General features: G+C 51.5%; 2 protein-coding genes across 6 annotated transcripts; one reads left to right on the forward strand and one right to left on the reverse strand.

The window, feature by feature from the left end:
* Positions 1 to 4,435: 4,435 nt before the first annotated feature.
* LOC140133894 (SCO-spondin-like) lies at positions 4,436 to 240,305 on the forward strand. 5 transcript variants are annotated; one of them, XM_072154577.1, is made up of 115 exons: positions 4,436 to 4,599; positions 8,088 to 8,258; positions 12,660 to 12,742; positions 13,404 to 13,574; positions 16,699 to 16,940; positions 17,025 to 17,127; positions 17,208 to 17,366; positions 18,033 to 18,118; positions 20,361 to 20,489; positions 27,740 to 27,902; positions 29,516 to 29,756; positions 29,844 to 29,982; positions 30,062 to 30,188; positions 30,256 to 30,428; positions 30,514 to 30,735; positions 60,242 to 60,407; positions 80,719 to 80,965; positions 83,547 to 83,727; positions 83,964 to 84,058; positions 84,161 to 84,417; positions 88,692 to 88,826; positions 89,095 to 89,297; positions 89,372 to 89,499; positions 89,579 to 89,688; positions 95,487 to 95,636; positions 95,715 to 95,808; positions 96,814 to 97,208; positions 98,206 to 98,436; positions 98,584 to 98,766; positions 104,732 to 104,986; positions 107,512 to 107,634; positions 107,969 to 108,066; positions 108,159 to 108,381; positions 108,754 to 108,906; positions 108,992 to 109,132; positions 109,228 to 109,410; positions 110,036 to 110,186; positions 110,304 to 110,463; positions 110,541 to 110,595; positions 111,521 to 111,619; positions 111,752 to 111,970; positions 112,429 to 112,556; positions 132,196 to 132,337; positions 132,424 to 132,582; positions 138,361 to 138,550; positions 138,637 to 138,745; positions 139,488 to 139,545; positions 140,582 to 140,702; positions 140,844 to 141,048; positions 141,192 to 141,333; positions 141,598 to 141,786; positions 142,133 to 142,162; positions 142,323 to 143,291; positions 143,529 to 143,687; positions 143,767 to 143,931; positions 144,268 to 144,432; positions 144,650 to 144,829; positions 144,921 to 145,043; positions 145,161 to 145,278; positions 145,374 to 145,499; positions 145,596 to 145,687; positions 145,938 to 146,111; positions 146,192 to 146,362; positions 160,562 to 160,814; positions 160,891 to 160,937; positions 168,619 to 168,789; positions 169,146 to 169,277; positions 169,710 to 169,852; positions 170,381 to 170,475; positions 170,701 to 170,750; positions 171,192 to 171,365; positions 171,454 to 171,624; positions 178,173 to 178,276; positions 179,153 to 179,322; positions 179,402 to 179,448; positions 179,553 to 179,753; positions 179,830 to 180,000; positions 182,721 to 182,918; positions 183,004 to 183,094; positions 186,410 to 186,630; positions 186,775 to 186,924; positions 187,275 to 187,441; positions 187,669 to 187,832; positions 188,783 to 189,003; positions 189,082 to 189,123; positions 190,214 to 190,384; positions 190,556 to 190,771; positions 191,725 to 191,892; positions 191,968 to 192,099; positions 192,172 to 192,412; positions 194,492 to 194,644; positions 194,727 to 194,773; positions 197,506 to 197,676; positions 197,869 to 198,033; positions 199,694 to 199,852; positions 199,929 to 200,059; positions 224,847 to 224,968; positions 225,042 to 225,088; positions 225,336 to 225,548; positions 225,625 to 225,786; positions 225,929 to 226,045; positions 226,124 to 226,262; positions 226,341 to 226,537; positions 226,902 to 227,072; positions 228,571 to 228,698; positions 228,781 to 228,932; positions 229,601 to 229,647; positions 229,721 to 229,885; positions 230,342 to 230,553; positions 230,632 to 230,727; positions 237,952 to 238,012; positions 238,086 to 238,213; positions 239,391 to 239,541; positions 240,001 to 240,033; positions 240,120 to 240,305. In XM_072154577.1, the coding sequence occupies exons 1-114, from the start codon at positions 4,508 to 4,510 to the stop codon at positions 240,021 to 240,023; spliced, it is 17,919 nt and encodes a 5,972-aa protein (XP_072010678.1). In that variant the 5' UTR covers positions 4,436 to 4,507; the 3' UTR covers positions 240,024 to 240,033; positions 240,120 to 240,305. The 5 variants fall into 5 exon arrangements, with proteins under 5 accessions (XP_072010678.1, XP_072010677.1, XP_072010680.1 ...); XM_072154576.1 differs by having other exon boundaries at positions 240,001 to 240,305; XM_072154579.1 differs by having other exon boundaries at positions 190,217 to 190,384; positions 240,001 to 240,305.
* A 14,209-nt stretch (positions 240,306 to 254,514) lies between these two features.
* On the reverse strand, positions 254,515 to 276,255 carry LOC140133896 (uncharacterized). The gene is made up of 4 exons (XM_072154581.1): positions 276,163 to 276,255; positions 271,247 to 271,373; positions 271,043 to 271,120; positions 254,515 to 259,374 (listed from the first exon to the last, which is right to left on the reverse strand). Exons 1-4 carry the CDS (start codon positions 276,169 to 276,171, stop codon positions 256,052 to 256,054), a joined length of 3,537 nt encoding a protein of 1,178 aa, XP_072010682.1. The 5' UTR covers positions 276,172 to 276,255; the 3' UTR covers positions 254,515 to 256,051.
* Between the last annotated feature and the right edge of the window lie 12,103 nt (positions 276,256 to 288,358).

The raw sequence follows: 288,358 nt of genomic DNA on the forward strand, positions 1-288,358 counted from the left end.
CTGAGCTGTGTATCTAATCCTGTCCTGTGTGATACTGACTGCTGAGCTGTGTATCTAATCCCATCCTGTGTGATACTGACTGCTGAGCTGTGTATCTAACCCTCTCCTGTGTGATACTGCCTGCTGAGCTGTGTATCTAATCCTCTCCTGTGTGATACTGTCTGCGGAGCTGTGTATCTAATCCTATCCTGTGTGATACTGTCTGCTGAGCTGTGTATCTAATCCTCTCCTGTGTGATACTGCCTGCTGAGCTGTGTATCTAATCCTCTCCTGTGTGATACTGTCTGCGGAGCTGTGTATCTAATCCTATCCTGTGTGATACTGTCTGCTGTGCTGTGTATCTAATCCTCTCCTGTGTGATACAGTCTGCTGAGCTGTGTATCTAATCCTCTTCTGTGTGATACTGTCTGCTGAGCTGTGTATCTAATCCTATCCTGTGTGATACTGTCTGCTGAGCTGTGTATCTAATCCTCTCCTGTGTGATACTGCCTGCTGAGCTGTGTATCTAATCCTCTCCTGTGTGATACTGTCTGCTGAGCTGTGTATCTAATCCTATCCTGTGTGATACTGTCTGCTGAGCTGTGTATCTAATCCTCTCCTGTGTGATACTGTCTGCTGAGCTGTGTATCCAATCCTATCCTGTGTGATACAGTCTGCTGAGCTGTGTATCTAATCCTGTCCTGTGTGATACTGCCTGCTGTGCTGTGTATCTAATCCTATCCTGTGTGATACTGACTGCTGAGCTGTGTATCTAATCCCATCCTGTGTGATACTGACTGCTGAGCTGTGTATCTAATCCCATCCTGTGTGATACTGACTGCTGAGCTGTGTATCTAACCCTCTCCTGTGTGATACTGCCTGCTGAGCTGTGTATCTAATCCTCTCCTGTGTGATACTGTCTGCGGAGCTGTGTATCTAATCCTATCCTGTGTGATACTGTCTGCGGAGCTGTGTATCTAATCCTCTCCTGTGTGATACTGTCTGCTGAGCTGTGTATCTAATCCTATCCTGTGTGATACTGTCTGCTGAGCTGTGTATCTAATCCTCTCCTGTGTGATACTGTCTGCTGAGCTGTGTATCTAATCCTATCCTGTGTGATACTGTCTGCTGAGCTGTGTATCTAATCCTCTCCTGTGTGATACTGCCTGCTGAGCTGTGTATCTAATCCTATCCTGTGTGATACTGTCTGCTGAGCTGTGTATCCAATCCTATCCTGTGTGATACAGTTTGCTGAGCTGTGTATCTAATCCTCTCCTGTGTGATACTGTCTGCTGAGCTGTGTATCTAATCCTCTCCTGTGTGATACTGTCTGCTGAGCTGTGTATCTAATCCTATCCTGTGTGATACTGTCTGCTGAGCTGTGTATCTAATCCTCTCCTGTGTGATACTGCCTGCTGAGCTGTGTATCTAATCCTATCCTGTGTGATACTGTCTGCTGAGCTGTGTATCCAATCCTATCCTGTGTGATACAGTTTGCTGAGCTGTGTATCTAATCCTCTCCTGTGTGATACTGTCTGCTGTTCTGTGTATCTAATCCTTTCCTGTGTGATACTGACTGCTGAGCTGTGTATCTAATCCTATCCTGTGTGATACTGTCTGCTGAGCTGTGTATCTAATCCTATCCTGTGTGATACTGTCTGCTGAGCTGTGTATCTAATCCTATCCTGTGTGATACAGTCTGCTGAGCTGTGTATCTAATCCTATCCTGTGTGATACTGCCTGCTGTGCTGTGTATCTAATCCCATCCTGTGTGATACTGACTGCTGAGCTGTGTATCTAATCCTCTCCTGTGTGATACTGTCTGCTGAGCTGTGTATCCAATCCTATCCTGTGTGATACAGTCTGCTGAGCTGTGTATCTAATCCTGCCATGTGTGATACTGCCTGCTGTGCTGTGTATCTAATCCTGCCATGTGTGATACTGACTGATGTGCTGTGTATCTAATCCTCTCCTGTGTGATACTGACTGCTGTGCTGTGTATCTAATCCTCTCCTGTGTGATACTGTCTGCTGAGCTGTGTATCCAATCCTATCCTGTGTGATACAGTCTGCTGAGCTGTGTATCTAATCCTGCCATGTGTGATACTGACTGCTGAGCTGTTTATCCAATCCTATCCTGTGTGATACAGTCTGCTGTGCTGTGTATCTAATCCTCTCCTGTGTGATACTGTCTGCTGAGCCTTGTATCTAATCCTGTCCTGTGTGATACTGTCTGATGAGCTCTGTATCTAATCCTATCCTGTGTGATACTGCCTGCTGAGCTGTGTATCTAATCCTCTCCTGTGTGATACTGTCTGCTGAGCTGTGTATCTAATCCTATCCTGTGTGATACTGACTGCTGAGCTGTGTATCTAATCCTATCCTGTGTGATACTGTCTGCTGAGCTGTGTATCTAATCCTATCCTGTGTGATACAGTCTGCTGAGCTGTGTATCTAATACTATCCTGTGTGATACTGCTGAGCTGTGTATCTAATCCTCTCCTGTGTGATACTGACTGCTGTGCTGTGTATCTAATCCTCTCCTGTGTGATACTGCCTGCTGAGCTGTGTATCTAATCCTCTCCTGTGTGATACTGCCTGCTGAGCTGTGTATCTAATCCTCTCCTGTGTGATACTGACTGCTGAGCTGTGTATCTAATCCTCTCCTGTGTGATACTGACTGCTGAGCTGTGTATCTAATCCCATCCTGTGTGATACTGTCTGCTGAGCTGTGTATCTAATCCTCTCCTGTGTGATACTGACTGCTGAGCTGTGTATCTAATCCTCTCCTGTGTGATACTGACTGCTGAGCTGTGTATCTAATCCTCTCCTGTGTGATACTGACTGCTGAGCTGTGTATCTAATCCCCTCTTGTGTGATACTGACTGCTGAGCTGTGTATCTAATCCCATCCTGTGTGATACTGTCTGCTGAGCTGTGTATCTAATCCTCTCCTGTGTGATACTGTCTGCTGAGCTGTGTATCTAATCCTCTCCTGTGTGATACTGTCTGCTGAGCTGTGTATCTAATCCTATCCTGTGTGATACTGTCTGCTGAGCTGTGTATCTAATCCCATCCTATGTGATACAGTTTGCTGTGCCGTGTATCTAATCCCATCCTGTGTGATACTGCTGAGCTGTGTATCTAATCCTCTCCTGTGTGATACTGCTGAGCTGTGTATCTACTCCCATCCTGTGTGATACTGACTGCTGAGCTGTGTATCTAATCCTCTCCTGTGTGATACTGACTGCTGAGCTGTGTATCTAATCCTCTCCTGTGTGATACTGACTGCTGAGCTGTGTATCTAATCCTCTCCTGTGTGATACTGTCTGCGGAGCTGTGTATCTAATCCTCTCCTGTGTGATACTGTCTGCTGAGCTGTGTATCTAATCCTATCCTGTGTGATACAGTCTGCTGAGCTGTGTATCTAATCCTCTCCTGTGTGATACTGCCTGCTGAGCTGTGTATCTAATCCTCTCCTGTGTGATACTGCCTGCTGAGCTGTGTATCTAATCCTCTCCTGTGTGATACTGCCTGCTGAGCTGTGTATCTAATCCCATCCTGTGTGATACTGTCTGCTGAGCTGTGTATCTACTCCTCTCCTGTGTGATACTGTCTGCTGTGCTGTGTATCTAATCCTCTCCTGTGTGATACTGACTGCTGAGCTGTGTATCTAATCCCATCCTGTGTGATACTGACTGCTGAGCTGTGTATCTAATCCTCTCCTGTGTGATACTGTCTGCTGTGCTGTGTATCTAATCCTATCCTGTGTGATACTGTCTGCTGAGCTGTGTATCTAATCCTGTGTGATACTGCCTGCTGTGCTGTGTATCTAATCCTGTGTGATACTGACTGCTGAGCTGTGTATCTAATCCTGCCATGTGTGATACTGACTGCTGAGCTGTGTATCTAATCCCATCCTGTGTGATACTGTCTGCTGAGCTGTGTATCTAATCCTATCCTGTGTGATACTGACTGCAGAGCTGTGTATCTAATCCTCTCCTGTGTGATACTGTCTGCTGAGCTGTGTATCTAATCCTATCCTGTGTGATACTGTCTGCTGAGCTGTGTATCTAATCCTATCCTGTGTGATACTGACTGCTGAGCTGTGTATCTAATCTTATCCTGTGTGATACTGACTGCTGAGCTGTGTATCTAATCTTATCCTGTGTGATACTGTCTGCTGAGCTGTGTATCTAATCCTCTCCTGTGTGATACTGCCTGCTGAGCTGTGTATCTAATCCTATCCTGTGTGATACTGACTGCCGAGCTGTGTATCTAATCCTCTCCTGTGTGATACTGCTGGGCTGTGTATCTAATCCTCTCCTGTGTGATACTGTCTGCGGAGCTGTGTATCTAATCCTATCCTGTGTGATACTGTCTGCTGTGCTGTGTATCTAATCCTCTCCTGTGTGATACAGCCTGCTGAGCTGTGTATCTAATCTCCTTTATAGAGATAGACCCAGAGACCATTCCGCTCTACAGACTCCTCTATGAGCGTGTGGGAGGTATCTAAGCCGGCTGTATCTGATGTTTGGGCTTCAGAAGATTCTTGGATACAGGAGGATGAGGTTCTCAGCGCTGCTTCTGCTTCTCTGGGTGAAGGTCACTTACTGCAGCGGGTGAGTGACATCCCAACCAGTAGGGCGAGACGGGTGTCAGGGGTGTCAGTGAGGGGAGACGGGTGTCAGTGAGGGGAGACGGGCGTCAGTGAGGGGAGACGGGCGTCAGTGAGAGGAGACGGGTGTCAGTGAGGGGAGACGGGTGTCAGTGAGAGGAGACGGGTGTCAGTGAGGGGAGACGGGCGTCAGTGAGGGGAGACGGGCGTCAGTGAGAGGAGACGGGTGTCAGTGAGGGGAGACGGGCGTCAGTGAGAGGAGACGGGTGTCAGTGAGGGGAGACGGGCGTCAGTGAGAGGAGACGGGTGTCAGTGAGGGGAGACGGGCGTCAGTGAGGGGAGACGGGCGTCAGTGAGAGGAGACGGGTGTCAGTGAGGGGAGACGGGCGTCAGTGAGAGGAGACGGGTGTCAGTGAGGGGAGACGGGTGTCAGTGAGGAGAGACGGGTGTCAGGGGTGTCAGTGAGGGGAGACGGGTGTCAGGGGTGTCAGTGAGTAGAGACGGGTGTCAGGGGTGTCAGTGAGGAGAGACGGGTGTCAGTGAGGAGAGACGGGTGTCAGGGGTGTCAGTGAGGGGAGACGGGTGTCAGTGAGGAGAGACGGGTGTCAGGGGTGTCAGTGAGGGGAGACGGGTGTCAGGGGTGTCAGTGAGGGGAGACGGGTGTCAGGGGTGTCAGTGAGGGGAGACGGGTGTCAGGGGTGTCAGTGAGGGGAGACGGGCGTCAGTGAGGGGAGACGGGCGTCAGTGAGAGGAGACGGGCGTCAGTGAGGGGAGACGGGCGTCAGTGAGGGGAGACGGGCGTCAGGGGTGTCAGTGAGGGGAGACGGGCGTCAGGGGTGTCAGTGAGGGGAGACGGGTGTCAGGGGTGTCAGTGAGGAGAGACGGGCGTCAGGGGTGTCAGTGAGGGGAGACGGGTGTCAGTGAGGAGAGACGGGTGTCAGGGGTGTCAGTGAGGGGAGACGGGCGTCAGGGGTGTCAGTGAGGGGAGACGGGCGTCAGGGGTGTCAGTGAGGGGAGACGGGCGTCAGTGAGGGGAGACGGGCGTCAGTGAGGGGAGACGGGCGTCAGGGGTGTCAGTGAGGGGAGACGGGCGTCAGGGGTGTCAGTGAGGGGAGACGGGCGTCAGGGGTGTCAGTGAGGGGAGACGGGCGTCAGGGGTGTCAGTGAGGGGAGACGGGTGTCAGTGAGGGGAGACGGGTGTCAGGGGTGTCAGTGAGGAGAGACGGGTGTCAGGGGTGTCAGTGAGGGGAGACGGGTGTCAGTGAGGGGAGACGGGTGTCAGGGGTGTCAGTGAGGAGAGACGGGTGTCAGGGGTGTCAGTGAGGGGAGACGGGTGTCAGGGGCGTCAGTGAGGGGAGACGGGCGTCAGTGAGGGGAGACGGGCGTCAGTGAGGGGAGACGGGCGTCAGTGAGAGGAGACGGGCGTCCGTGAGGGGAGACGGGTGTCAGTGAGGGGAGACGGGTGTCAGTGAGGAGAGACGGGTGTCAGGGGTGTCAGTGAGGGGAGACGGGTGTCAGGGGTGTCAGTGAGTAGAGACGGGTGTCAGGGGTGTCAGTGAGGGGAGACGGGTGTCAGGGGTGTCAGTGAGGGGAGACGGGTGTCAGTGAGGAGAGACGGGTGTCAGGGGTGTCAGTGAGGGGAGACGGGTGTCAGGGGTGTCAGTGAGGGGAGACGGGTGTCAGGGGTGTCAGTGAGGGGAGACGGGCGTCAGTGAGGGGAGACGGGCGTCAGTGAGGGGAGACGGGCGTCAGTGAGGGGAGACGGGCGTCAGGGGTGTCAGTGAGGGGAGACGGGCGTCAGGGGTGTCAGTGAGGGGAGACGGGCGTCAGGGGTGTCAGTGAGGGGAGACGGGTGTCAGGGGTGTCAGTGAGGAGAGACGGGCGTCAGGGGTGTCAGTGAGGGGAGACGGGTGTCAGTGAGGAGAGACGGGTGTCAGGGGTGTCAGTGAGGGGAGACGGGCGTCAGGGGTGTCAGTGAGGGGAGACGGGCGTCAGGGGTGTCAGTGAGGGGAGACGGGTGTCAGTGAGGGGAGACGGGCGTCAGGGGTGTCAGTGAGGGGAGACGGGCGTCAGTGAGGGGAGACGGGCGTCAGTGAGGGGAGACGGGCGTCAGGGGTGTCAGTGAGGGGAGACGGGCGTCAGGGGTGTCAGTGAGGGGAGACGGGCGTCAGGGGTGTCAGTGAGGGGAGACGGGCGTCAGGGGTGTCAGTGAGGGGAGACGGGTGTCAGTGAGGGGAGACGGGTGTCAGGGGTGTCAGTGAGGAGAGACGGGTGTCAGGGGTGTCAGTGAGGGGAGACGGGTGTCAGTGAGGGGAGACGGGTGTCAGGGGTGTCAGTGAGGAGAGACGGGTGTCAGGGGTGTCAGTGAGGAGAGACGGGTGTCAGGGGTGTCAGTGAGGGGAGACGGGCGTCAGTGAGGAGAGACGGGTGTCAGTGAGGGGAGACGGGTGTCAGGGGTGTCAGTGAGGGGAGACGGGTGTCAGGGGTGTCAGTGAGGAGAGACGGGTGTCAGGGGTGTCAGTGAGGAGAGACGGGTGTCAGGGGTGTCAGTGAGGAGAGACGGGTGTCAGGGGTGTCAGTGAGGGGAGACGGGTGTCAGGGGTGTCAGTGAGGAGAGACGGGTGTCAGGGGCGTCAGTGAGGGGAGACGGGCGTCAGTGAGGGGAGACGGGCGTCAGTGAGGGGAGACGGGCGTCAGTGAGGGGAGACGGGGGTCAGTGAGAGGAGACGGGCGTCCGTGAGGGGAGACGGGTGTCAGTGAGGGGAGACGGGCGTCAGTGAGGGGAGACGGGTGTCAGGGGTGTCAGTGAGGGGAGACGGGTGTCAGTGAGGAGAGACGGGTGTCAGGGGTGTCAGTGAGGGGAGACGGGTGTCAGTGAGGGGAGACGGGTGTCAGGGGTGTCAGTGAGGAGAGACGGGTGTCAGGGGTGTCAGTGAGGAGAGACGGGTGTCAGGGGTGTCAGTGAGGGGAGACGGGCGTCAGTGAGGAGAGACGGGTGTCAGTGAGGGGAGACGGGTGTCAGGGGTGTCAGTGAGGGGAGACGGGTGTCAGGGGTGTCAGTGAGGAGAGACGGGTGTCAGGGGTGTCAGTGAGGAGAGACGGGTGTCAGGGGTGTCAGTGAGGGGAGACGGGTGTCAGGGGTGTCAGTGAGGAGAGACGGGTGTCAGGGGCGTCAGTGAGGGGAGACGGGCGTCAGTGAGGGGAGACGGGCGTCAGTGAGGGGAGACGGGCGTCAGTGAGGGGAGACGGGCGTCAGGGGCGTCAGTGAGGGGAGACGGGCGTCAGGGGCGTCAGTGACGGGAGACGGGCGTCAGGGGCGTCAGTGAGGGGAGACGGGCGTCAGTGAGGGGAGACGGGCGTCAGTGAGGGGAGACGGGCGTCAGTGAGGGGAGACGGGCGTCAGTGAGGGGAGACGGGGGTCAGTGAGAGGAGACGGGCGTCCGTCAGGGGCAGTTACATGTCAGTAATTATTTGCCCTCCTCCCCCCGGCAGACACTGGTGTGAGAGAACGGTGCAGGTGACGGGGGAGGAGATTGTCGCCCCCCGCAGGGAGCAGCAGGTGGCGTGCTCCAGCCTGTACCAGTACAGTATGGAGGGGTGGAGGCTGGATCAGGAGCGCATGAGGCGGCAGTACGGAGGAGGCGGCATGTGCTTCATATACAGGTCAGTGTCATGTGACCCCTACATGTGTCATGTTCTAGGACGCCTCCTGCTGGGAACACAAAGGAACGACGGAAATGGGAGGTCCCCGGGGGGAGGGGGGACCTCCAGAGCCCAGATCACGCCACAGATACAGCACCAGAGCCCAGATCACGCCATAGATACAGCACCAGAGCCCACATCACGCCATAGATACAGCACCAGAGCCCACATCACGCCATAGATACAGCCGCAGAGCCCACATCACGCCATAGATACAGCACCAGAGCCCACATCACGCCATAGATGCAGCACCAGAGCCCACATCACGCCATAGATACAGCACCAGAGCCCACATCACGCCACAGATGCAGCACCAGAGCCCACATCACGCCACAGATGCAGCACCAGAGCCCACATCACGCCACAGATGCAGCACCAGAGCCCAGACCAGGCCACAGATGCAGCACCAGAGCCCAGACCAGGCCATAGATGCAGCACCAGAGCCCAGACCAGGCCATAGATGCAGCACCAGAGCCCAGACCAGGCCATAGATGCAGCACCAGAGCCCAGACCAGGCCATAGAAGCAGCACCAGAGCCCAGACCAGGCCATAGATGCAGCACCAGAGCCCAGACCAGGCCATAGATGCAGCACCAGAGCCCAGACCAGGCCATAGATGCAGCACCAGAGCCCAGACCAGGCCATAGATGCAGCACCAGAGCCCAGACCAGGCCATAGATGCAGCACCAGAGCCCAGACCAGGCCATAGATGCAGCACCAGAGCCCAGACCAGGCCATAGATGCAGCACCAGAGCCCAGACCAGGCCATAGATGCAGCACCAGAGCCCAGACCAGGCCATAGATGCAGCACCAGAGCCCAGACCAGGCCATAGATGCAGCACCAGAGCCCAGACCAGGCCATAGATGCAGCACCAGAGCCCAGACCAGGCCATAGATGCAGCACCAGAGCCCAGACCAGGCCATAGATGCAGCACCAGAGCCCAGACCAGGCCATAGATGCAGCACCAGAGCCCAGACCAGGCCATAGATGCAGCACCAGAGCCCAGACCAGGCCATAGATGCAGCACCAGAGCCCAGACCAGGCCATAGATGCAGCACCAGAGCCCAGACCAGGCCATAGATGCAGCACCAGAGCCCAGACCAGGCCATAGATGCAGCACCAGAGCCCAGACCAGGCCATAGATGCAGCACCAGAGCCCAGACCAGGCCATAGATGCAGCACCAGAGCCCAGACCAGGCCATAGATGCAGCACCAGAGCCCAGACCAGGCCATAGATGCAGCACCAGAGCCCAGACCAGGCCATAGATGCAGCACCAGAGGCCAGACCAGGCCATAGATGCAGCACCAGAGCCCAGACCAGGCCATAGATGCAGCACCAGAGCCCAGAATAGGCCATAGATGCAGCACCAGAGCCCAGACCAGGCCATAGATGCAGCACCAGAGCCCAGACCAGGCCATAGATGCAGCACCAGAGCCCAGACCAGGCCATAGATGCAGCACCAGAGCCCAGACCAGGCCATAGATGCAGCACCAGAGCCCAGACCAGGCCATAGATGCAGCACCAGAGCCCAGACCAGGCCATAGATGCAGCACCAGAGCCCAGACCAGGCCATAGATGCAGCACCAGAGCCCAGACCAGGCCATAGATGCAGCACCAGAGCCCAGACCAGGCCATAGATGCAGCACCAGAGCCCAGACCAGGCCATAGATGCAGCACCAGAGCCCAGACCAGGCCATAGATGCAGCACCAGAGCCCAGACCAGGCCATAGATGCAGCACCAGAGCCCAGACCAGGCCATAGATGCAGCACCAGAGCCCAGACCAGGCCATAGATGCAGCACCAGAGCCCAGACCAGGCCATAGATGCAGCACCAGAGCCCAGACCAGGCCATAGATGCAGCACCAGAGCCCAGACCAGGCCATAGATGCAGCACCAGAGCCCAGACCAGGCCATAGATGCAGCACCAGAGCCCAGACCAGGCCATAGATGCAGCACCAGAGCCCAGACCAGGCCATAGATGCAGCACCAGAGCCCAGACCAGGCCATAGATGCAGCACCAGAGCCCAGACCAGGCCATAGATGCAGCACCAGAGCCCAGACCAGGCCATAGATGCAGCACCAGAGCCCAGACCAGGCCATAGATGCAGCACCAGAGCCCAGACCAGGCCATAGATGCAGCACCAGAGCCCAGACCAGGCCATAGATGCAGCACCAGAGCCCAGACCAGGCCATAGATGCAGCACCAGAGCCCAGACCAGGCCATAGATGCAGCACCAGAGCCCAGACCAGGCCATAGATGCAGCACCAGAGCCCAGACCAGGCCATAGATGCAGCACCAGAGCCCAGAATAGGCCATAGATGCAGCACCAGAGCCCAGACCAGGCCATAGATGCAGCACCAGAGCCCAGACCAGGCCATAGATGCAGCACCAGAGCCCAGACCAGGCCATAGATGCAGCACCAGAGCCCAGACCAGGCCATAGATGCAGCACCAGAGCCCAGACCAGGCCATAGATGCAGCACCAGAGCCCAGACCAGGCCATAGATGCAGCACCAGAGCCCAGACCAGGCCATAGATGCAGCACCAGAGCCCAGACCAGGCCATAGATGCAGCACCAGAGCCCAGACCAGGCCATAGATGCAGCACCAGAGCCCAGACCAGGCCATAGATGCAGCACCAGAGCCCAGACCAGGCCATAGATGCAGCACCAGAGCCCAGACCAGGCCATAGATGCAGCACCAGAGCCCAGACCAGGCCATAGATGCAGCACCAGAGCCCAGACCAGGCCATAGATGCAGCACCAGAGCCCAGACCAGGCCATAGATGCAGCACCAGAGCCCAGACCAGGCCATAGATGCAGCACCAGAGCCCAGACCAGGCCATAGATGCAGCACCAGAGCCCAGACCAGGCCATAGATGCAGCACCAGAGCCCAGACCAGGCCATAGATGCAGCACCAGAGCCCAGACCAGGCCATAGATGCAGCACCAGAGCCCAGACCAGGCCATAGATGCAGCACCAGAGCCCAGACCAGGCCATAGATGCAGCACCAGAGCCCAGAATAGGCCATAGATGCAGCACCAGAGCCCAGACCAGGCCATAGATGCAGCACCAGAGCCCAGACCAGGCCATAGATGCAGCACCAGAGCCCAGACCAGGCCATAGATGCAGCACCAGAGCCCAGACCAGGCCATAGATGCAGCACCAGAGCCCAGACCAGGCCATAGATGCAGCACCAGAGCCCAGACCAGGCCATAGATGCAGCACCAGAGCCCAGACCAGGCCATAGATGCAGCACCAGAGCCCAGACCAGGCCATAGATGCAGCACCAGAGCCCAGACCAGGCCATAGATGCAGCACCAGAGCCCAGACCAGGCCATAGATGCAGCACCAGAGCCCAGACCAGGCCATAGATGCAGCACCAGAGCCCAGACCAGGCCATAGATGCAGCACCAGAGCCCAGACCAGGCCATAGATGCAGCACCAGAGCCCAGACCAGGCCATAGATGCAGCACCAGAGCCCAGACCAGGCCATAGATGCAGCACCAGAGCCCAGACCAGGCCATAGATGCAGCACCAGAGCCCAGACCAGGCCATAGATGCAGCACCAGAGCCCAGCTGAGTGTACAAAATATTGAGTGCAGAATTGTCAGCTCATACGTAATGCCGGCACTTACTGCAAATACAATAATGTTTGTTTGGATGAGACTCCAGTCACAGTAATGTCCCCAGTAGTCACAGTGCGTGCTCCCAGTAGTCACAGTGCGTGCTCCCAGTAGTCACAGTGCGTGCTCCCAGTAGTCACAGTGCGTGCTCCCAGTAGTCACAGTGCCTGCCCCCAGTAGTCACAGAGCCTGCCCCCAGTAGTCACAGAGCCTGCCCCCAGTAGTCACAGAGCCTGCCCCCAGTAGTCACAGAGCCTGCCCCCAGTAGTCACAGAGCCTGCCCCCAGTAGTCACAGAGCCTGCCCCCAGTAGTCACAGAGCCTGCCCCCAGTAGTCACAGAGCCTGCCCCCAGTAGTCACAGAGCCTGCCCCCAGTAGTCACAGAGCCTGCCCCCAGTAGCCATTGCTATAAAAATCATTCTTACCTCTTTCCTGTCATTGCATTTCTTCACCTCGTTCCCGGAGCTGTGGTGCGGGTAACACGTGATGACATCACACGTCCGCCTGCGCTGGGTCATCTCAGGGCGAGACAGTCAGATCTCACCCCTGGAATTAGGGAAGGGGAAGATTAGACAATAAAGTAATTAATGGACAGAGTGGATACAATCACAGTGGGATTAGGGGTTTGGGGGAGGGATGGGAGGATCCGAGGAATCAGGGGTATACAATAATTGGAGGAATTAGGAGGATGGTGGTTATAATGTAATGTGACGGTGATGTATCCCCCCTCTAACAGGCCCGAGACCACCAGACCCACTGTGTATAACCGCACTGTGCGGGCGTGCTGCCAAGGCTGGACCGGCGACGACTGCACACAGGGTGAGTGCTCAGTACTAGTTGCTGGTTCATGGGTGCTCAGTACTAGTTGCTGGGTGCTCAGTACTAGTTGCTGGTTGCTGGGTGCTCAGTACTAGTTGCTGGGTGCTCAGTACTAGTTGCTGGGTGCTCAGTACTGGTTGCTGGGTGCTCAGTACTGGTTGCTGGGTGCTCAGTACTGGTTGCTGGGTGCTCAGTACTGGTTGCTGGGTGCTCAGTACTGGTTGCTGGGTGCTCAGTACTGGTTGCTGGGTGCTCAGTACTAGTTGCTGGGTGCTCAGTACTGGTTGCTGGGTGCTCAGTACTAGTTGCTGGTTGCTGGGTGCTCAGTACTGGTTGCTGGGTGCTCAGTACTAGTTGCTGGTTGCTGGGTGCTCAGTACTAGTTGCTGGGTGCTCAGTACTAGTTGCTGGTTGCTGGGTGCTCAGTACTAGTTGCTGGGTGCTCAGTACTAGTTGCTGGGTGCTCAGTACTAGTTGCTGGGTGCTCAGTACTGGTTGCTGGGTGCTCAGTACTGGTTGCTGGGTGCTCAGTACTGGTTGCTGGGTGCTCAGTACTGGTTGCTGGGTGCTCAGTACTGGTTGCTGGGTGCTCAGTACTAGTTGCTGGGTGCAGGTTGTTGACCCTTTCTTCTCCTGTTTACACCCTTTGTTTCTTCTATGAGGAGGGGGATTCTTGGGGCGCTGCTTCTCCAGTTGGAACTGTCAGGACTTTGGTGTCCCCCACAATGTCACCCAGATGAGTATGGAGGAATGCTGCCTGCACCCCTGGGGCCACAGCTGGAAGAACATCACCTCCGAACTCTGCTTCAGCTGCTCCTATGTGTCACCTACTGGTAAGACCCCAGAGATCCGAAGTCACATAAATCCTGTGTCCCCTTCCCGGTGTCACTGTAGAGGATGGGGCACATTTACTTACCTGTCCCTGCGCGTTCCCTGAGGTGCATTGTCCAACGAGAAAGTACAACTGCCGCGATTAACTAAGATCGTGCACCTGATATCCTGCATGTGTGGCTTCTCCGCTCAGGTCCCTGGAGTTCACATTCTTCTTCCTGGTGCATGTGTCGCCTGTGTCCGTGTATAATGCGCTGTGCGGGGAGTCACTAAGATCCTGCACATGATATCCTGCATGTGTCACTTCCCCGCTCAGGTCCCCGGAGTTCACCTTCTTCTTCCTGGTGCATGTAAGTGCATTGTCCGTGTATAATGCGCTGTGCGGGGAGTCACTAAGATCCTGCACCTGATATCCTGCATGTGTCACTTCCCCGCTCAGGTCCCCGGAGTTCACCTTCTTCTTCCTGGTGCATGTAAGTGCATTGTCCGTGTATAATGCGCTGTGCAGGGAGTCACTAAGATCCTGCACCCGATATCCTGCATGTGTCACTTCCCCGCTCAGGTCCCCGGAGTTCACCTTCTTCTTCCTGGTGCATGTAAGTGCATTGTCCGTGTATAATGCGCTGTGCGGGGAGTCACTAAGATCCTGCGCCCGATATCCTGCATGTGTTGCTTCCCCTCTCAGGTCCCCAGAGTTTACCTTCTTTTGTGGCGCCTGAAAGGCGGCGCCGATGAGCCAAAATCTGATTGCGTGCGCCAAAATCCCTTGCTAAATGCGGCGCAAATCGGAAATCATCTGAACATGCGACGATAGTGCGGTCCTCGGAACCTTAGTAAATGAGCCCCGGTGACTCTGTAAATTACATGTCCCCTCCCTGGTGTCACAGTAAATGATGTGGCCCCTCCAACGTGTCACTGTAGATCTGCCCCTCCCTGGTGTCACTGTAGATGATCTGCCCCTCCCTGGTGTCACTGTAGAAGATCTGCCCCTCCCTGGTGTCACTGTAGAAGATCTGCCCCTCCCTGGTGTCACTGTAGATGAGCTGCCCCTCCCTGGTGTCACTGTAGATGAGCTGCCCCTCCCTGGTGTCACTGTAGATGATCTGCCCCACTCCGGTGTCACTGTAGATGATCTTCCCCACTCCGGTGTCACTGTAGATGATCTGCCCCTCCCTGGTGTCACTGTAGAAGATCTGCCCCTCCCGGGTGTCACTGTAGATGATCTGCCCCTCCCCGGTGTCACTGTAGATGATCTGCCCCTCCCCGGTGTCACTGTAGATGATCGGCCCCACCCCGGTGTCACTGCAGATGATCAGCCCCACCCCAGTGTAACTGTAGATGATCTGCCCCTCCCTGATGTCACTGTAGATGATGTGTCCCTCCCTGGTGTCACTGCAGATGATCAGCCCCACCCCAGTGTAACTGTAGATGATCTGCCCCTCCCTGATGTCACTGTAGATGATCTGCCCCTCCCTGATGTCACTGTAGATGATGTGTCCCTCCCTGGTGTCACTGTAGATGATGTGTCCCTCCCTGGTGTCACTGTAGATGATCTGCCCCACCCCGGTGTCACTGTAGATGATCTGCCCCACCCCGGTGTCACTGTAGATGATCTGCCCCACCCCGGTGTCACTGTAGATGATCTGCCCCTCCCTGGTGTCACTGCAGTTGATCTGCCCCTCCCTTGTGTCACTGTAGATGATGTGTCCCTCCCTGGTGTCACTGTAGATGATGTGTCCCTCCCTGGTGTCACTGTAGATGATGTGTCCCTCCCTGGTGTCACTGTAGATGATGTGTCCCTCCCTGGTGTCACTGTAGATGATCTGCCCCACCCCGGTGTCACTGTAGATCTGCCCCAACCCGGTGTCACTGTAGATGATGTGTCCCTCCCTGGTGTCATTGCAGTTGATCTGCCCCACCCTGGTGTCACTGTAGATGATCTGCCCCACCCTGGTGTCACTATAGATGATCTGCCCCACCTCTGTGTCACTGTAGATCATCTGCCCCACCTCTGTGTCACTGTAGATCATCTGCCCCTCCCTGATGTCACTGTAGATGATCTGCCCCTCCCGGGTGTCACTGTAGATGATCTGCCCCTCCCGGGTGTCACTGTAGATGATCTGCCCCTCCCGGGTGTCACTGTAGATGATCTGCCCCTCCCGGGTGTCACTGTAGATGATCTGCCCCTCCCGGGTGTCACTGTAGATGATCTGCCCCTCCCGGGTGTCACTGTAGATGATCTGCCCCTCCCGGGTGTCACTGTAGATGATCTGCCCCTCCCGGGTGTCACTGTAGATGATCTGCCCCTCCCGGGTGTCACTGTAGATGATCTGCCCCTCCCGGGTGTCACTGTAGATGATGTGCCCCTCCCTGGTGTCACTGTAGATGATGTGTCCCTCCCTGGTGTCACTGTAGATGATGTGTCCCTCCCTGGTGTCACTGTAGATGATGTGTCCCTCCCTGGTGTCACTGTAGATGATGTGTCCCTCCCTGGTGTCACTGTAGATGATGTGTCCCTCCCTGGTGTCACTGTAGATGATGTGTCCCTCCCTGGTGTCACTGTAGATGATGTGTCCCTCCCTGGTGTCACTGTAGATGATGTGTCCCTCCCTGGTGTCACTGTAGTTGATCTGCTCCTCCCAGGTGTCACTGTAGATGATCTGCTCCTCCCTGGTGTCACTGTAGATGATGTGTCCCTCCCTGGAGTCACTGTAGATGATCTGCCCCTCCCAGGAGTCACTGTAGATGATCTTCCCTTTCCTGCTGTCACTGTAGATGATCTGCCTCTCCCTGGTGTCACTGTAGATGATCTGCCCCTCCCAGGAGTCACTGTAGATGATCTTCCCTTTCCTGCTGTCACTGTAGATGATCTGCCTCTCCCTGGTGTCACTGTAGATGATCTGCCCCTCCCTGGTGTCACTGTAGATGATCTGCCTCTCCCTGGTGTCACTGTAGATGATCTGCCCCTCCCTGGTGTCACTGTAGATGATCTGCCCCTCCCAGGAGTCACTGTAGATGATCTTCCCTTTCCTGCTGTCACTGTAGATGATCTGCCTCTCCCTGGTGTCACTGTAGATGATCTGCCCCTCCCTGGTGTCACTGTAGTTGTTTTCTTGTGTCCTGCAGATGTCCCGTCCCCCTTCCTGATGAGGCCGTACCTCAGTGCGGCTCTGATCGGGGGTCCTTCGCCCACTCGCAGACTCTTCTCCACTTGTGTCTCGTGGAGCGGCTTCCACTTCCGCACCTTTGATGGGAAACACTACAACTTCCATGGAACTTGTACCTATGTCCTGGCGTCCTCCACTGATGCCAATTGGGCAGTGTTTGTCTCCGGTGGACCCTGCAACCGTACCAGAGCATGCCCCAAGGTATGACTGCTGACATCCTCTGTGCTGCTGTGGTCACTACATATCCCCATGTGCTTTCTCAGCAGCTGCTTCTTGTGCCTCCAGATTCTGAAGATGATCTTTGGGTTGGACCAGGTTGTGGTGTCTGGGCGCACGGTGATGGTGAATGATGTCGTTGTTCCTGATGGAGACCCCCATCTCCAGAATGGTGAGCCTCTCTGGGGGTGACTGCTGTGTAATGGGGATGTCTCTATGTCCCGCTGTCTCATGCCTCACACTGTCTCGCAGGTATCAGCATCCTATGGCTCGGAGATTTTGTCTTTGTAGAAAGCGGTCTGGGGGTCCGGGTAAAGTTTGATGGGGACAATAATATTTATGTGACTGTAAACTCAGAGCTACAAGGCAGGACCGGCGGTCTGTGTGGGATCTATAACGAAAACATGGAAGGTAAGTGACCACAGAAGTGTGAATCTGTGCTGGCAGTGCTGGGGTCAGGGGGTGGGGCTGTGCCGGAGTCAGGGGGGTGGGGCTGTGCCGGAGTCAGGGGGGTGGGTGGATCTGTGCCGGAGTCAGGGGGGTGGGTGGGGCTGTGCCGGAGTCAGGGGGGTGGGTGGGGCTGTGCCGGAGTCAGGGGGGTGGGTGGATCTGTGCCGGAGTCAGGGGGGTGGGTGGATCTGTGCCGGAGTCAGGGGGGTGGGTGGATCTGTGCCGGAGTCAGGGGGGTGGATCTGTGCCGGAGTCAGGGGGGTGGGTGGATCTGTGCCGGAGTCAGGGGGGTGGGTGGATCTGTGCCGGAGTCAGGGGGGTGGGTGGATCTGTGCCGGAGTCAGGGGGGTGGGTGGATCTGTGCCGGAGTCAGGGGGGTGGGTGGATCTGTGCCGGAGTCAGGGGGGTGGGTGGATCTGTGCCGGAGTCAGGGGGGTGGGTGGATCTGTGCCGGAGTCAGGGGGGTGGGTGGATCTGTGCCGGAGTCAGGGGGGTGGGTGGATCTGTGCCGGAGGCTTGGGGTGGAGCTGGGATAAGGTCATGTGGATGGAACTATGCTGGAGGGCAGGCCCTGCTGGGGTAACATTGCTGATCAGGAGCAAAAGAACCTCCCTCCTTCTCTTCCAGATGACTTCACGCAGCTCGGGGGCTCCATGGCTCTGAATGCCGCTGGTTTTGGGAATTCCTGGAAAGTTCAAGACTTTAGCACAAGGGTAAGTGGGAAAACCAACACTACAGGGGGTGACATGTACAATTACAGGAGGTGCTGTATGATGATGGGTGATATAGTAGGATGATGGGTGTTACCTACAATTTCTTGCACTAGAAAAAAAGGTACAAAAAGTCCCTCCGCTTTTCTCCTAAACCACGCCCACTGCCCAGCCCATTGCCCCCTGGCCTCCATCCTCCCTCATATAGTAGGCTCCTGTCCTCCAACCTCCTCATACTGTGGCCTCCTGTCCTCCATCCTCCTCATATAGTAACCTCCTGTCCTCCATCCTCCTCATACTGTGGCCTCCTGTCCTCCATCCTCCTCATATAGTAACCTCCTGTCCTCCATCCTCCCTCATATAGTGGCCTCCTGTCCTCCATCCCCCTCATACTGTGACCTCCTGTCCTCCATCCTCCTCATACTGTGGCCTCCTGTCCTCCATCCTCCTCATATAGTAACCTCCTGTCCTCCATCCTCCCTCATATAGTAGGCTCCTGTCGTCCATCCTCCTCATACTGTGGCCTCCTGTCCTCCATCCTCCTCATACTGTGACATCCCGTCCTCCATCCTCCTCATACTGTGGCCTCCTGGCCTCCATCCTCCCTCATATTGTGGTCTCCTGTCCTCCATCCTCCTCATACTGTGCCCTCCTGACCTCCATCCTCCTCATACTGTGGCCATCTGTCCTCCATCCTCCTCATATTTTGGCCTCCTGTCCTCCATCCTCCTCATACTGTGGCCTCCTGTCCTCCTTCCTCCTCATACTGTGACCTCCTTTCCTCCATCCTCCCTCATATTGTGGCCTCCTGTCCTCCATCCTCCTCATATTTTGGCCTCCTGTCCTCCATCCTCCTCATACTGTGGCCTCCTGTCCTCCTTCCTCCTCATACTGTGTCCTCCTGTCCTCCCTCCTCCTCATATTTTGGCCTCCTATCCTCCCTCCTCCTCATATTCTGGTGACGGGAGGTGCATCGCGGTGACGGGAGGTGCATCGCGGTGACGGGAGGTGCAGCCTGGTGACGGGAGGTGCAGCCTGGTGACGGGAGGGGCAGCCTGGTGACGGGAGGTGCATCGCGGTGACGGGAGGTGCAGCCTGGTGACGGGAGGTGCAGCCTGGTGACGGGAGGGGCAGCCTGGTGACGGGAGGGGCAGCCTGGTGACGGGAGGTGCATCGCGGTGACGGGAGGTGCAGCCTGGTGACGGGAGGTGCAGCCTGATGACGGGAGGTGCAGCCTGATGACGGGAGGTGCATCGCGGTGACGGGAGGTGCAGCCTGGTGACGGGAGGTGCAGCCTGGTGACGGGAGGGGCAGCCTGGTGACGGGAGGTGCAGCCTGGTGACGGGAGGGGCAGCCTGGTGACGGGAGGGGCAGCGCGGTGACGGGAGGTGCAGCGCGGTGACGGGAGGTGCAACCTGGTGACGGGAGGTGCAGCCTGGTGACGGGAGGTGCAGCCTGGTGACGGGAGGGGCAGCCTGGTGACGGGAGGGGCAGCCTGGTGACGGGAGGGGCAGCGCGGTGACGGGAGGTGCAGCGTGGTGACGGGAGGTGCAGCGCGGTGACGGGAGGTGCAGCGCGGTGACGGGAGGGGCAGCCTGGTGACGGGAGGGGCAGCGCAGTGACGGGAGGTGCAGCGCGGTGACGGGAGGTGCAGCCTGGTGACGGGAGGTGCAGCCTGGTGACGGGAGGGGCAGCCTGGTGACGGGAGGTGCAGCGTGGTGACGGGAGGTGCAGCCTGGTGACGGGAGGTGCAGCGCAGTGACGGGAGGTGCAGCGCGGTGACGGGAGGTGCAGCCTGTTGACGGGAGGTGCAGCCTGGTGACGGGAGGGGCAGCCTGTTGACGGGAGGTGCAGCCTGGTGACGGGAGGGGCAGCCTGGTGACGGGAGGGGCAGCCTGGTGACGGGAGGTGCAGCCTGGTGACGGGAGGTGCAGCCTGGTGACCGGAGGGGCAGCCTGGTGACGGGAGGGGCAGCCTGGTGACGGGAGGTGCAGCCTGGTGACGGGAGGTGCAGCCTGGTGACGGGAGGTGCAGCCTGGTGACGGGAGGTGCAGCGTGGTGACGGGAGGTGCAGCCTGGTGACGGGAGGGGCAGCCTGGTGACGGGAGGTGCAGCCTGGTGACGGGAGGGGCAGCCTGGTGACGGGAGGTGCAGCCTGGTGACGGGAGGTGCAGCCTGGTGACGGGAGGTGCAGCATGATGATAGGCACTGCTGGTCTGACCTCTCACCCCTTTTATTGGTGCAGCGCTCATGCCCTGATGTACCAGAGTTGGGTCACAGCTGTCGTCTTCCAGGGCGAGATTCCATCAGGGAAGAGGCAGAATCTGTTTGTAAGAAGCTCCTTAGCGCCCCCTTCAGTCACTGCCATCACAAGGTAAGGCAGGGCAGAGTAAGGTGGTGTATCAGGTGGGGTGGGCAGTAGTTGGGTGTATGATGTGGTGAGGATCAGGTGCTGGGCGCAGACATGGGATGCATGAGGTGGTGAGGGGGAGTAGTGGGGTGTATGATGTAGTGGGGTGTATGATGTGGTGGGGTGTATGATGTGGTGGGGTGTATGATGTAGAGGGGTGTATGATGTGATGGGGGGCAGTTGTTTGGTGTATACGATGGTGGGGGTGGGCAGTAGTGGGGTGTATGATGTGGTGGGCAGTAGTGGGGTGTATGATGTGGTGGGGAAGTAGAGGGGTGTATGATGTGGTGGGCAGTAGTGGGGTGTATGATGTGGTGGGCAGTAGTGGGGTGTATGATGTGGTGGGCAGTAGTGGGGTGTATGATGTGGTGGGCAGTAGTGGGGTGTATGATGTGGTGGGGGAGTAGTGGGGTGTATGATGTGGTGGGCAGTAGTGGGGTGTATGATGTGGTGGGGAGTAGTGGGGTGTATGATGTGGTGGGCAGTAGTGGGGTGTATGATGTGGTGGGCAGTAGTGGGGTGTATGATGTGGTGGGGCAGTAGTGGGGTGTATGATGTGGTGGGCAGTAGTGGGGTGTATGATGTGGTGGGCAGTAGTGGGGTGTATGATGTGGTGGGCAGTAGTGGGGTGTATGATGTGGTGGGCAGTAGTGGGGTGTATGATGTGGTGGGCAGTAGTGGGGTGTATGATGTGGTGGGCAGTAGTGGGGTGTATGATGTGGTGGGCAGTAGTGGGGTGTATGATGTGGTGGGCAGTAGTGGGGTGTATGATGTGGTGGGGGCAGTAGTGGGGTGAATGAGGTGGTGGGCAGTAGTGGGGTGAATGAGGTGGTGGGCAGTAGTGGGGTGAATGAGGTGGTGGGCAGTAGTGGGGTGTATGATGTGGTGGACAGTAGTGGGGTGTATGATGTGGTGGGCAGTAGTGGGGTGAATGAGGTGGTGGGCAGTAGTGGGGTGAATGAGGTGGTGGGCAGTAGTGGGGTGTATGATGTGGTGGGCAGTAGTGGGGTGTATGATGTGGTGGGCAGTAGTGGGGTGTATGATGTGGTGGGCAGTAGTGGGGTGTATGATGTGGTGGGCAGTAGTGGGGTGTATGATGTGGTGGGCAGTAGTGGGGTGTATGATGTGGTGGGCAGTAGTGGGGTGTATGATGTGGTGGGGGCAGTAGTGGGGTGTATGATGTGGTGGGCAGTAGTGGGGTGAATGAGGTGGTGGGCAGTAGTGGGGTGTATGATGTGGTGGACAGTAGTGGGGTGTATGATGTGGTGGGCAGTAGTGGGGTGTATGATGTGGTGGGCAGTAGTGGGGTGTATGATGTGGTGGGCAGTAGTGGGGTGTATGATGTGGTGGGCAGTAGTGGGGTGTATGATGTGGTGGGCAGTAGTGGGGTGTATGATGTGGTGGACAGTAGTGGGGTGTATGATGTGGTGGGGCAGTAGTGGGGTGTATGATGTGGTGGGCAGTAGTGGGGTGTATGATGTGGTGGGCAGTAGTGGGGTGTATGATGTGGTGGGCAGTAGTGGGGTGTATGATGTGGTGGGCAGTAGTGGGGTGTATGATGTGGTGGGAGCAGTAGTGGGGTGTATGATGTGGTGGGCAGTAGTGGGGTGAATGAGGTGGTGGGCAGTAGTGGGGTGTATGATGTGGTGGACAGTAGTGGGGTGTATGATGTGGGGGGCAGTAGTGGGGTGTATGATGTGGTGGGCAGTAGTGGGGTGTATGATGTGGTGGGCAGTAGTGGGGTGTATGATGTGGTGGGCAGTAGTGGGGTGTATGATGTGGTGGGCAGTAGTGGGGTGTATGATGTGGTGGACAGTAGTGGGGTGTATGATGTGGTGGGCAGTAGTGGGGTGTATGATGTGGTGGGCAGTAGTGGGGTGTATGAGGTGGTGGGCAGTAGTGGGGTGTATGATGTGGTGGGGAAGTAGAGGGGTGTATGATGTGGTGGGCAGTAGTGGGGTGTATGATGTGGTGGGCAGTAGTGGGGTGTATGATGTGGTGGACAGTAGTGGGGTGTATGATGTGGTGGGCAGTAGTGGGGTGTATGATGTGGTGGGGAAGTAGAGGGGTGTATGATGTGGTGGGCAGTAGTGGGGTGTATGATGTGGTGGGCAGTAGTGGGGTGTATGATGTGGTGGGCAGTAGTGGGGTGTATGATGTGGGGGGCAGTAGTGGGGTGTATGAGGTGGTGGGCAGTAGTGGGGTGAATGATGTGGTGGACAGTAGTGGGGTGTATGATGTGGTGGGGGCAGTAGTGGGGTGAATGATGTGGTGGGCAGTAGTGGGGTGTATGATGTGGTGGACAGTAGTGGGGTGTATGATGTGGTGGGCAGTAGTGGGGTGTATGATGTGGTGGGCAGTAGTGGGGTGAATGATGTGGTGGACAGTAGTGGGATGTATGATGTGGTGGGCAGTAGTGGGGTGTATGATGTGGTGGGCAGTAGTGGGGTGTATGATGTGGTGGGCAGTAGTGGGGTGTATGATGTGGTGGGGACAGTAGTGGGGTGTATGATGTGGTGGGCAGTAGTGGGGTGAATGAGGTGGTGGGCAGTAGTGGGGTGTATGATGTGGTGGACAGTAGTGGGGTGTATGATGTGGTGGGCAGTAGTGGGGTGTATGATGTGGTGGGCAGTAGTGGGGTGTATGATGTGGTGGGCAGTAGTGGGGTGTATGATGTGGTGGGCAGTAGTGGGGTGAATGATGTGGTGGACAGTAGTGGGGTGTATGATGTGGTGGACAGTAGTGGGGTGTATGATGTGGTGGGCAGTAGTGGGGTGTATGATGTGGTGGGGTGTATGAGGTGGAGGGTGCAGGAGTGAGGTGGAGCAGTAGTAGGGTGAATGAGGTGGGGGACAGTAGTGGGGTGTATGATGTGGTGGGCAGTAGTGGGGTGTATGATGTGGGGGGCAGTAGTGGGGTGTATGATGTGGTGGGCAGTAGTGGGGTGAATGATGTGGTGGGCAGTAGTGGGGTGAATGATGTGGTGGGCAGTAGTGGGGTGTATGATGTGGTGGGCAGTAGTGGGGTGAATGAGGTGGTGGGCAGTAGTGGGGTGAATGAGGTGGTGGGCAGTAGTGGGGTGTATGATGTGGTGGGCAGTAGTGGGGTGTATGATGTGGTGGGCAGTAGTGGGGTGTATGATGTGGGGGGCAGTAGTGGGGTGTATGATGTGGTGGGCAGTAGTGGGGTGTATGATGTGGTGGACAGTAGTGGGGTGAATGATGTGGTGGGCAGTAGTGGGGTGTATGATGTGGTGGGCAGTAGTGGGGTGTATGATGTGGTGGACAGTAGTGGGGTGTATGATGTGGGGGGCAGTAGTGGGGTGTATGATGTGGTGGGCAGTAGTGGGGTGTATGATGTGGTGGGCAGTAGTGGGGTGTATGATGTGGTGGACAGTAGTGGGGTGTATGATGTGGTGGACAGTAGTGGGGTGTATGATGTGGGGGGAAGTAGTGGGGTGTATGATGTGGTGGGCAGTAGTAGGGTGAATGAGGTGGGGGGCAGTAGTGGGGTGTATGATGTGGTGGGCAGTAGTGGGGTGTATGATGTGGTGGGCAGTAGTGGGGTGAATGAGGTGGTGGGCAGTAGTGGGGTGTATGATGTGGTGGACAGTAGTGGGGTGTATGATGTGGTGGACAGTAGTGGGGTGTATGATGTGGTGGGCAGTAGTGGGGTGTATGATGTGGTGGACAGTAGTGGGGTGAATGATGTGGTGGACAGTAGTGGGGTGTATGATGTGGTGGGCAGTAGTGGGGTGTATGATGTGGTGGGCAGTAGTGGGGTGTATGATGTGGTGGGGAAGTAGAGGGGTGTATGATGTGGTGGACAGTAGTGGGGTGTATGATGTGGTGGGCAGTAGTGGGGTGTATGATGTGGTGGGCAGTAGTGGGGTGTATGAGGTGGTGGGCAGTAGTGGGGTGTATGATGTGGTGGACAGTAGTGGGGTGTATGATGTGGTGGGCAGTAGTGGGGTGTATGATGTGGTGGGGTGTATGAGGTGGAGGGTGCAGGAGTGAGGTGGAGCAGTAGTAGGGTGAATGAGGTGGGGGACAGTAGTGGGGTGAATGATGTGGTGGGCAGTAGTGGGGTGAATGATGTGGTGGGCAGTAGTGGGGTGTATGATGTGGTGGACAGTAGTGGGGTGAATGAGGTGGGGGGCAGTAGTGGGGTGAATGATGTGGTGGACAGTAGTGGGGTGTATGATGTGGTGGACAGTAGTGGGGTGTATGATGTGGGGGGCAGTAGTGGGGTGTATGATGTGGTGGGCAGTAGTGGGGTGTATGATGTGGTGGGCAGTAGTGGGGTGTATGATGTGGTGGACAGTAGTGGGGTGTATGATGTGGTGGACAGTAGTGGGGTGTATGATGTGGGGGGAAGTAGTGGGGTGTATGATGTGGTGGGGGCAGTAGTGGGGTGTATGATGTGGTGGGCAGTAGTGGGGTGTATGATGTGGTGGGCAGTAGTAGGGTGAATGAGGTGGGGGGCAGTAGTGGGGTGTATGATGTGGTGGGCAGTAGTGGGGTGTATGATGTGGTGGGCAGTAGTGGGGTGAATGAGGTGGTGGGCAGTAGTGGGGTGTATGATGTGGTGGACAGTAGTGGGGTGTATGATGTGGTGGACAGTAGTGGGGTGTATGATGTGGTGGGCAGTAGTGGGGTGTATGATGTGGTGGGCAGTAGTGGGGTGTATGATGTGGTGGGCAGTAGTGGGGTGTATGATGTGGTGGGCAGTAGTGGGGTGTATGATGTGGTGGGCAGTAGTGGGGTGTATGATGTGGTGGGCAGTAGTGGGGTGTATGATGTGGTGGGGAAGTAGAGGGGTGTATGATGTGGTGGGCAGTAGTGGGGTGAATGATGTGGTGGACAGTAGTGGGGTGTATGATGTGGTGGGCAGTAGTGGGGTGTATGATGTGGTGGGGAAGTAGAGGGGTGTATGAGGTGGTGGGCAGTAGTGGGGTGTATGATGTGGTGGACAGTAGTGGGGTGTATGATGTGGTGGGCAGTAGTGGGGTGTATGATGTGGTGGGCAGTAGTGGGGTGTATGAGGTGGTGGGCAGTAGTGGGGTGTATGATGTGGTGGGGAAGTAGAGGGGTGTATGATGTGGTGGGCAGTAGTGGGGTGTATGATGTGGTGGGCAGTAGTGGGGTGTATGATGTGGTGGACAGTAGTGGGGTGTATGATGTGGTGGGCAGTAGTGGGGTGAATGAGGTGGTGGGCAGTAGTGGGGTGAATGATGTGGTGGACAGTAGTGGGGTGTATGATGTGGTGGACAGTAGTGGGGTGTATGATGTGGTGGGGAAGTAGGGGGCTGGATGAGGTGGAGGGTGCAGGAGTGAGGTGGAGCAGTAGTAGGGTGAATGAGGTGGGGGACAGTAGTGGGGTGTATGATGTGGTGGACAGTAGTGGGGTGAATGAGGTGGGGGGCAGTAGTGGGGTGAATGATGTGGTGGACAGTAGTGGGGTGTATGATGTGGTGGACAGTAGTAGGGTGTATGATGTGGTGGGCAGTAGTGGGGTGTATGATGTGGTGGGCAGTAGTGGGGTGTATGATGTGGTGGGCAGTAGTGGGGTGTATGATGTGGTGGACAGTAGTAGGGTGTATGATGTGGTGGGCAGTAGTGGGGTGTATGATGTGGTGGGCAGTAGTGGGGTGTATGATGTGGTGGACAGTAGTGGGGTGTATGATGTGGTGGACAGTAGTGGGGTGTATGATGTGGGGGGCAGTAGTGGGGTGTATGATGTGGTGGGCAGTAGTAGGGTGAATGAGGTGGGGGGCAGTAGTGGGGTGTATGATGTGGGGGGCAGTAGTGGGGTGTATGATGTGGTGGACAGTAGTGGGGTGTATGATGTGGTGGACAGTAGTGGGGTGTATGATGTGGTGGACAGTAGTAGGGTGTATGATGTGGTGGGCAGTAGTGGGGTGTATGATGTGGTGGGCAGTAGTGGGGTGTATGATGTGGTGGACAGTAGTGGGGTGTATGATGTGGTGGACAGTAGTGGGGTGTATGATGTGGGGGGCAGTAGTGGGGTGTATGATGTGGTGGGCAGTAGTAGGGTGAATGAGGTGGGGGGCAGTAGTGGGGTGTATGATGTGGGGGGCAGTAGTGGGGTGTATGATGTGGTGGACAGTAGTGGGGTGTATGATGTGGTGGACAGTAGTGGGGTGTATGATGTGGTGGGCAGTAGTGGGGTGAATGAGGTGGTGGACAGTAGTAGGGTGTATGATGTGGTGGGCAGTAGTGGGGTGTATGATGTGGTGGGCAGTAGTGGGGTGTATGATGTGGTGGACAGTAGTGGGGTGTATGATGTGGTGGACAGTAGTGGGGTGTATGATGTGGGGGGCAGTAGTGGGGTGTATGATGTGGTGGGCAGTAGTAGGGTGAATGAGGTGGGGGGCAGTAGTGGGGTGTATGATGTGGGGGGCAGTAGTGGGGTGTATGATGTGGTGGGCAGTAGTGGGGTGTATGATGTGGTGGGGCAGTAGTGGGGTGTATGATGTGGTGGGCAGTAGTGGGGTGTATGATGTGGTGGACAGTAGTGGGGTGTATGATGTGGTGGGGCAGTAGTGGGGTGTATGATGTGGTGGGCAGTAGTGGGGTGTATGATGTGGTGGACAGTAGTGGGGTGTATGATGTGGTGGGCAGTAGTGGGGTGTATGATGTGGTGGACAGTAGTGGGGTGTATGATGTGGTGGGCAGTAGTAGGGTGTATGATGTGGTGGGCAGTAGTGGGGTGTATGATGTGGTGGACAGTAGTGGGGTGTATGATGTGGTGGGCAGTAGTGGGGTGTATGATGTGGTGGGCAGTAGTGGGGTGTATGATGTGGTGGGCAGTAGTTGGGTGTATGATGTGGTGGGCAGTAGTGGGGTGTATGATGTGGTGGGCAGTAGTGGGGTGTATGATGTGGTGGGCAGTAGTGGGGTGAATGAGGTGGGGGCAGTAGTGGGGTGTATGATGTGGTGGGCAGTAGTGGGGTGTATGATGTGGTGGGCAGTAGTGGGGTGTATGATGTGGTGGGCAGTAGTGGGGTGAATGAGGTGGGGGGAGTAGTGGGATGTATGATGTGATGGGGGGCAGTTGTTTGGTGTATACGATGGTGGGGGTGGGCAGTCGTGGGGTGTTTGAGGTGTTGGGGGCAGGGATGTGCATAGGAGGTGGTCTGTTTTGCACCCCAATGTCTCCTGGATCCTCACTGCACCTTCTCCTCCTTCCAGGTGGACCCCAGTGGCTTCTATGACACATGTATGTACACCTACTGCCAGGACAATGGCCCTGGGCAGGACAGGACTGCCTCTGTGTGCCAGACATTTGCCAGCTATGCCCGGGAATGCTCCCAGAAGAAGATCACCATCACCTGGCGGAAGACCAGCTTCTGTGGTGAGTAGTGCTGGTGGGCACCGTGGAGGTGGCTATGTGTTATGGATGTATTGATATTGATGGTCAACGTCGTGGAGATGAGCAGTTAGGTGTGGTGCTTGGTATCGTGTTGCTCCGCATGGGTGGCGGGCATCATGGTGGGCACGTGTGGTGGGCATCATGAGGTGCCTATGTGCTGGGCATCATGATGGGCATGGGTGGCAGGCATCATGAGGCGCCTGTGTGCTGGGCATCATGGTGGGCATGGGTGGTGGGCATCATGAGGCGCCTGTGTGGTGGGCATCATGAGGCGCCTATGTGCTGGGCATCATGGTGGGCATGGGTGGCAGGCATCATGAGGCGCCTGTGTGCTGGGCATCATGAAGCGCATGGGTGGTGGGCATCATGAGGTGCCTGTGTGGTGGGCATCATGAGGTGCCTGTGTGGTGGGCATCATGGTGGGCATGGGTGGCGGGCATCATGGTGGGCATGGGTGGCGGGCATCATGGTGGGCATGGGTGGCGGGCATCATGAGGCGCCTGTGTGGTGGGCATCATGAGGCGCCTATGTGCTGGGCATCATGGTGGCCATGGGTGGTGGGCATCATGAGGCGCCTGTGTGGTGGGCATCATGAGGCGCCTATGTGCTGGGCATCATGAGGTGGCCATGGGTGGTGGGCATCATGAGGTGGCCATGGGTGGTGGGCATCATGAGGCGCCTGTGTGGTGGGCATCATGAGGCGCCTGTGTGGTGGGCATCATGAGGCGCCTGTGTGGTGGGCATCATGAGGCGCCTGTGTGGTGGGCATCATGAGGCGCCTGTGTGGTGGGCATCATGAGGCGCCTATGTGCTGGGCATCATGGTGGCCATGGGTGGTGGGCATCATGAGGCGCCTGTGTGGTGGGCATCATGAGGCGCCTGTGTGGTGGGCATCATGAGGCGCCTGTGTGGTGGGCATCATGAGGCGCCTGTGTGGTGGGCATCATGAGGCGCCTGTGTGGTGGGCATCATGAGGCACCTGTGTGGTGGGCATCATGAGGCGCCTGTGTGGTGGGCATCAAGAGGCGCCTGTGTGGTGGGCATCAAGAGGCGCCTGTGTGGTGGGCATCAAGAGGCGCCTGTGTGGTGGGCATCAAGAGGCGCCTGTGTGGTGGGCATCAAGAGGCGCCTGTGTGGTGGGCATCAAGAGGCGCCTGTGTGGTGGGCATCATGAGGCGCCTGTGTGGTGGGCATCAAGAGGCGCCTGTGTGGTGGGCATCAAGAGGCGCCTGTGTGGTGGGCATCAAGAGGCGCCTGTGTGGTGGGCATCAAGAGGCGCCTGTGTGGTGGGCATCAAGAGGCGCCTGTGTGGTGGGCATCAAGAGGCGCCTGTGTGGTGGGCATCATGAGGCGCCTGTGTGGTGGGCATCAAGAGGCGCCTGTGTGGTGGGCATCAAGAGGCGCCTGTGTGGTGGGCATCAAGAGGCGCCTGTGTGGTGGGCATCAAGAGGCGCCTGTGTGGTGGGCATCAAGAGGCGCCTGTGTGGTGGGCATCAAGATGCGCCTGTGTGGTGGGCATCAAGAGGCGCCTGTGTGGTGGGCATCATGGTGGGCATGTACATCTCTTGTCTCTGAAGTCTTGGGTGCTTCTCCAGGGAAGGACTGCCTGATGGGCAAGCAGTACTCTGACTGTGTGTCCGCCTGCCCGGCCAGCTGCGCCTCGGTGGGGAGCTATGATGACGGACAGTGCCGGGAGGAATGTGTCAGTGGCTGTGAGTGCCCGGCAGGCCTATACCTGGAGGATGGGCGCTGTTTGCCGGAGGAGGAATGTCCTTGTTACCACCGAAGACAGAGATACTCGCCGGGTCAGGTCATTAAGCAGAGGTGTAACCAATGGTGAGCTCCACCCCCGAAGTCCACAACTTGTGTCCCCCATATCTGTCATTGGCCCTTTCCATAGTCGTGTTGGCTTCCTCTTCTCAGCACGTGCCTCGGAGGGCGATGGCGATGTTCTCAGGACCAGTGTGCGGCAGAGTGCTCGGTGGTGGGACACTCGCACTACGTCACCTTTGATGGCAGAAGGTTCTCTTTCCAGGGAGAGTGTGAATATGTCCTTGTACAGGTGATGGGTCATGTGTTACGTGTGAGAGGACACGCATGTTCTATGGACACCCCATGTTCATGCTCCTCCTCTTTTGCAGGATTATATGGATGGAAAGCTCCTAATCTCCGGGGAGAACGAGGACTGTGGAGGTCCCGGGGCAGTCAGCTGTCTCCGAGCCGTCTCTGTTACCGTCCACAAGACCTCAGTCAAACTGCAGACATCAGGTAAGTGGTTCCCCTGGAGCCACATGTGATCTGTGTCCAACGAGTAACCCCCATGCTCTACCTCCAGGTGACCCCACAGTGGGCGGACAGACGGTGACCCTGCCCTTCCTGACCCCTGACCTGTCCATCAGACGCGTCTCCTCCACACACCTCCTCTTGCAGACATTCGGAGCGCACCTCATCTGGAACGTGGAGTTTCCATCCCTGTACATCACCCTGCAGCCCACATTTGCTGATAAGGTGCAGTAGACTCAGTGGCGCCCCTACAGGTTATAGGGAGGACTACACTGTCGCTGCAGACTGACCCCATGACTCTCGCCTCCAGGTTCGCGGTCTGTGCGGGACCTACAACTGGAACCAGAACGATGACTTCACCACGCCCGAGGGCGACAGCGAGGCCGGCCTCTACGACTTCACCAACAAGTTCAAGGTCTCCAGTGCCTGCCCAGACGCGGGGCCCCGAAGCCTGGACCCCTGCGGCATGTACACCCAGCGCAGAGAGTACGCGGAGGAGGCGTGCGCCCTGATATCAGGAGACGTGTTCCAGGTACAAATCACCAGAAAGTCGGGAACAAGCAGCCAAATATATTGTCCATCACCAGCAACTATACAATAGCTATACATATAGCGGTGTTATTATATATATAGTCCTGGCAGCTATGGTACCATATAGCAGTGTTATTATATATATAGTCCTGGCAGCTATGGTACCATATAGCGGTGTTATTATATATATAGTCCTGGCAGCTATGGTACCATATAGCGGTGTTATTATATATATAGTACTGGCAGCTATGGTACCATATAGCGGTGTTATTATATATATACAGTCCTGGCAGCTATAGTACCATATAGCGGTGTTATTACATATATAGTCCTGGCAGCTATGGTACCATATAGCAGTGTTATTATATACATAGTACTGGCAGCTATAGTACCATATAGCGGTGTTATTATATATATAGTCCTGGCAGCTATGGTACCATATAGCGGTGTTATTATATATATAGTCCTGGCAGCTATAGTACCATATAGCGGTGTTATTATATATATAGTCCTGGCAGCTATAGTACCATATAGCAGTGTTATTATATATATAGTCCTGGCAGCTATGGTACCATATAGCGGTGTTATTATATATATAGTCCTGGCAGCTATGGTACCATATAGCGGTGTTATTATATATATAGTCCTGGCAGCTATGGTACCATATAGCGGTGTTATTATATATATAGTCCTGGCAGCTATGGTACCATATAGCGGTGTTATTATATATATAATACTGGCAGCTATAGTACCATATAGCAGTGTTATTATATATATAGTACTGGCAGCTATGGTACCATATAGCGGTGTTATTATATACATAGTACTGGCAGCTATGGTACCATATAGCGGTGTTATTATTTATATAGTCCTGGCAGCTATGGTACCATATAGCGGTGTTATTATATATAGTACTGGCAGCTATGGTACCATATAGCGGTGTTATTATATACATAGTACTGGCAGCTATGGTACCATATAGCGGTGTTATTATTTATATAGTCCTGGCAGCTATGGTACCATATAGCGGTGTTATTATATATAGTACTGGCAGCTATGGTACCATATAGCAGTGTTATTATATATATAGTCCTGGCAGCTATGGTACCATATAGCGGTGTTATTATATATATAATACTGGCAGCTATAGTACCATATAGCAGTGTTATTATATATATAGTACTGGCAGCTATGGTACCATATAGCGGTGTTATTATATATATAGTCCTGGCAGCTATGGTACCATATAGCGGTGTTATTATATATATAATACTGGCAGCTATAGTACCATATAGCAGTGTTATTATATATATAGTCCTGGCAGCTATGGTACCATATAGCGGTGTTATTATATATATAGTCCTGGCAGCTATGGTACCATATAGCGGTGTTATTATATATATAGTCCTGGCAGCTATGGTACCATATAGCGGTGTTATTATATATATAATACTGGCAGCTATAGTACCATATAGCAGTGTTATTATATATATAGTCCTGGCAGCTATGGTACCATATAGCGGTGTTATTATATATATAGTCCTGGCAGCTATGGTACCATATAGCGGTGTTATTATATACATAGTACTGGCAGCTATGGTACCATATAGCAGTGTTATTATATATATAGTACTGGCAGCTATGGTACCATATAGCGGTGTTATTATATATATACAGTCCTGGCAGCTATAGTACCATATAACAGTGTTATTATATATATAGTACTGGCAGCTATGGTACCATATAGCGGTGTTATTATATATAGTCCTGGCAGCTATGGTACCATATAGCGGTGTTATTATATATATAGTCCTGGCAGCTATAGTACCATATAGCGGTGTTATTATATATATAGTCCTGGCAGCTATAGTACCATATAGCAGTGTTATTATATATATAGTCCTGGCAGCTATGGTACCATATAGCGGTGTTATTATATATATAATACTGGCAGCTATGGTACCATATAGCGATGTTATTATATATATAGTCCTGGCAGCTATAGTACCATATAGCAGTGTTATTATATATATAGTACTGGCAGCTATAGTACCATATAGCGGTGTTATTATATATAGTACCGGCAGCTATGGTACCATATAGCGGTGTTATTATATACATAGTACTGGCAGCTATAGTACCATATAGCAGTGTTATTATATACATAGTACTGGCAGCTATGGTACCATATAGCGGTGTTATTATATATATAGTCCTGGCAGCTATGGTACCATATAGCGATGTTATTATATATATAGTCCTGGCAGCTATGGTACCATATAGCGGTGTTATTATATACATAGTACTGGCAGCTATAGTACCATATAGCGGTGTTATTATATATATAGTACTGGCAGCTATGGTACCATATAGCGGTGTTATTATATATATAGTCCTGGCAGCTATGGCACCATATAGCGGTGTTATTATATATATAGTACTGGCAGCTATGGTACCATATAGCGGTGTTATTATATATATAGTACTGGCAGCTATGGTACCATATAGCGGTGTTATTATATATATAGTCCTGGCAGCTATGGTACCATATAGCGGTGTTATTATATATATAGTACTGGCAGCTATGGTACCATATAGCGGTGTTATTACATATATAGTCCTGGCAGCTATGGTACCATATAGCGGTGTTATTATATACATAGTACTGGCAGCTATAGTACCATATAGCGGTGTTATTATATATATAGTACTGGCAGCTATGGTACCATATAGCGGTGTTATTATATATATAGTACTGGCAGCTATGGTACCATATAGCGGTGTTATTATATATATATAGTCCTGGCAGCTATGGTACCATATAGCGGTGTTATTATATATATAGTCCTGGCAGCTATAGTACCATATAGCAGTGTTATTATATATATAGTACTGGCAGCTATAGTACCATATAGCGGTGTTATTATATATATAGTACTGGCAGCTATGGTACCATATAGCGGTGTTATTATATATATATATATAGTCCTGGCAGCTATGGTACCATATAGCGGTGTTATTATATATATAGTCCTGGCAGCTATAGTACTATATAGCGGTGTTATTATATATATAGTACTGGCAGCTATAGTACCATATAGCGGTGTTATTATATATATAGTCCTGGCAGCTATAGTACCATATAGCGGTGTTATTATATATATAGTCCTGGCAGCTATAGTACCATATAGCGGTGTTATTACATATATAGTCCTGGCAGCTATGGTACCATATAGCGGTGTTATTATATATATAGTACTGGCAGCTATGGTACCATATAGCGGTGTTATTACATATATAGTCCTGGCAGCTATGGTACCATATAGCGGTGTTATTATATACATAGTACTGGCAGCTATGGTACCATATAGCGGTGTTATTATATATATAGTCCTGGCAGCTATGGTACCATATAGCGGTGTTATTATATATATAGTACTGGCAGCTATGGTACCATATAGCGGTGTTATTATATATATAGTACTGGCAGCTATGGTACCATATAGCGGTGTTATTACATATATAGTCCTGGCAGCTATGGTACCATATAGCGGTGTTATTATATACATAGTACTGGCAGCTATAGTACCATATAGCGGTGTTATTATATATATAGTACTGGCAGCTATGGTACCATATAGCGGTGTTATTATATATATAGTACTGGCAGCTATGGTACCATATAGCGGTGTTATTATATATATATAGTCCTGGCAGCTATGGTACCATATAGCGGTGTTATTATATATATAGTCCTGGCAGCTATAGTACCATATAGCAGTGTTATTATATATATAGTACTGGCAGCTATAGTACCATATAGCGGTGTTATTATATATATAGTACTGGCAGCTATGGTACCATATAGCGGTGTTATTATATATATATATAGTCCTGGCAGCTATGGTACCATATAGCGGTGTTATTATATATATAGTCCTGGCAGCTATAGTACTATATAGCGGTGTTATTATATATATAGTACTGGCAGCTATAGTACCATATAGCGGTGTTATTATATATATAGTCCTGGCAGCTATAGTACCATATAGCGGTGTTATTATATATATAGTCCTGGCAGCTATAGTACCATATAGCGGTGTTATTACATATATAGTACTGGCAGCTATAGTACCATATAGCGGTGTTATTACATATATAGTCCTGGCAGCTATGGTACCATATAGCGGTGTTATTATATATATAGTACTGACAGCTATGGTACCATATAGCAGTGTTATTATATATAGTCCTGGCAGCTATGGTACCATATAGCGGTGTTATTATATATATATAGTCCTGGCAGCTATGGTACCATATAGCGGTGTTATTATATATATAGTACTGGCAGCTATGGTACCATATAGCGGTGTTATTATATATATAGTCCTGGCAGCTATGGTACCATATAGCGGTGTTATATATATAGTACTGGCAACTATGGTACCATATAGCGGTGTTATTATATATATAGTACTGGCAGCTATGGTACCATATAGCGGTGTTATTATATATAGTCCTGGCAGCTATGGTACCATATAGCGGTGTTATTATATATATATAGTCCTGGCAGCTATGGTACCATATAGCAGTGTTATTATATATAGTCCTGGCAGCTATGGTACCATATAGCGGTGTTATTATATATATATAGTCCTGGCAGCTATGGTACCATATAGCAGTGTTATTATATATAGTCCTGGCAGCTATGGTACCATATAGCGGTGTTATTATATATATATAGTCCTGGCAGCTATGGTACCATATAGTGGTTGTGAGACACTGAAGGGGTTAACTGTGGATGGGCGGTATGTTTCCCCTAGGTTTTGCTATTATGCAAGGCCTTAGTGCTGAGGTTGGGTGTCCAGCACCTTGGACACAGGTGATGGGAGCAGCCCAATCAGTCTTTTTTTTTAAACCGCTCAGCAGAGCTGGAAGTGTTGTCTCTCTCTGGAAGGAGGCTGGAGAGCGCACAGCCCTGACCTCTGTGCCTGGAGCAGCCAAGTGATTTTGTTAGTGGTGAGTTAGTGAACACCTGTATAGTTAGCACCCTGACGGGTAGGATTTTGTTTGTTTAATACCTGAATGTAAAGGCTGTTTTATTTTGCTGCTACAATAAACGCAGGCGAGACCTGTTTTGGACTGTACTTTGGTGTCACTGTCTTGAACTGCATCACAGCACCCCGCTACCACGGTCTCTACTGGGCCATATCTCCCACATGGTGTTATTATATATATAGTCCTGGCAGCTATGGTACCATATAGCGGTGTTATTATATATATAGTACTGGCAGCTATGGTACCATATAGCGGTGTTATTATATATATAGTCCTGGCAGCTATAGTACCATATAGCGGTGTTATTATATATATAGTCCTGGCAGCTATGGTACCATATAGCGGTGTTATTATATATATAGTACTGGCAGCTATGGTACCATATAGCGGTGTTATTATATATATAGTCCTGGCAGCTATGGTACCATATAGCGGTGTTATTATATATAGTACTGGCAGCTATAGTACCATATAGCGATGTTATTATATACATAGTACTGGCAGCTATAGTACCATATAGCGATGTTATTATATATATAGTCCTGGCAGCTATGGTACCATATAGCGGTGTTATTATATATATAGTACTGGCAGCTATGGTACCATATAGCAGTGTTATTATATATAGTACTGGCAGCTATAGTACCATATAGCGATGTTATTATATACATAGTACTGGCAGCTATAGTACCATATAGCGGTGTTATTATATACATAGTACTGGCAGCTATGGTACCATATAGCGGTGTTAATATATATAGTCCTGGCAGCTATGGTACCATATAGTGGTGTTATTATATATAGTCCTGGCAGCTATGGTACCATATAGCGGTGTAATTATATACATAGTACTGGCAGCTATGGTACCATATAGCGGTGTTAATATATATAGTCCTGGCAGCTATGGTACCATATAGCGGTGTTAATATATATAGTCCTGGCAGCTATGGTACCATATAACGGTGTTATTATATATATAGTACTGGCAGCTATGGTACCATATAGCGGTGTTATTATATATATAGTCCTGGCAGCTATGGTACCATATAGCGGTGTTATATATATAGTACTGGCAACTATGGTACCATATAGCGGTGTTATTATATATATAGTACTGGCAGCTATGGTACCATATAGCGGTGTTATTATATATAGTCCTGGCAGCTATGGTACCATATAGCGGTGTTATTATATATACAGTCCTGGCAGCTATGGTACCATATAGCGGTGTTATATATATAGTACTGGCAACTATGGTACCATATAGCGGTGTTATTATATATATAGTACTGGCAGCTATGGTACCATATAGTGTTGTTATTATATATAGTCCTGGCAGCTATGGTACCATATAGCGGTGTTATTATATACATAGTACTGGCAGCTATGGTACCATATAGCGGTGTTAATATATATAGTCCTGGCAGCTATGGTACCATATAGTGGTGTTATTATATATAGTCCTGGCAGCTATGGTACCATATAGCGGTGTAATTATATACATAGTACTGGCAGCTATGGTACCATATAGCGGTGTTAATATATATAGTCCTGGCAGCTATGGTACCATATAGCGGTGTTAATATATATAGTCCTGGCAGCTATGGTACCATATAGCGGTGTTATTATATATATAGTCCTGGCAACTATGGTACCATATAGCGGTGTTATTATATATATAGTACTGGCAGCTATGGTACCATATAGCGGTGTTATTATATATAGTCCTGGCAGCTATGGTACCATATAGCGGTGTTATTATATATACAGTCCTGGCAGCTATAGTACTATATAGTGGTGTTATTATATATATACAGTCCTGGCAGCTATGGTACCATATAGCGGTGTTATTATATATATAGTCCTGGCAGCTATGGTACCATATAGCGGTGTTATTATATATATAGTCCTGGCAGCTATGGTACCATATAGCGGTGTTATTATATATATAGTCCTGGCAGCTATGGTACCATATAGCGGTGTTATTATATATACAGTCCTGGCAGCTATAGTACTATATAGTGGTGTTATTAAATATATAGTACTGGCAGCTATGGTACCATATAGCAGTGTTATTATATATATATAGTCCTGGCAGCTATAGTACCATATAGCAGTGTTATTATATACATAGTACTGGCAGCTATGGTACCTGTCAGGCTTAGAGGTTGTGGATCCTCTGAACCACTGCGGACGATGGCACAAGCCACTACCTGGGACCGGAGTCTAAGTGGCACCCGGTTTTCACCAGAGCCCGCCGCAAAGCGGGTTGGACTTGCTGCGGCGTGGTACCACCAGGTCGTTCCACAGGCGTGACTTGTCCGCAGTGGCAGCCAAGGTCGAGGTACAGAATCGGCAGGCAATCTCGTAGTCGGGGTCAGGCAGGAGGTCAGGACGGGCAGCACAGGTTCGTAGTCAGAGTCGTAGCAACAGGTCAGGACAGGCGGCAAAGGAGCGTAGTCAAAAACGGAACTGGGGTCACAACAGGAAATCTCAAGAACAGCACAAGGCATCAAAATACAGCTTTCTCTAGGGCGCAAGGCACAAAGATCCGGCAAGGGTAACAGGAAGAGGCAGGGTTAAATAATTAAAGGGAAAAGGCCAGCGCAAATTAGTGGCGCGCTGGCCCTTTAAATTTACAGAACTTGCCGCGCGCGCGCCCTAGCTGTCGGGGACGCGCGCGCACAGCCGAAGGGGACGAGGAAGCTGCGGACGGAGCCGACGCCGGAGGGGCAGGAGCCGGGACCCGTGAGTAGCGCTTGCGGTGCGCTGGCGGGGGACCGACGGCACGGGTGAGCCCGCGATCCGTGACGGGGATCGCGGGACCACCCGTGACAGTACCCCCCCCCTTCGGCCTCCCCCTCTTTCTGGGCTGGAGGAATCTCTGCAGGAGATCCTGGTCCAGGATATTGTCCTCGGGCTCCCAGGATCTCTCCTCAGGCCCGAACCCCTTCCAGTCAACCAAGAAGAACCGCTTACCTCTTACAGTCTTAGCATCAAGGATCTCCTTTACCTCATAGATGTCAGAGGAGTCGGCCACTGGAGCAGGAGGAGACAGCTGTCGGGAGAAGCGGTTCAAGATGACAGGCTTGAGCAGGGATACATGGAAGGAGTTCGGGATGCGCATGGTAGGAGGAAGGCGCAGCTTATATGAGACTGGATTGATGCGATGCATCACCTCGAAGGGACCCAGGAAACGAGGACCGAGCTTGTAGCCAGGAATTTTAAGCCGGACGTATTTGGAGGACAGCCAAACCTTGTCACCAGGAGAGAAGACGGGGGAAGGTCTGCGTCTCTTATCGGCTTGAATCTTAGTTTGCGTCGAGGCCTGTAATAAGGAAAGGCGGGTCTGCTCCCAGATGGTTTTTAAGTCCTGTACCAACTCCTCAACTGCAGGAACATCAGAAGCCACGGGTAGAGGTAGAGGCGGGCGAGGATGGAGTCCATAGTTGACAAAAAATGGAGCAGAACCCGCTGATGCAGAGTCCAAGGAGTTATAGGAAAACTCCGCCCAAGGCAACAATTGGGACCAATCGTCCTGACGGGCAGAAACAAAGTGGCGTAGATAGCAGCCCAAAGTCTGGTTAACTCTCTCCACCTGCCCGTTCGACTGGGGATGATAGGCAGAAGAGAAGTCCAACTTCACCTGTAGTTGGTTACAGAGAGAACGCCAAAATTTCGAGACAAACTGTACTCCACGGTCAGAGACTATGTGTCGTGGAAGTCCATGGAGTCGGAAGATGTGGTGAAAGAACTGTTCGGCAAGACATGGAGCAGCTGGCAAACCTGGTAGAGGAATAAAATGGGCCATCTTAGAGAACCGGTCAGTCACCACCCAGATGACAGTATTGCCTGAAGAAGATGGTAGATCCGTGATGAAATCCATAGCAATATGAGTCCATGGACAGCTGGGTATTGGCAACGGCAGAAGAAGACCAGCAGGCTTAAGACGTGAAGGCTTATTCCGGGCACAGGAAGTACAGGCACCCACAAAATCCCGGACATCTCTGGCCAGGTCTGGCCACCAGTAGAATCGGGTAATGAGGGCGATAGAACGCTGCACCCCAGGATGCCCAGCCACACGGGAGCAATGTCCCCAAGACAGAATTCTCCTCCGTAGCGCAGGTCGTACGTATGTCTTGCCAGGAGGTAATAGACGAAGATCCACTGGCGCGGCCAGTACAAGTCGGTCAGGAGAGATAACATGACGAGGAACCGGTTCTTCCCCAACAACATCCGAAGCACGGGAAAGGGCGTCTGCCTTGATGTTCTTCTCGGCCGGACGAAAATGAATGAGAAAATCGAACCGGGCGAAGAAGAGTGACCAACGAGCTTGGCGTGGGTTGAGTCGCTGAGCCGTCTGGAGATAGAGGAGGTTTTTGTGGTCTGTATAGATGCTGACCGGAAACCGAGCTCCCTCCAGGAGATAACGCCACTCTTCTAGGGCAAGCTTGATCGCCAATAATTCTCGATCTCCTATCCCGTAATTCCTCTCCGCGGAGGAAAAAGACTTGGAGAAGAATCCACAGGTGACTGTGCGGCCTTTGGGACCCTTCTGCGTGAGCACTGCTCCGGCCCCTACAGAGGAGGCATCCACTTCCAGATGAAAAGGCTTTTCAACGTCGGGACGCACCAGGACTGGAGCCGAGGCAAACAAAGATTTTAAGTTCTTAAAGGCCTCCTCAGCTGCCGAAGGCCAGAGTCGGGGATTGGCACCCTTCTTGGTAAGTGCCACAATTGGAGATACCAGAGAGGAAAAACGTGGAATGAACTGGCGGTAATAATTCGCAAAGCCCAAAAATCGCTGTATAGCGCGCAGTCCCACTGGGCGAGGCCACTGAAGAACCGCCGACAGCTTGGCAGGATCCATACGAAGGCCTTTGTCCGAGATAACATAGCCGAGAAATGGAATACTCTGCTGATGGAACAGACACTTTTCCAGCTTGGCATAGAGACGATTGGTCCTTAATCGACTGAGTACTTGCCGTACTTGGACTTGGTGGGTCTCAAGGTCCGGAGAAAACACGAGGATATCGTCCAGATAGACCACCACACAGACATAAAGCAAGTCTCTAAAGATGTCATTCACGAACTCCTGAAAGACGGCTGGTGCATTACAGAGTCCGAACGGCATCACCAGATATTCGAAGTGTCCATCTCGGGTATTAAAAGCGGTCTTCCATTCATCCCCTTGGCGGATACGAATGAGGTTGTAAGCCCCACGAAGATCCAACTTGGAGAAGATCTTGGCTCCACGAAGGCGGTCAAACAACTCAGTGACCAATGGCAACGGATAACGGTTCTTAACCGTGATTTTGTTAAGACCGCGATAGTCTATGCATGGTCGGAGTGACCCGTCCTTTTTGGTCACAAAGAAAAAACCTGCACCAGCCGGGGAGGAAGACTTGCGTATAAATCCCCTCTGCAGATTTTCTCGGATATAGTCCGACATGGCTGAGGTTTCTGGTACAGAAAGCGGATACACACGACCCCGTGGGGGAGAAGTGCCCGGCAAGAGATCCACAGGACAATCGTAGGGACGGTGAGGTGGCAACGTCTCAGCTTGCTTCTTTGAGAAGACATCACGAAAGTCCTTATAACATGCCGGAAGACCCTCCAGGGCCTTAAGGGACACAGAAGAGACCAGAACTGGCACTGGACGAGGCAAATCCACACAACGAGATTGGCAGTCGGATCCCCACCGAAGGATCTCCCCCGTCTTCCAGTCAAGAACGGGTGCGTGGAACTGCAACCATGGTAGACCCAACAGGATGGAGGATGTGGAACGTGGAAGCACATAAAAGGACAGGTTCTCCTTGTGCAGCACACCGACTTGCATAGACAGTGGCTTGGTGCGGTAGTGGACCGGGTCAGAAAGGATTTGTCCACTGACGGAGGAGATGACCAACGGCCTTTCAAGACGGACCACAGGAAGGTGATGCCGGGAGACCAAGGCGGCATCCACGAAGTTCCCCGCGGAGCCTGAGTCCAAGAAGGCAGAGACCTGGATCTGGGTGCCGGTGCCCACGCTGAGAAGCACCGGTAACATCAAACGTGGAGAAGCTTTGCTCACACCTAGGGACGCTTCTCCCAAGAACCCTAGGTGCTGGCGTTTCCCGAAGGTTGGGGACGGATTGGGCAAGACCCCAGGAAGTGTCCAGGACTGGCACAGTAGAAGCAGAGGTTTCCCTGACGCCTTCTGATACGCTCCTGGGGAGAGAGTCTGAGCCTGTCCACCTCCATAGGCTCCTCCACGGGTGGTACATCAGGGGGCTGGAGCGGTCTTTGAAAAGCTGGAGCCAGGCGAGGAAATCGTCGTGGGCGAACTTGCGGTAGCTCTAGGCGTAATTCCTCAGCACGTTCTCTAAATCGCACATCAATCCGGGTGGCTAAGGTGATAAGACCACCCAGGGTAGACGGCAGATCTCGAGCGGCCAGAGCGTCTTTAATATGAGGGGCAAGTCCCTTCTTAAAGGTTGCGGACAGGGCCGCATCGTTCCAGGAAAGTTCCGTGGCCAAGGTACGGAACTGGACCGCATATTCTCCCACGGATGAGCCCCCCTGGCGGAGATTCAACAGCGCAGTCTCGGCAGAAGAGGCCCGTGCAGGTTCCTCAAAAACGGACCGGAACTCCGCCAGAAATGCAGTGAGATTGTCTGTGACCGGGTCGTCTCTGTCCCAGAGAGGAGTAGCCCAGGCCAGGGCCTTACCAGAGAGAAGGCTGACGATGAAGGCCACCTTGGATCGTTCCGTGGAGAATTGAGACGGCATCAACTCAAAATGCAGGGAGCACTGGGTTATGAAGCCCCTGCAAGACTTGGGATCACCATCATACTTCCCGGGCATAGACAGCCGTAGCCTCGGTTCAGCGGCGGGAAGAGAAGCCGGGATAGCGGGAGCCACTGGAGCGGCCTCAGGAACCTGTTGTTGCTGCTGGGTGGCCAGCAGCTGCTGCAGCATGGCGGTAACCTGTTCCAGCTGTTGGCGTTGAGCGACAATCTCTCGGGATTGTTGACCCACGATGGCAGCCAGAGTCGGCCGAGTAGGAAGCGGCACCTCAGCGGGATCCATGGCCGGATCTTACTGTCAGGCTTAGAGGTTGTGGATCCTCTGAACCACTGCGGACGATGGCACAAGCCACTACCTGGGACCGGAGTCTAAGTGGCACCCGGTTTTCACCAGAGCCCGCCGCAAAGCGGGTTGGACTTGCTGCGGCGTGGTACCACCAGGTCGTTCCACAGGCGTGACTTGTCCGCAGTGGCAGCCAAGGTCGAGGTACAGAATCGGCAGGCAATCTCGTAGTCGGGGTCAGGCAGGAGGTCAGGACGGGCAGCACAGGTTCGTAGTCAGAGTCGTAGCAACAGGTCAGGACAGGCGGCAAAGGAGCGTAGTCAAAAACGGAACTGGGGTCACAACAGGAAATCTCAAGAACAGCACAAGGCATCAAAATACAGCTTTCTCTAGGGCGCAAGGCACAAAGATCCGGCAAGGGTAACAGGAAGAGGCAGGGTTAAATAATTAAAGGGAAAAGGCCAGCGCAAATTAGTGGCGCGCTGGCCCTTTAAATTTACAGAACTTGCCGCGCGCGCGCCCTAGCTGTCGGGGACGCGCGCGCACAGCCGAAGGGGACGAGGAAGCTGCGGACGGAGCCGACGCCGGAGGGGCAGGAGCCGGGACCCGTGAGTAGCGCTTGCGGTGCGCTGGCGGGGGACCGACGGCACGGGTGAGCCCGCGATCCGTGACGGGGATCGCGGGACCACCCGTGACAGTACCATATAGCGGTGTTATTATATATATAGTCCTGGCAGCTATGGTACCATATAGCGGTGTTATTATATATAGTACTGGCAGCTTTGGTACCATATAACGGTGTTATTATATATATAGTACTGGCAGCTATGGTACCATAAAGCGGTGTTATTATATATATAATACTGGCAGCTATGGTACCATATAGCGGTGTTATTATATATATATACAGTCCTGGCAGCTATGGTACCATATAGCGGTGTTATTATATATATAGTACTGGCAGCTATGGTACCATATAGCGGTGTTATTATATATGTAGTCCTGGCAACTATGGTACCATATAGCGGTGTTATTATATATATAGTACTGGCAGCTATGGTACCATATAGCGGTGTTATTATATATAGTCCTGGCAGCTATGGTACCATATAGCGGTGTTATTATATATACAGTCCTGGCAGCTATAGTACTATATAGTGGTGTTATTATATATATACAGTCCTGGCAGCTATGGTACCATATAGCGGTGTTATTATATATAGTCCTGGCAGCTATGGTACCATATAGCAGTGTTATTATATACATAGTACTGGCAGCTATAGTACCATATAGCGGTGTTATTATATATATAGTACTGGCAGCTATGGTACCATATAGCGGTGTTATTACATATATAGTACTGGCAGCTATGGTACCATATAGTGGTGTTATTACATATATAGTCCTGGCAGCTATGGTACCATATAGCGGTGTTATTATATATATAGTACTGGCAGCTATGGTACCATATAGCGGTGTTAATATATATAGTCCTGGCAGCTATGGTACCATATAGCGGTGTTAATATATATAGTCCTGGCAGCTATGGTACCATATAGCGGTGTTATTATATATATAGTCCTGGCAACTATGGTACCATATAGCGGTGTTATTATATATATAGTACTGGCAGCTATGGTACCATATAGCGGTGTTATTATATATAGTCCTGGCAGCTATGGTACCATATAGCGGTGTTATTATATATACAGTCCTGGCAGCTATAGTACTATATAGTGGTGTTATTATATATATACAGTCCTGGCAGCTATGGTACCATATAGCGGTGTTATTATATATATAGTCCTGGCAGCTATGGTACCATATAGCGGTGTTATTATATATATAGTCCTGGCAGCTATGGTACCATATAGCGGTGTTATTATATATATAGTCCTGGCAGCTATGGTACCATATAGCGGTGTTATTATATATACAGTCCTGGCAGCTATAGTACTATATAGTGGTGTTATTAAATATATAGTACTGGCAGCTATGGTACCATATAGCAGTGTTATTATATATATAGTCCTGGCAGCTATAGTACCATATAGCAGTGTTATTATATACATAGTACTGGCAGCTATGGTACCATATAGCGGTGTTATTATATATATAGTCCTGGCAGCTATGGTACCATATAGCGGTGTTATTATATATAGTACTGGCAGCTTTGGTACCATATAACGGTGTTATTATATATATAGTACTGGCAGCTATGGTACCATAAAGCGGTGTTATTATATATATAATACTGGCAGCTATGGTACCATATAGCGGTGTTATTATATATATACAGTCCTGGCAGCTATGGTACCATATAGCGGTGTTATTATATATATAGTACTGGCAGCTATGGTACCATATAGCGGTGTTATTATATATGTAGTCCTGGCAACTATGGTACCATATAGCGGTGTTATTATATATATAGTACTGGCAGCTATGGTACCATATAGCGGTGTTATTATATATAGTCCTGGCAGCTATGGTACCATATAGCGGTGTTATTATATATACAGTCCTGGCAGCTATAGTACTATATAGTGGTGTTATTATATATATACAGTCCTGGCAGCTATGGTACCATATAGCGGTGTTATTATATATAGTCCTGGCAGCTATGGTACCATATAGCAGTGTTATTATATACATAGTACTGGCAGCTATAGTACCATATAGCGGTGTTATTATATATATAGTACTGGCAGCTATGGTACCATATAGCGGTGTTATTACATATATAGTACTGGCAGCTATGGTACCATATAGTGGTGTTATTACATATATAGTCCTGGCAGCTATGGTACCATATAGCGGTGTTATTATATATATAGTACTGGCAGCTATAGTACCATATAGCGGTGTTATTATATATATAGTACTGGCAGCTATAGTACCATATAGCGGTGTTATTATATATATATAGCCCTGGCAGCTATGGTACCATATAGCGGTGTTATTATATATATAGTCCTGGCAGCTATGGTACCATATAGCAGTGTTATTATTTATATAGTCCTGGCAGCTATGGTACCATATAGCGGTGTTATTATATATAGTACTGGCAGCTATAGTACCATATAGCGGTGTTATTATATATATAGTCCTGGCAGCTATGGTACCATATAGCGGTGTTATTATATATATAGTCCTGGCAGCTATGGTACCATATAGCGGTGTTATTATATATATAGTACTGGCAGCTATGGTACCATATAGCAGTGTTATTATATATATAGTCCTGGCAGCTATAGTACCATATAGCAGTGTTATTATATACATAGTACTGGCAGCTATGGTACCATATAGCGGTGTTATTATATATATAGTCCTGGCAGCTATGGTACCATATAGCAGTGTTATTATATATATAGTCCTGGCAGCTATGGTACCATATAGCGGTGTTATTATATATATAGTCCTGGCAGCTATGGTACCATATAGCGGTGTTATTATATATATAGTCCTGGCAGCTATGGTACCATATAGCGGTGTTATTATATATATAGTACTGGCAGCTATGGTACCATATAGCGGTGTTATTATATACATAGTACTGGCAGCTATGGTACCATATAGTGGTGTTATTATATATACAGTCCTGGCAGCTATGGTACCATATAGCGGTGTTATTATATATATATACAGTCCTGGCAGCTATGGTACCATATAGCGGTGTTATTATATACATAGTACTGGCAGCTATAGTACCATATAGCGGTGTTATTATTTATATAGTCCTGGCAGCTATGGTACCATATAGCAGTGTTATTATATATATAGTACTGGCAGCTATGGTACCATATAGCGGTGTTATTATATATACAGTCCTGGCAGCTATAGTACTATATAGTGGTGTTATTATATATATACAGTCCTGGCAGCTATGGTACCATATAGCGGTGTTATTATATATATAGTCCTGGCAGCTATGGTACCATATAGCGGTGTTATTATATATATAGTCCTGGCAGCTATGGTACCATATAGCGGTGTTATTATATATATAGTCCTGGCAGCTATGGTACCATATAGCGGTGTTATTATATATATAGTCCTGGCAGCTATGGTACCATATAGCGGTGTTATTATATATATAGTACTGGCAGCTATGGTACCATATAGCGGTGTTATTATATATATACAGTCCTGGCAGCTATGGTACCATATAGCGGTGTTATTATATATATAGTCCTGGCAGCTATGGTACCATATAGCGGTGTTATTATATATATAGTCCTGGCAGCTATGGTACCATATAGCGGTGTTATTATATATATAGTACTGGCAGCTATGGTACCATATAACGGTGTTATTATATATATAGTACTGGCAGCTATGGTACCATATAGCGGTGTTATTATATATATAGTCCTGGCAACTATGGTACCATATAGCGGTGTTATTATATATACAGTCCTGGCAGCTATAGTACTATATAGTGGTGTTATTATATATATACAGTCCTGGCAGCTATGGTACCATATAGCGGTGTTATTATATACATAGTACTGGCAGCTATGGTACCATATAGCGGTGTTATTATATATATAGTCCTGGCAGCTATGGTACCATATAGCGGTGTTATTATATATAGTCCTGGCAACTATAGTACCATATAGCGGTGTTATTATATATATATACAGTCCTGGCAGCTATGGTACCATATAGCGGTGTTATTATATATATAGTCCTGGCAGCTATGGTACCATATAGCTGTGTTATTATATATATAGTCCTGGCAGCTATAGTACCATATAGCGGTGTTATTATATATATAGTACTGGCAGCTATGGTACCATATAGCGGTGTTATTATATATAGTCCTGGCAGCTATGGTACCATATAGTGGTGTTATTATATATAGTCCTGGCAGCTATGGTACCATATAGCGGTGTTATTATATATATAGTCCTGGCAACTATGGTACCATATAGCGGTGTTATTATATATATAGTCCTGGCAACTATGGTACCATATAGCGGTGTTATTATATATAGTCCTGGCAGCTATGGTACCATATAGCGATGTTATTATATATATATAGTACTGGCAGCTATGGTACCATATAGCGGTGTTATTATATATATAGTCCTGGCAGCTATGGTACCATATAGCGGTGTTATTATATATATAGTCCTGGCAGCTATAGTACCATATAGCGGTGTTATTATATATATAGTACTGGCAGCTATGGTACCATATAGCGGTGTTATTATATACATAGTACTGGCAGCTATAGTACCATATAGCGGTGTTATTATATATATAGTACTGGCAGCTATGGTACCATATAGCGGTGTTATTACATATATAGTACTGGCAGCTATGGTACCATATAGCGGTGTTATTACATATATAGTCCTGGCAGCTATGGTACCATATAGCGGTGTTATTATATATATAGTCCTGGCAGCTATGGTACCATATAGCAGTGTTATTATTTATATAGTCCTGGCAGCTATGGTACCATATAGCGGTGTTATTATATATAGTACTGGCAGCTATAGTACCATATAGCGGTGTTATTATATATATAGTCCTGGCAGCTATAGTACCATATAGCGGTGTTATTATATATATAGTCCTGGCAGCTATGGTACCATATAGCGGTGTTATTATATATAGTCCTGGCAGCTATGGTACCATATAGTGGTGTTATTATATATAGTCCTGGCAGCTATGGTACCATATAGTGGTGTTATTATATATAGTCCTGGCAGCTATGGTACCATATAGCGGTGTTATTATATATATAGTCCTGGCAGCTATGGTACCATATAGCGGTGTTATTATATATAAAGTACTGGCAGCTATGGTACCATATAGCGGTGTTATTATATATATAGTCCTGGCAGCTATGGTACCATATAGCAGTGTTATTATTTATATAGTCCTGGCAGCTATGGTACCATATAGCGGTGTTATTATATATAGTACTGGCAGCTATAGTACCATATAGCGGTGTTATTATATATATAGTCCTGGCAGCTATGGTACCATATAGCAGTGTTATTATATATATAGTCCTGGCAGCTATAGTACCATATAGCAGTGTTATTATATACATAGTACTGGCAGCTATGGTACCATATAGCGGTGTTATTATATATATAGTCCTGGCAGCTATGGTACCATATAGCGGTGTTATTATATATATAGTCCTGGCAGCTATGGTACCATATAGCGGTGTTATTATATATATAGTCCTGGCAGCTATGGTACCATATAGCGGTGTTATTATATATATAGTCCTGGCAGCTATGGTACCATATAGCGGTGTTATTATATATATAGTCCTGGCAGCTATAGTACCATATAGCGGTGTTATTATATATATACAGTCCTGGCAGCTATGGTACCATATAGCGGTGTTATTATATATATATAGTACTGGCAGCTATGGTACCATATAGCGGTGTTATTATATATAGTCCTGGCAGCTATGGTACCATATAGCAGTGTTATTATATACATAGTACTGGCAGCTATGGTACCATATAGCAGTGTTATTATATATATAGTACTGGCAGCTATGGTACCATATAGCGGTGTTATTATATATATATACAGTCCTGGCAGCTATGGTACCATATAGCAGTGTTATTATATATATAGTCCTGGCAGCTATAGTACCATATAGCGGTGTTATTATATATAGTCCTGGCAGCTATGGTACCATATAGCAGTGTTATTATATATATAGTCCTGGCAGCTATGGTACCATATAGCAGTGTTATTATATATATAGTCCTGGCAGCTATGGTACCATATAGCAGTGTTATTATATATATATAGTACTGGCAGCTATGGTACCATATAGCGGTGTTATTATATATATACAGTCCTGGCAGCTATGGTACCATATAGCGGTGTTATTATATATATAGTACTGGCAGCTATGGTACCATATAGCGGTGTTATTATATATATAGTCCTGGCAGCTATGGTACCATATAGCAGTGTTATAATATACATAGTACTGGCAGCTATGGTACCATATAGCGGTGTTATTATATATAGTCCTGGCAGCTATGGTACCATATAGTGGTGTTATTATATATAGTCCTGGCAGCTATGGTACCATATAGTGGTGTTATTATATATAGTCCTGGCAGCTATGGTACCATATAGCGGTGTTATTATATATATAGTCCTGGCAGCTATGGTACCATATAGCGGTGTTATTATATATAAAGTACTGGCAGCTATGGTACCATATAGCGGTGTTATTATATATATAGTCCTGGCAGCTATGGTACCATATAGCGGTGTTATTATATATATAGTCCTGGCAACTATGGTACCATATAGCGGTGTTATTCTATATATAGTCCTGGCAGCTATGGTACCATATAGCGGTGTTATTATATATAGTCCTGGCAGCTATGGTACCATATAGCGGTGTTATTACATATATAGTCCTGGCAGCTATGGTACCATATAGCGGTGTTATTATATATATAGTCCTGGCAGCTATGGTACCATATAGCAGTGTTATTATTTATATAGTCCTGGCAGCTATGGTACCATATAGCGGTGTTATTATATATAGTACTGGCAGCTATAGTACCATATAGCGGTGTTATTATATATATAGTCCTGGCAGCTATGGTACCATATAGCAGTGTTATAATATACATAGTACTGGCAGCTATGGTACCATATAGTGGTGTTATTATATATAGTCCTGGCAGCTATGGTACCATATAGCGGTGTTATTATATATATAGTCCTGGCAGCTATGGTACCATATAGCGGTGTTATTATATATATATAGTACTGGCAGCTATGGTACCATATAGCGGTGTTATTATATATATAGTCCTGGCAGCTATGGTACCATATAGCGGTGTTATTATATATATAGTCCTGGCAACTATGGTACCATATAGCGGTGTTATTCTATATATAGTCCTGGCAGCTATGGTACCATATAGCGGTGTTATTATATATATATAGCCCTGGCAGCTATGGTACCATATAGCGGTGTTATTATATATATAGTCCTGGCAGCTATGGTACCATATAGCAGTGTTATTATTTATATAGTCCTGGCAGCTATGGTACCATATAGCGGTGTTATTATATATAGTACTGGCAGCTATAGTACCATATAGCGGTGTTATTATATATATAGTCCTGGCAGCTATGGTACCATATAGCGGTGTTATTATATATATAGTCCTGGCAGCTATGGTACCATATAGCGGTGTTATTATATATATAGTACTGGCAGCTATGGTACCATATAGCAGTGTTATTATATATATAGTCCTGGCAGCTATAGTACCATATTGCAGTGTTATTATATACATAGTACTGGCAGCTATGGTACCATATAGCGGTGTTATTATATATATAGTCCTGGCAGCTATGGTACCATATAGCAGTGTTATTATATATATAGTCCTGGCAGCTATGGTACCATATAGCGGTGTTATTATATATATAGTCCTGGCAGCTATGGTACCATATAGCGGTGTTATTATATATATAGTCCTGGCAGCTATGGTACCATATAGCGGTGTTATTATATATATAGTACTGGCAGCTATGGTACCATATAGCGGTGTTATTATATACATAGTACTGGCAGCTATGGTACCATATAGTGGTGTTATTATATATATACAGTCCTGGCAGCTATGGTACCATATAGCGGTGTTATTATATATATATACAGTCCTGGCAGCTATGGTACCATATAGCGGTGTTATTATATATATAGTACTGGCAGCTATGGTACCATATAGCGGTGTTATTATATATAGTCCTGGCAGCTATGGTACCATATAGCAGTGTTATTATATATATAGTACTGGCAGCTATGGTACCATATAGCGGTGTTATTATATATACAGTCCTGGCAGCTATAGTACTATATAGTGGTGTTATTATATATATACAGTCCTGGCAGCTATGGTACCATATAGCGGTGTTATTATATATATAGTCCTGGCAGCTATGGTACCATATAGCGGTGTTATTATATATATAGTCCTGGCAGCTATGGTACCATATAGCGGTGTTATTATATATATAGTCCTGGCAGCTATGGTACCATATAGCGGTGTTATTATATATATAGTCCTGGCAGCTATGGTACCATATAGCGGTGTTATTATATATATAGTACTGGCAGCTATGGTACCATATAGCGGTGTTATTATATATATACAGTCCTGGCAGCTATGGTACCATATAGCGGTGTTATTATATATATATAGTCCTGGCAGCTATGGTACCATATAGCGGTGTTATTATATATATAGTCCTGGCAGCTATGGTACCATATAGCGGTGTTATTATATATATAGTACTGGCAGCTATGGTACCATATAACGGTGTTATTATATATATAGTACTGGCAGCTATGGTACCATATAGCGGTGTTATTATATATATAGTCCTGGCAACTATGGTACCATATAGCGGTGTTATTATATATATAGTCCTGGCAGCTATGGTACCATATAGCGGTGTTATTATATATACAGTCCTGGCAGCTATAGTACTATATAGTGGTGTTATTATATATATACAGTCCTGGCAGCTATGGTACCATATAGCGGTGTTATTATATATATAGTCCTGGCAGCTATGGTACCATATAGCGGTGTTATTATATATATAGTCCTGGCAGCTATGGTACCATATAGCGGTGTTATTATATATATAGTCCTGGCAGCTATGGTACCATATAGCGGTGTTATTATATACATAGTACTGGCAGCTATGGTACCATATAGTGGTGTTATTATATATAGTCCTGGCAGCTATGGTACCATATAGCGGTGTTATTATATATATAGTCCTGGCAAATATGGTACCATATAGCGGTGTTATTATATATAGTCCTGGCAGCTATGGTACCATATAGCGATGTTATTATATATATAGTACTGGCAGCTATGGTACTATACAGCGGTGTTATTATATATATAGTCCTGGCAGCTATGGTACCATATAGCGGTGTTATTATATATATAGTCCTGGCAGCTATGGTACCATATAGCGGTGTTATTATATATAGTCCTGGCAACTATAGTACCATATAGCGGTGTTATTATATATATATACAGTCCTGGCAGCTATGGTACCATATAGCGGTGTTATTATATATATAGTCCTGGCAGCTATGGTACCATATAGCTGTGTTATTATATATATAGTCCTGGCAGCTATAGTACCATATAGCGGTGTTATTATATATATAGTACTGGCAGCTATGGTACCATATAGCGGTGTTATTATATATAGTCCTGGCAGCTATGGTACCATATAGTGGTGTTATTATATATAGTCCTGGCAGCTATGGTACCATATAGCGGTGTTATTATATATATAGTCCTGGCAACTATGGTACCATATAGCGGTGTTATTATATATATAGTCCTGGCAACTATGGTACCATATAGCGGTGTTATTATATATAGTCCTGGCAGCTATGGTACCATATAGCGATGTTATTATATATATAGTACTGGCAGCTATGGTACCATATAGCGGTGTTATTATATATATAGTCCTGGCAGCTATGGTACCATATAGCGGTGTTATTATATATATAGTCCTGGCAGCTATAGTACCATATAGCGGTGTTATTATATATATAGTACTGGCAGCTATGGTACCATATAGCGGTGTTATTATATACATAGTACTGGCAGCTATAGTACCATATAGCGGTGTTATTATATATATAGTACTGGCAGCTATGGTACCATATAGCGGTGTTATTACATATATAGTACTGGCAGCTATGGTACCATATAGCGGTGTTATTACATATATAGTCCTGGCAGCTATGGTACCATATAGCGGTGTTATTATATATATAGTCCTGGCAGCTATGGTACCATATAGCAGTGTTATTATTTATATAGTCCTGGCAGCTATGGTACCATATAGCGGTGTTATTATATATAGTACTGGCAGCTATAGTACCATATAGCGGTGTTATTATATATATAGTCCTGGCAGCTATAGTACCATATAGCGGTGTTATTATATATATAGTCCTGGCAGCTATGGTACCATATAGCGGTGTTATTATATATATAGTCCTGGCAGCTATGGTACCATATAGCGGTGTTATTAAATATATAGTACTGGCAGCTATGGTACCATATAGCAGTGTTATTATATATATAGTCCTGGCAGCTATAGTACCATATAGCAGTGTTATTATATACATAGTACTGGCAGCTATGGTACCATATAGCGGTGTTATTATATATATAGTCCTGGCAGCTATGGTACCATATAGCGGTGTTATTATATATATAGTCCTGGCAGCTATGGTACCATATAGCGGTGTTATTATATATATAGTCCTGGCAGCTATGGTACCATATAGCGGTGTTATTATATATATAGTCCTGGCAGCTATGGTACCATATAGCGGTGTTATTATATATATAGTCCTGGCAGCTATGGTACCATATAGCGGTGTTATTATATATATAGTCCTGGCAGCTATAGTACCATATAGCGGTGTTATTATATATATACAGTCCTGGCAGCTATGGTACCATATAGCGGTGTTATTATATATATAGTACTGGCAGCTATGGTACCATATAGCGGTGTTATTATATATAGTCCTGGCAGCTATGGTACCATATAGCAGTGTTATTATATACATAGTACTGGCAGCTATGGTACCATATAGCAGTGTTATTATATATATAGTACTGGCAGCTATGGTACCATATAGCGGTGTTATTATATATATATACAGTCCTGGCAGCTATGGTACCATATAGCAGTGTTATTATATATATAGTCCTGGCAGCTATAGTACCATATAGCGGTGTTATTATATATATAGTCCTGGCAGCTATGGTACCATATAGCAGTGTTATTATATATATAGTCCTGGCAGCTATGGTACCATATAGCAGTGTTATTATATATATATATAGTACTGGCAGCTATGGTACCATATAGCGGTGTTATTATATATATACAGTCCTGGCAGCTATGGTACCATATAGCGGTGTTATTATATATATAGTACTGGCAGCTATGGTACCATATAGCGGTGTTATTATATATATAGTCCTGGCAGCTATGGTACCATATAGCAGTGTTATAATATACATAGTACTGGCAGCTATGGTACCATATAGCGGTGTTATTATATATAGTCCTGGCAGCTATGGTACCATATAGTGGTGTTATTATATATAGTCCTGGCAGCTATGGTACCATATAGTGGTGTTATTATATATAGTCCTGGCAGCTATGGTACCATATAGCGGTGTTATTATATATATAGTCCTGGCAGCTATGGTACCATATAGCGGTGTTATTATATATAAAGTACTGGCAGCTATGGTACCATATAGCGGTGTTATTATATATATAGTCCTGGCAGCTATGGTACCATATAGCAGTGTTATTATTTATATAGTCCTGGCAGCTATGGTACCATATAGCGGTGTTATTATATATATAGTCCTGGCAGCTATAGTACCATATAGCGATGTTATTATATATATATAGTACTGGCAGCTATGGTACCATATAGCGGTGTTATTATATATATAGTCCTGGCAGCTATAGTACCATATAGCGGTGTTATTATATATATAGTCCTGGCAGCTATGGTACCATATAGCGATGTTATTATATATATAGTACTGGCAGCTATAGTACCATATAGCGGTGTTATTATATATATAGTCCTGGCAGCTATAGTACCATATAGCGATGTTATTATATATATATAGTACTGGCAGCTATGGTACCATATAGCAGTGTTATTATATATATAGTACTGGCAGCTATGGTACCATATAGCGGTGTTATTATATATATAGTCCTGGCAGCTATGGTACCATATAGCGGTGTTATTATATATATAGTCCTGGCAGCTATAGTACCATATAGCGGTGTTATTATATATATACAGTCCTGGCAGCTATGGTACCATATAGCGGTGTTATTATATATATAGTACTGGCAGCTATGGTACCATATAGCGGTGTTATTATATATATAGTACTGGCAGCTATGGTACCATATAGCAGTGTTATTATATATATAGTACTGGCAGCTATGGTACCATATAGCGGTGTTCTTATATATATAGTCCTGGCAGCTATGGTACCATATAGCAGTGTTATTATATACATAGTCCTGGCAGCTATGGTACCATATAGCGGTGTTATTATATATATAGTACTGGCAGCTATGGTACCATATAGCGGTGTTATTATATATATAGTCCTGGCAACTATGGTACCATATAGCGGTGTTATTATATATATAGTCCTGGCAGCTATGGTACCATATAGCGGTGTTATTATATATAGTCCTGGCAGCTATGGTACCATATAGCGATGTTATTATATATATAGTACTGGCAGCTATGGTACCATATAGCGGTGTTATTATATATATAGTACTGGCAGCTATGGTACCATATAGCGGTGTTATTATATATATAGTCCTGGCAACTATGGTACCATATAGCGGTGTTATTATATATATAGTCCTGGCAGCTATGGTACCATATAGCGGTGTTATTATATATAGTCCTGGCAGCTATGGTACCATATAGCGATGTTATTATATATATAGTACTGGCAGCTATGGTACCATATAGCGGTGTTATTATATATATAGTCCTGGCAGCTATGGTACCATATAGCGGTGTTATTATATATATAGTCCTGGCAGCTATAGTACCATATAGCGGTGTTATTATATATATAGTACTGGCAGCTATGGTACCATATAGCGGTGTTATTATATACATAGTACTGGCAGCTATAGTACCATATAGCGGTGTTATTATATATATAGTACTGGCAGCTATGGTACCATATAGCGGTGTTATTACATATATAGTCCTGGCAGCTATGGTACCATATAGCGGTGTTATTATATATATAGTCCTGGCAGCTATGGTACCATATAGCAGTGTTATTATATATGTAGTCCTGGCAGCTATAGTACCATATAGCGGTGTTATTATATACATAGTACTGGCAGCTATAGTACCATATAGCGGTGTTATTATTTATATAGTCCTGGCAGCTATAGTACCATATAGCGGTGTTATTATATACATAGTACTGGCAGCTATAGTACCATATAGCGGTGTTATTATTTATATAGTCCTGGCAGCTATGGTACCATATAGCGGTGTTATTATATATAGTACTGGCAGCTATAGTACCATATAGCGGTGTTATTATATATATAGTCCTGGCAGCTATGGTACCATATAGCGGTGTTATTATATATATAGTACTGGCAGCTATGGTACCATATAGCGGTGTTATTATATATATAGTACTGGCAGCTATGGTACCATATAGCAGTGTTATTATATATATAGTCCTGGCAGCTATAGTACCATATAACAGTGTTATTATATACATAGTACTGGCAGCTATGGTACCATATAGCGGTGTTATTATATATATAGTCCTGGCAGCTATGGTACCATATAGCAGTGTTATTATATATATAGTCCTGGCAGCTATGGTACCATATAGCGATGTTATTATATATATAGTACTGGCAGCTATGGTACCATATAGCAGTGTTATTATATATATAGTCCTGGCAGCTATGGTACCATATAGCGGTGTTATTATATATATAGTCCTGGCAGCTATGGTACCATATAGCGGTGTTATTATATATATAGTCCTGGCAGCTATGGTACCATATAGCGGTGTTATTATATATATAGTACTGGCAGCTATGGTACCATATAGCGGTGTTATTATATACATAGTACTGGCAGCTATGGTACCATATAGCGATGTTATTATATATATAGTCCTGGCAGCTATAGTACCATATAGCGGTGTTATTATATATATATACAGTCCTGGCAGCTATGGTACCATATAGCGGTGTTATTATATATATAGTACTGGCAGCTATGGTACCATATAGCGGTGTTATTATATATAGTCCTGGCAGCTATGGTACCATATAGCAGTGTTATTATATATATAGTACTGGCAGCTATGGTACCATATAGCAGTGTTATTATATATATAGTACTGGCAGCTATGGTACCATATAGCAGTGTTATTATATATAGTACTGGCAGCTATGGTACCATATAGCGGTGTTATTATATATATACAGTCCTGGCAGCTATGGTACCATATAGCGGTGTTATTATATATATAGTACTGGCAGCTATGGTACCATATAGCGGTGTTATTATATATATAGTCCTGGCAGCTATGGTACCATATAGCAGTGTTATAATATACATAGTACTGGCAGCTATGGTACCATATAGTGGTGTTATTATATATAGTCCTTGCAGCTATGGTACCATATAGTGGTGTTATTATATATAGTCCTGGCAGCTATGGTACCATATAGCGGTGTTATTATATATATAGTCCTGGCAGCTATGGTACCATATAGCGGTGTTATTATATATATAGTACTGGCAGCTATGGTACCATATAGCGGTGTTATTATATATATAGTCCTGGCAGCTATGGTACCATATAGCGGTGTTATTATATATATAGTCCTGGCAACTATGGTACCATATAGCGGTGTTATTCTATATATAGTCCTGGCAGCTATGGTACCATATAGCGGTGTTATTATATATAGTCCTGGCAGCTATGGTACCATATAGCGATGTTATTATATATATAGTACTGGCAGCTATGGTACCATATAGCTGTGTTATTATATATATAGTCCTGGCAGCTATGGTACCATATAGCGGTGTTATTACATATATAGTACTGGCAGCTATGGTACCATATAGCGGTGTTATTATATATATATAGTCCTGGCAGCTATGGCACCATATAGCGGTGTTATTATATATATAGTCCTGGCAGCTATGGTACCATATAGCGGTGTTATTATATATATAGTACTGGCAGCTATAGTACCATATAGCAGTGTTATTAAATATATAGTCCTGGCAGCTATGGTACCATATAGCGGTGTTATTATATATATAGTCCTGGCAGCTATGGTACCATATAGCGGTGTTATTATATATATAGTCCTGGCAGCTATAGTACCATATAGCGGTGTTATTACATATATAGTCCTGGCAGCTATGGTACCATATAGCGGTGTTATTATATACATAGTACTGGCAGCTATGGTACCATATAGCGGTGTTATTATATATATAGTCCTGGCAGCTATGGTACCATATAGCGGTGTTATTATATATACAGTCCTGGCAGCTATGGTACCATATAGCAGTGTTATTATTTATATAGTCCTGGCAGCTATAGTACCATATAGCGGTGTTATTATATATATAGTCCTGGCAGCTATGGTACCATATAGCGGTGTTATTATATATATAGTCCTGGCAGCTATGGCACCATATAGCGGTGTTATTATATATATAGTACTGGCAGCTATGGTACCATATAGCGGTGTTATTATATATATAGTCCTGGCAGCTATGGTACCATATAGCGGTGTTATTATATATATAGTACTGGCAGCTATAGTACCATATAGCGGTGTTATTATATATATATAGTTCTGGCAGCTATGGTACCATATAGCGGTGTTATTATATATATAGTCCTGGCAGCTATGGTACCATATAGCGGTGTTATTATATATATAGTCCTGGCAGCTATGGTACCATATAGCGGTGTTATTATATATATAGTACTGGCAGCTATAGTACCATATAGCGGTGTTATTATATATATATAGTACTGGCAGCTATGGTACCATATAGCGGTGTTATTATATATATAGTCCTGACAGCTATGGTACCATATAGCGGTGTTATTAAATATATAGTCCTGGCAGCTATAGTACCATATAGCGGTGTTATTATATATATAGTCCTGGCAGCTATAGTACTATATAGTGGTGTTATTATATATATATATAGTACTGGCAGCTATGGTACCATATAGCGATGTTATTATATATATAGTCCTGGCAGCCATGGTACCATATAGCAGTGTTATTATATATATAGTCCTGGCAGCTATAGTACTATATAGTGGTGTTATTATATATATATAGTACTGGCAGCTATGGTACCATATAGCGATGTTATTATATATATAGTACTAGCAGCCATGGTACCATATAGCGGTGTTATTATATATATATAGTCCTGGCAGCTATAGTACCATATAGCGGTGTTATTATATATATAGTCCTGGCAGCTATAGTACCATATAGCGGTGTTATTATATATATAGTCCTGGCAGCTATAGTACTATATAGTGGTGTTATTATATATATAGTCCTGGCAGCTATAGTACTATATAGTGGTGTTATGTACATATAATGATGGTAAATATTTATTAATATTATGTCGCTGTAATGACTTTATTTACAAATAACTTTTGTCTATTCCCTATCGTTACCCTCAGTCTTGCCATGATTCGGTGGATTGGCGCCCCTACCACCAGCTCTGCCTGTCTGACGTGTGCACCTGCCCTCCTGGTCAGAACTGTCTATGCAGCTCAGTTGCCGCCTATGCCAGGCAGTGTGCCCAGGAGGCCGCCATCGTGTCCTGGAGGAGCGAGACAGTCTGCTGTAAGTCTGGTGTATCACTCCTGCTATCCGTGCCCCCTCCTCTGTTATCCGTGCCCCCTCCTCTGTTATCCGTTCCCCGTCCTCTGTTATCAGTATCTGCCATGTGCTATCAGTGCTCCCTCCTCTGTTATCAGTGTCTGCCATGTGTTATCAGTGCTCCCTCCTCTGTTATCCGTGCCCCCTCCTCTGTTATCCGTGCCCCCTCCTCTGTTATCCGTGCCCCCTCCTCTGTTATCCATGCCCCCTCCTCTGTTATCCATATCTGCCATGTGTTATCAGTGCTCCCTCTTCTATTATCAATATCTGCCATGTGTTATCCTTGCCCCCTCCTCTGTTATCCGTGCCCCCTCCTCTGTTATCCGTGCCCCCTCCTCTGTTATCCGTGCCCTCTCCTCTGTTATCAGTGCACCCTCCTCTGTTATCAGTATCTGCCATTTGTTATCAGTATCTGCCATGTTTTATCAGTGCTCCCTCCTCTATTATCAGTATTTGTAATGTGTTATTAGTGCTCCCTCCTCTGTTATCAGTGTCTGCCATGTGCTATCAGTGCTCCCTCCTCTGTTATCAGTGTCTGCCGTGTGTTATCAGTGCCCCCTCCTCTGTTATCAGTGTCTGCCATGTGCTATCAGTGCTCTCTCCTCTGTTATCAGTGTCTGCCATGTGTTATCAGTGCTCCCTCCTCTGTTATCAGTGTCTGCCATGTGTTATCAGTGCTCCCTCCTCTGTTATCAGTGTCTGCCATGTGTTATCAGTGCACCCTCCTCTGTTATCAGTGTCTGCCATGTGTTATCAGTGCTCCCTCCTCTGTTATCAGTGTCTGCCATGTGTTATCAGTGTCTGCCATGTGTTATCAGTGCTCCCTCCTCTGTTATCAGTGCTCCCTCCTCTGTTATCAGTGCTCCCTCCTCTGTTATCAGTGCTCCCTCCTCTGTTAGCAGCGTCTGCCGTGTGTTATCAGTGCTCCCTCCTCTGTTATCAGTGCTCCCTCCTCTGTTATCAGTGTCTTCCATGTGTTATCAGTGCACCCTCCTCTGTTATCAGTGTCTGCCATGTGTTATCAGTGTCTGCCATGTGGTATCAGTGCTCCCTCCTCTGTTATCAGTGCTCCCTCCTCTGTTATCACTGCTCCCTCCTCTGTTATCAGTGTCTGCCATGTGTTATCAGTGCCTTCCATGTGTTATCAGTGCACCCTCTTCTGTTATTAGTGTCTGCCATGTGTTATCAGTGTCTGCCATGTGTTATCAGTGCTCCCTCCTCTGTTATCAGTGTCTGCCATGTGTTATCAGTGTCTGCCATGTGTTATCAGTGCTCCCTCCTCTGTTATCAGTTTCCTCCTCTGTTATCAGTGCTCCCTCCTCTGTTATCAGTGTCTGCCATGTGCTATCAGTGCTCCCTCCTCTATTATCAATGTCTGCCATGTGTTATCAGTGTCTGCCATGTGTTATCAGTGCTCCCTCCTCTGTTATCAGTGTCTGCCATGTGTTATCAGTGTCTGCCATGTGTTATCAGTGCTCCCTCCTCTGTTATCAGTTTCCTCCTCTGTTATCAGTGCTCCCTCCTCTTTTATCAGTGTCTGCCATGTGTTATCAGTGCTCCCTCCTCTGTAATCAGTGTCTGCCATGTGTTATCAGTGTCTGCCATGTGTTATCAGTGCTCCCATCTCTGTTATTAGTTTCCTCCTCTGTTATCAGTGCTCCCTCCTCTGTTATCAGTGTCTGCCATGTGCTATCAGTGCTCCCTCCTCTATTATCAATGTCTGCCATGTGTTATCAGTGTCTGCCATGTGTTATCAGTGCTCCCTCCTCTGTTATCAATGTCTGCCATGTGTTATCAGTGTCTGCCATGTGTTATCAGTGCTCCCTCCTCTGTTATCAGTGTCTGCCATGTGTTATCAGTGCTCCCTCCTCTGTTATCAGTTTCCTCCTCTGTTATCAGTGCTCCCTCCTCTTTTATCAGTGCTCCCTCCTCTTTTATCAGTGTCTGCCATGTGTTATCAGTGTCTGCCATGTGTTATCAGTGCTCCCTCCTCTGTTATCAGTGTCTGCCATGTGTTATCAGTGCTCCCTCCTCTGTTATCAGTTTCCTCCTCTGTTATCATTGCTCCCTCCTCTGTAATCAGTGCTCCCTCCTCTTTTATCAGTGTCTACCATGTGTTATCAGTGCTCCCTCCACTGTTATCAGTGTCTGCCATGTGTTATCAGTGTCTGCCATGTGTTATCAGTGCTCCCTCCTCTGTTATCAGTTTCCTCCTCTGTTATCAGTGCTCCCTCCTCTGTAATCAGTGCTCCCTCCTCTTTTATCAGTGTCTGCCATGTGCTATCAGTGCTCCCTCCTCTATTATCAATGTCTGCCATGTGTTATCAGTGTCTGCCATGTGTTATCAGTGCTCCCTCCTCTGTTATCAGTGTCTGCCATGTGTTATCAGTTTCTCCCATGTGTTATTTGTGCTCCCTCCACTGTTATCAGTTTCCTCCTCTGTTATCAGTGCTCCCTCCTCTGTTATCACTGCTCCCTCCTCTGTTATCAGTGTCTGCCATGTGTTATCAGTGTCTGCCATGTGTTATCAGTGCTCCCTCCTCTGTTATCAGTTTCCTCCTCTGTTATCAGTGCTCCCTCCTCTGTTATCAGTGCTTCCTCCTCTGTTATCAGTGCTCCCTCCTCTGTTATCAGTGTCTGCCATGTGTTATCAGTGTCTGCCATGTGTTATCAGTGTCTGCCATGTGGTATCAGTGCTCCCTCCTCTGTTATCAGTTTCCTCCTCTGTTATCAGTGCTCCCTCCTCTGTTATCACTGCTCCCTCCTCTGTTATCACTGCTCCCTCCTCTGTTATCAGTGTCTGCCATGTGTTATCAGTGTCTGCCATGTGTTATCAGTGTCTGCCATGTGTTATCAGTGCTCCCTCCTCTGTTATCAGTTTCCTCCTCTGTTATCAGTGCTCCCTCCTCTGTTATCAGTGTCTGCCATGTGTTATCAGTGCCCTCTCCTCTATTATCAGTATTTGTAATGTGTTATCAGTGCTCCCTCCTCTATTATCAGTGTCTGCCATGTGTTATTAGTGTCTGCCATGTGGTTTCAGTGCTCCCTCCTCTGTTATCAGTTTCCTCCTCTGTTATCAGTTTCCTCCTCTGTTATCAGTGCTCCCTCCTCTGTTATCAGTGCTCCATCCTCTGTTATCACTGCTCCCTCCTCTGTTATCAGTGTCTGCCATGTGTTATCAGTGTCTGCCATGTGTTATCAGTGCTCCCTCCTCTGTTATCAGTTTCCTCCTCTGTTATCAGTGCTCCCTCCTCTGTTATCAGTGCTCCCTCCTCTGTTATCAGTGCTCCCTCCTCTGTTATCAGTGCTCCCTCCTCTGTTATCACTGCTCCCTCCTCTGTTATCAGTGTCTGCCATGTGTTATCAGTGTCTGCCATGTGTTATCAGTGCCCTCTCCTCTATTATCAGTATTTGTAATGTGTTATCACTGCTCCCTCCTCTGTTATCAGTGTCTGCCATGTGTTATCAGTGTCTGCCATGTGTTATCAGTGCCCTCTCCTCTATTATCAGTATTTGTAATGTGTTATCAGTGCTCCCTCCTCTGTTATCAGTGTCTGCCATGTGCTATCAGTGTCTGCCATGTGTTATCAGTGCTCCCTTCTCTGTTATCAGTGCTCCCTTCTCTGTTATCAGTGTTCCCTCTTCTGTTATCAGTGCTCCCTCTTCTTTTATCAGTGCTCCCTCTTCTGATATCAGTACTTCCTCCTCTGTTATTAGTTTCCTCCTCTGTTATCAGTGCTCCCTCCTCTGTTATCAGTGTCTGCCATGTGCTATCAGTGCTCCCTCCTCTATTATCAATGTCTGCCATGTGTTATCAGTGTCTGCCATGTGTTATCAGTGCTCCCTCCTCTGTTATCAGTGTCTGCCATGTGTTATCAGTGTCTGCCATGTGTTATCAGTGCTCCCTCCTCTGTTATCAGTTTCCTCCTCTGTTATCAGTGCTCCCTCCTTTGTAATCAGTGCTCCCTCCTCTTTTATCAGTGTCTGCCATGTGTTATCAGTGCTCCCTCCTCTGTTATCAGTGTCTGCCATGTGTTATCAGTGTCTGCCATGTGTTATCAGTGCTCCCTCCTCTGTTATCAGTTTCCTCCTCTGTTATCAGTGCTCCCTCCTCTGTTATCAGTGCTCCCTCCTCTTTTATCAGTGTCTGCCATGTGCTATCAGTGCTCCCTCCTCTATTATCAATGTCTGCCATGTGTTATCAGTGTCTGCCATGTGTTATCAGTGCTCCCTCCTCTGTTATCAGTGTCTGCCATGTGTTTTCAGTTTCTGCCATGTGTTATTTGTGCTCCCTCCTCTGTTATCAGTTTCCTCCTCTGTTATCAGTGCTCCCTCCTCTGTTATCACTGCTCCCTCCTCTGTTATCAGTGTCTGCCATGTGTTATCAGTGTCTGCCATGTGTTATCAGTTTCCTCCTCTGTTATCAGTGCTCCCTCCTCTGTTATCAGTGCTCCCTCCTCTGTTATCAGTGCTCCCTCCTCTGTTATCAGTGTCTGCTATGTGTTATCAGTGCTCCCTCCTCTGTTATCAGTGTCTGCTATGTGTTATCAGTGCTCCCTCCTCTGTTATCAGTGTCTTCCATGTGTTATCAGTGCTCCCTCCTCTGTTATCAGTGCTCCCTCCTCTGTTATCACTGCTCCCTCCTCTGTTATCAGTGTCTGCCATGTGTTATCACTGTCTGCCATGTGTTATCAGTGCTCCCTCCTCTGTTATCAGTTTCCTCCTCTGTTATCAGTGCTCCCTCCTCTGTTATCAGTGTCTGCCATGTGTTATCAGTGCCCTCTCCTCTATTATCAGTATTTGTAATGTGTTATCAGTGCTCCCTCCTCTGTTATCAGTGTCTGCCATGTGTTATCAGTGTCTGCCATGTGGTATCAGTGCTCCCTTCTCTGTTATCAGTTTCCTCCTCTGTTATCAGTGCTCCCTCCTCTGTTATCAGTGCTCCCTCCTCTGTTATCAGTGCTCCCTCCTCTGTTATCAGTGCTCCCTCCTCTGTTATCAGTGTCTGCCATGTGTTATCAGTGTCTGCCATGTGTTATCAGTGCTCCCTCCTCTGTTATCAGTTTCCTCCTCTGTTATCAGTGCTCCCTCCTCTGTTATCAGTGTCTGCCATGTGTTATCAGTGCCCTCTCCTCTATTATCAGTATTTGTAATGTGTTATCAGTGCTCCCTCCTCTGTTATCAGTGTCTGCCATGTGCTATCAGTGACTGCCATGTGTTATCAGTGCTACCTTCTCTGTTATCAGTGCTCCCTTCTCTGTTATCAGTGCTCCCTTCTCTGTTATCAGTGCTCCCTTCTCTGTTATCAGTGCTCCCTTCTCTGTTATCAGTGCTCCCTTCTCTGTTATCAGTGCTCCCTTCTCTGTTATCAGTGTTCCCTCTTCTGTTATCAGTGCTCCCTCTTCTGATATCAGTGCTCCCTCCTCTGTTATCAGTTTCCTCCTCTGTTATCAGTTTCCTCCTCTGTTATCAGTGCTCCCTCCTCTGTTATCAGTGTCTGCCATGTGCTATTAGTGTCTGCCATGTGCTATCAGTGCCCCCTCCTCTGTTATCAGTGCTCCCTCCTCTGTTATCAGTACCCCCTCCTCTGTTATCAGTGCCCCCTCCTCTGTTATCAGTGCCCCCTCCTCTGTTATCAGTGCCCCCTCCTCTGTTATCAGTGCCCCCTCCTCTGTTATCAGTGCTCCCTCCTCTGTTATCAGTGCTCCCTCCTCTGTTATCAGTGCTCCCTCCTCTGTTATCAGTGTCTGCCATGTGTTATCAGTGCTCCCTCCTCTGTTATCAATGTCTGCCATGTGTTATCAGTGTCTGCCATGTGTTATCAGTGCTCCCTCCTCTGTTATCAGTGTCTGCCATGTGTTATCAGTGCTCCCTCCTCTGTTATCAGTTTCCTCCTCTGTTATCAGTGCTCCCTCCTCTTTTATCAGTGCTCCCTCCTCTTTTATCAGTGTCTACCATGTGTTATCAGTGCTCCCTCCTCTGTTATCAGTGTCTGCCATGTGTTATCAGTGTCTGCCATGTGTTATCAGTGCTCCCTCCTCTGTTATCAGTGTCTGCCATGTGTTATCAGTGCTCCCTCCTCTGTTATCAGTTTCCTCCTCTGTTATCATTGCTCCCTCCTCTGTAATCAGTGCTCCCTCCTCTTTTATCAGTGTCTACCATGTGTTATCAGTGCTCCCTCCACTGTTATCAGTGTCTGCCATGTGTTATCAGTGTCTGCCATGTGTTATCAGTGCTCCCTCCTCTGTTATCAGTTTCCTCCTCTGTTATCAGTGCTCCCTCCTCTGTAATCAGTGCTCCCTCCTCTTTTATCAGTGTCTGCCATGTGCTATCAGTGCTCCCTCCTCTATTATCAATGTCTGCCATGTGTTATCAGTGTCTGCCATGTGTTATCAGTGCTCCCTCCTCTGTTATCAGTGTCTGCCATGTGTTATCAGTTTCTCCCATGTGTTATTTGTGCTCCCTCCACTGTTATCAGTTTCCTCCTCTGTTATCAGTGCTCCCTCCTCTGTTATCAGTGCTCCCTCCTCTGTTATCACTGCTCCCTCCTCTGTTATCAGTGTCTGCCATGTGTTATCAGTGTCTGCCATGTGTTATCAGAGCTCCCTCCTCTGTTATCAGTTTCCTCCTCTGTTATCAGTGCTCCCTCCTCTGTTATCAGTGCTTCCTCCTCTGTTATCAGTGCTCCCTCCTCTGTTATCAGTGTCTGCCATGTGTTATCAGTGTCTGCCATGTGGTATCAGTGCTCCCTCCTCTGTTATCAGTTTCCTCCTCTGTTATCAGTGCTCCCTCCTCTGTTATCACTGCTCCCTCCTCTGTTATCACTGCTCCCTCCTCTGTTATCAGTGTCTGCCATGTGTTATCAGTGTCTGCCATGTGTTATCAGTGTCTGCCATGTGTTATCAGTGCTCCCTCCTCTGTTATCAGTTTCCTCCTCTGTTATCAGTGCTCCCTCCTCTGTTATCAGTGTCTGCCATGTGTTATCAGTGCCCTCTCCTCTATTATCAGTATTTGTAATGTGTTATCAGTGCTCCCTCCTCTATTATCAGTGTCTGCCATGTGTTATTAGTGTCTGCCATGTGGTTTCAGTGCTCCCTCCTCTGTTATCAGTTTCCTCCTCTGTTATCAGTTTCCTCCTCTGTTATCAGTGCTCCCTCCTCTGTTATCAGTGCTCCATCCTCTGTTATCACTGCTCCCTCCTCTGTTATCAGTGTCTGCCATGTGTTATCAGTGTCTGCCATGTGTTATCAGTGCTCCCTCCTCTGTTATCAGTTTCCTCCTCTGTTATCAGTGCTCCCTCCTCTGTTATCAGTGCTCCCTCCTCTGTTATCAGTGCTCCCTCCTCTGTTATCACTGCTCCCTCCTCTGTTATCAGTGTCTGCCATGTGTTATCAGTGTCTGCCATGTGTTATCAGTGCCCTCTCCTCTATTATCAGTATTTGTAATGTGTTATCACTGCTCCCTCCTCTGTTATCAGTGTCTGCCATGTGTTATCAGTGTCTGCCATGTGTTATCAGTGCCCTCTCCTCTATTATCAGTATTTGTAATGTGTTATCAGTGCTCCCTCCTCTGTTATCAGTGTCTGCCATGTGCTATCAGTGTCTGCCATGTGCTATCAGTGTCTGCCATGTGTTATCAGTGCTCCCTTCTCTGTTATCAGTGCTCCCTTCTCTGTTATCAGTGTTCCCTCTTCTGTTATCAGTGCTCCCTCTTCTTTTATCAGTGCTCCCTCTTCTGATATCAGTACTCCCTCCTCTGTTATTAGTTTCCTCCTCTGTTATCAGTGCTCCCTCCTCTGTTATCAGTGTCTGCCATGTGCTATCAGTGCTCCCTCCTCTATTATCAATGTCTGCCATGTGTTATCAGTGTCTGCCATGTGTTATCAGTGCTCCCTCCTCTGTTATCAGTGTCTGCCATGTGTTATCAGTGTCTGCCATGTGTTATCAGTGCTCCCTCCTCTGTTATCAGTTTCCTCCTCTGTTATCAGTGCTCCCTCCTTTGTAATCAGTGCTCCCTCCTCTTTTATCAGTGTCTGCCATGTGTTATCAGTGCTCCCTCCTCTGTTATCAGTGTCTGCCATGTGTTATCAGTGTCTGCCATGTGTTATCAGTGCTCCCTCCTCTGTTATCAGTTTCCTCCTCTGTTATCAGTGCTCCCTCCTCTGTAATCAGTGCTCCCTCCTCTTTTATCAGTGTCTGCCATGTGCTATCAGTGCTCCCTCCTCTATTATCAATGTCTGCCATGTGTTATCAGTGTCTGCCATGTGTTATCAGTGCTCCCTCCTCTGTTATCAGTGTCTGCCATGTGTTTTCAGTTTCTGCCATGTGTTATTTGTGCTCCCTCCTCTGTTATCAGTTTCCTCCTCTGTTATCAGTGCTCCCTCCTCTGTTATCACTGCTCCCTCCTCTGTTATCAGTGTCTGCCATGTGTTATCAGTGTCTGCCATGTGTTATCAGTTTCCTCCTCTGTTATCAGTGCTCCCTCCTCTGTTATCAGTGCTCCCTCCTCTGTTATCAGTGCTCCCTCCTCTGTTATCAGTGTCTGCTATGTGTTATCAGTGCTCCCTCCTCTGTTATCAGTGTCTGCTATGTGTTATCAGTGCTCCTTCCTCTGTTATCAGTGTCTTCCATGTGTTATCAGTGCTCCCTCCTCTGTTATCAGTGCTCCCTCCTCTGTTATCAGTGCTCCCTCCTCTGTTATCAGTGCTCCCTCCTCTGTTATCAGTGCTCCCTCCTCTGTTATCAGTGCTCCCTCCTCTGTTATCACTGCTCCCTCCTCTGTTATCAGTGTCTGCCATGTGTTATCACTGTCTGCCATGTGTTATCAGTGCTCCCTCCTCTGTTATCAGTTTCCTCCTCTGTTATCAGTGCTCCCTCCTCTGTTATCAGTGTCTGCCATGTGTTATCAGTGCCCTCTCCTCTATTATCAGTATTTGTAATGTGTTATCAGTGCTCCCTCCTCTGTTATCAGTGTCTGCCATGTGTTATCAGTGTCTGCCATGTGGTATCAGTGCTCCCTTCTCTGTTATCAGTTTCCTCCTCTGTTATCAGTGCTCCCTCCTCTGTTATCAGTGCTCCCTCCTCTGTTATCAGTGCTCCCTCCTCTGTTATCACTGCTCCCTCCTCTGTTATCAGTGTCTGCCATGTGTTATCAGTGTCTGCCATGTGTTATCAGTGCTCCCTCCTCTGTTATCAGTTTCCTCCTCTGTTATCAGTGCTCCCTCCTCTGTTATCAGTGTCTGCCATGTGTTATCAGTGCCCTCTCCTCTATTATCAGTATTTGTAATGTGTTATCAGTGCTCCCTCCTCTGTTATCAGTGTCTGCCATGTGCTATCAGTGACTGCCATGTGTTATCAGTGCTCCCTTCTCTGTTATCAGTGCTCCCTTCTCTGTTATCAGTGCTCCCTTCTCTGTTATCAGTGCTCCCTTCTCTGTTATCAGTGCTCCCTTCTCTGTTATCAGTGTTCCCTCTTCTGTTATCAGTGCTCCCTCTTCTGATATCAGTGCTCCCTCCTCTGTTATCAGTGTCTGCCATGTGCTATTAGTGTCTGCCATGTGCTATCAGTGCCCCCTCCTCTGTTATCAGTGCTCCCTCCTCTGTTATCAGTACCCCCTCCTCTGTTATCAGTACCCCCTCCTCTGTTATCAGTGCCCCCTCCTCTGTTATCAGTGCCCCCTCCTCTGTTATCAGTGCCCCCTCCTCTGTTATCAGTGCTCCCTCCTCTGTTATCAGTGCTCCCTCCTCTGTTATCAGTGCTCCCTCCTCTGTTATCAGTGTCTGCCATGTGTTATCAGTGTCTGCCATGTGTTATCAGTGTCTGCCATGTGTTATCAGTGTCTGCCATGTGTTATCAGTGCTCCCTCCTCTGTTATCAGTGCTCCCTCCTCTGTTATCAGTGCTCCCTCCTCTGTTATCAGTGTCTGCCATGTGTTATCAGTGCCCTCTCCTCTATTATCAGTATTTGTAATGTGTTATCAGTGCCCTCTCCTCTATTATCAGTATTTGTAATGTGTTATCAGTGCTCCCTCCTCTGTTATCAGTGTCTGCCATGTGCTATCAGTGACTGCCATGTGTTATCAGTGCTCCCTTCTCTGTTATCAGTGCTCCCTTCTCTGTTATCAGTGCTCCCTTCTCTGTTATCAGTGCTCCCTTCTCTGTTATCAGTGCTCCCTTCTCTGTTATCAGTGTTCCCTCTTCTGTTATCAGTGCTCCCTCTTCTGATATCAGTGCTCCCTCCTCTGTTATCAGTGTCTGCCATGTGCTATTAGTGTCTGCCATGTGCTATCAGTGCCCCCTCCTCTGTTATCAGTGCTCCCTCCTCTGTTATCAGTACCCCCTCCTCTGTTATCAGTGCCCCCTCCTCTGTTATCAGTGCCCCCTCCTCTGTTATCAGTGCCCCCTCCTCTGTTATCAGTGCCCCCTCCTCTGTTATCAGTGCCCCCTCCTCTGTTATCAGTGCCCCCTCCTCTGTTATCAGTGCTCCCTCCTCTGTTATCAGTGCTCCCTCCTCTGTTATCAGTGCTCCCTCCTCTGTTATCATTGCTCCCTCCTCTGTTATCAGTGTCTGCCATGTGTTATCAGTGTCTGCCATGTGTTATCAGTGTCTGCCATGTGTTATCAGTGTCTGCCATGTGTTATCAGTGTCTGCCATGTGTTATCAGTGTCTGCCATGTGTTATCAGTGCTCCCTCCTCTGTTATCAGTGCTCCCTCCTCTGTTATCAGTGCTCCCTCCTCTGTTATCAGTGCTCCCTCCTCTGTTATCAGTGCTCCCTCCTCTGTTATCAGTTTCCTCCTCTGTTATCAGTTTCCTCCTCTGTTATCAGTTTCCTCCTCTGTTATCAGTTTCCTCCTCTGTTATCAGTGTCTTCCATGTGTTATCAGTGCTCCCTCCTCTGTTATCAGTGTCTGCCATGTGTTATCAGTGTCTGCCATGTGTTATCAGTGTCTGCCATATGTTATCAGTGCTCCCTCCTCTTTATCAGTTTCCTCCTCTGTTATCAGTGCTCCCTCCTCTGTTATCAGTGTCTGCCGTGTGTTATCAGTGCTCCCTCCTCTACTATCAGTGTCTGCCGTGTGTTATGAGTGCTCCCTCCTCTATTATCAGTGTCTGCCGTGTGTTATGAGTGCTCCCTCCTCTATTATCAGTATTTGTAATGTGTTATCAGTGCTCCCTCCTCTGTTATCACTGCTCCCTCCTCTGTTATCAGTGTCTGCCATGTGTTATCAGTGTCTGCCATGTGTTATCAGTGCTCCCTCCTCTGTTATCAGTGCTCCCTCCTCTGTTATCAGTGTCTGCCATGTGTTATCAGTGCTCCCTCCTCTGTTATCAGTGTCTGCCATGTGTTATCAGTGCTCCCTCCTCTGTTATCAGTTTCCTCCTCTGTTATCAGTGCTCCCTCCTCTGTTATCAGTGTCTGCCATGTGTTATCAGTGCTCCCTCCTCTGTTATCAGTTTCCTCCTCTGTTATCAGTGCTCCCTCCTCTGTTATCAGTGTCTGCCATGTGTTATCAGTGTCTGCCATATGTTATCAGTGCTCCCTCCTCTGTTATCAGTTTCCTCCTCTGTTATCAGTGCTCCCTCCTCTGTTATCAGTGTCTACCATGTGTTATCAGTGTCTGCCATGTGTTATCAGTGCTCCCTCCTCTGTTATCAGTTTCCTCCTCTGTTATCAGTGCTCCCTCCTCTGTTATCAGTGCTCCCTCCTCTGTTATCAGTGTCTTCCATGTGTTATCAGTGCTCCCTCCTCTGTTATCAGTGTCTGCCATGTGTTATCAGTGTCTGCCATATGTTATCAGTGCTCCCTCCTCTGTTATCAGTTTCCTCCTCTGTTATCAGTGCTCCCTCCTCTGTTATCAGTGTCTGCCGTGTGTTATCAGTGCTCCCTCCTCTATTATCAGTGTCTGCCGTGTGTTATCAGTGCTCCCTCCTCTATTATCAGTGTCTGCCATGTGTTATCAGTGCTCCCTCCTCTATTATCAGTGCCTGCCATGTGTTATCAGTGCTCCCTCCTCTGTTATCAGTGTCTGCCATGTGTTATCAGTGCTCCCTCCTCTGTTATCAGTGTCTACCATGTGTTATCAGTGCCCCCTCCTCCATTATCAGTATTTGTAATGTGTTATCAGTGCTCCCTCCTCTGTTATCAATGTCTGCCATGTGTTATCAGTGCTCCCTCCTCTGTTATCAGTGCTCCCTTCTCTGTTATCAGTGCTCCCTCCTTTGTTATCAGTGCTCCCTCCTCTGTTATCAGTGTCTTCCATGTGTTATCAGTGCTCCCTCCTCTGTTATCAGTGTCTGCCATGTGTTATCAGTGTCTGCCATATGTTATCAGTGCTCCCTCCTCTGTTATCAGTTTCCTCCTCTGTTATCAGTGCTCCCTCCTCTGTTATCAGTGTCTGCCGTGTGTTATCAGTGCTCCCTCCTCTGTTATTAGTGTCTGCCATGTGTTATCAGTGTCTGCCATGTGTAATCAGTGCTCCCTCCTCTGTTATCAGTGTCTGCCATGTGTTATCAGTGTCTGCCATGTGTTATCAGTGATCCCTCCTCTGTTATCACTGCTCCCTCCTCTGTTATCACTGCTCCCTCCTCTGTTATCAGTGTCTGCCATGTGTTATCAGTGTCTGCCATGTGTTATCAGTGCTCCCTCCTCTGTTATCAGTTTCCCCCTCTGTTATCAGTGCTCCCTCCTCTGTTATCAGTGCTCCCTCCTCTGTTATCAGTGCTCCCTCCTCTGTTATCAGTGTCTGCCATGTGCTATCAGTGTCTGCCATGTGCTTTCAGTGCCCCCTTCTCTGTTATCAGTGCTCCCTCCTCTGTTATCAGTGTCTGCCATGTGTTACCAGTGCTCCCTCCTCTGTTATCAGTGTCTGCCATGTGTTATCAGTGTCTGCCATGTGTTATCAGTGCTCCCTCCTCTGTTATCAGTGTCTGCCATGTGTTATCAGTGTCTGATAACAGAGGAGGGAGCACTGATAACACATGGCAGTTTCCTCCTCTGTTATCAGTGCTCCCTCCTCTGTTATCAGTGTCTGCCATGTGTTATCAGTGTCTGCCATGTGTTATCAGTGCTCCCTCCTCTGTAATCACTGTTTCCTCATCTGTTATCACTGTTTCCTCATCTGTTATCACTGTTTCCTCCTCTGTTATCAGTGCTCCCTCCTCTGTTATCAGTGCTCCCTCCTCTGTTATCAGTGTCTGCCATGTGCTATCAGTGTCTGCCCTGTGCTATCAGTGCCCCCTTCTCTGTTATCAGTGCTCCCTCCTTTGTTATCATTGTCTGCCATGTGTTATCAGTGCTCCCTCCTCTGTTATCAGTGTCTGCCATGTGTTATCAGTGTCTGCCATGTGTTATCAGTGTCTGCCATGTGTTATCAGTGCTCCCTCCTCTGTTATCAGTTTCCTCCTCTGTTATCAGTGCTCCCTCCTCTTTTATCAGTGTCTGCCATGTGTTATCAGTGCTCCCTCCTCTGTTATCAGTGTCTGCCATGTGTTATCAGTGTCTGCCATGTGTTATCAGTGCCCCCTCCTCCATTATCAGTATTTGTAATGTGTTATCAGTGCTCCCTCCTCTGTTATCAGTGCTCCCTCCTCTGTTATCAGTGCTCCCTCCTCTGTTATCAGTGTCTTCCATGTGTTATCAGTGCTCCCTCCTCTGTTATCAGTGTCTGCCATGTGTTATCAGTGTCTGCCATGTGTTATCAGTGTCTGCCATGTGTTATCAGTGTCTGCCATGTGTTATCAGTGTCTGCCATATGTTATCAGTGCTCCCTCCTCTGTTATCAGTTTCCTCCTCTGTTATCAGTGCTCCCTCCTCTGTTATCAGTGTCTGCCCTGTGTTATCAGTGCTCCCTCCTCTATTATCAGTGTCTGCCATGTGTTATCAGTGCTCTCTCCTCTATTATCAGTGCCTGCCATGTGTTATCAGTGCTCCCTCCTCTGTTATCAGTGTCTGCCGTGTGTTATCAGTGCACCCTCTTCTGTTATCAGTGTCTGCCGTGTGTTATCATTGCTCCCTCCTCTGTTATCAGTGCTCCCTCCTCTGTTATTAGTGTCTGCCATGTGTAATCAGTGCTCCCTCCTCTGTTATCACTGCTCCCTCCTCTGTTATCACTGCTCCCTCCTCTGTTATCAGTGTCTGCCATGTGTTATCAGTGTCTGCCATGTGTTATCAGTGCTCCCTCCTCTGTTATCAGTGTCTGCCGTGTGTTATCAGTGCACCCTCTTCTGTTATCAGTGTCTGCCGTGTGTTATCATTGCTCCCTCCTCTGTTATCAGTGCTCCCTCCTCTGTTATCAGTGTCTGCCATGTGTTATCAGTGATCCCTCCTCTGTTATCACTGCTCCCTCCTCTGTTATCACTGCTCCCTCCTCTGTTATCAGTGTCTGCCATGTGTTATCAGTGTCTGCCATGTGTTATCAGTGCTCCCTCCTCTGTTATCAGTTTCCTCCTCTGTTATCAGTGCTCCCTCCTCTGTTATCAGTGCTCCCTCCTCTGTTATCAGTGCTCCCTCCTCTGTTATCAGTGCTCCCTCCTCTGTTATCAGTGCTCCCTCCTCTGTTATCAGTGCCTGCCATGTGTTATCAGTGCTCTCTCCTCTGTTATCAGTGTCTGCCATGTGTTATCAGTGCTCCCTCCTTTGTTATCACTGTTTCCTCCTCTGTTATCACTGTTTCCTCCTCTGTTATCACTGTTTCCTCCTCTGTTATCAGTGCTCCCTCCTCTGTTATCAGTGCTCCCTCCTCTGTTATCAGTGCTCCCTCCTCTGTTATCAGTGTCTGCCATGTGCTATCAGTGTCTGCTATGTGCTATCAGTGCCCCCTTCTCTGTTATCAGTGCTCCCTCCTCTGTTATCAGTGTCTGCCATGTGTTATCAGTGCTCCCTCCTCTGTTATCAGTGTCTGCCATGTGTTATCAGTGTCTGCCATGTGTTATCAGTGCTCCCTCCTCTGTTATCAGTGTCTGCCATGTGTTATCAGTGTCTGATAACAGAGGAGGGAGCACTGATAACACATGGCAGTTTCCTCCTCTGTTATCAGTGCTCCCTCCTCTGTTATCAGTGTCTGCCATGTGTTATCAGTGTCTGCCATGTGTTATCAGTGTCTGCCATGTGTTATCAGTGCTCCCTCCTCTGTAATCACTGTTTCCTCATCTGTTATCACTGTTTCCTCATCTGTTATCAGTGCTCCCTCCTCTGTTATCAGTGCTCCCTCCTCTGTTATCAGTGCTCCCTCCTCTGTTATCAGTGTCTGCCATGTGCTATCAGTGTCTGCCCTGTGCTATCAGTGCCCCCTTCTCTGTTATCAGTGCTCCCTCCTTTGTTATCATTGTCTGCCATGTGTTATCAGTGCTCCCTCCTCTGTTATCAGTGTCTGCCATGTGTTATCATTGTCTGCCATGTGTTATCATTGTCTGCCATGTGTTATCAGTGTCTGCCATGTGTTATCAGTGCTCCCTCCTTTGTTATCAGTTTCCTCCTCTGTTATCAGTGCTCCCTCCTCTTTTATCAGTGTCTGCCATGTGTTATCAGTGCTCCCTCCTCTGTTATCAGTGTCTGCCATGTGCTATCAGTGTCTGCCATGTGCTATCAGTGTCTGCCATGTGTTATCAGTGCTCCCTTCTCTGTTATCAGTGCTCCCTCCTCTGTTATCAGTGCTCCCTCCTCTGTTATCAGTGTCTGCCATGTGTTATCAGTGCTCCCTCCTCTGTTATCAGTGTCTACCATGTGTTATCAGTGCTCCCTCCTCTGTTATCAGTGTCTACCATGTGTTATCAGTGCCCCCTCCTTTATTATCAGTATTTGTAATGTGTTATCAGTGCTCCCTCCTCTGTTATCAGTGTCTGCCGTGTGTTATCAGTGCTCCCTCCTCTATTATTAGTGCCTGCCGTGTGTTATCAGTGCTCCCTCCTCTGTTATCAGTGTATGCCGTGTGTTATCAGTGCACCCCCCTCTGTTATCAGTGTCTGCCGTGTGTTATCAGTGCTCCCTCCTCTGTTATCAGTGTCTGCCGTGTGTTATCAGTGCTCCTTCCTCTGTTATCAGTGTCTGCCGTGTGTTATCAGTGCTCCCTCCTCTATTATCAGTGTCTGCCGTGTGTTATCAGTGGTCCCTCCTCTATTATTAGTGCCTGCCGTGTGTTATCAGTGCACCCTCCTCTGTTATCAGTGTCTGCCGTGTGTTATCAGTGCTCCCTCCTCTGTTATTAGTGCTCCCTCCTCTGTTATTAGTGTCTGCCATGTGTTATCAGTGTCTGCCATGTGTTATCAGTGCTCCCTCCTCTATTATCAGTGCCTGCCATGTGTTATCAGTGCTCCCTCCTCTGTTATCAGTGTCTGCCGTGTGTTATCAGTGCACCCTCCTCTGTTATCAGTGTCTGCCGTGTGTTATCAGTGCTCCCTGCTCTGTTATCAGTGCTCCCTCCTCTGTTATTAGTGTCTGCCATGTGTTATCAGTGTCTGCTATGTGTTATCAGTGCTCCCTCCTCTGTTATCAGTGTCTGCCATGTGTTATCAGTGTCTGCCATGTGTTATCAGTGCTCCCTCCTCTGTTATCAGTTTCCTCCTCTTTTATCAGTGCTCCCTCCTCTGTTATCAGTGCTCCCTCCTCTGTTATCAGTGTCTGCCATGTGTTATCAGTGCTCCCTCCTCTGTTATCAGTGCCTGCCATGTGTTATCAGTGCTCCCTCCTCTGTTATCAGTGTCTGCCGTGTGTTATCAGTGCTCCCTCCTCTGTTATCAGTGTCTGCCATGTGCTATCAGTGTCTGCCATGTGCTATCAGTGCCCCCTTCTCTGTTATCACTGCTCCCTCCTCTGTTATCAGTGTCTGCCATGTGTTATCAGTGCTCCCTCCTCTGTTATCAGTGTCTGCCATGTGTTATCAGTGTCTGTCATGTGTTATCAGTGCTCCCTCCTCTGTTATCAGTGTCTGCCATGTGTTATCAGTGTCTGCCTTGTGTTATCAGTGTCTGCCTTGTGTTATCAGTGTCTGCCATGTGTTATCAGTGCTCCCTCCTCTGTTATCAGTTTCCTCCTCTGTTATCACTGCTCCCTCCTCTGTTATCAGTGTCTGCCATGTGTTATCAGTGTCTGCCATGTGTTATCAGTGCTCCCTCCTCTGTTATCAGTTTCCTCCTCTGTTATCAGTGCTCCCTCCTCTGTTATCAGTGCTCCCTCCTCTTTTATCAGTGTCTGCCATGTGTTATCAGTGCTCCCTACTCTGTTATCAGTGTCTGCCATGTGCTATTAGTGTCTGCCATGTGTTATCAGTGCTCCCTTCTCTGTTATCAGTGCTCCCTCCTCTGTTATCAGTGCTCCCTCCTCTGTTTTCAGTGTCTGCCATGTGTTATCAGTGCTCCCTCCTCTGTTATCAGTGTCTACCATGTGTTATCAGTGCCCCCTCCTCTATTATCAGTATTTGTAATGTGTTATCAGTGCTCCCTCCTCTGTTATCAGTGTCTGCCGTGTGTTATCAGTGCTCCCTCCTTTGTTATCACTGTTTCCTCCTCTGTTATCACTGTTTCCTCCTCTGTTATCACTGTTTCCTCCTCTGTTATCACTGTTTCCTCCTCTGTTATCAGTGCTCCCTCCTCTGTTATCAGTGCTCCCTCCTCTGTTATCAGTGTCTGCCATGTGCTATCAGTGTCTGCCCTGTGCTTTCAGTGCCCCCTTCTCTATTATCAGTGCTCCCTCCTTTGTTATCAGTGTCTGCCATGTGTTATCAGTGCTCCCTCCTCTGTTATCAGTTTCCTCCTCTGTTATCAGTGTCTGCCATGTGTTATCAGTGCTCCCTCCTCTGTTATCAGTGTCTGCCATGTGCTATCAGTGTCTGCCATGTGTTATCAGTGCTCCCTTCTCTGTTATCAGTGCTCCCTCCTCTGTTATCAGTGTCTGCCATGTGTTATCAGTGCTCCCTCCTCTGTTATCAGTGTCTACCATGTGTTATCAGTGCTCCCTCCTCTGTTATCAGTGTCTACCATGTGTTATCAGTGCCCCCTCCTCTATTATCAGTATTTGTAATGTGTTATCAGTGCTCCCTCCTCTGTTATCAGTGTCTGCCGTGTGTTATCAGTGCTCCCTCCTCTATTATCAGTGTCTGCCGTGTGTTATCAGTGCTCCCTCCTCTATTATTAGTGCCTGCCGTGTGTTATCAGTGCACCCTCCTCTGTTATCAGTGTCTGCCGTGTGTTATCAGTGCTCCCTCCTCTGTTATCAGTGCTCCCTCCTCTGTTATTAGTGTCTGCCATGTGTTATCAGTGTCTGCCATGTGTTATCAGTGTTCCTCCTCTGTTATCAGTGTCTGCCATGTGTTATCAGTGTCTGCCATGTGTTATCAGTGCTCCCTCCTCTGTTATCACTGCGCCCTCCTCTGTTATCAGTGTCTGCCATGTGTTATCAGTGTCTGCCATGTGTTATCAGTGTCTGCCATGTGTTATCAGTGTCTGCCATGTGTTATCAGTGCTCCCTCCTCTGTTATCAGTTTCCTCCTCTGTTATCAGTGCTCTCTCCTCTGTTATCAGTGCTCCCTCCTCTGTTATCAGTGTCTGCCATGTGTTATCAGTGCTCCCTCCTCTGTTATCGGTGCCTGCCATGTGTTATCAGTGCTCCCTCCTCTGTTATCAGTGTCTGCCGTGTGTTATCAGTGCTCCCTCCTTTGTTATCACTGTTTCCTCCTCTGTTATCACTGTTTCCTCCTCTGTTATCACTGTTTCCTCCTCTGTTATCACTGTTTCCTCCTCTGTTATCACTGTTTCCTCCTCTGTTATCACTGTTTCCTCCTCTGTTATCACTGTTTCCTCCTCTGTTATCAGTGCTCCCTCCTCCGTTATCAGTGCTCCCTCCTCTGTTATCAGTGTCTGCCATGTGCTATCAGTGTCTGCCATGTGCTATCAGTGTCTGCCATGTGCTATCAGTGTCTGCCATGTGCTATCAGTGCCCCCTTCTATGTTATCAGTGCTCCCTCCTTTGTTATCACTGTTTCCTCCTCTGTTATCACTGTTTCCTCCTCTGTTATCACTGTTTCCTCCTCTGTTATCACTGTTTCCTCCTCTGTTATCACTGTTTCCTCCTCTGTTATCACTGTTTCCTCCTCTGTTATCAGTGCTCCCTCCTCCGTTATCAGTGCTCCCTCCTCTGTTATCAGTGTCTGCCATGTGCTATCAGTGTCTGCCATGTGCTATCAGTGTCTGCCATGTGCTATCAGTGTCTGCCATGTGCTATCAGTGCCCCCTTCTATGTTATCAGTGCTCCCTCCTCTGTTATCAGTGTCTGCCATGTGTTATCAGTGCTCCCTCCTCTGTTATCAGTGTCTGCCATGTGTTATCAGTGCTCCCTCCTCTGTTATCAGTGTCTGCCATGTGTTATCAGTGCTCCCTCCTCTGTTATCAGTGTCTGCCATGTGTTATCAGTGTCTGCCATGTGTTATTTGTGCTCCCTCCTCTGTTATCAGTTTCCTCCTCTGTTATCAGTGCTCCCTCCTCTGTTATCACTGCTCCCTCCTCTGTTATCAGTGTCTGCCATGTGTTATCAGTGTCTGCCATGTGTTATCAGTGCTCCCTCCTCTGTTATCAGTGCTCCCTCTTCTTTTTTCAGTGTCTACCATGTGTTATCAGTGCTCCCTCCTCTGTTATCAGTGCTCCCTCCTCTGTTATCAGTGCCCCCTCCTCTGTTATCAGTGCTCTTTTCTTTGTTATCATCGTTGGCACTGAGTTTTCAGTCTCTCCTCCTCTATTATCAATGCTTCCTCCTCTGTTATTATTGTCTACCATGTGTTCTCAGTGACTCCTCCTGTGTTATGTGTCTTCCATGTTTTTTTAGTGGTCCCTCCTCTGTTATCAGTGTTCCCTCCTCTGTTATCAGTGCTTCCTCCTCTGTAATCAGTGCTCCCTCCTCTATTATCAGTGCTCCCTCCTCTGTTATCAGTACTTCCTCCTCTGTTATCAGTACTTCCTCCTCTGTTGTCAGTGACGGACATGTTTTATCATTGCCCTCAGGCTCGACTCCAGTTTTCAGTAGGCCCCTGGGCAGCAGAGCCTCAGTGGGCCCCTTTGTAGTGAACTCACGTGGCAACATGTATTATCAGTGCTCCCTCCTCTGTTATCAGTGCCCCCTTTTGTCAGTTTCCCATCCTCTGTTATCTACGCCTCTCTCACTGTTGACAATGCCCACCCCCATATTGTCAGTTTCCACCCTTTGTTTGCAGTGCCCAGCTCCTCCCTATGGCTCAATGTCCCACATTCCTCTTTCTTGATGTCTCTGTATCTCTCTTTTTTTCCTTTGCAGCCATTGCGTGCTCTGGAGGACAGGTCTACATGGAGTGTGCTCCTCCCTGTCACAAGAGCTGTTCCGACCTCCGTATAATAGGCTCCTCCTGCCAGGAGCTGGTGGGCTGCATGTCAGGATGTAACTGCCCTGAAGGTCTGGTGCTGGATGACAATGGTCAATGTGTCCATCCTTCCATGTGTCCATGTTATCATAACGGACAAGTCTATGAACCTGGAAACTCAATGAAGCAAATGTGCAAGGACTGGTGAGTCAACGATGAGGAGGAACTAAGACTTCCATGGTCCAAAATCTCATTTCTGAAGTTGATAGGGTGGGAACAGGTAGCATGGAAGAACCCTCTGCAGAAAAGATTGACCTCCACTATGAAGATTTGTTATGTGATCGAGTGGAACCCAACTGTTCATAAGCAATTAGAGAACCTGGGGACACAATATCATTATCTACAGATAGTCCTGGCCATTGATAAGGTGGTGGGAGATGTCTGATGAAATCACCCTATGACCTGTCTGCTCCTCCTCACAGGATAGGTTGATTTCATTGAATGTCTCAGCCACATAACCACATCAGCGACGACAGAATGTCATAACGCTCTGGTGGGTGGGAAAGAACATGCACAATGCCAAAATATCCAAGAAGTCCTGGACTGTAAAACGTTGTAGGAGTGGACATTTCCTTCTTTATGTTGAGGAATAGTTTGTGTGTAAAGGTTAAAGTGTCATGGATTTCTAGTTTCCTCTGATGGATCATGATTTCTTGTCTTCTCTTTTATCTCATGACTTCTGGTCTTCACCTCCGTTATCTCATTACTTCTGGTCTTCACCTCCGTTATCTCATTACTTCTGGTCTTCACCTCCGTTATCTCATGACTATTGGTCTTCACCTCCGTTATCTCATGACTATTGGTCTTCACCTCCGTTATCTCATGACTTCTGGTCTTCACCTCCGTTATCTCATGACTTCTGGTCTTCACCTCCGTTATCTCATGACTTCTGGTCTTCACCTCCGTTATCTCATGACTTCTGCTCTTCACCTCCGTTATCTCATGACTTCTGCTCTTCACCTCCGTTATCTCATGACTTCTGGTCTTCACCTCTGTTATCTCATGACTTCTGCTCTTCACCTCCGTTATCTCATGACTTCTGTTCTTCACTTCCGTTATCTCATGACTATTGGTCTTCACCTCCGTTATCTCATGACTTCTGGTCTTCACCTCCGTTATCTCATGACTTCTGGTCTTCACCTCCGTTATCTCATGACTTCTGGTCTTCACCTCCGTTATCTCATGACATCTGCTCTTCACCTCCGCTATCTCATGACTTATGGTCTTCACCTCTGTTATCTCATGACTTATGGTCTTCACCTCTGTTATCTCATGACTTCTGGTCTTCACCTCCGTTATCTCATGACTTCTGTTCTTCACCTCCGTTATCTCATGACTTCTGCTCTTCACCTCCGTTATCTCATGACTTCTGGTCTTCTCCTCCGTTATCTCATGACTTCTGCTCTTCACCTCCGTTATCTCATGACTATTGGTCTTCACCTCCGTTATCTCATGACTTCTGGTCTTCACCTCCGCTATCTCATGACTTCTGGTCTTCTCCTCCGTTATCTCATGACTTATGGTCTTCACCTCCGTTATCTCATGACTTCTGGTCTTCACCTCCGTTATCTCATGACTTCTGGTCTTCACCTCCGTTATCTCATGACTTCTGGTCTTCACCTCCGTTATCTCATGACTTCTGGTCTTCACCTCCGTTATCTCATGACTGCTGCTCTTCACCTCCGTTATCTCATGACTGCTGCTCTTCACCTCCGTTATCTCATGACTGCTGCTCTTCACCTCCGTTATCTCATGACTTCTGGTCTTCACCTCCGTTATCTCATGACTTCTGGTCTTCACCTCCGTTATCTCATGACTATTGGTCTTCACCTCCGTTATCTCATGACTTCTGCTCTTCACCTCTGTTATCTCATGACTTCTGCTCTTCACCTCCGTTATCTCATGACTTCTGGTCTTCTCCTCCGTTATCTCATGACTTCTGCTCTTCACCTCTGTTATCTCATGACTTCTGCTCTTCACCTCCGTTATCTCATGACTTCTGCTCTTCACCTCCACTATCTAATGACTTCTGCTCTTCACCTCCGTTATCTCATAACTTCTGTTTTTCTCTGTTATCTTGTAAATTCTGGTCTTCTCCTCTGGCATCTAATGATTTCTGGACTTCTCCTCTATCATTGTATTAGTTTCAGTCTCCTCCTGTTACCTCACGATTTCTGGTCTTGCCATCTGTTATCTTGTGATTTTTGGTCTTCTCCTCTGTTATCTCTTGATTTTTGGTCTTCTCCCCTGTTATCTTGTGATTTTTGGTCTTCTCCTCTGTTATCTCTTGATTTCTGGCCTTCTCCTCTATTAGCACATTCATTTTAATCTTCTCCTCTGTTTTCATTTGATTTCTGGTCTCATCCTCTGCTATCTCATTATTATTGGTCACCTTCTGTGATTTCTCAGGATTTCTGGTCTTCTCTGTTATCGAATAATTTCATGGCTTCTCTATTAGCTTATTACTTTTAGTCTTCTCTTATGTTATCTCATGATTTCTGGTTTCCTCCTCTGTTGTTTTATGATTATTGGTCTTCTCCTTTGTTATCTCATGATCTCTGGTCTCCCCCCCCCTGTTATCTCAGGATTTCTGTTCTTCTCTGTTATCTCATGATCCCTGGTCTTCTCCTTTATATCATGATCCCTGGTCTTCTCCTCTGTTATCTCATGATGTCTCGTCTTCTCTGGTATCTCATGTTTGCTGCTAATGGTTAATCTATTTCAGTTCTTGTGTGAATGGTTTATGGAACTGTACAGAGAATAGATGTCCAGAAGTGGCTTTCTGCCCGGGTGATTTGGTCTATAAATTTGGGGCATGTCTGCTCACCTGTGAAAACCTGGAACATAACAGAAGCTGCCCAGAGACTGGTGATGGCTGTGTGTGCCCAGATGGCATGGTCCTCCTGGTAAGTATGAAAACAACAGCCTCGGCCAGATTAGGACAGTCAGTCTTGATGACTTCTCACCCTTGCACAGTGTGTAATTCGTACATGACAAGGCCTGTTTTTACACCACAATGGCCCCCATAAGTAACTTCTACGTGTCATTTTGTGGTATTGCCACTGGTGGGGTCACTCTGCCGGTAGAATAGTCACTTGTTCATCTCAATCACCTTAATAAAACCAATCTACTTCATTAACAGATGGACAGATGTGTTCCCCCTGAAGATTGCCCCTGCCACCACCACGGGAGACTGTACCACACAAATGACACCATCACCAAAGACTGTAACACCTGGTGAGTGTGAGCCCCCACATGTAGCCTGTCTTGTAGGCTCGAGATCACAGGTGAATGATCACTTATATCACTATTAACACTCCTGAGCTCTTTGTCTGGCAGTGTGTGTAAGAATCGGCGCTGGGAATGCACCAATCACCAATGTTCAGGCATCTGTACGGCCACTGGGGACCCCCATTACATCACCTTCGATGGCCGCTCCTTCACCTTTCTCGGAGATTGTCAGTATGTTCTGGCCAGGGAAAATAATGGGCTCTTTATGGTCACAGCTGAGAATGTGCCATGTGGCAGCAGTGGCATCACCTGCACCAAGTCTGTGATTGTGGTGATTGGAAACACAATTGTTCATCTATTGAGAGGTAAATGGTGGGACTTACAGTAGTGAAAGTAAGAGTACTAGAAATAGTTTCCATTATGTCTTCATCAATGTGCTTCCCTAGTGCCCTCAGCTTTTCTGCTGTCTCTGTACTGTCATGAGCTCCCCTTCTGTCTCTGTACTGTCCTGAGCTCTCCTGCTGTCTCCTTACTATCCTGTGCTCCCCTGCTGTCTCCTTACTGTCTTGTGCTACCCTGCTGTCTCTGTACTGTCCTGTGCTCCACTGCTGTCTCCTTACTGTCCTGTGCTCCCCTGCTGTCTCCTTACTGTCATGTGCTCCCCTGCTGTCTCTGTACTGTCCTGTGCTCCCCTGCTGTCTCCGTACTGTCCTGTGCTCCCCTGCTGTCTCCTTACTGTCCTGTGCTCCCCTGCTTTCTCCTTACTGTCCTGTGCTCCCCTGCTGTCTCCTTACTATCCTGTGCTCCCCTGCTGTCTCCTTAATGTCCTGTGCATCCCTGCTGTCTCCTTACTGTCCTGTGCTCCCCTGCTGTCTCCTTACTGTCCTGTGCTCCCCTGCTGTCTCCTTAATGTCCGGTGCATTCCTGCTGTCTCCTTACTGTCCTGTGCTCCCCTGCTGTCTCCTTACTGTCCTGTGCTCCCCTGCTGTCTCCTTAGTGCCCTGTGCTCCCCTGCTGTCTCTGAACTGTCCTGTGCTCCTCTGCTGTCTCTGTACTGTCCTGTGCTCCCCTGCTGTCTCTGTACTGTCCTGTGCTCCACTGCTGTCTCCGTACTGCCCTGTGCTCCCCTGCTGTTTCCTTACTGTCCTGTGCTCCCCTGCTGTCTCCTTACTGTCCTGTGCTCCCCAGCTGTCTCCGCACTGTCCTGTGCTCTCCTGCAGTCTCCTTACTGTCCTGTGCTCTCCTGCTATCTCCCTACAGTCCTGTGCTCCACTGCTGTCTCCTTACTGTCCGGTGCTCCCCTGCTGTCTCCTTGCTGTCCTGTGCTCCCCCGCTTTTTCCTTACTGTCCTGTGCTCCCCTGCAGTCTCCTTACAGTCCTGTGTTCCCCTGCAGTCTCCTTACAGTCCTGTGTTCCCCTGCAGTCTCCTTACAGTCCTGTGTTCCCCTGCAGTCTCCTTACAGTCCTGTGCTCCCCTGCAGTCTCCTTACTGTCCTGTGCTCCCCTGCAGTCTCCTTACAGTACTTTGCTCCCCTGCGGTCTCTGTACTGTCCTGTGCTCCACTGCTGTCTCCTTACTGTCCTGTGCTCCACTGCTGTCTCCTTACTGTCATGTGCTCCACTGTTGTATCTGTACTGTCCTGTGCTCCACTGCTGTCTCCTTACTGTCCTGTGCTCCACTGCTGTCTCCTTACTGTCCTGTGCTCCCCTGCTGTCTCCTTATTGTCCTGTGCTCCCCGGCTGTCTCCTTACTATCGTGTGCTCCCCGGCTGTCTCCTTAATGTCCTGTGCATCCCTGCTGTCTCCTTAATGTCCTGTGCATCCCTGCTGTCTCCTTAATGTCCTGAGCATCCCTGCTGTCTCCTTAATGTCCTGTGCATCCCTGCTGTCTCCTTACTGTCCTGTGCTCCCCTGCTGTCTCCTTAATGTCCTGTGCATTCCTGCTGTCTCCTTAATGTCCTGTGCTCCCCTGCTGTCTCCTTAATGTCCTGTGCATTCCTGCTGTCTCCTTACTGTCCTGTGCTCCCTTGCTGTCTCCTTTCAGTCCTGTGCTCCCCTGCTGTCTCCTTAGTGCCCTGTGCTCCACTGCTGTCTCTGTACTGCCCTGTGCCCCTCTGCTATCTCTGTACTGTCCTGTGCTCCCCTGCTGTCTCTGTACTGTCCTGTGCTCCACTGCTGTCTCCTTACTGTCCTGTGCTCCCCTGCTGTTTCCTTACTGTCCTGTGCTCCCCTGCTGTCTCCTTACTGTCCTGTGCTCCCCTGCTGTCTCCGCACTGTCCTGTGCTCCCCTGCTGTCTCTGTACTGTCCTGTGCTCCCCTGTTGTCTCTGTACTGTCCTGTGCTCCACTGTTGTATCTGTACTGTCCTGTGCTCCACTGCTGTCTCCTTACAGTCCTGTGCTCCCCTGCTGTCTCCTTACTGTCCGGTGCTCCCCTGCTGTCTCCTTGTTGTCCTGTGCTCCCCTGCCGTCTCTGTACTGTCCTGTGCTCCCCCGCTTTCTCCTTACTGTCCTGTGCTCCCCTGCTGTCTCCTTAATGTCCTTTGCTCCCCTGCAGTCTCCTTACAGTCCTTTGCTCCCCTGCAGTCTCCTTACAGTCCTGTGCTCCCCTGCAGTCTCCTTACAGTCCTGTGCTCCCCTGCAGTCTCCTTACAGTCCTGTGCTCTCCTGCTGTTTACTTACTGTCCTTTGTTCCCCTGCTGTCTCCTTACTGTCCTGTGCTCCCCTGCTTTCTCCTTACAGTCCTTTGCTCCCCTGCAGTCTCCTTACAGTCCTTTGCTCCCCTGCAGTCTCCTTACAGTCCTGTGCTCCCCTGCAGTCTCCTTACAGTCCTGTGCTCCCCTGCAGTCTCCTTACAGTCCTGTGCTCCCCTGCAGTCTCCTTACAGTCCTGTGCTCCCCTGCTGTCTCCTTACTGTCCTGTGCTCCCCTGCAGTCTCCTTACAGTCCTTTGCTCCCCTGCAGTCTCCTTACAGTCCTTTTCTCCCCTGCTGTCTACATACTGTCCTGTGCTCTCCTGCTGTCTCCTTACTGTCCTTTGTTCCCCTGCTGTCTACATACTGTCCTGTGCTCTCCTGCTGTATCCTTACTGTCCTTTGTTCCCCTGCTGTCTCCTTACTGTCCTGTGCTCCCCTGCTGTCTCCTTACTGTCCTGTGCTCCCCTGCTGTCTCCTTACTGTCCTGTTCTCCCCTGCTGTCTCCTTACTGTGCTGTGCTCCACTGCTGTCTCCTTACTGTGCTGTGCTCTCCTGCAGTCTCCTTAATGTCATGTGCTCCCCTTCTGTCTCCTTACAATCCGGGGCTCCCCTGCTGTCTCCTTACAGTCCGGGGCTCTCCTGCTGTCTACTTACTGTCCTGTGCTCCCCTGCTGTCTCCTTACTGTCATGTGCTCCTCTGCTGTCTCCTTACAGTCCTTTGCTCCCCTGCTGTCTCCTCACTGTCCTGTGCTCCCCTGCTGTCTCATTACTGTCCTGTGCTCCCCTGCACTCTCCTTACAGTCCTTTGTTCCCCTGCTGTCTCCTTACTGTCCTGTGCTCCTCTGCTGTCTCCTTACTGTCCTGTGCTCCCCTGCTGTCTCCTTACTGTCCTGTGCTCTCCTGCTGTCTCTTTACTGTCATGTGCTCTCCTGCTGTCTTCTTACTGTCCTTTGCTCTACTGCTGTCTCTTTACTGTCATGTGCTCTCCTGCTGTCTCCTTACCGTCCTGTGCTCCCCTGCTGTCTCCTTACTGTCCTGTGCTCCCCTGCTGTCTCCTTACTGTCCTGTGCTCCCCTGCTGTCTCCTTAATGTCATGTGCTCCCCTGCTGTCTCCTTAATGTCCTGTGCTCCCCTGCTGCTTCCTTACTGTCCTGTGCTCCCCTGCTGTCTCCTTACTGGCCTTTGCCTCCCAGCTGTCTGTGCTCTCCTGATGCCTCCTTGCTGTCCTGTGCCTCCCAGCTGTCTGTGCTCTGCTGATGCCTCCTTGCTGTCCTGTGCCTCCCAGCTGTCTGTGCTCTGCTGATGCCTCCTTGCTGTCTGTGCTCTGATGATGCCTCCTTGCTGTCTGTGCTCTGCTGATGCCTCCTTGCTGTCCTGAGCTCACCTGATGCCTCCCTGCTGTCTGTGCTCTGCTGATGCCTCCTTGCTGCCCTGTGCTTCCCTGCTGTCTGTGCTCTGCTGATGCCTTCTTGCTGTCCAGTGCTTCCCTGCTGTCTGTGCTCTCCTGATGCCTCCTTGCTGTCCTGTGCCCCCTGCTGTCCGTGCTCTCCTGATGCCTCCTTGCTGTCTGTGCTCTCCTGATGCCTCCTTGCTGTCCTGTTCCTCCCTGCTGTCTGTGCTCTTCTGATGCCTCCTTGCTGTCCTGTGCCCCCTGCTGTCCGTGCTCTCCTGATGCCTCCTTGCTGTCTGTGCTCTCCTGATGCCTCCTTGCTGTCTGTGCTCTGCTGATGCCTCCTTACTGTCCTGTGCCTCCCAGCTGTCTGTGCTCTCCTGATGCCTCCTTCTGTCTGTGCTCTCCTGATGCCTCCTTGCTGTCCTGTGCCTCCCAGCTGTCTGTGCTCTGCTGATGCCTCCCTGCTGTCTGTGCACTCCTGATGCCTCCCTGCTGTGCTGTGCTTCCCAGCAGTCTCCTTGCTGTCCTTTATAATGTGCCCCTATTCTCCACAGGTCAGGAGGTCACAGTGAATGGTGCAGCTGTGCAACTCCCCAAACTGTACAGTGGGAATGGGATTATCCTGGATCGGGCGGGATTATTCACGGTTCTGCTCGCACACCTGGGACTGACGGTTCTGTGGGATGGAGGTGAGGACCTGATAATCAATGATATTAACCCTTACTTAGATCAAACTAGGATCTCCTGCCAAAGTCTCCATTAGCGCTCTCTTTGTACAGATCTACCATGGAGCATGGCAGTTTTCACACCGGCCACTAGAGGCGCAGTGACTTCCTGTGTCCTAAATCTCACTTTCTGGCAAGCTGGAAATGAATGCTATGTAATGATCGCCATGCTCGAGGGTTTTGTATTGCATATGCTGCTGACAGTCTCTCCTGATGCCCCACCATGTCACAGGCACCCGTGTCTACATTAAGCTGGACCCCGTTTTCCGTGGCCGCATCAGTGGACTGTGTGGGAACTTTGATGGTGACACAGAGAATGACTTCACCAGTCGTCAGGGAATTGTCGAACCAACGGCCGACTTGTTTGGAAACAGCTGGAGGATGAGCCTCCTGTGTCCCGAGGTTCACAGCGATGACTACGAGCACCCGTGCACGGTACGAGCCCTCAGTCCTGGGGACAGCAGAGGCTCCACAGATATCTATACTCAACCATCTTCTCTGTATCTCAGGAGAACAGCCACCGGGCGACCTGGGCGCGGAAGAGCTGTGCTGTCCTCATGCAGCCGCTGTTTGCCCCGTGCCACCAGGAGGTGCCCTGCCAGCAGTACTATGACTGGTGTGTGTATGATGCCTGCGGGTAAGTGATGGTGGAATGTTAGGGGCATCTCATGGGCCTGCTAGACGCCTGTTTTACTAATCACCATCTCATATCCCAGATGCGACTCTGGTGGTGACTGCGAGTGTCTGTGCACGGCCATCGCCACCTACGTGGAGGAGTGTAACCAGAGAGGGGTCTACATCCGCTGGAGGTCTCAGGACTTGTGTCGTAAGTGACTCCTAATACACTGGGCACTGCCCACTGCTGCCCATCATCCTGCAGACATCGGCCCGAATATATTATTGTGTCGCATTTGCATTTTGTCCAACACTTTAGAAAACTGTGCATCTAGAGAGGCGAGTGGTGTCCCTAGTCCGCACAACCCTGATCCTCTACACAATTCTGTAGCAACATTATGAAACAAAGTACCAAGAAAAGGAAGGTGCCACCGTGCCACATCCTGAAACAGAAGATTTACTAAGAGCCCGAGATACTGCGGATTGTCTGCCGCAACCTGCACATCAGTGAGGAAACTGCAGAGGCAGATCATCACATATCTGGGCCACTAAGTCTGGAGAAATCTCCAGAAAAGTGCGACAAATGAGAGAAGAAAACATCAGAACACAATCTAAGGAGAATTTAAGCTGTGTGCTCATTGGCTGCTCCTGTTTTGGACCTTTCTTCGAAAACATTTTTGGTCATCAGCCATCACGGAGGAGACTTCTTCTGGATGAGCAATGACATGGCCTCCACTGCATCATTCACTTCGACAAAAGTATAAGCTAGACATTGCTGCATTACTTTGACTGCTGATGGACTATGCTTGAAAATCCAAAGATCCAAACTATCCATAAAGTGTCCTGTAGACAGTGGCCCAAATTTATCACTAGTGCAGTGTCCTGTGCAGTCTGTACTATGTGCAGCGTTCTCCCTCCTGTGCAGTCTGTACTATGTGCACTGTCCTCCTCCTGTGCAGTCTGTACTATGTGCAGTCTCCTCTCTGCTGTGCAGTCTGTACTATGTGCAGCGTCCTCCCTCCTGTGCAGTCTGTACTATGTGCAGTGTCCGCCCTCCTGTGCAGTCTGTACTATGTGCAGTGCCCTCCCTCCTGTGCAGTCTGTACTATGTGCAGTGTCCTCCCTCCTGTGCAGTCTGTACTATGTGCAGTGTCCTCCCTCCTGTGCAGTCTGTACTATGTGCAGTGTCCTCCCTCCTGTGCAGTCTGTACTATGTGCAGTGTCCTCCCTCCTGTGCAGTCTGTACTATGTGCAGTGCCCTCCCTCCTGTGCAGTCTGTACTATGTGCAGTGTCCTCCCTCCTGTGCAGTGTGTACTATGTGCAGTGTCCTCCCTCCTGTGCAGTCTGTACTATGTGCAGTGTCCTCTCTCCTGTGCAGTCTGTACTATGTGCAGTGTCCTCCCTCCTGTGCAGTCTGTACTATGTGCAGTGTCCTGCCTCCTGTGCAGTCTGTACTATGTGCTGTGTCCTCCCTCCTGTGCAGTCTGTACTATGTGCAGTGTCCTCTCTCCTGTGCAGTCTGTACTATGTGCAGTGTCCTCCTCCTGTGCAGTCTGTACTATGTGCAGTGCCCTCCCTCCGGTGCAGTCTGTACTATGTGCAGTGTCTTCCCTCCTGTGCAGTCTGTACTATGTGCAGTGTCCTCCCTCCTGTGCAGTCTGTACTATGTGCAGTGTCCTTCCTCCTGTGCAGTCTGTACTATGTGCAGCGTCCTCCCTCCTGTGCAGTCTGTACTATGTGCAGTGTCCTCCTTCCTGTGCAGTCTGTACTATGTGCAGTGTCTTCCCTCCTGTGCAGTCTGTACTATGTGCAGTGTCCTCCCTCCTGTACAGTCTGTACTATGTGCAGTGTCCTCTCTCCTGTGCAGTCTGTACTATGTGCAGTGTCCTCTCTCCTGTGCAGTCTGTACTATGTGCAGTGTCCTCCCTCCTGTGCAGTCTGTACTATGTGCAGTCTCCTCTCTCCTGTGCAGTCTGTACCATGTGCAGTCTCCTCTCTCCTGTGCAGTCTGTACTATGTGCAGTGTCCTCTCTCCTGTGCAGTCTGTACTATGTGCAGTGTCCTCCTCCTGTGCAGTCTGTACTATGTGTAGTGTCCTCCCTCCTGTGCAGTCTGTACTATGTGCAGTGTCCTCCTCCTGTGCAGTCTGTACTATGTGCAGTGTCCTCCCTCCTGTGCAGTCTGTACTGTGTGCAGTGTCCTCCCCTCCTGTGCAGTCTGTACTATGTGCAGTGTCCTCCTCCTGTGCAGTCTGTACTATGTGCAGTGTCCTCCCTCCTGTGCAGTCTGTACTATGTGCAGTGTCCTCCCTCCTGTGCAGTCTGTACTATGTGCAGTGTCCTCCCTCCTGTGCAGTCTGTACTATGTGCAGTGTCCTCCCTCCTGTGCAGTCTGTACTATGTGCAGTGTCCTCCCTCCTGTGCAGTCTGTACTATGTGCAGTGTCATCCCTCCTGTGCAGTCTGTACTATGTGCAGTGTTCTCCTCCTGTGCAGTCTGTACTATGTGCAGTGTCCTCTCTCCTGTGCATTCTGTACTATGTGCAGTATCATCCTCCTGTGCAGTCTTTACTATGTGCAGTGTCTTCCCTCCTGTGCAGTCTGTACTGTGTGTATTGTCCTCCCTCCTGTGCAGTCTATACTATGTGCAGTGTCCTCCCTCCTGTGCAGTCTGTACTATGTGCAGTGTCCTCTCTCCTGTGCAGTCTGTACTATGTGCAGTGTCCTCCCTCCTATGCAGTCTGTGCTATGTGCAGTGTCATCTCTCCTGTGCAGTCTGTACTATGTGCAGTGTCCTCTCTCCTGTGCAGTCTGTACTATGTGCAGTGTCCTCCTCCTGTGCAGTCTGTACTATGTGCAGTCTCCTCTCTGCTGTGCAGTCTGTACTATGTGCAGCGTCCTCCCTCCTGTGCAGTCTGTACTATGTGCAGTGTCCTCCCTCCTGTGCAGTCTGTACTATGTGCAGTGTCCTCCCTCCTGTGCAGTCTGTACTATGTGCAGTGTCCTCCCTCCTGTGCAGTCTGTACTATGTGCAGTGCCCTCCCTCCTGTGCAGTCTGTACTATGTGCAGTCTCCTCCCTCCTGTGCAGTCTGTACTATGTGCAGTGTCCTCCTCCTGTGCAGTCTGTACTATGTGCAGTGTCCTCTCTCCTGTGTAGTCTGTACTATGTGCAGTCTCCTCCCTTCTGTGCAGTCTGTACTATGTGCAGTGTCCTCCCTCCTGTGCAGTCTGTACTATGTGCACTGTCCTCCTCCTGGGCAGTCTGTACTATGTGCAGTGTCCTCTCTCCTGTGCAGTCTGTACTATGTGCAGTGTCCTCCCTCCTGTGCAGTCTGTACTATGTGCAGTGTCCTCCCTCCTGTGCAGTCTGTACTATGTGCAGTGTCCTCCCTCCTGTGCAGTCTGTACTATGTGCAGTGCCCTCCCTCCTGTGCAGTCTGTACTATGTGCAGTCTCCTCCCTCCTGTGCAGTCTGTACTATGTGCAGTGTCCTCCCTCCTGTGCAGTCTGTACTATGTGCAGTGTCCTCCTCCTGTGCAGTCTGTACTATGTGCAGTGTCCTCCCTCCTGTGCAGTCTGTACTATGTGCAGTGTCCTCTCTCCTGTGCAGTCTGTACTATGTGCAGTGTCCTCCCTCCTGTGCAGTCTGTACTATGTGCAGTGTCCTCCCTCCTGTGCAGTCTGTGCAGTGTCCTCCCTCCTGTGCAGTCTGTACTATGTAGTAATAATAATAATAATAATTCTTTATTTATATAGCGCACACAGATTACGCAGCTCTGCACAGAGCATGTCAAACTGGTCCCTGTCCCCATGGGGCTCACAATCTAAACAACCTAACAGTATGTTTTGAAGTGTGGGAGGAAACCGGAGTACCCGGAGGAAACCCACGCAAACACGGAGAGAACATACAAACTCTTTGCAGATGTTGACCTGGGTGGGATTCGAACCCAGGACCCCAGTGCTGCAAGGCAGATGTGCTACTCACTCAGCCACCGTGCCGCCCATATGTGCAGTGTCCTCCCTCCTGTGCAGTCTGTACTATGTGTAGTGTCCTCCCTCCTGTGCAGTCTGTACTATGTGTAGTGTCCTCCCTCCTGTGCAGTCTGTACTATGTGCAGTGTCCTCCCTCCTGTACAGTCTGTACTATGCACAGTGTCCTCCCTCCTGTGCAGTCTGTACTATGTGCAGTGTCCTCCCTCCTGTGCAGTCTGTACTATGTGCAGTGTCCTCCTCCTGTGCAGTCTGTACTATGCACAGTGTCCTCCCTCCTGTGCAGTCTGTACTATGTTCAGTGCCCTCCTTCCTGTGCAGTCTGTACTATGTGCAGTGTCCTCCTCCTGTGCAGTCTGTACTATGTGTAGTGTCCTCCCTCCTGTGCAGTCTGTACTATGTGTAGTGTCCTCCCTCCTGTGCAGTCTGTACTATGCACAGTGTCCTCCTCCTGTGCAGTCTGTACTATGTGCAGTGTCCTCCCTCCTGTGTAGTCAGTACTATGTGCATTGTCCTCCCTCCTGTGCAGTCTTTACTATGTGCAGTGTCCTCCCTCCTGTGCAGTCTGTACTATGTGCAGTGTCCTCTCTCCTGTGCAGTCTGTACTATGTGCAGTGTCCTCCTCCTGTGCAGTCTGTACTTTGTGCAGTGTCCTCCCTCCTGTGCAGTCTGTACTATGTGCAGTGTCCTCCCTCCTGTGCAGTCTGTACTATGTGCAGTGTCCTCCTCCTGTGCAGTCTGTACTATGCACAGTGTCCTCCTCCTGTGCAGTCTGTACTATGTGCAGTGTCCTCCCTCCTGTGCAGTCTGTACTATGTGCAGTGCCCTCCTTCCTGTGCAGTCTGTACTATGTGCAGTGTCCTCCTCCTGTGCAGTCTGTACTATGTGTAGTGTCCTCCCTCCTGTGCAGTCTGTACTATGCACAGTGTCCTCCTCCTGTGCAGTCTGTACTATGTGCAGTGTCCTCCCTCCTGTGTAGTCAGTACTATGTGCATTGTCCTCCCTCCTGTGCAGTCTTTACTATGTGCAGTGTCCTCTCTCCTGTGCAGTCTGTACTATGTGCAGTTTCCTCTCTCCTGTGCAGTTTGTACTATGTGCAGTGTCCTCCCTCCTGTGCAGTCTGTACTATGTGCAGTGTCCTCCCTCCTGTGCAGTGTGTACTATGTGCAGTGTCCTCCCTCCTGTGCAGTATGTACTATGTGCAGTGTCCTCCCTCCTGTGCAGTCTGTACTATGTGCAGTGTCCTCTCTCCTGTGCAGTCTGTACTTTGTGCAGTGTCCTCCTTCCTGTGCAGTCTGTACTATGTGCAGTGTCCTCCCTCCTGTGCAGTCTGTACTTTGTGCAGTGTCCTCTCTCCTGTGCAGTCTGTACTATGTGCAGCGCCCTCCCTCCTGTGCAGTCTGTACTATGTGCAGCGCCCTCCCTCCTGTGCAGTCTGTACTATGTGCAGCGCCCTCCCTCCTGTGCAGTCTGTACTATGTGCATTGTCCTCTCTCCTGTGCAGTCTGTACTATGTGCAGTGTCCTCCCTCCTGTGCAGTCTGTACTATGTGCAGTGTCCTCCCTCCTGTGCAGTCTGTACTATGTGCTGTGTCCTCCTCCTGTGCAGTCTGTACTATGTGCTGTGTCCTCCTCCTGTGCAGTCTGTACTATGTGCAGTGTCCTCTTTCCTGTGCAGTCTGTACTATGTGCAGTGTCCTCCCTCCTGTGCAGTCTGTACGATGTGCAGCCTCCTCCCTCCTCCTTTTGGAGGCTGGCGCCCCCTGCAATGCTCGGGGAGAGGCACCATTTCTTTTTGATGCACTTTGTTTCTGCTGCTGAATTTTGCCACAAATCAGTAACTCTCCCTTTGATTGCACATTTTTCTCCTTTGTCGGACACGGAGCAGCCGCGACACAAAACTGGTGCAGACACTTTATAACATGTACAAGATCCACAGTCGTTCTATTCAGTACAAAGTACCAGAACTCTGGTGTATAGACTGGATCTGGGCCGGTTCTGAGCCTCTTCTGTCTTGCAGCCATGCAGTGTGACAATGGTCTGGTGTACGAGGCTTGTGGTCCTGCCTGCCCTCGCACCTGCAGGACCTTGGCTCTGGATCCTGCCCAGCACTGCGCTCACCTGTCCTGCCTGGAGGGCTGCTTCTGTCCGGAGGGGAAAGTCCTGCACGGTGAGTGGACCCTATAGAACTGTCCTTCATCCCTTCTCCTCTCCTCGTGTACATCGTCTCATGTCCTTGTCTCGCTAGATGGCGGCTGCATTGAACCCACTGAGTGTCCGTGTTACTGGGAGAATCTTCCATTTCCATCCGGTGCCGTTGTCAGCCAAACCTGTCACAACTGGTACGTCAAAATCCATCCGTGCACCAGGAGGGGTCTATACATCCCCTATCACACATATATGACCCCTGAGGACCTACCGTCATGGTCAGCACATCCCCCATCACACATATATGACCCCTGAGGACCTACCTTCATGGTCAGCACATCCCCCATCACACACATATGACCCCTGAGGACCTACCTTCATGGTCAGCACATCCCCCATCACACATATATGACCCCTGAGGACCTACCTTCATGGTCAGCACATCCCCCCATCACACATATATGACCCCTGAGGACCTACCGTCATGGTCAGCACATCCCCCATCACACATATATGACCCCTGAGGACCTACCTTCATGGTCAGCACATCCCCCATCACACATATATGACCCCTGAGGACCTACCTCCCTGGTCAGTACATCCCCCATCACACATATATGACCCCTGAGGACCTACCTTCATGGTCAGTACATCCCCCATCACACATATATGACCCCTGAGGACCTACCGTCATGGTCAGCACATCCCCCATCACACATATATGACCCCTGAGGACCTACCTTCATGGTCAGCACATCCCCCATCACACATATATGACCCCTGAGGACCTACCTTCATGGTCAGCACATCCCCCATCACACATATATGACCCCTGAGGACCTACCTTCATGGTCAGCACATCCCCTATCACACATATATGACCCCTGAGGACCTACCTTCATGGTCAGTACATCTCCCATCACACATATATGACCCCTGAGGACCTACCTTCATGGTCAGCACATCCCCTATCACACATATATGACCCCTGAGGACCTACCTTCATGGTCAGTACATCCCCCATCACACATATATGACCCCTGAGGACCTACCTTCATGTCAGCACATCCCCCATCACACACATATGACCCCTGAGGACCTACCTTCATGGTCAGTACATCCCCCATCACACATATATGACCCCTGAGGACTTACATTCTTGGTCTCTTACTTTGGTGTTGACCCCCTTCATGTCGCAGCACCTGTACATCTGGCCGGTGGCTTTGCCCGGAGGAGCCATGTTCTGCCCCATCCCGATGTTCCTCTGATGAATTTGCCTGCATGTTCAGCGATCGCTGCGTCCCCTCCGCCTGGGTCTGTGACAATGAGGACGATTGTGGGGATGGATCTGATGAGATCTGCTCGCTGACCTGTGCCCCTCACGAGCACCGCTGTGCCAATGGGCAGTGCATCCCCCTGGCGCACCGCTGCGATGGCCGAGCAGACTGTGGGGATCATTCGGATGAATGGGGCTGCCCTGCCCCCTCCTGCAGTGACCACGAGTTCCGCTGCTCCAATGGACGCTGCATCCCCCTCTCACACGTCTGCGATGGGGACTTGGACTGTGGCTTTGCGGATGACTCTGATGAATCAGGTAAGTCCTGTATGACTTACCTCATGGGTGTAGCCATCATCGTATTCTGTGATGTCCCAATATGCTGTCCTCCATGACTTCTAAACCTTCACTAAAATTCATTTAGTGACTTATCCTGCCCCTTCTCTGCCCACAAGTTATGATACCCCTCCTAGTACCCAACTTATATCCTCCTTGAAGTAACTCCCCTCAACTTACACCCCTTTTCTGTAGGACTCCCATCTTATGTCCTCATTCCATAGCCCCTCCTTCATGCCCCTCATTCCATAGCCCCTCCCTCATGCCCCTCATTCCATAGCCCCTCCCTCATGCCCCTCATTCCATAGCCCCTTCTTCATGCCCCTCATTCCATAGCCCCTTCTTCATGCCCCTCATTCCATAGCCCCTCGCTCATTCCCCATTCCATAGCCCCTCCCTCATACCCCTTATTCTATAGCCCCTCCTTCATGCCCCTCATTCCATAGCCCCTCCTTCATGCCCCTCATTCCATAGCCCCTCCTTCATGCCCCTCATTCCATGGCCCCTCCCTCAATACATAGCCACTCCCTCATGCCCCTTATTTCCTAGCCCCTCCCTCAATACATAGCCACTCCCTCATGCCTCTTATTTCCTAGCCCCTCCCTCATGTGCCCATTCCATTTCACTGCCCTTATGCACTCCCTCCTGACGCCCTTCCATAGCCCCTACTTCATGCTCCCCCTTTCCATAGCCCCTCTCTTGCGACCCCCCATTCCATGGCGCCCTCTCATGTGCCCATTCCATGGCACTTTCCTTATGCCCTCCCTCATGCCCCCATTCCATAACCCCTCCCTCATACCCCCATTCCATAGTCCCTCCCTCATACCCCCATTCCATAGCCCCTCTTTCACACCGCCCCATTCTGTAGCCCCTCCCCCGGTTACCTGCAGCGGTCTTGGCTATGCACCAGATGACTTTGTAGGATCAGACATGTCTGATGTTGTGCAGCCGGTCAGCTCTGGGCTTCCTTCTCCTCCAGGCTGCTCCTCCGGCTGTAGCTCGGCACACTTCCCTTGCTCCCTGGGTAAGTGCATCCCCTACATCCATCGCTGTGATGGCCACGATGACTGTGGGGACTTCAGTGATGAAAGGAGCTGCTCCTGTCCATCCAGCGACTTCCAGTGTCCAGAGGGACTTTGTCTTCCCAAGGGGAGGGTGTGTGATGGCCTCCAGGACTGCGCCAATGGAGTAGATGAGACTGTGTGCACAGGTAAGAAATTAGGACATGTATATGACGTAGGTGAAGCCTCCATCATACCTGCGCTCCGCCTCTAGATGTGATGAGGAGGTCCTTAGAGTTTTATCACTTGGTGGTGATGTGTGGGATGTCCTCAGTCTGGTGTCTTTGCTGCCACAGGGCAGGGGACGTGTCCCCGAGGGTTCTGGGTCTGCGGGGATGGGACCTGCATCAGGCAAGACAAGTTGTGTGATGGGAAGAATGACTGCAAGGATGAATCAGATGAAGAGTCAGCCCAGTGCGTGTCTCCAGCTCCGGATAGCACACAAGTAACCCCACCGGGATCCTCCAGAACCACAGCAGGTATATAGTCATACTTGTGATACTCCCGCCCCCCTCAACCCCTGTCTCCCATCCCACTCGATGCCTGTCTCTTGTCTCCCTCAATCCCTGTCTCCTGTGCTATTCAATCCCTTTCTCCCATCCCTCTCGATCCCTGTCTCCCGTCCCTCTCGATCCCTGTCTCCCGTCCCTCTCGATCCCTGTCTCCCGTCCCTCTCGATCTCTGTCTCCCGTCCCTCTCGATCTCTGTCTCCCGTCCCTCTCGATCTCTGTCTCCCATCCCTCTCGTTCCCTGTCTCCCGTCTCCCTCAATCCCTTTCTCCCATCCCTCTCTTTCACTGTCTCCTGTCCCCCTACATCTCTGTCTCCCATCCCTCTCGATCCCTGTCTCCCGTCCCTCTCGATCCCTGTCTCCTGTCCTTTTGATCCCTGTCTCCTGTCCCTTTGATCCCTGTCTCCCGCCCCTCTCGATCCCTGTCTCCCGCCCCTCTCGATCCCTGTCTCCCGCCCCTCTCGATCCCTGTCTCCCGCCCCTCTCGATCCCTGTCTCCCGCCCCTCTCGATCCCTGTCTCCCGTCCCTCTCGATCCCTGTCTCCTGTCCTTTTGATCCCTGTCTCCTGTCCCTTTGATCCCTGTCTCCCGCCCCTCTCGATCCCTGTCTCCCGCCCCTCTCGATCCCTGTCTCCCGCCCCTCTCGATCCCTGTCTCCCGCCCCTCTCGATCCCTGTCTCCCGCCCCTCTCGATCCCTGTCTCCCGCCCCTCTCGATCCCTGTCTCCCGCCCCTCTCGATCCCTGTCTCCCGTCCCTCTCGATCCCTGTCTCCCGTCCCTCTCGATCCCTGTCTCCCGTCCCTCTCGATCCCTGTCTCCCGTCCCTCTCGATCCCTGTCTCCCGTCCCTCTCGATCCCTGTCTCCCGTCCCTCTCGATCCCTGTCTCCCGTCCCTCTCGATCCCTGTCTCCCGTCCCTCTCGATCCCTGTCTCCCGTCCCTCTCGATCCCTGTCTCCCGTCCCTCTCGATCCCTGTCTCCCGTCCCTCTCGATCCCTGTCTCCCGTCCCTCTCGATCCCTGTCTCCCGTCCCTCTCGATCCCTGTCTCCCGTCCCTCTCGATCCCTGTCTCCCGTCCCTCTCGATCCCTGTCTCCCGTCCCTCTCGATCCCTGTCTCCCGTCCCTCTCGATCCCTGTCTCCCGTCCCTCTCGATCCCTGTCTCCCGTCCCTCTCGATCCCTGTCTCCCGTCCCTCTCGATCCCTGTCTCCCGTCCCTCTCGATCCCTGTCTCCCGTCCCTCTCGATCCCTGTCTCCCGTCCCTCTCGATCCCTGTCTCCCGTCCCTCTCGATCCCTGTCTCCCGTCCCTCTCGATCCCTGTCTCCCGTCCCTCTCGATCCCTGTCTCCCGTCCCTCTCGATCCCTGTCTCCCGTCCCTCTCGATCCCTGTCTCCCGTCCCTCTCGATCCCTGTCTCCCGTCCCTCTCGATCCCTGTCTCCCGTCCCTCTCGATCCCTGTCTCCCGTCCCTCTCGATCCCTGTCTCCCGTCCCTCTCGATCCCTGTCTCCCGTCCCTCTCGATCCCTGTCTCCCGTCCCTCTCGATCCCTGTCTCCCGTCCCTCTCGATCCCTGTCTCCCGTCCCTCTCGATCCCTGTCTCCCGTCCCTCTCGATCCCTGTCTCCCGTCCCTCTCGATCCCTGTCTCCCGTCCCTCTCGATCCCTGTCTCCCGTCCCTCTCGATCCCTGTCTCCCGTCCCTCTCGATCCCTGTCTCCCGTCCCTCTCGATCCCTGTCTCCCGTCCCTCTCGATCCCTGTCTCCCGTCCCTCTCGATCCCTGTCTCCCGTCCCTCTCGATCCCTGTCTCCCGTCCCTCTCGATCCCTGTCTCCCGTCCCTCTCGATCCCTGTCTCCCGTCCCTCTCGATCCCTGTCTCCCGTCCCTCTCGATCCCTGTCTCCCGTCCCTCTCGATCCCTGTCTCCCGTCCCTCTCGATCCCTGTCTCCCGTCCCTCTCGATCCCTGTCTCCCGTCCCTCTCGATCCCTGTCTCCCGTCCCTCTCGATCCCTGTCTCCCGTCCCTCTCGATCCCTGTCTCCCGTCCCTCTCGATCCCTGTCTCCCGTCCCTCTCGATCCCTGTCTCCCGTCCCTCTCGATCCCTGTCTCCCGTCCCTCTCGATCCCTGTCTCCCGTCCCTCTCGATCCCTGTCTCCCGTCCCTCTCGATCCCTGTCTCCCGTCCCTCTCGATCCCTGTCTCCCGTCCCTCTCGATCCCTGTCTCCCGTCCCTCTCGATCCCTGTCTCCCGTCCCTCTCGATCCCTGTCTCCCGTCCCTCTCGATCCCTGTCTCCCGTCCCTCTCGATCCCTGTCTCCCGTCCCTCTCGATCCCTGTCTCCCGTCCCTCTCGATCCCTGTCTCCCGTCCCTCTCGATCCCTGTCTCCCGTCCCTCTCGATCCCTGTCTCCCGTCCCTCTCGATCCCTGTCTCCCGTCCCTCTCGATCCCTGTCTCCCGTCCCTCTCGATCCCTGTCTCCCGTCCCTCTCGATCCCTGTCTCCCGTCCCTCTCGATCCCTGTCTCCCGTCCCTCTCGATCCCTGTCTCCCGTCCCTCTCGATCCCTGTCTCCCGTCCCTCTCGATCCCTGTCTCCCGTCCCTCTCGATCCCTGTCTCCCGTCCCTCTCGATCCCTGTCTCCCGTCCCTCTCGATCCCTGTCTCCCGTCCCTCTCGATCCCTGTCTCCCGTCCCTCTCGATCCCTGTCTCCCGTCCCTCTCGATCCCTGTCTCCCGTCCCTCTCGATCCCTGTCTCCCGTCCCTCTCGATCCCTGTCTCCCGTCCCTCTCGATCCCTGTCTCCCGTCCCTCTCGATCCCTGTCTCCCGTCCCTCTCGATCCCTGTCTCCCGTCCCTCTCGATCCCTGTCTCCCGTCCCTCTCGATCCCTGTCTCCCGTCCCTCTCGATCCCTGTCTCCCGTCCCTCTCGATCCCTGTCTCCCGTCCCTCTCGATCCCTGTCTCCCGTCCCTCTCGATCCCTGTCTCCCGTCCCTCTCGATCCCTGTCTCCCGTCCCTCTCGATCCCTGTCTCCCGTCCCTCTCGATCCCTGTCTCCCGTCCCTCTCGATCCCTGTCTCCCGTCCCTCTCGATCCCTGTCTCCCGTCCCTCTCGATCCCTGTCTCCCGTCCCTCTCGATCCCTGTCTCCCGTCCCTCTCGATCCCTGTCTCCCGTCCCTCTCGATCCCTGTCTCCCGTCCCTCTCGATCCCTGTCTCCCGTCCCTCTCGATCCCTGTCTCCCGCCCCTCTCGATCCCTGTCTCCCGCCCCTCTCGATCCCTGTCTCCCGCCCCTCTCGATCCCTGTCTCCCGCCCCTCTCGATCCCTGTCTCCCGCCCCTCTCGATCCCTGTCTCCCGCCCCTCTCGATCCCTGTCTCCCGTCCCTCTCGATCCCTGTCTCCCGCCCCTCTCGATCCCTGTCTCCCGCCCCTCTCGATCCCTGTCTCCCGCCCCTCTCGATCCCTGTCTCCCGCCCCTCTCGATCCCTGTCTCCCGCCCCTCTCGATCCCTGTCTCCCGCCCCTCTCGATCCCTGTCTCCCGCCCCTCTCGATCCCTGTCTCCCGCCCCTCTCGATCCCTGTCTCCCGCCCCTCTCGATCCCTGTCTCCCGCCCCTCTCGATCCCTGTCTCCCGCCCCTCTCGATCCCTGTCTCCCGCCCCTCTCGATCCCTGTCTCCCGCCCCTCTCGATCCCTGTCTCCCGCCCCTCTCGATCCCTGTCTCCCGCCCCTCTCGATCCCTGTCTCCCGCCCCTCTCGATCCCTGTCTCCCGCCCCTCTCGATCCCTGTCTCCCGCCCCTCTCGATCCCTGTCTCCCGCCCCTCTCGATCCCTGTCTCCCGCCCCTCTCGATCCCTGTCTCCCGCCCCTCTCGATCCCTGTCTCCCGTCCCTCTCGATCCCTGTCTCCCGTCCCTCTCGATCCCTGTCTCCCGTCCCTCTCGATCCCTGTCTCCCGTCCCTCTCGATCCCTGTCTCCCGTCCCTCTCGATCCCTGTCTCCCGTCCCTCTCGATCCCTGTCTCCCGTCCCTCTCGATCCCTGTCTCCCGTCCCTCTCGATCCCTGTCTCCCGTCCCTCTCGATCCCTGTCTCCCGTCCCTCTCGATCCCTGTCTCCCGTCCCTCTCGATCCCTGTCTCCCGTCCCTCTCGATCCCTGTCTCCCGTCCCTCTCGATCCCTGTCTCCCGTCCCTCTCGATCCCTGTCTCCCGTCCCTCTCGATCCCTGTCTCCCGTCCCTCTCGATCCCTGTCTCCCGTCCCTCTCGATCCCTGTCTCCCGTCCCTCTCGATCCCTGTCTCCCGTCCCTCTCGATCCCTGTCTCCCGTCCCTCTCGATCCCTGTCTCCCGTCCCTCTCGATCCCTGTCTCCCGTCCCTCTCGATCCCTGTCTCCCGTCCCTCTCGATCCCTGTCTCCCGCCCCTCTCGATCCCTGTCTCCCGCCCCTCTCGATCCCTGTCTCCCGCCCCTCTCGATCCCTGTCTCCTGTCCCTCTCGATCCCTGTCTCCCGTCCCTCTCGATCCCTGTCTCCCGTCCCTCTCGATCCCTGTCTCCCGTCCCTCTCGATCCCTGTCTCCCGTCCCTCTCGATCCCTGTCTCCCGTCCCTCTCGATCCCTGTCTCCCGTCCCTCTCGATCCCTGTCTCCCGTCCCTCTCGATCCCTGTCTCCCGTCCCTCTCGATCCCTGTCTCCCGTCCCTCTCGATCCCTGTCTCCCGTCCTTTCGATCCCTGTCTCCCGTCCTTTCGATCCCTGTCTCCCGTCCTCTCGATCCCTGTCTCCCGTCCTTTCGATCCCTGTCTCCTCTTGACCTTCTAGATTTTTGTCTGCTGCTGCAAAGAATATCGATTCCTTTTCCTTTAGTTCCCTGTACCCAATTACTCCAGATGCTGCCTCCTATTCCTATAGATCTTTCTCCTCAATCCCTATCTTTAAAAAATCTTCTTCTGTTGATTTGGAGCACTTTCCCGCTAGATCTTTCTTCTCTTGCTTTTAATCCCTTTCTGTATTCATTTCCCTTATTTCAGATTCCTTCTGCCTCTCTATACTCCTGTTCTCATTAGTCTGTGTCAGGATTTGGGATAAGTGGATCCTCTGGACCACCACAGGAGGTGGTACTAGCCAACACCTGGGACCAGAGTCTAAGTGGCACCTGTTCTTCACCAGAGCCGCCGCAAAGGGGGACGGTCTTGCTGCGGCAGGGTACCACCAGGTCATTCCACGGGTACGACCAGCCCGCGGCACCAGCCGAGGTCGAGCTACCTTAACAAGAGACAGTCTTGTGGTCAGGTTTCATGCATGGGGTCAGGGCAGGCAGCAGAGATGCAAGGTCAAGTACAATCCGGGGTCAGCAACGGGAGGTCCAGGCAGATGGGTCCACGAACACAGGAACTCAGAAGCAGGAACACACAGGAAGGCAGGAACATGGGAATACAGGAACTCAGCAGCAAAAACACACAGGAACGCAGGAATATCGCTGGAGAGCTTTAAGGTGTAGGCACAAAGATCCAGCAGGAAGCGGCAGGCTTAAGTAGAATTCCTAGAAAAGGCCAGCGCCAATTAGTGGCATGCAGGCCCTTTAAATCCTTTAAAGCCAGTGCGCCTTAGGAGACGGGAACGCGCATGCACGGCCGAGGAAGACGGAGCAGGAGCCGGGACATGTAAGTAGTGCAGGCGACGGGCTGGCGGGACATGGGCGATATGGGTCGCGGGACCACCCGTGACAGTCTGTTTCTGTGGATCCACTTCCCTTTCCTCTAGATCCTATTCTCTATAGATTCCAGTTCTTCTGTAGTTCGGGATCATGTCGTCTTCTCCTCTAGATCAGTGTCCACTGTCCTTCGGTATGATCTTCCTATTTTTAGGAAGATAAGTGATATGGCTCCTGTGCCTCGGATGTTTCACCACATACATACTGCTAACCATCCTCCATTGTGTCTTTCAGCTGCAGGTAGTATTGTGGATAAGCGCTGCAGCCGCTATGAGTTCCAGTGTGGCAGTGGTGAGTGCCGGCCCCGGGGATGGCTCTGTGATAATGAGGTGGATTGTATGGATGCCAGTGATGAGAATGACTGTAACAGAACATGTGATCTGGAGCACTTCAAGTGCATGCTCAGCGGAGAGTGCATCACCTACAGCCAGCTGTGTGACGGGGCACCGCACTGCCGTGACCAATCAGATGAGAGCATGGACAACTGCGGTAAGAAACCACAAATACTATATACTCCAACATACTTCCTTAACATATACAGGGGCCATTGACTGAAAACATCATCAAACAATCCAGAAAAGTAGATATATAGTAAACTGGGTGGAGGATGCAGCTACTCTCTGTGTCTGTGAGACATCCAGCTGTGAGAGGGCAGGAGGATGCAGCCTCTCTCTGTGTGTCTGTGAGACTTCTTGCTGTGAGAGGGCAGAAGGATGCATATTATCTCTGTGTCGGTGAGACTTTATGCTGTGAGAGGGGAGGAGGATGCAGCCTCTCTCTGTGTCTGTGAGACTTCTTGCTGTGAGAGGGCAGAAGGATGCATATTCTCTCTGTGTCGGTGAGACTTCCTGCTGTGAGAGGGGAGGAGGATGCAGCTTTTCGCTATGTCTGTGAGACTTCCTGCTGTGAGAGGGGAGGAGGATGCAGCTTTTCGCTATGTCTGTGAGACTTCCTGCTGTGAGAGGGGAGAAGGATGCAGCTTTTCTCTGTGTCTGGGAGACATCCAACTGTGAGAGGGCAGGAGGATGTAGCCTCTCTCTGTGTCTGTGAGACTTCTTGCTGTGAGAAGGCAGAAGGATGCAGATTCTCTCTGTGTCGGTGAGACTTCCTGCTGTGAGAGGGGAGGAGGATGCAGCTTTTCTCTGTGTCTGTGAGACTTCTTGCTGTGAGAGGGGAGGAGGATGCAGCCTCTCTCTGTGTCTGTGAGACAGGAGGAGGATGCAGCTTCTCTCTGTGTCTGTGAGACTTCCTGCTGTGGAAGGGGAGGAGGATGCAGCTTTTCTCTGTGTCTGTGAGACTTCCTGCTGTGAGAGGGGAGGAGGATGCAGCTTCTCTCTGTGTGTCTGTGAGACTTCTTGCTGTGAGAGGGCAGAAGGATGCATATTATCTCTGTGTCGGTGAGACTTTATGCTGTGAGAGGGGAGGAGGATGCAGCCTCTCTCTGTGTCTGTGAGACTTCTTGCTGTGAGAGGGCAGAAGGATGCATATTCTCTCTGTGTCGGTGAGACTTCCTGCTGTGAGAGGGGAGGAGGATGCAGCTTTTCGCTATGTCTGTGAGACTTCCTGCTGTGAGAGGGGAGGAGGATGCAGCTTTTCGCTATGTCTGTGAGACTTTCTGCTGTGAGAGGGGAGAAGGATGCAGCTTTTCTCTGTGTCTGGGAGACATCCAACTGTGAGAGGGCAGGAGGATGTAGCCTCTCTCTGTGTCTGTGAGACTTCTTGCTGTGAGAAGGCAGAAGGATGCAGATTCTCTCTGTGTCGGTGAGACTTCCTGCTGTGAGAGGGGAGGAGGATGCAGCTTTTCTCTGTGTCTGTGAGACTTCTTGCTGTGAGAGGGGAGGAGGATGCAGCCTCTCTCTGTGTCTGTGAGACAGGAGGAGGATGCAGCTTCTCTCTGTGTCTGTGAGACTTCCTGCTGTGGAAGGGGAGGAGGATGCAGCTTTTCTCTGTGTCTGTGAGACTTCCTGCTGTGAGAGGGGAGGAGGATGCAGCTTCTCTCTGTGTCTGTGAGACTTCCTGCTGTGAGACTGGATTAGGATGCAGCTTCTCTCTGTGTCTGTGAGACTTCTTGCTGTGAGAGGGGAGGAGAATGCAGCTTCTCTCTGTGTCCGTGACACTGCACGCTGTGAGAGTGGAGGAGGATGCAGCTTCTCTCTGTGTCCGTGAGACTTCCTGCTGTGAGAGGGGAGGAGGATGCAGCTTCTCTATGTGTATGTGAGACTTCTTGCTGTGAGAGGGCAGAAGGATGCATATTCTCTCTGTGTCGGTGAGACTTCCTGCTGTGAGAGGGGAGGAGGATGCAGCTTTTCTCTGTGTCTGTGAGACATCCAGCTGTGAGAGGGCAGGAGGATGTAGCCTCTCTCTGTGTCTATGAGACTTCCTGCGGTGAGAGTGGAGGAGGATGCAGCTTCTCTCTGTGTCTGTGAGACTTCCTTCTGTGAGTGGGGAGGTGGATGCAGCTTCTCTATGTGTCTGTGAGACTTCCTGCTGTGAGAGGGGAGGAGGATGCAGCTTCTCTCTGTGTCTGTGAGACTTCCTGCTGTGAGAGGGGAGGAGGATGCAGCTTCTCTCTGTGTCTGTGAGACTTCCTGCTGTGAGAGGGGAGGAGGATGCAGTTTCTCTCTGTGTCTGTGAGACTTCCTTCTGTGAGTGGGGAGGAGGATGCAGTTTCTCTCTGTGTCTGTGAGACTTCCTGCTGTGAGAGGGGAGGAGGATGCAGCTTCTCTCTGTGAAATCACTTCCATAAAATAATAACAGATAGACCCCTTCCCACTTGATGTCTAATCCAATCCTATTTTAATACCGGAAGAGACAGTTTCTTGCAGTGGTCATACATGGTGGTCATATATGGTGGTCATATATGGTGGTCATATATGGTGGTCATATATGGTGGTCATATATGGTGGTCATATATGGTGGTCATATATGGTGGTCATACATGGTGGTCATACATGGTGGTCAGCAGTCATAGTCATTACATGTTATGTCATCTCCTTGTACTTCCATGTTTTCAGGTTCTGCACAGATCCCTCCCTGTCCTGGACACTTCATCTGCACAAACAGGATGTGTGTGAACATCTCTCAGGTCTGTGACGGCTCTCCAGACTGTCCGCAGGGAGAAGACGAGAAGACTTGTGGTGAGACACCAACCTACAGGAGATGGGGCATCTAGGTTCATGGAGCCTGATCCTTATGTCAGTGTTGGGGGCAGTAGGTGTGAGAGAGTTTGTAAGGGGCACAATCTATAAGTTCAGGAGGTTCGGCATGAACATAGACACTGGGAAATTTAAACTGACGATTGGCCATGTGTGGTCTCCAGGTTCCACCATGAGATTCCAACACAATAACAGATCCTTAGTGTGGGTTTTCGTGTGTCGCTTGAGAAGATGTTACCCAATAGTGATCATGATTGTCACATCATAAGAACCTGTTACTTCTCCTCCATTTTATCTACTTTTCTGTCTCTGATAGAGAAGAGTCTAGTGACGCCAGCGTTTCCTAACCAGATATCTCCGGAGGGCTGCCCAGAATACATGTGCCCGAATGGTCGCTGCCTGATGTTTAAACAGGTACCTGAGATGCAATCCCCGGTGGGATGAGGCTATGACCTCCGATATTCTGGATCTCTCTAGTTTTTGGCTTTTCTGCCCTATGTCTTCAGGTCTGTAATGGAATCGCTGACTGTGAGGATGAAGATTTGGGCTTTGATGAGAGGGAATGTGGATTCTGGAGTCCTTGGGGGTCATGGAGTGACTGTAGCCAATCTTGTGGCACTGGCATGCAGAGTAGACGCCGAGTGTGCACCAACCCATCCAGTGATATCCTGAGACAATGCCGGGGAGAGGAGAGCGAGGCTCAGCAGTGCTTTTCCGTGTCCTGTCCAGGTAAGGACCTAACACTGAGTCCAGGCTGAACAGTCACATCCCCTCGGTCATTGATGGACATCCATTATTCTCAATATGGAAATATTTCTGGGCTACACTGAATGGTCGGAGTGGAGACAGTTGTGATATCTGATGGCGGTAATAGTTCACGTAGAATCTTACAGTATATCCCAGAGTCTCCGGACTCACTGAATACTCTGAATAATGAAGTGATGGACGTGGGGTATTTTCTCACATGTGCAATATATTCACGTACCAAAATATTCTAAATGACTTAATCTTCAAGTCTCACACATCCCAGAAATCATGGGGGAGCAGATGACCCTTCACATTTCTTCACAGTCTTATTTCTACATGATCTTGGTTTTCCAGTTGATGGTTCGTGGACTTCATGGACATCATGGTCAAACTGCACTCAGGACTGCACGGGGGTGGTGATTCGGCGCAGGGAGTGCACACCACCACAGAATGGTGGACGCCAGTGTTCTGACCTTGTGGGATCTCCTGCTTCATCTCTAGAGATTGGTAAGATGGTGACAGTGGTGGGAATCGGAGGATCAGCTAGGTGCTGACTAAGATGGTGACTAATGATTGCTCTGTCTCTCTTCAGATATGTGCCTGCAGGAGGGCTGTCCTAGGCCTCCATCTTGTCCTCCTGACTTGATATATAAAACCTGCGCCCCATGTCTAATGAGCTGCTCGGACCTGACAAATAATAGAGTTTGCCCGAGTGCCGAGCCCTGTGTCTCTGGTAGGAACGGGGAGAAGGTTCTGCTTCTGCAGTCATAGAGACGTCCTTTGCTGTATGCAATGTGAGGTCTCATACTTGTTTCTGTACCTGGTCAGGTTGCAGGTGTCCAGATGGATATCTGCTGGACAGCATGAACCACTGTGTCCAGCCGGAGGAATGTCCATGTGAGGTGGATGGGGTCACCTATTGGCCCGGCCAACTGGTTAAAGCCAATTGCCAGATCTGCACCTGTCAGGATGGTCAGATGAAGCAGTGCAGGCAGAACCCCGAGTGTAATGGTCAGTACCAAGATTACAGTGGACAGTGGCTGTGTGGTCAGTGATAAGAACCTGGGAGGAGTGGTGAGTGACTAGGACCATGGATGGAGGTGTCAGTGACTAGGACCATGGGTGGAGGTGTCAGTGATAAGAACCTGGGAGGAGTGGTGAGTGACTAGGACCATGGATGGAATTGTCAGTGACTAGGACCATGGGTGGAGTGGTCAGTGATAAGAACCTGGGAGGAGTGGTGAGTGACTAGGACCATGGATGGAGGTGTCAGTGACTAGGACCATGGGTGGAGGTGTCAGTGACTAGGACCATGGATGCAAGTGTCAGTGACTAGAGCCATGGATGGAGGTGTCAGTGACTGGGACCGTGGGTGTAGTGGTCAGTGACTAGTATCTCGGGTTGAAGGATCAGTAACTAGAACCACAGTGGATTGGTCAGTGACTAGTATCTCGGGTGGAAGGGTCATTGACTAGGACCATGGGTGGATTGGTCAGTGACTAGTATCTCGGATGTGAGGGTCACTGACTAGGACCATGGGTGTAGGAGTCAGAGGTGGATATGGGTTTGGTGACTAGAACTCTTTTATAGGTGATGTCCATGTATTGTGGGTAATAATTGGTGTCTATGTTTGCAGTACACTGTGGCTGGTCCGCCTGGTCCCCCTGGGGTGACTGCCTTGGTCCATGTGGGGTGCAGAGTATACAGTGGTCTTTCCGTAGTCCCAATAATCCCAGCAAGCATGGAAACGGGAAGCAGTGTCGGGGAATCTACCGCAAGGCGCGCAGGTAATTGTGTCCGGCCTGGCTTCTATCCAGGACCAGGTGTATCCTGACTGCAGGTGATGAAGATCATCCAGCAGGGACCACAATATTCCGCCTCTTATATCATTGGCTGCCCATCAGGTGTCAGACTCCTCTGTGTGAAGCTTGTACATATCACGGGAAGACACACAACATCGGAGAGCGATGGAAATCTGGAGAGTGCCAAGTGTGCCAGTGCCTGCCCAACCTCACAGTCCAGTGCTCCCATTTCTGCCAGTTCACGAATCAGGGGTGCCCTGAGGTGAGTCACGTTAACCGTGGACATTCTGACATCTTGTGCCCCATGGTCCTCATCTCTTGTCTTTCCTCCTCTTCCAGGGTCATTTTCTGGTCCAGGGATCTGGAGATGCTTGTTGCTTCTGTTCAGAGACAGGTCAGTCCATAGTTTTATGATGGCCGAAGATGTGCATTGTTTTCTTTCCTCCTTGTTTTTGGTTCCCTGATCTCCATGTATGAGGTCTACTTAGGCCAAGATCTTCCCTTAAGGCATTTATGTGTTCTTGGTTCCTCATGTGTGCCTGGTCTGAAGATGGTAGACTCAAGGAGTACAGTGCCTCCCTCATGAGGACCATCCATCAGCATCCTCTCATGAACCATCAGGAGAATCTTCAAGAACCATCCATGTCCTCTCATGGACCCCAATTCTCATGGGCCATCAATATCCTCTCATGGACCCCCAGAATCTCATCAACCATCCTCATTCCCTGATAGACCACCAGGATCCTCCTTTCCTAATTGACCAGCAGGATTTCCTAAACCATACTCATCCACTGATGGACCACAAGTATCGCATCTCATGGATCATCCTAATCCCCCTATAGACCACTAGGATCTCCTAGACCAGTGGTGGGGAAAATATGGCACGGGTGCCAGAGGTGGCTCTCGGAGCCCTCTCTGTGGGCACCCAGGCCATCCCCAAAGAGGACACAAGGTCTCCTCATGGATTCCCAGACAGCCCGGAACATTGCTGCCTGAGACTACAGGAGGAAGGAGAAGATGTGGGGCAGATCTGGATTATCATCGTAGCTCCGGCTCCAGGCCCCACAATTCTTCCTATTCTGGGGAACTTGAATTTGTCCTTTCTTTCTTTCTACTGTATTGGTGTCCTCAGGATACTGATACAATTGAAAGCTTTTACAGAGAAGGGAGCACAAAGTCACTGCTTAAATTTCCATGTTGGTGATAAATACGTGGGTTTTGGTTGTGGTTTGGCATTTAGTCTCTAAGAGGTTCGGTGTCAGTGACCTGGACCATCCTCATGTGTCACCTACTTATTCTGGTTTCATTCATTTCTTCAGCTCCCAATCAAACTGATGCCAGCAGTGTGACTCCCACGGCCTTGGCCAGCAGCCCCCCCCTCCCGGCCCTGGTGACCTACCCTGCTCCTGGTGTAGGAGGTGAGTAGTCGTATATCTGTGGTCCTGGTGACTCTCTGATGGCAGTCAGATAGTGGTGGGTAGGAATCCAGACTGCTATGGGCCAAAAGATCAGCAAACTGGTCACATGATGAGCACCTCATGATCTCACAGGTGATTGCTACACGCCCCTGAGGATCTCACTGCTACCCCCCGGCAGCTTCACAGCCTCATCACAACTCGCTGAGCACCCTGCATATACAGCACAGCTCAACCACATCTCTCCATCTATGGAGGCTCAAGGATGGGGCCCCCAAGAGGATGATTACCCCCATTCTCCACTGAGGGCACTTTACCTCCAGATCGACCTGCAAAAGCCCTGGAACCTTACAGGTATGTGACCAACTATCCACCTTGGTTGATGTCCATTGAGATGCGTCCATGTATGAAGCCTGTAGGTCCCCCTGTGGTGTTTCTGTGGGTGTTTCATGTGTATTTAGGATTATTAAGACATTACTGGTGGTCATGTGACCTGAGTCCTCCGGTAAATCCCTTGTGTCCATCTTTCCTGGTCTTGGGTGGTTCTGGGGCGATGTGCTGTGTGTTACATGAGATGTGGTCAGGGATGGTCCTGCCAGGCGCTGACCTTCTGTGTGTTACATGAGATGTGGTCAGGGATGGTCCTACCAGGCGCTGACCTTCTGTGTGTTACATGAGATGTGGTCAGGGATGGTCCTGCCAGGCGCTGACCTTCTGTGTGTTACATGAGATGTGGTCAGGGATGGTCCTACCAGGCGCTGACCTTCTGTGTGTTACATGAGATGTGGTCAGGGACGTTCTGTGTGTTTCAGGGGTGGTGACACAAGGCGCCGGTTCCTCGGACTTCTACGTCACTGGTTTTGAGGTGAAGTTCAGCCTAGACGGGAAAATCTGGTACAACTTCAGCGAGATCAAGGGCGACCATGAGAGGAAGACCAAGGTATGTGCGAGGAAATCTCTGTCACCCCACAGTACAGGTCACCCCACAGTACAGGACACCCCACATTACAGGTCACCCCACAGTACACGACACCCCACAGTACAGGACACCCCACAGTACAGGTCACCCCACAGTACACGACACCCCACAGTACAGGTCACCCCACAGTACACGACACCCCACAGTACACGACACCCCACAGTACACGACACCCCACAGTACAGGTCACCCCACAGTACAGGTCACCCCACAGTACAGGACACCCCACAGTACACGACACCCCACAGTACAGGTCACCCCACAGTACAGGTCACCCCACAGTACAGGACACCCCACATTACAGGTCACCCCACATTACAGGACACCCCACAGTACACGACACCCCACAGTACACGACACCCCACATTACAGGTCACCCCACAGTACACGACACCCCACAGTACACGACACCCCACAGTACAGGACACCCCACAGTACACGACACCCCACACTACTGGACACCCCACAGTACAGGTCACCCCACACTACTGGACACCCCACAGTACAGGACACCCCACAGTACAGGTCACCCCACATTACAGGTCACCCCACATTACAGGTCACCCCACAGTACACGACACCCCACAGTACACGACACCCCACAGTACACGACACCCCACAGTACACGACACCCCACAGTACAGGTCACCCCACACTACTGGACACCCCACAGTACAGGACACCCCACAGTACAGGTCACCCCACAGTACAGGTCACCCCACATTACAGGTCACCCCACATTACAGGACACCCCACAGTACACGACACCCCACAGTACACGACACCCCACAGTACAGGTCACCCCACATTACAGAACACCCCACAGTACAGGACACCCCACAGTACAGGACACCCCACAGTACAGGACACCCCACAGTACAGGACACCCCACAGTACAGGACACCCCACATTACACGACACCCCACAGTACACGACACCCCACAGTACACGACACCCCACAGTACAGGACACCCCACAGTACAGGACACCCCACAGTACACGACACCCCACAGTACACGACACCCCACAGTACAGGTCACCCCACACTACTGGACACCCCACAGTACAGGACACCCCACAGTACAGGTCACCCCACATTACAGGTCACCCCACATTACAGGACACCCCACAGTACAGGACACCCCACAGTACACGACACCCCACAGTACACGACACCCCACAGTACACGACACCCCACAGTACAGGTCACCCCACAGTACAGGTCACCCCACATTACAGGTCACCCCACATTACAGGTCACCCCACAGTACAGGACGACCCACAGTACAGGACACCCCACATTACTGGACACCCCACATTACTGGACACCCCACATTACTGGACACCCCACAGTACAGGTCACCCCACAGTACAGGTCACCCCACATTACAGGACACCCCACATTACTTGGGGTTAGAAAGACGTCATGGACAGATTGTAGTTTATAGACCACAGAGCGGCCGTTCCTTAGGGCACATATAGAAGGTGTTATGGGTGGAAGAGAAGGAGAAGAGCGGGTACAATGAATCTTTATAAGGTTTCTGTGGGTTGTGTTAGAATGAGCAGAGGGGGGGGGGCTGGGGTCAGGAGAGACGTCCCTGCAGCGAGCAGAGGGGGGGCCTGGGGTCAGGAGAGACGTCCCTGCAGCGAGCAGAGGGGGGGCTGGGGTCAGGAGAGACGTCCCTGCAGCGAGCAGAGGGGGGGGGGGGCTGGGGTCAGGAGAGACGTCCCTGCAGCGAGCAGAGGGGGGGCCTGGGGTCAGGAGAGACGTCCCTGCAGCGAGCAGAGGGGGGGCCTGGGGTCAGGAGAGACGTCCCTGCAGCGAGCAGAGGGGGGGCCTGGGGTCAGGAGAGACGTCCCTGCAGCGAGCAGGAGGTGAAACAGAAGAGACAAAAGATGATTCAGAGATTTATAAGAAGTTATTTCTTGCTTAGCAGCAGATCTCTGTGATAGAGTACTATGGTTACATAAAGTATAGAGTGTGTGAGTTGTGTACAGAGGTGAGTGAAGAAGCGAGGCATTGATGTAGATAGTTAATACTGGTGGAATAGATGGACGGCAAGCAAGTAAAACAAACGTAGCAAACAGAATACATTTTTAGACAAACATAACCAGAATATCATACTGCAATGTATAACTGCAGCATACTTGTCAGAATATTATATTGCAATGTATAACTGCAGCGGCATACTTGTCAGAATATTATACTGTAATGTATAACTGCAGCAGCATACTTGTCAGAATATTATACTGCAATGTATAACTGCAGCAGCATACTTGTCAGAATATCATACTGCAATGTTTAACTGCAGCAGCATACTTGTCAGAATATCATACTGCGATGTATAACTGCAGCGGCATACTTGTCAGAATATTATACTGCAATGTATAACTGCAACAGCATACTTGTCAGAATATTATACTGCAATGTATAACTGCAGCAGCATACTTGTCAGAATATCATACTGCAATGTATAACTGCAGCGGCATACTTGTCAGAATATTATACTGTAATGTATAACTGCAGCGGCATACTTGTCAGAATATTATACTGCAATGTATAACTGCAGCAGCATACTTGTCAGAATATTATACTGCAATGTATAACTGCAACATACTTCTCAGAATATCATACTGCGATGTATAACTGCAGCAACATACTTGTCAGAATATTATACTGCAATGTATAACTGCAACATACTTGTCAGAATATCATACTGCAATCTATAACTGCAGCAGCATACTTGTCAGAATATTATACGGCAATGTATAACTGCAGCAACATACTTGTCGAATATTATACTGCAATGTATAACTGCAGCAACATACTTGTCAGAATATTATACTGCAATGTATTACTGCAGCAGCATACTTGTCAGAATATTATACTGCAATGTATAACTGCAACATACTTGTCAGAATATCATACTGCGATGTATAACTGCAGCAACATACTTGTCAGAATATTATACTGCAATCTATAACTGCAGCAGCATACTTGTCAGAAAATTATACTGCAATGTATAACTGCAGAAACATACTTGTCAGAATATTATACTGCAATGTATAACTGCAGCAGCATACTTGTCAGAATATTACACTGCAATGTATAACTGCAGCAGCAAACTTGTCAGAATATTACACTGCAATGTATAACTGCAGCAGCATACTTGTCAGAATATTATACTGTAATGTATAACTGCAGCATACTTGTCAGAATATCATACTGCAATGTATAACTGCAGCAGCATACTTGTCAGAATATTATACTGCAATGTATAACTGCAGTAGCATACTTGTCAGAATATTATACTGCAATGTATAACTGCAGCAGCATGCTTGTCAGAATATTATACTGCAATGTATAACTGCAGCAGCATACTTGTCAGAATATCATACTGCAATGTATAACTGCAGCAGCATACTTGTCAGAATATCATACTGCAATGTATAACTGCAGCAGCATACTTGTCAGAATATTATACTGCAATGTATAACTGCAGCAGCATACTTGTCAGAATATTATACTGCAGTGTATAACTGCAGCAGCATACTTGTCAGAATATTATACTGCAATGTATAACTGCAGTAGCATACTTGTCAGAATATTATACTTCAGTGTATAACTGCAGCAGCATACTTGTCAGAATATTATACTGCAATGTATAACTGCAGTAGCATAATTGTCAGAATATTATACTGCAATGTGTAACTGCAGCAGCATACTTGTCAGAATATTATACTGCAATGTATAACTGCAGTAGCATACTTGTCAGAATATTATACTTCAGTGTATAACTGCAGCAGCATACTTGTCAGAATATTATACTGCAATGTATAACTGCAGTAGCATACTTGTCAGAATATTATACTGCAATGTGTAACTGCTGTCTCATACTTGTCAGAATATTATACTGCAATGTATAACTGCAGCATACTTGTCAGAATATTATACTGCAATGTATAACTGCAGCAGCATACTTGTCAGAATATTATACTGCAATGTATAACTGCAGTAGCATACTTGTCAGAATATTATACTGCAATGTATAACTGCAGCAGCATACTTGTCAGAATATTATACTGCAATGTATAACTGCAGCATACTTGTCAGAATATTATACTGCAATGTATAACTGCAGCAGCATACTTGTCAGAATATTATACTGTAATGTATAACTGCTGTCTCATACTTGTCAGAATATTATACTGCAATGTATAACTGCAGTAGCATACTTGTCAGAATATTATACTGCAATGTATAACTGCAGCATACTTGTCAGAATATCATACTGCAATGTATAACTGCAGTCTCATACTTGTCAGAATATCATACTGCAATGTATAACTGCAGCAGCATAATTGTCAGAATATTATACTGCAATGTATAACTGCAGCAGCATAATTGTCAGAATATTATACTGCAATGTATAACTGCAGCAGCATACTTGTCAGAATATTATACTGTAATGTATAACTGCTGTCTCATACTTGTCAGAATATTATACTGCAATGTATAACTGCAGCATACTTGTCAGAATATTATACTGCAATGTATAACTGCAGTAGCATACTTGTCAGAATATTATACTGCAATGTATAACCGCAGCAGCATACTTGTCAGAATATTATACTGCAATGTATAACTGCAGCATACTTGTCAGAATATTATACTGTAATGTATAACTGCAGCAGCATACTTGTCAGAATATTATACTGCAATGTATAACTGCAGCAGCATACTTGTCAGAATATTATACTGTAATGTATAACTGCTGTCTCATACTTGTCAGAATATTATACTGCAATGTATAACTGCAGCAGCATACTTGTCAGAATATTATACTGCAATGTATAACTGCAGCAGCATACTTGTCAGAATATTATACTGTAATGTATAACTGCTGTCTCATACTTGTCAGAATATTACACTGCAATGTATAACTGAAGCAGCATACTTGTCAGAATATTACACTGCAATGTATAACTGCAGCATACTTGTCAGAATATCATACTGCAATGTATAACTGCAGTCTCATACTTGTCAGAATATCATACTGCAATGTATAACTGCAGCAGCATAATTGTCAGAATATTATACTGCAATCTATAACTGCAGCAGCATGCTTGTCAGAAAATTATACTGCAATGTATAACTGCAGCAACATACTTGTCAGAATATTATACTGCAATGTATAACTGCAGCAGCATGCTTGTCAGAATATCATACTGCAATGTATAACTGCAACATACTTGTCAGAATATCATACTGCGATGTATAACTGCAGCAACATACTTGTCAGAATATTATACTGCAATCTATAACTGCAGCAGCATGCTTGTCAGAAAATTATACTGCAATGTATAACTGCAGCAACATACTTGTCAGAATATTATACTGCAATGTATAACTGCAGCAGCATACTTGTCAGAATAATATACTGTAATGTATAACTGCAGTCTCATACTTGTCAGAATATTACACTGCAATGTATAACTGCAGCATACTTGTCAGAATATCATACTGCAATGTATAACTGCAGTCTCATACTTGTCAGAATATCATACTGCAATGTATAACTGCAGCAGCATAATTGTCAGAATATTATACTGCAATGTATAACTGCAGCATACTTGTCAGAATATTATACTGCAATGTATAACTGCAGCAGCATACTTGTCAGAATATTATACTGTAATGTATAACTGCAGTCTCATACTTGTCAGAATATTACACTGCAATGTATAACTGCAGCAGCAAACTTGTCAGAATATTATACTGTAATGTATAACTGCTGTCTCATACTTGTCAGAATATTATACTGCAATGTATAACTGCAGCATACTTGTCAGAATATTATACTGCAATGTATAACTGCAGCAGCATACTTGTCAGCATATTATACTGTAATGTATAACTGCTGTCTCATACTTGTCAGAATATTATACTGCAATGTATAACTGCAGTAGCATACTTGTCAGAATATTATACTGCAATGTATAACTGCAGCAGCATACTTGTCAGAATATTATACTGCAATGTATAACTGCAGCATACTTGTCAGAATATTATACGGCAATGTATAACTGCAGCAGCATACTTGTCAGAATATTATACTGTAATGTATAACTGCTGTCTCATACTTGTCAGAATATTATACTGCAATGTATAACTGCAGTAGCATACTTGTCAGAATATTATACTGCAATGTATAACTGCAGCATACTTGTCAGAATATCATACTGCAATGTATAACTGCAGTCTCATACTTGTCAGAATATCATACTGCAATGTATAACTGCAGCAGCATAATTGTCAGAATATTATACTGCAATGTATAACTGCAGCATACTTGTCAGAATATTATACTGCAATGTATAACTGCAGCAGCATACTTGTCAGAATATTATACTGTAATGTATAACTGCAGTCTCATACTTGTCAGAATATTACACTGCAATGTATAACTGCAGCAGCAAACTTGTCAGAATATTATACTGTAATGTATAACTGCTGTCTCATACTTGTCAGAATATTATACTGCAATGTATAACTGCAGCATACTTGTCAGAATATTATACTGCAATGTATAACTGCAGCAGCATACTTGTCAGAATATTATACTGCAATGTATAACTGCAGTAGCATACTTGTCAGAATATTATACTGCAATGTATAACTGCAGCAGCATACTTGTCAGAATATTATACTGCAATGTATAACTGCAGCAGCATACTTGTCAGAATATTATACTGCAATGTATAACTGCAGCATACTTGTCAGAATATTATACTGCAATGTATAACTGCAGTAGCATACTTGTCAGAATATTATACTGCAATGTATAACTGCAGCAGCATACTTGTCAGAATATTATACTGCAATGTATAACTGCAGTAGCATACTTGTCAGAATATTATACTGCAATGTATAACTGCAGCAGCATACTTGTCAGAATATTATACTGCAATGTATAACTGCAGCAGCATACTTGTCAGAATATTATACTGCAATGTATAACTGCAGCAGCATACTTGTCAGAATATTATACTGCAATGTATAACTGCAGTAGCATACTTGTCAGAATATTATACTGCAATGTATAACTGCAGCAGCATGCTTGTCAGAATATTATACTACAATGTATAACTGCAGCAGCATACTTGTCAGAATATTATACTGCAATGTATAACTGCAGCAGCATACTTGTCAGAATATTATACTGCAATGTATAACTGCAGCAGCATACTTGTCAGAATATTATACTGCAATGTATAACTGCAGCAGCATACTTGTCAGAATATTAAACTACAATGTATAACTGCAGCAGCATACTTGTCAGAATATTATACTGCAATGTATAACTGCAGCAGCATACTTGTCAGAATATTAAACTGCAATGTATAACTGCAGCATACTTGTCAGAATATCATACTGCAATGTATAACTGCAGCAGCATACTTGTCAGAATATTACACTGCAATGTATAACTGCAGCAATATACTTGTCAGAATATCATACTGCAATGTATAACTGCAGCAGCATACTTGTCAGAATATTATACTGCAATGTATAACTGCAGTCTCATACTTGTCAGAATATTATACTGCAATGTATAACTGCAGCAGCATACTTGTCATAATATTAAACTGCAATGTATAACTGCAGCATACTTGTCAGAATATTATACTGCAATGTATAACTGCAGCATCATACTTGTAAGAATATTACACTGCAATGTATAACTGCAGCAGCATACTTGTCAGAATATTATACTGTAATGTATAACTGCAGTCTCATACTTGTCAGAATATTACACTGCAATGTATAACTGAAGCAGCATACTTGTCAGAATATTATACTGCAATGTATAACTGCAGCAGCATACTTGTCAGAATATTATACTGTAATGTATAACTGCAGTCTCATACTTGTCAGAATATTACACTGCAATGTATAACTGCAGCAGCATACTTGTCAGAATATTATACTGCAATGTATAACTGCAGTAGCATACTTGTCAGAATATTATACTGTAATGTATAACTGCTGTCTCATACTTGTAAGAATATTACACTGCAATGAATAACTGCAGCAGCATACTTGTCAGAATATTATACTGTAATGTATAACTGCAGTCTCATACTTGTCAGAATATTACACTGCAATGTATAACTGCAGCAGCATACTTGTCAGAATATTATACTGCAATGTATAACTGCAGCAGCATACTTGTCAGAATATTACACTGCAATGTATAACTGCAGTAGCATACTTGTCAGAATATTATACTGCAATGTATAACTGCAGCATACTTGTCAGAATATTATACTGCAATGTATAACTGCAGTAGCATACTTGTCAGAATATTATACTGCAATGTATAACCGCAGCAGCATACTTGTCAGAATATTATACTGCAATGTATAACTGCAGCAGCATACTTGTCAGAATATTATACTGCAATGTATAACTGCAGCAGCATACTTGTCAGAATATTATACTGTAATGTATAACTGCTGTCTCATACTTGTAAGAATATTACACTGCAATGAATAACTGCAGCAGCATACTTGTCAGAATATTATACTGTAATGTATAACTGCAGTCTCATACTTGTCAGAATATTACACTGCAATGTATAACTGCAGCAGCATACTTGTCAGAATATTATACTGCAATGTATAACTGCAGCAGCATACTTGTCAGAATATTATACTGTAATGTATAACTGCTGTCTCATACTTGTCAGAATATTATACTGCAATGTATAACTGCAGCAGCATACTTGTCAGAATATTATACTGCAATGTATAACTGCAGCAGCATACTTGTCAGAATATTAAACTACAATGTATAACTGCAGCAGCATACTTGTCAGAATATTATACTGCAATGTATAACTGCAGCAGCATACTTGTCAGAATATTAAACTGCAATGTATAACTGCAGCATACTTGTCAGAATATCATACTGCAATGTATAACTGCAGCATACTTGTCAGAATATCATACTGCAATGTATAACTGCAGCAGCATACTTGTCAGAATATTACACTGCAATGTATAACTGCAGCAATATACTTGTCAGAATATTATACTGTAATGTATAACTGCAGTCTCATACTTGTCAGAATATTACACTGCAATGTATAACTGAAGCAGCATACTTGTCAGAATATTATACTGCAATGTATAACTGCAGCAGCATACTTGTCAGAATATTATACTGTAATGTATAACTGCTGTCTCATACTTGTCAGAATATTATACTGCAATGTATAACTGCAGTAGCATACTTGTCAGAATATTATACTGCAATGTATAACTGCAGCATACTTGTCAGAATATTATACTGCAATGTATAACTGCAGTAGCATACTTGTCAGAATATTATACTGCAATGTATAACCGCAGCAGCATACTTGTCAGAATATTATACTGCAATGTATAACTGCAGCAGCATACTTGTCAGAATATTATACTGCAATGTATAACTGCAGCAGCATATTTGTCAGAATATTATACTGCAATGTATAACTGCAGCAGCATACTTGTCAGAATATTATACTGTAATGTATAACTGCAGCAGCATACTTGTCAGAATATTAAACTACAATGTATAACTGAAGCAGCATACTTGTCAGAATATTAAACTACAATGTATAACTGCAGCAGCATACTTGTCAGAATATTATACTGCAATGTATAACTGCAGCAGCATACTTGTCAGAATATCATACTGCAATGTATAACTGCAGCAGCATACTTGTCAGAATATTACACTGCAATGTATAACTGCAGCAATATACTTGTCAGAATATCATACTGCAATGTATAACTGCAGCAGCATACTTGTCAGAATATCATACTGCAATGTATAACTGCAGTCTCATACTTGTCAGAATATTATACTGCAATGTATAACTGCAGCAGCATACTTGTCAGAATATTATGCTGCAATGTATAACTGCAGCAGCATACTTGTCAGAATATTACACTGCATTGTATAACTGCAGCAGCATACTTGTCAGAATATTATACTGCAATGCATAACTGCAGTAGCATACTTGTCAGAATATTATACTGCAATGTATAACTGCAGCAGCATACTTGTCAGAATATCATACTGCAATGTATAACTGCAGCAGCATACTTGTCAGAATATCATACTGCAATGTATAACTGCAGTCTCATACTTGTCAGAATATCATACTGCAATGTATAACTGCAGCATACTTGTCAGAATATTATGCTGCAATGTATAACTGCAGCAGCATACTTGTCAGAATATTACACTGCATTGTATAACTGCAGCAGCATACTTGTCAGAATATTATACTGCAATGCATAACTGCAGTAGCATACTTGTCAGAATATTATACTGCAATGTATAACTGCAGCAGCATACTTGTCAGAATATCATACTGCAATGTATAACTGCAGCAGCATACTTGTCAGAATATCATACTGCAATGTATAACTGCAGTCTCATACTTGTCAGAATATCATACTGCAATGTATAACTGCAGCATACTTGTCAGAATATTATACTGCAATGTATAACTGCAGCAGCATACTTGTCAGAATATTATACTGCAATGTATAACTGCAGCAGCATACTTGTCAGAATATTAAACTGCAATGTATAACTGCAGCATACTTGTCAGAATATTATACTGCAATGTATAACTGCAGCAGCATACCTGTCAGAATATTACACTGCGATGTATAACTGCAGCATACTTGTCAGAATATTATACTGCAATGTACAACTGCAGTAGCATATTTGTCAGAATATTATACTGCAATGTATAACTGCAGCAGCATACTTGTCAGAATATTATACTGCAATGTATAACTGCAGCATACTTGTCAGAATATCATACTGCAATGTATAACTGCAGCATACTTGTCAGAATATTATACCGCAATGTATAACTGCAGCAACATACTTGTCAGAATTTTACACTGCAATGTATAACTGCAGTCTCATACTTGTCAGAATATTACACTGCAATGTATAACTGCAGCAGCATACTTGTCAGAATATCATACTGCAATGTATAACTGCAGCAGCATACTTGTCAGAATATTATACTGCAATGTATAACTGCAGCATCATACTTGTCAGAATATTACACTGCAATGTATAACTGCAGCATCATACTTGTCAGAATATTATACTGTAATGTATATCTGCAGCAGCATACTTGTCAGAATATCATACTGTAATGTATATCTGCAGCAGCATACTTGTCAGAATATTATACTGTAATGTATAACTGCAGCAGAATACTTGTCAGAATATTATACTGCAATGTATAACTGCAGCAGCATACTTGTCAGAATATTATACTGCAATGTATAACTGCAGCAGCATACTTGTCAGAATATTATACTGCAATGTATAACTGCAGCAGCATACTTGTCAGAATATTATACTGCAATGTATAACTGCAGCATCATACTTGTCAGAATATTATACTGCAATGTATAACTGCAGTCTCATACTTGTCAGAATATTATACTGCAATGTATAACTGCAGTCTCATACTTGTCAGAATATTATACTGCAATGTATAACTGCAGTAGCATACTTGTCAGAATATTATACTGCAATGTATAACTGCAGCAGCATACTTGTCAGAATATTATACTGCAATGTATAACTGCAGCAGCATACTTGTCAGAATATTATACTGCAATGTATAACTGCAGCAGCATACTTGTCAGAATATTATACTGCAATGTATAACTGCAGCAGCATACTTGTCAGAATATTATACTGCAATGTATAACTGCAGCATACTTGTCAGAATATTATACTGCAATGTATAACTGCAGCAGCATACTTGTCAGAATATTATACTGCAATGTATAACTGCAGCAGCATACTTGTCAGAATATTATACTGTAATGTATAACTGCTGTCTCATACTTGTAAGAATATTACACTGCAATGAATAACTGCAGCAGCATACTTGTCAGAATATTATACTGTAATGTATAACTGCAGTCTCATACTTGTCAGAATATTACACTGCAATGTATAACTGCAGCAGCATACTTGTCAGAATATTATACTGCAATGTATAACTGCAGCAGCATACTTGTCAGAATATTACACTGCAATGTATAACTGCAGTAGCATACTTGTCAGAATATTATACTGCAATGTATAACTGCAGCATACTTGTCAGAATATTATACTGCAATGTATAACTGCAGTAGCATACTTGTCAGAATATTATACTGCAATGTATAACCGCAGCAGCATACTTGTCAGAATATTATACTGCAATGTATAACTGCAGCAGCATACTTGTCAGAATATTATACTGCAATGTATAACTGCAGCAGCATACTTGTCAGAATATTATACTGTAATGTATAACTGCAGTCTCATACTTGTCAGAATATTACACTGCAATGTATAACTGCAGCAGCATACTTGTCAGAATATTATACTGCAATGTATAACTGCAGCAGCATACTTGTCAGAATATTATACTGTAATGTATAACTGCTGTCTCATACTTGTCAGAATATTATACTGCAATGTATAACTGCAGCAGCATACTTGTCAGAATATTATACTGCAATGTATAACTGCAGCAGCATACTTGTCAGAATATTAAACTACAATGTATAACTGCAGCAGCATACTTGTCAGAATATTATACTGCAATGTATAACTGCAGCAGCATACTTGTCAGAATATTAAACTGCAATGTATAACTGCAGCATACTTGTCAGAATATCATACTGCAATGTATAACTGCAGCATACTTGTCAGAATATCATACTGCAATGTATAACTGCAGCAGCATACTTGTCAGAATATTACACTGCAATGTATAACTGCAGCAATATACTTGTCAGAATATTATACTGTAATGTATAACTGCAGTCTCATACTTGTCAGAATATTACACTGCAATGTATAACTGAAGCAGCATACTTGTCAGAATATTATACTGCAATGTATAACTGCAGCAGCATACTTGTCAGAATATTATACTGTAATGTATAACTGCTGTCTCATACTTGTCAGAATATTATACTGCAATGTATAACTGCAGTAGCATACTTGTCAGAATATTATACTGCAATGTATAACTGCAGCATACTTGTCAGAATATTATACTGCAATGTATAACTGCAGTAGCATACTTGTCAGAATATTATACTGCAATGTATAACCGCAGCAGCATACTTGTCAGAATATTATACTGCAATGTATAACTGCAGCAGCATACTTGTCAGAATATTATACTGCAATGTATAACTGCAGCAGCATATTTGTCAGAATATTATACTGCAATGTATAACTGCAGCAGCATACTTGTCAGAATATTATACTGTAATGTATAACTGCAGCAGCATACTTGTCAGAATATTAAACTACAATGTATAACTGAAGCAGCATACTTGTCAGAATATTAAACTACAATGTATAACTGCAGCAGCATACTTGTCAGAATATTATACTGCAATGTATAACTGCAGCAGCATACTTGTCAGAATATCATACTGCAATGTATAACTGCAGCAGCATACTTGTCAGAATATTACACTGCAATGTATAACTGCAGCAATATACTTGTCAGAATATCATACTGCAATGTATAACTGCAGCAGCATACTTGTCAGAATATCATACTGCAATGTATAACTGCAGTCTCATACTTGTCAGAATATTATACTGCAATGTATAACTGCAGCAGCATACTTGTCAGAATATTATGCTGCAATGTATAACTGCAGCAGCATACTTGTCAGAATATTACACTGCATTGTATAACTGCAGCAGCATACTTGTCAGAATATTATACTGCAATGCATAACTGCAGTAGCATACTTGTCAGAATATTATACTGCAATGTATAACTGCAGCAGCATACTTGTCAGAATATCATACTGCAATGTATAACTGCAGCAGCATACTTGTCAGAATATCATACTGCAATGTATAACTGCAGTCTCATACTTGTCAGAATATCATACTGCAATGTATAACTGCAGCATACTTGTCAGAATATTATGCTGCAATGTATAACTGCAGCAGCATACTTGTCAGAATATTACACTGCATTGTATAACTGCAGCAGCATACTTGTCAGAATATTATACTGCAATGCATAACTGCAGTAGCATACTTGTCAGAATATTATACTGCAATGTATAACTGCAGCAGCATACTTGTCAGAATATCATACTGCAATGTATAACTGCAGCAGCATACTTGTCAGAATATCATACTGCAATGTATAACTGCAGTCTCATACTTGTCAGAATATCATACTGCAATGTATAACTGCAGCATACTTGTCAGAATATTATACTGCAATGTATAACTGCAGCAGCATACTTGTCAGAATATTATACTGCAATGTATAACTGCAGCAGCATACTTGTCAGAATATTAAACTGCAATGTATAACTGCAGCATACTTGTCAGAATATTATACTGCAATGTATAACTGCAGCAGCATACCTGTCAGAATATTACACTGCGATGTATAACTGCAGCATACTTGTCAGAATATTATACTGCAATGTACAACTGCAGTAGCATATTTGTCAGAATATTATACTGCAATGTATAACTGCAGCAGCATACTTGTCAGAATATTATACTGCAATGTATAACTGCAGCATACTTGTCAGAATATCATACTGCAATGTATAACTGCAGCATACTTGTCAGAATATTATACCGCAATGTATAACTGCAGCAACATACTTGTCAGAATTTTACACTGCAATGTATAACTGCAGTCTCATACTTGTCAGAATATTACACTGCAATGTATAACTGCAGCAGCATACTTGTCAGAATATCATACTGCAATGTATAACTGCAGCAGCATACTTGTCAGAATATTATACTGCAATGTATAACTGCAGCAGCATACTTGTCAGAATATTATACTGCAATGTATAACTGCAGCAGCATACTTGTCAGAATATTATACTGTAATGTATAACTGCTGCATACTTGTCAGAATATTATGCTGCAATCTATAACTGCAGCAGCATACTTGTCAGAATATCATACTGCGATGTATAACTGCAGCAACATACTTGTCAGAATATTATACTGCAATGTATAACTGGAGCAGCATAATTGTCAGAATATTATACTGCAATGTATAACTGCAGCAGCATACTTGTCAGAATATTATACTGCAATGTATAACTGCAGCAGCATACTTGTCAGAATATCATACTGCAATGTATAACTGCAGCAGCATACTTGTCAAAGTATTATGCTGCAATGTATAACTGCAGCATACTTGTCAGAATATTACACTGCAATGTATAACTGCAGCAGCATACTTGTCAGAATATTATACTGTAATGTATAACTGCAGTCTCATACTTGTCAGAATATTATACTGCAATGTATAACTGCAGCAGCATACTTGTCAGAATATTACACTGCAATGTATAACTGCAGCAGCATACTTGTCAGAATATTATACTGCAATGTATAACTGCAGCAGCATAATTGTCAGAATTTTACACTGCAATGTATAACTGCAGTCTCATACTTGTCAGAATATTACACTGCAATGTATAACTGCAGCAGCATACTTGTCAGAATATTATACTGCAATGTATAACTGCAGTCTCATACTTGTCAGAATATTACACTGCAATGTATAACTGCAGCAGCATACTTGTCAGAATATTATACTGCAATGTATAACTGCAGCATCATACTTGTCAGAATATTACACTGCAATGTATAACTGCAGCAGCATACTTGTCAGAATATTATACTGTAATGTATATCTGCAGCAGCATACTTGTCAGAATATTATACTGCAATGTATAACTGCAGCATCATACTTGTCAGAATATTACACTGCAATGTATAACTGCAGCATCATACTTGTCAGAATATTATACTGTAATGTATATCTGCAGCAGCATACTTGTCAGAATATCATACTGTAATGTATATCTGCAGCAGCATACTTGTCAGAATATTATACTGTAATGTATAACTGCAGCAGAATACTTGTCAGAATATTATACTGCAATGTATAACTGCAGCAGCATACTTGTCAGAATATTATACTGCAATGTATAACTGCAGCAGCATACTTGTCAGAATATTATACTGCAATGTATAACTGCAGCAGCATACTTGTCAGAATATTATACTGCAATGTATAACTGCAGCATCATACTTGTCAGAATATTATACTGCAATGTATAACTGCAGTCTCATACTTGTCAGAATATTATACTGCAATGTATAACTGCAGTCTCATACTTGTCAGAATATTATACTGCAATGTATAACTGCAGTAGCATACTTGTCAGAATATTATACTGCAATGTATAACTGCAGCAGCATACTTGTCAGAATATTATACTGCAATGTATAACTGCAGCAGCATACTTGTCAGAATATTATACTGCAATGTATAACTGCAGCAGCATACTTGTCAGAATATTATACTGCAATGTATAACTGCAGCAGCATACTTGTCAGAATATTATACTGCAATGTATAACTGCAGCATACTTGTCAGAATATTATACTGCAATGTATAACTGCAGCAGCATACTTGTCAGAATATTATACTGCAATGTATAACCGCAGCAGCATACTTGTCAGAATATTATACCGCAATGTATAACTGCAGTCTCATACTTGTCAGAATATTACACTGCAATGTATAACTGCAGCAGCATACTTGTCAGAATATCATACTGCAATGTATAACTGCAGCAGCACACTTGTCAGAATATCATACTGCAATGTATAACTGCAGCGGCATACTTGTCAGAATATTATACTGCAATGTATAACTGCAGCAGCATACTTGTCAGAATATTATACTGCAATGTATAACTGCTGTCTCATACTTGTCAGAATATTATACTGCAATGTACATCTGCAGTAGCATATTTGTCAGAATATTATACTGCAATGTATAACTGCAGCATACTTGTCAGCGGAGAGCTCAGGAGCAGATCACAGCAGGGACAGCAGAGAGCTCGGGAGCAGAGGACAGCAGAGAGCTCAGGAGCTGCTCACAGCAGGGACAGTAGAGAGCTCTGGTGCTAGTCACAGCAGGGATCGCAGAGAGCTCAGGCACTTGTCACAGCAGGGACAGCAGAGAGCTCAGGCGCTGGTCACAGAAGGGACAGCAGAGAGCTCAGGTGCTGGTCTCAGCAGGGACATCGGAGAGCTCAGGTGCAGCGCACAGCAGGGACAGCGGAGAGCTCAGGTGCTGTCACAGCAGGGACAGCAGAGAGCTCAGGTGCTGTCACATCAGGGACAGGAGAGAGCTCAGGCACTGGTAACAGCAGGGACAACAGAGAGCTCAGGCGCTTGTCATAGCAGGGACAGCAGAGTGCTCTGGCCCAGAGCACAGCAGGGACAGCAGAGAGCTCAGGCGCTGGTCACAGCAGGGACAGCAGGGGCTCAGGTGCTGGTCACAGCAGGGACAGCAGAGAGCTCAGGCGCTGGTCACAGCAGGGACAGCAGAGAGCTCAGGCGCTGGTCACAGCAGCGACAGCAGAGAGCTCAGGCGCTAGTCACAGCAGGGACAGCAGAGAGCTCAGGTGCTTGTCACAGCAGGGACAGCAGAGAGCTCAGGTGCTTGTCACAGCAGGGACAGCAGAGAGCTCAGGCGCTGGTCACAGCAGGGACAGCAGAGAGCTCAGGCGCTGGGGACAGCAGGGACAGCAGAGTGCTCAGGAGTAGAGCACAGCAGGGACATCAGAGAGCTCAGGAGCAGAGCACAGCAGTTACAACAGAGTGCTCAGGCGCTGATCACAGCAGAGACAGTAGAGAGCTTCAAGAAGGGTCTTTTTACATTGAAGTAACATTGATTTGTTATATAAAATTATTTCCCCTAAAATCCCTTCCTCATCCAATCCGTTCCCTTCCTTGGTTGAACTTGATGGACAGGTCACATCTTCCGTAAGGTCATAACCTTATGCCAGTAGATTTGTTCTCTTGATGGGTTGTGTGCTTTGTAGGAGATCAGTTTTATCTATTGACTAATTAAAAGTAACATTTTCTAGGGTCTCGTTACTTTTGTTCGTTTGTATGCCAGGGATCACACATGGAGACAGAAATCTCCTGGTGTGTGTGGTGATAGATCCCTAGGCAGATGATGAAGGGGAGGCCTGTGATGTTAGCGGCAGCCAGGGATCACACATGGAGACAGAAATCTCCTGGTGTGTGTGGTGATAGATCCCCGGGCAGATGATGAAGGGGAGGCCTGTGGTGTTAGCGGCAGCCAGGGATCACACATGGAGACAGAAATCTCCTGGTGTGTGTGGTGATAGATCCCCGGGCAGATGATGAAGGGGAGTGCTGTGATATTAGCGGCAGCCAGGGATCACACATGGAGACAGAAATCTCCTGGTGTGTGTGGTGATAGATCCCCGGGCAGATGATGAAGGGGAGGCCTGTGGTGTTAGCGGCAGCCAGGGATCACACATGGAGAACAAAAACTCACAGGGTATTTATAATATGCTGACACTTTTGCGCTGGCGAATAATGGCCCTGCCGCCCCTCTGGCACAGCCGGGCCTCTTAATGTATCTGATGGGACGCTGTGGGCTGTTGCAGTAGTACCTGATGTAGAAACATGTGCAGCCAGCTGACCACCCCCCGCCATCCACGACCCTACGCAGCCTCCCGGCGTGGAGGTGGCAAAAGGAGAAAATAATCGCAGGTGCTAGCGATACACTAACATTAGCAATTATTTCAGCACTTCCAAGACACTTTTGTGGCCTCGAAGTCCTGATAAATACCCCCATAGAATCTTTAATGGCAGACAGTCCGACGCAGCAGGAAAAATGGTCCTTCCTGCACAAGGCAGTGAATTGGTTGGCTGTGGATCGGGAATTTAGTAGAGCACCCCAGCCCTAGTCTAGTGGTTAGGATGCGGATTGGCTCTACTGCTTGGACAGCGAGGTGGCAGTCTGTGGTATTAGCACACAGAGAGTCAGGCGCAGGAAGCACTGGAAGTAAAACTGACTAAGAAAACTGAACAGTATTGACCCAGAGCCTTGCACAGCTAATTCCAAAGCATGCTGAGCCCCAACCAATCACCAGCCTGAATTCTGCAGAAAAGATAATAAAGATTGCAACATGACAACATCATCAGATCTTAACCCTTCAGTAATTGTACTGCAAGTGTAAATACTACATTCTGGCAGTAGGAAAAGGAAAACTATTGCAAAGTTTCAGCTAAAGGCAACAAGGGGGAGCCGGCTCCAGCCAACCAGAAGACTATCAGCCCCATTACAGATGTGCACCTCCTGCTGGTGAGGAGATGGCAGCACAGGGAAGTGGTCAGCTATAAAGGGATGACCATTGCCGCCCTCCTGCAGAGTCAGCGCCTCTCCTATCTCCAGACAGATCCTGCAGAGGGTGGAGGCACTGATTTGGAAAAAGGCGGCCATATTTATCTGATCATGTATATGGAGCTGCCATATTCTTCATCAGTGAAAGAAGCAAACCTGGAATATATAGAGTGAGAGATGGAAGGTAAAGCATGGTGGACGCAGCATTCATCGCCCCTTCTCTGTCAGTGATTTGTGGTTCCTCTGTGTAGATTTTCCAGGGTAACTTTGATGGCTCCACACCGGTGGCCACAAGCTTCGAGGCGATGATCACTGCTCGCTATGTCCGGATCCTCCCTCTAGACTATCATGGCAGAATATTCCTGCGCATGGAGCTGCTCGGATGTGGAGAAGGTGCAGTAACCTCCGGATATATGAGAATATGGAGCTAGAGGAGCCCTTTAAACTATCACTGAAGACCCTCTCTTCCCTCCACACAGTGTCTGCCAGGCCCACCGCACCCTCACCGCGCCCGGGGGACCAGTGTCAGACGGGGGAATTCCAGTGTCACAATGGTCGCTGTGTCCAGGCAGGACCTGAGGGGGTCGTCTGTAATGGGATCAATGACTGCGGAGACCGATCCGATGAGATTTACTGCGGTAATAATTATATCAGGGGATGGAAAGAAAACTCATAAAGATGAAGATATTCCTCCAAACCATCAATAGGACCCTCCAGACTCCTCTGTCCTCCTTCTCCAGACTCCTCTGTCCTCCTCCTCCAGACTCCTCTGTCCTCCTCTTCCTCCAGACTCCTCTGTCCTTCTCCTCCTCCAGACTCCTCTGTCCTTCTCCTCCTCCAGACGCCTCTGTCCTTCTCCTCCTCCTCCAGACTCCTCTGTCCTTCTCCTCCTCCTCCAGACTCCTCTGTCCTTCTCCTCCTCCTCCAGACCCCTCTGTCCTCCTCCTCCTCCAGACCCCTCTGTCCTCCTCCTCCTCCAGACCCCTCTGTCCTCCTCCTCCTCCAGACCCCTCTGTCCTCCTCCTCCTCCAGACCCCTCTGTCCTCCTCTTCCTCCAGACTCCTCTGTCCTCCTTCTCCTCCTCCTCCAGACTCCTCTGTCCTCCTTCTCCTCCTCCTCCAGACTCCTCTGTCCTTCTCCTCCTCCTCCAGACTCCTCTGTCCTCCTCCTCCTCCAGACTCCTCTGTCCTTCTCCTCCTCCTCCAGACCCCTCTGTCCTCCTCCTCCTCCAGACCCCTCTGTCCTCCTCCTCCTCCAGACCCCTCTGTCCTCCTCCTCCTCCAGACTCCTCTGTCCTCCTCCTCCTCCAGACTCCTCTGTCCTTCTCCTCCTCCTCCAGACCCCTCTGTCCTCCTCCTCCTCCAGACCCCTCTGTCCTCCTCCTCCTCCAGACCCCTCTGTCCTCCTCCTCCTCCAGACCCCTCTGTCCTCCTCCTCCTCCAGACCCCTCTGTCCTCCTCTTCCTCCAGACTCCTCTGTCCTCCTTCTCCTCCTCCTCCAGACTCCTCTGTCCTCCTTCTCCTCCTCCTCCAGACTCCTCTGTCCTTCTCCTCCTCCTCCAGACTCCTCTGTCCTCCTCCTCCTCCAGACTCCTCTGTCCTTCTCCTCCTCCTCCAGACCCCTCTGTCCTCCTCCTCCTCCAGACCCCTCTGTCCTCCTCCTCCTCCAGACCCCTCTGTCCTCCTCCTCCTCCAGACTCCTCTGTCCTCCTCCTCCTCCAGACTCCTCTGTCCTTCTCCTCCTCCTCCAGACCCCTCTGTCCTCCTCCTCCTCCAGACCCCTCTGTCCTCCTCCTCCTCCAGACCCCTCTGTCCTCCTCCTCCTCCAGACTCTTCTGTCCTCCTCTTCTTCCAGACTCCTCCGTCCTCCTCCAGACTCCTCTGTCCTCCTCCAGACTCCTCTGTCCTCCTCCAGACTCCTCTGTCCTCCTCCAGACTCCTCTGTCCTCCTCCAGACTCCTCTGTCCTTGTCCTCCTCCAGACTCCTCTGTCCTTGTCCTCCTCCAGACTCCTCTGTCCTCCTCCAGACTCCTCTGTCCTCCTCCAGACTCCTCTGTCCTTCTCCAGACTCCTCTGTCCTTCTCCAGACTCCTCTGTCCTTCTCCAGACTCCTCTGTCCTTCTCCAGACTCCTCTGTCCTTCTCCAGACTCCTCTGTCCTTCTCCAGACTCCTCTGTCCTTCTCCTCCTCCAGACTCCTCTGTCCTTCTCCTCCTCCAGACTCCTCTGTCCTTCTCCTCCTCCAGACTCCTCTGTCCTTCTCCTCCTCCAGACTCCTCTGTCCTTCTCCTCCTCCAGACACCTCTGTCCTTCTCCTCCTCCTCCTCCAGACTCCTCTGTCCTTCTCCTCCTCCTCCAGACTCCTCTGTCCTTCTCCTCCTCCTCCTCCAGACTCCTCTGTCCTCCTCCTCCTCCAGACTCCTCTGTCCTACTCCTCCTCCTCCAGACTCCTCTGTCCTTCTCCTCCTCCTCAAGACTCCTCTGTCCTTCTCCTCCTCCTCCAGACTCCTCTGTCTACCTCCTCCAGACTCCTCTGTCCTTCTCCTCCTCCAGACCCCTCTGTCCTCCTCCTCCTCCAGACCCCTCTGTCCTCCTCCTCCTCCAGACCCCTCTGTCCTCCTCCTCCTCCAGACTCCTCTGTCCTCCTCCTCCTCCAGACTCCTCTGTCCTACTCCTCCTCCTCCAGACTCCTCTGTCCTTCTCCTCCTCCTCCAGACTCCTCTGTCCTTCTCCTCCTCCTCCTCTAGACTCCTCTGTCTACCTCCTCCAGACTCCTCTGTCCTTCTCCTCCTCCAGACCCCTCTGTCCTCCTCCTCCTCCAGACCCCTCTGTCCTCCTCCTCCTCCTCCAGACCCCTCTGTCCTCCTCCTCCTCCAGACTCCTCTGTCCTCCTCCAGACTCCTCTGTCCTCCTCCAGACTCCTCTGTCCTCCTCCAGACACCTCTGTCCTCCTCCAGACACCTCTGTCCTCCTCCAGACGCCTCTGTCCTCCTCCAGACGCCTCTGTCCTTCTCCTCCTCCAGACTCCTCTGTCCTTCTCCTCCTCCAGACTCCTCTGTCCTTCTCCTCCTCCAGACTCCTCTGTCCTTCTCCTCCTCCAGACTCCTCTGTCCTTCTCCTCCTCCAGACTCCTCTGTCCTTCTCCTCCTCCAGACTCCTCTGTCCTTCTCCTCCTCCAGACTCCTCTGTCCTTCTCCTCCTCCTCCAGACGCCTCTGTCCTTCTCCTCCTCCTCCAGACGCCTCTGTCCTTCTCCTCCTCCTCCAGACGCCTCTGTCCTTCTCCTCCTCCTCCAGACGCCTCTGTCCTTCTCCTCCTCCTCCAGACTCCTCTGTCCTTCTCCTCCTCCTCCAGACTCCTCTGTCCTTCTCCTCCTCCTCCAGACTCCTCTGTCCTTCTCCTCCTCCTCTAGACTCCTCTGTCCTTCTCCTCCTCCTCTAGACTCCTCTGTCCTTCTCCTCCTCCAGACTCCTCTGTCCTTCTCCTCCTCCAGACTCCTCTGTCCTTCTCCTCCTCCAGACTCCTCTGTCCTCCTCCTCCAGACTCCTCTGTCCTCCTCCTCCAGACTCCTCTGTCCTCCTCCTCCAGACTGCTCTGTCCTTCTCCTCCTCCTCCAGACGCCTCTGTCCTTCTCCTCCTCCTCCAGACTCCTCTGTCCTTCTCCTCCTCCTCCAGACTCCTCTGTCCTTCTCCTCCTCCTCCAGACTCCTCTGTCCTTCTCCTCCTCCTCCAGACTCCTCTGTCCTTCTCCTCCTCCTCCAGACTCCTCTGTCCTTCTCCTCCTCCTCCAGACTCCTCTGTCCTTCTCCTCCTCCTCCAGACTCCTCTGTCCTTCTCCTCCTCCTCCAGACTCCTCTGTCCTTCTCCTCCTCCTCCAGACTCCTATGTCCTTCTCCTCCTCCTCCAGACTCCTCTGTCCTTCTCCTCCTCCTCCAGACTCCTCTGTCCTTCTCCTCCTCCTCCAGACTCCTCTGTCCTTCTCCTCCTCCCCCAGACTCCTCTGTCCTTCTCCTCCTCCTCCAGACTCCTCTGTCCTTCTCCTCCTCCTCCAGACTCCTCTGTCCTTCTCCTCCTCCTCCAGACTCCTCTGTCCTTCTCCTCCTCCAGACTCCTCTGTCCTTCTCCTCCTCCTCCAGACTCCTCTGTCCACCTCCTCCAGACTCATCTGTCCTTCTCCTCCTCCAGACCCCTCTGTCCTCCTCCTCCTCCAGACCCCTCTGTCCTCCTCCTCCTCCAGACTCCTCTGTCCTTCTCCTCCTCCTCCAGACTCCTCTGTCCTTCTCCTCCTCCTCCAGACTCCTCTGTCCTCCTTCTCCAGACTCCTCTGTCTTCCTCCTCCTCCAGACTCCTCTGTCCTTCTCCTCCTCCAAACTCCTCTGTCCTTCTCCTCCTCCTCCAGACTCCTCTGTCCTCCTCCTCCAGACTCCTCTGTCCTACTCCAGACTCATCTGCCCTCCTCCAGACTCATCTGCCCTCCTCCTCCAGACCCCTCTGTCCTCCTCCTCCAAACCATCAATAGGACCCTCCAGACCCCTCTGTCCTCCTCCTCCAGACTCTTCTGTCCTCCTCCTCCAGACTCTTCTGTCCTCCTCTTCCTCCAGACTCCTCTGTCCTCCTCCTCCTCCAGACCCCTTTGTCCTCCTCCAGAATTCTCTGTACTGCTCCTCCTCCAGACTCCTCTGTCCTCCTCCTCCTCCAGAATCCTCTGTCCTCCTCCTCCTCCAGACTCCTCTGTCCTCCTCCTCCTCCAGACTCCTCTGTCCTCCTCCTCCTCCAGACTCCTCTGTCCTCCTCCTCCTCCAGACTCCTCTGTCCTCCTCCTCTTTCAGACTCCTCTGTCCTCCTCCTCTTTCAGACCCCTCCTCCAAACTCCTCTGTCCTCCTCCAGACTCCTCTGTCCTTCTCCTCCTCTGTCCTCCACCTCCAGACTCCTCTGTCCTCCTCCTCCAGACTCCTCTGTCCTCCTCCTCCTCCAGACTCCTCTGTCCTCCTCCTCCTCCAGACTCCTCTGTCCTCCTCCTCCTCCAGACTCCTCTGTCCTCCTCCTCCTCCAGACTCCTCTGTCCTTCTCCTCCTCCAGACTCCTCTGTCCTCCTCCTCCAGACTCCTCTGTCCTTCTCCTCCAGACTCCTCTGTCCTCCTCCTCCAGACTGCTCTGTCCTTCTCCTCCTCCTCCAGACTGCTCTGTCCTTCTCCTCCTCCTCCAGACGCCTCTGTCCTTCTCCTCCTCCTCCAGACTCCTCTGTCCTTCTCCTCCTCCTCCAGACTCCTCTGTCCTTCTCCTCCTCCTCCAGACCCCTCTGTCCTTCTCCTCCTCCTCCAGACCCCTCTGTCCTTCTCCTCCTCTTCCAGACTCCTCTGTCCTCCTTCTCCAGACTCCTCTGTCTTCCTCCTCCTCCAGACTCCTCTGTCCTTCTCCTCCTCCAAACTCCTCTGTCCTTCTCCTCCTCCTCCAGACTCCTCTGTCCTCCTCCTCCAGACTCCTCTGTCCTACTCCAGACTCATCTGCCCTCCTCCAGACTCATCTGCCCTCCTCCTCCAGACCCCTCTGTCCTCCTCCTCCAAACCATCAATAGGACCCTCCAGACCCCTCTGTCCTCCTCCTCCAGACTCTTCTGTCCTCCTCCTCCAGACTCTTCTGTCCTCCTCCTCCAGACTCTTCTGTCCTCCTCTTCCTCCAGACTCCTCTGTCCTCCTCCTCCTCCTCCAGACCCCTTTGTCCTCCTCCAGAATTCTCTGTACTGCTCCTCCTCCAGACTCCTCTGTCCTCCTCCTCCTCCAGAATCCTCTGTCCTCCTCCTCCTCCAGACTCCTCTGTCCTCCTCCTCCTCCAGACTCCTCTGTCCTCCTCCTCCTCCAGACTCCTCTGTCCTCCTCCTCCTCCAGAATCCTCTGTCCTCCTCCAGACTCCTCTGTCCTCCTCCTCCTTCAGACCCCTCCTCCAAACTCCTCTGTCCTCCTCCAGACTCCTCTGTCCTTCTCCTCCTCTGTCCTCCACCTCCAGACTCCTTTGTCCTCCTCCTCCTCCAGATTCCTCTGTCCTCCTCCTCCTCCAGATTCCTCTGTCCTCCTCCTCCTCCAGACTCCTCTGTCCTCCTTCTCCTCCAGACTCCTCTGTCCTCCTCCTCCTCCAGACTCCTCTGTCCTCCTCCTCCTCCAGACTCCTCTGTCCTCCTCCAGACTCCTCTGTCCTCCTCCTCCTCCAGACTCCTCTGTCCTCCTCCTCCTCCAGACTCCTCTGTCCTCCTCCTCCTCCAGAATCCTCTGTCCTCCTCCAGACTCCTCTATCCTCCTCCTCCAGACTCCTCTGTCCTCCTCCTCCTCCAGAATCCTCTGTCCTCCTGCTGACTTTGTAATCTGTGCTGATGTTACCTGTTGGAGATGATTGACCTGTACACTTCTCTCCCATTGGTCGTCAGGCACAGCTCCATCCCCTCTGTCTCCAGCCAGGTGGGGCTGCCATCGCTCTCAGTTTTACTGCAGAACATCTGGGACCTGCATTGAGTCATCTCGGAGATGTGATGGCTACCAGGACTGCTCAGATGGCGCTGATGAGATGGGATGTGTCTCTTGGACTCACAGCACTTCTGGCCCATACACCACATGGCGGTGAGCAGAAAGGGTCCAGGCCTGGGGTTAGGGAAGTGTTGGGTTCTCACTTACTCTATGTCTTTGCATTCTTCATTATCCTCTAGTGGAGACCATGAAGATGGACTTGATGTCCAAACATCTAGTGTTGAGATTACTCAAGGGCCTGGGGCCACCGCTGCACCATCTGGACCAGGAATACCTGACACATGGCAGGTCAGTCACGACTTTGACTTTGTATTGTTGTAGGGCAGACGGCATACAGAAGTGCTGAGTTGAACAATAAAAAGTTACTGAAGGGTTAACAAGTACAGCAATTGATCACACAATGAAGAAATAATGTTTCAAAGAATGGGGCTGCTTTAGTACCCCCGCAGGAGTGTTGTTCTTACTTCAGCTGCTCGTCTGTAGGACGGGAGACTCCCTCCACATCTACGCTGTCCCAGGACATCACCTGCAGAGTTGAGGGTCAAATCCTTCCCAGGAGCTCACAGCGCCTTATCCTGTCTCTGACCTCCCATGCGGCATCACTTCCTCTTCCTGTCTCTGACCTCTCACGCGGCATCACTTCCTCCTCCTGTCTCTGACCTCCCATGTGGCATCACTTCCTCTTCCTGTCTCTGACCTCCCACACGGCATCACTTCCTCTTCCTGTCTCTTCCAGAATCTTTCCATCTGTACTCTGGACATCTACTGGATAAAGGTCCACACTGAAGTCCATCAGTACAACTTCACACAGGGCCTCATAGTCTAAGGGCATAACCCTACTGACCTCGTGAGGACACTTTAAATCTGTGAATCTAGATCAATGGGAGGCATCTTAAGCATCTCAGATCCTCCTGTATAAAATGTTGGAATAGAAAATGATTAAAAACTGCAGCATTGCAGATTCTCCACCATAAAGTCTTCACTTCATGAAGCGTCAGAAAAATCTTGTTGTATTTGTTTTCCATTACAGGGACAACCGGGAACAGAACAGTCCAGGTTTCCAGGAGGAGATATTTCTGCTCCATCCGGTAAATGACATGAAGATCAAGAGCCTTTAATTGTCTGATCCTACAGCAATAGATAGGGGGACTTTCCAGAAGGAGAAGTTTGCAGAGTTTTGTCCTCCTTCCAAATATCTCAGTCCTCCTCCGCCAGACTGCTCTGTCCTCCTCCTCCTCCTGTAGACTCCTCTGTCCTCCTCCTCCTCCTGTAGACTCCTCTGTCCTCCTCTTCTTCCAGACTCCTCTGTCCTTCTCCTCCTCTAGACTCCTCTGCCCTCCTCCTCTAGACTCCTCTGCCCTCCTCCTCCTCTAGACCCCTGTGCCCTCCTCCTCCAGACTCCTCTGTCCTCTTCCTCCAGACTCCTCTGTCCTCCTCCTCCAGACTCCTCTGTCCTCCTCCTCCACCAGACTCCTCTGTCCTCCACCACACTTCTCTGTCCTTCTCCACCAGACTCCTCTGTCCTCCACCAGACTCCTCTGTCCTTCTCAACCAGACCCCTCTGTACTCCTCCTCCAGAACCTTCTGTCCTCCTCCTCCAGACCCCTCTGTTTTCCTCCTCCAGACCCCTCTGTCTTCTTCCAGACTCCTCTGTCCTCCTCCTCCTCCAGACCCCTCTGTCTTCCTCCAGACTCCTCTGTCCTCCTCCTCCTCCAGACTCCTCTGTCCTCCTCCTCCTCCAGACTCCTCTGTCCTCCTCCTCCTCCAGACTCCTCTGTCCTTCTCCTTCTCCAGACCCCTCTGTCCTTCTCCTACAGACTCCTCTCTCTTCCTCCTTCTCCAACCCCCTCTGTCCTCCTCCCCCTCCTCCTCCAGACCTGTCTTTCCTTCTTCTCCACCAAATCCCTCTGACTTCCTCCACCTACAGACTCCTCTGCCCTCTCAGGAAGTTGGATGGTGTTTGTGTTTTTTCCCGAGATTGTTGTAGTATTTTCTGTATGAGGTGGGGGTGCAGGTTGGGTCCTAGCTGTCTCTTGAGTGCTTTTGTTGTGGATTGTGGCTGTTCTTGAGGGTAGGGGCTGTGGTGTGCAGCCAGTAGGTGGTTAACAATGTCATCTTCTGCAGGTCGTTGTGATGGCCCTCTGGGTTTGGAAGATGGTCGTGTTCATTACAAGCAGCTGAGCGCGTCCTCTCACAAGGAGAATAATCCAGCAGATGCTGGACGCCTCAACATTGTGCCAAACATGTCAGTGCCTTGTTATATTCCCATCATACATGATTAAGGAGACCAGGGGCAATATCTCAGGGACATGTAGATGAGGGGTGGAGATAAATGGAGGTGGTTCTAAGCAGCGTTTCCATGAATCAACACTTGGTCTTTCCACAGTCTCAACATTGTCCCCGGCTGGAGCCCTCTGGACTCAGACAAACATCCCTTCTTCCAAGTAGACTTCCTCCAACCCACTTTCATCTCTGCCGTGGTTACTCAGGGTGGTCGTCAGTCAGGGGGCTATGTCACCAAATATCGTATCATGTACAGCAATGATGGGATTGTATTCCACAACTACACCGGGGGCAAGCAGGATAAACAGGTAGGACCATTGCCAGTGGTCATCATCTCCTGACTTCATGATTGGTGTGTAGGAGCAGAGCTTGGTGACCCTTGGGATGACGCCTGGTCATTGCTCTGGATCGCTCTTCTAATAGTCTCATCTTCTTCTCCTTCTTTATTCAGCTCTTTGATGCCAACACAGACAGTAACACGGCTGTGAGACGAGAGTTAGGTGGCGTTTTATTTACTCGATTCCTTCGTGTCCTTCCCGTAGAGTATTACAAAGCAATCTACCTGCGCAGCGAGATTATCGGATGCTCTTACGGTGAGACAATGGGGAAGCTCCAGAGACGGTTCTGGAAATAGACGTAGTCTAGTAAATAGCTAGATATACTATGGAAAAGGCTCAATTTACAACACAAATGACAGACTTGGGTCCAAGAATAATTTTTCACTTCACAATAGCTTACACTTCTGATGGTCCAGGATTATTGCAATGCATTGTGGGACCTTCAGACACCATGTTGTTGTAGATCATATTGGGTGTCTCTTACATGTCTGTGGTTGTGACTATGCGTTTACCTTCTAGCAGAGCCCACTGGTCCACCAGCCACAAGGGGCTTCGGCACAGTAACTTTCACCCTTCCTGGAGAGGCAAAGCCAACACACTGCAAGCTGGGAGAGTTTGAGTGTCACAGCGGCGAGTGTGTGAATGCCTCGAGGTCCCTGTGTGATGGGAAGGCTGACTGCCCGGACTTCTCCGATGAAGAAGGATGTGGTGAGACTCTGTTATCAGTGAACATGGGGGAAGATAACAACTTTTATCATTATAATTCTTTATTTATTTAGCTTTTAATCTCAACCTCTCAGATTTTACCAACTTGGCTTCATAACCCATGTGGTCTGGGCCCTTGGGACTATGTGGTCTGGGGGGCCCTTGGGACTATGTGGTATGGGCCCTTGGGACTATGTGGTCTGGGCCCTTGGGACTATGCGGTCTTGTCCTCAAGATCTCAGGGACCCATCTGGGCTTCTCTGTTGTGAGAATCCTGACCCTTGGGAGCAATGACTATTAAGTAATGGAGATGAAGGTACAGACCTGACTGTCTATCTTTTCCTGCTAGGTGTTGTATCCCTGGAGCCTGAGAACACAGGTAAGTTATCCTCATCCCATAACCTTTCAGCAATAACTTGTAATGATGTTCAGAGATTTGGGTTTGATTGGAAATTCTCATGTGGACTTCTGGTCCTTCTGTTGGTCCCATCTGCTATACGGTTATCCCTCATTATGTCACGTGATCTCTTCTTCCACAGAATTACCCACTGCACCAATGGACGTTTATCCCGGAGGTCAGTCCTCACCCGGCTCCATGGTACCAGGTTATACAGGAGAACCAGGAGTTTATTATCAATCTCAGCCAACTGGAAGTCCAGGAATAATCAGTGCAAACCCTGGGCAGATCACAACCCCTTCTGGAGCTCAACCTGGCTTTAAAAAAGAGCATCCGGTCAGTGGCAAACCTGGACTTAGACCTGAACAAACACTGGAATCAGCATCCGGCAGCCCAGAACCTTCACCCGGTGCCTTGGGACCAGTTGGAACAATTCCTTCTCTCTTAGTGACTACAGATACATGGAGCACTACTCCAAAGATGGCTGCAGTCTCATCTGGAAGAGGGAGTATCTCTGGAGGTCCGGGCCTTCGCCCTAATGAATACCAAACCAGCATCCCTGGGCTGGCCACTCCTCCTGCTGGTAAGGAGACATGGACATTGGGCACAAGAGTAAATGACCATTCTCCAAACACAGGTTTCACTTCACCTAGTGAGAAGAGTGTAACATCTTCTCCAGCTAGCGGAGGAACAGTGGAGATCTTGAGTCTTCCAGGACAAACCCAGGGTAGGTCCGACAGCCAAACGACCAAGGAACCTGCAACTGCGATCTCAGAAGTAGCCTCTAGACAAAGTCTTGGAGAAAGTTTGTCCACATCAAGTCAAGCCTGGTCTTATCTATATGACCAGTCACATCCAACAGTGTCCCCATTGCCATTTAATAAAGTGGAGACCCCAAGCGGCTTAACCCCTACACTAGGAACAGCCTCTAGGGGCAGCGGGGACACAGGGATGAGGCCCGATGTCTTTGTTGGCCCGGATGGACACCATTCTAGCTTGAAGCCTGGTTCTGGGACTGTAGTTATTTCAAAGGAGCCCATCGAGGTTCCTCCCGAAGGGGGCTCAGAGAAGGGGGGTCGTGAAGGACATCATGTCATTCATACATACCAAGGTTTGTATAAAGTCTAGAATGTTGACATATACAGTCACTAGTTTTTGTCATTGTATTCTCTTCTATATTTTATATCATTTCTAGATAACTCTAATCTAACACTTGTGACATACACTCAGTGAGACACCTTGTACTATGGTGAAGCACTTTGATGCAGCACATGTTGGAGTAGACGCATCGCAAGGCTTGGTTCCTTCCTGTGTCTGCTGAAGTGTCAGTCATTGACGTCTTTTGTAGGAACCAGCAGCACATATCCTTTGGACCTGACCACTGACGTCCCCAGAACCCATTGTAAATTGGGTCAGTTTGCTTGCTCCCTCTTTGGCTGCATCAATGGATCTGAGGTGTGTGATGGACAAGAAGACTGTGCGGATGGCTCAGATGAGCGGCTCTGTGGTGCGTGGACCTGTCTCCATTCTCCATGCTCTTCAAGGTTCTAGGATTTTCCTGGTCCTAAACACTTTTTATCTTGCAGGGACATCGTTCTCAACCCCTGCACCCACTTGGTATGTCCCTACCCCTGGACCCAATGTGTGCTCCTCCAAACAGTTTCATTGTGGTTCAGGAGAATGTATTTCTATGGAGAGACAATGTGATCTCCAGAGAGACTGCGCAGATGGCTCAGATGAGGATGACTGTGGTAGGTGGATGGGTTTTATGTTCATTTCCTTCACCCAAGTGCTACAGAAGCATCTGAACAATGATGAGGTTCTCTCAGGGTCTTCAGAAACCTGCCCTAAACATAAGGTCGAAGTTTAAGGAGAACTTATCTTGAGTTGAGAATTAGACTGGGACAAGCCCAGGTTATATAAGGTAAGGAGACTGATGGCCTCTAACATCTCCCCTAAGGAAATCTAGGCCTGTGCAAGAATTTGGGCCGTCCATCAGTTTTCTTCTAGGGCACTTGGATCTCAGATTGTCCCTTTCCTGGGATCTCAGTGGAAATGACTTGTAGTCTCTTCTGCTGTTTCTACAGTGGATTGTATCCTGTCCCCGTGGACATCGTGGAGTGACTGCAGCCGTTCCTGTGGACTCGGGGGAATGTTCCGGCGCAGAGATGTGATCAGGGAACGTCTGCCTGGAGGACATTGTGCTGGAGCCCAATTTGACAGTAAAAGCTGCTTTGTAAAGGCTTGTCCAGGTAAAAAGAATAAAAATTCACAGATGAGATAGAGGTGTAAGCACAAGGGGGGCCTAAATCATAGGGGCTTCACCATTAGTGATATCTATCTGCCCTTTGGCCTGCAGCTACCCTTGTAGTGGCTCAGGAGCCATGTGTAGCTTGTGACCCCATGCTGGTGTTTTTGTCCTAAAAGTAGTAGTTTTGACAACCGTCGTGGAATGTTTGTTCTCCCTAGTGAACGGAGCCTGGTCCCACTGGGGAGAGTGGTCTCCGTGTGACGCCATATGCCAAGGAGGAACCAAGTCTAGAAGAAGGCAGTGTGAAGACCCCCCACCTAAAAATGGAGGTCTCCCATGTACTGGAGAATCTGTGCAGACCAAGTCATGTAATCTGCAACCCTGTGGAGAATCGGAAGGTACGGAGACGTTCAGGGAATAGTGGGCTGGCCCGACCTGTGATGTGACCATGTGGTCATCTAGTGACCTCTTCCTGCTTTATGTTGACAGATTGTGGACCTGAGATGATTTATGTTCGCTCTGGAGACTGTAAATCCTACCAGATGGAGCCGTGTCCCCTGATCTGCCGTGGCCTTAACGCAGAGATCCTGTGTACCAGTGACTGCATGGAAGGTAGGTGGCCACCACTATTACAGGCCTGGGCTGATGTCTGGCAAGGGTAGCTTTGCAATCCTTAATGACTCCAGTCCTCCCATTCTTCTGGACATGATGCCCCATGTTATTGCACAGGTTGTCGCTGTCCCCGGGGCTTGTACCTCCAGGACGGTCGCTGTGTGAACATCAGTCAGTGCCGCTGTAGTGTGGAGACCCCAGAGCAGACGTCCAGCCATGATGACTGCAGTGTGTGGTGAGGACCCACGAGGGCAGATATTAAACTAGTTAACCCTTCCTCTTGTCGATAACTCATGTGATATAGTCTCTAATGTCTGTCTCTTTCGCTAGTGAGTGTCGTGATGGGAAGATGACATGTGACAGCTCAGCTTGTGGCGTGGACTGCGGGTGGTCTGCTTGGTCTCAGTGGACCCCGTGTGACCAGACATGTGGGAGCGGAGTACAGGAAAGATTCAGGTACACAGCGGGCGCCTTACATTTTGTATCATGGGGGTCTTGTTTCCCAATGTCATAGTGGGAGCAGCATGTGACACACTTGTCTCATTCCTCCAGGTCTCCATCCAACCCACCCAGCACCAATGGCGGTGCCCCCTGCGAAGGAGACATCCGGGAAGTACGAGAGTGCTACACGCCCTGCTACAATGGTGAGAAATCCTGCACAATGGTATTATAAAGGATCCACCGGAGGCCGAGCTCTACCTGGTGCCTCGGCTCTTCCATATCTACATATTACACTGACAGGAGCCCCAGAAAGAGGGGACAGGGCTACCAGGGGCATTTGGCTATGTCACTAATGACTTAGTCTGTGTGTGGATGAGTTGAGCGGGGGCGGGTCACTGGATATGGGCCCCACCCTGTCTCATTTCACATTCTGCTGATCTCCTTCCCCACCAGATACAGACTTGATGTGGAGTGAGTGGACCGCCTGGACTTCGTGCTCCAGGACCTGCTTCTATGATGTGGAAAGTACAGGACTACGGAGAAGGTTCCGGCACTGTAACCACTCAGAGTCGCTCTGTGTGGGAGAGTCCATGCAGGAGGAGACATGTGACACCCCCCCCTGCCCTGGTCAGTATATGTGGTATAGGGCAGGTCACCTACATGCACTCAGTATATACCCACATGATGACCCTCTTCTTATCTCACAGTGGTCGGGGGCTGGTCACCCTGGAGCTCCTGGACGGAATGTACAGCCACCTGTGATTCTGGAGTCCAAACAAGGAACCGCTCATGTTCTAAGCCTGTTCCCCTTCACGGGGGCCCTGAGTGCAAGGGGCCCCACATGCAGACGAGGGAATGTAACACCCAGCCCTGCAGAGGTAAGTAGCTCCCCCCTGCTTCCTATGTTGAGGGGGGTCTTATAAAGGGAGAGCTGCAGTTAGCACAGTCCTAATTTGCTGTCATAGCAGTCGGGAGGAAACAGGGGGCTGTGTTGGCTGCCTAAAAAAGGGGGTTAAACCCCCGGGCCAAACACCCAGCCCACAGATGGTGAATCGGCAGGAGCAATGATCCAAGCTCACGGCTCCGGTTACATCCAAGATGGCAGATATAATCATCCATAAAATGGAGACACGTGCACAGGTTACCTTGAAGGCCCAAGCCCAAAGCTGCTGCACTGGTGATAAGTAGTGTATAGACATGGCCCCGGATGGTGCAGTGTCCCCTCTATCTTGCCTGGACCCTTCTATCTAGAGAGGCTCTGCTGGCTTCTCTATAGCATATGTAGAGTAGGTCCTACTACCAACTCTATATTCTCTCTGGTGTAGGTCCTCCTGTCTTCTCTATAGTCTCTGGTGTAGGTCCTACTACCAACTCTATATTCTCTCTGGTGTAGGTCCTCCTGTCTTCTCTATAGCCTCTCTTGTGCAGGTGCTCCTGTCTTCTCTATAGTCTCTGGTGTAGGTCCTCCTGTCTTCTCTATAGTCTCTGGTGTAGGTCCTCCTACCTTCTCTATAGTCTCTGGTGTAGGTCCTCCTGTCTTCTCTATAGTCTCTGGTGTAGGTCCTCCTGTCTTCTCTATAGTCTCTGGTGTAGGTCCTCCTGTCTTCTCTATAGTCTCTGGTGTAGGTCCTCCTGTCCTCTCTATAGCATATGTAGTGTAGGTCCTACTATCAACTCTATATTCTCTCTGGTGTAGGTCCTCCTACCTTCTCTATAGTCTCTGGTGTAGGTCCTCCTGTCTTCTCTATAGTCTCTGGTGTAGGTCCTCCTGTCTTCTCTATAGTCTCTGGTGTAGGTCCTCCTGTCTTCTCTGTAGTCTCTGGTGTAGGTCCTCCTGTCTTCTCTATAGTCTCTGGTGTAGGTCCTACTATCAACTCTATATTCTCTCTGGTGTAGGTCCTCCTGTCTTCTCTGTAGTCTCTGGTGTAGGTCCTCCTGTCTTCTCTATAGTCTCTGGTGTAGGTCCTACTATCAACTCTATATTCTCTCTGGTGTAGGTCCTCCTGTCTTCTCTATAGTCTCTGGTGTAGGTCCTCCTGTCTTCTCTATAGTCTCTGGTGTAGGTCCTCCTACCTTCTCTATAGTCTCTGGTGTAGGTCCTCCTACCTTCTCTATAGTCTCTGGTGTAGGTCCTCCTGTCTTCTCTGTAGTCTCTGGTGTAGGTCCTCCTGTCTTCTCTATAGTCTCTGGTGTAGGTCCTACTATCAACTCTATATTCTCTCTGGTGTAGGTCCTCCTGTCCTCTCTATAGCATATGTAGTGTAGGTCCTACTATCAACTCTATATTCTCTCTGGTGTAGGTCCTCCTGTCTTCTCTATAGTCTCTGGTGTTGGTCCTCCTGTCTTCTCTATAGTCTCTGGTGTTGGTCCTCCTGTCTTCTCTATAGTCTCTCTAATGTAGGTTCTTCTTTCTTCTCTATAGTCTCTGGTGTAGGTGCTCCTGTCTTCTCTGTAGTCTCTGGTGTAGGTCCTCCTGTCTTCTCTATAGTCTCTGGTGTAGGTCCTACTATCAACTCTATATTCTCTCTGGTGTAGGTCCTCCTGTCCTCTCTATAGCATATGTAGTGTAGGTCCTACTATCAACTCTATATTCTCTCTGGTGTAGGTCCTCCTACCTTCTCTATAGTCTCTGGTGTAGGTCCTCCTGTCTTCTCTATAGTCTCTGGTGTAGGTCCTCCTACCTTCTCTATAGTCTCTGGTGTAGGTCCTCCTACCTTCTCTATAGTCTCTGGTGTAGGTCCTCCTGTCTTCTCTATAGTCTCTGGTGTAGGTCCTCCTGTCTTCTCTATAGTCTCTGGTGTAGGTCCTCCTGTCTTCTCTGTAGTCTCTGGTGTAGGTCCTCCTGTCTTCTCTATAGTCTCTGGTGTAGGTCCTACTATCAACTCTATATTCTCTCTGGTGTAGGTCCTCCTGTCTTCTCTATAGTCTCTGGTGTTGGTCCTCCTGTCTTCTCTATAGTCTCTCTAATGTAGGTTCTTCTTTCTTCTCTATAGTCTCTGGTGTAGGTCCTCCTGTCTTCTCTGTAGTCTCTGGTGTAGGTCCTCCTGTCTTCTCTATAGTCTCTGGTGTAGGTCCTACTATCAACTCTATATTCTCTCTGGTGTAGGTCCTCCTGTCTTCTCTATAGTCTCTGGTGTAGGTCCTCCTGTCTTCTCTATAGTCTCTGGAGTAGGTCCTCCTACCTTCTCTATAGTCTCTGGTGTAGGTCCTCCTGTCTTCTCTATAGTCTCTGGTGTAGGTCCTCCTGTCTTCTCTATAGTCTCTGGTGTTGGTCCTCCTGTCTTCTCTATAGTCTCTGGTGTAGGTCCTTCTGTCTTCTCTATAGTGTCTCTGGTGTAGGTCCTCCTGTCTTCTCTATAGTCTCTCTTGTGCAGGTGCTCCTGTCTTCTCTATAGTCTCTCTTGTGCAGGTGCTCCTGTCTTCTCTATAGTCTCTGGTGTTGGTCCTCCTGTCTTCTCTATAGTCTCTGGTGTTGGTCCTCCTGTCTTCTCTATAGTCTCTGGTATAGGTCCTCCTGTCTTCTCTATAGTCTCTGGTGTAGGTCCTACTATCAACTCTATATTCTCTCTGGTGTAGGTCCTCCTGTCTTCTCTATAGTCTCTGGTGTAGGTCCTCCTGTCTTCTCTATAGTCTCTGGAGTAGGTCCTCCTACCTTCTCTATAGTCTCTGGTGTAGGTCCTCCTGTCTTCTCTATAGTCTCTGGTGTAGGTCCTCCTGTCTTCTCTATAGTCTCTGGTGTTGGTCCTCCTGTCTTCTCTATAGTCTCTGGTGTAGGTGCTCCTGTCTTCTCTATAGTCTCTGGTGTTGGTCCTCCTGTCTTCTCTATAGTCTCTGGTGTAGGTCCTTCTGTCTTCTCTATAGTGTCTCTGGTGTAGGTCCTCCTGTCTTCTCTATAGTCTCTCTTGTGCAGGTGCTCCTGTCTTCTCTATAGTCTCTCTTGTGCAGGTGCTCCTGTCTTCTCTATAGTCTCTGGTGTTGGTCCTCCTGTCTTCTCTATAGTCTCTGGTGTAGGTCCTCCTGTCTTCTCTATAGTCTATGGTGTAGGTCCTCCTGTCTTCTCTATAGTCTCTGGTGTAGGTGCTCCTGTCTTCTCTATAGTCTCTGGTGTTGGTCCTCCTGTCTTCTCTATAGTCTCTGGTGTAGGTCCTCGTGTCTTCTCTATAGTCTCTGGTGTAGGTCCTCCTGTCTTCTCTATAGTCTCTCTGGTGTAGGTCCTCCTGTCTTCTCTATAGTCTCTCTGGTGTAGGTCCTCCTGTCTTCTCTATAGTCTCTCTGGTGTAGGTCCTCCTGTCTTCTCTATAGTCTCTCTGGTGTACGTCCTCCTGTCTTCTCTATAGTCTCTGGTGTAGGTCCTCCTGTCTTCTCTATAGTCTCTGGTGTAGGTCCTCCTGTCTTCTCTATAGTCTCTGGTGTAGGTCCTCCTGTCTTCTCTATAGTCTCTGGTGTAGGTCCTCCTACCTTCTCTATAGTCTCTGGTGTAGATCCTCCTGTCTTCTCTATAGTTTCTGGTGTAGGTCCTCCTGTCTTCTCTATAGTCTCTGGTGTAGGTCCTCCTGTCTTCTCTATAGTCTCTGGTGTAGGTCCTCCTGTCTTCTCTATAGTCTCTTGTGTTGGTCCTCCTGTCTTCTCTATAGTCTCTGGTGTAGGTCCTCCAGTCTCCTCTATAGTCTCTGTTGTTGGTCCTCCTGTCTTCTCTATAGTCTCTCTTGTGCAGGTGCTCCTGTCTTCTCTATAGTCTCTGGTGTAGGTCCTCCTGTCTTCTCTATAGTCTCTGGTGTAGGTCCTCCTGTCTTCTCTATAGTCTCTCTGGTGTAGGTCCTCCTGTCTTCTCTATAGTCTCTGGTGTAGGTCCTCCTGTCTTCTCTATAGTCTCTGGTGTAGGTCCTCCTGTCTTCTCTATAGTCTCTGGTGTAGGTCCTCCTACCTTCTCTATAGTCTCTGGTGTAGATCCTCCTGTCTTCTCTATAGTTTCTGGTGTAGGTCCTCCTGTCTTCTCTATAGTCTCTGGTGTAGGTCCTCCTGTCTTCTCTATAGTCTCTGGTGTAGGTCCTCCTGTCTTCTCTATAGTCTCTTGTGTTGGTCCTCCTGTCTTCTCTATAGTCTCTGGTGTAGGTCCTCCAGTCTCCTCTATAGTCTCTGGTGTAGGTCCTCCTGTCTTCTCTATAGTCTCTCTTGTGCAGGTGCTCCTGTCTTCTCTATAGTCTCTCTTGTGCAGGTGCTCCTGTCTTCTCTATAGTCTCTGGTGTTGGTCCTCCTGTCTTCTCTATAGTCTCTGGTGTAGGTCCTCCTGTCTTCTCTATAGTCTATGGTGTAGGTCCTCCTGTCTTCTCTATAGTCTCTGGTGTAGGTGCTCCTGTCTTCTCTATAGTCTCTGGTGTTGGTCCTCCTGTCTTCTCTATAGTCTCTGGTGTAGGTCCTCGTGTCTTCTCTATAGTCTCTGGTGTAGGTCCTCCTGTCTTCTCTATAGTCTCTCTGGTGTAGGTCCTCCTGTCTTCTCTATAGTCTCTCTGGTGTAGGTCCTCCTGTCTTCTCTATAGTCTCTCTGGTGTAGGTCCTCCTGTCTTCTCTATAGTCTCTCTGGTGTACGTCCTCCTGTCTTCTCTATAGTCTCTGGTGTAGGTCCTCCTGTCTTCTCTATAGTCTCTGGTGTAGGTCCTCCTGTCTTCTCTATAGTCTCTGGTGTAGGTCCTCCTGTCTTCTCTATAGTCTCTGGTGTAGGTCCTCCTACCTTCTCTATAGTCTCTGGTGTAGATCCTCCTGTCTTCTCTATAGTTTCTGGTGTAGGTCCTCCTGTCTTCTCTATAGTCTCTGGTGTAGGTCCTCCTGTCTTCTCTATAGTCTCTTGTGTTGGTCCTCCTGTCTTCTCTATAGTCTCTGGTGTAGGTCCTCCAGTCTCCTCTATAGTCTCTGTTGTTGGTCCTCCTGTCTTCTCTATAGTCTCTCTTGTGCAGGTGCTCCTGTCTTCTCTATAGTCTCTGGTGTAGGTCCTCCTGTCTTCTCTATAGTCTCTGGTGTAGGTCCTCCTGTCTTCTCTATAGTCTCTCTGGTGTAGGTCCTCCTGTCTTCTCTATAGTCTCTGGTGTAGGTCCTCCTGTCTTCTCTATAGTCTCTGGTGTAGGTCCTCCTGTCTTCTCTATAGTCTCTGGTGTAGGTGCTCCTGTCTTCTCTATAGTCTCTCTGGTGTAGGTCCTCCTGTCTTCTCTATAGTCTCTCTGGTGTACGTCCTCCTGTCTTCTCTATAGTCTCTGGTGTAGGTCCTCCTGTCTTCTCTATAGTCTCTGGTGTAGGTCCTCCTGTCTTCTCTATAGTCTCTGGTGTAGGTCCTCCTGTCTTCTCTATAGTCTCTGGTGTAGGTCCTCCTACCTTCTCTATAGTCTCTGGTGTAGATCCTCCTGTCTTCTCTATAGTTTCTGGTGTAGGTCCTCCTGTCTTCTCTATAGTCTCTGGTGTAGGTCCTCCTGTCTTCTCTATAGTCTCTGGTGTAGGTCCTCCTGTCTTCTCTATAGTCTCTTGTGTTGGTCCTCCTGTCTTCTCTATAGTCTCTGGTGTAGGTCCTCCAGTCTCCTCTATAGTCTCTGTTGTTGGTCCTCCTGTCTTCTCTATAGTCTCTCTTGTGCAGGTGCTCCTGTCTTCTCTATAGTCTCTGGTGTAGGTCCTCCTGTCTTCTCTATAGTCTCTGGTGTAGGTCCTCCTGTCTTCTCTATAGTCTCTCTGGTGTAGGTCCTCCTGTCTTCTCTATAGTCTCTGGTGTAGGTCCTCCTGTCTTCTCTATAGTCTCTGGTGTAGGTCCTCCTGTCTTCTCTATAGTCTCTGGTGTAGGTCCTCCTGTCTTCTCTATAGTCTCTCTGGTGTAGGTCCTCCTGTCTTCTCTATAGTCTCTGGTGTAGGTCCTCCTGTCTTCTCTATAGTCTCTGGTGTAGGTCCTCCTGTCTTCTCTATAGTCTCTGGTGTAGGTCCTCCTGTCTTCTCTTTAGTCTCTCTGGTGTATGTCCTCCTGTCTTCTCTATAGTCTCTCTGGTGTATGTCCTCCTGTCTTCTCTTTAGTCTCTCTGGTGTAGGTCCTCCTGTCTTCTCTATAGTCTCTGGTGTTGGTCCTCCTACCTTCTCTATAGTCTCTGGTGTATGTCCTCCTGTCTTCTCTATAGTCTCTGGTGTAGGTCCTCCTGTCTTCTCTATAGTCTCTGGTGTAGGTCCTCCTGTATTTTCTATAGGCTCTGGTGCACGTCCTCCTGTCTTCTATATAGTCTCTGGTGTAGGTCCTCCTGTCTTCTCTATAGTCTCTGGTATAGGTCCTCCTGTCTTCTCTATAGTCTCTGGTGTAGGTCCTCCTGTCTTCTCTATAGTCTCTGGTGTAGGTCCTCCTGTCTTCTCTATAGTCTCTGGTGTAGGTCCTCCTGTCTTCTCTATAGTCTCTGGTGTAGGTCCTCCTGTCTTCTCTATAGTCTCTGGTGTTGGTCCTCCTGTCTTCTCTATAGTCTCTGGTGTAGGTCCTCCTGTCCTCTCTATAGCATATGTAGTGTAGGTCCTACTATCAACTCTCTATATTCTCTCTGGTGTAGGTCCTCCTGTCCTCTCTATAGTCTCTGGTGTAGGTCCTCCTGTCTTCTCTATAGTCTCTGGTGTAGGTCCTCCTGTCTTCTCTATAGTCTCTGGTGTTGGTCCTCCTGTCTTCTCTATAGTCTCTGGTGTAGGTCCTCCTGTCTTCTCTATAGTCTCTGGTGTAGGTCCTCCTGTCTTCTCTATAGTCTCTGGTGTAGGTCCTCCTGTCTTCTCTATAGTCTCTGGTGTTGGTCCTTCTGTCTTCTCTATAGTCTCTGGTGTAGGTCCTCCTGTCTTCTCTATAGTCTCTGGTGTAGGTCCTCCTGTCTTCTCTATAGTCTCTGGTGTAGGTCCTCCTGTCTTCTCTATAGTCTCTGGTGTAGGTCCTCCTGTCTTCTCTATAGTCTCTGGTGTAGGTGCTCCTGTCTTCTCTATAGTCTCTGGTGTAGGTGCTCCTGTCTTCTCTATAGTCTCTGGTGTAGGTGCTCCTGTCTTCTCTATAGTCTCTGGTGTAGGTCCTCCTGTCTTCTCTATAGTCTCTGGTGTAGGTCCTCCTGTCTTCTCTATAGTCTCTCTGGTGTAGGTCCTCCTGTCTTCTCTATAGTCTCTGGTGTAGGTCCTCCTGTCTTCTCTATAGTCTCTGGTGTAGCTCCTCCTGTCTTCTCTATAGTCTCTCTGGTGTAGGTCCTCCTGTCTTCTCTATAGTCTCTGGTGTAGGTCCTCCTGTCTTCTCTATAGTCTCTGGTGTAGGTCCTCCTGTCTTCTCTATAGTGTCTCTTTTGTAGGTCCTCCTGTCTTCTCTATAGTGTCTCTGGTGTAGGTCCTCCTGTCTTCTCTATAGTGTCTCTGGTGTAGGTCCTCCTGTCTTCTCTATAGTCTCTGGTGTAGGTCCTCCTGTCTTCTCTATAGTGTCTCTGGTGTAGGTCCTCCTGTCTTCTCTATAGTCTCTCTGGTGTAGGTCTTCCTGTCTTCTCTATAGTCTCTGGTGTAGGTCCTCCTGTCTTCTCTATAGTCTCTGGTGTAGGTCCTCCTGTCACTGCACATAGTACATAGGACACTGCACATAGTACACACTGCACATAGTACACAGGACACTGCACATAGTACACACTGCACATAGTACACAGGACCCTTCACTTAGTACACAGGACACTGCACATACTGCACAGGACCCCTGCACATAGTACACACCGCACATAGTACATAGGACACTGCACATAGTACATAGGACACTGCACATAGTACACAGGACACACTGCACATAGTACACAGGACACACTGCACATAGTACACAGGACACACTGCACATAGTACACAGGACACACTGCACATAGTACACAGGACACTGCACATAGTACACACACTGCACATAGTACACACACTGCACATAGTACACACACTGCACATAGTACACACACTGCACATAGTACACACACTGCACATAGTACACACTGAACATAGTACACAGGACCCTGCACATAGTACACAGGACCCTGCACATAGTACACAGGACCCTGTACATAGTGCACAGGACACTGCACATAGTACATAGGACACTGCACATAGTACACAGGACACTGCACATTGTACACAGGACACTGCACATTGTACACAGGACACTGCACATTGTACACAGGACACTGCACATTGTACACAGGACACTGCACATTGTACACAGGACACTGCACATTGTACACAGGACACTGCACATTGTACACAGGACACTGCACATAGTACACACACTGCACATAGTACACAACCTGCACATAGTACACAGGACACTGCACATGGTACACAGGACACTGCACATGGTACACAGGACACTGCACATAATACACAGGACCCTGCACATGGTACACAGGACACACTGCACATAGTACACACACTGCACATAGTACACACACTGCACATAGTACACACCCTGCACATAGTACACACACTGCACATAGTACACACTGCACATAGTACACAGGACACTGCACATAGTACACAGGACACTGCACATAGTACACAGGACACTGCACATAGTACACAGGACACTGCACATAGTACATAGGACACTGCACATAGTACATAGGACACTGCACATAGTACATAGGACACTGCACATAGCACACAGGACACTGCACATAGCACACAGGACCACTGCACATAGCACACACTGCACATAGTACACACACTGCACATAGTACACAACCTGCACATAGTACACAGGACACTGCACATGGTACACAGGACACTGCACATGGTACACAGGACACTGCACATGGTACACAGGACACTGCACATGGTACACAGGACACACTGCACATAGTACACACACTGCACATAGTACACACTGCACATAGTACACAGGACCCTGCACATAGTACACAGGACCCTGCACATAGTACACAGGACACTGCACATAGTACACACTGCACATAGTACACAGGACACTGCACATAGTACACACCCTGCACATAGTACACAGGACACTGCAAATAGTACATAGGACACTGCACATAGTACACACTGCACATAGTACACAGGACACTGCACATAGTACACAGGACACTGCACATAGTACACAGGACACTGCACATAGTACACAGGACACTGCACATAGTACATAGGACACTGCACATAGCACACAGGACACTGCACATAGCACACAGGACACTGCACATAGTACACACTGCACATAGTACATAGGACACTGCACATAGTACACAGGACACTGCACATGGTACACAACCTGCACATAGTACACAGGACACTGCACATGGTACACAGGACACTGCACATAGTACATAGGACACTGCACATAGCACACAGGACACTGCACATAGCACACAGGACACTGCACATAGCACACAGGACACTGCACATAGCACACAGGACACTGCACATAGTACACAGGACACTGCACATTGTACACAGGACACTGCACATTGTACACAGGACACTGCACATAGTACACAGGACACTGCACATAGTACACAGGACCCTGCACATGGTACACAGGACACTGCACATGGTACACAGGACACTGCACATGGTACACAGGACACTGCACATGGTACACAGGACACTGCACATGGTACACAGGACACTGCACATGGTACACAGGACACTGCACATGGTACACAGGACACTGCACATGGTACACAGGACACTGCACATGGTACACAGGACACTGCACATGGTACACAGGACACTGCACATAGTACACAGGACACTGCACATAGTACACAGGACACTGCACATAGTACACAGGACACTGCACATAGTACACAGGACACTGCACATAGTACACACTGCACATAGTACACAGGACACTGCACATAGTACACAGGACACTGCACATAGTACACAGGACACTGCACATAGCACACAGGACACTGCACATAGCACACAGGACACTGCACATAGTACACACTGCACATAGTACATAGGACACTGCACATAGTACACAGGACACTGCACATGGTACACAACCTGCACATAGTACACAGGACACTGCACATGGTACACAGGACACTGCACATGGTACACAGGACACTGCACATGGTACACAGGACACTGCACATGGTACATAGGACACTGCACATAGCACACAGGACACTGCACATAGCACACAGGACACTGCACATAGCACACAGGACACTGCACATAGTACACAACCTGCACATAGTACACAGGACACTGCACATGGTACACAGGACACTGCACATGGTACACAGGACACTGCACATGGTACACAGGACCCTGCACATAGTACACAGGACACTGCACATAGTGCACAGGACACTGCACATAGTACATAGGACACTGCACATAGTGCATAGGACACTGCACATAGTACATAGGACACTGCACATAGTACATAGGACACTGCACATTGTACACAGGACACTGCACATAGTACACAGGACACTGCACATAGTACACAGGACACTGCACATTGTACACAGGACACTGCACATTGTACACAGGACACTGCACATTGTACACAGGACACTGCACATTGTACACAGGACACTGCACATTGTACACAGGACACTGCACATTGTACACAGGACACTGCACATTGTACACAGGACACTGCACATTGTACACAGGACACTGCACATTGTACACAGGACACTGCACATTGTACACAGGACACTGCACATAGTACACACACTGCACATAGTACACACTGCACATAGTACACAGGACACTGCACATAGTACACAGGACCCTGCACATAGTACACAGGACACTGCACATAGTACACACTGCACATAGTACACAGGACACTGCACATAGTACACACCCTGCACATAGTACACACCCTGCACATAGTACACAGGACACTGCACATGGTACACAGGACACTGCACATGGTACACAGGACACTGCACATGGTACACAGGACACTGCACATGGTACACAGGACACTGCACATAGTACACACACTGCACATAGTACACAGGACACTGCACATAGTACACAGGACACTGCACATAGTACACAGGACACTGTACATAGTGCTCAGGACACTGCACATAGTACACACACTGCACATAGTACACACTGCACATAGTACACAGGACACTGCACATAGTACACAGGACACTGCACATAGTACACAGGACACTGCACATAGTACACACTGCACATAGTACACAGGACACTGCACATAGTACACACCCTGCACATAGTACACAGGACACTGCACATAGTACACAGGACACTGCACATGGTACACAGGACACTGCACATGGTACATAGGACACTGCACATGGTACACAGGACACTGCACATAGTACACACACTGCACATAGTACACAGGACACTGCACATAGTACACAGGACACTGCACATAGTACACAGGACACTGTACATAGTGCTCAGGACACTGCACATAGGACACTGCACATAGTACATAGGACACTGCACATAGTACACAGGACACTGCACATAGTACACAGGACACTGCACATTGTACACAGGACACTGCACATTGTAAACAGGACACTGCACATTGTACACAGGACACTGCACATAGTACACACACTGCACATAGTACACACTGCACATAGTACACACTGCACATAGTACACACTGCACATGGTACACAGGACACTGCACATGGTACACAGGACACTGCACATGGTACACAGGACACTGCACATGGTACACAGGACACTGCACATGGTACACAGGACACTGCACATGGTACACACACTGCACATGGTACACAGGACACTGCACATAGTACACAGGACCCTGCACATAGTACACAGGACACTGCACATAGTGCTCAGGACACTGCACATAGTACATAGGACACTGCACATAGTACATAGGACACTGCACATTGTACACAGGACACTGCACATTGTACACAGTACACTGCACATTGTACACAGTACACTGCACATTGTACACAGTACACTGCACATGGTACACAAGACACTGCACATGGTACACAGGACACTGCACATGGTACACAGGACACTGCACATAGTACACCCTGCACATAGCACACAGGACCCTGCACATAGTACACACTGCACATAATACACAGGACACTGCACATAGTACACAGGACCCTGCACATAGTACACACTGCACATAATACACAGGGCACTGCACATAGTACACAGGACACTGCACATAGTACACAGGACCCTGCACATAGCACACAGGACCCTGCACATAGTACACAGGACCCTGCACATAGCACACAGGACCCCTGCACATAGTACACAGGACACTGCACATAGTACACAGGACCCTGCACATAGCACACAGGACCCCTGCACATAGCACACAGGACCCCTGCACATAGTACACAGGACCCCTGCACATAGTACACAGGACCCTGCACATAGTAAACACTGCACATAGTACACACACTGCACATAGTACACACACTGCACATAGTACACAGGACCCTGCACATAGTACACAGGACCCTGCACATAGTACACACTGCACATAGTACATAGTACACCCCCTTGCACATAGTACACACCCCCTGCACCTAGTACACAGGACACTGCACATAGTACACACCCTGCACATAGTACACAGGACACTGTACATAGTACACACCCCCTGCACATAGTACACACTGCACATAGTATACAGGACACTGCACATAGTACACAGGACCCTGCACATAGTACACAGGACACTGCACATAGTACATAGTACACATTGCACATAGTACACAGGACACTGCACATAGTACACACTGCACATAGTACATAGTACACACTGCACATAGTACACACTGCACATAGTACACAGGACACTGCACATAGCACACAGGTCCCTGCATATAGTACACAGGTCCCTGCACATAGTACACAGGTCCCTGCACCTAGTACACAGGACACTGCACATAGTACACACCCCCTGCACCTAGTACACAGGACACTGCACATAGTACACACCCTGCACATAGTACACAGGACACTGTACATAGTACACACCCCCTGCACATAGTACACACTGCACATAGTATACAGGACACTGCACATAGTACACAGGACCCTGCACATAGTACACAGGACCCTGCACATAGTACACAGGACCCTGCACATAGTACACAGGACACTGCACATAGTACATAGTACACATTGCACATAGTACACAGGACACTGCACATAGTACACACTGCACATAGTACACACTGCACATAGTACATAGTACACACTGCACATAGTACACACTGCACATAGTACACAGGACACTGCACATAGCACACAGGTCCCTGCATATAGTACACAGGTCCCTGCACATAGTACACAGGTCCCTGCACATAGTACATAGTACACACTGCACATGGTACACAGGACACTGCACATAGTACACAGGCCCTGCACATAGTACATAGTACACACTGCACATAGTACACAGGACCCTGCACATAGTACACACCCTGCACATAGTACACAGGTCCCTGCACATAGTACATAGTACACACTGCACATGGTACACAGGACACTGCACATAGTACACAGGCCCTGCACATAGTACATAGTACACACTGCACATAGTACACAGGATACTGCACATAGTACACAGGACCCTGCACATAGTACACAGGACCCTGCACATAGTGCACAGGACACTGCACATAGTACCCCCCTGCACATAGTACCCCCCTGCACATAGTACACACTGCACATAGTACACACTGCACATAGTACATACCCCCTGCACATAGTACACACTGCACATAGTACACACTGAACATAGTACACATAGTACCCCCCTGCACATAGTACACACTGCACATAGTACATACCCCCTGCACATAGTACACACTGCACATAGTACATACCCCCTGCACATAGTACACATAGTACATAGTACACACTGCACTGTTTTTGATAAATGTGAGCCTCTGTATTGTAGTTCCTTCTGGTTTCTCTAAGTCTCAGCTGTGAAACATAAATCTAGATGAATTTTCAGGGACTGAAGCCTAGAACTTTTTTATTTCCCACTTCTGAGATTTCTTTCCATTTTGTGCTCTTCCCATTGTTTTTGCCTCTCAGACTCTTGTCCGGGCTCTATGGTCTACCAGACGGCGGCGGAGTGCCGCAGAGGGGGAGGGGCCTGCCCGCGACTGTGCCTGGACCAGGCGGCACATGTGGAGTGCGCCGCCAGCTGCTACGAGGGCTGCTACTGCCCGGAGGGGCTCTTCCTACAGAATAGTAGCTGTGTCCCCCGCAGCGAGTGCGTCTGCTACCACCGGGGTGAGGTGCTGTCACCAGGGGAGGTCCGGACACTGGATGCCTGTAATAACTGGTCAGTGCCCCCGTGTAGTGTCACAATGTGGTGTATGATGTTCCCTGGACACTTATGTTCTTGTGTCTTCCTCCAGCACATGTTCCTCTGGAGAGATGGTCTGCAGCTCCGAGCCTTGTCCAGGTAACCACCCTCTTCACCTGAGAAGACCACGGACGGCCATATTCACTGTCTAGAATCCAACAAGGGCAATAGCGCCCATTACCCTGAAACACTGATGTATCCGTCCCTTTAAAACCCAATTAGCAGCACTTTTAAGCAGTCCGTTGATAAATGCGTTTTTGACAGGTTTTACCAATTATCTTATGCATGCGTTTTTTTAACAGGCCAAAAACTGGTTCACGGCCCTGGACTGTGCAAAACGTGCACCCTTTCCTTCCCACAATTTTAAAATTAGTTGCTACCATGGGGGATTTATTAATTTTGGCACAGAACTTTTTCTGCTCCATTTGAACAAAAGGTTTTGCATACACTTTTTGTAAACTTCCCCACTTTCCAAAAAGCTACAGTGTGAGGAACCATGAGTAGATGTGTAGACACATTTATACTCCTCATATGGTGGTCTGGTTGAGTAGATGTGTAGACACATGTTATACTCCTCATATGGTGGTCTGGTTGAGTAGATATGTAGACACATGTTATACTCCTCATATGGTGGTCTGGTTGAGTAGATGTGTAGACACATGTTATACTCCTCATATGGAGGTCTGGTTGAGTAGATGTGTAGACACATGTTATGCTCCTCATATGGTGGTCTGGTTGAGTAGATGTGTAGACACATGTTATGCTCCTCATATGGTGGTCTGGTTGAGTAGATGTGTAGACACATGTTATACTCCTCATATGGTGATCTGGTTGAGTAGATGTGTAGACACATTTATACTCCTCATATGGTGGTCTGGTTGAGTAGATGTGTAGACACATTTATACTCCTCATATGGTGGTCTGGTTGAGTAGATGTGTAGACACATGTTATACTCCTCATATGGTGGTCTGGTTGAGTAGATGTGTAGACACATTTATACTCCTCATATAGTGCTCTGGTTGAGTAGATGTGTAGACACATGTTATGCTCCTCATATGGTGGTCTGGTTGAGTAGATGTGTAGACACATGTTATGCTCCTCATATGGTGGTCTGGTTGAGTAGATTTGTAGACACATGTTATACTCCTCATATGGTGGTCTGGTTGAGTAGATGTGTGGACACATTTATACTCCTCATATGGTGGTCTGGTTGAGTAGATGTGTAGACACATGTTATACTCATCATATGGTGGTCTGGTTGAGTAGATGTGTAGACACATGTTCTGCTCCTCATATGGTGGTCTGGTTGAGTAGATGTGTAGACACATGTTATACTCATCATATGGTGGTCTGGTTGAGTAGATGTGTGGACACATTTATACTCCTCATATGGTGGTCTGGTTGAGTAGATGTGTAGACACATGTTATACTCCTCATATGGTGGTCTGGTTGAGTAGATGTGTAGACACATGTTATGCTCCTCATATGGTGGTCTGGTTGAGTAGATGTGTAGACACATTTATACTCCTCATATGGTGGTCTGGTTGAGTAGATGTGTAGACACATTTATACTCCTCATATGGTGGTCTGGTTGAGTAGATGTGTAGACACATGTTATACTTCTCATATGGTGGTCTGGTTGAGTAGATGTGTAGACACATGTTATGCTCCTCATATGGTGGTCTGGTTGAGTAGATGTGTAGACACATGTTATGCTCCTCATATGGTGGTCTGGTTGAGTAGATGTGTAGACACATTTATGCTCCTCATATGGTGGTCTGGTTGAGTAGATGTGTAGACACATTTATACTCCTCATATGGTGGTCTGGTTGAGTAGATGTGTAGACACATGTTATGCTCCTCATATGGTGGTCTGGTTGAGTAGATGTGTAGACACATGTTATACTCCTCATATGGTGGTCTGGTTGAGTAGATGTGTAGACACATTTATACTTCTCATATGGTGGTCTGGTTGAGTAGATGTGTAGACACATTTATACTCCTCATATGGTGGTCTGGTTGAGTAGATGTGTAGACACTTGTTATACCCCTCATATGGTGGTCTGGTTGAGTAGATGTGTAGACACATGTTATACTCATCATATGGTGGTCTGGTTGAGTAGATGTGTAGACACATTTATACCCCTCATATGGTGGTCTGGTTGAGTAGATGTGTAGACACATTTATGCTCCTCATATGGTGGTCTGGTTGAGTAGATGTGTAGACACATGTTATGCTCCTCATATGGTGGTCTGGTTGAGTAGATGTGTAGACACATGTTATACTCATCATATGGTGGTCTGGTTGAATAGATGTGTAGACACATTTATACTCCTCATATGGTGGTCTGGTTGAGTAGATGTGTAGACACATGTTATACTCCTCATATGGTGGTCTGGTTGAATAGATGTGTAGACACATTTATACTCCTCATATGGTGGTCTGGTTGAGTAGATGTGTAGACACATGTTATACTCCTCATATGGTGGTCTGGTTGAGTAGATGTGTAGACACATGTTATACTTCTCATATGGTGGTCTGGTTGAGTACATGTGTGGACACATTTATACTCCTCATATGGTGGTCTGGTTGAGTAGATGTGTAGACACATGTTATACTCCTCATATGGTGGTCTGGTTGAGTAGATGTGTAGACACATGTTATGCTCCTCATATGGTGGTCTGGTTGAGTAGATGTGTAGACACATTTATACTCCTCATATGGTGGTCTGGTTGAGTAGATGTGTAGACACATGTTATACTCCTCATATGGTGGTCTGGTTGAGTAGATGTGTAGACACATTTATACTCCTCATATGGTGGTCTGGTTGAGTAGATGTGTAGACACATGTTATACTCATATGCTGGTCTGGTTGAGTAGATGTGTAGACACATGTTATGCTCCTCATATGGTGGTCTGGTTGAGTAGATGTGTAGACACATGTTATGCTCCTCATATGGTTGTCTGGTTGAGTAGATGTGTAGACACATGTTATGCTCCTCATATGGTGGTCTGGTTGAGTAGATGTGTAGACACATGTTATACTCCTCATATGGTGGTCTGGTTGAGTAGATGTGTAGACACATGTTATACTCCTCATATGGTGGTCTGGTTGAGTAGATGTGTAGACACATGTTATACTCCTCATATGGTGGTCTGGTTGAGTAGATGTGTAGACACATGTTATACTTCTCATATGGTGGTCTGGTTGAGTAGATGTGTAGACACATGTTATGCTCCTCATATGGTGGTCTGGTTGAGTAGATGTGTAGACACATGTTATACTCATCATATGGTGGTCTGGTTGAGTAGATGTGTGGACACATTTATACTCCTCATATGGTGGTCTGGTTGAGTAGATGTGTAGACACATTTATGCTCCTCATATGGTGGTCTGGTTGAGTAGATGTGTAGACACATGTTATACTCATATGGTGGTCTGGTTGAGTAGATGTGTAGACACATGTTATACTCATCATATGGTGGTCTGGTTGAGTAGATGTGTAGACACATTTATACTCCTCATATGGTGGTCTGGTTGAGTAGATGTGTAGACACATGTTATACTCCTCATATGGTGGTCTGGTTGAGTAGATGTGTAGACACATGTTATACTCCTCATATGGTGGTCTGGTTGAGTAGATATGTAGACACATGTTATACCCCTCATATGGTGGTCTGGTTGAGTAGATGTGTAGAGACATTTATACTCCTCATATGGTGGTCTGGTTGAGTAGATGTATGGACACATGTTATGCTCCTCATATGGTGGTCTGGTTGAGTAGATGTGTAGACACATTTATGCTCCTCATATGGTGGTCTGGTTGAGTAGATATGTAGACACATGTTATACTCATATGTGGGTCTGGTTGAGTAGATGTGTAGACACATGTTATGCTCCTCATATGGTGGTCTGGTTGAGTAGATGTGTAGACACATGTTATACTCCTCATATGGTGGTCTGGTTGAGTAGATGTGTAGACACATGTTATACTCCTCATATGGTGGTCTGGTTGAGTAGATGTGTAGACACATTTATACTCCTCATATGGTGGTCTGGTTGAGTAGATGTGTAGACACATTTATACTCCTCATATGGTGGTCTGGTTGAGTAGATGTGTAGACACATTTATACTCCTCATATGGTGGTCTGGTTGAGTAGATGTGTAGACACATTTATACTCCTCATATGGTGGTCTGGTTGAGTAGATGTGTGGACACATGTTATACTCCTCATATGGTGGTCTGGTTGAGTAGATGTGTAGACACATTTATACTCCTCATATGGTGGTCTGGTTGAGTAGATGTGTAGACACATTTATACTCCTCATATGGTGGTCTGGTTGAGTAGATGTGTGGACACATGTTATGCTCCTCATATGGTGGTCTGGTTGAGTAGATGTGTAGACACATGTTATACTCCTCATATGGTGGTCTGGTTGAGTAGATATGTAGACACATGTTATACCCCTCATATGGTGGTCTGGTTGAGTAGATGTGTAGACACATTTATACTCCTCATATGGTGGTCTGGTTGAGTAGATGTGTAGACACATTTATACTCCTCATATGGTGGTCTGGTTGAGTAGATGTGTGGACACATGTTATACTTCTCATATGGTGGTCTGGTTCAGTAGATGTGTAGACACATGTTATACTTCTCATATGGTGGTCTGGTTGAGTAGATGTGTAGACACATGTTATACTCCTCATATGGTGGTCTGGTTGAGTAGATGTGTAGACACATGTTATACTCATCATATGGTGGTCTGGTTGAGTAGATGTGTAGACACATGTTATACTCCTCATATGGTGGTCTGGTTGAGTAGATGTGTAGACACATGTTATGCTCCTCATATGGTGGTCTGGTTGAGTAGATGTGTAGACACATTTATACTCCTCATATGGTGGTCTGGTTGAGTAGATGTGTAGACACATGTTATACTCATCATATGGTGGTCTGGTTGAGTAGATGTGTAGACACATTTATACTCATCATATGGTGGTCTGGTTGAGTAGATGTGTAGACACATTTATGCTCCTCATATGGTGGTCTGGTTGAGTAGATGTGTAGACACATTTATACTCCTCATATGGTGGTCTGGTTGAGGAAATGTGTAGACACATGTTATGCTCCTCATATGCTGGTCTGGTTGAGTAGATGTGTAGACACATGTTATACTCCTCATATGGTGGTCTGGTTGAGTAGATGTGTAGACACATGTTATGCTCCTCATATGGTGGTCTGGTTGAGTAGATGTGTAGACACATGTTATACCCCTCATATGGTGGTCTGGTTGAGTAGATGTGTAGACACATGTTATGCTCCTCATATGGTGGTCTGGTTGAGTAGATGTGTAGACACATGTTATACCCCTCATATGGTGGTCTGGTTGAGTAGATGTGTAGACACATGTTATGCTCCTCATATGGTGGTCTGGTTGAGTAGATGTGTAGACACATGTTATACTCCTCATATGGTGGTCTGGTTGAGTAGATGTGTAGACACATGTTATGCTCCTCATATGGTTGTCTGGTTGAGTAGATGTGTAGACACATTTATTCTCCTCATATGGTGGTCTGGTTGAGTAGATGTGTAGACACATTTATACTCCTCATATGGTGGTCTGGTTGAGGAAATGTGTAGACACATGTTATGCTCCTCATATGCTGGTCTGGTTGAGTAGATGTGTAGACACATGTTATACTCCTCATATGGTGGTCTGGTTGAGTAGATGTGTAGACACATGTTATGCTCCTCATATGGTGGTCTGGTTGAGTAGATGTGTAGACACATGTTATACCCCTCATATGGTGGTCTGGTTGAGTAGATGTGTAGACACATGTTATGCTCCTCATATGGTGGTCTGGTTGAGTAGATGTGTAGACACATGTTATACCCCTCATATGGTGGTCTGGTTGAGTAGATGTGTAGACACATGTTATGCTCCTCATATGGTGGTCTGGTTGAGTAGATGTGTAGACACATGTTATACTCCTCATATGGTGGTCTGGTTGAGTAGATGTGTAGACACATGTTATGCTCCTCATATGGTTGTCTGGTTGAGTAGATGTGTAGACACATTTATTCTCCTCATATGGTGGTCTGGTTGAGTAGATGTGTAGACACATTTATACTCCTCATATGGTGGTCTGGTTGAGTAGATGTGTAGACACATTTATACTCCTCATATGGTGGTCTGGTTGAGTAGATGTGTAGACACATTTATACTCCTCATATGGTGGTCTGGTTGAGTAGATGTGTAGACACATGTTATACTTCTCATATGGTGGTCTGGTTGAGTAGATGTGTGGACACATTTATACTCCTCATATGGTGGTCTGGTTGAATAGATGTGTAGACACATTTATGCTCCTCATATGGTGGTCTGGTTGAGTAGATGTGTAGACACATGTTATACTCCTCATATGGTGGTCTGGTTGAGGAAATGTGTAGACACATGTTATGCTCCTCATATGCTGGTCTGGTTGAGTAGATGTGTAGACACATGTTATACTCCTCATATGGTGGTCTGGTTGAGTAGATGTGTAGACACATGTTATGCTCCTCATATGGTGGTCTGGTTGAGTAGATGTGTAGACACATGTTATACCCCTCATATGGTGGTCTGGTTGAGTAGATGTGTAGACACATGTTATGCTCCTCATATGGTGGTCTGGTTGAGTAGATGTGTAGACACATGTTATACCCCTCATATGGTGGTCTGGTTGAGTAGATGTGTAGACACATGTTATGCTCCTCATATGGTGGTCTGGTTGAGTAGATGTGTAGACACATGTTATACTCCTCATATGGTGGTCTGGTTGAGTAGATGTGTAGACACATGTTATGCTCCTCATATGGTTGTCTGGTTGAGTAGATGTGTAGACACATTTATTCTCCTCATATGGTGGTCTGGTTGAGTAGATGTGTAGACACATTTATACTCCTCATATGGTGGTCTGGTTGAGTAGATGTGTAGACACATTTATACTCCTCATATGGTGGTCTGGTTGAGTAGATGTGTAGACACATTTATACTCCTCATATGGTGGTCTGGTTGAGTAGATGTGTAGACACATGTTATACTTCTCATATGGTGGTCTGGTTGAGTAGATGTGTGGACACATTTATACTCCTCATATGGTGGTCTGGTTGAATAGATGTGTAGACACATTTATGCTCCTCATATGGTGGTCTGGTTGAGTAGATGTGTAGACACATGTTATACTCCTCATATGGTGGTCTGGTTGAGTAGATGTGTAGACACATGTTATACTCCTCATATGATGGTCTGGTTGAGTAGATGTGTAGACACATTTATGCTCCTCATATGGTGGTCTGGTTGAGTAGATGTGTAGACACATGTTATACTCCTCATATGGTGGTCTGGTTGAGTAGATGTGTAGACACATGTTATACTCCTCATATGGTGGTCTGGTTGAGTAGATGTGTAGACACATGTTATACTCCTCATATGGTGGTCTGGTTGAGTAGATGTGTAGACACATTTATACTCCTCATATGGTGGTCTGGTTGAGTAGATGTGTAGACACATGTTATACTCCTCATATGGTGGTCTGGTTGAGTAGATGTGTAGATACATGTTATACTCCTCATATGGTGGTCTGGTTGAGTAGATGTGTAGACACATTTATACTCCTCATATGGTGGTCTGGTTGAGTAGATGTGTAGACACATGTTATACTCCTCATATGGTGGTCTGTAGCATGTTGCATTGCCCACTCTTCATACCTCTTTTTGTGTCTTCTTACAGTGGACTGTGGATGGAGCAGCTGGACACCCTGGAGTTCCTGTAGTAGAACTTGTAACGTAGGGACCAGGCGTCGCTACCGCTCCAAGACTAACCCGCCTGCAGCATTTGGGGGGAGACCTTGTGAGGGCACTGGTGTTGCCATAGAATTTTGCAGTTTGCAGCCTTGTAAAGGTAAGTTTGAGGAGGGGACAGCCCCAGGTTTATGTTATGGACAACAGGGGGAAAGGGCCTTAACTGAGTCTTTTCTCACAGTTGACTTATCTTAAGCCCCAGTTAAGTTTTTTATGCAGTTATTTGCTCTCTGTGCAGCTCTATGATGTGGTAGTATTATGGGTTACGGTTGTTATGGACTATCAATGCACCCTTTATGGTACATTTATGGGTGGACCTTCAGTGACCTGGTCATGGTCTCATGGTTATTTCCAATCTCCTGCCCCAGCAGAAGCTTCCACTGGATGTGATAGAAATATTTTCCTGCCTTGTTGTGACATTTTGGGATGTGTGATACTTTTTGTGTCTATTTCTAGGTGTTGCCGGGGACTGGGGTCCATGGTCAGAGTGTTCTGTCCCCTGTGGAGGAGGATACAGGAATCGGAGCCGGATCAGCATTGCGCTGCGGGGGATCGAGTTTTCCACCTGTAACCTGAGACCCTGTTCTGGTGAGAACTTGTGCCCTATTTGGGATACGTTTTGTTTAGTGAGGCCGAGGTCACTACTTGGATTGTAGATGAAGTGCTGGCAATGGGTAATTCCTTGGGCCGCTCCTTAGCTTGTGAGTGAATCCCCAAGTGATTGCTTGTTTCATGTGTGGGACTCCTAAAAGGTCACACTTTAGGTGTTGGGTGAGGTAGGTGTGTCATGGGTAATTTCTTGTGTGACACCCCCCACCGGCTCTCGTTATAGCCCAATCTGTAACGGGATTATATCAGGCCAAGTCACGAACATTGGGATTTGTGGCCCGAGACAAACCTCAGGCCACTTCTGGACGTGTTGGTGAAGTTCCAGGTCGCTTATTGTTTTATGGTGGGACAACTTACCTTGTGTGTAGCTCTGGACATTCCTTCCTCAGTGCTGTGATGTTCTGCTTACAGGTGAGGAGCCTGGCACCTGCTCAGATGGAAAGGTGTGGAAGGAGTGCCAGGAGGGCCCATCATCCTGTGCTGACTTCAGCGGTGAAGGCCTCAATGGGACTTGTCAGCCGGGCTGTTACTGCCAGGACGGGAAGGTCCTACTGGTGAGCGGGCAGATTGTGGCCGGTATTATGTACCAGGGCTCATGTATGGTGGTGCAGGATTATCTGTGCCCTGGCGCACCTCCCCCCCCCCCCAACTACCAGCACCTTCATTTCTGGAGGGAATCAGGTTTTACCCCAGTAAACTCTCCCCTCAGGTAGGGCATGAACCACAAGCCCAATGTAAAAGATGAGATGATTAATGATATAACACCAGGGGCGTCTGCAGAGAATATGCCCCTCGTGCCTGTAAAAGGGATTCTAGAAAGGTCGTTTCATCCTTGACTTGAGGGGGATTGGGGATTAAAGGGGTAAAATCTGGTGACAGATCCCTTTAAGGAAAACAATGCCCCAATCTCTTCCCTCTGTGCGGAGATCACATGTAGATAAAGCAAATGTCTCCCGACTGCACTGGACCTGTCGTGGGGCGGTGAGAAACCATCCTGCCGCGCGTCCATCGCTCTAATACACCAGATATAAAGGGTGGTCACACGAGGGTCTTCTGAGTAACTGGTGACCTCTGTATCACAGAACAATGTCTGCGTCCCCCCCGCTGACTGCCCTTGCACTGAGGACGGAGCCTGGTACGAGCCCGGAGACCCCATACAGAAGGACTGCAATAACTGGTGAGTGGAAGATGGTCAGTATATGGTCACCGGGGAGTCCTAACCACATGGTGCGCCGCTCGGTGGAGCACTACTACGAGGGTCATTACTTGAGGGTGAGGGTGGTCACTAGAAGGTAGGTTTGTTGATCCTCCACAGCCGTTTCCTCCATTACTGTTTGTGGGAAATATAAAAAGAACGTTCCGGCAGTGATCTTATAATACTTTGTGCTCTTCTTCTCCTCAGCACCTGTCTATCAGGACAAATCTCCAACTGCTCGGAGGCGACATGTGCCGGTGAGACCCCGACTCCCCGACGTGTCTCTTGTATAGCCCTGGACTCTTCTGTATGGGCTCCGGAGATGTTCTTGTCTTTCTGGTCATGTGGAGACCTCCTGTCCCTCCACTCCTGGAGGCCTCCAAAATTCCATAACTCGGCTTCCAGTGGCTTCTAGCAGTCCATTTCTTGTTGCCTATGACTCTCCAATGTCGGCCTATCAAAGTTTAGTCCTTAATACTTCTGTCACCCAACTTCTTGTGGCATCTGTCAATCCAGTCCTGGTGGCCGCTATTGGACCAGTCCTGCAGGCCTAAATCTCTGGAGCCCAGGAAGATTCTTTCAGTCCAGTCCCGGTGGCCGCTTTTGGTCCATTCCTGGTGGACTCTGTCAGTCCAGTCTCAGTGGCCTCTGTCCTCCTTAGCCATAGCCCCCCATAATACTGTGATATCTCCTCGCAGTGGTAGATGGGAGCTGGTCCTTGTGGACGCCTTGGAGCGAATGTTCTGAATCTTGCGGAGGAGGATTCCAGAACCGTTACCGATTCTGCACTGAACCTTCTCCATCCGGTGGTGGGTTACCCTGTGAAGGTCCAGATCGTGAGGAGCAGCCCTGCAGTCTGGAGCCCTGTCCTGGTGAGAATGTTTTACGATCTCTCATCTTTACCCATCAAACGTGTCCCCATCATCCCTCCACATGGTTCTACCAAACCTCTTCCTACAGAAACTGGAGAATGGAGCACGTGGAGCAACTGGACCGAGTGTACCAAGACATGTGGTGAAGGAGTGAGATTACGCAGCCGGACCTGCAACAATCCCTCACCCCTCAGGGGTGGAGACTATTGTGAGGGACCGAGCACAGAGATGGGACCGTGCCAACTAGAGCCTTGTCCAGGTATAACAAGTCACCTCGTGTATACCCGCATCTCATCACACCCGTCACCTCCTGTACACCGGCATCTCATCACACCCGTCACCTCTTGTACACCCGCATCTCATCACACCCGTCACCTCCTGTACACCCATCTCATCACACCTGTCACCTCCTGTACACCTGCATCTCATCACACCTGTCACCTCCTGTACACCTGCATCTCATCACACCTGTCACCTCCTGTACACCTGCATCTCAACACACCTGTCACCTCCTGTACACCCGCATCTCATCACACCTGTCACCTCCTGTACACCCGCATCTCATCACACCCGTCACCTCCTGTACACCCGCATCTCATCACACCTGTCACCTCCTGTACACCTGCATCTCATCACACCTGTCACCTCCTGTACACCTGCATCTCATCACACCTGTCACCTCCTGTACACCCGCATCTCATCACACCTGTCACCTCCTGTACACCTGCATCTCATCACACCTGTCACCTCCTGTACACCCGCATCTCATCACACCCGTCACCTCCTGTACACCCGCATCTCATCACACCTGTCACCTCCTGTACACCCGCATCTCATCACACCTGTCACCTCCTGTACACCCATCTCATCACACCTGTCACCTCCTGTACACCCGCATCTCATCACACCCGTCACCTCCTGTACACCTGCATCTCATCACACCTGTCACCTCCTGTACACCCGCATCTCATCACACCTGTCACCTCCTGTACACCCGCATCTCATCACACCTGTCACCTCCTGTACACCTGCATCCCATCACACCTGTCACCTCCTGTACACCCGCATCTCATCACACCCGTCACCTCCTGTACACCTGCATCTCATCACACCTGTCACCTCCTGTACACCCGCATCTCATCACACCTGTCACCTCCTGTACACCCGCATCTCATCACACCTGTCACCTCCTGTACACCTGCATCCCATCACACCTGTCACCTCCTGTACACCCGCATCTCATCACACCCGTCACCTCCTGTACACCTGCATCTCATCACACCTGTCACCTCCTGTACACCCGCATCTCATCACACCTGTCACCTCCTGTACACCCGCATCTCATCACACCTGTCACCTCCTGTACACCCGCATCTCATCACACCTGTCACCTCCTGTACACCCGCATCTCATCACACCTGTCACCTCCTGTACACCCATCTCATCACACCTGTCACCTCCTGTACACCCGCATCTCATCACACCCGTCACCTCCTGTACACCCGCATCTCATCACACCCGTCACCTCCTGTACACCCATCTCATCACACCTGTCACCTCCTGTACACCCGCATCTCATCACACCTGTCACCTCCTGTACACCGGCATCTCATCACACCTGTCACCTCCTGTACACCTGCATCTCATTACACCTGTCACCTCCTGTACAACCATCTCATTACACCTGTCACCTCCTGTACACCGGTATCTCATCACACCTGTCACCTCCTGTACACCGGTATCTCATCACACCTGTCACCTCCTGTACACCCGCATCTCATCAGACCTGTCACCTCCTGTACACCCGCATCTCATCACACCTGTCACCTCCTGTACACCCGCATCTCATCACACCTGTCACCTCCTGTACACTGGCATCTCATCAGACCTGTCACCTCCTGTAAACCTGCATCTCATCACACCCGTCACCTCCTGTACACCCGCATCTCATCACACCTGTCACCTCCTGTACACACATCTCATCACACCCGTCACCTCCTGTACACCCGCATCTCATCACACCTGTCACCTCCTGTACACCCGCATCTCATCACACCCGTCACCTCCTGTACACCCGCATCTCATCACACCCGTCACCTCCTGTACACCCGCATGTCATCACACCTGTCACCTCCTGTACACCCGCATCTCATCACACCTGTCACCTCCTGTACACCCGCATCTCATCAAACCTGTCACCTCCTTTACACCTGCATCTCATCACACCTGTCACTTCCTGTACACCTGCATCTCATCACACCTGTCACCTCCTGTACACCCGCATCTCATCACACCTGTCACCTCCTGTACACACATCGCATCACACCTGTCACCTCCTGTACACCCGCATCTCATCACACCCGTCACCTCCTGTACACCTGCATCTCATCACACCCGTCACCTCCTGTACACCTGCATCTCATCACACCCGTCACCTCCTGTACACCTGCATCTCATCACACCTGTCACCTCCTGTACACCCATCTCATCACACCTGTCACCTCCTGTACACCCGCATCTCATCACACCTGTCACCTCCTGTACACCCGCATCTCATCACACCTGTCACCTCCTGTACACCCATCTCATCACACCAGTCACCTCCTGTACACCCGCATCTCATCACACCTGTCACCTCCTGTACACCCGCATCTCATCACACCTGTCACCTCCTGTACACCCATCTCCTCACACCTGTCACCTCCTGTACACCTGCATCTCATCACACCTGTCACCTCCTGTACACCCGCATCTCATCACACCTGTCACCTCCTGTACACCCATCTCATCACACCTGTCACCTCCTGTACACACATCTCATCACACCCGTCACCTCCTGTACACCCGCATCTCATCACACCTGTCACCTCCTGTACACCTGCATCTCATCAGACCTGTCACCTCCTGTACACCCGCATCTCATCACACCCGTCACTTCCTGTACACCTGCATCTCATCACACCTGTCACCTCCTGTACACCTGCATCTCATCACACCCGTCACCTCCTGTACACCCGCATCTCATCACACCTGTCACCTCCTGTACACACATCTCATCACACCCGTCACCTCCTGTACACCCGCATCTCATCACACCTGTCACCTCCTGTACACCCGCATCTCATCACACCTGTCACCTCCTGTACACCTGCATCTCATCACACCTGTCACCTCCTGTACACCCGCATCTCATCACACCCGTCACCTCCTGTACACCCGCATCTCATCACACCCGTCACCTCCTGTACACCCGCATCTCATCACACCTGTCACCTCCTGTACACCCGCATCTCATCACACCTGTCACCTCCTGTACACCTGCATCTCATCACACCTGTCACCTCCTGTACACCTGCATCTCATCACACCTGTCACCTCCTGTACACCCATCTCATCACACCTGTCACCTCCTGTACACCTGCATCTCATCACACCTGTCACCTCCTGTACACCTGCATCTCATCACACCTGTCACCTCCTGTACACCTGCATCTCATCACACCTGTCACCTCCTGTACACCCATCTCATCACACCTGTCACCTCCTGTACACCTGCATCTCATCACACCTGTCACCTCCTGTACACCTGTCACCTCCTGTACACCCATCTCATCACACCTGTCACCTCCTGTACACCCGCATCTCATCACACCTGTCACCTCCTGTACACCCGCATCTCATCACACCTGTCACCTCCTGTACACCCGCATCTCATCACACCTGTCACCTCCTGTACACCAGCATCTCATCACACCCGTCACCTCCTGTACACACATCGCATCACACCTGGCACCTCCTGTACACCTGCATCTCATCACACCTGTCACCTCCTGTACACCCGCATCTCATCACACCTGGCACCTCCTGTACACCCGCATCTCATCACACCTGTCACCTCCTGTACACCCGCATCTCATCACACCTGTCACCTCCTGTACACCTGCATCTCATCACACCTGGCACCTCCTGTACACCCGCATCTCATCACACCTGTCACCTCCTGTACACCCGCATCTCATTACACCCGTCACCTCCTGTACACACATCGCATCACACCTGTCACCTCTGTACACACATCTCATCACACCTGTCACCTCCTGTACACCTGCATCTCATCACACCTGTCACCTCCTGTACACCCGCATCTCATTACACCCGTCACCTCCTGTACACACATCTCATCACACCTGTCACCTCCTGTACACCCGCATCTCATCACACCTGTCACCTCCTGTACACCTGCATCTCATCACACCTGTCACCTCCTGTACACCCATCTCATCACACCTGTCACCTCCTGTACACCTGCATCTCATCACACCTGTCACCTCCTGTACACCCGCATCTCATCACACCTGTCACCTCCTGTACACCCGCATCTCATCACACCTGTCACCTCCTGTACACACTTCTCATCACCCCTGTCACCTCCTGTACACCTGCATCTCATCACACCTGTCACCTCCTGTACAACCGCATCTCATCACACCTGTCAACTCCTGTACACCCGCATCTCATCACACCTGTCACCTCCTGTACACCCGCATCTCATCACACCTGTCACCTCCTGTACACCTGCATCTCATCACACCTGTCACCTCCTGTACACCCGCATCTCATCACACCTGTCACCTCCTGTACACCTGCATCTCATCACACCTGTCACCTCCTGTACACCCGCATCTCATCACACCTGTCACCTCCTGTACACCCGCATCTCATCACATCCGTCACCTCCTGTACACCTGCATCTCATCACACCTGTCACCTCCTGTACACCTGCATCTTATCACACCCGTCACCTCCTGTACACCTGCATCTCATCACACCCGTCACCTCCTGTACACCTGCATCTCATCACACCTGTCACCTCCTGTACAACCATCTCATTACACCTGTCACCTCCTGTACACCTGCATCTCATTACACCTGTCACCTCCTGTACAACCATCTCATTACACCTGTCACCTCCTGTACACCCGCATCTCATCACACCTGTCACCTCCTGTACACCGGTATCTCATCACACCTGTCACCTCCTGTACACCCGCATCTCATCAGACCTGTCACCTCCTGTACACCCGCATCTCATCACACCTGTCACCTCCTGTACACCCGCATCTCATCACACCTGTCACCTCCTGTACACTGGCATCTCATCACACCCGTCACCTCCTGTACACCCGCATCTCATCAGACCTGTCACCTCCTGTACACCCGCATCTCATCACACCTGTCACCTCCTGTACACCTGCATCTCATCACACCTGTCACCTCCTGTACACCCGCATCTCATCACACCTGTCACCTCCTGTACACCCGCATCTCATCACACCTGTCACCTCCTGTACACCCGCATCTCATCACACCTGTCACCTCCTGTACACCCGCATCTCATCACACCTGTCACCTCCTGTACACCCGCATCTCATCACACCTGTCACCTCCTGTACACCCGCATCTCATCACACCTGTCACCTCCTGTACACCCGCATCTCATCACACCTGTCACCTCCTGTACACCTGCATCTCATCACACCTGTCACCTCCTGTACACCTGCATCTCATCACACCTGTCACCTCCTGTACACCCGCATCTCATCACACCTGTCACCTCCTGTACACCAGCATCTCATCACACCTGTCACCTCCTGTACACACTTCTCATCACACCTGTCACCTCCTGTACACCTGCATCTCATCACACCTGTCACCTCCTGTACACCCGCATCTCATCACACCCGTCACCTCCTGTACACCCGCATCTCATCACACCTGTCACCTCCTGTACACCCGCATCTCATCACACCCGTCACCTCCTGTACACCCGCATCTCATCACACCTGTCACCTCCTGTACACCCGCATCTCATCACACCTGTCACCTCCTGTACACCTGCATCTCATCACACCTGTCACCTCCTGTACACCTGCATCTCATCACACCTGTCACCTCCTGTACACCCGCATCTCATCACACCTGTCACCTCCTGTACACCTGCATCTCATCACACCTGTCACCTCCTGTACACCCGCATCTCATCACACCTGTCACCTCCTGTACACCCATCTCATCACACCAGTCACCTCCTGTACACCCGCATCTCATCACACCTGTCACCTCCTGTACACCCGCATCTCATCACACCCGTCACCTCCTGTACACCTGCATCTCATCACACCTGTCACCTCCTGTACACCCGCATCTCATCACACCTGTCACCTCCTGTACACCCGCATGTCATCACACCTGTCACCTCCTGTACACCTGCATCTCATCACACCTGTCACCTCCTGTACACCTGCATCTCATCACACCCGTCACCTCCTGTACACCTGCATCTCATCACACCTGTCACCTCCTGTACATCCGCATCTCATCACACCTGTCACCTCCTGTACACCCGCATGTCATCACACCTGTCACCTCCTGTACACCCGCATCTCATCACACCTGTCACCTCCTGTACACCCGCATCTCATCACACCTGTCACCTCCTGTACACCCGCATCTCATCACACCCGTCACCTCCTGTACACCTGCATCTCATCACACCTGTCACCTCCTGTACACCCGCATCTCATCACACCTGTCACCTCCTGTACACCCGCATGTCATCACACCTGTCACCTCCTGTACACCCGCATGTCATCACACCTGTCACCTCCTGTACACCCGCATCTCATCACACCTGTCACCTCCTGTACACCCGCATCTCATCACACCTGTCACCTCCTGTACACCCGCATCTCATCACACCTGTCACCTCCTGTACACCCACATCTCACGGTTGGTTTCTTATCTCAGATTCAGCTTCTCTATTTGGCAACTGCTCGGCCATTGTGGGCTCCATCTATAGCACTTGTGCTCCGTCCTGCCCCAGGTCCTGCGATGAAGTGATGTTACAGCAGGTGAGCCACAAATATTCATAACTATAAACCGAGGGATAATGGGAGTGATACATGAGAGATTAGATTGTGAGCTCCTGGGGTCAGGGATGATGGGAGTGATACACTTACCCGGTCGGAGTTTGAATGTTTTTCTTTTTAAATTTGAATGTTAAATCCAAATCAGTCGGATCCCAATCCCAGCGCAGACTCCTGTTATACCTGATAAAGAAAAAGGAAAAGTCTTTTCAGCTCACCGACTAATGTTCAGACGATGCCGACTTGGATGTGCCGCCGGTGCACGGACATGCTGTGCGGGAGCAGTCAGATATTCCACAGTACTAACAAGGTAGAGGTCCAGCATCCAGGCAAAATTGAAGTATAAAAATCCACTTTTATTCAAAACTATATTAAAAATGTATAGAGACGTCCTATAACATGGAAAACTCACGCGTTTCAGACCGTGAACGGTCCGAAACGCGTCAGTTTTCCATGTTATAGGACGTCTCTATATGTTTTTAATGTCATTTTGAATAAAAGTGGATTTTTATACTTCAATTTTGCCTGGATGCTGGACCTCTACCTTGTTAGTACTGTTATACCTGTCACTGCCGCGCAAAAGCCGAAAACAGCAAACTGTCCGACAAAAGTGTAATCCGCAACCATTATTAAATGAGCCCCTGAGTGTGATAGGAGATTAGATTGTCAGCTCCTGGGATCAGGGATGATGGGAGTGATACATGGTGTGTGATAGGAGATTAGATTGTCAGCTCCTGGGGTCAGGGATGATGGGGGTGATACATTGTGAGTGATAGGAGATTAGATTGTTATTAATGAGGTCAGGATTCAGGAAGTGATGTCATTACTGTCCTGGTGACATCATGGCTTTCCCTCCCCCAGCTGTGCTCTGAGCCCTGTGTCTCTGGCTGTCACTGCCCCCTGGGGAAGCTTCTGGCTGGCAATGGCTCGTCTTGTGTGGAGCTGGAGGACTGCTCGTGTCTGGACCTCATGACCGGAGAGAGACATCTCCCAGGAGAGAGCGTGCCCAGGGGGGATGGGTGTAATAACTGGTAAGACGCTCTGCCCCGGGCACGTTACACCCCTGTGCCCCCTTGTGCCCCCTGTGATTAATGTCTGATGTCTCCTCAGCACCTGTGTGAACGGCGCCATGGAGTGCACCAGTGCCATCTGTGCCGGTAATTAGGGCTGGGCACCAGCGGGTGCGGGGACAGCTGTGGGTAGCTCCTATGTGGGGGCTTCACGGGGTCTCGCATGTGTAACTCTCTTTATACTCCCCTAGTGGCTGGCGCCTGGTGTGATTGGTCAGAATGGACCCCCTGCTCTAGGACTTGCGGCTCTGAGGTGGTGACTCGGTACCGGAGCTGTTCGTGTCCCAGTCCCCGAGGTGGTGGAGAGGAGTGTGAGGATGTCCAGCGGTACTATGGTGACACGGGGGTGCAGCTGGAGCACAGGGAGTGTCCACATCCATCCTTCTGTCCAGGTAACCTGCAGTGAGACCACCCGCCACTAGCCGGAGACCCCTGTGTATTGTGTAACCACTAGTCATCTCCCCACAGTCAACGGGAACTGGGGTCCCTGGAGTCTGTGGTCATACTGTGACGCCTGCACCGGAGATGCTGTGAGGACCAGACAGTGTAACAACCCACCGGCACGGTTTGGGGGTCTACTATGTGTCGGGGAGTCTAGACAGAGTCAGGCCTGCCACGACAACAGCACACAGTGCTCAGGTAATGGGGTGGGCCATGGAGATGGATGGTCATCACTCATCCCACCTGCTGTCAGGACCTTATTAATGCTCCATTGGTGGGGTCAGCACCAGCAAGCATGTCCACCACACATAGTCCTGGTATCTAGCATCAACTCCACCATACATAGTCCTGGTATCTAGCGTCAACACCACCACACATAGTCCTGGTATCCAGGGTCAACTCCACCAAACATAGTCCTGGTATCCAGTGACAACTCCACCACACATAGTCCTGGAGACGTGCAACCAATCCACCACACATAGTCCTGGTATCCAGGGTCAACTCCACCACACATAGTCCTGGTATCCAGTGTCAACTCCACCAAACATAGTCCTGGTATCCAGCGTCAACTCCACCACACATAGTCCTGGTATCCAGTGTCAACTCCACCACACATAGTCCTGGTATCTAGCGTCAACACCACCACACATAGTCCTGGTATCCAGGGTCAACTCCACCACACATAGTCCTGGTATCCAGTGTCAACTCCACCACACATAGTCCTGGAGACGTGCAACCAATCCACCACACATAGTCCTGGTATCCAGGGTCAACTCCACCACACATAGTCCTGGTATCCAGTGTCAACTCCACCAAACATAGTCCTGGTATCCAGCGTCAACTCCACCACACATAGTCCTGGTATCCAGTGTCAACTCCACCACACATAGTCCTGGTATCTAGCGTCAACACCACCACACATAGTCCTGGTATCCAGGGTCAACTCCACCACACATAGTCCTGGTATCCAGTGTCAACTCCACCACACATAGTCCTGGTATCTAGCGTCAACACCACCACACATAGTCCTGGTATCCAGGGTCAACTCCACCACACATAGTCCTGGTATCCAGGGTCAACTCCACCACACATAGTCCTGGTATCTAGCGTCAACACCACCACACATAGTCCTGGTATCCAGGGTCAACTCCACCACACATAGTCCTGGTATCCAGCGTCAACTCCACCAAACATAGTCCTGGTATCCAGCGTTAACTCCACCACACATAGTCCTGGTATCCAGTGACAACTCCACCACACATAGTCCTGGAGACGTGCAACCAATCCACCACACATAGTCCTGGTATCCAGTATCAACTCCACCACACGTAGTCCTGGTATCCAGTGTCAACTCCACCACACATAGTCCTGGTATCCAGTGTCAACTCCACCACACATAGTCCCGGTATCCAGCAACAACTCCACCACACATAGTCCTGGTATCCAGCGTCAACTCCACCAAACATAGTCCTGGTATCCAGCGTCAACTCCACCACACATAGTCCTGGTATCCAGCGTCAACTCCACCACACATAGTCCTGGTATCCAGCGTCAACTCCACCACACATAGTCCTGGTATCCAGGGTCAACTCCACCACACATAGTCCTGGTATCCAGGGTCAACTCCACCACACATAGTCCTGGTATCCAGCGTCAACTCCACCACACATAGTCCTGGTATCCAGCGTCAACTCCACCACACATAGTCCTGGTATCCAGCGTCAACTCCACTACACATAGTCCTGGTATCCAGCGTCAACTCCAACAAACATATTCCTGGTATCCAGTGTCAACTCCACCACACGTAGTCCTGGTATCCAGTGTCAACTCCACCACACATAGTCCTGGTATCCAGTGTCAACTCCACCACACATAGTCCTGGTATCTAGCGTCAACTCCACCACACATAGTCCTGGTATCCAGCGTCAACTCCACCACACATAGTCCTGGTATCCAGCGTCAACTCCACCACACATAGTCCTGGTATCCAGCATCAACTCCACCACACATAGTCCTGGTATCCAGCATCAACTCCACCACACATAGTCCTGGTATCCAGCATCAACTCCACCACACATAGTCCTGGTATCCAGCGTCAACTCCACCACACATAGTCCTGGTATCCAGCATCAACTCCACCACACATAGTCCTGGTATCCAGGGTCAACTCCACCACACATAGTCCTGGTATCCAGCGTCAACTCCACTACACATAGTCCTGGTATCCAGTGTCAACTCCACCACACATAGAGTCCCTGGAAGCTGCTCAATGCATAATCATTGAGTCCGAGACAGCTGCACCATGTATAGTCATCAAGTCCTGGGTCAGCTCCACCGCCCATAGTACTGGAGACGTGGAACCAATCCACCGCATATAGTCCTGGAGCCCTTGATCATTTCTACCACACATAGTCCGGGAGTCCCAGGGTCAATCCACCGCATATAGTCCTGGAGTCTTGGGCCATCAGCCACAATTAATCCTGGAGGCCTAGTTCAGCTCCACCACACATCATCCTGGAGGCCTAGTTCAGCTCCACCACACATCATCCTGGAGTCTAAAGTCAGCTCCACCATTTATAGTGGTGAAGTCCTGGGCCCAATAAACCGCTTGTAGTCCAGTAGTCCCGGAATTGATCCAACACACATACTTCTTGAATCCTGAGTTGACTCCACCACACATAGTCCTGGAGTCTCAGTTCTGATCCTCCATGCATAGTCCTGGAGTTCTGGATCCGATTCTCCATGCATAGTACTGGAGTTCTGGATCAGCTCCGCCATGTATATTCCTGGAATCATGGGGCATATGCACTACGTATAGTCCTGGAGTCTTGGATCCGATTCTCCACACATAGTCCTGGAGTTCCGGGGGTGATCAGTATGACTGTGTTAGACACAAAGGCTTATTTTCTCCCATGCAGACTGCGACAAAGGTCTGGTGGACTTTCAATGTGGTAAACCCTGCCCCCGATCCTGTGACGACCTCTATGGAGACAGTGTGTGCCTGGATAGTGAGGACTGCATGCCGTCATGTGGATGTCCTGAGGGGCAAATCATCCAGGATGGGGTGTGCGTGGTCCCCATGGACTGTAGATGCAAATATCAGAACCGGACTCTGGGTAAGCTCAGTTTGGTGAAAACACAGGGACAATCATTAGAGGCTAAGAGCTCCTTGCCTGCAACATTATTTTTGTAATTTTTTAGGACCATCGGACTCTGGTTCTGGATGGTCGGGTCCCATTCAGTGGGTATATGCGCAGCCTGGAGAAGAAGTGTCCGGTCCCTGCCAGAACTGGTGAGTGTTGAGGTTATGGCGATGACTTTTTTCACTGTGTACATGTTGTATTGCGCTTCTCTGTCCCCAATTTATGTCTTAAGTGCCAAATCTTACGGAACTGGTCTCACAGGAATATTGGGAATACGTTCATAGCAGGAATTAAAGCCAAGCATTTGACTCCAGTGCTTCAGAACTGAGCTTGTGGCGCCATCACTTCAGAACTGAGCTTGTGGCTCCATCACTTCAGAGCTGAGCTTGTGGCTCCATCACTTCAGAGCTGAGCTTGTGGCTCCATCACTTCAGAGCTGAGCTTGTGGCTCCATCACTTCAGAGTTGAGATTGTGGCTCCATCACTTCAGAGCTGACATTGTGGCTTCATCACTTCATAGCTGAGATTGTGGCTCCATCACTTCAGAGCTGACATTGTGGCTTCATCACTTCATAGCTGAGCTTGTGGCTCCATCACTTCAGAGCTGAGCTTGTGGCTCCATCACTTCAGAGCTGAGCTTGTGGCTCCATCACTTCAGAGTTGAGATTGTGGCTCCATCACTTCAGAGCTGAGATTGTGGCTCCATCACTTCAGAGCTGACATTGTGGCTCCATCACTTCAGAGCTGACATTGTGGCTCCATCACTTCAGAGCTGACATTGTGGCTCCATCACTTCAGAGCTGAGATTGTGGCTCCATCACTTCAGAGCTGACATTGTGGCTCCATCACTTCAGAGCTGAGATTGTGGCTTCATCACTTCATAGCTGAGCTTGTGGCTCCATCACTTCAGAGCTGAGCTTGTGGCTCCATCACTTCAGAGCTGAGCTTGTGGCTCCATCACTTCAGAGTTGAGATTGTGGCTCCATCACTTCAGAGCTGAGATTGTGGCTTCATCACTTCAGAGCTGAGATTGTGGCTCCATCACTACAGAGCTCTTCAGTTCATCTATAGCTATAGATCTACAATTTCAGAAGATGGATTCTATTACTTATAAACCAAGAGTGTGACTGCAACATTTGAGAACCAGACCAACTTTAGAGCTGAGCGTATGACTCCATGATTTTAATGCTATCACTCAAAAAGACCAAAATTACAGAACCTGAATCATGTTGAAAGATCAAGGTGATAAGATCAGTGCTCCGGAGAGATGTGTAGGCAATCAATCTGGAGAGATGTTGGTGCTCCAGATAGGTATGGTGGTTGGTTCTGTGCAGAGGTGTGTAGCTTGGTTCTCTAGAGAGGTGTTGAGCTTGGTTCTCTGGGGAGATGTAGGGGTTGGTTCTCTTGAGAGATGTGGAGCTTGGTTCTCTAGGGAGGTGTAGTGGTTGGTTCTCTGGAGAGGTGTGGAGCTTTGTTCTCTGAGGAGATCCACTGGTTGGTTCTCTGGAGAGATGTGGAGCTTGGTTCTCTGAGGAGATGTGGAGCTTGGTTCTCTGAGGAGATGTAGTGGTTGGTTCTCTTGAGAGATGTGGAGCTTGGTTCTCTAGGGAGGTGTAGTGGTTGGTTCTCTGGAGAGGTATGGAGCTTGGTTCTCTAGAGATGTGTAGTGGTTGGTTCTCTGGAAAGGTGTGGAACTTGGTTTTCTGGAGAGGTGTGGAGCTTGGTTCTCTGGAGAGGTGTGGTGCTTGGTTCTCTGGAGAGGTGTGGAGCTCGGTTCTCTGGAGAGGTGTGGAGCTTGGTTCTCTGGAGAGGTGCGGAGCTTGGTTCTCTGGAGAGGCGTGGAGCTTGGTTCTCTGGGGAGATGTGGAGCTTGGTTCTCTGGGGAGATGTGGAGCTTGGTTCTCTGGAGAGGTGTGGAGCTTGGTTCTCTGGAGCGGTGTGGAGCTTGGTTCTCTGGAGAGGCGTGGAGCTTGGTTCTCTGGGGAGATGTGGAGCTTGGTTCTCTGGGGAGATGTGGAGCTTGGTTCTCTGGGGAGATGTGGAGCTTGGTTCTCTGGGGAGATGTGGAGCTTGGTTCTCTTGAGAGGTGTGGAGCTTGGTTCTCTTGCAAGGTGTGGAGCTTGGTTCTCTGGAGAGGTGCGGAGCTTGGTTCTCTGGAGAGGCGTGGAGCTTGGTTCTCTGGGGAGATGTGGAGCTTGGTTCTCTGGGGAGATGTGGAGCTTGGTTCTCTTGAGAGGTGTGGAGCTTGGTTCTCTTGCAAGGTGTGGAGCTTGGTTCTCTTGCAAGGTGTGGAGCTTGGTTCTCTGGAGAGGTGTGGAGCTTGGTTCTCTGGAGAGGTGTGGAGCTTGGTTCTCTAGGGACGTGTAGCGGTTGGTTCTCTGGGGAGAGGTGTGGAGCTTGGTTCTCTGGAGAGATGTGGAGCTTGGTTCTCTGGAGAGATGTGTAGTGGTTGGTTCTCTGGAAAGGTGTGGAACTTGGTTTTCTGGGGAGATGTGGAGCTTGGTTCTCTGGGTAGATGTGGAGCTTGGTTCCCTGGGCAGATGTGGAGCTTGGTTCTCTTGAGAGGCGTGGAGCTTGGTTCTCTGGAGAGGTGTGGAGCTTGGTTCTCTGGAGAGGTGTGGAGCTTGGTTCTCTGGAGAGGTGCGGAGCTTGGTTCTCTGGAGAGGCGTGGAGCTTGGTTCTCTGCGGAGATGTGGAGCTTGGTTCTCTGGGGAGATGTGGAGCTTGGTTCTCTGGGCAGATGTGGAGCTTGGTTTTTTTTGAAAGGTGTGGAGCTTGGTTCTCTTGCAAGGTGTGGAGCTTGATTCTCTGGAGAGGTGTGGAGCTTGGTTCTCTAGGGACGTGTAGTGGTTGGTTCTCTGGAGAGGTGTGGAGCTTGGTTCTCTAGGGACATGTAGTGGTTGGTTCTCTGGGAGAGGTATGGAGCTTGGTTCTCTGGAGAGGTGTGGAGCTTGGTTCTCTGGAGAGGTGTGGAGCTTGGTTCTCTTGAGAGGTGTGGAGCTTGGTTCTCTTGCAAGGTGTGGAGCTTGGTTCTCTGGAGAGGTGTGGAGCTTGGTTCTCTGGAGAGGTTTGGAGCTTGGTTCTCTAGGGACGTGTAGTGGTTGGTTCTCTGGAGAGGTTTGGAGCTTGGTTCTCTAGGGACGTGTAGTGGTTGGTTCTCTGGAGAGGTGTGGAGCTTGGTTCTCTAGGGATGTGTAGTGGTTGGTTCTCTGGGGAGGGGTGTGGAGCTTGGTTCTCTGGAGAGATGTGGAGCTTGGTTCTCTGAAGAGGCATGTTGCATTTGCTTTTAATTTCTTATTTTATCTTGCATATTATGTTTTCCTATTTTATTAGTTTATATTCTGAAAAAGGTTGATGCCGTTTTTCAATAAAAACCTTTGGATATACTTAATCTCACTAAGCTGATTTCTCGGTGTCAGATGGAGACCATATACCTCAAGGTTGATCTTTGTGTCTTCTTTCAGCACCTGCTCCGGTGGCCTCCTCCTCTGTACAACTGATCCCCAGTGTCGTCTGGATGGGGGCTGGGGAATGTGGAGCTCCTGGTCCTCATGTTCCATCAGCTGTGGAGAAGGTGTCCAGACTCGCTCAAGACTGTGTGACAATCCTGTACCCCAGAAAGGCGGACATGACTGTTTGGGGGATCAAGAGCAAAGAAGACCTTGTAGGGGCCCCACGTGTCCAGGTAAATATAGTTCCTAGATAACATAGATCATCTCCGGCTTCATGGTAAGGATTCAGGGTCTTCCCATGGTTTTGAATAGTTCACACTAGTTGTGTTCGGTTTGTCGTTGTCTTTTTGGGTCACTGTTGTGTTCGGTTCTTACAGATCTGAATTCATGGAGTGAGTGGTCCTCATGGTCTCTATGCAGTATGACGTGTGGGGGAGGAGAGCAGATCCGAGTACGGGAATGTCAGCAGCAGGAATGTGAAGGAAAAGCCATTCAGAGCCGAATGTGTAATAACCAAGCCTGTCTAGGTGACGTATGGTGGACACTTCTGCCCAAACTGTAGGTAGATCAGGTTTACCATCGGTGAGGGAGCAATGAGATGTAACCTTCTGAAAGTTTTCATCTATGACCGGCTATGATAGATGTACTTCATGAGGAGCCCCAGCACTGGTTTAGGGAGCCTTTATGACAATGTCTCTGAGACTGTCTCTTCCTGGAGGGTTGAGACGGTCAATGTGAGATCCCCCTCTGCCTTGAGTGGATTAATGTTCCTGTCCTGGGGAAGGAGCACAAGTTCCCTCTGTCCTTCCCCGATTCCTTCCTTGATGTTGTCAGGTGTAGTGGAGTTGTTTACATGACATTGGTGTCTCTTCTCCAGATATCGGATGTCCTGTGGACCGTCTCTACCGAGAGTGTGGGAGGAATGACAGCTGTCCATACAGTTGTGCGCACCTGACCCGGCAGGTGGAATGTTATGTGGATGACTGTGTGGAGGGATGCCACTGCCCGCTGGGCACCTACTTCCACAACGGCTCCTGTATCACGGTTAGATATCCCGTGGGCTCCTACCACTATTGTATATCAACGCCTTGTGAGAACTCTGCTCGCTGTCAGTGAATGAAAACATCTACAGTCTGATGACCTATCCTAGTGGTGATGACTTATAACCAGAGTTATGTCACATGCCCAGGATGGGGAGGACTGGAAGTAGAGACCCTACACTGACAGCAAGCAGAGGAATGGACCTGCTCTGACATTACCTCCTGTGCTAGGACTGCCCGTGTCTGGTCACCGAGGAGGTCCTCCATGGACTGAGGAGCCATCTACCTCCTGATGAGCAGAGGCAACCGGGAGACGCGCTGCAACCGGGAGACGAGCTGCGGCCTGGAGACGAGCTGCCATCTGGAGCGGAGATTCGCATTGGCTGCAGCTCATGGTGAGATATTATTTGAATTTATTTTCACCTTTCATGAATTTTTTATTAAAAACTAAATGTTTTTTGTGCCATTTTGTCACCACAAAGTTGCCAGGATCATTTAATTGCTTTATTTTTTGCACCGCTGGTAGCTGAGTGGCTGCTTTGTAGGGTGGCCCACCACTGGTTGGGTCACAGGTAGCGAGGGGATGTAAGAAGAGGGGAAAGGTTCCCGGTGTATGTAGCGATAGATCCACAGGCAGATGGTGAAGGGGGGAGGCTCGTGATGTTAGCGGCAGCAGCCAGGGATCACACTGGACAAAGGGAATCTTTGCATAATTTACAGTCTCCTTAATGGTAGACACGCTCCGCACAGCAGCAGGTAACAGGTGACAACAATCCTTCCTGCAGACGAGCCCAAGCAGAGTCCATGGCTGTGGTGAAGAGATTCTAGTGATGACAACCATCATCCTATCATACCTACTGCCTGGGACAGTGCTTCAGCGTGGTGGGAATGAGAGGAGCCCAGTGGGCTCTGCTGCATGGGCAGCAATGCAGTCTCTATGTAGAAGACAAGTCCTAGGACATTACACACAGATCCCTGCAGATCTCACTGCCAGAGATTCTGGTGGTGCCGACCAATCACCTCAGCAGGACGATACAAATTCAATAAAACAATAACAAACTCATTAACCCTGTACAGCACAGACTGACATATAATGCTGTGATGTTCCCACTCAGGCAGCAGGGGGCAGCACAGGGCAATAACTGGGTCTGCAATAATCAGTACAGATCCAGTGGGACATTACATCCCCGGCACTGAGCTTGGGCCATTGGATCTCAATCTCTTATCTTCTTTTTCAATCTCTTATCTGTTCTTTCAGACATATTGGGGGTTCTGCATATTTGGGGGGTAAAGGTGTGGCTAAGTGACTATTGGTGTTGTAACCCTTTCCTCTCATATTGAGCAGCACGTGTGTGAGGGGCCACATGAACTGCACATTGGCGGCCTGTCCTGTGGATGGGGGCTTCACCCCGTGGACCCCCTGGGGCCCCTGCTCAGTGACCTGCGGAGGCCTCGGTAACATGACGCGATCTCGTTTCTGCACCAAACCTGCACCAGCCAATGACGGCAGAGATTGTGAGGGGCCCGAAGTAGACATAAAGTTCTGTCAGACACCTGTGTGTGGAGGTGAGTACCCACACCCCTGATCATGGCTCACCTGCCTGATACTCCAATATATCACATGTCTCTTGTTGTATCCTCCAGATGTGACAGAACCCACCATGGAGATGACCACGGAGCCCACAGGTAACCTCGAAACGTCTGGCCACTAATCACATGACCACACATAGCTCCCAACTGTCCCTGGTTTGGCCGGGACAGTCCCGTTTTTTTCTTACCTCTGCCCCGTGTCACAGACAGCTGGTAGATTGTCACGGATATTCCCTCCAGGTCCCGCACTTGCTGGGGTTGTCCCGGTTCTGTGTCCCGCATAGTAAATACTTTCAAAGCCAGAACTCATAGAACTGAATGGCTTCTACAGACATCGGGCAGGGAGTCCTTTAGAGAGAAGTGTCGGGTTAGTGGAGAGCAGGGACCACGTCATCAGGGAGAGATCACCATCTGTCCATTTATGGTCTCCAGGGCTTCCCCAGACACAAAGTTCAATTAAATAAATGTTTGCCCAGCCCGGGATTCGAACCCCAGACCCTCTACCATAGAGACACAGCCTCTATCCACTGAGCTATGAGCACAGTGATCATCTGAGAGCTGTAACTAAGAGCTGTACACACCATGCACTGATATATAGAAAGGGATCTTCTCAGAGATTATTATTGTAATTATTGAGACTATTTAATTTTATTATAAATTGTATTATTTGTATTATTATGGAGTGCATTAAGTCCGTCAGTGTAACAGTAACAGGTAACAGCTCTTAGTTAACAAAAATCCACAGCTAGATAATCCTTAAGCTCATAGCTCGGTGGATAGAGGTGCTGTGTCATTATGTCACATGGACTCTAGAGGTCCTAGGTTCAATTAAAAAAATTTATTATTGAGAAGATGATTTTTTTTATCAATTTAAATTTGGGGCATGGCCAGGGATTGATTGGGGGTGTGGCTTAGTGATTACACATGCCGCCATTTTGTCTCTCTTTCCCTTCCACAAATGTTGGAAGGTATGATTACATGACATAGCACATGACCACAGATCACATGACCATATATCACATGACCACTGATCACATGACCACTGATCACATGACCACATATCACATGACCACTGATCACATGACGTAGCCCTGGTTATAAGATCCTTCGTTAGGACACAACTCTGATGTACGTCTGTTCGGCCCACATACTTTGCACTGCAGTTGCTCTCTCTTGTGACCCGCAGCAGGTGTGGAGGACGGGCTCAGCTCCTGGTCACAGTGGACACCATGTTCTAGGAGCTGCTCCGATGTCCTGCATCCTGCAGTCAAGACTCGCTCCCGCTTCTGCCCCCCGAGAAAGAATTGTACAGCAGAGTCATTTCAGGAGGCGGAGTGTAACCTGCCCCAGTGTACAGGTAAGTACCCACCTCGCATGCTTCAGCCGCACTCAAGGGGTAAATGCTGCCCCCCCCCCTCCACTAGGCACAAAGCTACATGGTTAAAAGATAAGGCGCGCGGCCTGGAGGTGGCGGCCTCTGCTGGGCGCGCGGCCTGGAGGTTAAAGCTTCTATCCTCCCCTTTATCAGGTCCGGACTTTCCTCCATGTTCCTCGGATGAATGCAAGGACAGGAACTGTACGTGGAACCCGTGGTCGGAGTGGAGCGAGTGTTCCCGCTCTTGTGGTGTTGGGCACCAGCGACGTCTCCGAACATACAACCCTCCCGGTGACAGAGGCTCCTGGTGTGAGGACATCCTGAGCGGAAACCTGGAGCGGCGCTTCTGTAACCTGCAGGCGTGTCAGGGTAATGCACCTGTGCCGGAGAGATTAGTGCTGGTGATTGTGTGTGTGTGTGGGGGGGGGGCAGTGATGGGACATTAGTGCTAGTGATTGTGTGTGTGTGTGGGGGGGGGTAGTGATGGAACATTAGTGCTGGTGATTGTGTAGGGGGGTGGTGATGGGACATTAGTGCTGGTGATTGTGTGTGGGGGGGGGTAGTGATGGAACATTAGTGCTGGTGATTGTGTGTGTGTGTGGGGGGGGGAGGGGTAGTGATGGAACATTAGTGCTGGTGATTGTGTGGGGGGGTGGTGATGGGACATTAGTGCTGGTGATTGTGTGTGTGTGGGAGGGTAGTGATGGAACATTAGTGCTGGTGATTGTGTGGGGGGGTGGTGATGGGACATTAATGCTGGTGATTGTGTGTGTGTGTGGGGGGGTAGTGATGGGACATTAGTGCTGGTGATTGTGTGTGGGGGGGGCAGTGATGGGACATTAGTGCTGGTGATTGTGTGTGTGTGGGGGGGTAGTGATGGAACATTAGTGCTGGTGATTGTGTGGGGGGGGGGGTGATGGGACATTAATGCTGGTGATTGTGTGTGTGTGTGGGGGGGTAGTGATGGGACATTAGTGCTGGTGATTGTGTGTGGGGGGGGCAGTGATGGGACATTAGTGCTGGTGATTGTGTGTGTGTGTGGGGGGGGTAGTGATGGGACATTAGTGCTGGTGATTGTGTGTGTGTGGGGGGGTAGTGATGGAACATTAGTGCTGGTGATTGTGGGGGGGGGTGGTGATGGGACATTAATGCTGGTGATTGTGTGTGTGTGTGGGGGGGTAGTGATGGGACATTAGTGCTGGTGATTGTGTGTGGGGGGGGCAGTGATGGGACATTAGTGCTGGTGATTGTGTGTGGGGGGGGGCAGTGAGGTAGGTGGTTGTCTGGTAGGTACATGAATATCTTTCTCACCATCTTTCCAGTAAATGGCGCTTGGTCCAAGTGGACTCCGTGGTCCTGGTGTGACCGCTCCTGTGGGGGAGGGAGGTCTGTGAGGAGCAGGACCTGCACCAGCCCCCCACCAAAAAATGGAGGAAAGGACTGCAGTGGGGAGAAGTACCAAGTGCGGATCTGCAACCCGAGGCCTTGTGGTAAGTGCAGAGAACTTGCCCCTTGTTGCCCCGGGGTCAGAGATTTCACCTCCCTCCTGTGGTCTCTCCATGCAGCGGACACTTGCCCCCCAGGGATGCAGCAGACGGCTTGCGCCAATCTTTGCCCCCGGCGATGCGCGGATCTTCAGCAGGGGATCGTGTGTCTGGATGGGGAGACGTGTGAGCCGGGGTGTCGCTGCCCCTCAGGTAAGTCATCTGCGCCCCCTGGGCAGTAGGTAGTTGGTCGGGGAGACACTTACCTCCTTGTCTTGTTGTCAGGGTCCCTGGAGCAGGACGGACTCTGTGTCCCCATCCCTCAGTGTGAGTGCACGGACCTCCAGGGCCGGAGCTGGACCCCCCGGAGTGCCCTGACGGACAACTGCAACAACTGCACCTGCGCGGAGGGGCGACTGCGCTGCAGCCAGGAGTCCTGTGGCCCCCAGGACTGTGCATGGAGTCAGTGGTCCACATGGTCCCCGTGCTCCTCCACCTGCGGCAGTGGCCTCCACGTGCGATTCAGGTGACTCTCAGTAATAAAGCGTCTGTGCCCGTCTGGTCACAGATCCGGGTCACAGGTGCAGGTCGCAGGGGCCAGTCACCGGTGATGTACTATATGCAGTGTCCTCCCTCCTGTGCAGTCTGTACTATGTGCAGTGTCCTCCCTCCTGTGCAGTCTGTACTATGTGCAGTGTCCTCCCTCCTGTGCAGTCTGTACTATGTGCAGTGTCCTCCCTCCTGTGCAGTCGGTGCTATGTGCAGCGCCCTCCCTCCTGTGCAGTCGGTGCTATGTGCAGTGTCCTCCCTCCTGTGCAGTCTGTACTATGTGCAGTGTCCTCCTCCTGTGCAGTCTGTACTATGTGCAGTGTCCTCCCTCCTGTGCAGTCTGTACTATGTGCAGTGTCCTCTCTCCTGTGCAGTCTGTACTATGTGCAGTGCCCTCCCTCCTGTGCAGTCTGTACTATGTGCAGTGTCCTCCCTCCTGTGCAGTCTGTAATATGTGCAGTGTCCTCCCTCCTGTGCAGTCTGTACTATGTGCAGTGTCCTCCCCCCTGTGCAGTCTGTACTATGTGCAGTGTCCTCTCTCATGTGCAGTCTGTACTATGTGCAGTGTCCTCCCTCCTGTGCAGTCTGTACTATGTGCAGTGTCCTCCCTCCTGTGCAGTCTGTACTATGTGCAGTGTCCTCCCTCCTGTGCAGTCTGTACTATGTGCAGCGTCCTACCTCCTGTGCAGTCTGTACTATGTGCAGTGTCCTCCCTCCTGTGCAGTCTGTACTATGTGCAGCGTCCTCCCTCCTGTGCAGTCTGTACTATGTGCAGTGTCTTCCCTCCTGTGCAGTCTGTACTATGTGCAGTGTCTTCCCTCCTGTGCAGTCTGTACTATGTGCAGTGTCTTCCCTCCTGTGCAGTCTGTACTATGTGCAGTGTCTTCCCTCCTGTGCAGTCTGTACTATGTGCAGTGTCTTCCCTCCTGTGCAGTCTGTACTATGTGCAGTGTCTTCCCTCCTGTGCAGTCTGTACTATGTGCAGTGTCTTCCCTCCTGTGCAGTCTGTACTGTGTGCAGTGTCCTCCCTCCTGTGCAGTCTGTACTGTGTGCAGTGTCCTCCCTCCTGTGCAGTCTGTGCTGTGTGCAGTGTCCTCCCTCCTGTGCTGTGTGCAGTGTCCTCCCTCCTGTGCAGTCTGCGCTGTGTGCAGTGTCCTCCCTCCTGTGCAGTCTGTGCTGTGTGCAGTGTCCTCCCTCCTGTGCAGTCTGTGCTGTGTGCAGTGTCCTCCCTCCTGTGCAGTCTGTGCTGTGTGCAGTGTCCTCCCTCCTGTGCAGTCTGTGCTGTGTGCAGTGTCCTCCCTCCTGTGCAGTCTGTGCTGTGTGCAGTGTCCTCCCTCCTGTGCAGTCTGTGCTGTGTGCAGTGTCCTCCCTCCTGTGCAGTCTGTGCTGTGTGCAGTGTCCTCCCTCCTGTGCAGTCTGTGCTGTGTGCAGTGTCCTCCCTCCTGTGCTGTCTGTACTATGTGCAGTGTCCTCCCTCCTGTGCAGTCTGTGCTGTGTGCTGTGTCCTCCCTCCTGTGCAGTCTGTACTATGTGCAGTGTCCTCCCTCCTGTGCAGTCTGTACTATGTGCAGTGTCCTCCCTCCTGTGCAGTCTGTACTATGTGCAGTGTCCTCCCTCCTGTGCAGTCTGTACTATGTGCAGTGTCCTCCCTCCTGTGCAGTCTGTACTATGTGCAGTCTCCTCCCTCCTGTGCAGTCTGTACTATGTGCAGTCTCCTCCCTCCTGTGCAGTCTGTACTATGTGCAGTCTCCTCCCTCCTGTGCAGTCTGTACTATGTGCAGTCTCCTCCCTCCTGTGCAGTCTGTGCTATGTGCAGTCTCCTCCCTCCTGTGCAGTCTGTGCTATGTGCAGTCTCCTCCCTCCTGTGCAGTCTGTGCTATGTGCAGTCTCCTCCCTCCTGTGCAGTCTGTGCTATGTGCAGTCTCCTCCCTCCTGTGCAGTCTGTGCTATGTGCAGTCTCCTCCCTCCTGTGCAGTCTGTGCTATGTGCAGTCTCCTCAGCATTGCTGCAGCATCTTCTCCCTGTCCTGGTGTCATTTCCTTGTTCTTGTCCTCAGATCTCCCATCCCGGCGTCATTGTGGAGTCATTGCCCGGCTCCGGAGCAGCAGTCTCGCCCGTGTCTCCTGGAGATGTGCCCCTCGCTGTGCCCTCACAATGGCTCAGACCTGAGGGTGGGAGACGTGTGGCTGGAGGGCGAGTGTCAGCAGTGGTCAGTATCCGCAGTGTAGTATCTGCCCCCCAGGGGTGACCCCAGTCTGTGTCACTCATCATCTGCCTCTTATCCCCTCCAGCATCTGCACCCCAGAGGGCAATTACTGCCAGGACATCGAGTGCCGGGGTAAGGACTGCACATTACATTGTATTGTGATATTTCTACCTGGAAGCTCAGGGGAGGGGTCTGGCTCCTCCTAAATCTCTATGTGCACGCCCACAATATCATCCATGCTAATTAACACCAGATCAGAGATTTAATGCGAGTTACCCGGAGAGAGAACAACAAACTCAGCCAAAGGGCCACATGTATTAAAGCCAGAGCGGTCTGTACTATGTGCGGGGGCGGCAGACACTGAACCCTGGGGCCGGTCTCTATTATGCCCCCCCCCCCCTCCTGCACTGCTCCCGAAGTGGGCACATTTTTTTTGGTGCACTTTGTTCATGTGTCAGAGCTGTGGCGCATGTCAGTAATAAATGTGGCGCAGACTCGGGCCGAGCAGTAACAGCCCTTTATGTGCAGAATGGTCTTGGCTATATACAGCCCCCCTGTAATGACTCTATACAGCCCCCCTGTAATGACTCTATACAGCCCCCCTGTAATGACTCTATACAGCCCCCCTGTAGTGACTCTATACAGCCCCCCTGTAGTGACTCTATACAGCCCCCCTGTAGTGACTATATACAGCACAGACCCCATATAATCACAATGTACAGCCCCCCTGTAATAACCATGTACAGTACAGGCCCCCATAATAACTATAAACAGACCCCCCCCCCCTATAATCACCCCTCAGTTTTTTCATGGGCCAACGGAAAGCCAAACAACCCCGCCACCCGTCTCCTGCAATTACACTGCATATACCACGCCCCTGGCAGACCCGCCAACAAAAAACCATCTAGTGTAGAGCAGAGTCGACCTGGGCCTCTCTATGGACCTCCCACTCTACAAACGAACCAAACAGGAGATCTAACAGCCTATTGGTAGACACAAGCCGACAAAATACTGACCCTCCCATTTACATCCCAAAAAAACAAAAACTGTCTGGATGAGCAGGCAGCAAATAAAAAGCCCATCAGCCGTCCCCTCCAATACCTACACACCCACCTTAACGCCACATCAAAAGGCGTGTAAGACCCGGAACACAACTTGTCAGCCACGCCGTCCGTAATGCCACGGCGTGTAAGACCCGGAACACAACTTGTCAGCCACGCCGTCCGTAATGCCACGGCGTGTAAGACCCGGAACACAACTTGTCAGCCATGCCGTCCGTAATGCCACAGCGTGTAAGACCCAGAACACAACCTGTCAGCCACGCCATCCGTAATGCCACAGCGTGTAAGACCCGGAACACAACCTGTCAGCCACGCCATCCGTAATGCCACAGCGTGTAAGACCCAGAACACAACCTGTCAGCCACGCCGTCCGTAATGCCACAGCGTGTAAGACCCGGAACACAACCTGTCAGCCACGCCATCCGTAATGCCACAGCGTGTAAGACCCGGAACACAACCTGTCAGCCATGCCGTCCGTAATGCCACGGCGTGTAAGACCCGGAACACAACTTGTCAGCCACGCCATCCGTAATGCCAAGGCGTGTAAGACCCGGAACACAACTTGTCAGCCATGCCGTCCGTAATGCCAAAGCGTGTAAGACCCGGAACACAACCTGTCAGCCATGCCGTCCGTAATGCCAAGGCGTGTAAGACCCGGAACACAACTTGTCAGCCACGCCGTCCGTAATGCCACGGCGTGTAAGACCCGGAACACAACCTGTCAGCCATGCCGTCCGTAATGCCACAGCGTGTAAGACCCGGAACACAACCTGTCAGCCATGCCGTCCGTAATGCCACAGCGTGTAAGACCCGGAACACAACTTGTCAGCCACGCCGTCCGTAATGCCACAGCGTGTAAGACCCGGAACACAACTTGTCAGCCATGCCGTCCGTAATGCCACGGCGTGTAAGACCCAGAACACAACCTGTCAGCCACGCCATCCGTAATGCCACGGCGTGTAAGACCCGGAACACAACTTGTCAGCCATGCCGTCCGTAATGCCACGGCGTGTAAGATACGTGATCGATGGGTCGATATTTATTTGGCTCTTTCTTAGGGACCACCCCCAGAGGGGAAACGCACGGCCCTGGAATAGGGGCAAACGGAAACGACGTAACACAACTTACTGACCCAACTTATTCTTCAACAACCTCCAGGTGTGCCAAAGCGGGAAACCAAATTCTGCGGCTCTCCCTCTCCCATCCCGGACCCCTCTTAAAAACCCCTCCCAACAAACGCACCACCTTCATGTATGGATAGTCCATAAGATATAGGAGGATCCGCTGCCCCTCACCGGAGTCATTACACCCCGAACACTCATGTCTACAATCTGCAGTTGCGCCTGAACTTGCAAACACATTAATTTTACTGCCAACAACGTCCCCTGGCCGCCCCCCCCTGGGGATCCCCGAAAGGACTGCGCCGTCCTAGGTGCCATAATGAGACGCATCCACAGATTAATGTCCTTGTGGTCCCATTTCATAGCTGGGGAATGGCCTCACACTGACAATTTCTCGTCGTATCATAGCCACGCCCCCCCCCCATATACCCTATGAACTTCCCCCATGGAATCCAAATAACAGAAAAGGCCCGTTCAATTTTTGGGACCCTTTTAGCCAATCACTGCACCTCCTGCTGTCAGTTTTCCCCTAACGGACCTTCATAGCGCACATACTCTTAATGTATTGTATACACTTGTATATTGGGCCACTATGGATCAGACGGACCGGCCCCGACCCCCCCCCCCCCCCCCGCACTCACCGGAGGGGTCTGTAACGTATGACTCCTGCTGCTTCTTCTAGTTAATGGTAATTGGACTCCGTGGTCGTCGTGGTCTGAATGTCCGGTCACTTGTGGATCCAGTGTTCAGATTCGAAGTCGGGCCTGTATCAACCCTCCCCCCCGGAACAATGGATCAGACTGCGAGGGGCTGGACACAGAGAGGCGGGACTGTACCAACAAACCCTGCGAAGGTGAGACGTCCCCCGAGGATCATGTACATGACAGGGATAAGACATTGGCTGTAGGGATCAGGGGGATTGTAGGGCTCTTAGAGATCTGGTGGATTGTAGGGATTGGGGGGTTGGGTGGATCATAGATTTCTGGTGGATGGGTAGATCCTGGGCAGAGCATTAGTGGACATGTCCGATGTCCCCCTTCTGCAGGTAGTGACCTCTGTGCTTGGACGGACTGGACCCTCTGCTCCCGGACTTGTGGTATCGGGCTCCGCAGTCGGACCTGGCGCTGTAACTGCACAACGAGACCAGACAAGGAATGTGACACCAGAGAGCAAGTGCAGACCGAGGCGTGTTACCTGCAGCCGTGCCAAGGTGCGTCATCACAATAGATCAAAGAAAGAAATAGAAGACACAATGGAAGCGCCACATGTGTGAATCTGGTTTAAATAGTTGCGATGAGTTGTATTAGAAATGGAATTATGCTCACCTATTGTGGTTGTACAGCCGGTACAACACGAGAGAAGCGTTTGAGGTTATATCCAGAGTTGTATTAGGCAGCTCACCTGGTTGTCATTTGGACGGGTTGTCTTCATGAAAGGGATGCAGTGGTTGGATAGGATGTTCCAGGGTAATAAAAGCGCCAATAACTCGTAGTGAGGAAGGTTGCTTTAAAATCGTATGGTATTTATTCCAGAAGGCTTTAAAAAGACGCGTTTTCAAGCCCGGACCGGGCTCTTCATCAGTTAAAATAAAGCTTGGTATGAGGTGCGTCATCAATCATACGTGTAAATTAACTGGTTGTACACGCGTGTGCATCAATGATGCCTCTGTCGTACACGTGTGGTGCGGTGCCTCTGTCGTACACGTGTGGTGCGGCGCCTCTGTCGTACACGTGTGGTGCGGCGCCTCTGTCGTACACGTGTGGTGCGGCGCCTCTGTCGTACACGTGTGGTGCGGCGCCTCTGTCGTACACGTGTGGTGCGGCGCCTCTGTCGTACACGTGTGGTGCGGCGCCTCTGTCGTACACGTGTGGTGCGGCGCCTCTGTCGTACACGTGTGGTGCGGCGCCTCTGTCGTACACGTGTGGTGCGGCGCCTCTGTCGTACACGTGTGGTGCGGCGCCTCTGTCGTACACTTGTGGTGCGGCGCCTCTGTCGTACACTTGTGGTGCGGCGCCTCTGTCGTACACGTGTGGTGCGGCGCCTCTGTCGTACACTTGTGGTGCGGCGCCTCTGTCGTACACGTGTGGTGCGGCGCCTCTGTCGTACACGTGTGGTGCGGCGCCTCTGTCGTACACGTGTGGTGCGGCGCCTCTGTCGTACACGTGTGGTGCGGCGCCTCTGTCGTACACGTGTGGTGCGGCGCCTCTGTCGTACACGTGTGGTGCGGCGCCTCTGTCGTACACGTGTGGTGCGGCGCCTCTGTCGTACACGTGTGGTGCGGCGCCTCTGTCGTACACGTGTGGTGCGGCGCCTCTGTCGTACACGTGCGGCGCCTCTGTCGTACACGTGTGGTGGCGGCGCCTCTGTCGTACACGTGTGGTGGCGGCGCCTCTGTCGTACACGTGTGGTGGCGGCGCCTCTGTCGTACACGTGTGGTGTGGTGCGGCGCCTCTGTCGTACACGCGTGGTGCGGCGCCTCTGTCGTACACGCGTGGTGGCGGCGCCTCTGTCGTACACGCGTGGTGGCGGCGCCTCTGTCGTACACGCGTGGTGGCGGCGCCTCTGTCGTACACGCGTGGTGGCGGCGCCTCTGTCGTACACGCGTGGTGGCGGCGCCTCTGTCGTACACGCGTGGTGGCGGCGCCTCTGTCGTACACGCGTGGTGGCGGCGCCTCTGTCGTACACGCGTGGTGGCGGCGCCTCTGTCGTACACGCGTGGTGGCGGCGCCTCTGTCGTACACGCGTGGTGGCGGCGCCTCTGTCGTACACGTGTGGTGCGCTGGCGGCGCCTCTGTCCTACTCGTGTGGTACATACACTGCGTGGTCTCCCTCCGTGTCCCCCTGTATGATTTGCTCTTTCTCGGTGGCAGGGATCTGCTCCTGGGGGTCCTGGAGTCCGTGGTCCGGCTGCTCCTGTCACTCATTACTCCAGTATCGGTATCGGGAGCCCCTGAGGCCTGTGTTTGATGAGGAATCCTGTGAGAAGCTGAGGACGGAGGTTCGGCCGTGTAACACGTCGCTGTGTTCTGGTGAGAACCGTCCTATCGTTATATTATAATGTTCTGGGCCGGAGCCGGCGCTGACCCGATCTCTCCTGTGTTCTAGAGTCCAGCTGTCTCCCTCCATTCATGTTCCGGAGCTGCGGATCTCCCTGCGAGGGTCTCTGTTCCTCCATGTACAGAGCAGAAGAATGTCAGGACTTACCCACATGTGTCCCCGGATGTTACTGCCCCCCGGTAAGTGGCCACCGCCCCCCCACATCTACATCTTATATCATATACAGTAATGGGGGGTCTCTGTCTCTGATTGTGTCTGCCTCTGTTTCCAACTGTCTCTGACCCTCTGTCTCTAAACGTCTTTGTCATTGACGGTCTCTGATTATCTCTGTCTTTGACTTTCTCTGTTGCTGATTATTTATGACTCTGGTTTTCTATGTCTCTGAGTATCTCTGTCTGATTGTTTCTGACTGTCTCTGTCTCTCACTTTCTGTCTCTGTCTGATTGTTTCTCTAAGAATGAGCGATTTAGTGGCACTTATCAGATTTATCTCTCCGTCCTTATGTGCTGCCACCTTAACCCTAAAACACCCAATGGGAAAAGGTCCAAGCTATTGCATAAAGTATAAGTGTGGGCGGGCACTAATAAGGAAGGCTCCGGATTTCTTAAATAAATTAATATTTAATTATACATCCAAAAACCTACAGATATAAAGATCAGACCTACAGACTTTGTAACAAAAAGACAAGTAGCTAAAAAAATAAAATATATATATAAAGCGCTTTAGAGAAATGTCAAAAATGTACTAAACGTTGCAAAATAGAGAGGAAAAGGTGATATCTCTGAGGGGTTGAGAGTTCGGATGAGAGGTAGGTATCCGGGAGGGCCCTATATCTGCAGTGTACGGCTACACATCGGCTCGGCCCGGTATAGATGGCCGGTAATCTTACATGGCTGCAGTCATACACTCACGGTTAGACGCTTCTGGTTTTCATATTAGACAGAGTTTCTTGGTAATGGAGAGTGATGGAAGGCCGTGTGGGCTGGGTGCACTGAGTCTCCACCGCCGCGTGTGCTGCGCAATGGCGCTCCAAGGTAGGTATTCTGGCGCGAGTCCTGGGTCCAGCAGCAAAGCTTTAGCTCCGTCTTCTCCTTTTGCAGTCCCGGTCAGTCGTCTTGCATCAGGTGGATGATCGCTGCACACAGCGGGGGGCGTCCACCCCAAGCAATGGAGTTTACAGCACGGAACGTTCTGCTATAAATCTCTTGCGTTTCGAGTTCTTGGTGCTTTCTTGTGATTGGTTGTCAGATGGGTCCCGATCCTATGATTTATAGCTGTGACTGTGGCTAGACGCGTCTCACAGCAAACAGCTCTTTCCTCAGTCGCCTTTATGGACCTCCTTGTCTCTTCCTCTTCATATAAAAGTGTTCAGGGCGTTTTAGGAAACCTGACCCGGACACCTTAGTCTGGAAAATGTTTGTTTGGCTGGAAACTGTGGACCGGATTTTAGTGACCTCTCTGTCAGAAAGAATTGTTATGTGAATTATATTATGCAGCGAATATTCATGTTCTCTTGGACGCTGAGATGTTTGTTTTGGAGACAATATAAGATAACAGGACACTTGGTAATCTACGTAAACAAGTGTAAACAAGTGTAAACAATGTATTTGAAGCTAACTTTAAACAGTAACTCTTAATGAGCTGAGGAGACCGATATATATCGTGTGTTCACAATGGAATTCATACAATATATTGTTTAAAGAATCTGCTATAACGATGTTCCATTTGTGTAGATGAGTCCATATTGGTACAAGGTATACAGTGTGGATCATTTACAGAAACATGTGTGATCGTAGAAGTAGAAGTTATTGTGGTAAATAGATGACTGGTTTGTATATTTCTTTATTTCACCTAAACATAGAAAGCCTCGAGGTTCGGGTCCAAGATGTGTTTCAGGTGGGGGGACCGTAAGGCCACACGAGGCGGGTATGCAGCCTGACCATCGTGGATTAGGTGGGGGACCGTAAGGCCAGCACGAGGCGGGTATGCAGCCTGACCATCGTGGATTAGGTGGGGGACCGTAAGGCCAGCACGAGGCGGGTATGCAGCCTGACCATCGTGGATTAGGTGGGGGACCGTAAGGCCACACGAGGCGGGTATGCAGCCTGAGCATCGTGGATTAGGTGGGGGACCGTAAGGCCACACGAGGCGGGTATGCAGCCTGACCATCGTGGATTAGGTGGGGGGACCGTAAGGCCACACGAGGCGGGTATGCAGCCTGACCATCGTGGATTAGGTGGGGGACCGTAAGGCCAGCACGAGGCGGGTATGCAGCCTGACCATCGTGGATTAGGTGGGGGACCGTAAGGCCACACGAGGCGGGTATGCAGCCTGACCATCGTGGATTAGGTGGGGGACCGTAAGGCCACACGAGGCGGGTATGCAGCCTGAGCATCGTGGATTAGGTGGGGGGACCGTAAGGCCACACGAGGCGGGTATGCAGCCTGACCATCGTGTTTTAGGTGGGGGACCGTAAGGCCACACGAGGCGGGTATGCAGCCTGACCATCGTGGATTAGGTGGGGGACCGTAAGGCCACACGAGGCGGGTATGCAGCCTGAGCATCGTGGATTAGGTGGGGGACCGTAAGGCCACACGAGGCGGGTATGCAGCCTGACCATCGTGGATTAGGTGGGGGACCGTAAGGCCACACGAGGCGGGTATGCAGCCTGAGCATCGTGGATTAGGTGGGGGACCGTAAGGCCACACGAGGCGGGTATGCAGCCTGACCATCGTGTTTCAGGTGGGGGGACCGTAAGGCCACACGAGGCGGGTATGCAGCCTGACCATCGTGGGTTAGGTGGGGGGACCGTAAGGCCACACGAGGCGGGTATGCAGCCTGACCATCGTGTCTTAGGTGGGGGGGCCGTAAGGCCACACGAGGCGGGTATGCAGCCTGACCATCGTGGATTAGGTGGGGGACCGTAAGGCCACACGAGGCGGGTATGCAGCCTGACCAGCGTGGATTAGGTGGGGGACCGTAAGGCCACACGAGGCGGGTATGCAGCCTGACCATCGTGTTCTAGGTGGGGGGACCGTAAGGCCACACGAGGCGGGTATGCAGCCTGACCATCGTGGATTAGGTGGGGGACCGTAAGGCCACACGAGGCGGGTATGCAGCCTGACCATCGTGTTTTAGGTGGGGGGGCCGTAAGGCCACACGAGGCGGGTATGCAGCCTGACCATCGTGGATTAGGTGGGGGGGCCATAAGGCCACACGAGGCGGGTATGCAGCCTGACCATCGTGGATTAGGTGGGGGACCGTAAGGCCACACGAGGCGGGTATGCAGCCTGACCATCGTGGATTAGGTGGGGGGACCGTAAGGCCACACGAGGCGGGTATGCAGCCTGACCATCGTGTTTTAGGTGGGGGGACCGTAAGGCCACACGAGGCGGGTATGCAGCCTGACCATCGTGGATTAGGTGGGGGGACCGTAAGGCCACACGAGGCGGGTATGCAGCCTGACCATCGTGTTTTAGGTGGGGGACCGTAAGGCCACACGAGGCGGGTATGCAGCCTGACCATCATGGATTAGGTGGGGGACCGTAAGGCCACACGAGGCGGGTATGCAGCCTGACCATCGTGGATTAGGTGGGGGGACCGTAAGGCCACACGAGGCGGGTATGCAGCCTGACCATCGTGGATTAGGTGGGGGGACCGTAAGGCCACACGAGGCGGGTATGCAGCCTGACCATCGTGGATTAGGTGGGGGGACCATAAGGCCACACGAGGCGGGTATGCAGCCTGACCATCGTGTTTTAGGTGGGGGGACCGTAAGGCCACACGAGGCGGGTATGCAGCCTGACCATCGTGTTTTAGGTGGGGGGACCGTAAGGCCACACGAGGCGGGTGTGCAGCCTGACCATCGTGTTTTAGGTGGGGGGACCGTAAGGCCACACGAGGCGGGTATGCAGCCTGACCATCGTGTTTTAGGTGGGGGACCGCAAGGCCACACGAGGCGGGTATGCAGCCTGACCATTGTGGATTAGGTGGGGGACCGTAAGGCCACACGAGGCGGGTATGCAGCCTGACCATCGTGGAATAGGTGGGGGGACCGTAAGGCCACACGAGGCGGGTATGCAGCCTGACCATCGTGGATTAGGTGGGGGACCGTAAGGCCACACGAGGCGGGTATGCAGCCTGACCATCGTGGATTAGGTGGGGGACCGTAAGGCCACACGAGGCGGGTATGCAGCCTGACCATCGTGGATTAGGTGGGGGGACCGTAAGGCCACACGAGGCGGGTATGCAGCCTGACCATCGTGGATTAGGTGGGGGGACCGTAAGGCCACACGAGGCGGGTATGCAGCCTGACCATCGTGGATTAGGTGGGGGGCCGTAAGGCCACACGAGCGCGGGTATGCAGCCTGACCATCGTGGATTAGGTGGGGGGACCGTAAGGCCACACGAGGCGGGTATGCAGCCTGACCATCGTGGATTGCGTCTCGGTGCCCTCCATCTATTGTGGAAAGGTCTGTTATAAGAAACCAAAGATCTCCAGTTCAGCGCTGAGACCCCGAGGTAGGATTGTGTTTGGATTGTGCTGTGGACATTTTTGCAGCATAGTTGCCCCTCGCCAATCTCTCGTAGTCGCTTGTATTGCACATAATCTCAGGTGTGTGGTGTCCATATTGTGGACGGTTTGGGAAGGTTTGGGAAGGGAGTGCGTCTCTAGACCTTCTCTGATGTTTCTCCCCTTTAGAGGTCCTATTGTACTTGCGATCTATTGTTCTCTGCATGTACAGGTAATTAGGTAGATGACTCCACTGCTGTTACAGGGCATTTATGTCGTGTGTTACTTCATTGTTTGATGATGAGACTTGAGCGGTTTTTCTGGGGAGGAGGTTTTCTTGCAGCCTATACAGTCCCCGCATCTATGGAAGCCTTTAGGTTTAGCCTTGTGTTTGGTGCTTTCTTCACTCTCTCTCTAATGGAGGGCGCGATCTGGAAGCCTAAAGCCTTGGTGTATATTATGGGGGTCTATTAGGTAACAGTGTATAGAGGGTTTTATCTTCAGGACGTCCCAGTGTTTGGAAATGATAAAATGAATTTGCTATTGTCTTTATGTGAAATCTGTGGGGTGAGGTTTCTTCTCTCGGTAGGTCTTCTCTTTCTAGGTGTCTGGCTCTCTGTAAGGCCGATGATGATACCGCAGTGATAATACCGCAGTGCTGCCATTCTTTTCTGGATTGGCTTCTTCCTCAAATTTGTTGAGTTTTGTACAATTTCTTCTAAGTCGCCTAAACTGGCCGTACGGTATGTTGTGTAGCCACCTGGGGAGGAGGCAGCTGTCCCTGGATATACAGCTGTCCCTGGATATACAGCTGTCCCTGGATGTATAGCTGCCCCTGGATATATAGCTGCCCCTGGATATATAGCTGCCCCTGGATATATAGCTGCCCCTGGATATACAGCTGTCCCTGGATATACAGCTGCCCCTGGATATATAGCTGCCCCTGGATGTGTAGCTGTCCCTGGATATATAGCTGTCCCTGGATATACAGCTGTCCCTGGATATACAGCTGTCCCTGGATATACAGCTGTCCCTGGATATACGGCTGTCCCTGGATGTACGGCTGCCCCTGGATGTACGGCTGCCCTGGATGTACGGCTGCCCCTGGATGTACGGCTGCCTGATGTCCTGGATGTGCGGCTGCCCCTGGATGTGCGGCTGTCCCTGGATGTGCGGCTGTCCCTGGATGTACGGCTGCCCCTGGATGTACGGCTGCCCCTGGATGTGCGGCTGTCCCTGGATGTGCGGCTGCCCCTGGATGTACGGCTGCCCCCTGGATGTACGGCTGCCCCTGGATGTACGGCTGCCTGTACGGCTGCCCCTGGATGTACGGCTGCCCCTGGATGTACGGCTGCCCCTGGATGTACGGCTGCCCCTGGATGTACGGCTGCCCCTGGATGTGCGGCTGTCCCTGGATGTGCGGCTGTCCCTGGATGTACGGCTGTCCCTGGATGTACGGCTGCCCCTGGATGTGCGGCTGTCCCTGGATGTGCGGCTGCCCCTGGATGTACGGCTGCCCCTGGATGTACGGCTGTCCCTGGATGTGCGGCTGTCCCTGGATGTGTGGCTGTCCCTGGATGTGCGTTTCTTATATGTGCTACACTCAAGGCCCATACAGACACAGCAGCTTAAAACCTAAATCAACTTTCTTCCCCGGACAAGAAATGAGTAGAGAAATGATCTTTTAAAATATCCTGCGATAAAGACAAAGAAACTAAAATATACAAACATTCAACATGCAGATAAGGGGGAGGAATTGTAGTCATGGACATACACGAGCACAACAACCAATGTCTAAGACAATTGAAAGACGCCAACACACACTGCAGATTACCGCAAGATCCCACGGAAAGTTACACAAAAGAACTGAGCAATCTCCTGAATGAAGCTTAGAAACTACAAATTATCACAAAGAAGAATATGCCCATATCTTACATAAACATTACAGAACCGAAAGTCCATAAGGACAAACCCCCCCCGGCAGACCGATCGTGTCCGGCATGGGGTCACTGACAGCGAACCTCTCACAATACATAGACAATTTCTTACAGGATTGTGTCAAAAAAACAAGAAGCTCCTTAAGACGCCACTCAGATAATTAGAATATTAGAACTGGGACCAGAGCCGGATCATCGCCTCATTAGACGTCAGCTCCCTCTACACATGCATCAAACACCAACCAGGGATCCAACCGCAGAACACCGTCTGAATCAAGGGGAACTAAAACATACTCAAACTTTCTACTAGAGCGCATCCGTTTCATCTTACAACACAACTATTTTTACTTTGAGGGAGAATATTATCTCCAACTATCAGGCACAGCCACGGGCACCAGGTTCATGTCCTACTGGGAAGAACAGAACATAGATCACAGGATTGGTGCCGGTCTGGTGCTCTGCCATCGCTATATAGATGATATCAGGGCCGATTCTAGCATATTTGCTGCCTGAGGCGAATATTAAAATGCTGCCCCCCCCCCCCCGCTCCATGTTCAGAAAATGCTGAAAACTTTACTAACAATTAACATCCCTACAGACAGCTCCCTGACACTGTGTGACTGACTACAGGATCTGAGAGTCATTAGTGGCATCTAGTACCTTATAGATGACAATCTCTTCCATCAGGACGACTTTATTCCGGGTTCTCCAATCCATGACGTATCACAGGTGAATTCACAGCTGGATATCTTCAGCTCCGTGCAGCATCTCCACCCGGCGTCCCTAAAATACCACAGTCACTTACAGTATAAAGTCTCCTGGATAACAGCACTGCGCTCCTAAATAATATATACCCCTCACAACACAAGTGACCGCACGCTACCCCACATATAACACATCCCCTCATTATATATATATATTAGTCTACTGGAATTATAGCATGCTAAGCATCAATCAATATACAACACCCCCAATTTATTATTACAGACCCCCCCCAAACATTTGTTTTACATGATAAAAAGTAATCTATTGTATCTTATGAATAATATATCCCACCCAGTTATTATGTTACATGTGAATTTATATAGAGTACTACCCTGATTGATGTAAATATATAGCACCTCCTAATGAATATATATATAATTTATTTTTATAGGCCCCCCAGTATAAACAGTATCCAGCCCCATATAAATATATACAGCCCTCCCCCCCAGAATAAACAGAATCTGGTCCCATATAAATTTATACAGCCCCCCCCCAGTATAATCAAAATATGCCCCCCCATATAAATATATACAGCCCCCCCAGTATAATCAAAATATGCCCCCCCATATAAATATATACAGCCCCCCAGAATAAACAGAATCTGCCCCCCCCATATAAATATATACAGCCCCCCCCCCTTCCGGTGTAATAAGAATCTGGCCCCCCATATAAATATATACAGCCCCCCCCCAGTGTAATAAGAATCTGGCCCCCCATATAAATATATACAGCCCCCCCCCCCAGTGTAATAAGAATCTGGCCCCCCCATATAAATATATACAGCCCCCCCCCCCCAGTGTAATAAGAACCTGGCCCCCCATATAAATATATACAGCCCCCCCCCCAGTGTAATAAGAATCTGGCCCCCCATATAAATATATACAGCCCCCCCCCCCCCCAGTGTAATAAGAATCTGGCCCCCCATATAAATATATACAGCCCCCCCCCCAGTGTAATAAGAATCTGGCCCCCCATATAAATATATACAGCCCCCCCCCCCCCCAGTGTAATAAGAATCTGGCCCCCCATATAAATATATACAGCCCCCCCCCCCAGTGTAATAAGAATCTGGCCCCCCATATAAATATATACAGCCCCCCCCCCCAGTGTAATAAGAATCTGGCCCCCCATATAAATATATACAGCCCCCCCCCCTTCCGGTGTAATAAGAATCTGGCCCCCCATATAAATATATACAGCCCCCCCCAGTGTAATAAGAATCTGGCCCCCCATATAAATATATACAGCCCCCCCCCCCAGTGTAATAAGAACCTGGCCCCCCATATAAATATATACAGCCCCCCCCCCAGTGTAATAAGAATCTGGCCCCCCATATAAATATATACAGCCCCCCCCCCCAGTGTAATAAGAATCTGGCCCCCCATATAAATATATACAGCCCCCCCCCTAGTGTAATAAGAATCTGGCCCCCCATATAAATATATACAGCCCCCCCCCGGTGTAATAAGAATTTGGCCCCCCATATAAATATATACAGCCCCCCCCGGTGTAATAAGAATTTGGCCCCCCATATAAATATATACAGCCCCCCCCGGTGTAATAAGAATTTGGCCCCCCATATAAATATATACAGCCCCCCCCGGTGTAATAAGAATTTGGCCCCCCATATAAATATATACAGCCCCCCCCAGTGTAATAAGAATTTGGTCCCCCATATAAATATATACAACCCCCCCCCGGTGTAATAAGAATTTGGCCCCCCATATAAATATATACAGCCCCCCCCAGTGTAATAAGAATTTGGTCCCCCATATAAATATATACAACCCCCCCCCCACACACACACACACACAGGAAAAATGGGATCTGGCCCCTTATAACTGTACACAGCCTCCCCAGTAAAAAAGTATATATAGAAGACCCCCCCCTTAACAGCAGTAATTGCCCCCTAATATATATATGGCCACATTTAATTAATAATTGGACAATAAAAATAATAAAACTTGTACTTACCTCACGGCTGGGGGCTCCCATATTAACGCGGCTCTTCTGGCTCCGCTGAGTGACACAGGCGCGTGACGTCATCATCCGCCGCCTGTGTCACTGCACTGTACGGAGCGACGCCAGCAGCCGGAAAGGCTGTAAATCGCACCTGTTTCTTAAAGAGACAGGTGCGATTTACCTGAAGGGAGATTCGGGCGCCGGCGGTGCCCGAATCGCCAACATTGGAGCTGCAAAATGCCGCTTTTAAAGAGGGCCGCATTCTGCCGCCCGAGGCGAGATTTTCATCTCTCCTCATGGCAGATGCGGCCGTGGATGATATCATCATAATTTGGAATAAAAGCGAGTCAGAATCGCAGGAATTCATTTCACTACTAAACATTAATAACTTTAATCTTCAATTTTCACCAAAAATCAGCAAAACACAAGTAGAATTTTTAGACCTACAAATAGATATCAAAGAAGGAAAACTTGAATGTAGCACATATAAGAACAGCTACACACCCAGGGGCAGCTACACATCCAGGGACAGCTACACATCCAGGGGCAGCTGTATATCCAGGGACAGCTATATATCCAGGGACAGCTACATATCCAGGGACAGCTACACATCCAGGGACAGCTACATATCCAGGGGCAGCTACACATCCAGGGACAGCTACATATCCAGGGACAGCCACACATCCAGGGACAGCTACATATCCAGGGGCAGCTACACATCCAGGGACAGCTGTATATCCAGGGACAGCTACACATCCAGGGACAGCTACACATCCAGGGGCAGCTATATATCCAGGGACAGCTATATATCCAGGGACAGCTACACATCCAGGGACAGCTATATATCCAGGGACAGCTACACATCCAGGGACAGCTACACATCCAGGGGCAGCTACACATCCAGGGACAGCTACACATCCAGGGACAGCTATACATCCAGGGACAGCTATATATCCAGGGACAGCTATATATCCAGGGACAGCTATATATCCAGGGACAGCTATATATCCAGGGACAGCTATACATCCAGGGACAGCTGTATATCCAGGGACAGCTATATATCCAGGGACAGCTATATATCCAGGGACAGCTATACATCCAGGGACAGCTACACATCCAGGGACAGCTACACATCCAGGGACAGCTACATATCCAGGGACAGCTACACATCCAGGGACAGCTACACATCCAGGGACAGCTATATATCCAGGGACAGCTGTATATCCAGGGACAGCTATACATCCAGGGACAGCTATACATCCAGGGACAGCTACACATCCAGGGACAGCTACACATCCAGGGACAGCTACACATCCAGGGACAGCTACACATCCAGGGACAGCTACACATCCAGGGACAGCTACACATCCAGGGACAGCTATACATCCAGGGACAGCTATACATCCAGGGGCAGCTACACATCCAGGGGCAGCTACACATCCAGGGGCAGCTACACATCCAGGGGCAGCTATATATCCAGGGACAGCTGTACATCCAGGGACAGCTATATATCCAGGGACAGCTATATATCCAGGGACAGCTATATATCCAGGGACAGCTATACATCCAGGGACAGCTATATATCCAGGGACAGCTATACATCCAGGGACAGCTATATATCCAGGGACAGCTGTATATCCAGGGACAGCTATACACCCAGGGACAGCTATACATCCAGGGACAGCTACACATCCAGGGACAGCTATATATCCAGGGACAGCTATATATCCAGGGACAGCTATACATCCAGGGACAGCTATATATCCAGGGACAGCTGTATATCCAGGGACAGCTGTATATCCAGGGACAGCTATACATCCAGGGACAGCTACACATCCAGGGACAGCTACACATCCAGGGACAGCTATACATCCAGGGGCAGCTATATATCCAGGGACAGCTACACATCCAGGGACAGCTACACATCCAGGGACAGCTACACATCCAGGGACAGCTACACATCCAGGGACAGCTACACATCCAGGGACAGCTGTACATCCAGGGACAGCTGTACATCCAGGGACAGCTGTACATCCAGGGACAGCTATACATCCAGGGACAGCTATACATCCAGGGACAGCTATACATCCAGGGGCAGCTACACATCCAGGGGCAGCTACACATCCAGGGACAGCTGTACATCCAGGGACAGCTATACATCCAGGGACAGCTATACATCCAGGGGCAGCTACACATCCAGGGGCAGCTACACATCCAGGGGCAGCTACACATCCAGGGGCAGCTACACATCCAGGGGCAGCTATATATCCAGGGACAGCTATATATCCAGGGACAGCTACACATCCAGGGACAGCTACACATCCAGGGACAGCTACACATCCAGGGACAGCTACACATCCAGGGACAGCTGTACATCCAGGGACAGCTATATATCCAGGGACAGCTACACATCCAGGGACAGCTGTACATCCAGGGACAGCTACACATCCAGGGACAGCTACACATCCAGGGACAGCTACACATCCAGGGACGGCTATACATCCAGGGACAGCTATATATCCAGGGACAGCTATACATCCAGGGACAGCTATACATCAAGGGACAGCTATACATCCAGGGACAGCTGTATATCCAGGGACAGCTGTATATCCAGGGACAGCTATATATCCAGGGACAGCTACACATCCAGGGACAGCTGTACATCCAGGGACAGCTGTACATCCAGGGACAGCTATATATCCAGGGACAGCTATATAGCCAGGGACAGCTATATAGCCAGGGACAGCTGCACATACAGGGACAGCTACACATCCAGGGACAGCTATATATCCAGGGACAGCTATATATCCAGGGACAGCTACACATCCAGGGACAGCTATATATCCAGGGACAGCTATATATCCAGGGACAGCTACACATCCAGGGACAGCTATATATCCAGGGACAGCTGTATATCCAGGGACAGCTATACATCCAGGGACAGCTATACATCCAGGGACAGCTATACATCCAGGGACAGCTATATATCCAGGGACAGCTATACACCCAGGGACAGCTATATATCCAGGGACAGCTACACATCCAGGGACAGTTATATATCCAGGGACAGCTATATATCCAGGGACAGCTATATATCCAGGGACAGCTGTATATCCAGGGACAGCTGTATATCCAGGGACAGCTATATATCCAGGGACAGCTGTACATCCAGGGACAGCTATATATCCAGGGACAGCTATATATCCAGGGACAGCTGTATATCCAGGGACAGCTATACATCCAGGGACAGCTACACATCCAGGGACAGCTACACATCCAGGGACAGCTACACATCCAGGGACAGCTATACATCCAGGGGCAGCTATATATCCAGGGACAGCTACACATCCAGGGACAGCTACACATCCAGGGACAGCTACACATCCAGGGACAGCTACACATCCAGGGACAGCTATACATCCAGGGGCAGCTACACATCCAGGGGCAGCTACACATCCAGGGGCAGCTACACATCCAGGGGCAGCTATATATCCAGGGACAGCTATATATCCAGGGACAGCTACACATCCAGGGACAGCTACACATCCAGGGACAGCTATACATCCAGGGACAGCTGTACATCCAGGGACAGCTGTACATCCAGGGACAGCTACATATCCAGGGACAGCTACACATCCAGGGACAGCTGTACATCCAGGGACAGCTACACATCCAGGGACAGCTACACATCCAGGGACGGCTACACATCCAGGGACGGCTATACATCCAGGGACAGCTATATATCCAGGGACAGCTATACATCCAGGGACAGCTATACATCCAGGGACAGCTATACATCCAGGGACAGCTGTATATCCAGGGACAGCTGTATATCCAGGGACAGCTATATATCCAGGGACAGCTACACATCCAGGGACAGCTGTACATCCAGGGACAGCTGTACATCCAGGGACAGCTATATATCCAGGGACAGCTATATAGCCAGGGACAGCTATATAGCCAGGGACAGCTGCAGATACAGGGACAGCTAAACATCCAGGGACAGCTATATATCCAGGGACAGCTATATATCCAGGGACAGCTACACATCCAGGGACAGCTATATATCCAGGGACAGCTATATATCCAGGGACAGCTACACATCCAGGGAAAGCTATATATCCAGGGACAGCTGTATATCCAGGGACAGCTATACATCCAGGGACAGCTATACATCCAGGGACAGCTATACATCCAGGGACAGCTATACATCCAGGGACAGCTACACATCCAGGGACAGCTACACATCCAGGGACAGCTACACATCCAGGGACAGCTACACATCCAGGGACAGCTATACATCCAGGGACAGCTATACATCCAGGGACAGCTACACATCCAGGGACAGCTGTATATCCAGGGACAGCTATATATCAAGGGACAGCTATACATCCAGGGGCAGCTACACATCCAGGGACAGCTATACATCCAGGGACAGCTATACATCCAGGGACAGCTATACATCCAGGGACAGCTGTATATCCAGGGACAGCTGTACATCCAGGGACAGCTATATATCCAGGGACAGCTATACATCCAGGGACAGCTATACATCCAGGGACAGCTATACATCCAGGGACAGCTATATATCCAGGGACAGCTGTACATCCAGGGACAGCTATATATCCAGGGACAGCTACACATCCAGGGACAGCTATATATCCAGGGACAGCTATACATCCAGGGACAGCTATACATCCAGGGACAGCTATATATCCAGGGACAGCTATACATCCAGGGACAGCTATATATCCAGGGACAGCTATACATCCAGGGACAGCTATACATCCAGGGACAGCTATACATCCAGGGACAGCTATATATCCAGGGACAGCTATACATCCAGGGACAGCTATATATCCAGGGACAGCTATATATCCAGGGACAGCTATACATCCAGGGACAGCTATACATCCAGGGACAGCTATACATCCAGGGACAGCTATACATCCAGGGACAGCTATATATCCAGGGACAGCTATACATCCAGGGACAGCTATACATCCAGGGACAGCTATACATCCAGGGACAGCTATATATCCAGGGACAGCTATACATCCAGGGACAGCTATACATCCAGGGACAGCTATACATCCAGGGACAGCTGTACATCCAGGGACAGCTGTACATCCAGGGACAGCTGTACATCCAGGGACAGCTGTACATCCAGGGACAGCTATACATCCAGGGACAGCTATATATCCAGGGACAGCTATATATCCAGGGACAGCTATACATCCAGGGACAGCTACATATCCAGGGACAGCTACACATCCAGGGGCAGCTATATATCCAGGGACAGCTATATATCCAGGGACAGCTACACATCCAGGGACAGCTGTATATCCAGGGACAGCTATATATCCAGGGACAGCTGTATATCCAGGGACAGCTATATATCCAGGGACAGCTGTACATCCAGGGACAGCTATATATCCAGGGACAGCTATATATCCAGGGACAGCTATATATCCAGGGACAGCTGTATATCCAGGGACAGCTATACATCCAGGGACAGCTATACATCCAGGGACAGCTGTATATCCAGGGACAGCTGTATATCCAGGGACAGCTATATATCCAGGGACAGCTGTATATCCAGGGACAGCTATATATCCAGGGACAGCTACACATCCAGGGACAGCTATATATCCAGGGACAGCTGTATATCCAGGGACAGTTATATATCCAGGGACAGCTGTATATCCAGGGACAGCTGTATATCCAGGGACAGCTGTATATCCAGGGACAGCTGTATATCCAGGGACAGCTATATATCCAGGGACAGCTGTACATCCAGGGACAGCTGTACATCCAGGGACAGCTGTATATCCAGGGACAGCTATACATCCAGGGACAGCTACATATCCAGGGACAGCTACACATCCAGGGGCAGCTATATATCCAGGGACAGCTATATATCCAGGGACAGCTACACATCCAGGGACAGCTGTATATCCAGGGACAGCTGTATATCCAGGGACAGCTATATATCCAGGGACAGCTGTACATCCAGGGACAGCTATATATCCAGGGACAGCTATATATCCAGGGACAGCTATATATCCAGGGACAGCTGTATATCCAGGGACAGCTATACATCCAGGGACAGCTATACATCCAGGGACAGCTATACATCCAGGGACAGCTATACATCCAGGGGCAGCTACACATCCAGGGGCAGCTACATATCCAGGGACAGCTATATATCCAGGGACAGCTGTATATCCAGGGACAGCTATATATCCAGGGACAGCTACACATCCAGGGACAGCTATATATCCAGGGACAGCTGTATATCCAGGGACAGTTATATATCCAGGGACAGCTGTATATCCAGGGACAGCTGTATATCCAGGGACAGCTGTATATCCAGGGACAGCTGTATATCCAGGGACAGCTATACATCCAGGGACAGCTGTATATCCAGGGACATATATACATCCAGGGACAGCTATATATCCAGGGACAGCTATATATCCAGGGACAGCTGTATATCCAGGGACAGCTATACATCCAGGGGCAGCTATATATCCAGGGACAGCTATATATCCAGGGACAGCTGTATATCCAGGGGCAGCTATATATCCAGGGGCAGCTATATATCCAGGGGCAGCTATATATCCAGGGGCAGCTGCCTCCTCCCCAGGTGGCTACACAACATACCGTACGGCCAGTTTAGGCGACTTAGAAGAAATTGTACAAAACTCAACAAATTTGAGGAAGAAGCCAATCCAGAAAAGAATGGCAGCACTGCGGTATTATCACTGCGGTATCATCATCGGCCTTACAGAGAGCCAGACACCTAGAAAGAGAAGACCTACCGAAAGAAGAAACCTCACCCCACAGATTTCACATAAAGACAATAGCAAATTCATTTTATCATTTCCAAACACTGGGACGTCCTGAAGATAAAACCCTCTATACACTGTTACCTAATAGACCCCCATAATATACACCAAGGCCCCTGATTTAGGCTTCCAGATCGCGCCCTCCATTAGAGAGAGAGTGAAGAAAGCACCAAACACAAGGCTAAACCTAAAGGCTTCCATAGATGCGGGGACTGTATAGGCTGCAAGAAAACCTCCTCCCCAGAAAAACCGCTCAAGTCTCATCATCAAACAATGAAGTAACACACGACATAAATGCCCTGTAACAGCAGTGGAGTCATCTACCTAATTACCTGTACATGCAGAGAACAATAGATCGCAAGTACAATAGGACCTCTAAAGGGGAGAAACATCAGAAAAGGTCTAGAGACGCACTCCCTTCCCAAACCTCCCAAACCGCCCACAATATGGACACCAGACACCTGAGATTATGTGCAATACAAGCGACTACGAGAGATTGGCGAGGGGCAACTATGCTGCAAAAATGTCCACAGCACAATCCAAACACAATCCTACCTCGGGGTCTCAGCGCTGAACTGGAGATCTTTGGTTTCTTATAACAGACGTTTCCACAATAGATGGAGGGCACCGAGACGCAATCCACGATGGTCAGGCTGCATACCCGCCTCGTGTGGCCTTACGGCCCCCCCACCTAATCCACGATGGTCAGGCTGCATACCCGCCTCGTGTGGCCTTACGGCCCCCCCACCTAAAACACGATGGTCAGGCTGCATACCCACCTCGTGCTGGCCTTACGGCCCCCCCACCTAATCCACGATGGTCAGGCTGCATACCCGCCTCGTGTGGCCTTACGGTCCCCCACCTAATCCACGATGGTCAGGCTGCATACCCGCCTCGTGTGGCCTTACGGCCCCCCACCTAATCCACGATGGTCAGGCTGCATACCCGCCTCGTGTGGCCTTACGGTCCCCCCACCTAAAACACGATGGTCAGGCTGCATACCCGCCTCGTGTGGCCTTACGGCCCCCCCACCTAAAACACGATGGTCAGGCTGCATACCCGCCTCTTGTGGCCTTACGGTCCCCCACCTAATCCACGATGGTCAGGCTGCATACCCGCCTCGTGTGGCCTTACGGTCCCCCCACCTAATCCACGATGCTCAGGCTGCATACCCGCCTCGTGTGGCCTTACGGTCCCCCCACCTAAAACACGATGGTCAGGCTGCATACCCGCCTCGTGTGGCCTTACGGTCCCCCACCTAATCCACGATGGTCAGGCTGCATACCCGCCTCGTGTGGCCTTACGGCCCCCCACCTAATCCACGATGGTCAGGCTGCATACCCGCCTCGTGTGGCCTTACGGTCCCCCCACCTAAAACACGATGGTCAGGCTGCATACCCGCCTCGTGTGGCCTTACGGCCCCCCCACCTAAAACACGATGGTCAGGCTGCATACCCGCCTCTTGTGGCCTTACGGTCCCCCACCTAATCCACGATGGTCAGGCTGCATACCCGCCTCGTGTGGCCTTACGGTCCCCCCACCTAATCCACGATGGTCAGGCTGCATACCCGCCTCGTGTGGCCTTACGGTCCCCCCACCTAAAACACGATGGTCAGGCTGCATACCCGCCTCGTGTGGCCTTACGGTCCCCCCACCTAAAACACGATGGTCAGGCTGCATACCCGCCTCGTGTGGCCTTACGGTCCCCCACCTAATCCACGATGGTCAGGCTGCATACCCGCCTCGTGTGGCCTTACGGCCCCCCCACCTAATCCACGATGGTCAGGCTGCATACCCGCCTCGTGTGGCCTTACGGTCCCCCCACCTAAAACACGATGGTCAGGCTGCATACCCGCCTCGTGTGGCCTTACGGTCCCCCACCTAATCCACGATGGTCAGGCTGCATACCCGCCTCGTGTGGCCTTACGGCCCCCCCACCTAAAACACGATGGTCAGGCTGCATACCCGCCTCGTGTGGCCTTACGGTCCCCCCACCTAATCCACGATGGTCAGGCTGCATACCCGCCTCGTGTGGCCTTACGGTCCCCCCACCTAATCCACGATGGTCAGGCTGCATACCCGCCTCGTGCTGGCCTTACGGTCCCCCACCTAATCCACGATGGTCAGGCTGCATACCCGCCTCGTGTGGCCTTACGGTCCCCCACCTAATCCACGATGGTCAGGCTGCATACCCGCCTCGTGCTGGCCTTACGGTCCCCCACCTAATCCACGATGCTCAGGCTGCATACCCGCCTCGTGTGGCCTTACGGTCCCCCACCTAATCCACGATGCTCAGGCTGCATACCCGCCTCATGTGGCCTTACGGTCCCCCACCTAATCCACGATGGTCAGGCTGCATACCCGCCTCGTGTGGCCTTACGGCCCCCCCACCTAATCCACGATGGTCAGGCTGCATACCCACCTCGTGTGGCCTTACGGTCCCCCCACCTAAAACACGATGGTCAGGCTGCATACCCGCCTCGTGCTGGCCTTACGGTCCCCCACCTAATCCACGATGCTCAGGCTGCATACCCGCCTCGTGTGGCCTTACGGTCCCCCACCTAATCCACGATGGTCAGGCTGCATACCCGCCTCGTGTGGCCTTACGGCCCCCCCACCTAATCCACGATGGTCAGGCTGCATACCCACCTCGTGTGGCCTTACGGTCCCCCCACCTAAAACACGATGGTCAGGCTGCATACCCGCCTCGTGTGGCCTTACGGTCCCCCACCTAATCCACGATGGTCAGGCTGCATACCCGCCTCGTGTGGCCTTACGGCCCCCCCACCTAAAACACGATGGTCAGGCTGCATACCCGCCTCGTGTGGCCTTACGGTCCCCCCACCTAATCCACGATGGTCAGGCTGCATACCCGCCTCGTGCTGGCCTTACGGTCCCCCACCTAATCCACGATGGTCAGGCTGCATACCCGCCTCGTGTGGCCTTACGGTCCCCCCACCTAAAACACGATGGTCAGGCTGCATACCCGCCTCGTGTGGCCTTACGGTCCCCCCACCTAATCCACGATGGTCAGGCTGCATACCCGCCTCGTGTGGCCTTACGGTCCCCCCACCTAATCCACGATGGTCAGGCTGCATACCCGCCTCGTGTGGCCTTACGGTCCCCCCACCTAAAACACGATGGTCAGGCTGCATACCCGCCTCGTGTGGCCTTACGGCCCCCCACCTAATCCACGATGGTCAGGCTGCATACCCGCCTCGTGCTGGCCTTACGGTCCCCCACCTAATCCACGATGGTCAGGCTGCATACCCGCCTCGTGTGGCCTTACGGTCCCCCCACCTAAAACACGATGGTCAGGCTGCATACCCGCCTCGTGTGGCCTTACGGTCCCCCCACCTAGAACACGATGGTCAGGCTGCATACCCGCCTCGTGTGGCCTTACGGTCCCCCACCTAAAACACGATGGTCAGGCTGCATACCCGCCTCGTGTGGCCTTACGGTCCCCCCACCTAAAATACGATGCTCAGGCTGCATACCCGCCTCGTGTGGCCTTACGGTCCCCCCACCTAATCCACGATGGTCAGGCTGCATACCCGCCTCGTGTGGCCTTACGGTCCCCCCACCTAATCCACGATGGTCAGGCTGCATACCCACCTCGTGCTGGCCTTACGGTCCCCCACCTAATCCACGATGGTCAGGCTGCATACCCGCCTCGTGTGGCCTTACGGTCCCCCCACCTAAAACACGATGGTCAGGCTGCATACCCGCCTCGTGTGGCCTTACGGCCCCCCCACCTAAAACACGATGGTCAGGCTGCATACCCGCCTCGTGTGGCCTTACGGTCCCCCCACCTAATCCACGATGCTCAGGCTGCATACCCGCCTCGTGTGGCCTTACGGTCCCCCCACCTAATCCACGATGGTCAGGCTGCATACCCGCCTCGTGTGGCCTTACGGTCCCCCCACCTAATCCACGATGGTCAGGCTGCATACCCGCCTCGTGTGGCCTTACGGCCCCCCCACCTAAAACACGATGGTCAGGCTGCATACCCGCCTCGTGTGGCCTTACGGTCCCCCCACCTAAAACACGATGGTCAGGCTGCATACCCGCCTCGTGTGGCCTTACGGCCCCCCCACCTAAAACACGATGGTCAGGCTGCATACCCGCCTCGTGTGGCCTTACGGTCCCCCACCTAATCCACGATGGTCAGGCTGCATACCCGCCTCGTGTGGCCTTACGGTCCCCCACCTAATCCACGATGGTCAGGCTGCATACCCGCCTCGTGTGGCCTTACGGTCCCCCCACCTAATCCACGATGGTCAGGCTGCATACCCGCCTCGTGTGGCCTTACGGTGCCCCCACCTAAAACACGATGGTCAGGCTGTATACCCGCCTCGTGTGGCCTTACGGTCCCCCACCTAATCCACGATGGTCAGGCTGCATACCCGCCTCGTGTGGCCTTACGGTCCCCCCACCTAATCCACGATGGTCAGGCTGCATACCCACCTCGTGCTGGCCTTACGGTCCCCCACCTAATCCACGATGCTCAGGCTGCATACCCGCCTCGTGTGGCCTTACGGTCCCCCCACCTAATCCACGATGGTCAGGCTGCATACCCGCCTCGTGCTGGCCTTACGGTCCCCCACCTAATCCACGATGGTCAGGCTGCATACCCGCCTCGTGTGGCCTTACGGTCCCCCCACCTAAAACACGATGGTCAGGCTGCATACCCGCCTCGTGCTGGCCTTACGGTCCCCCACCTAATCCACGATGCTCAGGCTGCATACCCGCCTCGTGTGGCCTTACGGTCCCCCACCTAATCCACGATGGTCAGGCTGCATACCCGCCTCGTGTGGCCTTACGGCCCCCCCACCTAATCCACGATGGTCAGGCTGCATACCCACCTCGTGTGGCCTTACGGTCCCCCCACCTAAAACACGATGGTCAGGCTGCATACCCGCCTCGTGTGGCCTTACGGTCCCCCACCTAATCCACGATGCTCAGGCTGCATACCCGCCTCGTGTGGCCTTACGGTCCCCCACCTAATCCACGATGGTCAGGCTGCATACCCGCCTCGTGTGGCCTTACGGTCCCCCACCTAATCCACGATGGTCAGGCTGCATACCCACCTCGTGCTGGCCTTACGGTCCCCCACCTAATCCACGATGCTCAGGCTGCATACCCGCCTCGTGTGGCCTTACGGTCCCCCCACCTAATCCACGATGGTCAGGCTGCATACCCGCCTCGTGCTGGCCTTACGGTCCCCCACCTAATCCACGATGGTCAGGCTGCATACCCGCCTCGTGTGGCCTTACGGTCCCCCCACCTAAAACACGATGGTCAGGCTGCATACCCGCCTCGTGCTGGCCTTACGGTCCCCCACCTAATCCACGATGCTCAGGCTGCATACCCGCCTCGTGTGGCCTTACGGTCCCCCACCTAATCCACGATGGTCAGGCTGCATACCCGCCTCGTGTGGCCTTACGGCCCCCCCACCTAATCCACGATGGTCAGGCTGCATACCCACCTCGTGTGGCCTTACGGTCCCCCCACCTAAAACACGATGGTCAGGCTGCATACCCGCCTCGTGTGGCCTTACGGTCCCCCCACCTAATCCACGATGGTCAGGCTGCATACCCGCCTCGTGTGGCCTTACGGTCCCCCACCTAATCCACGATGGTCAGGCTGCATACCCGCCTCGTGTGGCCTTACGGTCCCCCCACCTGAAACACATCTTGGACCCGAACCTCGAGGCTTTCTATGTTTAGGTGAAATAAAGAAATATACAAACCAGTCATCTAATTACTACAATAACTTCTACTTCTACGATCACACATGTTTCTGTAAATGATCCACACTGTATACCTTGTACCAATATGGACTCATCTACACAAATGGAACATCGTTATAGCAGATTTTTTAAACAATATTGTATGAATTCCATTGTGAACACACGATATATATCGGTCTCCTCAGCTCATTAAGTGTCACTGTTTAAAGTTAGCTTCAAATACATTGTTTACACTTGTTTACACTTGTTTACGTAGATTACCAAGTGTCCTGTTATCTTATATTGTCTCCAAAACAAACATCTCAGCGTCCAAGAGAACATGAATATTCGCTGCACAATATAATTCACATAACAATTCTTTCTGACAGAGAGGTCACTAAAATCCGGTCCACAGTTTCCAGCCAAACAAACATTTTCCAGACTAAGGTGTCCGGGTCAGGTTTCCTAAAACGCCCTGAACACTTTTATATAAAGAGGAAGAGACAAGGAGGTCCATAAAGGCGACTGAGGAAAGAGCTGTTTGCTGTGAGACGCGTCTAGCCACAGTCACAGCTATAAATCATAGGATCGGGACCCATCTGACAACCAATCACAAGAAAGCACCAAGAACTCGAAACGCAAGAGATTTATAGCAGAACGTTCCGTGCTGTAAACTCCATTGCTTGGGGTGGACGCCCCCCGCTGTGTGCAGCGATCATCCACCTGATGCAAGACGACTGACCGGGACTGCAAAAGGAGAAGACGGAGCTAAAGCTTTGCTGCTGGACCCAGGACTCGCGCCAGAATACCTACCTTGGAGCGCCATTGCGCAGCACACGCGGCGGTGGAGACTCAGTGCACCCAGCCCACACGGCCTTCCATCACTCTCCATTACCAAGAAACTCTGTCTAATATGAAAACCAGAAGCGTCTAACCGCGAGTGTATGACTGCAGCCATGTAAGATTACCGGCCATCTATACCGGGCCGAGCCGATGTGTAGCCGTACACTGCAGATATAGGGCCCCCCGGATACCTACCTCTCATACGGCATCCGAACTCTCAACCCCTCAGAGATATCACCTTTTCCTCTCTATTTTGCAACGTTTAGTACATTTTTGACATCTCTAAAGCGCTTTATATATATATTTTATTTTTTTCAGCTAGTTGTTTTTTTGTTACAAAGTCTGTAGGTCTGATCTTTATATCTGTAGGTTTTTGGATGTATAATTAAATATTAATTTATTTAAGAAATCCGGACCCTTCCTTATTAGTGCCCGCCCACACTTATACTTTATGCAATTTGTTTTTTGTCTCCGTCTCCGACTGTCTGTCTCCGTCTCCGACTGTCCGTCTCCGTCTCCGACTGTCCGTCTCCGTCTCCGACTGTCCGTCTCCGTCTCCGACTGTCCGTCTCCGTCTCCGACTGTCCGTCTCCGTCTCCGACTGTCCGTCTCCGTCTCCGACTGTCCGTCTCCGACTGTCCGTCTCCGTCTCCGACTGTCTGTCTCCGTCTCTGTCTCCGACTGTCTGTCTCCGTCTCTGTCTCCGACTGTCTGTCTCTGTCTCTGTCTCCGACTGTCTGTCTCTGTCTCTGTCTCCGACTGTCTGTCTCTGTCTCTGTCTCCGACTGTCTGTCTCTGTCTCCGACTGTCTGTCTCTGTCTCTGTCTCCGACTGTCTGTCTCTGTCTCTGTCTCCGACTGTCTGTCTCTGTCTCTGTCTCTAACTGTCACTTTGTCTCTGGGGGGCATTTATCAGAAGTGTCAGAGTAGAACTGTTCTAGTCGCCGATGACAACCAATCAGGGCACAGGTTTCATTTTCTAGCAGCAGTTTATAAAATTACAGCTGATATATTTGGTCTTCATCGGGCCTATGGATCCGACTGTCCAATGTATTATCATAGTCTGTTCTGTCCTGGTACCGGGTCCATGTGTTATCACAGTCTGTTCTGTCCTGGTACCGGGTCCATGTATTATCACAGTCTGTTCTGTCCTGGTACCGGGTCCATGTATTATCATAGTCTGTTCTGTCCCCTGGTACCGGGTCCATGTATTATCACAGTCTGTTCTGTCCTCTGGTACCGGGTCCATGTATTATCACAGTCTGTTCTGTCCTGGTACCGGGTCCATGTGTTATCACAGTCTGTTCTGTTCCCATGTACCGGGTCCATGTGTTATCACAGTCTGTTCTGTCCTCTGGTACCGGGTCCATGTATTATCATAGTCTGTTCTGTCCTCTGGTACCGGGTCCATGTATTATCACAGTCTGTTCTGTCCCCTGGTACCGGGTCCATGTATTATCAGTCTGTTCTGTCCTCTGGTACCGGGTCCATGTATTATCAGTCTGTTCTGTCCTCTGGTACCGGGTCCATGTATTATCACAGTCTGTTCTGTCCTCTGGTACCGGGTCCATGTATTATCACAGTCTGTTCTGTCCTCTGGTACCGGGTCCATGTATTATCACAGTCTGTTCTGTCCTCTGGTACCGGGTCCATGTATTATCAGTCTGTTCTGTCCTGGTACCGGGTCCATGTATTATCACAGTCTGTTCTGTCCTCTGGTACCGGGTCCATGTATTATCACAGTCTGTTCTGTCCTCTGGTACCGGGTCCATGTATTATCACAGTCTGTTCTGTCCTCTGGTACCGGGTCCATGTATTATCACAGTCTGTTCTGTCCTCTGGTACCGGGTCCATGTATTATCACAGTCTGTTCTGTCCTCTGGTACCGGGTCCATGTATTATCACAGTCTGTTCTGTCCTCTGGTACCGGGTCCATGTATTATCACAGTCTGTTCTGTCCTCTGGTACCGGGTCCATGTATTATCACAGTCTGTTCTGTCCTCTGGTACCGGGTCCATGTATTATCACAGTCTGTTCTGTCCTCTGGTACCGGGTCCATGTATTATCACAGTCTGTTCTGTTCCCATTCATCTGTTGTGAGTAGGGAGAGATGTTTGGGGATTTCATGGATGAAGGTCCTGAGTATACGATCTGGTGTTTGGTTCGGTGGCCTTGGGCCCCATAGAAGGCTTGGGCCCCATAGAAGGCTTGGGCCCCATAGCAGGCTTGGGCCCCATAGCAGGCTTGGGCCCCGGGCTACCACCACTATTCCCACCTGTTTGATCTCCTGAAGTGAATGACTGTGACACTTTGTTATTATTCTTCTGTATGTGTTGGGGGTAACACGCGCCGTTGCTCTCCTCAGGGGCTCTTGGAGCGGGGGGGCGCATGTGTCGGCCCCTCGGAGTGTGGCTGCCACTTCATCTCCCAGTCTGAGGTGACCTACCTGAGCCCGGGGCAGACTCTTCACGATGGGTGCAGGGAATGGTGAGTCCATGGCCAGATATGGTAATAATAAATGGCGGCATGTCATGTGACCGGTAATCTTTGTGTTTTATAGCACCTGCCAGCAGGGGGAGCTGAGGTGTCACCGGAATAACTGCCAAGGTAAGTCCTTTCCTGACAACAGGTAGGCACCAGGTCCAGGGTCCTAAATCCTCCAAGACGATTCAGTATAACACAACACCTGGCAGTAACCCAATGTGGACCACCCAATGTTTATTTGTAGGACCGCCCCCAGACATGGTTGGGTGGGCACACGGATCCGGTGGCAGGATCGCCCAAGGCTTGTGATAGGATTTTCCTGCAATGTATTTGAGTGGTTGTAGAGTCTTCAGGGTCCTGTCGTCTGCAGATGGAGCGGTCCTCAGCGAGTGGTCCGAATGGTCCGAGTGCAGCCCCTGCCTCCCAGAACCGAACAACCACACTGGACTCTTCTACTCGCTCCAGCAGAGGCATCGCCTGTGTCTCAATGTGCGCACCGGGTTCCTGTGGAGCGGAGATGCTCCGGAATGTTCTGGGGAGATGACACAGGAGAGACTGTGCCCCGATAAAGACGTCTGTAGTGGTATGCACCCCAAAATCCCCCGACCTACAGACAGGAGCCCCACATGTCCTCAGTAACACCTGTCCCTCCACCATAGATCTGTGTGTCTGGACTCCATGGGGGGAGTGGAGCCCCTGCCGGGAGCCCTGCAGTGGTGGCTTTCGCTCAAGATGGCGCAACGTCCACCACCCGGTAGACATCAAACTATGCCGGGGACCCAGGTACCAGTCCGAGAGCTGCAACACCGCGGCCTGCCCAGGTATGTACTGTGGGGTGTAGAGACTGACACTACAGCAGCCCCCTCGGTGCTGCTCCTGGGGGATGCCCCCTCGGCGCCGCTCTCTCTGCGCTGCTCCTGCGGGATGCCCCTTACTGATGTACATGTGTGTATCCTACTGCAGGAGAGAATTGTGAGGACCGCGGTAAAGCTTTCAAGAATTCATGCGCCAATCAGTGTCCACGCGCCTGTGCTGACCTCTGGGGTCATGTGGAGTGTCTGCAGGGGCAGTGCCGCACAGGTAGGTGGCAGGACACTGATATCTGAGGTCTCTGTGTGTGTGGACCCGTCTTCTGTGATCTCATCTTGTGTGTGTCAGGCTGTCGCTGCCCGGATGGATGGCTCCTGCAGGATAAAAAGTGTGTACCCATCACTGACTGTCGCTGCGGAGCGCCCACATCTAACGGCACAGCGGAGTACGAGCCCGGGGACACGCTGCATATCGGCTGTAATAACTGGTAAGTGGCCACTGGTGTAAGGTAGGTGCTCCAGGAGGGACCTCCACATCTCCATTCCTCCCTGTCCTCTCTCCTCAGCACCTGTGTGAATGGGACCTTCTCTTGCACGGACTTGATGTGTCCTGTGTATGGACCGTGGTCTGATTGGAGCGGCTGCTCTGTGACATGTGGTGGTGGCCACAGGTGGAGAAGTCGCACCTGTACAGAACGAGATCCCGGCACTTGTGGCAGCGAGACCCGTGAGATGGAGGAATGTAACACCTTCACGTGTCCAGGTAATCCTCTCCGGACTGGATGTTCTGGTGTCTCCTGATCCATCTGTCCCGTTGCTGCACTAGGGGAACTAATGATATAAATCATCCCAAATGCCCTGAGAGATGGGGGCAGGACAAGTCCCCGTCATGGTCCTCCTTCAGCTGGTATTCCCCTTATAATCAGGAGGTTCTGCTTCCTCTGATCTCCTTGTTGGCTCCGCTCTGGTGAGTGACACAGACCCGCTGATAGTCTGCAATGCCTCCGTGTATGTGGGGCAGGACAGGACCCCATGGCAGTCCCCTGACTTCCACATTAGGACATTTCTTGCTTTGTATATTGCGCAGTCTTCACTCTGACTTCTCTATAACGTGGTCTTTCCTCCAGTGGACTGCAGAGTCAGTGACTGGTCGGAGTGGAGTGAGTGCAGCGCCAGCTGTGGTGGAGGGACATCCCAGAGGAATCGGACGGTGCTGGTAGCTGGAGATCCTGGCGGAAAACCGTGCCCTGCCCCCATGATCCTCCACCGCATCTGTAACTCCCAAAACTGCACAACAGGTACCAGGACCCACATGATGGAGAGCCCCGACAAATGGTGCACAGGCCACAAGGAGCAGGGCTGGAGTGTGGGGTGCAGTGTTGGGTTCATAGTTGGAGTGTAGGGCTGCAGCTTTGGGCGCAGGGCTGGGGTTAGTTGTTTGGGAAGTGTAGGGGGCGCAGGGTTGGGGAGTGTAGGGGGCGCAGGGTTGGGGAGTGTAGGGGGCGCAGGGCTGGGGAGAGTTGTTTGGAAAGGGCGCAGGGCTGGGGAGTAGGGGGCGCAGGGCTGGGGAGTAGGGGGCGCAGGGCTGGGGAGTAGGGGGCGCAGGGCTGGGGAGTGTTTGGGAAGGGCGCAGGGCTGGGGAGTGTTGTTTGGGAAGGGCGCAGGGCTGGGGAGTGTTGTTTGGGAAGGGTGCAGGGCTGGGGAGTAGGGGGCGCAGGGCTGGGGAGTAGGGGGCGCAGGGCTGGGGAGTAGGGGGCGCAGGGCTGGGGAGTAGGGGGCACAGGGCTGGGGAGTAGGGAGCGCAGGGCTGGGGAGTGTTGTTTGGGAAGGGCGCAGGGCTGGGGAGTGTTGTTTGGGAAGGGCGCAGGGCTGGGGAGTGTTGTTTGGGAAGGGCGCAGGGCTGGGGAGTAGGGGGCGCAGGGCTGGGGAGTAGGGGGCACAGGGCTGGGGAGTAGGGAGCGCAGGGCTGGGGAGTGTTGTTTGGGAAGGGCGCAGGGCTGGGGAGTGTTGTTTGGGAAGGGCGCAGGGCTGGGGAGTGTTGTTTGGGAAGGGCGCAGGGCTGGGGAGTAGGGGGCGCAGGGCTGGGGAGTAGGGGGCGCAGGGCTGGGGAGTGTTGTTTGGGAAGGGCGCAGGGCTGGGGAGTAGGGGGCGCAGGGCTGGGGAGTAGGGGGCGCAGGGCTGGGGAGTGTTGTTTGGGAAGGGCGCAGGGCTGGGGAGTAGGGGGCGCAGGGCTGGGGAGTAGGGGGCGCAGGGCTGGGGAGTGTTGTTTGGGAAGGGCGCAGGGCTGGGGAGTAGGGGGCGCAGGGCTGGGGAGTAGGGGGCGCAGGGCTGGGGAGTAGGGAGCGCAGGGCTGGGGAGTGTTGTTTGGGAAGGGCGCAGGGCTGGGGAGTGTTGTTTGGGAAGGGCGCAGGGCTGGGGAGTAGGGGGCGCAGGGCTGGGGAGTGTTGTTTGGGAAGGGCGCAGGGCTGGGGAGTAGGGGGCGCAGGGCTGGGGAGTAGGGGGCGCAGGGCTGGGGAGTGTTGTTTGGGAAGGGCGCAGGGCTGGGGAGTAGGGGGCGCAGGGCTGGGGAGTAGGGGGCGCAGGGCTGGGGAGTAGGGAGCGCAGGGCTGGGGAGTGTTGTTTGGGAAGGGCGCAGGGCTGGGGAGTGTTGTTTGGGAAGGGCGCAGGGCTGGGGAGTGTTGTTTGGGAAGGGCGCAGAGCTGGGGTTAGAGTTGTTTGGGAAGGGCACTGGGTCGGAGCGCAGGGAGCACTGCGGGATCTCTTGGGCTCGGTCTTGATTCCCTTTTCTCCCTGCAGTTTGTCCTGGGGATCAGGTGTTCAGCACCTGCGCTGGTTCCTGCCCCCGGACCTGTGCTGACCTCCGACCCGAGACATTGTGTGTCACTGAGACCTGTGAACCCGGCTGCTCCTGCCCCCCAGGAAAGGTAAGTGCTTGTGGGGGTCCATGAGATGTAGATGAGCCTAAGGTAATGTGAGAATGTGCTGAGCTTTGTAGTTCTCCTCTAGGTCCTGCAGGGTGAGCGCTGTGTGGCCCCGGTGCAGTGCCCCTGTGTTGCCCCCCTAGGGTCCGGGCTCCTCTGGATGGAAAACCTCACTATGGAGGAAAGAACAAGGGAATACCCGGCGGGCACCACCATATACCATCAGTGTAATAACTGGTAAGAGGTGGGGTAAGAGGCGGGGCAGTGGGGCAAGAGGCGGGGCAGGTGAGAGGAGGGGCGAGGCTAGAAGGTAGTGGGGCAGGAAGGATTACAGGAGGAGCGAGACAAGGGGCGAAGCATTAGAGTTGAGGGCAGGTGGGAGGAGGGGCGGGACAGGTGGGAGGAGGGGCGGGGCAGGTGGGAGGAGAGGCGGGGTAGAAGGTAGTGGGGCAGGAAGGATTACAGGAGGAGCGAGACAAGGGGTGAAGCGTCAGGGTTGAGGGCAGGTGATGGGAGGGGTGAGGTAGAAGGTAGTGGGGCAGGAAGGATTACAGGAGGAGCGAGACAAGGGGTAAAGGGTCAGGGTTGAGGGCAGGTGGGAGGAGGGGCAGGGCAGGTGGGAGGAGGGGCGGGGCAGGTGGGAGGAGAGGCGGGGTAGAAGGTAGTGGGGCAGGAAGGATTACAGGAGGAGCGAGACAAGGGGTGAAGAGTCAGGGTTGAGGGCAGGTGGGAGGAGGGGCGGGGCAGGTGGGAGGAGGGGCGGGGTAGAAGGTAGTGGGGCAGGAAGGATTACAGGAGGAGCGAGACAAGGGGTGAAGGGTCAGGGTTGAGGGCAGGTGATGGGAGAGGTCATGGGCAGGTACATGGAGCGCCCCATTCTCAGCCCTTTACCCTCCCTCCCGCAGCTCCTGCCACATGGGAAGCTTCGTCTGTTCCTCTGAGCGCTGTGATGGTGAGATTGGGGGGCACAGCCGGGGTTGGGGTCTCTGTTGGGGGCAGTTGATGACTGTGTGTCTGTCCTGCAGTGGACTGTGAGTGGTCGCAGTGGTCGGCCTGGTCTTCATGTTCTGTCTCCTGTGGCTCTGGAGTCCAAACCGCACAGCGACAGCAAATACGCCTGCGAATGTACAACGGAGAGGAATGTGCAGGGTCAGCGACCCGACAGAGGACGTGTGACCTCCCCGACTGCGGTAAGTGGCCCCAAACTACTGAGAAACCTGCTAAGCCGAACACCATAATATGCCCGAGACGCTGCACGCCCGAGACGCTGCGCTCACTGCACGCCCGAGACGCTGCACGCCCGAGACGCTGCGCTCACTGCACGCCCGAGACGCTGCACGCCCGAGACGCTGCGCTCACTGCACACCCGAGACGCTGCACGCCCGAGACGCTGTGCTCACTGCACACCCGAGATGCTGCGCTCACTGCACACCCGAGACGCTGCGCTCACTGCACACCCGAGACACTGCACGCCCGAGACGCTGCGCTCACTGCACGCCCGAGACGCTGCGCTCACTGCACGCCCGAGACGCTGCGCTCACTGCACGCCCGAGACGCTGCGCTCACTGCACGCCCGAGACGCTGCGCTCACTGCACGCCCGAGACGCTGCACTCACTGCACGCCCGTTACTCTGCATTTTGTGTAGACTGCCCTTCTGGTGAGATCTGGAGACGGCCGGTTCCTGGTGGAGACTTCTGTGAGCGGACGTGTCGGGAGGTCTATGAGGAGGGGGGCAGCACCTGCACTGTGGGGGCTCCTGGAGGCTGCACATGTGAGGCAGGGAGGTACCGCAGCAGCAGTGGTAGGTGTGTCACTGCGGAGCACTGCGACTGTCAGCATGGAGGGCGGATCTACCAGGTAAGTGACCCCCGGATCCCACCTGAGCTGTAGGGACTGGAGGATTGAGAAGACGCTGATACATTGTAATCTCTGCAGCCGGGGGCCGATTGGGAGGACGGGTGTCACCTCTGCCGCTGCGTGACCGGGAGAGGAGTCTGCGCCGCACAGTGCCCCCCCCTGCACTGCACAGAGGTGAGGCACCACACGGGGTATTATACCTCACTGATACCGGGACATGATGGGAGTATTATACCTCACTGATACTGGGGTATGGGGGAGTATTATACCTCACTGATACTGGGGTATGGGGGAGTATTATACCTCACTGATACTGGGGCATGATGGGAGTATTATACCTCACTGATACTGGGGACATGATGGGGGTATTATACCTCACTGATACTGGGGCATGATGGGGGTATTATACCTCACTGATACTGGGGCATGATGGGAGTATTATACCTCACTGATACCGGGACATGATGGGAGTATTATACCTCACTGATACTGGGGACATGATGGGAGTATTATACCTCACTGATACTGGGGCATGATGGGGGTATTATACCTCACTGATACTGGGGTATGGGGGAGTATTATACCTCACTGATACCGGGGCATGATGGGAGTATTATACCTCACTGATACTGGGGCATGATGGGAGTATTATACCTCACTGATACTGGGGACATGATGGGAGTATTATACCTCACTGATACTGGGGCATGATGGGGGTATTATACCTCACTGATACTGAGGACATGATGGGAGTATTATACCTCACTGATACTGGGGCATGATGGGAGTATTATACCTCACTGATACTGGGGTATGGGGGAGTATTATACCTCACTGATACTGGGGTATGCGGGAGTATTATACCTCACTGATACTGGGGCATGATGGGAGTATTATACCTCACTGATACTGGGGACATGATGGGGGTATTATACCTCACTGATACTGGGGCATGATGGGGGTATTATACCTCACTGATACTGAGGACATGATGGGAGTATTATACCTCACTGATACTGGGGCATGATGGGAGTATTATACCTCACTGATACTGGGGTATGGGGGAGTATTATACCTCACTGATACTGGGGACATGATGGGAGTATTATACCTCACTGATACTGGGGCATGATGGGAGTATTATACCTCACTGATACTGGGGTATGGGGGAGTATTATACCTCACTGATACTGGGGACATGATGGGAGTATTATACCTCACTGATACTGGGGACATGATGGGAGTATTATACCTCACTGATACCGGGGACATGATGGGAGTATTATACCTCACTGATACTGGGGACATGATGGGAGTATTATACCTCACTGATACTGGGGACATGATGGGAGTATTATACCTCACTGATACTGGGGACATGATGGGAGTATTATACCTCACTGATACCGGGACATGATGGGAGTATTATACCTCACTGATACTGAGGACATGATGGGAGTATTATACCTCACTGATACTGGGGCATGATGGGAGCATTATACCTCACTGATACTGGGGGCATGATGGGAGTATTATACCTCACTGATACTGGGGCATGATGGGAGTATTATACCTCACTGATACTGGGGTATGATGGGAGTATTATACCTCACTGATACTGGGGTATGGGGGAGTATTATACCTCACTGATACCGGGGACATGATGGGAGTATTATACCTCACTGATACTGGGGCATGATGGGGGTATTATACCTCACTGATACTGGGGCATGATGGGGGTATTATACCTCACTGATACCGGGGCATGATGGGAGTATTATACCTCACTGATACTGGGGCATGATGGGAGTATTATACCTCACTGATACTGGGGACATGATGGGAGTATTATACCTCACTGATACCGGGACATGATGGGAGTATTATACCTCACTGATACTGGGGCATGATGGGAGTATTATACCTCACTGATACTGGGGCATGATGGGAGTATTATACCTCACTGATACTGGGGCATGATGGGAGTATTATACCTCACTGATACTGGGGCATGGGGGAGTATTATACCTCACTGATACTGGGACATGATGGGAGTATTATACCTCACTGATACTGGGGTATGATGGGAGTATTATACCTCACTGATACTGGGGTATGATGGGAGTATTATACCTCACTGATACTGGGGCATGGGGGAGTATTATACCTCACTGATACTGGGACATGATGGGAGTATTATACCTCACTGATACTGGGGCATGATGGGAGTATTATACCTCACTGATACTGGGGCATGATGGGAGTATTATACCTCACTGATACTGGGGCATGATGGGAGTATTATACCTCACTGATACTGGGGACATGATGGGAGTATTATACCTCACTGATACTGGGGCATGGGGGAGTATTATACCTCACTGATACTGGGGCATGATGGGAGTATTATACCTCACTGATACTGGGGACATGATGGGAGTATTATACCTCACTGATACTGGGGACATGATGGGAGTATTATACCTCACTGATACTGGGGCATGATGGGAGTATTATACCTCACTGATACTGGGGCATGATGGGAGTATTATACCTCACTGATACTGGGGTATGGGGGAGTATTATACCTCACTGATACCGGGACATGATGGGAGTATTATACCTCACTGATACCGGGGGCATGGGGGAGTATTATACCTCACTGATACCGGGGCATGATGGGAGTATTATACCTCACTGATACTGGGGGTATGGGGGAGTATTATACCTCACTGATACTGGGGTATGATGGGAGTATTATACCTCACTGATACTGGGGTATGGGGGAGTATTATACCTCACTGATACTGGGGACATGATGGGAGTATTATACCTCACTGATACCGGGGGCATGATGGGAGTATTATACCTCACTGATACCGGGGCATGATGGGAGTATTATACCTCACTGATACCGGGACATGATGGGAGTATTATACCTCACTGATACCGGGGGCATGGGGGAGTATTATACCTCACTGATACTGGGGCATGATGGGAGTATTATACCTCACTGATACTGGGGACATGATGGGGGTATTATACCTCACTGATACTGGGGACATGATGGGAGTATTATACCTCACTGATACTGGGGCATGATGGGAGTATTATACCTCACTGATACTGGGGCATGGGGGAGTATTATACCTCACTGATACTGGGGCATGATGGGAGTATTATACCTCACTGATACTGGGGGTATGGGGGAGTATTATACCTCATTGATACTGGGGACATGATGGGAGTATTATACCTCACTGATACTGGGGCATGGGGGAGTATTATACCTCACTGATACTGGGGACATGATGGGAGTATTATACCTCACTGATACTGGGGGTATGGGGGAGTATTATACCTCACTGATACCGGGGCATGATGGGAGTATTATACCTCACTGATACCGGGGCATGATGGGAGTATTATACCTCACTGATACTGGGGCATGATGGGAGTATTATACCTCACTGATACTGGGGACATGATGGGAGTATTATACCTCACTGATACTGGGGCATGATGGGAGTATTATACCTCACTGATACTGGGGTATGATGGGAGTATTATACCTCACTGATACTGGGGACATGATGGGAGTATTATACCTCACTGATACTGGGGGAGTATTATACCTCACTGATACTGGGGACATGATGGGAGTATTATACCTCACTGATACCGGGGCATGATGGGAGTATTATACCTCACTGATACTGGGGGTATGGGGGAGTATTATACCTCACTGATACTGGGGTATGGGGGAGTATTATACCTCACTGATACCGGGACATGATGGGAGTATTATACCTCACTGATACTGGGGACATGATGGGAGTATTATACCTCACTGATACTGGGGCATGATGGGAGTATTATACCTCACTGATACCGGGGCATGGGGGAGTATTATACCTCACTGATACCGGGACATGATGGGAGTATTATACCTCACTGATACCGGGGCATGATGGGAGTATTATACCTCACTGATACCGGGGCATGATGGGAGTATTATACCTCATTGATACTGGGGCATGATGGGAGTATTATACCTCACTGATACTGGGGACATGATGGGAGTATTATACCTCACTGATACTGGGGCATGATGGGAGTATTATACCTCACTGATACTGGGACATGATGGGAGTATTATACCTCACTGATACTGGGGACATGATGGGAGTATTATACCTCACTGATACTGGGGACATGATGGGAGTATTATACCTCACTGATACTGGGGCATGATGGGTGTATTATACCTCACTGATACTGGGGAATGGGGGAGTATTATACCTCACTGATACCGGGGTATGATGGGAGTATTATACCTCACTGATACCGGGGACATGATGGGAGTATTATACCTCACTGATACTGGGGACATGATGGGAGTATTATACCTCACTGATACTGGGACATGATGGGAGTATTATACCTCACTGATACTGGGGCATGATGGGAGTATTATACCTCACTGATACTGGGGCATGATGGGAGTATTATACCTCACTGATACTGGGGCATGATGGGAGTATTATACCTCACTTATACTGGGGCATGATGGGAGTATTATACCTCACTGATACCGGGGCATGATGGGAGTATTATACCTCACTGATACTGGGGACATGGGGGAGTATTATACCTCACTGATACTGGGGCATGATGGGAGTATTATACCTCACTGATACTGGGGTATGGGGGAGTATTATACCTCACTGATACTGGGGTATGATGGGAGTATTATACCTCACTGATACTGGGGTATGATGGGAGTATTATACCTCACTGATACTGGGGTATGGGGGAGTATTATACCTCACTGATACTGGGGTATGATGGGAGTATTATACCTCACTGATACTGGGGCATGATGGGAGTATTATACCTCACTGATACTGGGGCATGATGGGAGTATTATACCTCACTGATACTGGGGACATGGGGGAGTATTATACCTCACTGATACTGGGGTATGATGGGAGTATTATACCTCACTGATACTGGGGTATGATGGGAGTATTATACCTCACTGATACTGGGGACATGGGGGAGTATTATACCTCACTGATACTGGGGTATGATGGGAGTATTATACCTCACTGATACTGGGGTATGATGGGAGTATTATACCTCACTGATACTGGGGCATGATGGGAGTATTATACCTCACTGATACTGGGGACATGGGGGAGTATTATACCTCACTGATACTGGGGTATGATGGGAGTATTATACCTCACTGATACTGGGGTATGATGGGAGTATTATACCTCACTGATACTGGGGACATGATGGGGGTATTATACCTCACTGATACTGGGGACATGATGGGAGTATTATACCTCACTGATACTGGGGGAGTATTATACCTCACTGATACCGGGGCATGATGGGAGTATTATACCTCACTGATACTGGGACATGATGGGAGTATTATACCTCACTGATACTGGGGCATGATGGGAGTATTATACCTCACTGATACTGGGGCATGATGGGAGTATTATACCTCACTGATACTGGGGCATGATGGGAGTATTATACCTCACTGATACTGGGGCATGATGGGAGTATTATACCTCACTGATACTGGGGGCATGGGGGAGTATTATACCTCACTGATACCGGGGCATGATGGGAGTATTATACCTCACTGATACCGGGACATGATGGGAGTATTATACCTCACTGATACTGGGGACATGATGGGAGTATTATACCTCACTGATACTGGGGACATGATGGGAGTATTATACCTCACTGATACTGGGGCATGATGGGAGTATTATACCTCACTGATACCGGGGCATGATGGGAGTATTATACCTCACTGATACTGGGACATGATGGGAGTATTATACCTCACTGATACTGGGGGTATGGGGGAGTATTATACCTCACTGATACTGGGGACATGATGGGAGTATTATACCTCACTGATACCGGGGGCATGATGGGAGTATTATACCTCACTGATACTGGGACATGATGGGAGTATTATACCTCACTGATACTGGGGTATGATGGGAGTATTATACCTCACTGATACCGGGGAATGGGGGAGTATTATACCTCACTGATACTGGGGCATGATGGGAGTATTATACCTCACTGATACTGGGGTATGGGGGAGTATTATACCTCACTGATACTGGGGCATGATGGGAGTATTATACCTCACTGATACTGGGGCATGATGGGAGTATTATACCTCACTGATACTGGGGCATGGGGGAGTATTATACCTCACTGATACTGGGGAATGGGGGAGTATTATACCTCACTGATACTGGGGTATGATGGGGGTATTATACCTCACTGATACTGGGGACATGATGGGAGTATTATACCTCACTGATACCGGGGCATGATGGGAGTATTATACCTCACTGATACTGGGGACATGATGGGAGTATTATACCTCACTGATACTGGGGACATGATGGGAGTATTATACCTCACTGATACTGGGGTATGATGGGGGTATTATACCTCACTGATACTGGGGACATGATGGGAGTATTATACCTCACTGATACCGGGGCATGATGGGAGTATTATACCTCACTGATACTGGGGACATGATGGGAGTATTATACCTCACTGATACCGGGGCATGATGGGAGTATTATACCTCACTGATACTGGGGACATGATGGGAGTATTATACCTCACTGATACTGGGGACATGATGGGAGTATTATACCTCACTGATACTGGGGACATGATGGGAGTATTATACCTCACTGATACTGGGGACATGATGGGAGTATTATACCTCACTGATACTGGGGCATGAGGGAGTATTATACCTCACTGATACTGGGGCATGATGGGAGTATTATACCTCACTGATACTGAGGCATGATGGGAGTATTATACCTCACTGATACTGGGGCATGATGGGAGTATTATACCTCACTGATACTGGGGCATGATGGGAGTATTATACCTCACTGATACTGGGGCATGATGGGAGTATTATACCTCACTGATACTGGGGCATGATGGGAGTATTATACCTCACTGATACCGGGACATGATGGGAGTATTATACCTCACTGATACTGGGGACATGATGGGAGTATTATACCTCACTGATACTGGGGCATGATGGGAGTATTATACCTCACTGATACTGGGGCATGATGGGAGTATTATACCTCACTGATACTGGGGTATGGGGGAGTATTATACCTCACTGATACTGGGGCATGATGGGAGTATTATACCTCACTGATACTGGGGCATGATGGGAGTATTATACCTCACTGATACCGGGGACATGATGGGAGTATTATACCTCACTGATACTGGGGCATGATGGGAGTATTATACCTCACTGATACTGGGGCATGATGGGAGTATTCTATCTTTGTGTGACAGGGGGAGGTGATGGTGCAGGACCCGGGTGAGTGCTGCCCTGTGTGCCGGATGCCGGTGTCAGGTAGGTACACAGGGGGTTCTGTGGGGCCCCTGGGGGCGTCTGTGTTATTATTAATGGACTCGTCTCCCGGCAGATGATTCTTCAGTTTGTAAACTTCACACCGAGGTCAGAAACATCACGAAGGGCCGATGTTACCGGGAGGACGTGGAGGTCAACTACTGCCGAGGCCACTGCTCGTCCTGGACCAACGTCCTAGCAGAGGTAACATCGGGATTACAGGCGGGAGGATAGAGAGAAGGTCCGGGATTACAGGCGGGAGGATAGAGAGAAGGTCCGGGATTACAGGCGGGAGGATAGAGAGAAGATCAGGGATTACAGGCGGGAGGATAGAGAGAAGATCCGGGATTACAGGCGGGAGGATAGAGAGAAGATCCGGGATTACAGGCAGGAGGATAGAGAGAAGATCCGGGATTACAGGCGGGAGGATAGAGAGAAGACCCGGGACTACAGGCGGGAGGATAGAGAGAAGACCCGGGACTACAGGCGGGAGGATAGAGAGAAGACCCGGGACTACAGGCGGGAGGATAGAGAGAAGACCCGGGACTACAGGAGGGAGGATAGAGAGAAGATCCGGGATTACAGGCGGGAGGATAGAGAGAAGATCCGGGATTACAGGCGGGAGGATAGAGAGAAGATCCGGGATTACAGGCAGGAGGATAGAGAGAAGATCCGGGATTACAGGCGGGAGGATAGAGAGAAGACCCGGGACTACAGGCGGGAGGATAGAGAGAAGACCCGGGACTACAGGCGGGAGGATAGAGAGAAGACCCGGGACTACAGGCGGGAGGATAGAGAGAAGACCCGGGACTACAGGCGGGAGGATAGAGAGAAGACCCGGGACTACAGGCGGGAGGATAGAGAGAAGACCCGGGACTACAGGCGGGAGGATAGAGAGAAGACCCGGGATTACAGGCGGGAGGATAGAGAGAAGATCCGGGATTACAGGCGGGAGGATAGAGAGAAGATCCGGGATTACAGGCGGGAGGATAGAGAGAAGACCCGGGACTACAGGCGGGAGGATAGAGAGAAGACCCGGGACTACAGGCGGGAGGATAGAGAGAAGACCCGGGACTACAGGCGGGAGGATAGAGAGAAGACCCGGGACTACAGGCGGGAGGATAGAGAGAAGACCCGGGACTACAGGCGGGAGGATAGAGAGAAGACCCGGGATTACAGGCGGGAGGATAGAGAGAAGATCCGGGATTACAGGCGGGGGGATAGAGAGAAGATACATGCCCCCCCCCCCCTTGTATCTGCAGGAGCCTGATGATACAAGCCCCCCCCCCTTGTATCTGCAGGAGCCTGATGATACATGCCCCCCCCCCTTTGTCTTTGCAGGAGCCTGATGATACATGCCCCCCCCCCTTTGTCTTTGCAGGAGCCGTACCTCCAGACTGTGTGTGATTGCTGCAGCTACAGACTGGACCCCCAGAACCCAGTGCAGATCCTGACCCTCCAGTGTGAGGACGGGGAGGAGGAGCCTGTGGTGCTCCCCATTATTCACAGCTGCGAGTGCACAAGTTGTCAGGGTGAGAATCCGTATAGACACAGAACCCATGGCACAGTGTGAGGGGGAGGGGCACAATGTGAGGGAGGAGCAAAGGGGGGAAAAGGAGGAGCATAGTGTCAGAGGAGAGGCAAAATTTTAGGGGGAAGGGTAAAATGTGGAGGGGAGGGGCACAGTGTGAGGGGGAAGAGCATTAATTGTGGTAGGAGCAGGATAATATAGGACACTGCAAAGGTGTCCTTAATGGGGACCACAGAAGGGGGGGTCTACGGAAAGGGGGGAGATCTGACTCTCTCATAATATCGTAGCCCCTCTTGGTCCGACCTGGATTTAGAAATATTCCACAGCCTGAAAACTTTCACTTGTGCACCGGGCAGGAACCCCCCTGCACCGCCCCACCGTCCCAGCATGCCTCTTACCTCGCCCCCCCCAATGCTGCTTCACATCCCCCTCTCTATATAATCTGTATCTGTCATTACAGGTGGAGATTTTTCCAAGCGCTGATCCCTCCGCTGCTGATCTATGGCGGAGCCCTCCCCCGCTGATCCATCTATGGCGGAGCCCTCCCCCGCTGATCCATCTATGGCGGAGCCCTCCCCCGCTGATCCATCTATGGCCGAGCCCTCCCCCGCTGATCCATCTATGGCCGAGCCCTCCCCCGCTGATCCATCTATGGCCGAGCCCTCCCCCGCTGATCCATCTATGGCCGAGCCCTCCCCCGCTGATCCATCTATGGCCGAGCCCTCCCCCGCTGATCCATCTATGGCCGAGCCCTCCCCCGCTGATCCCTCTTTCCTGAATGTTGTAAATAATTGTAATAAAACTTTTTGGAGAAAGTGTGATGTTGGTTTTTGTGAATGTTTAGGAGTCTCTTGTTTTGGCCAAAGTTCCAACAAAATTTTGGTCACAAACAGAACCATACATCTTACCCAATGTTCACTAACAGGATAATGAATGTAACACAATGGGGCTTATTCACTAAGGGTCCCGCGGACGCATTTTCATTGGGTTTCCCGACTTTTTGGGGATTGTGTCGCACACAATCGGATTGTCCGATTGTCTGGCGTGTCTGGCTGTGCGCTGCCGCGGCAGCTCCGTGTCTGGCTGTGCACTGCCGCGGCAGCTCCGTGTCTGGCTGTGCACTGCCGCGGCAGCTCCGTGTCTGGCTGCGCACTGCCGCGGCAGCTCCGTGTCTGGCTGTGCACTGCCGCGGCAGGTCCGTGGTGGATTTCTCATGGTAACCTCCTATAGTAACACAGGGCACTAGGGAACATCCCTTTAATAATACATGTGCAAGATCCAAAGACACTTTTTTCATGCAAACCTAGCCAAAAAAACCCGTCCAGACGCAGTCATATATCTGGGCCATAATGTCCGTCCACAATCTGGGAAAAACTGAACCCAAAGTGTGTAAAGAGTCAGTGACAGGCGGTGGAGGAAGTGTCAGGGTTTGGGGAATGTTTCCTGTAGCAGGAGCCTCTCATATAGCTACATGGCAGGAGGACTACAAGTATCAGAACCTTCTTCTACAACACCTGGGTCCTTCCTTGTGTTCATCACTCAATCAGTCAGTAATTTCATGCAGGACATTGCCCCCTGGCACACAGCAGAACGGGTCAAGCAGGTCCTGAAACCATGAAGTGTCCACAGCCCAGAGAGACCTGATCCAAGCCCAATACAAAACCTCCAGGAAATCCTTCTGACCCAAAACAGTCACAGAACTGTGGAAGAGCGGAGCAGATCCCAGCAGAGCTGTGTGAGAGACTAGTGGGGTCCTGCGGCCCGGGGCTGAGGTCCTGTGGCCGGGGCTGAGGTCCTGTGGCTGGGGCTAAGGTCCTGTGGCTGAGGTCCTGCGGCCCGGGGCTGGGGTCCTGTGGCTGTGGCTGAGGTCCTGCGGCCCGGGGCTGGGGTCCTGTGGCTGTGGCTGAGGTCCTCCGGCCCGGGGCTGAGGTCCTGTGCACTGCCTACAGATTGGTGACTCCTGGGACCTGCAGAACTTGTAGTGACCTCTCCCTCTCCCCCGGTCACTGCTTTTCTCTCATTATCATCAGGTTTTATGTATAATAAAGGTTTGATGCTGCTGGATCTTTCTTGAAAGACACTTCCATAGACCAGAGAGAATAGTTTGGTTCAATAAAGAATAGAAACAGGCCCCCCCCCCCCCAGTAGCCAATAGTCACAGGTCCACCACAGTAGCCAAAAGTCACAGGGTCCCCACGGTAGCCAAAAGTCACAGGGTCCCCACGGTAGCCAAAAGTCACAGGGTCCCCACGGTAGCCAAAAGTCACAGGGTCCCCACGGTAGCCAATAGTCACAGGACCCCCACAGTAGCCAATAGTCACAGGGCCCCCTCAGTAGCCAAGTCACAGGGCCCCCTCAGTAGCCAAGTCACAGGGCCCCCCGGAAGCCAATAGTCACAGGGCCCCCCCCCCCCCCGGTAGCCAATAGTCACAGGGCCCCCACAGTAGCCAATAGTCACAGGTCCACCACAGTAGCCAAAAGTCACAGGGTCCCCACGGTAGCCAAAAGTCACAGGGTCCCCACGGTAGCCAAAAGTCACAGGGTCCCCACGGTAGCCAATAGTCACAGGACCCCCACAGTAGCCAATAGTCACAGGGCCCCCTCAGTAGCCAAGTCACAGGGCCCCCTCAGTAGCCAAGTCACAGGGCCCCCCCGGAAGCCAATAGTCACAGGGCCCCCCGGAAGCCAATAGTCACAGGACCTCCACAGTAGCCAATAGTCACAGGGCCCCCGAAGTAGCCAATAGTCACAGGGCCCCCGAAGTAGCCAATAGTCACAGGGCCCCCCCGGAAGCCAATAGTCAAAGGGCCCCCCGGAAGCCAATAGTCACAGGGCCCCCACAGTAGCCAATAGTCACAGGGCCCCCCCGGAAGCCAATAGTCACAGGGCCCCCCTGGAAGCCAATAGTCACAGGGCCCCCCCCCCGGAAGCCAATAGTCACAGGGTCCCCACAGTAGCCAATAGTCACAGGGCCCCCCCGGAAGCCAATAGTCACAGGGCCCCCCTGGAAGCCAATAGTCACAGGGCCCCCCCCCGGAAGCCAATAGTCACAGGGCCCCCCCCCGGAAGCCAATAGTCACAGGGCCCCCCCCCGGAAGCCAATAGTCACAGGACCCCCTCAGTAGCCAATAGTCACAGGGCCCCCCCGGAAGCCAATAGTCACAGGGCCCCCCCGGAAGCCAATAGTCACAGGGCCCCCCCCGGAAGCCAATAGTCACAGGGCCCCCACAGTAGCCAATAGTCACAGGGCCCCCCCGGAAGCCAATAGTCACAGGGCCCCCCTGGAAGCCAATAGTCACAGGGCCCCCCCCCCGGAAGCCAATAGTCACAGGACCCCCTCAGTAGCCAAGTCACAGGACCCCCTCAGTAGCCAAGTCACAGGGCCCCCTCAGTAGCCAAGTCACAGGGCCCCCCCGGAAGCCAATAGTCACAGGGCCCCCCCGGTAGCCAAGTCACAGGACCCCCTCGGTAGCCAATAGTCACAGGGCCCCCCCGGTAGCCAATAGTCACAGGGCCCCCCCGGTAGCCAAAAGTCACAGGACCTCCACGGTAGCCAATAGTCACAGGACCTCCACGGTAGCCAATAGTCACAGGGCCCCCCCGGTAGCCAATAGTCACAGGGCCCCCCCGGTAGCCAATAGTCACAGGGCCCCCCCGGTAGCCAATAGTCACAGGGCCCCCACGGTAGCCAATAGTCACAGGGCCCCCCACGGTAGCCAATAGTCACAGGGCCCTCACGGTAGCCAATAGTCACAGGGTCCCCACGGTAGCCAATAGTCACAGGGTCCCCACGGTAGCCAATAGTCACAGGGTCCCCACGGTAGCCAATAGTCACAGGGTCCCCACGGTAGCCAATAGTCACAGGGTCCCCACGGTAGCCAATAGTCACAGGGTCCCCCCGGTAGCCAATAGTCACAGGGCCCCCCGGTAGCCAATAGTCACAGGGCCCCCACAGTAGCCAATAGTCACAGGTCCACCACGGTAGCCAATAGTCACAGGTCCACCACGGTAGCCAATTGTCACAGGTCCACCACGGTAGCCAATTGTCACAGGTCCACCACAGTAGCCAATAGTCACAGGGCCCCCACGGTAGCCAATAGTAGCTCACTTAACCCGATTCAATCAGGTTAAAAATGGTGTGACTGGCCTGGGGCTCCCTATTTATGGACCGGAAGTCCCATCACTACCGCTTCCAGCATTAGGGATCATATTCCTATTGATGGAGCATGGGGGCGGGGCATGAGGAAGCGAGAGGCGGGGTCAGTGACGTCACTATAGAGGTAATCAGCGCAAAGCACCTCCCACTCGTCACCGCTCTGCAGTCTATTCGCCGCCTGCCTCTCCATCCCGCCCGCTCCGTTTTTCCGTCAACACTGCCCCTAACCAAAATGGCGCCCGCTAAACTACTGACCTGACCCCGCCTATTCCTGGTTGGTCACGTGACTCCTACGTCACTGCGCCGCTGGACCTTTCCGCCTCAGCATCTCCCCTGATTATGGGAGCAGATCCCAGAGTCCGGAGGCAGAGCAATGGTGAGAGAGGGCGAGACCACCGGGAGAGAGGGGGGACGGGCCAGACCACCGAGAGAGAGAGAGAGCCAGACCACCGGGACAGAGGGGGAGAGAGGGCCAGACCACCGAGACAGGGCCAGACCACCGAGAGAGAGGGGGAGAGGGCCAGACCACCGGGACAGAGGGGGAGAGAGGGCCGAGGGCCAGACCACCGAGAGAGGGGGAGAGAGACAGGGCCAGACCACCGGGAAAGGGGGGGGGGGAGCGAGGGTCAGACTACCGGATCAGAGGGGGAGAGAGGGCCAGACCACCGGGAAAGAGGGGGAGAGAGACATGGCCAGACCACCGGGAAAGAGGGGGAGAGAGGGCCGAGGGCCAGACCACCGAGAGAGGGGGAGAGAGACAGGGCCAGACCACCGGGAAAGAGGGGGAGAGAGGGCCGAGGGCCAGACCACCGAGAGAGGGGGAGAGAGACAGGGCCAGACCACCGGGAAAGAGGGGGAGAGCGAGGGCCAAACCACCAGGAGAGAGGGGGAGAGGGCCAGACCACCGGGAGAGAGAGGGTCAGACCACCGGAACAGAGGGGGAGAGAGGGCCAGACCACCAGGAAAGAGGGGGAGAGAGACAGGGTCAGACCACCGGGAAAGAGGGGGAGAGAGGGCCGAGGGCCAGACCACCGAGAGAGGGGGAGAGAGACAGGGCCAGACCACCGGGAAAGAGGGGGAGAGCGAGGGCCAAACCACCAGGAGAGAGGGGGAGAGGGCCAGACCACCGGGAGAGAGAGGGTCAGACCACCGGAACAGAGGGGGAGAGAGGGCCAGAACACCAGGAAAGAGGGGGAGAGAGACAGGATCAGACCACCGGGAAAGAGGGGGAGAGCGAGGGCCAAACCACCGGGAGAGAGGGGGAGAGGGCCAGACCACCGGGAGAGAGAGAGGGGGAAAGACCACCGGAACAGAGGGGGAGAGAGGGCCAGACCACCGGGGGAGAGGGGGAGAGGGCCAGACCACTGGGAAAGAGGGGGAGAGAGACAGGGCCAGAGCGAGGGCCAGACCACCGGGGGAGAGAGAGAGAGGGCCAGACCATCAGGAGAGAGAGAGAGAGCGAGGGCCAGACCACCGGGAGAGAGGAGGAGCAGGCCAGACCACCGGGAGAGAGGGGGAGAGGGCCAGACCACCGGGAAAGAGGGGGAGAGAGACAGGGCCAGAGCAAGAGCCAGACCACCGGGAGAGGGCCAGACCACCGGGTGAGAGAGAGAGGGCCAGACCATCGGGAGAGAGAGAGAGAGGGTCAGACTACCCGGAGAGAGGGCTAGACCACCGGGAGAGAGGGGGAGAGCGAGGGCCAGACCACCGGTAGAGAGGAGGAGCAGGCCAGACCACCGGGAGAGCGAGGGCCAGACCACCAGGAGAGAGGGGGAGAGCGAGGGCCAGACCACCAGGAGAGAGGGGGAGAGCGAGGGCCAGACCACCAGGAGAGAGGGGGAGAGAGACAGGGCCAGACCACCGGGAAAGAGGGGGAGAGGGCCAGACCACCGGGAAAGAGGGGGAGAGAGACAGGGCCAGAGCGAGGGCCAGACCATCGGGAGAGAGAGAGAGGGTCAGACCACCGGGAGAGAGGGGGAGAGCGAAGGCCAGACCACCGGGAGAGAGGGGAAGAGCGAGGGCCAGACCACCGGGAGAGAGGGGGAGCAGGCCAGACCACCGGGAGAGAGAGGGAGCGAGGGCCAGACCACCGGGAGAGAGGGGGAGAGCGAGGGCCAGACCACCTGGAGAGAGGGGGAGAGGGCCAGACCACCTGGAGAGAGGGGGAGAGGGCCAGAACCACCGGGAGAGAGGGGGAGAGGGCGAGACCACCGGGAGAGAGAGAAAGGGCCAGACCACGGGAAGAGGGCGAGACCACCGGGAGAGAGGAGGAGAGGGAAAGACCACCAGGAGAGAGAACGAGAGAGGGACAGACCACCGGGAGGGAGGGGGAGAGAGAGAGGGCCGGACCAGCGGGAGGGAGGGGGAGAGAGAGAGGGCCAGACCACCGGGAGGGAGGGGGAGAGAGAGGGCCGGACCAGCGGGAGAGAGGGGGAGAGAGAGAGAGGACCGGACCACCGGGAGAGAGGGGGAGGGAGGGAGGACCGGACCACCGGGAGAGAGGGGGAGGGCCGGACCACCGGGAGAGAGAGGATCGGACCACCGGGAGAGAGGGGGAGAGAGAGAGGGCCGGACCACCGGGAGAGAGGGGGTGAGAGAGAGGACCGGACCACCGGGAGAGAGGGGGGGGGAGAGAGGACCGGACCACCGGGAGAGAGGGGGGGGGAGAGAGGACCGGACCACCGGGAGAGAGGGGGAGGGAGGGAGGACCGGACCACCGGGAGAGAGGGGGAGGGAGGGAGGACCGGACCACCGGGAGAGAGGGAGGGCCGGACCACCGGGAGAGAGAGGATTGGACCACCGGGAGAGAGGGGGAGAGAGAGAGGGCCGGACCACCGGGAGAAAGGGGGAGAGAGAGGGCCGGACCACCGGGTGAGAGAGAGAGAGGGCCGGACCACCGGGAGGGAGGGGGAGAGAAAGAGGGCCGGACCACCGGGAGAGAGGGGGAAAGAGAGAGACAGGGTCGGACCACCGGGAGAGAGAGAGGGCCGGACCACTGAGAGAGAGGGGGAGAGAGAGAGGGCTGGGCCACCGGGAGAGAGAGAGGGCCGGACCACCGGGAGAGAGAGAGGGCCGGACCACCGGGAGAGAGAGAGGGCCGGACCACCGGGAGAGAGAGAGGGCCGGACCACCGGGAGGGAGAGCGGGCCGGACCACCGTAAGAGAGGGAGAGCGGGCCAGACCACCGGAAGAGAGAGAGGGAAAGACCACCGGAAGAGAGAGAGGGCCTGACCACCGGGGGAGAGAACGAGAGAGGGCCAGACCACCGGGAGGGAGGGGGAGAGAGAGAGGGCCTGACCACCGGGGGAGAGAGAGAGGGCCGGAACGCCGGGAGAGAGGGGGAGAGAGAGAGGACCGGACCACCGGGAGAGAGGAGGAGAGAGAGAGGGCCGGACCACTGGGAGAGAGAGGGCCGGACCACCGGGAGGGAGGGCCGGACCACCGGGAGGGAGGGCCGGACCACCGAGAGAGAGAGAGGGAGGGCGGGCCAGACCACCGGGAGAGAGGGAGAGCGGGCCAGACCACCGGGAGAGAGAGGGCCAGACCACCGGGAGAGAGAGAGAGAGAGGGCCAGACCATCGGGAGAGAGAGAGAGGGTCAGACCACCGGGAGAGAGGGGGAGAGCGAGGGCCAGACCACCTGGAGAGAGGGGAAGAGCGAGGGCCAGACCACCGGGAGAGAGTGGGAGGAGGCCAGACCACCGGGAGAGAGAGGGAGTGAGGGCCAGACCACCGGGAGAGAGGGGGAGAGCGAGGGATAGACCACCTGGAGAGAGGGGGAGAGGGCGAGACCACCGGGAGAGAGAGAAAGGGCCAGACCACGGGAAGAGGGCCAGACCACCGGGGGAGAGGGAAAGACCACCAGGAGAGAGAACGAGAGAGGGCCGGACCAGCGGGAGGGAGGGGGAGAGAGAGAGGGCCAGACCACCAGGAGAGAGGGCCAGACCACCGGGAGGGAGGAGGAGAGAGAGAGGGCCAGACCACCGTGAGAGAGGGAGAGAGGGCCAGACCACCGGAAGAGAGAGAGGGCCAGACCACCGGGGCAGAGGGTGAGACCACCGGGAGAGAGGGAAAGACCACCGGGAGAGAGGGCCAGACCACCGGAAGAGAGAGAGGGCCAGACCACCGGGGCAGAGGGTGAGACCACCGGGAGAGAGGGCCAGACCACCGGGAGGGAGGGGGAGAGAGAGAGGGCCTGACCACCGGGGGAGAGAGAGAGAGGGCCAGACCACCAGGAGAGAGGGGGAGAGAGAGAGGACCGGACCACCGGGAGAGAGGGGGGGAGAGAGAGGGCCGGACCACTGGGAGAGAGGGGGAGAGAGAGAGGGCCGGACCACCGGGAGAGAGAGAGAGGACCGGACCACCGGGAGAGAGAGAGAGGGCCGGACCACCGGGAGAGAGAGGGAGGGCGGGCCAGACCACCGGGAGAGAGGGAGAGCGGGCCAGACCACCGGGAGAGAGGGAGAGCGGGCAAGACCACCGGAAGAGAGGGCCAGACCACCGGGAGAGAGGGGAAGAGAGGGCCAGACCACCGGGGGAAAGGGTGAGACCACCAGGAGAGAGAGCGAGAGAGAGGTCCAGACCACCGGGACAGAGAGCGAGTGAGAGAGAGGGCCAGACCACCGGGAGGGAGGGAGAGAGGGGGAGTGGGCCAGACCACTGGGAGAGAGGGGGAGTGGGCCAGACCACTGGGAGAGAGGGGGAGCGGGCCAGACCACCGGGAGAGAGGGCGAGACCACCGGGAGAGAGGGGGAAAGAGAGAGGGCCAGACCACCGGAAGGGAGGGGGAGAGAGGGAGGGCCACACCACCGGGAGAGAGGGGGAGCGGGCCAGACCACCGGGGGAGAGAGAGAGAGAGAGGGCCAGACCACCGGGAGGGAGGGGGAGAGGGAGAGACCACTGGGCCAGAGGGGGAGAGAGGGGTAGCGGGCCAGACCACCCTGAGAGAGGGACAGAGGGGGAGAGACCACGTGGGAGGGAGGGGGAGAGACCACGTGGGAGGGAGGGGGAGAGACCACGTGGGAGGGAGGGGGAGAGACCACGTGGGAGGGAGGGGGCGAGACCACCGGGGGGGAGGGGGAGAGACCACGTGGGACGGGGAGAGAGGGAGAGACCACATGGGAGAGACCACCGGGAGGGATGGGAATAGGGTGAGACCACCGGGAGGGATGGGAATAGGGAGAGACCACCGGGATGGAGAGGCAGAGACCACCAGGAGGGAGAGGCAGAGACCACCGGGGGGAGAGGGAGAAACCACCGGGGGGAGGGGGATAGGGAGAGACCATCGGGAGGTAGGGGGAGAGGGAGAGACCATCGGGAGGTAGGGGGAGAGGAAGAGACCACCGGGAGGGAGGGAGGGGGAGAAACCGGCAGGAGAGCAGGGGGCTCCAGAGAGTGGGAGATGTCTTAGTATTCGGGGTCTGTCTCGCAGATCTCTGTCCGCTTTGATGATGTGGCCGTCTTCTTCACGGAGGACGAGTGGCGCAGCCTGGAGGAATGGCAGAAAGAACTCTACAAGGACGTCATGAAGGAGAACTACCAGACCCTGGTGTTTGTTGGTGAGTGACCCCCTCCTCTCCAGGAGGCACTCTTCTTTCTGCCAATCTCACTCTCCCAATCTGCGCTCCCCCCCCCCTCCTGCGCTCTCTCTCTCTGCCCGCCCCCCTCCTGCGCTCTCGCTCTCTGCCCGCCCCCCTCATGTTTCTCGTTTTCCTTAGATCAGCCGGAGATCTTGTCCAGGATTGAGAGGGGGGAGGATCCTTGTATCAGGTCACCAGAGTTGAGCCAAGAGGCCGACACCCACACAGGTCTGGGAGGGGCTTCCAAACAGTAGGAGGGGTTTCATTTTCTTAAATTATTTTAGTCATAACTTTATTCACGTAATTTGCAGAAGGAACCAACTGCCTGTTTACCGATGAGGAGCTGGACATGGAGCTACAGATAAGCTGCCCAGGTACACGCCCCCGTGATACAAACACACGCTGCCCAGGTACACGCCCCCGTGACACACACACACACACTGCCCAGGTACACGCCCCCGTGAAACACACTGCCCAGGTACACGCCCCCGTGACACACACTGCCCAGGTACACGCCCCCGTGACACACACACACACTGCCCAGGTACACGCCCCCATGACACACACACACACTGCCCAGGTACACGCCCCCGTGACACACACACACTGCCCAGGTACACGCCCCCGTGACACACACACACACTGTCCAGGTACACGCCCCCGTGACACACACACACACTGCCCAGGTACACGCCCCCGTGACACACACACACACACTGCCCAGGTACACGCCCCCGTGACACACACACACACACTGCCCAGGTACACGCCCCCGTGACACACACACACACACTGCCCAGGTACACGCCCCCGTGACACACACACACACACTGCCCAGGTACACGCCCCCGTGACACACACACACACACTGCCCAGGTACACGCCCCCGTGACACACACACACACACTGCCCAGGTACACGCCCCCGTGACACACACACACACACTGCCCAGGTACACGCCCCCGTGACACACACACACACTGCCCAGGTACACGCCCCCGTGACACACACACACACACTGCCCAGGTACACGCCCCCGTGACACACACACACACACTGCCCAGGTACACGCCCCCGTGACACACACACACACACTGCCCAGGTACACGCCCCCGTGACACACACACACACACTGCCCAGGTACACGCCCCCGTGACACACACACACACACTGCCCAGGTACACGCCCCCGTGACACACACACACACACACTGCCCAGGTACACGCCCCCGTGACACACACACACACACTGCCCAGGTACACGCCCCCGTGACACACACACACACACTGCCCAGGTACACGCCCCCGTGACACACACACACACACTGCCCAGGTACACGCCCCCGTGACACACACACACACACTGCCCAGGTACACGCCCCCGTGACACACACACACACACTGCCCAGGTACACGCCCCCGTGACACACACACACACACTGCCCAGGTACACGCCCCCGTGACACACACACACACACTGCCCAGGTACACGCCCCCGTGACACACACACACACACTGCCCAGGTACACGCCCCCGTGACACACACACACACACTGCCCAGGTACACGCCCCCGTGACACACACACACACACTGCCCAGGTACACGCCCCCGTGACACACACACACACACACTGCCCAGGTACACGCCCCCGTGACACACACACACACACACTGCCCAGGTACACGCCCCCGTGACACACACACACTGCCCAGGTACACGCCCCCGTGACACACACACACTGCCCAGGTACACGCCCCCGTGACACACACACACTGCCCAGGTACACGCCCCCGTGACACACACACACTGCCCAGGTACACGCCCCCGTGACACACACACACTGCCCAGGTACACGCCCCCGTGACACACACACACTGCCCAGGTACACGCCCCCGTGACACACACACACTGCCCAGGTACACGCCCCCGTGACACACACACACTGCCCAGGTACACGCCCCCGTGACACACACACACTGCCCAGGTACACGCCCCCGTGACACACACACACACTGCCCAGGTACACGCCCCCGTGACACACACACACACTGCCCAGGTACACGCCCCCGTGACACACACACACACTGCCCAGGTACACGCCCCCGTGACACACACACACACTGCCCAGGTACACGCCCCCGTGACACACACACACACTGCCCAGGTACACGCCCCCGTGACACACACACACACTGCCCAGGTACACGCCCCCGTGACACACACACACACTGCCCAGGTACACGCCCCCGTGACACACACACACACTGCCCAGGTACACGCCCCCGTGACACACACACACACTGCCCAGGTACACGCCCCCGTGACACACACACACACTGCCCAGGTACACGCCCCCGTGACACACACACACACTGCCCAGGTACACGCCCCCGTGACACACACACACACTGCCCAGGTACACGCCCCCGTGACACACACACACACTGCCCAGGTACACGCCCCCGTGACACACACACACACTGCCCAGGTACACGCCCCCGTGACACACACACACACTGCCCAGGTACACGCCCCCGTGACACACACACACACTGCCCAGGTACACGCCCCCGTGACACACACACACACTGCCCAGGTACACGCCCCCGTGACACACACACACACTGCCCAGGTACACGCCCCCGTGACACACACACACACTGCCCAGGTACACGCCCCCGTGACACACACACACACACTGCCCAGGTACACGCCCCCGTGACACACACACACACACTGCCCAGGTACACGCCCCCGTGACACACACACACACTGCCCAGGTACACGCCCCCGTGACACACACACACACACACTGCCCAGGTACACGCCCCCGTGACACACACACACACACACTGCCCAGGTACACGCCCCCGTGACACACACACACTGCCCAGGTACACGCCCCCGTGACACACACACACTGCCCAGGTACACGCCCCCATGACACACACTGCCCAGGTACACGCCCCGTTGTCTCTCTATCACTGCTCTTGTCTTGCAGAGGATCTGCTGGAGGAGGAGGAGGTACAGCCACAGTGGCACATGCTGGACATTCTCATATTCCTGGACGAGCTCTTTGACCTGTAGATGGCGCCGGGGGCGCAGTTTATGTTTGTTTTTAATAAATTGTTTATTTTGTATTTGTGTCTGTGATCTCTTCCTGCAGTCAGGGGATCTGGACCGGCGGCGGGGGTGCGGCGCCCCGTGGGACCGGCGGCGAGTGTGCGGCGCCCCATGGGACCGGCGGCCGGGGGGCGGCGCCCCGGGGGCGGTGGGGGGGGCGGCGCCCCATGGGACCCGTAGCGAGGGTGCGGCGCATCTTGGGACTGGCGGCGGGGGGCATACCTGTAGGGCAATGGCATGACTGGTTTGTGTTACACCAACACAACGAGCAGCGAGACATTGGATCCAGAGTTTATTGGAGAAGACATTATGGCGGCCGCTCGCTACATGTACAGGGGAAATCAGTGACATTGTACAGGCAGTCCCCGCACTAATCCCCAGGATGCCTCAGTGTCCCCGCACACACATCATGGATCCCAATCCCAGAACGTTACACTCCTTGTCCACAATGGATTTGTCATAGTCTCTTCCGGAGCAGCGCTCTCAGTGGTGCAGTCTGTTGTAGCGCTATCTATCGTATCCTCCGGAGCAGCGCTCTCAGTGGTGCAGTCTGTTGTAGCGCTATCTATCGTATCCTCCGAAGCAGCGCTCTCAGTGGTGCAGTCTGTTGTAGCCCTATCAATCGTATCCTCCGAAGCAGCGCTCTCAGTGGTGCAGTCTGTTGTAGCTCCTATCTATCGTATCCTCCGGAGCAGCGCTCTCAGTGGTGCAGTCTGTTGTAGCCCTATCTATCGTATCCTCCGGAGCAGCGCTCTCAGTTGTGCAGTCTGTTGTAGCCCTATCAATCGTATCCTCTGGAGCAGCGCACTCAGTGGTGCAGTCGGTTGTAGCCCTATCAATCGTCTCCTCCGGAGCAGCGCTCTCAGTTGTGCAGTCTGTTGTAGCCCTATCAATCGTCTCCTCCGGAGCAGCGCTCTCAGTTGTGCAGTCTGTTGTAGCCCTATCAATCGTATCCTCCGGAGCAGCGCTCTCAGTGGTGCAGTCTGTTGTAGCCCCTATCTATCGTATCCTCCGGAGCAGCGCTCTCAGTGGTGCAGTCCGTTGTAGCGCTATCTATCGTATCCTCCGGAGCAGCGCTCTCAGTGGTGCAGTCCGTTGTAGCGCTATCTATCGTATCCTCCGGAGCAGCGCTCTCAGAGGTGCAGTCCGTTGTAGCCCTATCTATCGTATTCTCCGGAGCAGCGCTCTCAGTGGTGCAGTCTGTTGTAGCCCTATCTATCGTCTCCTCCGGAGCAGCGCTCTCAGTGGTGCAGTCTGTTGTAGCGCTATATACCGTATCCTCCGGAGCAGCGCTCTCAGTGGTGCAGTCTGTTGTAGCGCTATCTATTGTATTCTCCGGAGCAGCGCTCTCAGTGGTGCAATCTGTTGTAGCCCCTATCTATCGTCTCCTCCGGAGCAGCGCTCTCAGTGGTGCGGTCTGTTGTAGCCCTATCTATCGTCTCCCCCGGAGCAGCGCTCTCATCTAGACATCTCAAGCTTGACTACTGATGTGATAAGATCCTCCTCTCACTCGTAGATCGGCTGTTGGGTTTCTGTCTAACGTCCTGAGACTTCCTCAATCTTCCTTCACACTTGTTCTGCAAACTCTCTACAAGACGCAATTCAAGAATAAACAATTCCGCTGGTCCAGCCGTTGTTCTTTCAAACTTTTATTAAGTCATCTTCATTATCCACAGGGTCATTCCTTAAATCCATCATTCCTACGCGTTTCAAACGGACTAGCCGTTCTTAATCTACGGGACACGCTCTCCCGCACTCGCTCTCTCTACGGGACGCGCTCTCTCTACGGGACGCGCTCTCCCGCACTCGCTCTCTCTACGGGACGCGCTCTCCCGCACTCGCTCTCTCTACGGGACGCGCTCTCCCGCACTCGCTCTCTCTACGGGACGCGCTCTCCCGCACTCGCTCTCTCTACGGGACGCGCTCTCCCGCACTCGCCCTCTCTACGGGACGCGCTCTCTCGCACTCGCCCTCTCTACGGGACGCGCTCTCCCGCACTCGCCCTCTCTACGGGACGCGCTCTCCCGCACTCGCTCTCTCTACGGGACGCGCTCTCTCTACGGGACGCGCTCTCCCGCACTCGCTCTCTCTACGAGACGCGCTCTCCCGCACTCGCCCTCTCTACGGGGCGCGCTCTCCCGCACTCGCCCTCTCTACGGGGCGCGCTCTCCCGCACTCGCCCTCTCTACGGGACGCGCTCTCCCGCACTCGCCCTCTCTACGGGACGCGCTCTCCCTCTCAACGGGACGCGCTCTTCAGCTGACTCTGTCCTGTATTTCTGAGGTGTCTACGTCGCGGAGAGACACTTTACACACAATTTAAGAAGAACAATGGTTGGACAATGATTGGTTGTAAGGGCTCCGGGTGCACAGGCCCCGGACATCCTCCTATAAATACTGTTTTGATAAGGACCTTTCACCACTTCCTCTCCAGGTCCTGATTCTGGATAATTTTAACATTCAATATGCAGAAGAGCTGCTCAATTTCAAGTGGGTGGGAACTGGCAGAATAGCACCACCCCCCTGACTATTAGCTTAAGAGTTGAAGGAAGTGGTGATCCTGAGGACGTTCCTCCTTAAAGGGAACCTGTCAGCAGCTTTCCCAGCCCAGAGCTCACAGCCTCCTCAGGTAAGGGAGGGAGCGTAACGTCAGAAGACTCTATAACAGCTAGAACCGTCTCACACTCTCCATTTCTGAGCTCATTTGCATATCTGCTGGAGGTTGTGCTAGAAACGAGATTTCATTCCCGACCCAATGGTACTGCTAGTGGTGTAAAAGCTGCTGACAGGTTCCTGTAACACTCTTCATGAAAGTGCCCTTGAAGGTCCTGCAGCGACACCCCCTTCCTGCTGCTGACAGCTCTCCACGGTTCTGATCCCGAGGGGCACAAGGTCCAGAGGAAGCACCGGCCTCCCCGGATCTGATTGGGGAGCCCAGGATCCCCTCTTTTACCTTCAGGCATATCCACATGACAGGACATTGCTGTACGTCCTATACACGGACGCATCAATGGGCTGTGGAGTAATCAGATGTTCTGGTGATGAGGGGCCCGAAACCATCGGGTCTGTATTATATGGGCAGTGTTAATATATATGGAGATCCCGCTTCAGCCTCCTATGGGGGAGGGCACAATATGGCCGCTGCCTGCAGAGAAGAGGAGGCCGGAACCTCAGTCATGATTATTCGATAAATAAGTAATAAAAATAGAAAAAATTTGATAAAACAGTCATGAGGCGACCAGAGAGCGGGGGTCTTCCTAGGGAGGGGCTCTGTTCAACATCTCAGGGGTCATTCTGGGGAGGGGGCGCAGTTCATGGACCTGGAGGTCTTCCAGGGGAGGGGACTAAGTTCATAGACCTGGGGGTCTTCCAGGGGAGGGGACTCAGTTCATAGACCTGGGGGTCTTCCAGGGGAGGGGACTCAGTTCATAGACCTGGGGGTCTTCCAGGGGAGGGGACTCAGTTCATAGACCTGGGGGTCTTCCAGGGGAGGGGACTCAGTTCATAGACCTGGGGGTCTTCCAGGGGAGGGGACTCAGTTCATAGACCTGGGGGTCTTCCAGGGGAGGGGACTCAGTTTATAGACCTGAGGGGTCTTCTTAGATAGGGGGTTCAGTTCTTGGCTCTGGGGCTCTTCCTGCAGGAGAGGGGGAGCTCAGTTGATGGATCTGGAGACCTTACCCCGGTTGTGGGTGAGTTCATGTTTGCGGAGCTTTGTGCGGTCGATGAACCTCTTGTCGCACACTGTGCACCCATGTGGCCGCTCGCCCGTGTGCATCTTCTCATGGCGCTTCACGTGGGCTTGCTGGGTGAACTTCTTCCCACAGAAGGAGCATGTGAAGGGCTTCTCTCCGGTGTGAATCAGCTGGTGGTGCCGCAGGGTCGAGCGGTCGCTGAAGCTTTTCCCACACTCGCTACACTGGAACGGCTTCTCATCCGTGTGCGTCCTCAGGTGCACCACAAACGCAGAATTCTGCTTAAAACACTTACCGCACTCCAGACAAGTGTAGGGCTTCTCCTTTGTGTGCAGCCGCATGTGGACTTTCAGGTAGCCTCCATCTCGGAAGGATTTGCCGCACTCTTTGCAGGAGTAGGGGCGCTCCCCAGTGTGCACAGTGCTGTGCTGCAGCAGGGTGAAGTGACGGCTGAAGATCTTCCCACACTGTTTACACTGGAACGGCTCCGGCCCCTGCAGTGGTCTCTTGTGCCTCTTCTTCAGATGTAGGATGTGGATCTTCTCGGCCGACTCTGCAGGGTGCTCAGGGTGGACATGCTTCATCTGACTCCTCACACACGGTTTGTAGTCTTTATCACATGTGTGATTTTGAGCTTCTACAGTGGGGTCGCTGATTTTATGTCCATATGTAAAGTGCTTCTTCATGGTAGGGTTCAGATGGTCATGGGTCTTCTGGAGAACGTCAGGCCTGCTTTTTGGAAGCTTCTTCTGCTGATTGTAATTTGATGAATCCTTCCTATTCTCCGTTATACCACATTCTCCATATTTTGTGTGGACCCCATGGTCTCTGCTGTCCACAGTCTTTTCAGGCTTCTCTTCACAAGATTTGGAGTTTAAGATATTCTCTAGAGATTGAGCTGAAGTATCTGCAGCCGTTGTGTCACTGGCTGAGGTCCCTGTGATGGTCTTCAGGACTTCCTTAGTGTGCCACCTCTTGTGAACCTTTAGGTCTTTCCTGTCCTGGAAGGATTTGCCACATTCCTTGCAGAAGTAGGGACACTCTGCAGGGGTTTCTTTTTGTAAAAGACTATGGTGATGGGTGAGGATATTCCTATACTGGACCGGCTTCATCCCTTCTAGTGCTTGCTCGCGCTTCTTCAGGCCTGAAGAACAATTCTTCTGACTCATTTCAGCAGAGCACCTGGAATTGCCGTGTTTTGCTATACTCTTGGTGACTGTATCAGGTTTAGGATTTTTTGGGTTCATGATACAACTCTGTACATAAGTCGAGTGCGTCTTCAGAGCAGCTGGGAGAGGGTGTGGAGTCTTCTGGAGCACAGTGCAGCTGACAGTCGTAGTTAGATTTGTATGCTGGCTGGAGCTTGTTGGAACAATCGTTTGCTCCTTTAAAACAAGTTCTTCACATTTTGTATAGTCCTCATGTTTTCCGCTGTCTCCACTCGTTCTACGTTTCTCTACAGAAGATATGGAGGTCAGGTTCTCAACCTTTGCTCCTCTGCTCGGTCTAGATTGCAGATCTGAATCAGCAGTGGACACGATGGTGGCTGAGGATCTAACTAAAGTCTGCAGCTTAGGATGGAGGTTGATGCTTATGTTGGAATTTTTGGCTCCTTGAGAGCTTTGTGGATGACTCTTGTCTATATCCATGTTGACTCCTGATTTTGGAGCTGATTTTTGGAGCTTTTCTGCTGTTTTGTCATTTTTACCTTCCTTATGTCCTCTTTGCTTTTTATTAACGTAGAAGCTTCTCCCTGAATGTGCTTGAGCAGAGGAATTGGCTGGATCCTGTATAAAGGAACACATGAGCTGGGGTGGTTCTCCAGACCCTGGACCAGGTGAAGGAGACAGTGGATGGACCATAGGGCCAGGAGTGGTGGCTGAGCTGCTGCTCCTGTGATGACCACACATTCTGCACATGTGAGACGCTGACCGCACTAGGTTCTCCTTTTTATGGCTGCTGAGATTTGACCAGTGGGTGACTCTGCCACATTTTGAGCAGGAATAGGACTTTATGAACTCGAGGCTTGTTGTGTGGGTGGTTGTTTGTGGTGGCCCTGGGGACGTGTCTGACTTCCTGTCTTCTCTCTTCACGTTGGGATATTTCTCTTTGCATTTCCCGGCCTTCTTCATCTCCGCACCGTGCAGCTCATGTCTCTGCGCTACCACATTTTTGGTTAAGAATTTCAGTTCTGGGACTTCTGGGGACAATCCAGTTCCTTCCACAATCCTCCTCTTGCTGCATCGTGTAGGGTCTGGGGGTAAACCTTCCAATGTTTTAGTCTCTTGGCTTACGACAGCCGTTCTCTTTCTTTCTTTCGTAGTTAATGCTCCGTTGCTAGATGGGGAGTCCTGACCCTGAGATGTTGGGTTTTCATGTCCATCACTGTACTTCTTCATGCTTTGCTCCTGGACATTCTCATTTGCAGTGCTGCATGTAGAAGGACACACTCTCGCTATATTCCCTCCAGCCTCCAGGGCTTCAGTGTAGTGTTTTTTAGAAGGTTGGTCAATGAGGATCATGGTGACCACTTCATTAAACTTGACATGCTTGTTCTTGTGGTGCGCTGGTTTTATTATTGTAGTCGATCTTTCTTCCTTCTCCATTATACTTTTTTGGTTTACAATCTTGACATTCCTTGTACTTTTGTTTGTCAAAATATCTGAGATTTTGTGTACATGAACATCTTCGGAATCGGCGGTATCACCATCAGGTGTTGAGTCAAGGTCATCTTTTGCATGTAAGCTTTCCATTGTCGGTAGCAGATGAACATCTCCTGAAGGTTCTTCAGAGCTTTTCACGTCTGCTTTGATCCCTGCACCTCCTGTCAGGTTTCGGTTTTCTGGAACGCTCTCTTCATGTAGGTCACACCTGCCCACAGCTTTTCCTGGAGACAATTCTTCTGATCCACCATCCATCGCCTCCTCAGGTTCGAGGTCTTGGCTCTCCTGTAGGTTTATGAATGGCTCTTCAGGAAGAGGTTCATCTTGAAGGTTTCGTGGTATCTCCAATGAGATGGAGAGATCACAGTATCTTCTCTCCAGCGATGGTTTGACTTGACGATCTTCACCAATAATCTTCTTGTCCGCAGATCGTGCTAATATCCGGTGATAGGGACGACTCCGACTTTTCCGTTTCTTGTCCTTCTTTATCCACCTGATGGGGTTGACTCGGGGATAGCGCCGCTGCTTTTTCACGTGCACCTCACATTTACTACGCGGAACATCACTGCAGCGTTGCTGGATCAAAGATCTGTCCTCGATAATATTCTCATGCCAAGAGCCTATCAGATAAAAGAAGACAAAATTAGTTTGAGGTAATAAAGACAGAAGCCATGCCCCATCACTACTGTAACCATAGAGAACCCTGCAATCAGGCATGTACACAGTGACTGCACCAGCAGCAGAATAGTGAGTGCAGCTCTGGGGTATAATACAGGATGTAACTCAGGATCAGTACAGGATAAGTAATGTCATGTATGTACACAGTGACTGCACCAGCAGCAGAATAGTGAGTGCAGCTCTGGGGTATAATACAGGATGTAACTCAGGATCAGTACAGGATAAGTAATGTCATGTATGTACACAGTGACTGCACCAGCAGCAGAATAGTGAGTGCAGCTCTGGGGTATAATACAGGATGTAACTCAGGATCAGTACAGGATAAGTAATGTCATGTATGTACACAGTGACTGCACCAGCAGCAGAATAGTAAGTGCAGCTCTGGAGTATAATACAGGATGTAACTCAGGATCAGTACAGGATAAGTAATGTCATGTATGTACACAGTGACTGCACCAGCAGCAGAATAGTAAGTGCAGCTCTGGGGTATAATACAGGATGTAACTCAGGATCAGTACAGGATAAGTAATGTCATGTTTGTACACAGTGACTGCACCAGCAGCAGCAGAATAGTGAGTGCAGCTCTGGGGTATAATACAGGATGTAACTCAGGATCAGTACAGGATAAGTAATGTCATGTATGTACACAGTGACTGCACCAGCAGCAGAATAGTGAGTGCAGCTCTGGGGTATAATACAGGATGTAACTCAGGATCAGTACAGGATAAGTAATGTCATGTATGTACACAGTGACTGCACCAGCAGCAGAATAGTAAGTGCAGCTCTGGAGTATAATACAGGATGTAACTCAGGATCAGTACAGGATAAGTAATGTCATGTATGTACACAGTGACTGCACCAGCAGCAGAATAGTGAGTGCAGCTCTGGGGTATAATACAGGATGTAACTCAGGATCAGTACAGGATAAGTAATGTCATGTATGTACACAGTGACTGCACCAGCAGCAGAATAGTGAGTGCAGCTCTGGGGTATAATACAGGATGTAACTCAGGATCAGTACAGGATAAGTAATGTCATGTATGTACACAGTGACTGCACCAGCAGCAGAATAGTGAGTGCAGCTCTGGGGTATAATACAGGATGTAACTCAGGATCAGTACAGGATAAGTAATGTCATGTATGTACACAGTGACTGCACCAGCAGCAGAATAGTGAGAGCAGCTCTGGGGTATAATACAGGATGTAACTCAGGATCAGTACAGGATAAGTAATGTCATGCGTGTACCCAGTGACTGCACCAGCAGCAGAATAGTGAGTGCAGCTCTGGGGTATAATACAGGATGTAACTCAGGATCAGTACAGGATAAGTAATGTCATGTTTGTACACAGTGACTGCACCAGCAGCAGCAGAATAGTGAGTGCAGCTCTGGGGTATAATACAGGATGTAACTCAGGATCAGTACAGGATAAGTAATGTCATGTATGTACACAGTGACTGCACCAGCAGCAGAATAGTGAGTGCAGCTCTGGGGTATAATACAGGATGTAACTCAGGATCAGTACAGGATAAGTAATGTCATGTATGTACACAGTGACTGCACCAGCAGCAGAATAGTAAGTGCAGCTCTGGAGTATAATACAGGATGTAACTCAGGATCAGTACAGGATAAGTAATGTCATGTATGTACACAGTGACTGCACCAGCAGCAGAATAGTGAGTGCAGCTCTGGGGTATAATACAGGATGTAACTCAGGATCAGTACAGGATAAGTAATGTCATGTATGTACACAGTGACTGCACCAGCAGCAGAATAGTGAGTGCAGCTCTGGGGTATAATACAGGATGTAACTCAGGATCAGTACAGGATAAGTAATGTCATGTATGTACACAGTGACTGCACCAGCAGCAGAATAGTGAGTGCAGCTCTGGGGTATAATACAGGATGTAACTCAGGATCAGTACAGGATAAGTAATGTCATGTATGTACACAGTGACTGCACCAGCAGCAGAATAGTGAGAGCAGCTCTGGGGTATAATACAGGATGTAACTCAGGATCAGTACAGGATAAGTAATGTCATGCGTGTACCCAGTGACTGCACCAGCAGCAGAATAGTGAGTGCAGCTCTGGGGTATAATACAGGATGTAACTCAGGATCAGTACAGGATAAGTAATGTCATGTTTGTACACAGTGACTGCACCAGCAGCAGCAGAATAGTGAGTGCAGCTCTGGGGTATAATACAGGATGTAACTCAGGATCAGTACAGGATAAGTAATGTCATGTATGTACACAGTGACTGCACCAGCAGCAGAATAGTGAGTGCAGCTCTGGGGTATAATACAGGATGTAACTCAGGATCAGTACAGGATAAGTAATGTCATGTATGTACACAGTGACTGCACCAGCAGCAGAATAGTAAGTGCAGCTCTGGAGTATAATACAGGATGTAACTCAGGATCAGTACAGGATAAGTAATGTCATGTATGTACACAGTGACTGCACCAGCAGCAGAATAGTGAGTGCAGCTCTGGGGTATAATACAGGATGTAACTCAGGATCAGTACAGGATAAGTAATGTCATGTATGTACACAGTGACTGCACCAGCAGCAGAATAGTGAGTGCAGCTCTGGGGTATAATACAGGATGTAACTCAGGATCAGTACAGGATAAGTAATGTCATGTATGTACACAGTGACTGCACCAGCAGCAGAATAGTGAGTGCAGCTCTGGGGTATAATACAGGATGTAACTCAGGATCAGTACAGGATAAGTAATGTCATGTATGTACACAGTGACTGCACCAGCAGCAGAATAGTGAGAGCAGCTCTGGAGGCGGTTACCTCGTTAGAGGAGGGTGTGTCTGTGTGTGGAGCTGCTGTGTGTTTGTGCTCCTGAGCTCCTGGAGGATCCATCTATCCACCCAGGGCCTGCTCTCTCCTCTCCCAGGGAGGGAGTTAGGTTCCTGGGGATGAGCGAGGGAGCCGACTCCCAGGCTCCTGCTTCCCGGTCTAGGCCGGCGGGAGGCAGGAGAGGTCAGCAACCGGCCAGAGCGATGGAGGACTCAGGGGTGAGACGGTCCACCAGGAGTCGCAGCAGTGTGACCCCCACCCCCCCTGAGTCTAATGTGAAGCAACACCCTAAGAACCTGGATGTCGGTGCGGGTGAGAGCGGTCCTTCCGGGGCTGGAGACATGAAGCGGAGTGCTCACAGAGGTAAGGCTGACCATGCGGGGGGAGGCTGGGCGGTGCAGGGGCCCCGGGAGTCTTTGTCCACCTATGCCTCCCGGGTCCAGAGCCACCTCTGTAAGTACGAAGAGGCAACCAAGACCATCAGGAGGCTCCGGGAGGAGCTGGGATGTGCCCGCGCCAGGGCGAACACAGCGCAAAAAAAACGGAAAACAGAAATTTATTGTGAAATTAACAAACTTAAAGCTGACATTGATAAGCTGATGAAGAGAAAGAACTTTATTTGTAATAACAGTGGACCATTTAAAGAAAAACTTTTAAATGATGAGAGATTTTCAGAAATGGCTGATACCAGAGAGCAAAGGCTGAAGGGGTTGCAGCCTGTGAGCCAGGTGGAGGAGGAGGACGATGATGATGATAACGAGCAGCAGTTCCCACCTGGCGGCCTGCAGGGAGATCAGCAGGCCTCGTGCAGTGGGCCCCCTGCAGGACAGTCAGCAGTAACACCTCGCTCGGGGGAGGACAGTGACACCGGCAGCCAGGGAGGGTCGCTCATGGCGCAGATCCGGCTGCTCGAGTCCCCAGTGCGCATGGAGAACTTTTCTTTTGGTGAGGAACTCCCAGAGGAAGCCGCTGGGGGGAGCAGCCGGAGGAAGAGTAAGAAGACCAGGCCCAAGCAGCAAGAAGAGGTACGTTTCATCTTTACCCCCCTCCCTGTACACCCCCCCGAGCAAAGCGCAGGGTCAGCTCACTGTGCAAGCCCTGCTACCCAAACCCCCCCGAGTTCTGCTGTGGACCCGGTGCAAAGGTGCAGGGAGATTACAGGTGTGACATCTGATGTGGCGATGGGCTCCGTCTCTGTTTGTGGTAACAGTGGGGGAGCAGGGGAGGCATCGGCCGCAAGGCCGGACAGTCAGGGCGGCTCGGCAGTGGCGATACCATCAAAATCCAGTGCTGCGGTGCGTCCCCCGGTGGGAGGGGGGGATAGCCCGGCACTGGTGGCAGCTTCCGGTGCCTCGGCGCCTCTTCATGCTGTTGCCGCTGATCACTTAGTTATGGGGCGGCGGCAGTGTGGAGGGGTCGCTGAGGCTGAGGGCTCCGGACCTCCCAGACAAAAAGTGTTATTCTGCGTTGGTGTTGGGGATAATTTGAATTCTACGGAAATTGGAGATCAGCGGCGCCTCACACCGGCTAAAGAGCAGCGGCGAATGTTACCAAGCCCCAGGAGAAGTAAAATAACATCTGCTACCGATGATGCGGAGGGCACAAGTGTGACAAGAGTTGGGGTCCCCTCTGGGCGATGCGCTGCGGGGGGACCCCCGTCCCTTGTGCCTGAAGATGCGGAGGTGGTCTTGTCTGCTAATATTGCTGCTGGTCCAGCCAGTGTGAGTGGAGTCAGTAATGTTGTGGTGGATAATGTGAGTGGTGCAGAACCGTTACCAGTTATGGGAGTGAGTGATGGAGTGACTGGTGGTGTGAGTGGCGCGGCTGAGTGTAACATGCAGGTGGGTAGTGTTAATGTGGTGGGTGCAGGGGTTGGTCCGGTTGCTCCCCCAGTGGCGGCCCCTGTTAAGAGCTATGCCAGTGTCGCTGCTGGGGGAAGTAGGGTTCCATCATCCTCGTCTCTGGGCTCTGGGGACGGCTTTTTGCAACGGCGCCTCCTGCAGGCCTTACAGAAGGGAGAAAGGACGATCAATGTAGCGGGGCAGGAGGTTGATTTGTCGTTTTGGATAGAGAGGCACGGCCTGTCTGCCTTCCGAGAGCAAAGAGGTAGGGAGACACCATGGTCGCTCCCAACAATCGGGCCAGGTGCTAACCGTAGGAATGTGGTCCGTCTTCGGTGGCGTGGCAGTGATGTGTGTCCCCCTCGGGCACGGGTAGTTGAGCTGCTGCTGAAGATGGACTTCAAGGCGGCTGACATCTTTGCCTTGATCCATCCCTATGGTACATCTGAGTTTGATATCAGCTTTGTTCGGCCGGAGGGGCTTGAGCTCTTCTGGCCCAACTATGAGCTGAGATACAACGAGCCCGAGTGGCGGGACTTTGCTGTGCAAGCAGTGTCCCGCCAGTGCGAACTCAAGAAAGTGACCGTTCTTACCCGTAACGAATCACTATCTTGCTTTGACATCATGACCTGGATAAATCGTTATGGAGAGGTACTGGGAGTACCCGAGAAAAATCGTGATGAGTATGGTATCTGGTCAGGGGCCTGGACCTTCATGGTGAAGTTGAGGCGTTCAGGTAACTCAGTCGCCCACATCCCTTCATCAGCCTTCCTGGGGAGGGATCGGATCCTGATCTTCTACCGGGGGCAGCCTAAGCTGTGTCACAGGTGCAGTGACCCCACACATTTCAGCGTTGTGTGGGGGTGTCGGCCATCTCGCCGCATCCTGTACAGGGCAGATTAGGTGTAACCTGTGTGGTGATCTCGGTCACCCGTACAGTCGTTGTCCTCTTTCCTTCGCTAATGCGGGCTCAGCCTCAGCGGATGAAAGCCATGAGGCTGAATCTGCTGGGGAGGGGACTAGCAGAGGCGGAGGAATGGAGGGGCCAGGGAAGAAAGACAGGAAAAAGACGCCTGCCCAGCTAAGGCGTCTAGAAAAGCGTCAACAGGAGAGAGAGCGGGGGGAGTCTCAGGCTGCTGGGACAACCTCTGGCGCTGTCCTGGAGACCACACCTGTCGCTAAGGCCCCAGGGGAGGATGTACTGGATGAGGAGGTCAGGAGGATCGAGAGAGAGGAAGGTGCCACGTCCTCAGACTCCTCCCATTATGAGAGTATGGACGAGGATAATAGGGCGTGGCTAGAGGAAAAGCGTAAGCGTGGCCCAAAAAGAAGAAAAAGGGTAAAAAGAAGGGAGGTGTAAGATCTTCTCCCACCCTGACTAAGGTACCCAAGGAAGGTGCAACCGACCCCCCGCTGGTCAAACTTTCAAATCGATTCCTGGCCCTGGATGGAGCCTCTCCTGCCGATGGAGGGGCTGAGGGTGAAGGGCCATTAATGTCGCCAGCATTAAGTCTGATGCGGCTAGATTTGCGGCCTTTGATTTTCTCGGCCGCGTTGAAGCCGACATTTTATTTTTGCAGGAGACCAGGCTGCCAGATTTGGCGGCCTGTTTAAAGCTAAGAGGGAATGGAGACACGGGCCTTCCTATTGGTCTCTTGCGGCCGAGCCGTCTAGCGGAGTGGCGGTCCTTTTTACCGCACCGGTAGAATGCCGACGAGTTATTGAGTTAGAAATGGGGAGGTGCCTGATTCTGGATGTCCTCATGAAGGGACAAGAACTTTGCCTAATTAACATCTATGGTCCCCAGTCCAAGTGGGACAGGAGGTGTCTCTTTATGAGGATCAAGCCCTACCTTTTTACAAGTCGGCAGGTGGTCTTTGGAGGGGACTTCAATGCTGTCACGAGGTCCCAGGATAGGGGAGGTTCCAGAGACAAGCTGACTTATGATAGCGTCTCTCCTTAGTCTGTCCTCTCCCCTCCTGGTGAAGGTGCGCTCTCTGGAGTATGAGAGGCTGGGCATGGGGAGGACCTCTCTCCTTAGTGTCCCTTAGTCTGTCCTCTCCCCCCTGGTGAAGGTGCGCTCTCTGGAGTATGAGAGGCTGGGCACGGGGAGGGCCTCTCTCCTTAGTGTCCCTTAGTCTGTCCTCTCCCCTCCTGGTGAAGGTGCGCTCTCTGGAGTATGAGAGGCTGGGCACGGGGAGGACTTCTCTCCTTAGTGTCCCTTAGTCTGTCCTCTCCCCTCCTGGTGAAGGTGCGCTCTCTGGAGTATGAGAGGCTGGGCACGGGGAGGGCCTCTCTCCTTAGTGTCCCTTAGTCTGTCCTCTCCCCTCCTGGTGAAGGTGCGCTCTCTGGAGTATGAGAGGCTGGGCACGGGGAGGACTTCTCTCCTTAGTGTCCCTTAGTCTGTCCTCTCCCCTCCTGGTGAAGGTGCGCTCTCTGGAGTATGAGAGGCTGGGCACGGGGAGGGCCTCTCTCCTTAGTGTCCCTTAGTCTGTCCTCTCCCCTCCTGGTGAAGGTGCGCTCTCTGGAGTATGAGAGGCTGGGCACGGGGAGGGCCTCTCTCCTTAGTGTCCCTTAGTCTGTCCTCTCCCTCCTGGTGAAGGTGCGCTCTCTGGAGTATGAGAGGCTGGGCACGGGGAGGGCCTCTCTCCTTAGTGTCCCTTAGTCTGTCCTCTCCCTCCTGGTGAAGGTGCGCTCTCTGGAGTATGAGAGGCTGGGCACGGGGAGGGCCTCTCTCCTTAGTGTCCCTTAGTCTGTCCTCTCCCTCCTGGTGAAGGTGCGCTCTCTGGAGTATGAGAGGCTGGGCACGGGGAGGGCCTCTCTCCTTAGTGTCCCTTAGTCTGTCCTCTCCCTCCTGGTGAAGGTGCGCTCTCTGGAGTATGAGAGGCTGGGCACTGGGAGGGCCTCTCTCCTTAGTGTCCCTTAGTCTGTCCTCTCCCCCCTGGTGAAGGTGCGCTCTCTGGAGTATGAGAGGCTGGGCACGGGGAGGGCCTCTCTCCTTAGTGTCCCTTCGTCTGTCCTCTCGCCTCCTGGTGAAGGTGCGCTCTCTGGAGTATGAGAGGCTGGGCACGGGGAGGGCCTCTCTCCTTAGTGTCCCTTAGTCTGTCCTCTCGCCTCCTGGTGAAGGTGCGCTCTCTGGAGTATGAGAGGCTGGGCACGGGGAGGGCCTCTCTCCTTAGTGTCCCTTAGTCTGTCCTCTCCCCTCCTGGTGAAGGTGCGCTCTCTGGAGTATGAGAGGCTGGGCACGGGGAGGACCTCTCTCCTTAGTGTCCCTTAGTCTGTCCTCTCCCCTCCTGGTGAAGGTGCGCTCTCTGGAGTATGAGAGGCTGGGCACGGGGAGGGCCTCTCTCCTTAGTGTCCCTTAGTCTGTCCTCTCCCTCCTGGTGAAGGTGCGCTCTCTGGAGTATGAGAGGCTGGGCACGGGGAGGACCTCTCTCCTTAGTGTCCCTTAGTCTGTCCTCTCCCCTCCTGGTGAAGGTGCGCTCTCTGGAGTATGAGAGGCTGGGCACGGGGAGGACCTCTCTCCTTAGTGTCCCTTAGTCTGTCCCCTCCCGTCCTGGTGAAGGTGCGCTCTCTGGAGTATGAGAGGCTGGGCACGGGGAGGGCCTCTCTCCTTAGTGTCCCTTAGTCTGTCCTCTCCCCCCCTGGTGAAGGTGCGCTCTCTGGAGTATGAGAGGCTGGGCACGGGGAGGACCTCTCTCCTTAGTGTCCCTTAGTCTGTCCCCTCCCGTCCTGGTGAAGGTGCGCTCTCTGGAGTATGAGAGGCTGGGCACGAGAAGGACCTCTCTCCTTAGTGTCCCTTAGTCTGTCCTCTCCCCCCTGGTGAAGGTGCGCTCTCTGGAGTATGAGAGGCTGGGCACGGGGAGGGCCTCTCTCCTTAGTGTCCCTTAGTCTGTCCTCTCCCTCCTGGTGAAGGTGCGCTCTCTGGAGTATGAGGGGCTGGGCACGGGGAGGACCTCTCTCCTTAGTGTCCCTTAGTCTGTCCTCTCCCTCCTGGTGAAGGTGCGCTCTCTGGAGTATGAGAGGCTGGGCACGGGGAGGGCCTCTCTCCTTAGTGTCCCTTCGTCTGTCCTCTCCCTCCTGGTGAAGGTGCGGTCTCTGGAGTATGAGAGGCTGGGCACTGGGGGGGGGGGCCTCTCTCCTTAGTGTCCCTTAGTCTGTCCTCTCCCCTCCTGGTGAAGGTGCGGTCTCTGGAGTATGAGAGGCTGGGCACGGGGAGGACCTCTCTCCTTAGTGTCCCTTAGTCTGTCCTCTCCCTCCTGGTGAAGGTGCGCTCTCTGGAGTATGAGAGGCTGGGCACGGGGAGGACCTCTCTCCTTAGTGTCCCTTAGTCTGTCCTCTCCCCTCCTGGTGAAGGTGCGCTCTCTGGAGTATGAGAGGCTGGGCACGGGGAGGACCTCTCTCCTTAGTGTCCCTTAGTCTGTCCCCTCCCGTCCTGGTGAAGGTGCGCTCTCTGGAGTATGAGAGGCTGGGCACGGGGAGGGCCTCTCTCCTTAGTGTCCCTTAGTCTGTCCTCTCCCCCCCTGGTGAAGGTGCGCTCTCTGGAGTATGAGAGGCTGGGCACGGGGAGGACCTCTCTCCTTAGTGTCCCTTAGTCTGTCCCCTCCCGTCCTGGTGAAGGTGCGCTCTCTGGAGTATGAGAGGCTGGGCACGGGGAGGGCCTCTCTCCTTAGTGTCCCTTAGTCTGTCCTCTCGCCTCCTGGTGAAGGTGCGCTCTCTGGAGTATGAGAGGCTGGGCACGGGGAGGACCTCTCTACTTAGTGTCCCTTAGTCTGCCCTCTCCCCCCTGGTGAAGGTGCGCTCTCTGGAGTATGAGAGGCTGGGCACGGGGAGGGCCTCTCTCCTTAGTGTCCCTTCGTCTGTCCTCTCCCTCCTGGTGAAGGTGCGGTCTCTGGAGTATGAGAGGCTGGGCACTGGGGGGGGGGGGGCCTCTCTCCTTAGTGTCCCTTAGTCTGTCCTCTCCCCTCCTGGTGAAGGTGCGGTCTCTGGAGTATGAGAGGCTGGGCACGGGGAGGACCTCTCTCCTTAGTGTCCCTTAGTCTGTCCTCTCCCTCCTGGTGAAGGTGCGCTCTCTGGAGTATGAGAGGCTGGGCACGGGGAGGACCTCTCTCCTTAGTGTCCCTTAGTCTGTCCTCTCCCCTCCTGGTGAAGGTGCGCTCTCTGGAGTATGAGAGGCTGGGCACGGGGAGGACCTCTCTCCTTAGTGTCCCTTAGTCTGTCCCCTCCCGTCCTGGTGAAGGTGCGCTCTCTGGAGTATGAGAGGCTGGGCACGGGGAGGGCCTCTCTCCTTAGTGTCCCTTAGTCTGTCCTCTCCCCCCCTGGTGAAGGTGCGCTCTCTGGAGTATGAGAGGCTGGGCACGGGGAGGACCTCTCTCCTTAGTGTCCCTTAGTCTGTCCCCTCCCGTCCTGGTGAAGGTGCGCTCTCTGGAGTATGAGAGGCTGGGCACGGGGAGGGCCTCTCTCCTTAGTGTCCCTTAGTCTGTCCTCTCGCCTCCTGGTGAAGGTGCGCTCTCTGGAGTATGAGAGGCTGGGCACGGGGAGGACCTCTCTCCTTAGTGTCCCTTAGTCTGTCCTCTCCTCTCCTGGTGAAGGTGCAGTCTCTGGAGTATGAGAGGCTGGGCACGGGGAGGGCCTCTCTCCTTAGTGTCCCTTAGTCTGTCCTCTCCCCCCTGGTGAAGGTGCGCTCTCTGGAGTATGAGAGGCTGGGCACGGGGAGGACCTCTCTCCTTAGTGTCCCTTAGTCTGTCCTCTCCCCCTGGTGAAGGTGCGCTCTCTGGAGTATGAGAGGCTGGGCACGGGGAGGACCTCTCTCCTTAGTGTCCCTTAGTCTGTCCTCTCTCCCCCCTGGTGAAGGTGCGCTCTCTGGAGTATGAGAGGCTGGGCACGGGGAGGGCCTCTCTCCTTAGTGTCCCTTAGTCTGTCCTCTCCCCTCCTGGTGAAGGTGCGCTCTCTGGAGTATGAGAGGCTGGGCACGGGGAGGACCTCTCTCCTTAGTGTCCCTTAGTCTGTCCTCTCCCTCCTGGTGAAGGTGCGCTCTCTGGAGTATGAGAGGCTGGGCACGGGGAGGACCTCTCTCCTTAGTGTCCCTTAGTCTGTCCTCTCCCCTCCTGGTGAAGGTGCGCTCTCTGGAGTATTAGAGGCTGGGCATGGGGAGGAACTCTCTCCTTAGTGTCCCTTAGTCTGTCCTCTCCTCTCCTGGTGAAGGTGCGCTCTCTGGAGTATGAGAGGCTGGGCACGGGGGGGGCCTCTCTCCTTAGTGTCCCTTAGTCTGTCCTCTCCCCCCTGGTGAAGGTGCGCTCTCTGGAGTATGAGAGGCTGGGCACGGGGAGGGCCTCTCTCCTTAGTGTCCCTTAGTCTGTCCTCTCCCTCCTGGTGAAGGTGCGCTCTCTGGAGTATGAGAGGCTGGGCACGGGGAGGGCCTCTCTCCTTAGTGTCCCTTAGTCTGTCCTCTCCCCCCTGGTGAAGGTGCGCTCTCTGGAGTATGAGAGGCTGGGCACGGGGAGGACCTCTCTCCTTAGTGTCCCTTAGTCTGTCCTCTCCCCTCCTGGTGAAGGTGCACTCTCTGGAGTATGAGAGGCTGGGCACGGGGAGGACCTCTCTCCTTAGTGTGCCTTAGTCTGTCCTCTCCCCCCTGGTGAAGGAGTGCTCTCTGGAGTATGAGAGGCTGGGCACGGGGAGGACCTCTCTCCTTAGTGTGCCTTAGTCTGTCCTCTCCCCCCTGGTGAAGGTGCGCTCTCTGGAGTATGAGAGGCTGGGCACGGGGAGGACCTCTCTCCTTAGTGTCTCTTAGTCTGTCCTCTCCCATCTTGTTGTTGTGTTGCTCGGCCGTTTCTTTGAGTTTATTTTGTTGCCATGTTCTAATCTTCCCTGGGATTTATGTTTTTCCCCTTTGTATAAGGTGATAGATGTGCGGGGCTCAGGCTCGGGCCCAGTATCAGTTATGTTGTGTCTTGTACCTGTGTCGTCGCTCTCGCTGTGGCTCCGGACGTACGGCTCTCGCCCTAGGTCAATGTTCTGTATGATGTCCGGACGGTCTGTAAGGAAGAGACAGGAGGATGAGCAGGTGCAGCCCCGCGCCCACCACCCCCGGGGCAGACACACGCAAGGGCAGACGCACGCCCCCCGCCCACCACCAGGCGGATACACGAGGAAACACTCACTGAGGGACAGGATCATCCGGTAGTTGTCGTTCATCACCTCCTTGTACAGATCCTTCTGCTCCGCACTCAGCGTCTCCCATTCTTTCCTCGTAAAATAAATCGCAACGTCCTCGAACGTCACCGGATCCTGGAGGAGAGAAGAGGCTGCAACCACCGAGCAGGAACATCCCCCCAATACCCTGCACACACCTAAGCACTACAGGGTCAGCTCCAGGGGGAGGAGGGGGGGGGCACTAGAGGGTCAGCTCCAGGGGGAGGAGGGGGGGGCACTACAGGGTCAGCTCCAGGGGGAGGAGGAGGGGGGGGGCACTAGAGGGTCAGCTCCAGGGGGAGGAGGGGGGGCACTAGAGGGTCAGCTCCAGGGGGAGGAGGGGGGGCACTAGAGGGTCAGCTCCAGGGGGAGGGGGGGGGCACTAGAGGGTCAGCTCCAGGGGGAGGTGGGGGCACTACAGGGTCAGCTCCAGGGGGAGGGGGGGGCACTAGAGGGTCAGCTCCAGGGGGAGGGGGGGGGGCACTAGAGGGTCAGCTCCAGGGGGAGGAGGAGGGGGGGCACTAGACGGTCAGCTCCAGGGGGAGGAGGGGGGGGGCACTAGAGGGTCAGCTCCAGGGGGAGGAGGGGGGGGGCACTAGAGGGTCAGCTCCAGGGGGAGGAGGGGGGGGGGGCACTAGAGGGTCAGCTCCAGGGGGAGGAGGGGGGGGGGCACTAGAGGGTCAGCTCCAGGGGGAGGAGGAGGGGGGGCACTAGAGGGTCAGCTCCAGGGGGAGGAGGGGGGGGGCACTAGAGGGTCAGCTCCAGGGGGAGGAGGAGGGGGGGCACTAGAGGGTCAGCTCCAGGGGGAGGAGGGGGGGGGCACTAGAGGGTCAGCTCCAGGGGGAGGAGGGGGGGGGCACTAGAGGGCCAGCTCCAGGGGGAGGAGGGGGGGGGCACTAGAGGGCCAGCTCCAGGGGGAGGAGGGGGGGGGGCACTAGAGGGCCAGCTCCAGGGGGAGGAGGGGGGGCACTAAAGGGTCAGCTCCAGGGGGAGGAGGGGGGGGGCACTAGAGGGTCAGCTCCAGGGGGAGGAGGGGGGGGGGCACTAGAGGGTCAGCTCCAGGGGGAGGAGGGGGGCACTACAGGGTCAGCTCCAGGGGGAGGAGGAGGGGGGGCACTAGAGGGTCAGCTCCAGGGGGAGGAGGGGGGGGGGCACTAGAGGGTCAGCTCCAGGGGGAGGAGGGGGGGGGGGCACTAGAGGGTCAGCTCCAGGGGGAGGAGGGGGGGCACTAGAGGGTCAGCTCCAGGGGGAGGAGGGGGGCACTACAGGGTCAGCTCCAGGGGGAGGAGGAGGGGGGGGGCACTAGAGGGTCAGCTCCAGGGGGAGGGGGGGGCACTAGAGGGTCAGCTCCAGGGGGAGGAGGGGGGGGGCACTAGAGGGTCAGCTCCAGGGGGAGGAGGGGGGGGGCACTAGAGGGTCAGCTCCAGGGGGAGGAGGGGGGCACTACAGGGTCAGCTCCAGGGGGAGGAGGAGGGGGCACCAGAGGGTCAGCTCCAGGGGGAGGGGGGGGGCACCAGAGGGTCAGCTCCAGGGGGAGGGGGGGGGTCACTAGAGGGTCAGCTCCAGGGGGAGGAGGAGGGGGGGCACTAGAGGGTCAGCTCCAGGGGGAGGAGGAGGGGGGGCACTAGAGGGTCAGCTCCAGGGGGAGGAGGGGGGGGGCACTAGAGGGTCAGCTCCAGGGGGAGGAGGAGGGGGGGCACTAGAGGGTCAGCTCCAGGGGGAGGAGGGGGGGGCACTAGAGGGTCAGCTCCAGGGGGAGGAGGGGGGGGGGGTCACCAGAGGGTCAGCTCCAGGGGGAGGAGGGGGGGGTCACCAGAGGGTCAGCTCCAGGGGGAGGAGGGGCACTACAGGGTCAGCTCCAGGGGGAGGAGGAGGGGGGGGCACTAGAGGGTCAGCTCCAGGGGGAGGAGGGGGGGCACTACAGGGTCAGCTCCAGGGGGAGGAGGGGGGGGGCACTAGAGGGTCAGCTCCAGGGGGAGGAGGGGGGGGGCACTAGAGGGTCAGCTCCAGGGGGAGGAGGGGGGGGGCACTAGAGGGTCAGCTCCAGGGGGAGGAGGGGGGGGGGGCACTAGAGGGTCAGCTCCAGGGGGAGGAGGGGGGGGCACTAGAGGGTCAGCTCCAGGGGGAGGAGGGGGGGGGGTCACCAGAGGGTCAGCTCCAGGGGGAGGAGGAGGGGGGGCACTAGAGGGTCAGCTCCAGGGGGAGGAGGGGGCACTACAGGGTCAGCTCCAGGGGGAGGAGGAGGGGGGGGCACTAGAGGGTCAGCTCCAGGGGGAGGAGGGGGGGCACTACAGGGTCAGCTCCAGGGGGAGGAGGGGGGGGCACTAGAGGGTCAGCTCCAGGGGGAGGAGGGGGGCACTACAGGGTCAGCTCCAGGGGGAGGAGGGGGGCACTACAGGGTCAGCTCCAGGGGGAGGAGGAGGGGGGGGCACTAGAGGGTCAGCTCCAGGGGGAGGAGGAGGGGGGGCACTAGAGGGTCAGCTCCAGGGGGAGGAGGGGGGGGCACTAGAGGGTCAGCTCCAGGGGGAGGAGGGGGGGCACTACAGGGTCAGCTCCAGGGGGAGGAGGAGGGGGGGGGGGCACTAGAGGGTCAGCTCCAGAGGGAGGAGGGGTGGGGCACTAGAGGGTCAGCTCCAGGGGGAGGAGGAGGGGGGCACTAGAGGGTCAGCTCCAGGGGGAGGAGGGGGGGGGGCACTAGAGGGTCAGCTCCAGGGGGAGGAGGGGGGGGGGCACTAGAGGGTCAGCTCCAGGGGGAGGAGGGGGGGGGGCACTAGAGGGTCAGCTCCAGGGGGAGGAGGAGGGGGGGGGGCACTAGAGGGTCAGCTCCAGGGGGAGGAGGGGGGGCACTAGAGGGTCAGCTCCAGGGGGAGGAGGGGGGGGGCACTAGAGGGTCAGCTCCAGGGGGAGGAGGGGGGGGCACTAGAGGGTCAGCTCCAGGGGGAGGAGGGGGGGGGCACTAGAGGGTCAGCTCCAGGGGGAGGAGGGGGGGGGCACTAGAGGGTCAGCTCCAGGGGGAGGAGGAGGGGGGGCACTAGAGGGTCAGCTCCAGGGGGAGGGGGGGGCACTAGAGGGTCAGCTCCAGGGGGAGGAGGGGGGGGGGCACTAGAGGGTCAGCTCCAGGGGGAGGAGGGGGGGGGCACTAGAGGGTCAGCTCCAGGGGGAGGAGGGGGGGGCACTAGAGGGTCAGCTCCAGGGGGAGGAGGGGGGGGGGGTCACCAGAGGGTCAGCTCCAGGGGGAGGAGGGGGGGGGGGTCACCAGAGGGTCAGCTCCAGGGGGAGGAGGGGCACTACAGGGTCAGCTCCAGGGGGAGGAGGGGGGGCACTAGAGGGTCAGCTCCAGGGGGAGGAGGAGGGGGGGCACTAGAGGGTCAGCTCCAGGGGGAGGAGGAGGGGGGGCACTAGAGGGTCAGCTCCAGGGGGAGGAGGAGGGGGGGCACTAGAGGGTCAGCTCCAGGGGGAGGAGGAGGGGGGGCACTAGAGGGTCAGCTCCAGGGGGAGGAGGAGGGGGGGCACTAGAGGGTCAGCTCCAGGGGGAGGAGGAGGGGGGGCACTACAGGGTCAGCTCCAGGGGGAGGAGGAGGGGGGGCACTAGAGGGTCAGCTCCAGTGGGGGGGGAGGGGGGGCACTAGAGGGTCAGCTCCAGGGGGAGGAGGAGGGGGGGGCACTACAGGGTCAGCTCCAGGGGGAGGAGGAGGGGGGGCACTAGAGGGTCAGCTCCAGGGGGGGGAGGGGGGGCACTAGAGGGTCAGCTCCAGGGGGAGGAGGGGGGGGGGCACTAGAGGGTCAGCTCCAGGGGGAGGAGGGGGGGGGGGCACTAGAGGGTCAGCTCCAGGGGGAGGAGGGGGGGGGGCACTAGAGGGTCAGCTCCAGGGGGAGGAGGAGGGGGGGCACTAGAGGGTCAGCTCCAGGGGGAGGAGGAGGGGGGGCACTAGAGGGTCAGCTCCAGGGGGAGGAGGGGGGGGGGGGCACTACAGGGTCAGCTCCAGGGGGAGGAGGAGGGGGGGGGCACTAGAGGGTCAGCTCCAGGGGGAGGAGGAGGGGGGGGGCACTAGAGGGTCAGCTCCAGAGGGAGGAGGGGGGGGGGGGGCACTAGAGGGTCAGCTCCAGGGGGAGGAGGAGGGGGGGGGGCACTAGAGGGTCAGCTCCAGGGGGAGGAGGAGGGGGGGGCACTAGAGGGTCAGCTCCAGGGGGAGGAGGGGGGGGGCACTAGAGGGTCAGCTCCAGGGGGAGGAGGGGGGGGCACTAGAGGGTCAGCTCCAGGGGGAGGAGGGGGGGGCACTAGAGGGTCAGCTCCAGGGGGAGGAGGGGGGGGCACTAGAGGGTCAGCTCCAGGGGGAGGAGGGGGGGGCACTAGAGGGTCAGCTCCAGGGGGAGGAGGGGGGGGGGCACTAGAGGGTCAGCTCCAGGGGGAGGGGGGGGGCACTAGAGGGTCAGCTCCAGGGGGAGGAGGGGGGGCACTACAGGGTCAGCTCCAGGGGGAGGAGGGGGGGCACTACAGGGTCAGCTCCAGGGGGAGGAGGGGGGGGGGCACTACAGGGTCAGCTCCAGGGGGAGGGGGGGGGCACTAGAGGGTCAGCTCCAGGGGGAGGGGGGGGGGGTCACCAGAGGGTCAGCTCCAGGGGGAGGAGGGGGGGCACTACAGGGTCAGCTCCAGGGGGAGGAGGGGGGGCACTACAGGGTCAGCTCCAGGGGGAGGAGGAGGGGGGGGGCACTAGAGGGTCAGCTCCAGGGGGAGGAGGAGGGGCACTAGAGGGTCAGCTCCAGGGGGAGGAGGAGGGGGGGGGGCACTAGAGGGTCAGCTCCAGGGGGAGGGTCATTGCTATAAGTATAGACTGTCAGCTCCGGGGCTCAGTGTCCACGAGTCATGTGATCATCCGGTACTCACCCGCTCCATAGCGGAGCTCTATGTACGCGCAGCCGCGACCACTTCCGGCAGATACAGGCGGAAGCCCAAGGAATGCCGGGAGATGTAGTCCTGAGCGCCGCCCAGCGCAGGGAGAACTCCGGTGCCTGAACTACAACTCCCGGCATGCAAAGCGACACCAACCAGGAAAAGGAAGGGGAGAGGCAAACGTTACCCATGACGCAGTGGGGTCGTGAGTCACATGATGAGTGGGGGCGTGTCCAGCAGTCCCAGGAGATAACGGGGAGATGCGTCTCTCTATCAGCAGTGATTGCACCGGAGACGCGCGGGACATGACAGTAATGCACGGTCTTATGGGGTCTTATGGTGGGGATAGTACTAAAGAGTTAGTAATATAGTTATTAAATAAGAATGTCCATAATACCCATAAACATGTAAATCATAACACAACCTCCGTGTACACGGCACCACCGGGTCCAGAGCCGCCGGAGATACTGGAGAATGATCCTGGAGCAAAGTACAACACGTCCCGCAAAAGACGAGTCATCCACCGGCTCCACAGCCAAAAAGTGACAACGCTCTGCCCCACATCAGGGATTTATATGGCAAATTTAGTAAAAAATAAGAAAAAAAGGAGAATCCAACCCCACAATGGTGACACTGGAAAGAGGGTCTCATCCGCAACAATAACGCAGTCACATGACCCCAATAACGGAATAGCGAAAATTTTATATCCTACAAAAGGGGCCAATGAGGAAACTGCAAGCCCCCCCTCCCCTCCTGCGCCTCTCCGTGCCCCCATAACACAAGTAACGGCCACATGTGGGGGATCTCTGCACTCGGGAGAAGTAACGGCCACATGTGGGGGGTCTCTGTACTCGGGAGAAGTAACGGCCACATGTGGGATGTCTCTGCACTCGGGAGAAGTAACGGCCACATGTGGGGGGTCTCTGTACTCAGGAGAAGTAACGGCCACATGTGGGGGGTCTCTGCACTCGGGAGAAGTAACGGCCACATGTGGGGGGTCTCTGCACTCGGGAGAAGTAACTGCCACATGTGGGGGGTCTCTGCACTCAGGAGAAGTAACGGCCACATGTGGGGGGTCTCTGCACTCGGGAGAAGTAACGGCCACATGTGGGGGTCTCTGCACTCGGGAGAAGTAACGGCCACATGTGGGAGGTCTCTGTACTCCGGAGAAGTAACGGCCACATGTGGGGGGTCTCTGCACTCGGGAGAAGTAACGGCCACATGTGGGGGGTCTCTGCACTCGGGAGAAGTAACGGCCACATGTGGGGGGTCTCTGCACTCGGGAGAAGTAACGGCCACATGTGGGGGGGCTCTGCACTCGGGAGAAGTAACGGCCACATGTGGGGGGTCTCTGCACTCGGGAGAAGTAACGGCCACATGTGGGGGGTCTCTGTACTCGGGAGAAGTAACGGCCACATGTGGGGGGTCTCTGTACTCCGGAGAAGTAACGGCCACATGTGGGGGGTCTCTGCACTCGGGAGAAGTAACTGCCACATGTGGGGGGTCTCTGCACTCGGGAGAAGTAACGGCCACATGTGGGGGGTCTCTGTACTCGGGAGAAGTAACGGCCACATGTGGGGGGGTCTCTGCACTCGGGAGAAGTAACGGCCACATGTGGGGGGTCTCTGCACTCGGGAGAAGTAACGGCCACATGTGGGGGGTCTCTGTACTCGGGAGAAGTAACGGCCGCATGTGGGGGGTCTCTGCACTCGGGAGAAGTAACGACCACATGTGGGGGGTCTCTGCACTCGGGAGGAGTAACGGCCACATGTGGGGGGGTCTCTGCACTCGGGAGAAGTAACGGCCACATGTGGGGGGTCTCTGTACTCCGGAGAAGTAACGGCCACATGTGGGGGTCTCTGCACTCGGGAGAAGTAACGGCCACATGTGGGGGTCTCTGCACTCGGGAGAAGTAACGGCCACATGTGGGGGTCTCTGCACTCGGGAGAAGTAACGGCCACATGTGGGGGGTCTCTGTACTCAGGAGAAGTAACGGCCACATGTGGGAGGTCTCTGCACTCGGGAGAAGTAACGGCCACATGTGGGGGGTCTCTGCACTCAGGAGAAGTAACGGCCACATGTGGGGGGTCTCTGCACTCGGGAGAAGTAACGGCCACATGTGGGGGGTCTCTGTACTCGGGAGAAGTAACGGCCACATGTGGGGGGTCTCTGCACTCGGGAGAAGTAACGGCCACATGTGGGGGTCTCTGCACTCGGGAGAAGTAACGGCCACATGTGGGGGGTCTCTGCACTCGAGAGAAGTAACGGCCACATGTGGGGGGTCTCTGTACTCGGGAGAAGTAACGGCCACATGTGGGGGGTCTCTGCACTCAGGAGAAGTAACGGCCACATGTGGGGGGTCTCTGCACTCGGGAGAAGTAACGGCCACATGTGGGAGTCTCTGTACTGGGGAGAAGTAACGGCCACATGTGGGGGGTCTCTGCACTCGGGAGAAGTAACGGCCACATGTGGAGGGTCTCTGCACTCGGGAGAAGTAACGGCCACATGTGGGGGGTCTCTGTACTCCGGAGAAGTAACGGCCACATGTGGGGGGTCTCTGCACTCAGGAGAAGTAACGGCCACATGTGGGGGGTCTCTGTACTCGGGAGAAGTAACGGCCACATGTGGGGGCTCTCTGCACTCGGGAGAAGTAACGGCCACATGTGGGGGGTCTCTGCACTCGGGAGAAGTAACGGCCACATGTGGGGGGTCTCTGCACTCGAGAGAAGTAACGGCCACATGTGGGGGGTCTCTGTACTCGGGAGAAGTAACGGCCACATGTGGGGGGTCTCTGCACTCAGGAGAAGTAACGGCCACATGTGGGGGGTCTCTGCACTCGGGAGAAGTAACGGCCACATGTGGGGGGTCTCTGCACTCGGGAGAAGTAACGGCCACATGTGGGGGGTCTCTGTACTCCGGAGAAGTAACGGCCACATGTGGGGGGTCTCTGCACTCAGGAGAAGTAACGGCCACATGTGGGGGGTCTCTGTACTCCGGAGAAGTAACGGCCACATGTGGGGGTCTCTGCACTCGAGAGAAGTAACGGCCACATGTGGGGGGTCTCTGTACTTGGAAGAAGTAACGGCCACATGTGGGGGGTCTCTGTACTCCGGAGAAGTAACGGCCACATGTGGGGGGTCTCTGCACTCGGGAGAAGTAACGGCCACATGTGGGGGTCTCTGCACTCGAGAGAAGTAACGGCCACATGTGGGGGTTTTCTGTACTCGGGAGAAGTAACGGCCACATGTGGGGGGTCTCTGCACTCGGGAGAAGTAACGGCCACATGTGGGGGGTCTCTGTACTCAGGAGAAGTAACGGCCACATGTGGGGGGTCTCTTTACTCAGGAGAAGTAACGGCCACATGTGGGGGGTCTCTGCACTCGGGAGAAGTAACAGCCACATGTGGGGGGTCTCTGCACTCGGGAGAAGTAACAGCCACATGTGGGGTCTCTGTACTCGGGAGAAGTAACAGCCACATGTGGGGGGTCTCTGTACTCGGGAGAAGTAACGGCCACATGTGGGGGGTCTCTGTACTCGGGAGAAGTAACGGCCACATGTGGGGGGTCTCTGTACTCAGGAGAAGTAACGTCCACATGTGGGAGGTCTCTGCACTCGGGAGAAGTAACGGCCACATGTGGGGGGTCTCTACACTCAGGAGAAGTAACGGCCACATGTGGGGGGTCTCTGCACTCGGGAGAAGTAACGGCCACATGTGGGGGGTCTCTGTACTCAGGAGAAGTAACGGCCACATGTGGGGGGTCTCTGCAATCGGGAGAAGTAACGGCCACATGTGGGGGGTCTCTGCACTCGGGAGAAGTAACGGCCACATGTGGGGGGTCTCTGCACTCGGGAGAAGTAACGTCCACATGTGGGGGGTCTCTGCACTCGGGAGAAGTAACGGCCACATGTGGGGGTCTCTGCACTCGGGAGAAGTAACGGCCACATGTGGGGGGTCTCTGTACTCGGGAGAAGTAACGGCCACATGTGGGGGGTCTCTGCACTCGGGAGAAGTAACGGCCACAGGGGGGGGGGGGGCTCTGCACTCGGGAGAAGTAACGGCCACATATGGGGGGTCTCTGCACTCGGGAGAAGTAACGGCCACATGTGGGGGGGTCTTTGTACTCTGGAGAAGTAACGGCCACATGTGGAGGGTCTCTGTACTCGGGAGAAGTAACGGCCACATGTGGGGGGTCTCTGCACTCGGGAGAAGTAACGGCCACATGTGGGGGGTCTCTACACTCGGGAGAAGTAACGGACACATGTGGGGGGTCTCTACACTCTGGAGAAGTAACGGCCACATGTGGGGGGTCTCTGCACTCAGGAGAAGTAACGGCCACATGTGGGGGGTCTCTGTACTCCGGAGAAGTAACGGCCACATGTGGGGGGTCTCTGCACTCAGGAGAAGTAACGGCCACATGTGGGGGGTCTCTGTACTCCGGAGAAGTAACGGCCACATGTGGGGGTCTCTGCACTCGAGAGAAGTAACGGCCACATGTGGGGGTCTCTGCACTCGAGAGAAGTAACGGCCACATGTGGGGGGTCTCTGCACTCGGGAGAAGTAACGGCCACATGTGGGGGGTCTCTGCACTCGGGAGAAGTAACGGCCACATGTGGGGGGTCTCTGCACTGGGGAGAAGTAACGGCCACATGTGGGGGGTTTCTGTACTCGGGAGAAGTAACGGCCACATGTGGGGGGTCTCTGTACTCGGGAGAAGTAACGGCCACATGTGGGGGGTCTCTGTACTCAGGAGAAGTAATGGCCACATGTGGGAGGTCTCTGCACTAGGGAGAAGTAACGGCCACATGTGGGGGGTTTCTGTACTCGGGAGAAGTAACGGCCACATGTGGGGGGTCTCTGTACTCAGGAGAAGTAATGGCCACATGTGGGAGGTCTCTGCACTAGGGAGAAGTAACGGCCACATGTGGGGGTCTCTGCACTCGAGAGAAGTAACGGCCACATGTGGGGGGTCTCTGTACTGGGGAGAAGTAACGGCCACATGTTGGGGGTCTCTGTACTCGGGAGAAGTAACGGCCACATGTGGGGGGTCTCTGTACTCGGGAGAAGTAACGGCCACATGTTGGGGGTCTCTGTACTCGGGAGAAGTAACGGCCACATGTGGGGGTCTCTGTACTCGGGAGAAGTAACGGCCACATGTGGGGGGTCTGTGCACTCAGGAGAAGTAACGGCCACATGTGGGGGGTCTCTGTACTCCGGAGAAGTAACGGCCACATGTGGGGGGTCTCTGCACTCAGGAGAAGTAACGGCCACATGTGGGGGGTCTCTGTACTCGGGAGAAGTAACGGCCACATGTGGAGGGTCTCTGTACTCGAGAGAAGTAACGGCCACATGTGGGGGTCTCTGCACTCGAGAGAAGTAACGGCCACATGTGGGGGGTTTCTGTACTCGGGAGAAGTAACGGCCACATGTGGGGGGTCTCTGTACTCAGGAGAAGTAATGGCCACATGTGGGAGGTCTCTGCACTCGGGAGAAGTAACGGCCACATGTGGGGGTCTCTGCACTCGAGAGAAGTAACGGCCACATGTGGGGGGTCTCTGTACTCGGGAGAAGTAACGGCCACATGTGGGGGGTCTGTGCACTCAGGAGAAGTAACGGCCACATGTGGGGGGTCTCTGCAATCGGGAGAAGTAACGGCCACATGTGGGGGGTCTCTGCACTCGGGAGAAGTAACGGCCACATGTGGGGGGTCTCTGCACTCGGGAGAAGTAACGTCCACATGTGGGGGGTCTCTGCACTCGGGAGAAGTAACGGCCACATGTGGGGGGTCTCTGCACTCGGGAGAAGTAACGGCCACATGTGGGGGGTCTCTGCACTCGGGAGAAGTAACGGCCACATGTGGGTGGTCTCTGTACTCTGGAGAAGTAACGGCCACATGTGGGTGGTCTCTGCACTCGGGAGAAGTAACGGCCACATGTGGGGGGGGTCTCTGTACTCGGGAGAAGTAACGGCCACATGTGGGGGGTCTCTGCACTCGGGAGAAGTAACGTCCACATGTGGGGGGTCTCTGCACTCGGGAGAAGTAACGGCCACATGTGGGGGGTCTCTGTACTCGGGAGAAGTAACGGCCACATGTGGGGGGTCTCTGCACTCGGGAGAAGTAACTGCCACATGTGGGGGGTCTCTGCACTCGGGAGAAGTAACGGCCACATGTGGGGGGTCTCTGTACTCGGGAGAAGTAACGGCCACATGTGGGGGGGTCTCTGCACTCGGGAGAAGTAACGGCCACATGTGGGGGGTCTCTGCACTCGGGAGAAGTAACGGCCACATGTTGGGGGTCTCTGTACTCGGGAGAAGTAACGGCCGCATGTGGGGGGTCTCTGCACTCGGGAGAAGTAACGACCACATGTGGGGGGTCTCTGCACTCGGGAGGAGTAACGGCCACATGTGGGGGGGTCTCTGCACTCGGGAGAAGTAACGGCCACATGTGGGGGGTCTCTGTACTCCGGAGAAGTAACGGCCACATGTGGGGGTCTCTGCACTCGGGAGAAGTAACGGCCACATGTGGGGGTCTCTGCACTCGGGAGAAGTAACGGCCACATGTGGGGGTCTCTGCACTCGGGAGAAGTAACGGCCACATGTGGGGGGTCTCTGTACTCAGGAGAAGTAACGGCCACATGTGGGAGGTCTCTGCACTCGGGAGAAGTAACGGCCACATGTGGGGGGTCTCTGCACTCAGGAGAAGTAACGGCCACATGTGGGGGGTCTCTGCACTCGGGAGAAGTAACGGCCACATGTGGGGGGTCTCTGTACTCGGGAGAAGTAACGGCCACATGTGGGGGGTCTCTGCACTCGGGAGAAGTAACGGCCACATGTGGGGGTCTCTGCACTCGGGAGAAGTAACGGCCACATGTGGGGGGTCTCTGCACTCGAGAGAAGTAACGGCCACATGTGGGGGGTCTCTGTACTCGGGAGAAGTAACGGCCACATGTGGGGGGTCTCTGCACTCAGGAGAAGTAACGGCCACATGTGGGGGGTCTCTGCACTCGGGAGAAGTAACGGCCACATGTGGGAGTCTCTGTACTGGGGAGAAGTAACGGCCACATGTGGGGGGTCTCTGCACTCGGGAGAAGTAACGGCCACATGTGGAGGGTCTCTGCACTCGGGAGAAGTAACGGCCACATGTGGGGGGTCTCTGTACTCCGGAGAAGTAACGGCCACATGTGGGGGGTCTCTGCACTCAGGAGAAGTAACGGCCACATGTGGGGGGTCTCTGTACTCGGGAGAAGTAACGGCCACATGTGGGGGCTCTCTGCACTCGGGAGAAGTAACGGCCACATGTGGGGGGTCTCTGCACTCGGGAGAAGTAACGGCCACATGTGGGGGGTCTCTGCACTCGAGAGAAGTAACGGCCACATGTGGGGGGTCTCTGTACTCGGGAGAAGTAACGGCCACATGTGGGGGGTCTCTGCACTCAGGAGAAGTAACGGCCACATGTGGGGGGTCTCTGCACTCGGGAGAAGTAACGGCCACATGTGGGGGGTCTCTGCACTCGGGAGAAGTAACGGCCACATGTGGGGGGTCTCTGTACTCCGGAGAAGTAACGGCCACATGTGGGGGGTCTCTGCACTCAGGAGAAGTAACGGCCACATGTGGGGGGTCTCTGTACTCCGGAGAAGTAACGGCCACATGTGGGGGTCTCTGCACTCGAGAGAAGTAACGGCCACATGTGGGGGGTCTCTGTACTTGGAAGAAGTAACTGCCACATGTGGGGGGTCTCTGTACTCCGGAGAAGTAACGGCCACATGTGGGGGGTCTCTGCACTCGGGAGAAGTAACGGCCACATGTGGGGGTCTCTGCACTCGAGAGAAGTAACGGCCACATGTGGGGGTTTTCTGTACTCGGGAGAAGTAACGGCCACATGTGGGGGGTCTCTGCACTCGGGAGAAGTAACGGCCACATGTGGGGGGTCTCTGTACTCAGGAGAAGTAACGGCCACATGTGGGGGGTCTCTGTACTCAGGAGAAGTAACGGCCACATGTGGGGGGTCTCTGCACTCGGGAGAAGTAACAGCCACATGTGGGGGGTCTCTGCACTCGGGAGAAGTAACAGCCACATGTGGGGTCTCTGTACTCGGGAGAAGTAACAGCCACATGTGGGGGGTCTCTGTACTCGGGAGAAGTAACGGCCACATGTGGGGGGTCTCTGTACTCGGGAGAAGTAACGGCCACATGTGGGGGGTCTCTGTACTCAGGAGAAGTAACGTCCACATGTGGGAGGTCTCTGCACTCGGGAGAAGTAACGGCCACATGTGGGGGGTCTCTACACTCAGGAGAAGTAACGGCCACATGTGGGGGGTCTCTGCACTCGGGAGAAGTAACGGCCACATGTGGGGGGTCTCTGTACTCAGGAGAAGTAACGGCCACATGTGGGGGGTCTCTGCAATCGGGAGAAGTAACGTCCACATGTGGGAGGTCTCTGCACTCGGGAGAAGTAACGGCCACATGTGGGGGGTCTCTACACTCAGGAGAAGTAACGGCCACATGTGGGGGGTCTCTGCACTCGGGAGAAGTAACGGCCACATGTGGGGGGTCTCTGTACTCCGGAGAAGTAACGGCCACATGTGGGGGGTCTCTGCACTCAGGAGAAGTAACGGCCACATGTGGGGGGTCTCTGTACTCCGGAGAAGTAACGGCCACATGTGGGGGTCTCTGCACTCGAGAGAAGTAACGGCCACATGTGGGGGGTCTCTGCACTCGGGAGAAGTAACGGCCACATGTGGGGGGTCTCTGTACTCCGGAGAAGTAACGGCCACATGTGGGGGGTCTCTGCACTCAGGAGAAGTAACGGCCACATGTGGGGGGTCTCTGTACTCCGGAGAAGTAACGGCCACATGTGGGGGTCTCTGCACTCGAGAGAAGTAACGGCCACATGTGGGGGGTCTCTGTACTTGGAAGAAGTAACTGCCACATGTGGGGGGTCTCTGTACTCCGGAGAAGTAACGGCCACATGTGGGGGGTCTCTGCACTCGGGAGAAGTAACGGCCACATGTGGGGGTCTCTGCACTCGAGAGAAGTAACGGCCACATGTGGGGGTTTTCTGTACTCGGGAGAAGTAACGGCCACATGTGGGGGGTCTCTGCACTCGGGAGAAGTAACGGCCACATGTGGGGGGTCTCTGTACTCAGGAGAAGTAACGGCCACATGTGGGGGGTCTCTGTACTCAGGAGAAGTAACGGCCACATGTGGGGGGTCTCTGCACTCGGGAGAAGTAACAGCCACATGTGGGGGGTCTCTGCACTCGGGAGAAGTAACAGCCACATGTGGGGTCTCTGTACTCGGGAGAAGTAACAGCCACATGTGGGGGGTCTCTGTACTCGGGAGAAGTAACGGCCACATGTGGGGGGTCTCTGTACTCGGGAGAAGTAACGGCCACATGTGGGGGGTCTCTGTACTCAGGAGAAGTAACGTCCACATGTGGGAGGTCTCTGCACTCGGGAGAAGTAACGGCCACATGTGGGGGGTCTCTACACTCAGGAGAAGTAACGGCCACATGTGGGGGGTCTCTGCACTCGGGAGAAGTAACGGCCACATGTGGGGGGTCTCTGTACTCAGGAGAAGTAACGGCCACATGTGGGGGGTCTCTGCAATCGGGAGAAGTAACGGCCACATGTGGGGGGTCTCTGCACTCGGGAGAAGTAACGGCCACATGTGGGGGGTCTCTGCACTCGGGAGAAGTAACGGCCACATGTGGGGGGTCTTTGCACTCGGGAGAAGTAACGTCCACATGTGGGGGGTCTCTGCACTCGGGAGAAGTAACGGCCACATGTGGGGGTCTCTGCACTCGGGAGAAGTAACGGCCACATGTGGGGGGTCTCTGTACTCGGGAGAAGTAATGGCCACATGTGGGGGGTCTCTGCACTCGGGAGAAGTAACGGCCACAGGGGGGGGGGGGCTCTGCACTCGGGAGAAGTAACGGCCACATATGGGGGGTCTCTGCACTCGGGAGAAGTAACGGCCACATGTGGGGGGGTCTTTGTACTCTGGAGAAGTAACGGCCACATGTGGAGGGTCTCTGTACTCGGGAGAAGTAACGGCCACATGTGGGGGGTCTCTGCACTCGGGAGAAGTAACGGCCACATGTGGGGGGTCTCTACACTCGGGAGAAGTAACGGACACATGTGGGGGGTCTCTACACTCTGGAGAAGTAACGGCCACATGTGGGGGGTCTCTGCACTCAGGAGAAGTAACGGCCACATGTGGGGGGTCTCTGTACTCCGGAGAAGTAACGGCCACATGTGGGGGGTCTCTGCACTCAGGAGAAGTAACGGCCACATGTGGGGGGTCTCTGTACTCCGGAGAAGTAACGGCCACATGTGGGGGTCTCTGCACTCGAGAGAAGTAACGGCCACATGTGGGGGTCTCTGCACTCGAGAGAAGTAACGGCCACATGTGGGGGGTCTCTGCACTCGGGAGAAGTAACGGCCACATGTGGGGGGTCTCTGCACTCGGGAGAAGTAACGGCCACATGTGGGGGGTCTCTGCACTGGGGAGAAGTAACGGCCACATGTGGGGGGTTTCTGTACTCGGGAGAAGTAACGGCCACATGTGGGGGGTCTCTGTACTCGGGAGAAGTAACGGCCACATGTGGGGGGTCTCTGTACTCAGGAGAAGTAATGGCCACATGTGGGAGGTCTCTGCACTAGGGAGAAGTAACGGCCACATGTGGGGGGTTTCTGTACTCGGGAGAAGTAACGGCCACATGTGGGGGGTCTCTGTACTCAGGAGAAGTAATGGCCACATGTGGGAGGTCTCTGCACTAGGGAGAAGTAACGGCCACATGTGGGGGTCTCTGCACTCGAGAGAAGTAACGGCCACATGTGGGGGGTCTCTGTACTGGGGAGAAGTAACGGCCACATGTTGGGGGTCTCTGTACTCGGGAGAAGTAACGGCCACATGTGGGGGGTCTCTGTACTCGGGAGAAGTAACGGCCACATGTTGGGGGTCTCTGTACTCGGGAGAAGTAACGGCCACATGTGGGGGTCTCTGTACTCGGGAGAAGTAACGGCCACATGTGGGGGGTCTGTGCACTCAGGAGAAGTAACGGCCACATGTGGGGGGTCTCTGTACTCCGGAGAAGTAACGGCCACATGTGGGGGGTCTCTGCACTCAGGAGAAGTAACGGCCACATGTGGGGGGTCTCTGTACTCGGGAGAAGTAACGGCCACATGTGGAGGGTCTCTGTACTCGAGAGAAGTAACGGCCACATGTGGGGGTCTCTGCACTCGAGAGAAGTAACGGCCACATGTGGGGGGTTTCTGTACTCGGGAGAAGTAACGGCCACATGTGGGGGGTCTCTGTACTCAGGAGAAGTAATGGCCACATGTGGGAGGTCTCTGCACTCGGGAGAAGTAACGGCCACATGTGGGGGTCTCTGCACTCGAGAGAAGTAACGGCCACATGTGGGGGGTCTCTGTACTCGGGAGAAGTAACGGCCACATGTGGGGGGTCTGTGCACTCAGGAGAAGTAACGGCCACATGTGGGGGGTCTCTGCAATCGGGAGAAGTAACGGCCACATGTGGGGGGTCTCTGCACTCGGGAGAAGTAACGGCCACATGTGGGGGGTCTCTGCACTCGGGAGAAGTAACGTCCACATGTGGGGGGTCTCTGCACTCGGGAGAAGTAACGGCCACATGTGGGGGGTCTCTGCACTCGGGAGAAGTAACGGCCACATGTGGGGGGTCTCTGCACTCGGGAGAAGTAACGGCCACATGTGGGTGGTCTCTGTACTCTGGAGAAGTAACGGCCACATGTGGGTGGTCTCTGCACTCGGGAGAAGTAACGGCCACATGTGGGGGGGGTCTCTGTACTCGGGAGAAGTAACGGCCACATGTGGGGGTCTCTGCACTCGGGAGAAGTAACGTCCACATGTGGGGGGTCTCTGCACTCGGGAGAAGTAACGGCCACATGTGGGGGGTCTCTGTACTCGGGAGAAGTAACGGCCACATGTGGAGGGTCTCTGTACTCGGGAGAAGTAACGGCCACATGTGGGGGGTCTCTGCACTCGGGAGAAGTAACGGCCACATGTGGGGGGTCTCTACACTCGGGAGAAGTAACGGCCACATGTGGGGGGTCTCTACACTCGGGAGAAGTAACGGCCACATGTGGGGGGTCTCTGCACTCGGGAGAAGTAACGGCCACATGTGGGGGGGTCTCTGTACTCGGGAGAAGTAT

This window comes from Engystomops pustulosus, chromosome 5 (assembly GCF_040894005.1).
Source record: "Engystomops pustulosus chromosome 5, aEngPut4.maternal, whole genome shotgun sequence".
NCBI lineage: Eukaryota > Metazoa > Chordata > Amphibia > Anura > Leptodactylidae > Engystomops > Engystomops pustulosus.

Coding starts and splice junctions, on each gene's coding strand:
- LOC140133894 (XM_072154576.1), top strand. CDS start 4,508: ATGTTTGGGCTTCAGAAGATTCTTGGATACAGGAGGATGAGGTTCTCA. Junction 143,932..144,267: donor CTCAGATGAGGATGACTGTG/GTAGGTGGATGG, acceptor CTGTTTCTACAG/TGGATTGTATCCTGTCCCCG. Junction 160,938..168,618: donor CAGCTCCGAGCCTTGTCCAG/GTAACCACCCTC, acceptor GTCTTCTTACAG/TGGACTGTGGATGGAGCAGC.
- LOC140133896 (XM_072154581.1), bottom strand. Junction 271,121..271,246: donor CCGGATGATCCTGTCCCTCA/GTGAGTGTTTCC, acceptor TCTTCCTTACAG/ACCGTCCGGACATCATACAG. Junction 259,375..271,042: donor CAGCGAGAGCGACGACACAG/GTACAAGACACA, acceptor TTTATCTGATAG/GCTCTTGGCATGAGAATATT.